Consider the following 288358-nt stretch of genomic DNA (forward strand, 5'->3'; position numbering starts at 1 on the left):
TTATATTTTGCATATTGGTCTAGTTAAGTGACTACATAAATTTTAAGCAGCTTCTTTACTTTCCAGTTCCCTGTACTTAACAAAATATAAAACAGATTATACACATTACAACCAAAGCAAAATAGGCAAGATTCTATAAAGAAACATAAAAACATGAATTAAGTGGAAAGAGAAATCGAGTGCATTATAATAGAGATACATTATGTGGATAATGTTTTCAAAGTGGCCTCATCCCCTTGAATGCAGGTCCATTTCTAGGTCTGGCATCCACATCCTTCTCCAGCGGAGAAGAAACAGTCTCAAGCATACCAGAGGTCCAGCTGGCCTTGACACTCTTTACTCTATTGAGTGAAGTGCAGCCAGTGCAGGCTGGGAACCAGGGGTACAAGACTACCTAAGCTCTGTGTTCTTACAGATACTGAACGATTGATTGGCAAGACTGCAAATGATTAAGCTGTAATAGGGCCCAAGCAAGTGGTCTGTACTGTTATTATTGAAAATCTGATTTTATTTAGATATGATGCTGTTGTTATCCAGTTGGACAAGGAATATTGGCCTTTCCCGGTGGTGAAAGATGCAGAGAGGTCAAAGGTCTACATTGAATGGTTTTGATAGGAAAGCTTATTTTTTTACTACTACTATTTTTCCTATATTTTTGACAATGATCACTGCTAGCAATGGCATCAATGGCACTAGTCTAACTACTTCTGTTGCTAGATCTTCAAAAATGCTCACACCATTGCTGGTGTTGTAGTGTCAGAATTGTCAGTGAGTCAACTGCCATTGTTACTGCTCACAGCTTGTTCAAGAAGATGCCAAAAAAAAAAAAAATGTGTTTCTGTTTGACCTGAGGGTCTGCTCTTTAACAAGACTATCCTTAGTAATAAAAATATTATTGACAATGCAATATTTACAGCCTTGGAACACACATACGGGTATACAATTTGACTTCTGAATGGGCAACTCTTTGACATTGAATTCAAAACCAAGCACATGATGTACATTGGTGAGGACATTCACTTCTATAATGCTCTGAACATGGTAGCCACAAATTCTCTTTTCCAGCAGCTAGTCTTGAATTGAAGTTCATTCCCCCAATGAAGGGATTAAATTCTATATCTCCAAACCTGTGTCCTGTTGAAAAAGCAGAATGCTAGCCTGCTCAATGGCCCTGAACTCTGTTGAGAAAACCTTTATGAAACTAAGCTAGACAACTCACGGATGTTTGACATCAGTGACATTACCCATATAGCCAAGAATCAAAAACACCTGCAAGACTTTGATGACAAAGACAGAAAAAGAGCTTCAGCTGTCATCAATTTTAGCTGTCATTATCTTATGTAGCAAGAAATCTGAAAACATTCAGGTCTGTTTGCTTTTGGATGACATTCGTCTTTCCCTTAGAATCTCCTATGGAATCATGGCTACTCTGATTGAGAGCAATGCCTCTCTTCTCTCAAGCTTAGGCACACCCTCCCCACCCACTCAGACCATCAGTCTGGTGTGCTGACTTAACTAGTAAAGATAGGTTAGCCAGGATCAAAATGATTGTCAAGTTTGATCTCATAAGCACCCATGCTGTGCTCAGAGTAAAGTAACCTCCAATATTGATGGTCCACCTCTAACAAAATGTCCAGGTAGATAAAAATACTGGCAGAGGGAGTAAGATTCCAATTACCAATGATAAGAGCCATTTAAGTGATGACCTGGAAGAAATGGGTGCATTCCTAGAGATGTATCAACTACCAAAATTGAACCAGGAAGAAATAGAAAACCTGAACAGATCTATAACCACTAAGGAAATTGAAGCAGTCATCAAAAATCTCCCAACAAACAAAAGCCCAGGGCCAGATGGCTTCCCAAGGGAATTCTATCAGACATTTCAAGAAGAATTAATACCTCTTCTCCTGAAACTGTTCCAAAAAATAGAAATGGAAGGAAAACTTCCAAACTCATTTTATGAGGCCACCATTACCTTGATCCCCAAACCAGACAAAGACCCCATCAAAAATGAGAATTACAAACCAATATCCTTGATGAACATGGATGCAAAAATTCTCACCAAAATACTAGCCAATAGGACCCAACAGTACATTAAAAGGATTTTTCACCATGACCAATTGGGATTTATCCCTGGGCTGCAAGGCTGGTTCAACTTCAGCAAATCAATCAACGGGATACAATACATTAACAAAAGAAAGAACAAGAATCATATGATCCTCTCAATAGATGCAGAGAAAGCATTTGACACAGAACAGCATCCTTTCTTGATCAAAACTCGTCAGAGTATAGGGATAGAGGGTACATACCTCAATATCATAAAAGCCATCTAGGAAAAACCTAGAGCGAATATCATTCTCAATGGGGAAAAGCTGAGAGCTTCCTGAGGTCAGGAACGCGGCAGGGATGTCCACTCTCACCACTGCTATTCAACATAGTATTACAAGTCCTAGCCACAGCAATCAGACAACAAAAAGAAATCAAAGGCATCCACATCGGCAAAGAGGAAGTCAAACTCTCACTCTTTGCAGATGATATGATAACGTAAGTGGAAAACCCAAAAGACTCCACCCCAAAACTGCTAGAACTCATACAGGAATTCAGTAAAGTAGCAGGATATAAAATCAATGCACAGAAATCAGTGGCATTCCTATACACCAACAAGACAGAAGAGAGACAAATCAAGGAGTCGATCCCATTCACAATTGCACCCAAAACCATAAGATACCTAGGAATAAATTTAACCAAAGAGGCAAAGGATTTGTACTCAGAAAACTATAAAATACTCAAGATAGAAATTGAAGAAGACACAAAGAAATGGAAAAACGTTCCATGTTCATGGATTGGGAGAACCAACATTGTGAAGATGTCAGTGCTACCTCGAGCAATCTACACATTCAATGCAATCCCCATCAAAATACCATCCACTTTTTTTCAAAGAAATGGAACAAATAATCCTAAAATTTTATGGAACCAGAAGAGACCCCGAATAGCCAGAGGAATCTTGAAAACGAAAAGCAAAGCTGCCGGCATCACAATTCCGGACTTCCAGCTCTATTACAAAGCTGTCATCATCAAGACAGTATGGTACTGGCACAAAAACAGACCCATAGATCAATGGAACAGAATCAAGAGCCCAGCAATGGACCCTTAACTCTATGGTCAACTCATCTTTGACAAAGCAGGAAAGAATGTCCAATGGAAAAAAGACAGTCTCTTCAACAAATGGTGTTGGGCAAATTGGACAGCCACATGCAGAAGAATGAAACTGGACCATTTCCTTACACCACACACAAAAATAGACTCCAAATGGTTGAAAGACCTAAACGTGAGACAGGAGTCCATCAACATCCTAAAGGAGAACACAGCAGCAACCTCTTCGACCTCAGCCACAGCAACTTCTTCCTAGAAACATCGCCAAAGGCAAGGGAAGCCAGGGCAAAAATGAACTATTGGGATTTCATCAAGATAAAAAGCTTTTGCACAGCAAAAGAAACAGTCCACAACACCAAAAGACAACCGACAGAATGGGAGAAAATATTTGCAAATGACATATCAGATAAAGGGCTAGTATCCAAAATCTATAAAGAACTTCTCAAACTCAACACCCAAAGAACAAATGATCCAATCAAGAAATGGGCAGAAGACATGAACAGACATTTTTCCAAAGAAGACATCCAAATGGCCAACAGACACGTGAGAAAGTGCTCAACATCACTCGGCATCAGGGAAATCCAAATCAAAACCTCAATGAGATACCACCTCACACCCGTCAGAATGGCTAAAATTAACAAGTCAGGAAACGACAGATGTTGGCGGGGATGCGGAGAAAGGGGAACCCTCCTACACTGTTGGTGGGAATGCAAGCCGGTGCAACCCCTCTGGAAAACAGTTTGGAGGTTCCTCAAACAGTTGAAAATAGAGCTACCATACAATCCAGCAAATGCACTACTGGGTATTTACCACAAAGATACAAATGTAGGGATCCGAATGGGTACGTGCTCGCCAATGTTTATAGCAGCAATGTCCACAATAGCCAAACTGTGGAAAGAGCCAAGATGTCCATCGACAGATGAATGGATCAAGAAGAGGTCGTATATATACAGAATAGAATATTATGCAGCCATCAAAGGGAGTGAGATCTTGCCATTTGCAACGACGTGGATGGAACTGGAGGGTGTTATGTTGAGTAAAATAAGGCAAGCAGAGAAAGACATGTATCATATGACCTCACTGATATGAGGAATTCTTCATCTCAGGAAACAAACTGAGGGTTGCTGGGGTGGTGCGGGGTGGGAGGGATGGGGTGGCTGGGTGATAGACATTGGGGAGGTTATGTGCTCTGGTGAGCGCTGTGAATTGTACATGACTGATGAATCACGGATCTGTACTTCTGAAACAAATAACGCAATATATGTTAAGAAAAAAAAAAAGAAGAAGAAGATAGGGGAAGAGTGAAGGGGAGTAAGTCGGAGGAGGAGATGAACCATTAGAGACGATGGACCCTGAAAAACAAACTGAGGGTTCTAGGGTGTAGGGGGGAGGGGGATGTGTTAGCCCGGTGATGGGTATTCAAGAGGGCACATTCTGCGTGGAGCACTGGGTGTTTATGCACAAACAATGAATCATGGAACACTACATCCAAAACTAATGGTGTAATGTATGGTGATTAACATAACAATAAAAAATTATTTAAAAAAAAGAGCCATTTAAGCAAGGGAAATATTGGAACCATAGTCCAGGTGCCTGATGGACACATCTGAGGAGGAGCAGAGGGTCAATGTATCTTCCAAGAATAAGCCTGAACTATAAACATCCAACCTGAAGGCCACAGCAGAGGATATGTAAAGTAATGGAAATATGGCCTCTCTCCTCTCAAGGTCAACCACTGAATGGGGAACGCAGAGTAGACAAGAGAGACTTGTGAATAAAATAAGGTGTGATTGACTCCATTCTATCCTAAAAGAAGGATACACATTAGAACCAAAGGAGAAGAAGGTAATTTCGAATGGGAGCATCAGGAGGTAAGCTGGCTTAGAAAGAGGAAGGGGACTAAGGTTTCTGGCTGAGGTAGAGGATTAGGATGAGGGGGAAGAAGAGAAAAGGAAACTGCAGGAGAATTATTGTCATAGTGGAAGGAGCTTCACAGGGATTGTGGCAGTGTGGCTGAGGGATTTGAATCTTCTTGTCTTCCTTCTAACCCCTGATTCTTTGAACTAAGGCCTCAAGTAGTATTACATATTTATATTTTTCATAAATTTTAAGTAGACTAGAGTTTTATTCTATGCCATGTTGCATATTGGTGTTAAATATAAATGCTTACAATAATTGTTTTCTTGACAAAATTGAATTTATGGTAGATCATTAAATATTTGACAATTTCAACACTAAAAGACTAAGTAATAATGAATCTTTGTCAGGGAATTATATGTCCTTGCCCTGAACTCAATAATAGTTTTGACTTCTATCTCTTTAGGAACTTCTGGTATGGTAATAATCTCCTTTGTAAATATATGATTAAAGTTATAAGTATTGTAACGTATGATGCATTGTACATAAAGTCCCAGCGGCTCAAAAGATTTTATTTTAACATTAGCTTTTTAGAAAAGAGATTAAATGAAAATCCTCTTATTTCTCTATCTGAGAAATGTTAAGCCCATTTACCAAACTCATGTCCATTCACTTAAAAGATTGCTATAAGAACAAAGGAAGGGATATTCTCTCAGCCATTAGTGATGGGTAAACAATGCTTTCAATACGATTTAAATCCCCTTCATGTGCTAGTGATGTCTCTAGATGAGGCGTAAAGATCACAACCTTTTCAGGCTTTTCTGTAATCCTCAGTTTATTCCATAGTCCACTGAGAGTGATCTGTTGAAATTCATTTCCATTCCTTGGCCAGTCATCTTATTCATATAAACTGACTTTGGAGCACCAACACTGACTACTTGGATATTAAAGAGTGAAGAACTTGTTCAGCTCTGCAAGTTGATGCCATTTTTGAGATGTGAGTGTGTAGAGGCAAAGGCACTGGGCTCTTCAGCCTCCAGGCTTTATGGTCATTGGCAGAATCATTCCGTTTCAGCAGCATGACTGAGTCAACTGGGGACCACGCTCCACTGCTAGAGGCTACCCACAGGTCCTTGCCGCACAGCTCCCTGGTCTCACAACATGGCTGTCAGCTTCCTTTCAAAGCTAGTAGTAGGACAGTGTCTTTCTGACCTTTTACATTCCATCAAAAAGCTTGCTTGATTAGGCTGGGCCCAACCCGAACAACCTCCCTTCTGATTAACTCAAAGCCAATTGATGAACATCCTCGACCACGGTAGTGATGTCCCATCATAATCGCTTGCTCTGTCCACAAGGAGAGGTGATTATATGTGATATGTATACTGGGAGGTGGGAATCTTGAAGATCGTCTTAGAATACTGCTACCACAGGCTGATTATTCTAAGGATCGCTCTACAGCTCTACATTTCTGAGATTCTGGGAAGAGCTTAATGGTGCAAAAGATTGGGCAATCTTACCGCCGAAGTGGGACGCTCTGTGCTTTTTTCCTCAATGCCTGGAAGTCTGGTACTGACCTTTGCCCAAGATAAGAATGAGCGGGGTTGGCTAGTGAATTTTAATGTACTGTTTAAAGTTTGAAACTTCCCTGGAGGCACCCAAGTTTAATGTCTCTACATTTTTGAGAAATGTATTGATTAGGCTTTTACACCTGTGTACACCAGGTTATCCAGCCTGGCTTTGCTATAAGACCGGTGGGATAAATATAAGACCTCACTAGAAACATTTGCCTGGGGTTTCCTGAAGTCAGGGTTCCTCATGCATATCTGGATGGCTCATAATCTGAAGGCAGAGTTTGTGGTGCCAACCACCACAGGTTATCTGGGCTCGAGAATTTCCTAGAAGTTTAAGTGCTAAAACTAGGAAAGCCCCAGGAAAACTAGATGCATTGGTTAACCTAAGGTGCATCTTGTGCATCTGAGAAAGAATCCCCAGGAGTGAGGAGGACACTTGTAATTCTCATAGGCACACCCTGCCTGCTTGGGTCATTTTTTTCTACATCCTTTATCTTTACTTAAGCATTATGAGTTCACCCTTCGAAGCCTTGTGAGGACTTCCAATTATTCTACTCTATGTGATTGATACAGAGTTAGAAGTTTTTAAATGCTCTAAAAGTAGGCAATGTGGTGAGTAAGAATTATGTTTTTAGAGATCTGGTCCCATGCCCCCGTGAAGGCTGCTGAGCAAGAATGTCCCTCCTCATTCAAGAACACTGTTAATGTCAACATTTGGGGTGATATTGTAGGGCTATGACCTAAAAATTAACTGTGGGAGGTGTGAATGTGACTTGAGGTGATACTTCCCTAAATACTCAAATCTGAAAATTGATCATGTACCATACTTTTATCCCAAAAGAATGTTCCCACCAATTAAAATAGGGAAACTACTCAAGAAAAGAATGTTTTGATCCCTTTCTTTCCTCTAGGCTAGCTTTTCAGCTGCATACCTTACTTACCATTTTATGAATATAATAATATGATATTGGTGTTGTCACTTAGCGTTCTTATATTGCTTTATGGTTTGTCAAGATTTTTCATGTGCAACTTATTGTTTGATTTTCACCATAATCCTATGAGGTAAACGGGGGAGCCACCTCCCTTTTGTGGTGAGAAAGTAGAGTTAGAGAGGCAATGAATCCATCCCATCACTGAGGGACAGGTTGGACTAAAATCCTGATTTAGACTTTGTTTAGTGGCCTTCCTGTAAAACCACTAGGTATCATGCACAAAAGTATGGTTCTGATATTACTGTCATGATTTTACTATGTGCTTCCAATTCATTATCTAAGTGGATCATGATTCAAACTCTAACTTAGGCTGAACAAAGCGGAAGGAAGTCAATGCACATTTTTTTTCTTTTGCTTAGCACTATGTGTCAGGTCCAGTAAGAGGCAGAATATGTTACTTTAAATGGGAAATTTGATAGGAAGATGGAAATGTCCAAATTTTAAAGACAAGTTGACTAGGCTTAGGGATGCTAGCACCTTTTTCAGTTTGGTACAGCATGTGAAACCACTTCTTTTTGTTCTCAAAGACATACTCTAAAAGGAGGTAGTTTTGAAAACTAATATTGGGGAGTTTGAAAGGACTTTAAAATCTGGCTGATTAAAATTCCAACTATATTCAGAATCTCATTGACAAATTTGATAGGAAGTACTTTTTTTCTCATGCTATTTGTCTTCATCGGGGGGGGGCACTTTATTTGTTCCAAGTTTGTCCTTTCAAATTGTGTCCCTTTAACTCATAGACTGATTTAAATTCAGATCTGCAAATCCCCCATATAACAATTCTAAATGCCAGTACATAAAATCATTTTCAAAACTTGGAAAACACCTTCCATGTTCGTTTGTTCTTTTCTTTCTTTCTTTCTTTCTTTCTTTCTTTCTTTCTTTCTTTCTTTCTTTCTTTCTTTCTTTCTTTCTTTCTTTCTTTCTTTCTTCCTTTCTTTCTTTTCTTTCTTTCTTCTTTTTTTCTTTCTTTCTCTCTTTCTCTCTCTCTTTCTCTTTCTTTCTTTTTCTTTCTTTCTTTCTTTCTTTCTTTCTTTCTTTCTTTCTTTCTTTCTTTCTTTCTTTCTTTCTTTCTTTCTTCTTTCTTTTCTTCTTTTTCTTTCTTTCTTTCTTTTCTCTTCTTTTCTTTCTTTCTTTCTTTCTTTCTTTCTTTCTTTCTCTCTCTTTCTTTCTTTCTTTCTTTTTTTAATTTTTTTATTATGTTATGTTAATCACCATACATTACATCATTAGTTTTTGATGTGGTGTTCCATGATTCATTGTTTGCGTATAACACCAGTGCTTATGCTCCATACAGAACGTGCCCTCTTTAATACCCAACACCAGGCTAACCCATCCCCCCACCCCCTCCCCTCTAGAACCCTTAGTTTGTTTCTTAGAGTCCATAGTCTTTCATGGTTTTGTCTCCCCCTCCGATTCCCCCCCTTCATTTTTCCCTCCTTGATATCTTCTTCTTTTTTTTTTTTTTAACATATAATGTATTATTTGTTTCAGAGGTACAGGTCTGTGATTCACAGCGTTCACCGTAACACATACCTTCCCCAATGTCTATCACCCAGCCACCCCATCCCTCCCACCCCCCACCATGTTCTTTCAAGTCTTGTCTTCTACAAGCTATCTATTCAAGTTCCTTTGAGTGTCATTATGACTCAGTTTCTAGACGACTCCCTACTGGGGATCCTCTGGATCTAATCCCTTGTGTCAATGTACCTCTTGCCATGTGGCACACACAGCTGTGTGCAGCCTTCCTGATGTGACCTGGGAGGATATGAGACAATCTTCTATGGGAACCTTTTTTTTTTTTTTTTGCAATTTGGGGACTCATCTGAGTTAGAGTCTCTCAAATACCTGATAAGTCTTTACAATCCTGTGCTGTTGCATTGAAGTCAAAGGAGCCAATATCAGTTCATAGTTTTATATGGATGCATAGATAAATAGACATAAATATAATTACGTATAGTTAAGTATGTTTCGATAGATATATAGTATATATATCTATAGATATAGTATCTACCTATTTACATAGGTAGATAGATGCTAGCTAGCTACCGGGATAGATAACTTCAAGCCAAGCTGGGACAATTTTCACATCAATTTTTCATCTTGATTTTTCCTCTAGTCCCATATACATGAAAGAACAACCTTCTAGGAAGCCACCTGGGTGGCTCAGTTGGTTAAGTGTCCGAACTTCTGACCTCAGGGTTTTGAGTTTGATCCCCATTCTGGGATCCATGCTGGGCCTGGAGCCTACTTAAGGAAAAAAAAGGGGGGGCAGGGAGGACATTCTATGAAGGAGATATACTAAGCTTCACTTCTTGACATAAAAGGGGGAGAAAGTAGGCTTCTGCTGACAAATTCAGAAAATAAATTATAAATACAATAGGAAAAAGTGGTTTCACAAAATTTATGTTTTATACATTTTTTATTAAATTCTGCTTTACTATAAAAACATAACCCAAACTGAAGATTACAGTAAGAGACATTTGGTTTTATAGTAAAAATCTTGTGAATGAATTGATCATACTATTTCACAGTTATCTTTGTGTAGTCAATCAGATAAAATTCCTTTCAAATATTAATACTAAGAGCAATTATAGTTCTTTTATATTTGCCTATATTTTAACTTCTAGTCATCATGAACCGATACACCAAATTATCTTTTTTCCATATTGATTGCTGGAAAGATTAGAGGCAGATATGATGTTCAGATGTACCAAATGTGTCAGTGAAGATCCAGGTGTGTTTAGTTTTTTTCATGTCTCTGTCCAATATCTTCATCCTTGTTTTCATATTTTTATTTAACTCACTCTTCAATGAGGCTACATTTATTAGCCATGTTCTAGTAAAGACTTTTGGTGTTCCATCCAGTTCTTCTTTCTGTTTTGAGAACCCGTGCTGTAACTTCTGCGTTCTTAACTCTTGACTTATTGAGTCTTCAACCTTCTTCAGAGAACCACCCTGGGATAACTAGAGCTATTCATCCCCAAGCACTCAGGATTTCACTCCAGCTGGTACCCCACACCTGCTCAGCTTCCTCCTCTTCTCCTGTTTTCTGGGAATATATCTTAATAACTACCATAAAAACATGTTCTTAACTCCAACTGTGCTTCTGAAGACCCTAAAATAAGACGGCATGCCTAATATTACATATAATAATAAATTTATATGTAATATTATGCATTATGTTTAAGTTATAAAAGTTTAAATACTTATAAAAGTATAAAATAAAAATATACTATAAAATATAAAATATCATAAATGTATAAAAATGTATATGTATAATGAATATATAATATATATGAATATGAGTTTATATATAATGTTTGTTAGAGTACATAATGTTTACTATAATATATATATACTATATAGATAATCCTTAAAGTAGAATATAACTTTTATAGCTTGATCTTTAATAATTGGAAATTCCTACAATAATTAGTAGGACAGGGAAAGAAAATCATAGAGTAGAAAAGTATAAAAAGGATGGATGGAGGGTCATTTCTCTGAATAGCTGACTTTCGAAACTGTGTTAATGTTTCATATTTTATACACACACACACACACACACACACACACACACACACACCACGATCGACAAGGATGGGGACAAAACTCCAACCTGAAATAGAAACAAATGTACTTAAGCCATATTTAAAATGAATAGCATTGCCACACTGAGTGGAGAAACAAGATCTAACTCAAGTAACATTCACACAAAGTATGTTGACTCTACACCCTCAGGCTTAAATAAACAAAAAATAGTATTAACTACTGACTAATTTCTTTCTTTTTTTTTCTTACAGAGATATAGGTTAGCTATTTTGAAGTTACTTTTGTACATTCTAGGACTGAGCAAATATGTAAATGTATTGTGGGTAATGGGAGCCAGGTTTCTCACTGTCAGAAATGGTAACATGTGAAACGAATCCCTTGGTGTTGCATCAAAGTCAAAGACACTGATAGGAATTCATGGTTTTATATAGATGGATGGGTAAATAGATACAGATATAATTTTATATAAGGTTAAATATATCTAGACATATAGACATAATCATATATAGATATAGGTATGTAAATTGATAATTGTATATGTACATAACTACATCTACTTTCACTATAGATAAATAAAGGTATATAGATGTATATATATAAATATAATTCTATATTTATATAAACTATGTGTCTAAATATATTATCTATCATCTATCTATCTATCATCTTAGTTCTATTATCTGAGAAGGATTAGAAGAATGATACCACAGTAACAATTAGTAAACTTGGTGCCCATAATCCAACAAAATTTTTTGGAGAAATGGCTGGTGCCAAGGCTAAGACAGTGAAAATATAAGATGGATATACCACATCTCTCTGTGCCAGAAAGGAAGGGGAATGCTTAAGAAATAAAGGATCATGACAACACACACACACACACACACACACACACACACACCAGAGGTAGATTTATAGGACTCCCATTGGATAAATGGATCATTCTGGGACAATTTGCACATCAAAATAAATAATATTAATTGATTATTACCTTTAAATAAAGTAAGAATCTGTGTCCATACTTATATGAGTAAATGGTGGAGGGCTTTTTTTTTTTTTTTACAGTGGAATCCAGCTAATATTTATAGAAAGAATGGCAGAATTAGGGAACGAAAACCTGGTGACCACCCTAGTAATAGCTGTTTTAGGCAAAACACAATAGCAGGTGGTAAAACTAGTGGGGGAAAGTTTGATTAGTAACAGGATACTTACATATTCTCAAAGTATCTATACATAGATACTTATTTATTATAAAAATAGTATTTTTTTGTTTTTTTTTTTTAAAGAGAGAGATAGCGAGAGCAGGAACACAAGCAGGGGGAGTGGGAGAGGGAGAAGCAGGCTTCCCGCTGAGCAGGGAGGCCGATTCGGGACTCGATCCCAGGACCCTGGGATCATGACCTGAGCCGAAGGCAGATGCTTAATGACTGAGCCACCCAGGCGCCCCAAAATAGTAATTTTTACAGGGGAGAAATATGGCCGACACAAATTTGATCAAAGGATTGACATCATCAGTATTGGAACAAATTGACATTCTCTTCCTTCTGATTTGAGGCCATGAGAAGATCACAGCACCACTTCTGGGGTATTTTTAGCAAAAATGAATGAAGTGTATTCAATGGTAAGGAAATCTCAGACAAATTCAAGTTAAGGGACATTTTAGAAAATAACTTGCCTGTACCCATCAAAAGCTCAAGGTCAACTAAAGATAAAATATCATTAAAGAAAGATTCTAGATTAAAGAAAATGGAAGTATGAGAACTAAATGCAACTCATAGCCTGGGATTTTCTTTCCTATAAATAAAATTATTGGGATAATTATTAAAATTTAAATAATTATGTAAATTAATAGTTTTGTAACCATGTTAATTTTCTTATTTTCTAATTGTATTATGAATATGTGGGTAAATGTCCTTGTTAGGAAATACACAATGAAATATGATTAAGGAGTATCATCTCTGCAATTTATTCTCAAATGATGTGTGTATGCATAATATATATATTCATCTTTCTACTGGAAGAAATAAGGCTAAAGCAAATATGGGAAAATGTTGCCATTTGAAGAATCTGTGTGAAGAGCATACTGGAATTCTTCGTACTGTCTTTCTAACTTTTAAGTATAAAGTTATGTACAGTGAAAAAAATTTGCATAGTAACGCATATATGTCACTTACACTGCAGTTTATTGTTTGACTTTTAATATGGTTTTTGCCATTTTTTAATTCAGTGCATTTTTTTTATAACTTTGCCTCAGTTGTTATGCTTATAAAAGATTTATTTATTTATTGGAGAGAGAGTGCACGAATGGGACAGAGGGAGAGAGAGTATCTCAAGCAGACTCCTGTGCTGAGCATGGAGCCTGACTCAGGGCTTGATCTCAGAACCCTGAGATCACAACCAGCCGAAAGCACGAGTTGGATGCTTACCAACTGCACCACCCAGGCACCCCTCAGTAATGCCTTTAAAGTAATTTTCAAATTGCTTAGAAATTCTTTTCCCACTCAAGATCAGGTAAGTAATTTCCTTTTTTTCTGGTAAATACCATTTTTCATCAAAATCAGACATCTCAGTTATAACATACACAATTATTTTATGCACCATTAAGAGATAAAACTATGATACGTCATTCATTGTAAAATGTAACCCTATTCAAAGATACTAAAATGTTGAAATACACAGATACTAGAATTGATGAAATATAGCATTTCCTTAATTTTTTTGGAAACATTCAACTCTGCAATCTACTTAAAATTGACTTTGGCATATGTTATTACAAATTAATCTAAGGCTCTTTTGTCATCTAATTATATATTTTTCTAGAATTTTCTTATTTTTCTTTATTTTTAATTGTTGTGTTAATCACCATATATTACATCATTAGTTTTTCATGTAGTGTTCCATGATACATTGTTTGTGCATAACACCCACTGCTCCATGCAGAACGTGTCCCCTTGAATACCCATCACCAGGCTAACCCATCCCCCCACCGCCCTCCCCTCTAGAACCCTGTTTGTTTTTCAGACTCCATCGTCTCTCATGGTTCGTCTCCCCCCCGAATTACACCGCCTCATTCTTCCCCTCCTGCTATTTTCTTTTCTTTTTTCTTAACATATGTTGCATTATTTGTTGCAGAAGTACAGATCTGCGACTCAACAGCCTTGCACAATTCACAGTGCTCACCATAGCACATACCCTCCCCAATGTCTATCACCCAGCCACCCCATTCCTCCCACCCCCAACCACTCCAGCAAAACTCAGTTTGTTTCCTGAGATTGAGAATTCCTCATATCAGTGAGGTCATATGATACATGTCTTTCTCTGATTGACTTATTTCACTCAGCATAACACCCTCCAGTTCCATCCACGTCGTTGCAAATGGCAAGATCTCAGTCCTTTTGATGGCTGCATAATATTCCATTGTGTACATATACCACTCTTCTTTATCCATTCATCTGTCGATGGACATCTTGGCTCTTTCCACAGTTTGGTTATTGTGGACATTGCTGCTATAAACATTGGGGTGCACGTAACCCCTTTGGATCCCTACATTTGTATCTTTGGGGTAAAGAACCAGTAGTGCAATTGCTGGATCATATGGTAGCTCTAATTTCAACTGTTTGAGGAACCTCCATACTGTTTTCCAGGGTGGCTGCACCAGCTTGCATTCCCACCAACAGTGTAGGAGGGTTCCCCTTTCTCCACATCCCCGCCAACATCTGTCGTTTCCTGACTTGTTCATTTTAGCCATTCTGACGGGTGTGAGGTGGTATCTCATTGAGGTTTTGATTTGGATTTCCCTGATGCCGAGTGATGTTGAGCATTTTTTCATGTATCTGTTGGCCATTTGGATGTCTTCTTTGGAAAACTGTGTGTTCATGTCTTCTGCCCATTTCTTGCTTGGATTATTTGTTCTTTGGGTGTTGAGTTTGATAAGTTCTTTATAGATTTTGGATACTAGCCCTTTATCTGATATGTCATTTGCAAATATTTTCTCCCATTCTATCGGTTGTCTTTTGGTTTTGTGGACGGTTTCTTTTGCAGTGCAAAAGCTTTTTATCTTGATGAAATCCCAATAGTTCATTTTTGCGCTGGCTTCCCTTGCCTTTGGCGATGTTTCTAGGAAGAAGTTGCTGCGGCTGAGGTCGGAGAGATTGCTGCCTGTGTTCTCCTTTAGGATGTTGATGGACTCCTGTCTCACGTTTAGGTCTTTCAACCATTTGGAGTCTATTTTTGTGTGTGGTGTAAGGAAATGGTCCAGTTTCATTCTTCTGCATGTGGCTGTCCAATTTCCCCAACACCATTTGTTGAAGAGACTGTTTTTTTCCCACTGGACATTCTTTCCTGCTTTGTCAAAGATGAGTTGACCATAGAGTTGAGGGTCCATTTCTGGGCTCTCGATTCTGTTCCATGGATCTATGTGTCTGTTTATGTGCCAGTACCATACCGTCTTGATGATGACAGCTTTGTAATAGAGCTGGAAGTCCGGAATTGTGATGCCGGCAGCTTTGCTTTTCGTTTTCAAGATTCCTCTGGCTATTCGGGGTCTCTTCTGGTTCCATAAAATTTTAGGATTATTTGTTCCATTTCTTTGAAAAAAGTGGATGGTATTTTGATGGGGATTGCATTGAATGTGTAGATTGCTCTAGGTAGCATTGACATCTTCACAATGTTGGTTCTCCCAATCCATGAGCATGGAACGCTTTTCCATTTCTTTGTGTCTTCTTCAATTTCTTTCATGAGTATTTTATAGTTTTCTGGGTACAAATCCTTTGCCTCTTTGGTTAAATTTATTCCTAGGGATCTAATGGTTTTGGGTGCAATTGTAAATGGGATCGACTCTTGATTTGTCTCTCTTTTGTCTTGTTGTTGGTGTAAGAATGCCACTGATTTTTGTGCATTGATTTTATATCCTGCTACTTGACTGAATTCCTGTATGAGTTCCAGGAGTTTTGGGGTGGAGTCTTTTGGGTTTTCCACATACAGTATCATATCATCTGCAAAGAGTGAGAGTTTGACTTCCTCTTTGCCGATTTGGATGACTTTGATTTCTTTCTGTTGTCTGATTGCTGTGGCTAGGACTTGTAATAGTATGTAGGATAGCAGTGGTGATAATGGACATCCCTGCCACGTTCCTGACTTTAGGGGAAAAACTCTCAGCTTTTCCCCATTGAGAATGTTAATCGCTGTAGGTTTTTCATAGATGGCTTTTATAATATTGAGGTATGTACACTTTAACCCTATACTCTGAAGAGTTTTGATCAAGAAAGGATGCCGTACTTTGTCAAATGCTTTTTCTGCATCTATTGAGAGTGTCATATGATTCTTGTTCTTTCTTTTGTTAATGTATTGTATCACGTTGTTTGATTTGTGGATGTTGAACCAGCCTTGCAGCCCAGGGATAAATCGCACTTATCATGGTTAATAATCCTCTTAATGTACTGTTGGATTCTATTAGCTAGTACTTTGGTGAGAATTTTTGCATCCATGTTCTTCAAGGATATTGGTCTGTAACTCTCCTTTTTGATGGGGTCTTTGTCTGGTTTTGGGATCAAGGTAATGGTGGCCTCATAAAATGAGTTTGGAAGTTTTCCTTCCATTTATATTTTTTGGAACAGTTTCAGGAGAATAGGTTTTAATTCTTCTTTAAATGTCTGATAGAATTCCCCTGGGAAGCCATCTGGCCCTAGGCTTTTGTTTGTTGGGCGATTTTTGATGACTGCTTCAATTTCCTTAGTGGTTATAGGTCTGTTCAGGTTTTCTATTTCTTCCTGGTTCAATTTTGGTAGTTGATACATCTCTAGGAATGCACCGATTTCTTTCAGGTTATCTAATTTGCTGGCATAGAGTTGCTCATAATATGTTCTTAGAATTGTTTGTATTTCTTTGGTGTTGGTTGTGATCTCTCCTCTTTCATTCATGGTTTTGTTGATTTGGGTCATTTCTCTTTTATTTTTGATAAGTCTGGCCATGGGTTTATCAATCCTGTTAATTCTTTCAAAGAACCAGCTCCTAGTTTCGTTGATCCGTTCTATTGTTTTTTGGTTTCTAGTTCATTGACTTCTGCTCGAATCTTTATGATTTCTCTTATCCTGCTAGGTTTAGGCTTTATTTGCTGTATTTTTCTCCAGCTCCTTTATGTTTAGGGTTAGGTTGTGTATTTGAGACCTTTCTTGTTTCTTGAGAAAGGCTTGTATTGCTATATACTTTCCTGTCAGGACTGCCTTTGCTGTATCCCAAAGATTTTGAACAGTTCTGTTTTCATTTTCATTGGTTTCCATGAATTTTTTTAATTCTTCTTTAATTTCCTGGTTGACCCATTCATTCTTTAGTAGGATACTCTTTAGCCTCCATGTATTTGAGTTTTTTCTGACTTTCCTCTTGTGATTGTGTTCTAGTTTCAAAGCATTGTGGTCTGAAAATATGCAGGGAATGATGCTAATCTTTTGGTACCAGTTGAGACCTGATTTGTGACCTAGGATGTGATCAATTCTGGAGAATGTTCCACGGGCACTAGAGGAGAATGTGTATTCCATTGCTTTGGGATGGAATGTTCTGAATATGTCTGTAAAGTCCATTTGGTCCAGTGTGTCATTTAAAGTCTTTATTTCCTTGTTGATCTTTTGCTTAGATGATCTGTCCATTTCAGTCAGGGGTGTATTAAAATCCCCCACTCTTATAGTATTGTTGTCAATGTGTTTCTTTGCTTTTGTTATTAATTGCCTTATATAATTGGCTGCTCCCATGTTCGTTGCATAGATATTTACAATTGTTAGATCTTCTTGTTGGATAGACCCTTTAAGTAGGATAGAGTGTCCTTCCTCATCTCTTATTGCACTCTTTGTTTTAAAATCTAATTTGTCTGTTATAAGGATTGCCACCCCAGCTTTCTTTTGGTGTCCATTAGCATGGTAAATGGTTTCCCACCCCCTCACTTTCAATCTGGAGGTGTCTTTGGGTCTAAAATGAGTCTCTTGCCGACAGCATATTGATGGGTCTTGTTTTTGAATCCAATCTGATAGCCTGTGTCTTTTGATTGGGGCATTTAGCCCTTTTACATTCAGGGTAACTATTGAAAGGTATGAATTTAGTGCCATTGTATTGCCTGTAAGGTGACTGGTACTGTATATTGTCTGTGTTTCTTTCGGATCTATGCTGCTTTTAGGCTCTCTCTTTGCTTAGAGGACACCTTTCAATATTTCTTGGAGGGCTGGTTTCGTGTTTGCAAATTCCTTTAGTTTTTATTTGTCCTGGAAGCTTTTAATCTCTCCTTCAATTTTCAAGGAGAGCCTAGCTGGATATAGTATTCTTGGCTGCATATTTTTCTCGTTTACTGCTCTGAAGATATCTAGCCAGTCCTTTCTGGCCTGCCAGGTCTCTGTGGATAGGTCTGTTGCCAATCTAATATTTCTACCATTGTAGGTTACATAGCTCTTCTCCCGAGCTGCTTTCAGGATTTTTTCTTTGTCTCTGAGACTCGTAAGTTTTACTACTAGGTGTCGGGGTGTTGACCTATATTGATTGATTTTGAGAGGGCTTCTCTGTGCCTCCTGGATTTTGATGCCCGTTTCCTTCCTCACATTAGGGAAGTTCTCTGCTATTATTTTCTCCAATATACTTTCTGCCCCTCTCTCTCTTTCTTCTTCTTCTGGGATCCCAATTATTCTAATGTTGTTTTGTCTTATCATATCACTTATCTCTCGAATTCTGCCCTCGTGATCCTGTAGTTGTTTATCTCTCTTTTTCTCAGCCTTTTTATTTTCCATCATTTGGTCTTCTATATCGCTGATTCTCTCTTCTGCCTCATTTATCCTAGCAGTTAGTGCCCCCATTTCGTATTGCACCTCATCAATAGCCTTTTTGATTTTGACTTGTTAAATTTTAGTTCTTTTATTTCTCCACAAAGCGTTTCTCTAATAACTTCCATGCTTTTTTCAAGCCCAGCTAGTATCTTTAAAGTCACGATTCTGAACTCTAGGTCCGAGATTGTACTAATGTCCGTATTGAGTAGGTCCCTGGCTGATGGTACTACATCTTGTTCTTTATGCTGAGGTGATTTTTTTCGTCTTGTCATTTTGTCCAGAGGAGAATAGATGAATGAGAGAACAAAATGCTAACAGGTTTACAACGTCCCCAGCAAATATACTGTATTCAAATCAGAAAAGACCTGAAACCAGGGGAAAAGAAAGGGAAAGAAAGAAAAAAGAAAGAAAAAAAAGATAAAAACAAAAACAGAACAATACAAAAAACAGAATATGATCAAATATGATCAGGCTAGTGCATAGAACAGTGCCACACACTAGATTTTGGGCGTATTTTGTCTGTTAGGAAAAAGTGCCTCCTAAAATTTTAAAGTAAGAAAGACATATATGTACAAAATAAGGGTCGATACAATGAAGGGATGGAAGATGACTGTAAAGATGAAAATTATAAAAGATTTTATAAAAGGAATTGATAAGATAAGTTGTTTGAAAAAAGAAAGAAGAAGATTTAAAAAAAAAGAAAAAAGGGAGAGAATGTGGTCAGACAGGAGACTAGAACAAAGCCATACACTAGTGATTTATAGTATATTTTGATCTGTTAGAAGAAACTGTATCTCAAAATTTTAGAGAGAACAACTTATATATATATGCCAAAAATAAGGGTAACTACAATGAAGGTATAAAATATGACTAAAAATGAAAATTAAAAAATGTTTTTTTTTTTAAAGGGATTGATAAGATGTTGGTTGAAAAAGGGAAAAATAAAAATCAAAAAAAAAAGTTAAATAAATTAACTTTGATGAACTAATGAATCATGGTAAAAAAAAAGCCATGAATTCTATGTGCAGTATTCCCCTAGCGCTGGAGTTCTCCCGTTCTCTTTGATCGGTAAACTTGGTCTTGGCTTGCTGGCTGTTCGTGCTGATCTTCTGGGGGAGGCCTGTTGCCGTGGTTCCCAAATGTCTTTGCCGGAGGCGGAATTGCCCCGCCCTTGTCGGTCCGGGCTAAGCAAGCTGCTCGGGTTTGCTCTCAGGAGCTTTTGTTCCCTGCAAGCTCTCGGTACAGCTTTGGAGGACCAGGGTGATCATGGTGGCCTCCCAATCTCCACCCGGAGGAGCTGAGAACTCGGGAGCCTGCTCTTCAGTGTGCCCCCAGAGAAAAGCAGTCACTCCCATGTCCTCGTCTCCGGCCGCACTCCGTGCTCACCCGGCCTGTGACCGAGCATTTCTATCTCTGGCACCCGACCCCGTGTGGAGTCTCCAAACCCAGCAGATCCCTGCGGTGTGCTGTCGTGCCGCTCCTCCCGGGGGAGGAAGGGGAGTCTCCCTGGATCTGTCGCTTGTTGGGTCCCTGCTGGAGGAGCAGTGGCCCGACTGGGCCGCGGATCACAGTTTATGGCCACCCCGAGCTGAGAGCCCGCGCCTCGGCTCCGTCTCTGCAGCCGGCTTCCCCGCTCCGATACCTGGGAGCTCTGCCGCACTCAGGCTCCCCCGGTCTTTCTGTGACCCCGAGGGTCCTGAGACCACACTGTCCGGCGAGGGTTCCACCCCCCATTTAGCCACTGGAGCAACGTCCCCAGCGGAGCCGACTTCTAAATGGTCCAATTTTTGTGCTCCGTGGCTCTAGCACTTGCCAGAAGCGGCCGACGGAGGCCCCCTCCCCCGCCGTCTATCCTCCCAAATATCGCCTCGGATTCACTTCTCCGCATGTCCTACCTTCCAGTAAGTGGTCGCTTCTCTGTTCACAGAGTTGTTGGTACTGTCCTCTTCAATATTCTCCTGAGTTTGTAGGTGTTCAGAATGGTTTGATCCCTATTCAGCTTAATTCCTGAGAGCATACGAAATCCAGGTCTCCTACTCCTCCGCCATCTTGCTCCGCCCCCTCGGTTCTGCCTTTTTCTAGAATTTTCTAGTGCCTTTCCATTCACTGAACCCGCTTGTGTCTTTTCATAGAGAAATCTAAACTCTTAATCTTGATTGCTAAGATTCAAATATTAATCTTTTATATTTGTATTATGATTTATGTTTCTCTATATAATTTTAACTTTACCTTTTTGCTATATTTATTGTCTTTTTTATACTGTCTATTGTTTTGGAAATATTATATGACGCATTTAATTTTAACTGTTCTCTTTATATTTTTTAACAAATCCAAAAATCTCACGTTTGATGTGGACTTTTTTTTTTAAGATTTTATTTATTTTTGACAGAGAGAGAGAGAGATCACAAGTAGCCAGAAAGACAGGCAGAGGGAGAGGGAGAAGCAGGCTTCCTGCTGAGCATAGAGCCTGATGTGGGGCTTGATCCCACGACACTGGGATCATGGCCTGAGCCAAAGGGAGACGCTCAACTGACTGAGCCACCCAGGCACCCCTGATGTGGACTTTTTTTTTTTTTAGATTTTATTTATTTATTTGACAGAGAGAGAGACAGCGAGAGAGGGAACACAAGCAGGGGGAGTGGGAGAGGGAGAAGCAGGCTTCCCGCGGAGCAGGGAGCCCGATGTGGGACTCTATTCCAGGATCCTGGGATCATGACCTCAGCCAAAGGCAGACACGTAATGACTGAGCCACCCAGGTGCCCCTGATGTGGACTTCTGATAAACGTATATCCATCAATCAGGAAACCAGGGCAAATGTACTTTGCTGTTTTCTTAATGCCATGTCCCCCTCAGAGTAAGAATTTGTTAGAGTTGTCAGAGATACGTGTGGTTTCCAGTCAACTTGCCACCCAACTACTAAGTTAGTATCATCGGATGGAATCTTGAGCCACTGAGGCAAATATTCTTAGTACCACATTCTCCAGACTTTAAAGCCTTTCCTGAAGAGTCATGATCCTTCTAAATAAACTGTTGAACCAAGAAGAGAAAGCTGTGTATTGATATGGCAACTCTACCTCATAGATCCTTTCAAGGAGGGAATGGATAATTTAAGTTCTGGGAATGCGAGTTAGTCTGCAGAGAAGTTCCTTGTTTTTGAAACAAGGCTCCTTCCTCATGAGTTCCTTCAGCTATATAAGATGTCAGGAAATAATACTATCATTAATAACAGCAACAGAAAATGACACTGACATTAAATAATGCCAATTATAAAGACTGAGTCATCATAACATCTCGTGAGATGGATCCATGCAATGCTTACTTACCAATTTCAATGCTCTTAATGAGTTAGGAGACAAGGTCATTTGTTGATGAATAAAAGGCAAGTATTGGGTATGAGGAGCATAACGAAGTTTTGAAAAGGCTGTAAGAAGACAAAAAGAATTTTATCAAGTGTGGGTAAATGAATTGCAGAATAACATTAAGGTCGCAATATTCAATTAAGAACGCAGCCAACATTCAATTAGCATTCAGTTAAGAACATACCGTGGCACAAACCATATCCTTAAGGTTGCATTACTTCAGTACTCTTCAGCCCTGGTTTAGTCATAGATAAGACAGACTTGTTTCCCTCCATATCAGAAATCCATTCTATAATATGTAACTACTTCCTTGAATACTTAAAAATGAAAGGAATTTAACTTTGTTCTTACCAAAACCACTTCATAAGCAACTCTTATTTTAAAAATACAACATATTGGGGCACCTGGGTGGCTTAGTCGGTTAAGTGACCGCCTTCGGCTCAGGTCATGATCCTGGGGTCCTGGAATTGAGACCCAAGTCGGGCTCCCTGCTCAGTGGAGAGCCTGCTTCTCCCTCTCCCTCTGCCTGCCACTCTGCCTTCTTGTGCTCTCTCTGTGTGTCAAATAAATAAATAAAATCTTTAAAAAAATGAAATAAAAATACAACATATGGAGGTAAAATACTCATTTTATTTTTGTCTGTTTTTTCTGGATCTGGTATCTTGAAACTTATCATTATTTCTTGGTTACTTTAACACCAGACTCTTCCAATAAGGGGATCTTGTTTATTTGTAACACCATCGCATCACTTCTGGGGGTGGGCAGACAGCTGTAGTTTAAGACCTACGGTTCGTGCCTGGAGGGACAGAAGGGTCTGCTTGTTGGTGCTTCCTTCTTTGAAGAGTATATAAGTGTGGGGTTTATTGCCTTAAGGATCTATACATGCTTATCATTCAGTTTGTTTAACATTTATGATACCCTTACTCGATAGCAAATATTCAAACTCAGTTTAAAAAAATAATTTTCAACCCAGAGAGAAGAAAAGTGATTTTTTGTAATAAATTTTAGCAACAAACTAAGAGGATAAGGAAAGATAGTTCTAGGTATGCTCAGTGCCTACAGCTTTTTCTTCCATTCTCATATGTATATTTTAAAATTAACTGAATCATAAATTGAACTGATGTCTCTAGAGGCAAATGAAAAAATAATTTTCAACTGCCAACATCTGAAAAAAGTTTTATTTTTTATAGACTTGCAGTAGTGAAACAAGCCTGGGAAAGAGTAAGAATGTAACATATAGAGGAGACACAATGCATAAACAACAATGTATAAATCAGCCCAAAAGCTCAAGGTCTGCATAGAAATTGTTTACAGCAATCTTGCTATAAACCCAACAGAAAAGAAACAGTTTAAATTTATAGTACATTTAAGTTAATGTTGTTATACAGGGTCGTTTAACAAAGACTTACAGCTTCAAGGTATAGTGTTAGTCTATACGATTTACTTATAATTTACTGGCAAGGAATATAAAGCCTCCAATGTGTTTGCAAGATCAACAGGATATTTAGCACTAGGAGATACAAGTCCAGAAAGTTGTAAAAGAAAGCTATTTTCTACCTGAAGATGAGATTTAGAACACCGGCTACAGTTACATTTTTACCTTTTGAATTTGGCTGAACATACCGGAATTCATTGTACCAAACTGAAGGAAAGAGAACATTGAAGTATTTCTCTGCAAATAAAAACCAGAAAGCAGTGAGCATTGAATCTAAATAATAAAAACTTCTACTCTTTGTCTACGTATAATATTTTAAAGGAGACTTTACTATTTCAATCAATGCACTGCCCAGAAAAGAGATGTGGAAATGTTAGCTTCCTCTGTTGTCTTCACTGAATAAAACCAACATTCAGTCTTTAAGTCAGCCCGCTACGTCTATCATGAATGGATTGGAACTTAAACTTTCAACCTATCACTCCAGCTCTTTTCCTTACTCTGTGCCTCCACCCACCCACTCTGGAGTACAGCCCAACTAACCTGTTTAAACTCCCTCCTCCTCTTTCCTTGTCTGCACTAATTTCAGTTCACTAAAGCCCCTAAAAACAATGCACCCAACATGACGGGAAAAAATCTCCATATTTAACAATCTTTTTGTTATTGTTATTAAAGCTATTTGGACAGAGGGGAAAACCAAACATTTCAGTCAAGCATTTCAGAAGCTTTAAGACATGTTTTAATATATTCCATGGTTGACATAGTTTTAGACCTAAATTTAAACACATATGGATCTATCTGTCTCTTTCTCCCACCTCCCCTCTCGTTCTCTCTCCAAACACACACACACAGAAATATCTAAATGTCATTATGAGTTAGCTCTGTAAATTTCATGCATAAAATAAAATACTAGGTGGCCATTAAAGATGACAGTGTAGCCATATTTTAATTTTCTTTTCTTCCAGGAGTAAGTTCACTTAAATAACACTTTATCTCTGTTTATCTCTGGTTACACTGTTCAAGGATACTTTGATTTGGAGGGAGCAAATTTCCTGTTCTCCATCTGAGATATAATAGTTAACATTTATAATTAATGTTAAAATATACAATTCCTCGGGGGCGGAGCAAGCTGGCGGAGGAGTAGGAGACCTGGATTTCGTCTGGTCTCAGGAATTCAGCTGAATGGGGATCAAACCATTCTGAACACCTACGAACTCAACAGGAGACCGAAGAGGAGAGTAGCAACAACTCTCTGAACAGAGAAGCGACCACTTACTGGAAGGTAGGACGTGCGGAGAAGTGAATCCGAGGCGATATTCGGGAGGATAGACGGCGGGGGAGGGGGCCTCCGTCGGCCGCTTCTGGCAAGTGCTAGAGCCGCGGAGCACAAAATCGGACCTTTTAGAAGCCGGCTCCGCTGAGGGACATTGCTCCAGTGGCTAAGCGGGGGGTGGAACCCTCGTGGGACAGTGTGGTCTCGGGACCCTCGGGGTCACAGAAAGACCGGGGGTGCCTGAGTGCGGCACAGCTCCCAGGGATCAGAGCGGGAAAGCCGGCTGCAGAGACGGAGCCGAGGCGCGGGCTCTCAGCTCGGGGTGGCCATAAACTGTGATCCGCGGCCCAGTCGGGCCACTGCTCCTCCAGCAGGGACCCAACAAGCGGCAGAGCCGGGGAGACTCCCCTCCCTCCCCCAGGAGGAGCAGCGTGGGAGTGCACCGCAGGGATCTGCTGGGTTTGGAGACTCCACACGGGGTCGGGTGCCGGAGATAGAAACGCTCGGTCACAGGCCGGGTGAGCACGGAGAGCGGCCGGAGACCGGGGACACGGGAGTCACTGCTTTTCTCTGGGGGCGCACTGAGGAGCGGGGCCCCGAGTTCTCGGCTCCTCTGGGTGCAGATTGGGAGGCCACCATTTTCACTTTGGTCTTCCAAAGCTGTACCGAGAGCTTGCAGGGAACAAAAGCTCCTGAGAGCAAACCCGAGCAGCTTGCTTAGCCCGGACCGACAAGGGCGGGGCAATTCCGCCTCCGGCAAAGACATTTGGGAACCACGGCAACAGGCCGCCCCCAGAAGATCAGCACGAACAGCCAGCAAGCCAAGACCAAGTTTACCGATCAAGGAGAACGGGAGAACTCCAGTGCTAGGGGAACACTGAACATAGAATTCATGGCTTTTTTACCATGATTCATTAGTTGTTCAAAGTTAATTTTTTAACTGTTTTTTTTTAATTTTTCTTTTTCTCATTTTCAACCAACATCTTATCAATCCTTTTTTTAAAGAAACATTTTTTATTTTTCATTTTTAGAGTCATATTTTATCCCTTCATAGTAGTTACCCTTATTTTTGGCATATATATATAAAAGTTGTTCTCGGTTTAAAATTTTGAAATACAGTTTCTTCTAACAGATCAAAATATACTGTAAATCACTAGTGTATGGCTTTGTTCTAGTCTCCTGCCTGATCACATTCTCTCCCTTATTTTTCTTTTCTTTTTCTTTTTTTTTAAATCTTCTTCCTTTTTTCAAACAACTTCTTATCAATTCCTTTTATAAAATCTTTTATAATTCTCATCTTTACACTCATCTTCCATCCCTTCATTGTATCAACCCTTATTTTGTACATATATGAGTCTTTCCTCCTTTAAAATTTTAGGAGGCACTTTTTTCTAACAGACCAAAATACACCCAAAATCTAGTGTGTGGCACTGATCTATACACTAGCCTGATCATATTTGATCATATTCTGTTTTTTTTGTATTGTTCTGTTTTTGTTTTTATCTTTTTTGTTTTTTGTTTTTGTTTCTTTTCTCTTTCTTTGTTCTTTCTTTCCCTTTCTTTTCTCTTGGTTTCAGGTCCTTTCTGATTTGTATACAGTATATTTGCTAGGGACGTTGTTAACCTGTTAGCATTTTGTTCTCTCATGCATCTATTCTCCTCTGTACAAAATGACACGACGAAAAAAATCACCTCAGCAAAAAGAACAAGACGTAGTGTCGTTAGCCAGGGAACTACTCAATACGGACATTAGTGTGATGTCGGACCTAGAGTTCAGAATCGTGACTTTAAAGATACTAGCTGGGCTTGAAAAAAGTGTGGAAGCTATTAGAGAAACCCTTTCTGGAGAAATAAAAGAACTAAAATCTAACCAAGTCGAAATCAAAAAGGCTATTGATAGGGTGCAAAACAAAATGGGGGCACTAACTGCTAGGATAAATGAGGCAGAAGAGAGAATCAGCGAAATAGAAGACCAAATGATGGAAAATAAAGAGGCTGAGATAAAGAGAGGGAAACAACTACAGGATCACGAGGGCAGAATTCGAGAAAAGCGATATGATAAGATGAAACAACATTAGAAAAATTGGGATCCTAGAAGAAGAAGAAAGAGAGAGAGGGGCAGAAAGTATATTGGAGCAAATAATAGCAGAGAACTTCCCTAATGTGAGGAAGGAAACAGGCATCAAAATCCAGGAGGCACAGAGAAGCCTTCTCAAATCAATCAATATAGGTCAACACCCGCACAGCTAATAATAAAACTTACGAGTTCAGAGACAAAGAGAAAAACCTGAAAGCAGCTCGGGAGAAGAGATATGTAACCTAAAAAGGTAGAAATATTAGACTGGCAACAGACCTATCCACAGAGACCTGGGAGGCCAGAAAGGACTGGCATGAGATCCTCAGAGCACTAAATGAGAAAAATATGCAGCTAAGAATACTATATCCAGCTAGGGTCTCCTTGAAAATTGAAGGAGAGATTAAAAGCTTCCAGGACAAATAAAAACTAAAGGAATTTGCAAACACGAAACCAGCCCTCCAAGAAATATTGAAAGGTGTCCTCTAAGCAAAAAGAGAGCCTAAAAGCAGCATAGATCAGAAAGGAACACAGACAATATACAGTACCAGTCACCTTACAGGCAATACAATGGCACTAAATTCATACCTTTCAATAGTTACCCTGAATGTAAATGGGCTAAATGCCCCAATCCAAAGACACAGGCTATCAGATTGGATTAAAACACAAGAACCATTGGTATGCTGTCTGCAAGAGAATCATTTTAGACCCAAAGACACCCCCAGATTGAAAGTGAGGGGGTGGAAAACCATTTACCATGCTAATGGACACCAAAAGAAAGCTGGGATGGCAATCCTTATATCAGACAAATTAGATTTTAAAACAAAGACTGTAATAAGAGATGAGGAAGGACACTCTATCCTACTTAAAGGGTCTCTCTAACAAGAAGATCTAACAATTGTAAATATCTATGCAACGAACATGGGAGCAGCCAATTATATAAGGCAATTAATAACAAAAGCAAAGAAACACATTGACAAAAATACTATAATAGTGGGGGACTTTAATACCCCCCTGACTGAAATGGGCAGGTCATCTAAGCAAAAGATCAACAAGGAAATAAAGACTTTAAATGACACACTGGACCAAATGGACTTCACAGACATATTCAGAACATTCTATCCCAAAGCAACGGAATACACATTCTCCTCTAGTGCCCGCGGAACATTCTCCAGAATTGATCACATCCTAGGTCACAAATCAGGTCTCCACCACTACCAACGATTGGGATTATTCCCTGCATATTTTCAGACCACAATGCTTTGAAACTAGAACACAATCACAAGAGGAAAGTCAGAAAGAATTCAAATACATGGAGGCTAAGAGCATTCTACTAAGAATGAATGGGTCAACCAGGAAATTAAAGAAGAATTTAAAAAATTCATGGAAACCAATGAAAATGAAAACACAACTGTTCACAATCTTTGGGATACAGCAAAGGCAGTCCTGACAGGAAAGTATATAGCAATACAAGCCTTTCTCAAGAAATGAGAAAGGTCTCAAATATGCAACCAACCCTACACCTAAAGGAGCTGGAGAAAGAACAGCAAATAAAGCCTAAACCCAGCAGGAGAAGAGGAATAATAAAGATCAGAGCAGAAATCAATGAAAAAGAAACCAAAAGAAGAATAGAACAGATCAACGGAACTAGGGAACTGGTTCTTTGAAAGAATAACAAGATTGATAACCCCTGGGCAGACTTATCCAAAAGAAAAGAGAAATGACCCAAATCAACAAAATCATGAATGAAAGAGGAGAGATCACAACCAACACCAAAGAAATACAAACAATTATAAGAACATATTATGAGCAACTCTGTGCCAGGAAATTAAATAACCTGGAAGAAATGGGTGCATTCCTAGAAATGTATCAACTACCAAATTTGAACCAGGAAGAAATAGAAAACCTGAACAGACCTATAACCACTAAGGAAATTGAAGCAGTCATCAAAAATCTCCCAAGAAACAAAGGCCCAGGGCCAGATGGCTTCCCAGGGGAATTCTATCAGACATTTAAAGAAGAATTAATACCTCTTCTCCTGAAACTGTTCCAAAAAATAGAAATGGAAAGAAAACTTCCAAACTCATTTTATGAGGCCACCATTACCTTGATCCCCAAACCAGACAAAGACCCCATCAAAAAGGAGATTTACAGACCATTATCCTTGAATATGGATGCAAAAATTCTCACCAAAATACTAGCCAATAGGATCCAACAGTACATTAAAAGGATTTTTCACCATGACCAAGTGGGATTTATCCCTGGGCTGCAAAGGTGGTTCAACATCCGCAAATCAATCAACGTGATACAATACATTAACAAAAGAAAGAACAAGAATCATACGATCCTCTCAGTAGACGCAGAAAAAGCATTTGACAAAGTAGAGCATCTTTCTTGATCAAAACTTTTCAGAGTATAGGGATAGAGGGTACATACCTTAATATCATAAAAGCCATCTATGAAAAACCTACAGCGAATATCATTCTCAATGGGGAAAAGCTGAGAGCTTTTCCCCGAAGGTCAGGAACGTGGCAGGGATGTCCATTATCACCACTGCTATTCAACATAGTATTACAAGTCCTAGCCACAGCAATCAGACAACAAAAAGAAATCAAAGGCATCCAAATCGGCAAAGAGGAAGTCAAACTCTCACTCTTTGCAGATGATATGACACTGTATGTGGAAAACCCAAAAGACTCCACCCCAAAACTCCTGGAACTCATACAGGAATTCAGTCAAGTAGCAGGATATAAAATCAATGCACAAAAATCAGTGGCATTCCTATACACCAACAACAAGACAGAAGAGAGACAAATCAAGGAGTCGATCCCATTTACAACTGCACCCAAAACCATAAGATCCCTAGGAATAAATTTAACCAAAGAGGCAAAAGATCTGTACTCAGAAAACTATAAAATACTCAAGATAGAAATTGAAGAAGACACAGAGAAATGGAAAAGCGTTCCATGCTCATGGATTGGGAGAACCAACATTGTGAAGATGTCAATGCTACCTAGAGCAATCTACACATTCAATGCAATTCCCATCAAAATACCATCCACTTTTTTCAAAGAAATGAAACAAATAATCCTAAAATTTTATGGAACCAGAAGAGACCCCGAATAGCCAGAGGAATCTTGAAAACGAAAAGCAAAGCCGGCGGCATCACAATTCCGGACTTCCAGCTCTATTACAAAGCTGTCATCATCAAGACATTATGGTACTGGCACAAAAACAGACACGTAGATCAATGGAAAGAATCGAGAGCCCGGAAATTGACCCTCAACTCTATGGTCAACTTATCTTTGACAAAGCAGGAAAGAATGTCCAATGGAAAAAAGTCTCTTCAACAAATGGTGTTGGGCAAATTGGACAGCCACATGCAAAAGAATGAAACTGGACCATTTCCTTACACCACACACAAAAATAGACTCCAAATGGTTGAAAGACCTAAACGTGAGACAGGAGTCCATCAAAATCCTAAAGGAGAAACAGGTAGCAACCTCTTCGACCTCAGCCGCAGCAACTTTTTCCTAGAAACATCACCAAAGGCAAGGGAAGCCAGGGCAAAAATGAACTATTGGGATTTCATCAGGATAAAAAGCTTTTGTACAGCAAAAGTAACAGTCCACAAAACCAAAAGACAGCCCACAGAATGGGAGAAAATATTTGCAACTGACATATCAGATCAAGGGCTAGTATCCAAAATCTATGAAGTACTTATCAAACTCAACCCCCAAAGAACAAATAATCCAAGCAAGAAATGGGCAGAAGACATGAGCAGACTTTTTTCCAAAGAAGACCTCCAAATGGCCAAAAGACACATGAAAATGTGCTCAACATCGCTCGGCATCAGGGAAATCCAAATCAAAACCTCAATGAGATACCACCTCATACTCATCAGAATGGCTAAAATGAACAAGTCAGGAAACGACAGATGTGGTGGGGATATGGAGAAAGGGGAACCCTCCTACACTGTTGTTGGGAATGCAAGCTGGTGCAACCACTCTGGAAAACTGTATGGAGGTTCCTCAAACAGTTGAAAATAGCGCTACCATAGGATCCAGCAATTGCACTACTGGTTCTTTACCCCAAAGATACAAATGTAGGGATCCGAAGGGGTACGTGCACGCCAATGTTTATAGCAGCAATGTCCACAATAAGCAAACTGTGGAAAGAGCCAAGATGTCCATCAATAGATGAATGAATAAAGAAGATGTGGTATATATACACCATGTATTATTATGCAGCCATCAAAAGGAATGAGATCTTGCCATTTGCAACGACGTGGATGGAACTGGAGGGTGTTATGCTGAGTGAAATAAGTCAATCAGAGAAAGACATGTATCATATGACCTCACTGATATGAGGAATTCTCAATCTCAGGAAACAAACTGAGTTTTGCTGGAGTGGTGGGGGGTGGGAGGAATGGGGTGGCTGGGTGATAGACATTGGGGAGGGTATGTGCTATGGTGAGCGCTGTGAATTGTGCAAGACTGTTGAATCACAGATCTGTACTTCTGAAACGAATAATGCAGCATATGTTAAGAAAAAGAAAAAGAATAAGATAGCAGGAGTAGAAGAATGAAGGGGAGTAAGTCAGAGGGGGGACAAACCATGAGAGATGATGTACTCTGAGAAACAAACTGAGGGTTCTAGAGGGGAGGGTGTGGGGGGATGGGTTAGCCTGGTGATGGGTATTAAAGAGGGCACGTTCTGCATGGAGCACTGGGTGTTATGCACAAACAATGAATCATGGAACACTACATCAAAAACTAATGATGTAATGTATGGTGATTAACATAACGATAAAAAATTAAAAAAATATATAGAATTCTTTATATGTATTCACAACTTTGAAAATATGTACATAAAAATGGATTAAAATATAAATAACTAGGATCAAAGCTTTGTGAATTTTCCTTATCTTTTTTCTGGTTGTGTTATTCTATTGATCCAGACCCATTCTCCCCCTTCTTCTGGATATACTCCTTTCTCACAAGGAACACATTCTATTTGATTTAAGCTGGCTGCACCCATCTCTAGTCAACGAGGTGGGACCAGGAATCAAGCCTAAAGAATCCTGGCTGTGTGGATTGTTGTGGTGTAAGCTGATGACCCAAGCTAGAGGAATCAGAACTCTTTGGAGAATATCCCAGGAGACTACCTTTCTGTGTACCGAAGGTGAGTCTTCAATCCCCCCTCAGTTCTCATTCTTCCGTGGGGAATGAGCCTACTGATAGAGTGAGGCCAGTCAGAGGTTATTCAGAGTCTAGACGTGGAAAGGAAAGATGAGTCCCAACCACTGCCTTGAGTGGTTGCATTAGCTATGGCTCAAACCAGCTCCAGTCTCTATCCCAGTGAGTAAGTAACTGTATTATCTTTCACTAAAATGCATCTGTGTTGAATCTGTGTAATTTGCAAAGCTTCTAGGACCACCTTGTTTCAGGTTTGACTCATGCACAGTTAGACCCAATCTGAGATTAAAGCTTTGATTCATCCACAGTAATTACACAATAATAAATGAGGATAAATATGCTCTCAATGCTATCGTGTTATTAAACATTTTGTTCTTTAAGGTCATATATAGTTTGCTCCCTCATGTCCAATTTTATTCAAGTTTTCCTTGTGTAGGATTTTATCTCCTTTTAATAAAAGCATTAATTTGAAAGGTTCATCCATCTTTCAAGCTACTGAAATATGTCAAGTTTGTTTTGTTCTGCTAGAAAGGATGCATGGGTGTTATACTTCCTTCATCCTTGCTTATCTAAGTTTCTTTGTCCCCACACATAAATAGTGGCTTGTCTGAAGATAGAGCATTTCCCTCACAATATAAAATGCTTTGAAGCCATGGATATTATTAGGCTTTGTGGAAGTCTGAGAGCAAACATTTTTCTTTTGTAGAAATCTCAGGGTTCTAGTAATTAGTTTCTTAATTACTTAATAGTCCTACCTCTATTAAATAAATTGAATTTGTCATAAATAAGTCTCCAAAACAAAATTTCCGAACTTATTTGATTTCACCAGTGAATTATATTAAGTAGAAATAACAGCAAATACTGCCTTAGCCCTGCCAGAGAATATGAGACAGAGGTTGATCCCTTTACACTTTCCTTTTAGCTCCCATCATAAATGTCATTGATATTAAAAATTGACAAGCGGTATTATATCTGACTCTGGCCATCATTAAGTATCTAGTACCAGACTAGCCTTTCTGCCTTCAAAAATGATGCACCTAGAAAGATGATATGAAGCAACTCTCTTCAGATATTGGGTAACGTGGTCTCAAAGAAATGGAAAACTAGTAGGATATGAAGGTGGTTTTCTGCCTCGAAGTAATTTCCAGGCTGAAGCACAGGGAGGAAGTGCCTAACCAGAGAAAACAACCCTGCAGAGATGAGGGGGTAAAGCAGAAGGATCCAGAGGATGGGGCAGCGCACCTGCATCCCTCGGAGTCATGGACAGAGGGCTGTGCAGAGCTGCCTAGAGTTGCCTGAAATCTTCGGTCTTATACTTCGCTGCATATGGGAAGAAACGTTTAGTGGGATCTGAAAGAGGGGCAGAAATAGTAAAGGTGGGAGACTTCAGAGAAACAGAGAGGTGAGACGAAGCACTCCCAACACCTGGCATTCGACTGAGTAACCCCAGGTCTGGGCCATATAAACCTCCCTGCCAAAGCCTAAAAGCAAGTTTAAGAACACTGTGGAAATGAACTGACTTCCAAGGAAAAAATACCAACAGCTTTTAAAGGCAGAAAACAAAAATGTAGGTTCTTAAAAACATTGTATCCAAAACTTGGGGCCAATACATTATATAACCAGGAAAACAGGACTATAAGCTGTCCCAGAAATGAAGGTGATATTGAAATTGGCAGACAATTATTTCTAAACAGACAATATATTCATACCTGTTGAACTAAATCCAAAGACAGACAAAACAAGTCAAGACAGCATGATAGCAGAAAAATAGAAAGTATAAGGATGAAATTGAAATTCTAGCGCTGAGAAATAGAATATGTGGGGGAAAATCAGTCAGCGGACAGAACGGCATATTGGAAACTGCAGATAAAAAGATTTGAGAACCTGAGATGGGGAAAGAAGTGAAAAAATGAACACAATCTTGACCCCCTGAGGGCAGTGTCGTTATCAAACATATGTGCAATTTGAGACCCAGAAGAGGAAAGAGAGAGACTGGGATGGAAAAATATTAGAATAAGTAATAGTTGATTTTTTTCCAAATCAGTGAAGAAAAATATCACACAGGTGCAAGAGGCTTAATTAAGTCCAATGTGGATAAAGGCCACCAAAATCGTACTAGGACATTTCATAGTAGGAAAAAACAAAACAAAACAACAACAGACAATTACACACAGGAGCAGCAATGTAAACATCCACTAATGCTCACTGAAATAATCCAAGTCAGAAAAAAATGGAGGAACCTCATTAAAGTAAGAAAAAAAGAATCTTATCCAACCAGAATTTCTTTATATACAGAAAACATCTATTTCAAAAATGATAATGAAATAATGGTAGTTTTTTTTTTAAAAGATTTTATTTATTTATTTGAGAGTGAACGAAAGTGAAAGAGTTCACAGGGGGAGAGGAAGAAGCAGACTCGCCCCTGAGCGGAGAGCCTGATGTGGGGCTTGATCCCAGGACCCTGAGATCATGACCTGAGCTGAAGACGGACGCTTAGCTGACTGAGCCACCCAGGTGCCCCAATAATGGTAGTTTTTGATACACCAAATTTGAGAGGATGCTCAACCAGCACACATTTTCATTATAGACAATACTAAATGGAGTTCTTTAAGTTGGAGAAAAATGATAAGAGAAATTTTTGATGTAAATTAAGGGACGCAGAGCACTGGATATTATAAACATGTTGATACAAAAACAGACTGTTTTATATTTCTTAAATTCTCTGCAGGAAAATTAACTGTTTAAAGACAAATGAATAACTATGTGTTATGAAGTTTATGAGAGGTAATATGCATATTGACAATAGGACAAAACCCAGTAAATGGGCATCTACTGCTGTAAGGTTCTATATGAAGTATCATCTTACTAATTCATGAAAAACTATCATAGATTAAGAATAAATAGTGAAGGGGCGCCTGGGTGGCTCAGTTGGTTAAGTGGCTGCCTTCAGCTCAGGTCATGATCCCAGGGTCCTGAGATCGAGCCCCGCATCGGGTTCCCTGCTCAGTGGAGAGCCTTCTTCTCCCTCTCCCTCTGTCTGCCTCTCTGCCTACTTGTGCTCTCTCTCTCTACCTCTCTGTCAAATAAGCCAATAAAATCTTAAAAAAAAATCTTAAAAAAAAAGAAGAGTGAATAGGCAATGATATGCTTTTAAAAAGAAAGTGATACCTAAAAACCCCAATAGATTTTTAAATACAATGTTGTAAATATTCAATTCACTGGAAGAAGCCAGGAAGGAATTAAAAAAAAAAAAAAAAAAGAAAAACATTAAACAATTTGAAAGCAAGATGACCCATTTAAGCCCACCTATATCTATAATTACATTGTATGTGATCAATTAAACGCTCAACTTAAAATGGAGATAATGTTCAGACTTGATTAAAAAAAAAAAAACTCCAAAGGACTCAGTTTTATTTTTTTTATTTTTTATTTTTTTAAAGATTTTATTTATTTATTTGCCAGAGAGAAACACAGCGAGAGAGGGAACACAAGCAGGGGGAGTGGGAGAGGGAGAAGCAGGCCTCTCGCTGAGCAGGGAGCCCGATGCGGGGCTCGATCCCGGGACCCTGGGATCATGACCTGAGCCGAAGGCAGACGCTTAACGACTGAACCACCCAGGTGCCCCATGGACTCAGTTTTATTATAAAGACAAAGATAGTTTAAAATTTAAGATGGGAAAATATATCTGATTCCTACACTAATCATAAGGAAATGTTATAGCAGTCCATTTTGAGACAAGGAATCTTAACATGGCAGGTTTTTCTTAACTGTTGTCTACACACAATATACTTACAGCGCGATTTAATGTCCTTGTTTGCTGGGGTCATCATCCTGTTGTTTCAGAATCTCTTTCTACCAAATGGATCATTCTACTCTCATTTTTTGCATGTCTGATATATAAGTTTTTGAAATCAGAACTTCTAATACATTGAGAAATAGAAGACATTAAACAACTCAAAATAATTTCTAGAGATAAAAATAATACACAATAAAATATAAACTGGATGAGATTAACAGCAGTCTGTTAGCGATTGCAGAATAAAAGGCTGGAATATTAGCCATACCAATCAAAACTCTAACAAAAAGAGGCACAGAGAGAAATACAGTTGGGAAAAAAAAAAAATGGCCAGAGCATCAGTTGCCTGTGGAAGAATATTAATCAATTTAAAATATGTGGAATTGAAGTCCAAGAAGGAGGCAAAAGGGCTATACAAATACATAATTAAATAATAGCTATAATTTAAATTATTTGTAAAATAAATGAAAATAGTGACCTCACAGAACCATCGAATCACGATGAATGGTGAGCAGAATTAACATAGGAAGACCAAATGAAGGCATATGATAATTACGTCACTGAAAATCAATGATAAAGAGAAAAAAATCATAAGAACATCCCGAGAAAAAAATAATCACATCACCTACATAAAAACAAAATTAAGAATTGTGATACATTTCCTATCAATGGCTATGACATCAAGAAGATAATGGAGAGTTATCTTTAAAGCCTTGGAAAAATTCTATTCTAAATAGAATTGTATTCCCAGTAAAAATATCTACAAAAACAAAGGAAAAAAATGATTATTTCAAGTGAAAAAAAATTGAGAAAACAAATTGTTAAATCAGCACTAGAAAAAAATCTCCAAAGAAAAAGAATGACAATGGATGGATATTTGCATCTACAAAAATGAATGAAGAGTACTGGAAATGGTAAACAAGTGTAAGTATTAAGCATGACTGATTCTTTACAGCAAAAGTTACATTTTGACTTGTTTATTGTATTTATTTATATATGTGGAGACATATTTATATGACAGCAATAGCCCAGGGAATAACAGGACAGAGAGATGAAAGTCCTCTTACAGGGCACTGAGGTGGTATAACATTATTTGATATTTGACTATTACAAGTTAGTGATGTACACTGCAAATCATAGAACAATCTTGCACACACAACATGCACACAACATAACCCCTCATTATTCCATCCCCCCCACACACAACACACAACACACAGCAACACACAGCACCCAGAATAAACACACCACCCACCCACCCACCCACACACACACACACACTTACACTACACACATACCATATACCACACAAAGCAAATAGGTACAATTTATAAGCCAAAGTTGAGATAAAATGGAATCATTTAATACATCTCAACTCAAAGGAAGGTGGAAAAAAGACAAAGTAGGAATAAACAGCCGATGAGACACATAAAAACAGGTAATATGGTAGCTTTAAACTGAGTTATATTTACACAAATGTTAAAATTTGGAGAATGAAAAAGAGATATATTAAACAAAACCTGATCCAAATAAAGCGTGAGTGGCTCCATTAATTATAGACGAGGTAGACTTCAAAACAAGGGATATTTCCAGAAATGGTGACATTATGTGATAATAAAAGTGTTAATTCACCAAAAAATAATTGTACTACTTGTGTATATACTTAACAGAAGAACTGTAAAAATTCACGAATCAAAACTAATGGAACTGATAGAAACTATATTTCAACCTCCCTTTCACACTAATTGATAGAACTAAGAAAGAAGAAAAAACTTTAGGATAACAAAAATTTGAACAACACTGTCCTAATTAGCATTTATATAATAATCCTCACAAGAATAATAGAACAGACGTCCTTTTCAAGTACACATGGAAGATATGCGGTGGTAGAAAATATTCTAGCCATAAAACAAGTGTCAATAAATAGAAGAGGAATGAAGTCACACATTGTAACTTCTTGAACCCCAAGGAAAATAAGTACAGAATGAAGAGAATAACAAAGGGATCTGGAAAATCCTCCACATACTAGAAATTGAATACCAAACTTCTAAATAACCTATGGGTGAAATAAATCACAAAAGATATTTTAACATTTTTTAAATAAATCAAGTAAAATAAAACATGCTAAAATTTATGAGATGCACTTAAATAAAGTATGGCTTAGGGCAAAAATGATAGCATTAAATTCGATACCAGCAAAGGAAAGGTGTCCAATCCATTACTTAAGGATGTAGGTAGGGAAACTAGAAAATGTAAAGAAAATAAAACACAGAAAGTGGAAGAAATTGATGCAGAAATAGACTAATCGGGGGGAAATGAAGATACAAATACACAAAGAATAGGGGAGGAGATAGGACTTCAGGTCTTGTATCACACAAGTAATACAATGCAAGCTGTAAGATGTTCTAGAAGGGGCAACTCATACATCTGACATAAAGATCACACGAAGAATATCTATAAAGAACCTCTAAAAGCTAAGAAGTAAAGTCAAAGAGCCAAGTGGAATAGTGAACAACACATCCAAACCAGGGTTTCCACAACTGGGACATCCAATGGTAATAATGACAAGAAAAGATGCTCAACCAGATTTCCAATCAGAGAAATGCAAATGCAAACAGCCATGTGGTATCACTCTACAGTCACCTAAATGACTACATTTAAAAAAAAAATATCTGTCAAAATGTGGGATTCATTCACATTGGCAGTGAATGATTCTCTCTCTCGCTCTCCCTCTACATCTCCTGCTCATAACTCTCTCTCTCTCATTCACTGCCAGTGTGAATATACGTGGGTAATACTGGTAATGCCACTTCAGAATAAGGTAAATATCATCAATTTAATCTGAAAAAGAGTGACCCTGAATTTCTTCTCTTAGGTTCATGCCCATTAGCAAGGCACACTCTTACTCCCAGGAATATAGGCATACAGAGCAGCATTATTTATAGAGTCACACAAAATGGAAATAATACAAATTATCCATCAGCAAGAGCATGAAAAAATAAATTATAAATACAATAATATACTAGAGAACAGTAAATATTCAAACAACAACTATGGTGAAAGTCATGAATAGATCCCAAATGAATTTTTGACCAGAAAAGGCAGGCAAAAAATGACATTACCTTTGAGTCCATTTACACAAAATTTTAAACACAAGAGTGGTTTTTATAGGTATGCCTATGTTATAATATGATGAAGAAATGTAAAAAGAGTATTTACTCTGAGTACTAGGATACTGACTAATTTTAGGTAAGGGAGAGGACAGTGCTTGAGACAAAGCCTGAGGGTATTTCTTAGAGTGCTGGTAATGTCCTATTTCCTTATCTGAGAGCTGTTCACATTTTGACAAATCACTGAGTTGGCCATGATGGTTTCTACAGTCAAAAGGAAAAAAGGTTTAGGACAAATGAAAGAGTTTAATAAAATGCCCCATGATAGAATAAAAATAACCAACTCCTTTAGCTATATGCACTGTAAATTATTATTAAGGCATTATCTCACAGTATAAATGATAGAATACAGTTCTTAAATATATAGAGAAATATATAGCACAACATAAAAATCATAAATATTTATATGGAGAAGTATGTGCAGTTGCTTTAAGGAGTTTCACGGCAGTAACTGCCAATTCACTACAAAATAGTTTTATTTTTATAAAATCTCACTCAAAATACTAAGGCTCTTTTTTTTCCTTAAATGTGAAAACAAGGTTTTAACACTTATCTGAAACAATACCTACATGGGACTATCCCCCTAAATGATGAAAATAAAGAGATTTTCACATTTTGGGATATTCGACAACTATTAAAATAATTGTATGGAAAAATAAATGGTTTTTAATGAGAAGAATTATATAAAATTATTATATAAAATTATATCAATATATTTCTAGCATTATATACCAGTAGATTTGTGCACTGGATGTATATAAAATATTAACAATGTTTACTTTTATGTTACAGGATTATGTGTATTTTTTAAGATTTTATTTTAATTCCAGTTAGTTAACATACAGGGTTATATTAGTTTCAGGTGTCCCATATAGGGGTTCAACACTTCCATATTTCCTCCTGTGCTCAACACAAGTGTGCTCTTTAATGCCATCACCTATTTCACCCATTCCCCCACCCCCCGGTAACCATCAGTTTGCTGCTATAGCTAAGAGTCTGTTTCTTGGGGCATCTTTCTCTCTCTTATTTTTTTCTCTTTGCTTGTTTGTTTTGTTTCTTATTTTTTTTAATTTAAATTCAGTTGGTCAATATATAGTACATCATTAGTTTTTGGTGTAGTGTTCAATGATTCATTCGTTGCATATAACACCCAGGGCTCATCCTATCACGTGCCCTTCTTAGTACCCATCGCTGGGTTACCCCATTCCCCACCCCACCTCCCTTTCCACAGCCCTCAGGTTTTTCCCAGTTAAGAATCTCTCACGGTTTGTCTCCCCTCTCTGATTTCTTCCCATTCAGTTTTCTCTCACTGTCCCTCTGATCCTCTGTGTTATTTCTTATGTTCCACATATGAATGAAACTATATGATAATTGTCTTTCTCTGATTGAATTATTTCACTTAGCATAATACCCTCCAGTTCTATCCATGTTGATGTAAATGATAGGTATTCATCCTTTCTGATGGCTGAGTAATATTCCATTGTATATATGAACCACACCTTCTTTATCCATTCATCTGTCGATGGACATCTTGGCTCTTTCCACAGTTTGGCTATTGTGGACATTGCTGCTATGAAAATTGGGGTTCATGTGCTCCTTCTTTTCACCACATGTGTGTCTTTGGGGTAAATACCCAGTAGTGCAACTGCTGGGTTGTAGGGTAGCTCTATTTTTAACTTTCTGAAGAACTTCCATACTGTTTTCCAGAGTGGCTGCACCAGCTTGCATTCCCACCAAGTGTATAAGAGGGTTCCCCTTTCTCCACATCTTCACCAACATTTGTTGTTCCCTGTCTTGTTAATTTTAGCTGTTCTAACTGGTGTGAGGTGGTATCTCATTGTGGTTTTGATTTGTATTTCCCTGATGACAAGTGATGTGGAGTCCTTTTTCATGTGTCTGTTGGCCACTGTATGTCTTCTTTGGGAAAGTGTCTGTTCATGTCTTCTGCCCATTTCTTGACTGTATTATTTGTTTTTTGGGTGTTGAGTTTGATAACTTCTTTATAGATCTTGGATACCAGCCCTTTATCTGTTATATTATTTACAAATATCTTCTCCCATTCCCAGGTTGCCTTTTTGTTTTGTGGACTGTTTCCCTTGCTGTGCAGAGGTTTTTATCTTCATGAGGTCCCAATAGTTCATTTTTGCTTTTGTTTCTTAAATGCCACATATGAATGAAATCATAGGTATTTGTCTTTCTCTGACTGACTTATTTCACTTAGCATTATACTCTCTAGATCCATCCATGTCATTCAAATGGCAAGATTTCATGCCTTTTTATGGATGAATAATATTCTATTGTATTTATACACCACCTCTTCTTTATCCATTCATCAGTCGATGGACACTTGGCCTATTTTCATAGTTTGACTATTGTAAATGCTGCTGCAATAAACATAAGGGTGCATGCATCCCTTTGTTTTAGTGTTCTTATATTCTTTGAGGTAAATACCCAGGAGTGTGATTGCTGGATCATAAGGCGGTTCTATTTTCAAATTTTGTGGAACCTCCATACTATTTTCCACAGTGACTATACCAGTTTGCGTTACCACCAAGAGTGCACAAGTGTTCCTTTTTCTCTAAGTCCTTGCCAACACCTGTTGTTTCTTGTGTTTTTGATTTTAGCCCCTCTGACTGGTGTGAGGTGATATCTCATTGTAGCTTTGACTTGCATGTCCCTGATGATCAGGGATGTTGACCATCTTTTCATGTGTCTATTGGCCATTTGGATTCTTCTTTGGAGAAATGTCTGTTCATATCTTCTGCCCATTTTTTTAATCGGATTATTTGTTTTTGGGTATTGAGTTTGATAAGTTTTTTTGTATATATTTTGGATAGTAACCCTTTATCAGATATGTCATTTGCAAATGTCCTCTTCAATTCCATAGGTTGCCTTTTAGTTTTGTTGATTGTTTCCTTGGCTGTGCAGAAGTGTTTTTGTTTTTGTTTTTTGTTTGTTTTCGATGTTGTCCCAATAGTTTATTTTTGCTTTTGTTTCCCTTGCCCCATGAGACATATCTAGAGAGAAGTTGCTGCACCCTTGCTGTCCAGTTTTCCCAACACCATTTTTTGAAGAGACTGTATTTTTCCCATTGGATATTCTTGCCTGGCTTGTTGAAGATTGATTGGCCATATAATTGTGGGTTTATTGCAGGCTTTTCTATTCTGTTCTATTGATCTGTGTGTCTATTTTTATGCCAGTACTGTACTTTTTTGATTACTACAGCTCTGTAATATAACTCGAAGTCTGGAATCATGATATCTCCAGGTTTGTTTTTCTTTTTCAAGATTTCCTTGGCTATTCAGGGTCTTCTGTTTTTCCATATGAATTTTAGGATTCTTTGTTCTAGTTCTGTGGAAGATGCTGTTGGTATTTTGATAAGGTTTGCATTAAATGTGTAGATTGCTTTTGCTAGTGTAGACATTTAACAGTATTTTTTCTTCCAATCCATGTGCATGGAATCTCTTTCCATATCTTTGTGTCATCTTCAATTTCTTTCATCTGTGATTTATAGTTTTCAGAGTACAGGTCTTTCACCTCTTTTTTTTAAGTTTATTCCTAGGTATCTTATTGGTTTTGGTAAATATGGCTAGAGGTTTATCAATTTTATTGTTTTTTTTTTTTTTTTTCAAAGAACCAGCTTCTGGTTTGATTGATCTGTTCTATTGTTTTTGTTTTTTTAGTTTCTATATTATTTACTTTTACTCTAATCTTTATTATTTCCTTCCTTCTGATGGTTTTAGGTTTTGCTTGTGCTTTCTCTAGCTCCATTAGGTGTAAGGTTAGGTTGTTCATTTGGTATTTTTCTTACTTCTTAAGGTAGGCCTGTACTGCTATAAACTTCCCTGTTACAACCACTTTTGCTACATTCCAGAGGTTTTGGATCCTTGTGTTTTCATTTTCATTTGTTTCCATGTACTTTTTATTTTTTTCTTTTATTTCCTGGTTGACACATCTGTTGTTTAAGAACATGTTATTTCATTTCCCTGTATTTGTGGTCTTTTCAGATTTTTTCTTGTCGTCAACTTCTAGTTTCATAGCATTGTGATCAGAAAATATGCATGGTGTGATTTCAATCTTCTTGAATTTGTTGAGGTTTGTTTTGTGGGCTAATATGTGTTCAATTTTGGAAAATGTTCTGTTTGCACTTGAAAATAATGTGTATTCTATTGCTTTAGAATGGAATGTTCTTTTTTAAATTTTATTTTACTATGTTATGTTAGTCACAATACAATATATCATGAGTTTTTGATGTAGTGATCCACAATTCACTGTTCTCATGTAACACCCAGTGCTCCATGCAGTACGTGCCCTCCTTAATACCCATCACCAGGCTAACCCATCCCCCACCCCCCCAACACCTTGTTTGTTTCTCAAAGTCCATAGTCTCTCATGGTTCATCTCTCCCTCCGATTTCTGCCCCCTTCATTTTTCCCTTCCTTCTCCTAATGTCCTCCATGCTGTTCCTTATTTCCACAAATAAGTGAAACCATATGATAATTGACTTTCTCTGCTTGACTTATTTCATTTAGCATAATCTCCTCCAGTCCCATCCATGTTGATGTAAAACTTGGGTATTCATCCTTTCTGATGGCTGAGTAATATTCCATTGCATATATGGACCACATCTTCTTTATCCATTCATCTGTTGAAGAGCATCGCAGCTCTTTCCACAGTTTGGCTCTTGTGGACATTGCTGCTATGAACACTGGGGTGCATATGGCCCTTCTTTCCACTACATCTGTGTCTTTGGGATAAATACCCAGGAGTGCAACTGCCTCTATTTTTAATTTTTGAGGCACCTCCACACTGTTTTCCAAAGTGGCTGTACCAACTTGCTTTCCCACCAACAGTGTAAGAAGGTTCCCCTTTCTCCACAACCTCTCTAACATTTGTTGTTTCTTGCCTTGTCAATTTTTGCCATAGTTTTGAATGTCCTGAATATATATCTGTTAAATCCATTTCTCCCAGAGTGACATTCAAAGCCATCGTTTCCTTGTTCATTTTCTGTTTAGATGATCTGTCCATCAATGTAAGTGAGGTGTTAATATCTCCTAATATTATTTTATTATTATCAGTGAGTTCTATCATGTTTGTTATTAACTTTTTTTATGTATTTGCATGCTCCTGTGTCAGGTACATAAATACTTACAATTGTTAGTTCTTCTTGTTGGCTTGTTCCCTTTAGGATTATATAGTGTCCTTCTTTTCTCTTGTTACAGTCTTCGTTTAAAGTCTATATAAGAATTACTACTCTGGCTTTCTCTTGATGTCCATTTGCATGATAGATATTTCTCCATTCTCTCACTTTCAATCTGCAGGTGACTTTGGGTCTAAAATGGGTCTCTTTTAGGCAGCATATAGATGGGTCTTCTTTTTTTTTTTATCCGCTTGGTCACCCTATGTCTTTTGATAGGAGCATTTAGTCCATTTACATTCAGAGTAATTATTGATAGACAAGTATTTACTGCCATTTTATTACTTGTGTTTTGTGGTTGTTTGTGAAGATTTTCTCTGATCCTTTCTTGTCTTTCATGTTTTGCTGATTTTCTTTAGTGATATATTTGGGTTTATTTTACTTTATTCCTTGCATATTTATTAGTGGTTTTTGACATATGGTCACCATTAGGTTTGTATATAACCTCTTCTGCATATAGCAGTCTATATTAAGGTGATGGTTGTTTAAGTTTGAACCCATTCTTTTCTCCTCTCCTCACCATGTTTCAGGTATATATTATTATATTTTATATCTTTTGGGGGGAGTTCCTTGATTGATTTTTTACTCAAATATTCATTTTTCAGTTTTTGTGTTTCCTATCTCTCTACTGTCACTTTTGGTCTCTCTTTTCCATTTAAAGAATCCCTTTTTATTTTTCTTTTAGGGCTGGTTTAATGGTCATGAACCCTCTAGTTTTTGTTTGTCTGGGAAACTCTTAATCTCCCCTTCTATTCTGAATGATAGCCTTTGCTGGATAGAGTATTCTGCAGATTTTTCCCATTCAGGACTTGGAATATATCATACCACTCCCTTCTGGCTTGCAATGTTTCTGCTGAAAAATTTGTGTATAGCCTTATGGGGCTTTCCTTGTATGTAACAGTCTTCTTTTCTCCCACTGCATTTTCTTTATCACTACATTTTGCTATTTTATTTAGTATGTGTCTTTGTGCCCTTTGTTGACTTTTTGGGGGGATCTTTGTGCCTTGTGAATGCGGATATCTGTTTCCTTCCCTAGCTCAGGGATGATTTTGCTATTTCTTCAAATAAATTTTCTGCCCCCTTTTCTCTCTCTTCTTCTGGGATCCCTATACTATGAATGTTATTTCATTTGATGGAGTCATTGATTTTCCTAAATCTGTTCTCATTTTGCATAATTATTTTTTCTCTCTTTTATTTGGCTTGATTACCTTTCATTATTCTGTCTTCTAGGTCACTGATTCATTTTCCTGCTGTTCATTCCATCAAGTTGTTTCTCATTTCATTTATTGAGCTCTTTATTTCTGCTATGTTATTCCTTTTTTTCTGTATTAAGGGCCTCACTCATGTCTTCTACTCTTTTCTCAAGTCCAGTGAGTATCTTTATGATCATTGCTTTGAATTCTCCATCAGGCATGTTACTTATATCTGTTTTGCTTAGATCTCTGGCTGTGGCCTTGTCTTGTTCTTTAATTCGGGATAAATTTCTCTCTCTCCTCATTTTTTTCTGCCTCTTTGTGTCTGTTTCTCTGTGTTAAGAAAGTCAGCTGTGTCTTCTGCTCTTTAAAGTAGTGACTTTATGAATAAGAGGACCGGGTGTGCCCTATAGTTCAGTGTTCCTTGTTCACCAGATCCTGGCACTTCAGGAGAGTATCCTGTGTGTTACTTATGCCCTGATGTTGAGTGTGAGTCACTTTTCCTTTCAATGTAGTTGTCTGCATTGATTCTGCCTGTTGTGGGCTGTGCTTGCTCTATGTCATGTTAGTGGGATCTAGGTAGGCCCACTCTAAGGGGGTGTGCCTGCTGGGAATTTGGGAGTGAGGCAGTGGTATTAGAAAAATTTGCACTGGGCTGCTAGTCCTATGCCGGGTCCCTTGACCTGCTGAGGTGGCTGGGGGCTACATGCTGGGGCTGTCGGGGTTCCTAGGCTGGATGTGGCTGGGCACAGTAAGGTGCTGGGCTCAGCATGGCAGCTGTGTTCAGGGCAAGGTGGTAGCTGTACACTGGGGGCTGATCAGGGTGCATGCATGGCTTTAACAAAATTTGCCCGAGACTAGGCCCATGGCTAGCAGGCTTGGAGTGGGTGAATCCTCAGGAGAATTTACTAGCATGGTGCATTGCTAGCAAGTTAGGTAGCAAATGTCTGTGCAGGTCCACCTCCTGCAGGTGGTCCTGTCTTTATGTTGGGTGACAAGGAAGAAAAATGGTTCCTGCCAGCTCCCTCATTTTTGGAGAAGACCCCAACATTCTCTGAAATCAGTATTACAGATCTGTTTCCCATTTGCCCCCTGATGTTCTGTAAATTGATTTTTTTTGTTGACTGACTGCATAGCCTGCTGTCTCTTAAGGGTGAAGACCCAGCTATCACTTGCCCTCTGGCTTGCCCGGTCCTGAGTCAGTGACTTTAAAGCTAGAGGTTCCAAATACCACTGGTTTTTACAAACTCATGAAATCCTCCCCGCCCCCCCCCCCCCATTTTTTAAAGCCAAACACGATGTGAATGAGTCTCCATGTAAGCTCTCTGGTGTGAGGGCCCATTTCTCTGCCCTTCTCATACTCAACAGCTCCCTCCCTCCTGCAGGCAGAGGGATCTGCCTTTCTGACCTTCCTAACCTTTCAAATGCAGCTTCTTCTCTATAGTTAGTTGTGGAGTTTGCCACTCTTTGAATCACTCTCCAGTTTGCTGACTTAGATGTGGACAATATCTAGTTGGAAACGTGGGACAGGGTGAGCTCAGGGTCCTCCTACTCTACCATCTTCCCAAGTTCCCCAGGTGTTTTATATCTTAATTTTTTTCAATAAATACAACTTATTTTATAGTCAGAAAAAATGAATGATTTTTCACAAGTCTTATGCCGATGTGTTAATATGACAATGTGTTAACATTCCTAATATGTAAAACTCTCTCAATTTAGCAAGAATCATTAAAACCACAGATTAAAATTGAGTAAAGGATAAGAATCAACAAGTTGTAGGTGAGAAAATAGAAAGATATTTCAACATATAATAAAATGCACATTAAAAATAAAGATATCTGGGCGCCTGGGTGGCTCAGTCATTAAGCGTCTGCCTTCGGCTCAGGTCATGATCCCAGGGTCCTGGGATGGAGCCCCACATCGGGCTCCCTGCTCGGCGGGAAGCTTGCTTCTCCCTCTCCCATGCCCCCTGCTTGTGTTCCCTCTCTTGCTGTGTCTCTCTCTGACAAATAAATAAATAAAATCTTAAAAAAAATGTATCTTTGGTATATAAAATGAATTTTAAATAGTAAATTATGAAAAGTTAGAATGACACAAGCTTCCATATATTGGTGATGGAACTTAAATGTACATTATTTTTTGGTAATTGTATCAAGACTCTTTAAGAAATTCTTTCATACTGACCTGATAATTCCACTTTTAGTATTTCATCCTAATAATTTGAAATACTAACAGAATTTTATACAGAGACATTCCTTACCATAGTATTTAATAGCAAAACTAATTTCCACCTAAATCCACCTCAAGTATTATTTTTGCTTAAATGCACTTTCCAAATACCCAAAAAATGAATTTTAACATGATTCTTATTATGCAAGGATATTAAAAAACTTATTTTAAAAATCATTTAAAATAAGTTAAGATTCAAAAAATGCTCCCAATTATCCAATACCATGCACAGAGGAAGAAAATAAAAATGTTATTATTTCTGATTGTAGGATACAAATGAACATATTTTTTCTATGATTTTCTCAATTGTCCTATTAAGAATATTCATTAAACTGGGGCGCCTAGGTGGCTCAGTCGTTAAGCGTCTGCCTTCGGCTCAGGTCATGGTCCCAGGGTCCTGGGATCGAGCCCCACATCGGGCTCCCTGTTCCAAGGGAAGCCTGCTTCTCCCCCTCCCAATCCCCCTGTTTGTGTTCCCTCTCTCGCTGTCTCTCTCTCTGTCACATAAATAAATAAAATCTTAAAAAAATTAAAAATAAAAAAATAAAATACATGATATTTATTCATTTTGAATGAGTTCTAAGATATAGACAACACAATTAGAAACATAAAATGTTTGGCTTGTTTTGTCAATGTTTAATGAGATCATTGAAAGTAGACATTATTCTTATCAGGAATAATTATGCCTTAGTAGACAAATCCTCTAAAGAGATACAGAGGAACTATGTATTCATATAGCAAGGTCATAAGAATTATTAGACCATTAGTAACTTCATTAAAACATAATGTTCCGGGTGCCTGGGTGGCTCAGATGGTTAAGCCTCTGCCTTCGGCTCAGGTCATGATCCCAGGGTCCTGGGATCAAGTCCCGCATCGGGCTCCTTGCTCAGCAAGGAGTCTGCTTCTCCCTCTCCCTCTGCCTCTCCCCCTGCTTGTTCTCTCTCTGTCTCTCTCGCAAATGAATAAATAAAATCTTAAAAAAAATAAAAAAAAAAAAAAAAAAAAAAAAAAAAAAAACATAATGTTCCTTTGGTACTATATACCATTTCGTATGAATCTCTAACATTTCTCTTGACCCTATATGGCGAACATTAAGAACACACTTACATTTAGAAGGAAGATTTCTTTTTGTTTGAATCTCGATGTATTTACAATTATATGTTACCAGATATGAGATGAAATTTGTAAATTTACTATTATTTTTTCAAATTTTCCTGATTTTCTTTTTTCTTTTTTTAATTAATTTAAATTTATTTTTTTCATTTTTTATTTTGTTATATTATGTTAATCACCATACATTACATCACTAGTTTTTGAGGTAGTGTTCCACGATTCATTGTTTCCATATAACACCCAGTGCTCCATGTAGAACGTGCCCTCTTTAATACCCATCACCAGGCTAAACCATCCCCCCCAACTCCCTCCCCTCTAGAACCCTGTTTGTTTTTCAGAGTCCTTAGTCTCTCATGGTTCGTCTCTCCCTCTGATTCCCTCCCTTCATTCTTCCCCTCCTGCTATCTTCTTCTTTTTCTTTTTTCTTAACATATATTGCATTATTTGTTTCAGAGGTACAGATCTGTGATTCATCAGTCTTGCACAATTCACAGCACTCACCATAGCACATACCCTCCCCAATGTCTATCACCCAGCCACCCCATCCCTCCCACCCCCCACCACTCCAGCAACCCTCAGTTTGTTTCCTGAGATTAAGAATTCCTCATATCAGTGAGGTCATATGAGACATGTCTTTCTCTGATTGACTTATTTCGCTCAGCATAATACCCTCCAGTTCCAGCCACGTCGTTGCAAATGGGAGAGACTCTACTATTTTTAATACAAAAATTAACTAGAAAAAAAAAATCAATGACTTCACAGTAGTGTGTTTCTGACAGCTTTCCCTGAACTGTGCTAGCATTGCCATACATGAAAATATATTTTATAAATTACTCAGAACATTGTTATTTCTCTACTAAATTTTAATTCTTTTAAATAATAAAAAATAAGAAATATCAATTTTCAAGGTAGATTTGTACTTACTCTTTCTGAACCTGTTCATTTCTTTGTGTAGATCTAACTTTATGCCTAGTGTCATATCCTCTAACTGAAGAATTTCCCTTATGATTTCTTTTAGTTCAGATCTCCAGAGAATGAATATTCAGTTATTTTAAACATTATTATATTTCTACCTTATTTTGAGAGATATTTTCATTAGATACATAATTCTGGGTTTTCAGATTTTGTTTTCAGCACTGCAGCAGTGCTGTGCTATAGTCTTTTGGTTTACATGGTTTATGATTGGAAGAATACTGTAATTTTGATCTGTATTTCTCCATGCATGTGTCTCCTTTCTCTAGCTGCCTTCAAACATGTCATCTTTGTTTTGAACCTCCTTGAATGTGATGTGCGTAGGCTTTTATTATTTTTTTAAGTTTATTTTCCTTGGGTTTCTCTGAAATTATTGGACTGTGACTTGATATTTTTCATTATTTTTTTGAAACTTCTCAACCAATGTCCCTTTTCTTCTGTGACTTTCTCTCTTACCTCTGGTATTTCAAATATGGCAGGTCATTTTGCATTGGCCACAGCTCTGGAATGCTTCTTTAAAAACAAACAAACAAACAACAATTTGGGGCACCTGGGTGACTCAGTCAGTTAAGATCTGCTTTTGGCTCAGGTCATGATCCCAGAGTCCACCTCTACCTCTGTCTGCCACTCCCCCTGCTTGTGCTCTCTCTCTGGCAAATAAATAAATAAAATCTTTAAAAAATTTTTTAAAATTTAAAAAAGAAACTCATTTTGGGGGTGCCTGGGAGGCTAAGTTGTTTAAGCTGACTATTGATTTTGGCTCAGGTCATGATCTCAGGGTGTGTGAGATTGAGCCTAGCATTGAGCTCCTGGTTAGGCATGGAAACTGCTTAAGAGTTTCTCTCTCCCTCTCCCTCTGCTCCCTTCTCTAAAACAAAAACAATTCTTCATTTGTGTGTGTGTGTTTCAGTTTTGATAATTTCTATTATCCTATTTTCAAGTTAACTTACTTTTTCTCAGCTATTTTGAGTCTACTGATATACCCATGAAAAAAAATTTCTTCATCTATGATAATGCATTTTTATTTCCAGTATTTCTATTAGATAATCAATTCTATGATGGGTCTAAGGAGAGTTGCTTTTCAGCTTGTTCAGCATTTTCTTGTTGTGAGGATGACAGTGATGACCTCCAAACCGTCTCCATGCCAGACTGAAAGCATAGCCTTATGCTGCTTTTTAATGCTTATTTGACAGCTTGTTAGGGGAAAGCAGGAGGGTGCTGGGTGGTTCTGGTCCCTCCACAGGTTTTGTTGGGTCTTACCTGTCTACTCCTCAAAGGTGAGGCTGCTTCATTTCTTCCTCTCTGCCCAATGCCTTGCGTTTTTGGCTGGTCTTTTGTAAGAGCTTCCTGTTTCTTCCTTGCTGGTGAGAGACCTTGAATGTTATTGACATAAGTACCGGGTCACAGAGCATTTCCTATTCTTTCCTTAATTGCAGAGCAATTTATCTTTACTGCCCTAATCAACAGTGGTTCTTTACCTGGGTCCCCGGTGTGAAAACACTGCAGCTTCCCCTCTGGATTCAGAATTTAATTGCTGTATATGAGAGAAGGGAGCAGGGGGGAGGGCGGGGGCTTCATGCCTTTCCTGCAAGAGTGACTGATCCTGGCAGGGGTGGAACACAGAAGGAGACAGTCATCTGACCTTCAGGTATGTCCACTGTCTTTCTTGTGAGCACGAACAGAGGTCCATGGAAAAGAGACTGTGAGTGACATGAATTTCCCTGTATCTGGGCTTTGCAGAGTCTCTTTCTTGCCATGTCAGCAGTCAGTCTTTAGCAACTTAGTCCAATTTTAGCTGATTTATTTTCACCCACATATATGGCAACCACTCCCTATCCTGGTGCTTTGCCTCACATTTTCCAATCTGCACATCTTACCTTCCACGTGGGGACCCATCTTTCCTGGGATCTCTCAGGCTCTTTGGTCACCCTGTAACCTCAGCTCTCTGATGGCTTCAGAATATGTTATAATTTTGTAGATTTTCTAGCATTTTGTCATTGTTAGTATTGTAGTGACACTTTTTCCAGATTCCTAGGCATGAATAGAATCAGAGGTTATTGTTTTTAGAATCTAAGTTTTTCCACCAGGTTTGCAGAATATGTTCAGGAATCTCTCTGTGACTTATTAATTCTAGCAGTATAATGAGTGTGATGATGTATTATAGGTGTTTATCTGCATGTCAAATTTTTGAAAAAAAAATAGTGTAACTTACAGAAATGCCTAAAGTGTGCTGTGAGGCTAAAAATAGAGAAAAATCTATGATAAAAAATAATAAGGTGAAGAATATCATAAAGTCCTAAATAATTGCTATAGGCAGAAGAACAAATAAAATATGTCCTCAGGAGAACAAACCATTTTCTTGGGAAAGGAACACAGGTTTGAAGGCAAGTTACTCTCTTGAGTCATCCTAAAAATGGCAAACTGTGGTATAGTAGACAACATTCAAAACAGCATCCCCAAAATAAATACGCTTTTTATGTGCATGTATGATTCTTACATGTTCCTCTACGGAAGCAGAAGGCATAACACCAAACCCCAATTCAGTAAAACTAGCACATCAAGGAACAAAAAACAAACAACACCTTCAAAAAATTCTAGGTAGGTATTTCTCTTTCTTGATTTTTGAATAAGGTTCAGACTATACATAGGAATCAATGTTGAATGGACTATATGCTCTTCAAGCAACTCTCAGTGGATATTAGTTTCAAAATGAGATATTAGTTAATGTGAAGGAGGAGTATATATTCCATGAACATATACATATCTTAAATATCAAGAACTAGCACCAGAACGCAGAGTACTCTACCATGGCACACGGAAAAAGAAATATGCATTTACATAGGCTCTTGTGAAATAAAGCACTCTAAATAGTTTTGAAGCCTACACATAGACTTTGAGAATCCTCAAACAATTTGGCACATCATTACAATCCCCATAAAATAGGAAAATCAGTCATAACTGACCTCATGGTAGCAGCTGTGGAGAGGAATAACTTAAGTATAGAAAAAAATCACTTCATTGACTATGCTGATAATATTAATAGAATATCCCTGTGTGTTATAGAAACATAAGTTGTTACTTATTCTCATGACTCAGAGCAAAAAAAAAAAAAAAGAGGATTTTCTTACATGGAAGAAAGAAGAAGGTATGCTGTTACATTTTTGAGTATTTTGGGGCAGCCTGCCAAGAAGAATCCTGGTGTGAGAAGGTTAGGGACCCAAGTTTAAGGTCAATAAGACCACATATAATTATGTACCTCCTTGCATTTTGTTCATTTCCACTTCTTGAACTTTGCCCCTAGATTGTCTTTCTTCAGCAAGAATATCCTTTTGTGTTTCCTGTAGGGACAGGTCTGCGGGTCACAATTTTCTGATAGTTTGTGTGTCTGAACTTCTTTCATCCTCATTCTGGAAATATATTTGTGATGGGCTTGCATTCTAGGTGGACAATTGTCTTATTCTGCTTCTTCTGTCTTCCCTTTGTTTTCTTTCAAATGGAGATGTCGGTCTCATTCCTGTCCATTTAGAGGTGATTGGTCTTTGCTCTTCTTGTCTCTGTCTCTTTATCTCTGTCTCTCTCTTTGTGCCTCTCTCTGTCTTTCTCTCTCTCTGTTTCCCTCTATGTCTCCCTCTCTTTCCCCTCTTTTCTTTTCACCAGTGGATTTGTTTTTATTGATTGTGCTTGGGGTTGTACTGGCCTTCTGGAAACTGTGACTCAGTATCTTCCATTAGCTTCAGAAATTTCCCGGCTTTGATTTTTCAAATATTGCTTCTGCTTCAATTTCACAACTCTTTCCTTTTAAGACTCCAAATACATACATTTTGCTCCTTTTTCCCAAAGCTTCTATATTTCTTACCACCCACAATGTTTTGTTTTTAGTTTTTGTTTTGTTTTGTTTTGTTTTAAAGTAGGGTCCATGCCCAGCATGGAGCCCAGTCTGGGGCTTGAACTCACAACCTTGAGATAAAGACCTGAGCTGAGATCAAGAGTCAGACACTCAACTGACTGAGCCACCCAGGCACCCCCACAATGTTTTTAATTTCAGTTACTTGAATCTTTAGTTCTATAGTTTCTATTTCGATCCTTGTTTAGATTCTAATTTTCTTCCAAATTTCTCAATACTGTCTTTAATTTTTCTTACCACAAGCAAGCACAGTTTATCTCTATCATATTACCCCTTGTTAGGTACTTTCTACTGTTCTGTACTAGGACCATTATCAAAGCTCTCCAGTGTCATTTGCTTCCATTACCTCTATCCAGTGTAAGTTTGAGCAAATAGTCATTATTATCAACAAAGCCTTTTTTGCTTCCCATGTGGTCTGCTGCCACTTTAATTTCCTGCACTATGTTTATACTGTTAGATCACTCAGCAGTGATACCATTTTGTCATTATTAATCTCATCTTTTCACCTAAGTTCTACATTTAATTATATACAATGCTCACCAAATTTTTCTGTGGAAAATTTTTTTTAAACCAAACATTTAATATTTTAATTAAGTTTTATCAATACAATTTCAAGCAAATGCCAACTGAAGACCAGGCCCAGGAATTCACAAAGGAAACAATCTTCCAAAAAAGGTGGCAAGGAACACCAAGGTGATCTTCCACTTCAGATGCACTATTAGTTGGCCAGTGTTTATCCGATTACTGAGTGTTTACCACATCATCAATTTTCAGAATGCTCCGGACAGTTTCAGTTGCTAGAGTCAGTGCAATGACTGAAACCAACAAAGTCTGGACAACCAGTTCCTCCAAAATGTTGGAAATACCACCCTTTCGGACATTGATGCCAGTAGTTTTTTCTCCTTGGGCATGCTGGTTTCTTAGTTCTGTTACTGTAGAAATGGGATTCAGGCCTGCATTTTCAGCTAGTGTAGATGGAATGACTTCCATAGCATCTGCAAAAGCACGAACGCAGTAGGATTCCATGCCACTCAATGTTCGTGAATATTCAGTTAACCGTAGGGCCAATTCTATCTCTGGAGCACCACCTCCTGCAATAAGAGCTCTCTTCTTTACTAAACAGCAAATAATACATAGGGCATCATGAATGGAGCTCCCAGCTTCTTCAATCACCAATTTGTTAGATCCACGAACAACAATTGTAACTGTTTTTCCAGGGCTTGTACAGCCTGTAATCTTGAGCAGTTTGCCAGAACCATTTAAATTGACCTCCTCAGCTAACTCAGCTGATCCCAGCATGTCAGCAGTGAATTGGTCAATATGAGCAACTGGCTTGGTTCCAACTGTCTTACAAATGAATTCGATGTCTTCTCTTTCAATATCCTTAACCACCATAATCTTCATTTTGTTTAGGAAATGTAATGCAAGATCACTAAGAGCATCTCTCAGAATAGACTTCTGTATGAGAAGGACATTACATCCTGTTTTTTTTGTTTGTTTTTTTTTTTAATTTGCTTCACTAAATTGAGAATATAGGCTCTCTCCTCCCACAGCACTCGGTCCGTCGGGACATAGTCAGAAACTACTATTTGATTATCCATATCTGTTTTGGGAGCAGATAAGCCAAACTGGATAAGCCCAATTTTAGCCTTTTCAACTCTGGTTATGCCAGAATTTGCCACCTTTTGAGTAAGTTCCAGCCCTTCGACCAGATCACAGTCATCAATTGTCCCACAAAGTTTCTTAACGATTTTAATGTCTCTAAGATTTACACCAGTAGTGGTGGCTGGGTCAATCACTTTCATCACTGCATTAACACTCATTGGAGAAAGCAGACTTGAATACTGAGAGATAACCTTTGAGTTCAGTGAAGTGGTGGCACTATTTAAAAAAGTTTCTCTGTCACTCAGTTCCATAGGTCGAGACATGTCAGTCAAGATTTCTATACCCTTTTCCAAAGCCTTCTGGACTGACTCAGAAATGGAATCTTTCTGAAGAAGCTTGGTACAGGAATCTAAGAGAGAGCCAGCAAGGATGACCACTGATGTGGTACTATCTCCTGCTTCTATATCTTGTGCTTTGACACTCCACCAGCATTCTGGCTGCTGGATGTAACACTTGCATTTGTTTCAGAATGGTGGCCCCATCATTTGTAATGGTCATATCACCTTTTCCATCTTGAATCATTTTATCCATTCCTTTTGGTCCAAGGCTTGTTCTAATAACATCAGCAACAGCTTTGGCTGCAGAGATGTTGCTGAAGCGGATCTGGGCTGGTTTGTCACGGTCCTGATAGGAGTTTTTGCTGCAGCTGCCGGCAGTCACGGTGGGTGCCCCGCTCCGAGGTGCCACGTTCTCGTGCATGCGAAACTTGGCTAGGTCTGTGTGGGCTTGGGAAGGACGGATGGACCCAGATTCCAGCGGGCCGCAGAGCAATGGAACACTCCCATGGCCTTCACAAAGCTTCCAGAAAGCGGCGCGGACACCGGGAGGAGGAGGTGGAGACGGCTTTTTTTTTTTTTTTTAAGATTTTATTTATTTATTTGACAGAGAGAGACACAGAGAGAGCTGGAGCACAAGCAGGGGGAGTGGGAGAGGGAGAAGCAGGCTTCCCGTGGAGCAGTAAGCCCCATGTGGGGCTCGATCCCAGGACCCTGGGATCATGACCTGCGCTGAAGGCAGAGGCTTAACGACTGAGCCACCCAGGTGCCCCTCTGTGGAAACTTCTATAACAGTCCATTGGTTTTCTGAAACTCATTCTCTAGTTGATTCATTAAGAAGGCCACTTAATGGTGGTGCAGCCACTCTGGCAAACAGTATGGAGGTTCCTCAAAAAGTTGAAAGTAGAGCTACCATATGACCCAGCAATTGCACTACTGGGTATTTACCCCAAAGATACAAATGTAGGGATCCGAAGGGGTACGTGCACCCCAATGTTTATAGCAGCAATGTCCACAATAGCCAAACTGTGGAAAGAGCCAAGATGTCCATCAACAGATGAATGGATAAAGAAGATGTGATATATATATATATATATATATATATATATATACACACACACAATGAAATATTATGCAGCCATCAAACAAAACAAAACAAAACAAAACGAATTCTTGCCATTTGCAATGACGTGGATGGAACTGGAGGGTGTTATGCTGAGCGAAATAAGTCAATCAAAGAAAGACATGTATCATATGACCTCACTGATATGAGGAATTCTTAATCTCAGGAAACAAAATGAGGGTTGCTGGAGTAGTGGGGGTGGGAGGGATGGGGTGACTGGGTGATAGACATTGGGGAGGGTATGTGCTATGGTGAGTGCTGGTGTAAGACTGTTGAATCACAGACCCGTACCTTTGAAACAAATAATACATTATATGTTAAAAAAAAGAAAATAGTAGGAAGGGAAAAATGAAGGGGGGGAAATTGGAGGGGGAGACGAACTATGAGAGACGATGGACTCTGAAAAACAAACTGAGGGTTCTAGAGGGGAGGGGGTGGGGGATGGGTTAGCCTGGTGATGGGTATTAAAGAGGGCACATTCTGCATGGAGCACTGGGTGTTATGCACAAACAATGAATCATGGACCACTACATCCAAAACTAATGATGTAATGTATGGTGATTAACATAACATAATAAAATTAATAAAAAAGGACACTTAAAATAAATATTTCCCAAGTTCTCACATGTCCATAATTCTGTTTCCTTTATTTTTGAAAGACCATTTAATTGGATATTAAATCCTTGGTTTGCATTTTTCCTTCTTTGAATATCTTAAACATGGACATCAACTGGTTTCAGGCATAAAATCTGATGAATATGGAGTCCTTTCAATTATAAGAAATATTGTCTTTTGTTTTGCATGCAGAGATTTTTTTCCTTCTATTTAAGTTTCAATAGTTTTATTAGAAATGCCTCAATTTATCCGTTTTGGTCAATTTTACCAATACAGAAAAATTATTTTTTAGTGTTCTATGCAACACATCGTTTTGAATTGTTATGTATTATTACAATGAAATTCCTTATAGAGAATAAGATGAGCCTGAATAACTTTCCTGTCTCACTGCCGCAGGGCTTAATTTTTCCCCCCAACTTTATTGAGCAATAATTGACAAATATAATTGTATACATATAATGTGTACAACATGATGTTGTGAAATGCACATACATTGTGAAACCCAAGAACAAGGTAATTAACACATCATCCCGCCACGGTTAACTATTTTGTGTGTGTGGTGAGAAGGCTTAACATCTCCTCTCCGGGATGTTTGCATCTCCATTACCACTTATCAACTATAATCACCATGCTGTGCATCACATCCTCAGAACTCGTTCTTCTTATAACTGAATGTTTGCACCCTTGACCACATCATCCCATTCTCCCTTCCCGCACCCCCTGGCAACCACCATTCTAGTTTCTGTTTCTATGGAATTCGCTTTTCCTCCTTTCCTTTCCTCTCCCTCTTTCTTTTTAGATTTCACATGATCAAACAGCATTTATCTTTCTCTGCCTGGCTTATTTCTTTTAGTATATAATTTAAGATCCATTCGTGTTGTTAGCAGAATGTCCTTTCTTCCTTTTTTATAGTAATATTCCATTACATCACACTAATTAAACGTATTTTTATACATAAATATAATGTAATAATAGTATCATATTTTATATCAATACAAATATATAATTTAAAATATAATATATATTCTACAAATAATATAAATATAGTCAAAATATATAAATAATATATTTAAATTTAAATATATATCAAAATATATATCTTTATCCATTCATTTGTTGAAAGGCACTTAGATTGTTCCCATATCTTTCCTATTGTGAGTAATGCTGCAATGAAGAAGGCAGTGCAGATATCTCTCTGATACACTGATTTACTTTCCTTCAGGTGTACCCAGGGTGGGCTTTCTTTCATTACCTTGTGGTACTCAAGACCTTGATCTCTCAGTATGATCATCTCTCCCATACTTACAGATACATATCCCTTCTTATTCCCTCCCCCCACCAATAACCAAATATCTCTCCTTCAATCCCAGAGTTCCTGATCTGTGGATTTCCATATCCTGGGAAATTTCTACTCAGGGGTAAAACTTCACATTTCTCAGAATATTTCTGAGAGCCTGAAGACCTCAGTTGCTTCCTCATACTCAGCCTTTGCTACTGTGCCCTGCTATACAATATAATACTGAAAACTTGAAAGCTTGCCTAAGGTTCAACTGGAATCATAGATTTATCTGTTGAGTACTTCAATTAAAGTGTGGGACCTTCCTTTTGGGGGTAAATAGTAATATATAATTATTTTATATTGCTTGGCCCCTTTACCTCGTAATCTGGTATTTTTAGAAAAATGATTGCGTACTTTTGTTGAAAATGTCTTCTGGATATTTTGTTTGTTTCTTTTTTGCTTCATTTATTAGTTTGGGCAAAGGATTGGATAAATCAAGTCTTGTGACAATGTCATCACTTTACTCACAAGATTTAGAACTATGATTAATACCTGTGTACAATAACTTCAATATTGAGTCCTTCTATGTGTCTGTTTTTATTTTCTGTTGCTTATGCTGGTTCTATTAATGTGATCTTGTCTCCATATGTGTCTGATTATTTTTGGTTCTGCACAAGGCAATGTGTTTTCAAAATTGTTTATAGAAATAATATGAAGTCTAAGATTTTTTTTTTTTTAAACATAGAGTATTTTCATTTGCTTCTGCCTGGTGCATTCATACTAGCAGTCTGAGACTAACTCAACAAATTTCATTTTGGGATTTAAAAAAATTCATAGTTGAGCTATAGTCCCTATGACAATAAATTTACTCCTGGTAACGTTTCTTCTACAGTACAATTCTTCAAGATCACAACTCGAAGTGAGGAGTGTTCACCCGGATTCCCTCCATAGGCCTGGACTGTAATTTTCATTCTCTGAGCCCCATGAGACTATCAAACTAATCTCTGCTCTTTCTGCCCTCCCCTTCACCCTCAGCCAGCAAGCCAAATGTAAAGGTGCTCTAGCTAAGGAACTGTCCTTCTTGAGCCACTGCCCTCTTCACTCCATAACTCTTCCCCATCCAGATTCGTATTTATTCATTTCTGCATATTTACCTATTTTGAATATATTTTGACCAATTTTTAGTTTTTTGTTTTGATTTGTTTAGTTTCTTCAGTGGAAGAGTTGGCTTTGGTTTATCTAGTGCGTTACGGTCAGCAAGGTAAATATTCCCGGTAGTGGCTCCAACTACCTTTCTGACTTTAAATATGCCCCTCACAATTAAGAATGAAACAGAATGGATGATATACTTTGTTACTTGGGACTCATGCTTTCTTTTTAACCTGGAACATGTAAGCAAACACGCTCTTTCCAGAGAAACATAGGGTACCAAGGTAGTTCACTTTTCTCTGAGTCTGAGCTTTGATGTCTCTCCCCGCTCAAACCAACGTTCTTTTCTGGGAAGGGCAGGGAATGAGTTGTGGATATCCAATATCTCAGAAAATAGCCCATTTTATAAAGATTTCTAAGAAATAGTGTGATCATGAATTGTGAGGGGAAGAAGCCATGAATGTGAAAAGACATATATCCTCAAGATAAAATCACAAGATAGATACACATATCCCTAACAAAATAAAATGTTTCCATTAATTATCTACAAATGGTAAAATTGTTATAGTCTAGCTTTTCTGTTCTCTGAGTTTTCTAAATAGCACATATTTTATTTAGTAGAAAACTGGTCTCTTACACATTATTTTATAATTTAAAAAATATTACTTGTCAGAATAGAACAAAGATAAAGTATATTCCTTTCTTCATATACAATTTGAAATTTCTTTGATTGTAAATTTCTATAGTCTCCTCCAATTGTGATGTAAAACAAATATTCATTAAAGAAAACATTTTTTAAAATAATTTTTTATTGTTGTGTTAATCACCATACATTACATCATTAGTTTTTGATGTCATGTTCCATGATTCATTGTTTGTGCATAACACCCAGTGCTCCATGCAGAATGTGCCCTCTTTAATACCCATCACCAGGCTAACAAATCCTCCCACACCCCTCCCCTCTAGAACCCTCAGTTTGTTTATCAGGGTCCATCATCTCTGATGGTTCATCTCCCCCTCCGACTTACCCCACTTCATTCTTCCCCTCCTGCTATCTTCTTCTTCTTTTTATTTTCTTAACATATCTTGCATTATTTGTTTCAGAAGTACAGACCCGTGATTCAACAGTGTTGTACAATTCACAGTGCTCACCAGAGCACATACCCTCCCCAATGTCTATCACCCAGCCACCCCATCCCTCCCAACCCCAACCACTCCAGCAACCCTCAGTTTGTTTCCTGAGATGAAGAATTCCTCATATCAGTGAGGTCATATGATACATGTCTTTCTTTGATTGACTTATTTCACTCAGCATAACACCCTCCAGTTCCATCCACGTTGTTGCAAAAGGAAAGATCTCATTCCTTTTGATGGCTGCATAATATTCCATTGTGTATATATACCACTTCTTCTTTATCCATTTATCTGTCGGTGGACATCTTGACTCTTTCCACAGTTTGGCTATTGTGGACATTGCTGCTATAAACATTGGGGTGCACGTACCCCTTCGGATCCCTACATTTGTATCTTTATGGTAAATACCCAGTAGTACAATTGCTGGATCGTATGGTAGCCCTATATTCAACTGTTTCAGGAACCTACATACTGTTTTCCAGAGGGGTTGCACCGGCTTGCATTCCCACCAACAGTGTAGGAGGGTTCCCCTTTCTCCACATCCCCCCAACATCTGTCGTTTCCTGACTTGTTCTTTTTAGCCATTCTGACGGGTGTGAGGTGGTATCTCATTGAGGTTTTGATTTGGGTTTCCCTGATGCCGAGCGATGTTGAGCACTTTTTCATGTGTCTGTTGGCCATTTGGATGTCTTCTTTGGAAAAATGTCTGTTCATGTCTTCTGCCCATTTCTTGATTGGATTATTTGTTCTTTGGGTGTTGAGTTGGATAATTTCTTTAAAGATTTTGGATACTAGCCCTTTATCTGATATGTCATTTGCAAATATTTTCTCCCATTCTGTCGGTTGTCTTTTGGTTTTGAGGACTGTTTCTTTTGCTGTGCAAAAGCTTTTTATCTTGATGAAATCCCAATAGTTCATTTTTGCCCTGGCTTCCCTTGCCTTTGGCGATGTTTCTAGGAAAATGTTGCTGCGGCTGAGGTCGAAGAGGTTGCTGCCTGTGTTCTCCTTTAGGATGTTGATGGACTCCTGTCTCACGTTTAGGTCTTTCAACCATTTGGAGTCTATTTTTGTGTGTGGTGTAAGGAAATGGTCCAGTTTCATTCTTCTGCATGTGGCTGTCCAATTTGCCCAACACCATTTGTTGAAGAGACTGTCTTTTTGCCATTGGACATTCTTTCCTGCTTTGTCAAAGATGAGTTGACCATAGAGTTGAGGGTCCATTTCTGGGCTCTCTATTCTGTTCCATTGATCTATGTGTCTGTCTTTGTGCCAGTACCATACTGTCTTGATGATGACAGCTTTGTAATAGAGCTGGAAGTCCGGAATTGTGATGTCGCCAGCTTTGCTCTTCTTTCTCAAGATTCCTCTGGCTATTCGGGGTCTCTTCTGGTTCCATAAAATTTTAGGATTATTTGTTCCATTTCTTTGAAAAAGGTGGATCGTAATTTGATGGGGATTGCATTGAATGTGTAGATTGTTCTAGGTAGCATTGACATCTTCACAATGTTTGTTCTTCCAATCCATGAGCATGGAACGTTTTTCCATTTCTTTGTATCTTCTTCAATTTCTTTCATGAGTATTTTATAGTTTTCTGAGTGCAGATCCTTTGCCTCTTTGGTTAAATTTATTCCTAGGGATCTTATGGTTTTGGGTGCAGTTGTAAATGGGATCGACTCCTTGATTTGTCTCTCTTCTGTCTTGTTGTTGGTGTATAGGAATGCCACTGATTTCTGTGCATTGATTTTATATCCTGCTACTTGACTGAATTCCTGTATGAGTTCTAGCAGCTTTGGGGTGGAGTGTTTTGGGTTTTCCACATACAGTATCATATCATCTGCAAAGAGTGAGAGTTTGACTTCGTCTTTGCCGATGTGGATGCTTTTGATTTCTTTTTGTTGTCTGATTGCAGTGGCTAGGACTTCTAATACTATGTTGAATAGCAGTGGTGAGAGTGGACATCCCTGCCGCATTCCTGACCTTAGGGGAAAAGCTCTCAGCCTTTCCCCATTGAGAATAATATTCGCCGTAGGTTTTTCATAGATGGCTTTTATGATATTGAGGTATGTACCCTCTATACCTATACTCTGAAGAGTTTTGATCAAAAATGATGCTGTACTTTGTCAAATGCTTTTTCTGCATCTATTGAGAGGATCATATGTTTCTTGTTCTTTCTTTTTTTAATGTATTGTATCACGTTGATTGATTTGCAGATGTTGAACCAGGCTTGCAACCAAGGGATAAATCCCACTTGGTCATAGTGAATAATCCTTTTAATGTACTGTTGGATCCTATTGGCTAGTATGTTGGTGAGAATTTTGCATCCATGTTCATCAAGGATATTGGTCTGTAATTCTCCTTTTTGATGTGGTCTTTGTCTGGTTTGGGGATAAAGGTAATGCTGGTCTCATAAAATGAGTTTGGAAGTTTTCCTTCCATTTCTATTTTTTGGAACAGTTTCAGGAGAGGAGGTATTAATTCTTCTTTAAATGTCTGATAGAATTCCCCTCGGAAGCCATCTGGCCCTGGGTTATTGTTTGTTGGGAGATTTTTGATGACTGCTTCAATTTCCTTAGTGGTTATAGGTCTGTTCAGGTTTTCTATTTCTTCCTGGTTCAGTTTTGGTAATTGATACATCTCTAGGAATGCACCCATTTCTTCCAGGTTATCTAATTTTCTGGCATAGAGTTGCTCATAATATGTTCTTATAATTGTATTTTTTTGGTGTTGGTTGTGATCTCTCCTCTTTCATTCATGATTTTGTTGATTTGGGTCCTTTCTCTTTTCTTTTGGATGGCCAGGGGGTATCAATCTTGTTAATTCTTTCAAAGAACAAGCTCTTAGTTTTGTTGATCTGTTCTACTGTTCTTTTGTTTTCTATTTCATTGATTTCTGCTCTGATCTTTATTATTTCTCTTCTCCTGCTGGGTTTATGCTTTATTTGCTATTCTTTCGCCAGCTTCTTTAGGTGTAGGGTTAGGTTGTATATTTGAGACCTTTCTTGTTTCTTGAGAAAGGCTTGTATTGCTATATATTTTCCTCTCAGGACTGCCTTTGCTGCATCCCAACGATTTTGACCAGTTGTGTTTTCATTTTCATTGGTTTCCATGAATCATTTTAATTCTTCTTTAATTTCCTGGTAGACCCATTCATTCTTTAGTAGGATACTCTTTAGCCTCCATGTATTTGAGTTCTTTCCGACTTTCCCCTTGTGATTGAGTTCTAGTTTCAAAGCATTGTGGTCTGAAAATATGCAGGGAATAATCCCAAACTTTTGGTATCGGTTGAGACCTGATTTGTGACCTAGGATGTGATCAATTTTGGAGAATGATCCATGGGCACTAGAGAAGAATGTGTATTCTGTTGCTTCGGGATGGAATGTTCTGAATATATCTGTAAGGTCCATTTGGTCCAGTGTGTCATTTAAAGTCTTTATTTCCTTGTTGATATTTTGCTTAGATGATCTGTCTATTTCAGTTAGGGGGGTGTTAAAGTCCCCACTTTTATTGTCGTGTTGTCAATGTGTTTCTTTGCTTTTGTTATTAATTGCCTTATATAATTGGCTGTTCCCACATTAGGGGCATAGATATTTACAATTGTTAGATCTTCTTGTTGGATAGACCCCTTAAGTAGGATATAGTGTTCTTCTTCATCTCTTATTACAGTCTTTGGTTTAAAATCTAATTTGTCTGATATAAGGATTGCCACCCCACCTTTCTTTTAGTGTCCATTAGCATGGTAAATGGTTTTCCACCCCCTCACTTTCAATCTGGGGGTGTCTTTGTTTCTAAAATGAGTCTCTTGCAGACAGCATATGGATGGGTCTTGTTTTTTAATCCAATCTGATAGCCTGTGTCTTTGGATTGGGGCATTTAGCCCATTTACATTCGGGGTAACTATTGAAAGATATGAATTTAGTTCCATTGTATTGCCTGTCAGGTGACTGGTACTTTATATTGTCTGTGTTCCTTTCTGATCTATGCTGCTTTTAGGCTCTCTTTTTGCTTAGAGGACCTCTTTCACTGTTTCTTGTAGGGCTGGTTTTGTGTTTGCAAATTCCTTTAATTTTTGTTTGTCCTGGAAGCTTTTTCTCTCTCCTTCTATTTTCAATGATAGCCTAGCTGGATATAGTATTCTTGGCTGCATATTTTTCTCGTTTAGTCCTCTGAAGATATCATGCCAGTCCTTTCTGGCCTGCCAGGTCTCTGTGGATAGGTCTGTTGCCAATCTAATGTTTTTACCATTGTAGGTTATATATCTCTTCTCTCGAGCTCCTTTCAGGATTTTCTCTTTGTCTCTGAGACTCGTAAGTTTTACTATTAGATATCAGGGTTTTGACCTATTTTTATTGATTTTGAGAGGGGTTCTCTGTGCCTCCTGGATTTTGATGCATGTTTCCTTCCCCACATTAGGGAAGTTCTCTGCTATTATTTGCTCCAATATACCTTCTGCCCATCTCTCTCTTTCTTCTTCTTCTGGGATCCCAATTATTCTAATGTTGTTTCGTCTTATCGTATTTCTTATCTCTCAAATTCTGCCCTCGTCATCCTGTAGTTGTTTACCTCTCTTTTTCTCAACCTCTTTCTTTTCCATCATTTGGTCTTCTATATCCCTGATTCTTTCTTCTGCCTAATTTATCCTAGCAGTTAGTGCCCCCATTTTTTATTGCACCTCATTAATATCCCTTTTGATTTCGACTTGGTTAGATTTTAGTTCTTTTATTTCTCCAAAAGCGTTTCTCTAATAACTTCCACACTTTTTTTAAGCCCAGCTAGTATCTTTAAAGTCACGATTCTGAACTCTACGTCTGACATCGTACTAATGTCAGTATTGAGTAGGTCCCTGGCAGATGGTACTATCTCTTGTTCTTTTTGCTGAGGTGATTTTTTCGTCTTGTCATTTTGTCCAGAGGAGAACAGAAGAATGAGAGAATAGAATGCTAACAGGTTAACAACGTCTCCAGCAAATACACTCTATACAAATCAGAAAAGACCTGATACCAGGGGATAAGAAAGGGAAAGAAAGAAGAGGAAAAAAAGAAAGGAAAAAGAAAAAGATAAAAACAAACAAAAACAGAACAATACCAAAAATAAACAGAATGTGATCAAATATGATCAGGCTAGTGCATAGATCAATGCCACACACTAGCTTTTGGGCAGATTTTGGTGTGTTAGAAGAAAGTGCCTGCTAAAATTTTAAAGGAAGAAAGACTTATATATGTACAAAATAAGGGCTGATACAATGAAGGGATGGCAGATGACTGTAAAGATGAAAATTATAAAAGATTTTATAAAAAGAATTGATAAGATTAGAAGTTGTTTTTAAAAAGAAAGAAGAAGATTTAAAAAGAAAAAGACAATGAAAAAAAAAACAGGTGAGAATGTGATCAGGCAGGAGACTAGAACAAAGCCATACACTAATGATTTAGGGTATATTTTGATCTGTTAGAAGTAATTGTATCTCAAATTTTTAAAGAGAGAACAACATATATATATATGCCAAAAATAAGGGTAACTAGTATGAAGGGATAAAAATATGACTCTAAAAATGAAAAATAATTTTTTTTAAAAAAAGGGATTGATAAGATGTTGTTTGAAAAAGGGAAAAAGAAAAATAAAAAAAAACAGTTAAAAAATTAACTTTGAAAAACTAATGAATTATGGTAAAAAAAACCATGAAGTCTATGTGCAGTATTCTCCTAGCGCTGGAGTTCTCGTGATCTCCTTGATCGGTAAACTTGGTCTTGGCTTGCTGGCTGTTCGTGCTGATCTTCTGGGGGAGGGGCCTGTTGCCGTGGTTCCCAAATGTCTTTGCCGGAGGCGGAATTGCCCCGCCCTTGTCGGTCCGGGCTAAGCAAGCTGCTCAGGTTTGCTTTCGGGAGCTTTTGTTCCCTGCAAGCTCTCGGTACAGCCTTGGAGGACCAGGGTGAAAATGGTGGCCTCCCAATCTCCACCTGGAGGAGCTGAGAACTCGGGGCCCCGCTCCTCAGTGCGCCCCCAGAGAAAAGCAGTCACTCCCGTGTCCCCGGTCTCTGGCCGCACTCCGTGCTCACCCGGCCTGTGACCGAGCGTTTCTATCTCTGGCACCCGACCCCGTGTGGAGTCTCCAAACCCAGCAGATCCCTGCGGTGCGCTCCCGCGCCGCTCCTCCTGGGGGAGGAAGGGGAGTCTCCCCAACTCTGCCGCTTGTTGGGTCCCTGCTGGAGGAGCAGTGGCCCCACTGGGCCACGGATCACAGTTTATGGCCACCCCGAGCTGAGAGCCCGCGCCTCGGCTCCGTCTTTGTAGCCGGCTTCCCCGCTCCGATCCCTGGGTGCTCTGCCGCACTCAGGCACCCCCGGTCTTTCTGTGACCCCGAGGGTCCTGAGACCACACTGTCCCGCGAGGGTTCCACCCCCCACTTAGCCACTGGAGCGACGTCCCTCCGCGGAGCCGACTTCTAAAAGGTCCGATTTTGTGCTCCGCGGCTCTAGCACTTGCCAGAAGCGGCCGACGTAGGCCCCCTCCGCCGCCGTCTCTCCTCCCGAATATCGCCTCGGATTCACTTCTCCGCACGTCCTACCTTCCAGTAAGTGGTCCCTTCTCTGTTCAGAGAGTTGCTGCTATTCTCTTCTTCGGTCTCCTGTTGAGTTCGGAGGTGTTCAGAATGGTTTGATCCCTATTCAGCTGAATTCCTGAGACCAGACGAAATCCAGGTCTCCTACTCCTCCGCCATGTTGCTCCGCCCAGAAAACATATTTTTAATTAGAAATAAATTTTTCAAATATCCAGCCCCACTGGATTACAAACTGTTTCTAACATTGAACTGGTAAACACAGCCTGCTCAAATATTGGACTGGGCGGTCATTCACTCTAAAGATCTATAGCTTTATGTTCCTTTTTTGTTTGTTTTGATTTTTTTTTTTTTGCCTTTCTCTGTCTGATTTATTTCACTTAGCCCTCAAGGTCTATCCATATTATTGCAAATAGTAGATTTTCTTCTTATTTATAGCTGAGTAATATTCCATTGTATATATACACAACATTTTCTTTATCCATTCATCCACTGATAGATGCTTATGTTTCCATGTCTTTGTTATTGTAAATTATGTTACAATGGATGTGGGGATGCAGATATCTCTTTAAGATAGTGATTTTGTTCAGCTTTATGTTCCTTGTGCCATAGTATTTAGGAGATATTCACATCTGTTGTTACTATTCATTGATTGATCATCTGTCATGATTAACTTAATAATGACCTATCTAGTCATTTGTGCTTAACATACTGTCAAGAATTGATGAAATTAAATGTTTTCACATTCTTATGTGTTAAAATTCATTTGTTCACAATTTAATGATTTTTGATAATATCAAAAGAATATGATAACGATGTCACCTGTAGCATTGTCATTGTCAACTGGCCAGCATTTTCAATTTTTCTTTTATCTTTTCTACCACAAGATTGAATTTGGTCACTTATTATGTGCTTTTGGGAATTTGGATTCATGTAAATGTTCAAGATAACAAAATCTTCATTCTTAGTAAACTAATTAGTATTTTTTTTCATTTAATTTCATATAAGTTCCAACTCTTTCTATACCTAGACAGAAATAGTTTTGAGTTGATTCTTATGTTTTTGAATTCCTGGTTCTTTCTTTCTTTTTTTCTTTCTTTTCTTTCTTTCTTTCTTTCTTTCTTTCTTTCTTTCTTTCTTTCTTTCTTTCTTTCTTTCTTCTTTTTCTTTCTTTCTTCTTTCTTTCTTTCTTTCTTTCTTTTCTTTCTTTCTTCTTTCTTTCTTCTTTCTTTTCTTCTTTCTTTTTCTTTTTTTTTTCTTTTTCTTTCTTTCTTTCTTTCTTTCTTTTTCTTTCTTTCTTTCTTTTTTTCTTTTTCTTTCTTCTTTCTTTCTCTCTCTCTCTTTCTTTCTTCTTTCTTCTTCCTTCTTCCTTCTTCTTTCTTTCTTTCTATTTTTTAAGAGAGAGAGGGGTTAGAGGAAGGGGCAGAGGGAAGGGGGAGAGAGAGAATCTTAAGCAGGCTCCATGCTCAGCATGGAGCTTGATGTCGGGCTCATCTCACAACCCTGAGATCATAATCTGAGCTGAAATCAAGAGTCAGCCACTTAACTGACTGAGCCGCCCAGGTCTCTCTTTGATTGCTGATACAATTAACCCTAATGAGTTTCCTTCTGGATATTCCAGAATTTTTCATGTTTAGAGAGTCAGCCAGGTATTGAGATCCTTCCTTGAAACATGAAAAGGAATCAGTTGGGTGTATGTCAGAGGCCCGTGTAGAGGGGTAGCTAGATCTACAGCCTCTGAATAATTCATCCTGAGTTAGGGAACTTGTGGAAGAGATGGTAATCCTCATGGAGCCCTATTTCCAATAAACTACTGACTATATATCTGAAAAAATTCTTATTTTCTTTTTCCTTTTCTGCCTCATGAATGTCTTTATATGAAAAGTCATTAGCAAATTATCTTTAATAAAACAACTTTCCTTTGTGATCCAGCTATTTCCAGAGGTCTTATTGTCTAATGAATTTAAAGGATTTCCACAGGATGTACAGAATGATGTGATTTTAGAAGCTATAACCTCAAGCTTATCTTTTATATTCAGCCATTCTAGAACAAGGATATCATTGATTACTTAGAATGTGTATAAATGATTGTTTCATCATGACATGTTTGAAGATTACAAGCCAGTCATTTGACAGAAATTTTCGTTTTCCATTTCGCCTGTGTTCTCATGATTTCACTCTCTATTGGAATTTGGCAAGAATATCACATAGGAGATATGCATTGCAATGCATTCTATCTGGAAACATAGAATTTTGATTTTTCTAATAATTGGTAATGTTAATTTAATTGAAGACTAAAATATATGGTTGAAATACTAAAAATAAATTTGAAAGGCAAAAAGATAGGCCCAGCATTTGGGGTATATTTCCTCCAGAAAAATCTGGTAATTCTAGTGTTGCCTGTTGACTTCTGCTTCCAGTAGAGGTGCTAAGAAGCTGAGAGGCTGAGCAAAAATAATCCACTCATGGGGCTAATGAGACAAAAGATGATCTCAACAAGAAAGGAGAGGTGCCCTGTAATTATCATCCAACATTAAGTTGGGCTACAGAAGGGTAAGGATTATTTGAAACACACTTCTCTTCATAGGATCTGAAACCAACGTCTAGGCAAATCAGTCCCTGATTTAATTAATCTGCTGTTACTGATGACATGTTTATGCACTTTAAAAATTGAAAAACTTCTCTACATAAATGATTAGAAGACATTGATAGTTTGACAAATTTATTGGATAAAATGTTAAAATGAGTAAGTTATTTGTGTACCTATACACCCCCAAAGAGCAGTATAACATTAAAAAAAAAAAAAATTTCTTCTTCTGAAGAATGTTCAATAATGTAAAGAAGTCAGTTCCCCCAGATTAAATTAAATTGATTTAAATTGACAAACTGATTCTACTTTCATATGGAAATAAGATGTGAAAGAGTAGCCAAGACATGTCATTGCCTATGAACATTGGTTTTCACTTCTCTTGCGTAAATAGCTGGGAACGTAAGCTGGGTTATGTAACAAGTGTGCTTCATTTTCTAAGAAACTGCCAAACTTTGTTCCAAAGCAGCTGCACAATTTTGCAACCCCATTCACAATGCCTAAAAATTGCTCCACATCAATGCCAAAGCTCAGTACATTCAGTTTTTTTTTTAAATCCATTTAATATATGAGTAGTGGTATCTTACTGTGGTGTTTTGGTTTTGATATATATCTATTTTTTTTCTCACTGTTGTTCTAATTTCCATTTCCCTAATGCCAGAGAAGTACTTTCAAAAGCACTCCCTAAAGAATCCAATGGGAACATGCTTAATGCAGCAAGAAATGACTGAGGACATGTGGCTGGCAGTGACCATTGCCTAAGTTTCATTGGAAATCTAAGATTTTTAAAAATGATCTAGATCTAGAGTGGAAAAATAATGTAAAAACTTTATATAATTTAATGAAATAGGAACTACAACTTAAAATTGGAAGAAAAGAGTGATAGATCAATATTTGTGAGTTTATGAGAGCCAAAGAATGTTATTGAAAGACATTTAAACAGCAGAAATCAAGATGAGTACATTATCAAAGGTGATTTTAAACGCTTCCATGTGGGGTGCCTAGGTGCCTCAGTCGTTAAGCATCTGCCTTCGGCTCAGGTCATGATCCCAGGGTCCTGGGATCGAGCCCCGCATAGGGCTTCCTGCTTCGCGGGAAGCCTGCTTCTCCCTCTTCCACTCCCCCTGCTTGGGTTCCCTCTCTCGCTGTCTCTCTCTCTGTGTCAAATAAATAAATAAAATCTTTTAAAAAATGAAATAAAGGCTTCCACATGGACAAACACATGAAGCCCCACATACACCAAAAGGAATAATAAATAAAATTTCAAAAAGCAAACCACATAAAGGAAAAAGTACAACAAATACCATAGAAAACACAGTACACATCAGACAACACAGATCAATTTCATAAAACAGAGACTACTAAAAATAGATGTAACAATTAGAAATCTATAAGACAGATCTTATGTGCAGGTCCACATGTCATATATGCATGTACATATGACATTTTTATCCCAATAATAGTGAATTCATTTTTTTTTAAAAGAGTGCTGTAACATTTTCATAGAACACAAGAATTTCTGGTAGTTAATTTTCATACAGAAAACCTCATTAAATTTTATGGGTTAGAAAAAATAAATATCCCATGCAATAATACATTAGAGTAATAAAAAAAAATCAGGTAAAATATCACATATGTTTGAAGATTTTATAACTCTGTTAATCAACACTTGGTTCTAAATGGATGTAAAATTCAAATTTTCAGATTTTCTTAAAACAGCAATAATAACACACTACAAACCAGAATCTATGCATAAAAACAAAGCAGCTAGAGCTGATATATTTATTGAAATACAAATGAAATAATGGAAATAAAGAAATAAAGGCCAAAATCAAAAAGCATGGAGAGAGGTGCCTGGCTGACTCATTCGGTTATCAGTTGAACTCTTGATTTCGACTCAGGTCATGATCTCAGTGTCGTAAGATAGAGCTAGCCTCAGGCTCCCCTCTCAGCACACAGAGTCTAGTTAAGATTTTCTCTCTCCTTCTCCGTCTGCCCCTCCCTTCCCCACTCACATGTGCTCTCTCTCTCTCAATTAAAATAATAATAATAAAATAAAATAAAAGCACGAGGAGCAAAAGAGAAAAGTGAAATGAAGACGGAGGAGGTAATAAGGGCAAAATCTAAAACTGACGAGGAAGAGAAGAAAAAGATGGCAGAATGACAAAAAATATCATAATGTCAGTAGATGTCCTAATGATGTCCTAGAGAAGAAAAAAGAAAAACTAAATTTCTTTTCACAAAAGGAGTATAACATTGATGTGATCTGGATGTGGTCAGAAGTGTTTCCTGTGTGCTGAGAATTCCACCTACTATTGTCATCTTAAAAATGAAGAAAGGAGGGCACAAGCCAAAGAATGTGGTGATCTCTATCCTCTGGTGACAGTCCATAGCCTCTAAAGATGTTAGACCTACAACAGCAAGGAACTGAATTCTGCTGACAATGAAGAAGCAAAGAAACTGATCGTCCTCCAGCAAGTCCAGAAGGGGGTGTAGCCATGCTAATACCTTGATTTTAACCCAGTGAGACCCGTTTTGGACTTCTCACCTACATAATTTAAATAATAATCTCTTAAAGCTGTTATATTTATGGTAACTTGTCATTTGTTAACAGGAAACTAATGCGAATATCTACAAAGAAAATGTAGCTACTACCATACTTAAAGGTGGCATATTGAACATGTAGTTGCTAAGATTGGGAACGATGTCAGAATGTCTGCTTTGACCATTGTAAGATGACTTACAAAATGCAATTAGACAAGAAAAATAAATGGACGTACTCTTAATTGAAAGAAAAGTAAAACTGTCTACATTCAGAGACAACATGGTGTCTATGTAGAAAATTCTAAGAAATTTACCAAAAAAAAGAAAAAAAAAGAAAAGAAATAGCAAATGTGTTTTTTACACTAATATCCAATTATTACAAAAATAAATTTTAAAATAATATCATTTACAAAATAAAAGGCAAGCCACTGGCTTGTATTTGCAATATGTAAGTATGATGAAGAACTTCTCTTTAGAATAGATAAAGAAATTTATTTTATTTCATTATTTTATTTTTTTGAAAGAGAGAAAGTGAGAGAGTGGGGTGAGGGGAAGAGAGAGTGAAAGAGAGAGAATCTTAAGCAAGCTCCATGCCCAGTGTGGATCCCAACATGGGGCTCGATCTCATGACCCTGAGATTGTGACTGGACCCAAAATCAAGAGTTGGATGCCTAACCAACTGAGCCACCCAGGTGCCCTGGGATTGAAACCTTTAATAGATACCGTATACAGTGAGATATATGAATTCCAATAGAACATGAAAAAGGAAATTGCAAATGAAAATAACAATAAGGCACCAACACAGACCTATGACTGGCTAAAATTAAGGCTGGAATCCATGTGTTGGAGAGTATGAGCAACGAATATAACTCCCCTGCTTTGTTGATGAAAATATAAAATTACACAATCACTTTGAAAACAATTTTATAAAATTAAACATAAACTTGCCCAGTGAGGCAGTTATTCTACTTATTTACCTGAGAAATATGAGACCTTACACTTTCAAAACCCAACTTTATGGATAATAGCCATGTGCTTAAAACAACCAAGTACCCATCAATAGATGAATGGATAAATATGTTGGGTTACCGCCATACAATGGAATACTTTTCAGCATTAAAACAGGAAACAACATGGATGAGTCTCAGTGACATTAGGCTGAGAAAAAGGAACCATACAGAAAACAAAACAAACTGACGGTTCTAGAGGGGAGGGGGTGGGGGGATGGGTTAGCCTGGTGATGGGTATTAAAGAGGACACGTTCTGCATGGAGCACTGGGTGTTATACGCAAACAATGAATCGTGGAACACTACATCAAAAACTAATGATGTAATGTATGGTGATTAACATAACATAATATAAAAAAGAAAAAAAAAAGAAAATGCTTGGATTTTTACCAATAAAAAAAAAGAAAAAACAATGGTTGTTTCTCCTTGGCTCAACGGTTAGAATGCGGAGCTGGGGCTCACTCCAAGTAATCTGGTGTATTATTGTGTCTCGTTCCTATCTGATTGCTATGTGGTAGCTCATCATAAAAGAGTAGTGCATTTCCAGATATTGTTTCTTGGTCATTGACAAATTCCTTTTTTCAAAGTAAGGCAACACTGACAATTTCTGGGGATTAGTGCCTTAGGTCATGGACATCTTTGGATACCATTTGTTTGATCCCATTTGTATGAAATTTAAGAACAGGCAAAACCTAATCTGTAGTGATAGAGTATACTTAGTGCCTGGAAATGGGGGTGGGGAGATAGACTGCAAAGTGGCATGAGGTAATTTTCTGGTGTGATGGAAATGTTCTGTATTTGGTCATTACATGAACGATGATGATCATTACACAAGGAATTACATTTGTCAAAGTATATCAAAGTGGACAGTGCACTTAAAATTTTTGCAGTGATAGCTCAATAAATTTAGTTTAAAATAAAATCATAAGAAAAAACCAGTAACATTTATATACACAAGCAATAAATAGTTTGATGATATAAAGGAAAAGAAAGCATCTTTTTATTATGATAACAAAAGTTAAAAATACCCAAGAAAGCAGCATAATAAGAAATATGCAAAATATCTATGGAGGAAAATTTTAAAAATCCCTGAGAGACACAAAAGTAAGCTTGAGCAAATGGCAAAATGTATCTCTTATTTTTCGGATGGAATGATTCAAATTTATGATGTCATTTTTCTTTTTGTGAATCTATACATTTTATGTAATTGTATAAAAACTGTACATTTTTTCTACAGTTAGATAAATTTATTGTAAAGAAAATTTATTGTAAAGATGATATAGCTAAATAAACTCAACAAGTAGGAGAATTTCAAAAAGGAAAATACACAAGACAAAACAAAATTGCAGAAAAATCTTGACATTTACATAGTAGGTTTGTTCTAATTTTTGTAATATCATAATTCTGAAAGTGTTTTTGGATGTATTATAGGATACAGCAAATGAGTAAAATTATTTGTAGCTTTTGTAACCAGTGTTTTCACTATGGGTGAAGAGAAAAACACATAGAAAGGGAGAATATGAGCAAGAATCCAAGTTTGAATTTGAGGTCTCAGTATGAACACGTGACTTCTGAATACATTTTTTAGTCCCATCTACTGGAAGTGCTTAGAAGCAATGATGGCCAATTAGTGCTGAGAACAACCAGAGACTGCATTGTAAATATGTTTCCATATAAAAGGAATTGAGATTCCTTGGAGAAATGCCTGATTAAGGGTTTCAGGCAGAAAAATAATAAAGCAAGCATGAAATATTTTGTTGTTTCAGAAAGCAAGAATAAGGATTTTTTTTCACAGAATACGGAATACAGCCAGCCCAATAAATGTAGAATAATTGAGTGAATCAGATAAATAATTATTTCTCCACACATCCTATTTAATAATTGATTCAGGCAATTGCAATTAGTGAACAAACCTCTGGAAGAAATGAACAGGAGAATTTATGAAGACAAATATGGCCAAGACCAGTAATGAAAAGGGACTAGCACAACATACTGTAGATGTAAAAGGAATTAGAGAGTATTACCAGCAAATTCATGCAAATAAAATTCAGCTGAAATACATAGCTTGTAGAAAAACAATTTACTAAAACCAAAACAAAAGAAAGACCATCTAAGTAACATATATCAATTAAATACATTGGCTCCTAATTAGAAACCTTCCCCAAAGAAAACTCCAAGCTTAAGTGACTCCTGTGATAAAGTCTAATAAATATTTAAGGAAAAATAATGCTAAAATTTTACCAATTTTTCCAGAGAAGAGAGAAAATGGAAGTACTTCTGATTAATTTAAAGAGTCCAGATGACTTAGATGGAAAAACCCGATGAGGACATCATGAGAAATATATATGAGAGACTAATCTCCTTTATAAACATAGAAGCAAAAATCTTTAAATGTTAACACAGTAAGTCCAAGGATGTAAAGTATAGGATGGCAGACAAAGAGCAAATTCATTTTATTCAAGGAAAGTAAGCTTATTTTAATTACTTTTCATTTTATTAATGTAATTTGACACGTGAAAATGAAGGAAAAATACTATAAATATGTCAATGGATATGGAAATCCCTTTACTTAATTAAAGTAGTTTTTCCTCTAGACCAAAAGTCCTGGGCATTAATGAGACATAGAAATAGGGATGCCTCTCTGGGAATCTTGAAAGCTGCATCCAATCATACACATACCTTATGGCCCAGGAATTGTATCTTTAAGTATAAAACCAACAGAAAAACATGCATATATGTTCAACGATAATAAAAGCAGGATTATATGTTCTAGCCTCAAACTTAAAGACACCCCTAAATTCCATTAGCAGTCAAATACCGAAATCAACCTGAGGTAAAATTTAAAAGCTAAATAAAGAAACTATCTCCCCTTTAGATGAACCAAGACCAGTAGGATATGGGGCAGATATTTCCCCTTTCATTTTTATTTGCCATAGAATATTTCGACGCTTACTTCCTCCTCCAACCTTTCATTGCAACATGCACTCATTGTGAAGCAATATCCAGTGAATTAATTTCACCCCCCTCGTAGTGCAGTTGAGTTCTGGTGACTCCAGATCCTTAACAACACTTATTATTGTCAGCCATTTTGATATTAGCCATCTTGTGGTTCTACTATAGTAGCTGATTATAGTTTTAATTTGTATTTCCATGATCACTAACAATGTTGAGCACCTTGCCATAGAGTTTTAATGTAGTTATCGGTCACTTAAAAACCTTACTTGTGAAGAGCTCACTCAAGTGTTCAGCCCATTTTTTTAATGGCTTGTATTTCTGTTATTGACCTTTTTTTTTTTTGACTGAAATACAGTGGACACACAATGTTACATTAGTTTCAGATGTACACATAATGATTTGACAATTCTAAATTATGCTATGCTCACCACACTGTTTCCTTTTATATATGTTACCCATGTGTCCTGTACCAGAAAAGATATGTTGCAGCCATCATAACCCACTCTACGACTTGCCTTTCACTATCTTAATTTCATGTCACAGAAGTTCCTAAAAATTTAAAATTAAATTAAAATGAAAATTTCTTTGTCTTTTCTTTATATTGACCAGTGCTTGTTGTGTCCTGGTTAAGAAGACTTTTCCCAACTCAAGGTCATGAGCATGGTCTATGTTTTCTTCTAAAAGCCTCAAGGTTTTACTATTCTTTATCTAGGATCCATTGGAAATTGATTTTTGTGGACAGTGTGACAGTGGGGTCAAGATTTTGTTTCTTTCCCTTTATGTGTATACCGTGGAGCCACTGTCTATTAGAAAGATCAGTTTTTCACTACTGCTCTGCAGGTGTCATTGTTGTCAGAAGCTCAAGTTCACCAAGCAGGATAAATTGAATGGAGACACATCTAAGGGCTTCATAATCAAACTACTGAAAAGTAAAAAATATATAGAAAAAACAAATAACATATGGGGAGAAATGATACAAATTACCAATTACTTCTTGTCAGAAACAATGGAGACCAGAAGACAGGAAAACAATATCTTGAAAATGTTGAAAGGTAAACAAAATTGCCAACTCAGAACTCTATATAGTCAGTGAAAATATCCTCTAAGAATGAAGGTTAAGCAAACATATTTTCAGATAAATGCACTTGTCACCAGTTGACCACAAGAGCTTCTAAGGAAGGTTATTTAGGCTGAGATAAAATTACATCAAATAATAATTTATATCTTCAGACAGGAAGAGAGAGCATCAGAAATGGTAAATGTGTGGGTAAATGTAAAAGGTTATTTTACTCTTAAATTCTTCACAATACATACAGCTGCTATATGGTACTTGTTGCATAAATAATGTCGGTCACAATAAATGGATCTATATAAATTCAAGGTTTTTGCATTTTACAGAAAGTGGTACAATATTAACTCTAAACTGAAAAGAATGTATACTATAATCCCTGGAGTGACCACTGTAAAGTAATATAAAGGGTAATCGTTAAAATGCCAAGATATAAATTAATGAAATTTAAAAAATACCTAAGAATGCATGTTACAAAATGTGTTCAAGACTTGTGTGGCAAAATTATGCTGGGAAAAATTAAAGACCTATGGATGCTGAGAAGTATACAATGTCCTACGGATTGTAAGACTAAACGTATTGAAGGCACCAATTATCTAAAAAATTGAATTGTAGATTTAATCCATCGTCAATCAAATTCCCCAACAGAGTATTTCATGAGAGTTAACAAGCTTATTCTAAAATTTACATGGAAATGAAGAGACCAAGAGGAGTTTAGACACACCTGCTGAAAAAGAATAAAGCAGAAAGCCTTGCTCAATCAGCTATTGAGAGTGAAAATAGAACTAATATAATTAACACTGCGTGATATAGAGCAGAGAGAGAGAGAGAGAGAGACAGAAGAGACAGAACAAAGTCCAAACAGTTCTCTGAAATTGGTGTATGGTGGGCATGTCCCCATAGAGCCAGATGCAGAGAATGGTCATTTCAGTAAGTGTTGGTTGGTTGGATGATAGGCTTCTGAGGTGTTTAAAGAAAAAAAAAAAAAAAAGACTCCTATGCATACACAACTATCAGCCTCAGGGGATTACAAACTTAATTACTCAGGTCAAAATTATAATGATTATAGAAGATAACATAGTCTAGGATCATTAGGACCTCAAGAGTATGTGTGAGTTCCTTAAGAACGATTTTAGTGTCAAGAAAATTGCCATTTAAAGCCACAATGAGAAACAAGTAAAAACAATCTAATGGCCAAAAATTTAAAAGTCAGAACATAGGAAAAAGCACCATTGGAGCAAAAGAAACTTCCATGTGTTTTAGAGAGGAAGGTTAATTGGCACCTGCCACTTGGGATATAGTTTGGCAGCATCTGTGAACATTGACTACAAAGGCTTTAGTATTTCATGCTTGGATAAATGTCCTCAAAGAGTCCACTCATGTGTGCTTCAGGTTTATGTGCAGGATGCCACGATAGTTAAAAAGAACAGAAAAAAATGAAAAAAGTCTGTCAAAAGGTGAATTGATAAAATACCTTACACTCTGCAGTGATAATTTTGTGCAAACAAACAAGGAACAAAAGAACACATGGAAAATGATTCAAGTTGTGGGATTCAAAGAGCAATAAACAAATATACTGTTAAAGGAAGCACATACAGTCAGTAAAATGAGGGACTATAAGAAAGTTCAGGAGGGTGGTTCCCTAGGCTGTGGTGTGGCTGTGAATGGATGTGACACAGTGGGGATTTCTAGAATGGAGATTGTTTTAAGCTACCCATTTTATAATTATATCTAATTCGGTATGATTATATGTTACCCGCCTTCCATGTGTGCATTGGATGTTACACTCAAACAGACAGATGACATACTGGTAACTGTAAGTCACCTGGTTCCAGACGAGTCACTGGCCTTCTGCTCGGCTCAGGACCATGGCAGCCACATCATCGTTATACGGTGCCAATTCTAGGTATGAATTCACTGGAAAGCCGGGTTGCATCAGCACTAAAACCAGCTCACTCTCCTTCACCTGGCAAACCAAATTAAGCTGCAAGATGTCTGTCATATGATGTTAATTGGAGAAAAATTGCCAAATAAACTATTCACAGAGTTTACATTCCTTCTCACCAAACACTCACGTTAATATATATTACACTTCCTACTGCTGAGCTAAGGGCTATGAATATTTTTCCCACTCTGATAGTGTGAAGGAAAAAGCTGTGTGTCTCTGTCCTGTATAGGGGCCATTCCTGGGGTAACAAATAGACTGTCTTGGAAGATAAAAAATATATCTTTACAATTAATAATAATGATGATAACAACCACACCACAATATAATGGTAATGATGATGAGATCTGGCATGTACCGAATCTTGTGACCTACCTCTTGCCCCGAGTCAAAATATTCACCATGGGAGATCGGCAACTTTGTTTCTTCTTTGTTACAAGGAAGCCCATTAAATGCAGCCCATGAAAGCGGAGGTGAGATTCTGTCCAAGCAGAGGAGAGCCCAAAACAGTCGGTGCATCCCACAATGCAGCCTTGTACTGGGTTTTGTCTGGTCCACTCATGGATGCAAGTGATTGCGCGCGTGTGTGTGTGTGTGTGTGTGGAGGGGTGGGTGCACACGCACACGCACGTGGGCAAAGGGCACACACGTGCAAATACACGATACTATGACATGTTTTATGTATACTATCTTTAAAATGCTGTACAAAAATATTTTCAAGATAAGTAAGGCTTCATACTGAGAATCATGTATTTACCCCTAGTTTGTTATGGTTCTTTGCTTTTGGCATTGATTGATTGTGATTGATAAAATTATGTTCAGTTTATGTCATTTTGGGAGTGCCTTTATTTCAGTACAATAATTTGCATTTTCAGTTATTTACTAAATATCAATTCATCTTTTAGTATGTTTCTGGAAGATATTTTATCTCCTGGACATATAACGAAACAACTTCTACTAGAGAGATTTTAGAAGTTTGAGAACAAGTTAGCAAGTTCTGGCTTCTTTTCTTTCTTCTCTCTTCATAAACCAGAGCGACTGTTGTGTGCATAAATAAATAAAATGTGTAATTAATTGAAATGCATTTTTACTGAAGCATAGATTTCAGGCTGACTTTGTGGGCAATTAAAGAAGAGAGCGTGACCAAACATCTCTCTGTCAATGCAGTGTTGCATAAGATTATGGCCACATTTGATGCTGACCCTTAGAGCAACATGGTCTGTTCTGATTAAATGCTTCTAAATATCTCAATATTTCCATGAAAAAATAATATAATTTTTATCACTAAAAGTGTATGTTTACACATTGTCAGTAATTTTCTTTTTTCTTTTTTAAAAGATTTTATTTATTTATTTGACAGAGAGAGACAGTGAGAGAGGGAACACAAGCAGGCAGAGTGGGAGAGGGAGAAGCAGGCTTCCCGCTGAGCAGAGAGCCCGATGTGAGGTCGATCCCAGGACCCTGGGATCATGACCTGAGCCGAAGGCAGACGCTTAATGACTGAGACACCCAGGCGCCCCGTCAGTAATTTTCTTGATAAATAATTAAAGTTGTTTCCTTTATATGATGTCTTTACATCCAATATAAAAATATGTAGGTAGCTTTTCCTAGATGCATGATGAATATATCAAAGCTAATTTTTACATTACTCTGCCATGTGCTAGGTTAATGCTTAACATTTTCTAACAGAATTTGTTACTTGGTTGGAATTTAGTTTTGACTTCAGGCACTTTACTTTTCTTGATATGGAAGCAAGATGTTTTTAAAAGTGAGCGCTGTGAATTGTGCAAGACTGTTGACTCACAGACCTGTACCTCTGAAACAAATAATAAAATATATGTTAAAAAAGAAAAAAAAGAAGAAGAAAAATATAGCAGGAGGGGAAGAATCACGGGGGAAATCGCAGGGGGAGACGAACCATGAGAGACGATAGACTCTGAGAAACAAACTGAGGGTTCTAGCGGGGTGGGGGGTAGGGGGATGGGTTAGCCTGGTGATGGGTATTAAAGAGGGCACGTTCTGCGTGGAGCACTGGGTGTTATATGCAAACAATGAATCATGGAACACTGCATCAAAAACGAATGATGTAATGTATGGTGATTAACATAACAATAAAATTTTTAAAAAAAAAAGTGTATTTAACAATTCTTTGTTACAAAATTTTGGGGGGGCAATTTCACTGTATCTTAGAACCTGGGAAAAAGCTCACAGGCACGTCTCTGCACACCCCACAGGAGCAGCAGGATGACATTCCCTGACAACTGGGATGGGGGCTCCAGAGAGTGAGAGATGCCCCTGCAGAAGGCACAGTCATTCATGCGCAGACACACCATAGCTTCTAAACCTCATACACAGGCACACTTCATTTCTTCTGGACCTCATCTATTCAGTGTTTAATTATATTGGCAAGCTCAATTTAAATAATTTTCTTGCATGATATTACTCCTCTCAGGAAAATTTGTTGTTAAAAACAAAGGGCAGGGGCGCCTGGGTGGCTCAGTTGGTTAAGAGTCTGCCTTCAGCTCAGGTCATGAGCTCAGGGTCCTGGGATCGAGCCCCAGGTCTGGCTCTCTGCTCAGCGGGGAGACTGCTTGTCCCTCTCCTTCAGCCCTTCCCCCTGCTCATGTGCTCTCTCATTCTCTCTAATATAAATAAATAAAATCTTTAAAAAAAGGATATAAGCTACAATTCAGAGAAAGAGAAGAAGCTGTGATTTTGTGGGAGGGACATGAGGCTTTAATATCACCTCTTGCAATATTTGATTTCCTGGTATGAGTGAAAGCCTGTGATAACTCCACTTCAGCGTAAATGCTACAAGAAAACCATCTTAATGACATCCCTTGACCTTCTGTCTCTCGAGTCCCACTCTTCTGGGGCTGCAGTTGTCATCATGCAACCCACTGACACAGTCCCCATAGAGACCCCTTCGCCCTTCTCCAGTGTGGGGGACACCTGTTTACCCGGTCTCCTATCTGCCCTTCCTCTCATCTACTCTTTCATTTTGTCAGCACAGACTCTGTACCTTCTTCAGCAATGGTGCAAGGGACGGCAATATTTTGAGAGTTTAAATATCTGAAAATATTTCTATTTTACTGTCATACTCTTGTAACTTGAGGGGGGATACTATACTAGGTTGAACATTGTTTCTTCAGAATTTTCAAGGAGTAATTCTACGGTCTTCTTGCTTTCAGTGTTGCTATTTACATTCTATCTCTCTTTCTGGAATTGTGTAGAATCTTCTCTTGGTTATAATTACTCTGGGATTTCCTAATTTTATATATATATATATAATTTTTTTGCTGTGTATAAATTTCTTTCAATTTATGAGTACTTAGAAACTTATTTGTTAAAAAAAGTCTTTCGGGGTGCCTGGGTTGCTCAGATGGTTAAGCGTCTGCCCTTCAGCTCAGGTCATGATCCCAGGGTCCTGGGATCGAGCCCCACATCGGGCCTCCTGGCTCAGCAAGGAGCTGCTTCTCCCTCTCCCCTTTGTCCTCTCTCCCTGCTCATGCTCTCTCTCTCTCTCTCTCTCTTTGTATCTCTGTATCTCAAATGAATAAATAAAATATTTAAAAAAAAGACAAGTATAGTGATTATCTTAGTAGTGAAATTAAAATATATTATAAAAAAAGTCTTTCCAATTCATTAATGATATCCTCATTTATTTTTTTTCTCTTGTCCCAAAATTCCTATTATCAAAAGTTGGACCTCTTGAGCAATTATTTTATTATATTTTCTATCTTTCTTTTTTTCACTCTAATTCCCTTGGAGACATAGAACTCCTTTATTGAGGTTTTTATTTCTGCTGTCATGTTATTAATTTCCAGGGGCTCTTTTATATTTTCTACATGTTCGTGTTTCTGTTTTGTGGATGCAATATCATTTATATTTATGAAGATGTTGATGGAGTTTAAGTGTTCTTTTTTCTCTGCCAATAATGCTCCAATTTAGTGTTTCTTTGTCTGTTTCTTCCACATTAGACATTTTTCTCCAATGTCTGGAAATTGTTGGCTTGCTGCTCAAATTTTAACTTGAAGGAAAAAAAAATAATAGTCAACTCAGAATATGTGGGGCATATTGTATTAGGCCTCACTGCAAGAGGGTTTGTTGGGGAACTCTCAATTCCATGTTTCTGTCTTTGCCCTCTGGCTGAATGAAATACTCAGAGGAAAATGTTTACAATATTCCGACTCAAAGCTAGAGGACCAACTACCAGCGTGCTTGGTAGAATGCAGGAGAGGTCTAGAGGATCTCTATATTAAGGATTCATTCTAGGAAAATTCCCAGGATCCTTCTTTTTGTAATAGTACCAACACTCTCAACTATGCCAGCCTTTTTACCTGCCCAGAGACTGCCAGGTCTCCTAAGGAATAAGAAGTTCAGTGTCAGCAAGGGACTTTAGCTACTTAGCTCCAAGGACCTGGAGGAGGTTCTTGGCATGTAGAATCTTTCATGCCATGTCCATGCACTCATTCGCTTTCACATCTCCACCCATCGGTATCAATCCACTGGCAAGTGTTACTGCTAATTCTTGTGTGTGTGCCGCCTCTGCATTTTCAATCAATGCTCAACAGATTTTCCTAGTGGGATATTGGAAACAACGTGCTCATGTCTTTGTAGCGGTCAGAGATTCTGAAAAACAGAATAAAATAAAACCAAACATCACATTCAGATTGGGAGACTTGAGAAGAGTTTAAGAGGAGGGCTAAAGAGGAATGAAAAATATAGAGAAACCATGGCAGTAGTGTAACTAACCAGAGGCCTGTCATGGCAGCAGTTTGTAGAAAGGGCTGCCTGACAGGAGCGTCCACCCTTGGCTAAGATGTGCAGCCAGCCAGAGGAAGAACTGTGTGGAGAAGACCCTGGGAGTATATAGCTCGGCTCTCCCTCCCACTCTGATCTCCTGCTAGATTTCCTATCGGCTAAATCTAGTGAGAAATCAGAATAGACAAGAGCCCCAGTGCTACGGTCCATATGAGTCAGCTTTCTGGAGTGAAGAGCAGAGTGAGAAGGGTGACTGGTGACTGGGTCTTGGTGTATTGAAGATTTCCCAGCAAGCACCACCAATTTTGCTTCTAGAATCCATGTGAAGTCCCTTCAGCCACTTAATCATTTGGGGATGATGCCAATTCAGCCATATCCCCCTCTAAAAATCTAAATTCTTAGCCATTGTCTGTGCACTTCATGTAAGTTATTGGGAGAGAAGTTTTTATAAAACACATTTGCTACAGGTCACTTATTTAATTACACGTCTTGTGTTCTGCTTCCTCTGGCAGCCCCTGGCTGGATATAGTTCTTAATTTTTCTTTTCTTTACCTTCTTTGGTGTCTAGTTGCCACAATGTCCCATTGATCAGGGCTACTGGAAAGAAGAGTGCTAAGAGGCATCTCAGAAACTCTCTCAGGCTCCAGAGGTAATTCTTCCTTGCATTGTTTGGCAGCAACCGAATTTTCACTCCACAGCTTGGGTTAGCCCCTCTTGGAAGTACAGTGACTCCCTTCCCTGCCTACTGGCTGCATTACTGGTTTAAAGAGCTTGATGGTCAGGAGCAGACCTAGTGTCCATTTCACCAAAATTGTGACTGCATTCCCAATTGGAAGCATCTCTCATTTGGACATCAGTAAGTCTGTATTCACAAGGTGGCAGGGACACATTCTACATAGATCTTTAACTGTTTTTACATGATTTATTATTTCAATAGATGCAGAAAAAAAATTTGACAAGATTCAACATCCATTCATGACAAAAACTCTCAAAAAATGTGGTCAGAGGGAGCATACCTCAACATAAAAAAGGCCAAATATGAAAAACTCACAGCGAGGCGCCTGGGTGGCTCGGTTGGTTAAGCAACTGCCTTCAGCTCAGGTCATGATCCTGGAGTCCCGGGATTGAGTCCCACATCGGAATCCCTGCTCAGCAGGAGTCTGCTTCTCCCTCAGACCCTCTTCTCTCTCATGCTCTCTATCTCTCATTCTCTCTCTCTCAAATAAATAAATAAAATCTTTAAAAAAAAAAAAAGAAAAACTCACAGCTAACATCATCTTCAATGGGGAAAAACTGAGGGCTTTCCTTCTAAGATCAAGAACAAGACAAGAATGTCCAATTTTATCCAACATAATACTAGAAGTCCTAGCCACAACAATCAAACAACAAAAAGAAATAAGAGGTACCATAGTGGTAAAGAAGAAGTTAAACTGTCACTATTTGCAAATAACATGGTACTATACATAGAAAATCCTAAAGATTTCACCCAAAAACTACTAGAAATAATAAACAAATTCAGTAAATTGGAAAGACACAAAATTAATATCCAGAAATCAGTAGCTTATCTATACGCTAACAATGAAGTTGCAGAAAAAGAAATTTAAAAAACAACAACATTTACGATTGCACCAAAAAGAATAAAATACCTAGGGATAAACTTAACCAAACTGGTGAAAGACCTATACTCTAAAAACTATAAAACACTGATGAAATAAATTGAAAATAACACAAATAAATAGAAATATATTCCATGTTCATGGATTGGAAGAGTTAATATTGTCAAAATGTCCATATTACCCAAAGCAATCTACAGATTCAATGCAATCCCTATCAAAGAACCAACAGGATCTTTTTGCACAACTAGAACAAATAACACTAAAATCTGTATGGAACCACAGAAGATCCCAAATAGCCAAAGCAATCCCGAGGGGGGGAAAAAAAAAGCTGGAGGTATCACAATTCTATATTTCAAGATATATTACAAAGCTGTAGTATTCAAAAGACTATGGTCCTGGCACAGAAATAGACATGTATTTCAACAGAACAAGATAGAGACTCCAGAAATAAACCCATGTCAATAAACCCGTGTCAATTAATCTATGACAAAGGAGGCAAGAATATACAATGGGAAAAAACAGTCTCTTCAACAAATGGTGCTGAGAAATCTGGACAACTACAAGCAAAAAGAATGAAACTGGACCATTTTCTTACACCAAACACAAAAATAAATTCAAAATGGATGAAAGACCTACATGTGAGACCTGAAACCATACAAATCCTAGAAGAGAGGGCAAGCAGTAATTTCTCTGACATCAGCCAGAGCAACATTTCTCCAAATAGGTCTCCTAAGGCAAGGGATAGAAAAGCAATAATAAGCTATAGGGACTACATCAAAATAAAAAGCATTTGCACATCAAAGGAAACCATCAACAAAACCAAAAGACAACATGGGAAAAGATATTTGCAAATGATATATCTGATAAGGGGTTAATATCCAAAATATATAAAGAACTCATACAATAACTCAAAAACAAACAATCCAATTAAAAAATAGGCAGAGGACCTGAATAGACATTTTTCCAAAGAAGACATACAGATGACCAAGAGATACATGAAAAGATGCTCAACATCACTAATATTTAGGGAAATGCAAGTAAAAACTACATTGAGATATTACCTCATACCTTTCAGAATAGCTAAATCAAGAAGACAAGGAACAACAAGTGTTGAGGATATGGAGAAAAGTGTTGAAGATAGGCACTGTTGGTGGGAATGCAAACTGATGCAGCCATCGTAGAAAACAGTATGGAGGTTCCTCAAAAAATTAAAAATAGAAATACCATATGGTGCAATAATTTCACTATTAGGTGTTTACCCAGGGAAAACAAAAACACTAACTTGAAAAGATATATGCATTCCTATGTTTATTGTAGCATTATTTGCAATACCCAACATATGGAAGCAACCTAAGTGTCCATCAATAGATGAACAGATGAGGAAAATGGGAAATTACACAGCCGTAAAAAAAAAGGATGAGATCTTGCCATTTGAAACAACATGAATGGACATAGAGGGTATTATGCTAAGTGAAATAAGTCAGATAAAGACAAATACCATATGATTTCATTTATAAATGGAATCCAAAAAAATGAATAAATAAACAAAAAGCAGAATCAGAACTATAGATATAGAGAATGCTGGTAGGGGGAGGCAGCTGGGTAAAATGGGTGAAGGGGAGAGGGAGATACAGGCCTCCAGTTATGGAATGAGTGAGTCACGGGAAAAAAAGCAGAGCATAAGTAATACAGTCAATGATATTTTAATAGCCATGTAATGGGACAGATGGTAGCCCTACTTGTGGTGAGCTATAATGTATAAACTTGTCAAATCACGGAGTTGTGCACCTGGAGCTAATGTAACATTGTATGTCAACTATACTCAAATAAATGTGTATTTGTGTGTGTGTGTGTGTGTGTGTGTGTGTGTAGTCATTTAAACAGGGACACTTCTGGGACTAAGGGACCTAACATTTTGTCAGACAGCAGGCATACATTGGGACTATGCAGGCAAACCAGGACACATGGTCAACCAGAGCTGGGTGGAGAAAGAGGCTGATGACATCAGAGTTCCGCATGCCTTGTTACTAATTTTCCATTTGCCATTCCCTCATTCCCTCTTTTTTTTTTTTTTTATGGAAGGAAGTGCAAAGAGAAACACCACCTTTCTCATTTTAGAAGGGATATTCTGGCATTGCTCTATGGCCACATCATCAATGCAGCTGAGCTGAACTTCAGCTGGTTGGTTTTTCTCTGGTTTATCTTAGGTTTAAGTATCAAATTTTATCAGAGCTGCCTTTTGCGACAGCCAAAGAAGAAAGTTATGGGTAGTGTACATATGCCTTGCATCCTGTGATTGGAATTTGATGGTGTCAGTGATCTCTGTGATCCTAGGAATGCAGTGTTGCATTTGGTTTACAGTCTGACAGGTGCTGGGGTGAGGCAATAAGAGAGTATTTTAGGGGATGTCACTTGGTACCATGGTGCCAAACAAATTTCTTTCCACTGTATGTTCTGAAACTCAGGAGAGGGCTCCCTGACCCACCGTGAGCTGTCTTGGTCGAGACTCCATTTATACTTAGGCTTCCTATACCACCAGCATTGGCTTTGCACCTCAACAGCACTTCAAGTCCCAGGGATTGGTGTGTCAAACCAAAGATATATGAGCATTTTCTATTTTTGGTGAATAGTGAGAAAGAAAAAAAAGAAGTACTTGACAGCTATTCTTTGGAAGCTGGCCAGGCCCTTGTATTTTTTACTTAACATCAAGAATTTCACAGAACACACACATTAGATGAGGTTCTTGTGATAGAAAGACCCCCAAACAAACAACAAAAACAGACTAAAAGCAGAAACAAAACATGGCTTTAAAATGTCAAAGCACAGACAAACAGATAAACAAAAAAATAAATACCTGTGAAGCCACAAAATTTACCAAAGTCTCCATCTGGATAACAAGGATGACTGCAAGGTTGCAAGAGTCAAAGAGAGATTTGGCATTCCTCCGCCCTCCCACGTAAAAGGCATCCAGATGCCAATAAATGAATTCATTTTAAATGCTTCTGACAGCACCCAATCTGAAGCAAAGTTCTACTTTCCCCCAAATTACTTATTGTAAGTCTCAATCCTAATATAATTTTTTTAAACACCCAATCGCTCTTTTATTATTATTATTATGTTATGTTAATCACCATACATTACATTATTTGTTTTTGATGTAGTGTTCCATGATTCATTTTTGCATATAACACCCAGTACTCCACGCAGAATGTACCCTCTAAAATACCCATCACCAGGCTAACACATCCCCACACCCCCTCCCCTCTAGAACCCTCAGTTTGTTTCTCAGAGTCCATAGTCACTCATGGTTTGTATCCCCCTCCAATTTCCCCACCTTCATTCTTCCCCTCCTGCTTCTTCTTCTTTTTCTTCTTCTTCTTCTTCTTCTTCTTCTTCTTCTTCTTCTTCTTCTTCTTCTTCTTCTTTTCTTCTTCTTCTTCTTCTTCTTCTTAACATATAATTTATTATTTGTTTCAGAGGTACAGGTCTGTGATTCAACAGTCTTGCACAATTCACAGCACTCACCATAGCACATACCCTCCCCAATGTCTATCACCCAGCCACCCCATCCCTCCCACCCCCCACCACTCCAGCAACCCTCAGTTTGTTTCCTGAGATTAAGAATTCCTCATATCAGTGAGGTCATATGATACATGTCTTTCTCTGATTGACTTATTTCGCTCAGCATAATACCCTCCAGTTCCATCCATGTCGCTGTAAATGGCAAGATCTCATTCCTTTTGATGGCTGTGTAATATTCCATTGTGTATATATACCACTTCTTTATCCATTCATCTGTCGATGGACATCTTGGCTCTTTCCAAAGTTTGGCTATTGTGGACATTGCTGCTATAAACATCGGGGTGCAGGTACCCCTTCGGATCCCTACATTTGTATCTTTGTGGTAAATACCCAGTAGTGCAATTGGTGGGTCATATGGTAGCTCTAGTTTCAACTTTTTGAGGAACCTCCATACTGTTTTCCAGAGGGGTTGCACCAGCTTGCATTCCCACCAACAGTGTAGGAGGGTTCCCCTTTCTCCGCATCCCCACCAACATGTCATTTCCTGACTTGTTCATTTTAGCCATTCTGACGGGTGTGAGGTGGTATCTCATTGAGGTTTTGATTTGGGTTTCCCTGATGCCGAGCGATGTTGAGCACTTTTTCATGGGTCTGTTGGCCATTTGGATGTCTTCTTTGGAAAAAATGTCTGTTCATGTCTTCTGCCCATTTCTTGGTTGGATCATTTGTTCTTTGGGGGTTGAGTTTAAAAAGTTCTTTATAGATTTTGGTACTAGCCCTTTATCTGATATGTCATTTGCAAATATCTTCTCCCATTCTGTCGGTTGTCTTTTGGTTTTGTGGACTGTTTCTTTTGCTGTGCTAAAGCTTTTTATCTTGATGAAATCCCAAGAGTTCATTTTGTCCTGGCTTCCCTTGCCTTTGGCGATGTTTCTTAGGAAGAAGTTGCTGTGGCTGAGGTCGAAGAGGTTGCTGCCTGTGTTCTCCATTAGGATGTTGATGGACTCCTGTCTCACATTTAGGTCTTTGAAAGACTAAAGAATATTTAGGAGGGAAAAGGCATGAATTGTATGTCCTGTATTCCCCTAGTCCTGAAGTTCTGCCGTTCTCATTGATTGGTAAACTTGGTCTTGGCTGGCTGTTCTTGCTGATCTTCTGGGGGAGGGGCCTTTTGCTGTGATTCCCAAATGTCTTTGCCAGAGGCGGAATTGCCCTGCCCTTGCCAGATCCAGGCTAAGTAACCTGCTTGGGTTTGCTCTTGGGAGCTTTTGTTCCCTGCAAGCTTTCTGTACAGCATTGGAGGAGGAGAGTGAAAATGGCAGCCTCCCAATCTCCGCCCCAGAGGAGCCAAGAACTCGGGCTCCACTCCTCAGTCCGGCCCCAGAGAAAAGCAGTCAATCACTCCCATCTCCCCGTTCTCAGGCCACACTCCGTGCTCACCCGGCCTGTGACCGAGCATTTTTATCTCTGGCCACCTGATCCCGTTTGGAGTTTCCAAACCCAGCAGATCTCTGCGGTGCGCTCCTGCGCCGCTCCTCCCCGGGAAGGAAGGGGAGTCTCCCCAGCTCTGCCGCTTGTTGGGTCCCTGCTGGAAGAGCAGTGGCCCGACTGTGCCGTGGTTCACGGTTTATGGCCACCCCGAGCTGAGAGCCCGCGCCTCGGCTCCGTCTCTGCAGCCGGCTTCCCCGCTCTGATGCCTGGGAGCTCTGCCGCACTCAGGCACCCCCGGTCTTTCTGTGACCCCGAGGGTCCTGAGACCACACTGTCCCAGCAAGGGTTCCACCCCCTGCTTAGGTACTGGAGGGACCTCTCTCACTGGAGCCAACTTCTTAAAGTTCCGATTTTGTGCTCTGCTGCTCTATCACTTGCTAGGAGTGGCCGATGGAGACCCCCTCCCCCGCCATCTATCTTCCCGAATATCGCCTCGGATTCATTTCTCCACAAGTCCTACCTTCCAGAAAGTGGTCGTTTTTCTGTTCAGGGAGTTGCTGCTATTGTTTTCTTTGATCTCCTCTTGAGTTCATAGGTGTTCAGAATGATTTGATCCCTATTCAGCTGAATTCCAGGGACCAGACGAAATCCAGGTTTCCTACTCCTCTGCCATCTTGCTCCTCCCCCTCAATCCTAATATAATTTTGATGATTAATTTTATGTATGAAGTTGGTTGGGCCATATGCCCAGCTCTTTGGTCAAGTGTAATTCTAGATGTTTCTTTGAAAGTATTTTTTAGATAAAATTAATATTTAAATCAGTGGGCTTTGAGTAACTAACTTCCATAATGTGGGTGGGTCGCATACAATCAGTTGAAGGCCTGTATAGCACAAAGACTTATTCCCACCGCCCCTACTCTGGCTGAAGGAAGAAGGAATACTGACAAAGACTGCCTCTGGACCTGAACACCAAGTCTTCTCCAGTCTGCTGGCCTATCCTATAGATTTTGGATGTGTACCTTCATAATCATGAGGGCCAATTCCTTAAAATTCTCTCTTTCTCTCTCTCTATTTATCTATCTACATATGTAATGTATATACATACACATCTTGATGGTTCTGTTTCTCTGAAGAACACTGGCCAATTCATCATTCTTCTCCTAACACCACCTTGCTTAGACACTCCATGGTTCTTCATTGTGCATCATCTCCCTTGTTACAGTAAAACCCAACATCATCAATTGCAGGTGTTCCTGGTCATCTTTGGGCTCAGGGAGTTAACTGTAGTTATTCTTGTAAATAGTCCAAGGTCTCTTTGGCTAAAGTTTGAGGGAAGACTCTGGAAAAACTCCTTTGACCTGTTTTAGGGTTCATTTATTTTCTGGGAATTCTGATCACTGGAGATCCCTGTGGGTCAAATGACCCTTATTTCCAGATCTCTTTATTCCCACTGAGACTAGAAAATCTAATTCAACCACAGCATTCTCACCACGGATTCCTCTCTCTGAGCCGTAGATGACAGAACAATTTCAAGGACACTGGACGCTACTTACCAAATTATTTTGGATCAATGAAGAGAGAGTCTTTGGGGTCCTCCTGGGGAACATGATTAGAGGCTGAGTGGCCCATCTGCACACAATCCTTTCAAGAAATGCCATCCTCCTAAAACTTTGGCTCCTTCCTACACTGTATCAAAAATGTCTCTGCTTCTCAGCCTTACTTATTTTATGTAAGCCTTGCATCCAGGCTTCACTTACCCAACCAAAAGAAAGTAAGTGCCCCTATCAGGCGCTTGAGTCAACCCATTAAATCTTAAGTGAATGTGCTCATTTTAACTAATCCGGCCTCATCTGGGTTTATACTGACCTCACACTCTCACAATCCATTATCATATATATCCTATACGCTGCTGCCAACACAGAATCGTGAAGGTACATTTTTCAGTGTAGAATCTCTTGTACTTTTCTCCCTGGGTTATGATGGAATGTAAATCTCACCATGAACCTCAAGGTGATGGAGGATGGTGGGTCTACATCTTCTGGAGTTTCCCATACGCAAGTGCTTCAGGAAATATAATTGGAAATCATTTGTGCAGAGTGATGTTTCCCTCAGGGAGATTGGGGTTTGAGGCTCTCAGACTCTTCTGTGTCTGTTTAAATGTTCCCATCTCTGATATCAGGGTTCATCCAGCGCTGGATGTTATTCTGCTGTAAAAGACCCTTTCCACTGGGCATTGAGCCTGGTCCTCAGCTGTAGTCTGTCTCGGAACTGCAAAGAATAAGGGCCTCCATGGACCTGTCATGAGAGGTTTCTGATATTTCTTGTGTGTTATCAATTGGAGGCTGAACAATTTTACGTTTCTCTATTCCTTGGGTACTAGAGTCATCAGGAAGTCAGCGGAGGCCTCATCTTCATAATTGTTTTGGATGTCAGAGTGACTAATTGCCTCAGGGGCTTGATCTCCCGAGGCCATGTACTGAACCTGTTCTCCATCTCAAGCATGATTATACTGAAGGCCATGGATCACCTGTGTCCTGTCTCCCCCGACCTAGGCAGTTACCCTGCACTTCCCAAATGCGCAAGCCACTCAACCACAGGGTGTTCTACGGGTCTGTGTCCTCACAACCACTCCTACTACCGATTACCAAACCAGTCAGTGTCCTGACAGGATAACAGATGGCGTGCTCAATTTGGATGATTATGAAAGAACAGGCAACTATTTATAAAATGGAAATTAGGGTGTAGGGAAAACATAAGGGATTATAGCACTCAGGAATGTTTAAGACTGAGGTACCATCACCTTCCAAGCCTGGGAGGAATGAAATGGGAGCCATTACCAGCAGAGAGACAGAGAGACAGAGAGACAGAGAGAGAGGACGAGGGATATTTGGAGGTCCTCTTGACAGAAACAGACTTTTGGCCAAAGAACCCAGCCCATGTTGATCCACCATGAGTGGAAATAGACGAATGAAAACCTGGACGTCACTCTTGACCCTCCCTTCTGCTTGTGATTTTCTGTGCCTGGACCCAGCCAGAAGTCAGGGCGGAAGGATTCCGTGGATGTTATGGACATTGCTCAGCCTCAGGGTCCCAAGCTGGTAGAACGAGGGGAATGGAGCCAAAGGAACAGCTGGGAATGATCCAGCTACTTAGTAACTATGTGCCACCTTCTTTCCAATGTATGTTTGTCACATATTTTTGTTCTCTCAAAATAAAAAGAAGAATGCAGTGGGTTCATATCGTTGATGCAGTTACTAAAGATTTTCTTTCCAAGGAGCTTGGATACAGAGGGAAAGAGAGAAATATGGCAGCTAGCGGAAGACATAAAGTTCAGGCATAAAGTGACCGAGGAGAGCATCTCAGCACTTCTGGCACTCATATCTTACTGTGTCTCTGCATGCACCAAGTCTGGTCTCTTCTTCCATCTTCCTAAATTTTTGATTACATTGATTTCACCGGTGTTATTTCTGATGAACATTTGTGACTCATCCACAGATTCACATGTAAGCCAATCTTTCTTTTACTTCTTTTCCAAGGCGTCATGTGACTTTTTTGTCCACCTTTCTACCTTCATGCATGTCTTTCCCACTATCGAGAACCATTTCCCCAAGTCATTTCACCTCGTTAATTCCTGACCACCCTTAAGACTCAGCTGTTCTGGGGCGCTTGGGGGCTCAGTCAGGTAAGTGTTGACCCTTGATTTCAGCTCAGGTCACGATCTCAGGACTGTGAGATCAAGCCCCACATAGGGCTCCGTGCTCAGTGGGGAGTCTGCTTGAGGATTCTCTATCCCCCTCTCCCTCTGCACCCCCTTCTCTCCTGCACATTCAAATGCACACACTCTCTCTCTCTCCCTCTTTCAAAAAAAAAAGAGAGACTCAGCTGTTCTGTGACGTAATCCCTCATCACCTCCAGCTTAGCTAAGTGCTGCCTCAGTCACACCATCTGGTCAGTCCCTGTGCAACCATCAGCAGCATAAACCCCAATCCGTGATCCTGTTGCATGACAGGGCTTGCCACCACATACTTTTTAGCCTATCTTTCTGGTCAGTTGGTTATCTCCCGGTAAGTCACAGTTGCTTCTTTTTATCATAGCCTGGAAGAGCAGATTCTCAATAAATTTTATTGGTCAAATTTTATGTTTATTATGCATCATTCAAAACATCCTCTGTGGTTTTGACTCTGTTACTTTACCTATGGATCTAGCAACTAGGGACAAAGTGGGGTGTGAAACCCTGATGGAGCACAGGTGGGCGGATAGGTGAGAAACATTTAGGATTCAAGTGAGTGAGCCCAACCTAACTCTCAGTCTTTTTGCCCAGAAACACTTTAAATGCTTGGAGATATATATATGCATGTGTGTGTTGTGCGTGCGTGTGTGTGTGTGTGTGTGTGTGTGTGTGTGTGTACACACACACATATGTACATTAGGGCATCTTAAAGACAAATTCAATTCATATCTGGGGATCTGGACAGTTTTGGGATATTGTGTTGCTATCATGATAAAAGGTACAGAGTGTCTGTTATTCAGCTGAATATATAACAAAGAAACACAAGAGTTAGATATGTAGATTGCACGTCGGGACCATCTTTGTGACATGAGTAGGGATAGTCATGGGTCAACAGCCTCTCTCCAGATCCCTGCCATTAGAGAGATTTATACAGATTGGATCATATTTACTGGGCTGGAGAGTCTACCTCATCTACACCCAAGTACAAACTTGGTTTCTTATCTGAGTGCATGGGTGCTGAACGTAGCTTGACTGTCATTTATTCCAACATAAGTTCACATTTTATTGCAAATATATACGGGAGTTCCAGGGAAACAAAAAACATGAAAACATCATTTTTCAGAAGAAATTTAAGCGTGAATACTAACTAATATCTGCTAATAGTTATTAAGAGAAAACATATACATTTGACCAACCTCAGGACCTGGACTTTATTTGAAGTTTTTAAGGGAACATAAACTTTTCTTTACATTTTTAAATTTTATTTTGAAAAAAATGACATCCTGGTGCTCAGAGAGATGGTAAAAGCAACAACAACAACAACAACAAATAAACAAAACCCACAATCTGTTTGCATCCCGAATAGTGACAATCACTATGTCTTACCAGTAATGATACAAATTTAGAATAAAATGCAGAGTGAAAAATGGTTTTGCTTTAAATTCCAAGTGTAAGTTATTTATCCAGATCTTTATTCTGTGTGGTAGTGTTCTTAGGGTCCTGGATAGCAGAGAAAAAAAATTTAAGTTCTAATTTAGTGATTTTTGTTTTTCTAAGAGCATTGCCCTTAAATATAAAAGGTGAAAATTTAACCACCAATAATCAAGCTTTAGGAATCTTAAAGAAAATGTATACTTTAGAATTTGCTTTAAAGAAATAGTAAACATAGTTATAGTGTGTTTTTTCTTATCTATTCTACAAACCTTGTGTCAGACATCATTGAGTTCCCATGTAATAACACTAGATGTTTCTTGCTTTTCTGCCCCCAAACCCTCTCCCTTTTTCTGGAAAGTGCAAAATTTCCTACTTTTGCCTCTGCCCCTCAACTTATTCTTGGTGAAGTTTTCAGTCTAGGGGCCCTGGCCAAGAGGAGGAATATGACCCACTGTGGGCGAATCAAGGGCTCCTTTCAGAGATTTGCCCCCGACGCTGAGTGATGGGGAGGACCAAGGGCATCACAGCTCACTAGATCTGATTGCTCTGACCTCAAGGTCCTGCCATTAGTTCCAGCTTCACGGAGTCCTTATTCTGCTCTGGATTCTGTCTCTTTGAGACCTCATTCTTCAGCTTCCCCTCAGTCATGAGGACACTCCTCTCTTTCCAGTAAGCCTCCATACTGCTTAAGTTTTCTAAAGTTCATTTCTGTTCATTGTAAGCAAAGATTTCTACCAATGCCGTCGACATTCTCACAGATGGTTAAATGAGTTCATAATGTAACTTTTAAAAAATATTTTATTTATTTATTTATTTATTTATTTATTTATTTATGAGAGACAGAGAGAAAGAGAGAGCGGGTGTGAGTGTGGGGAGAAGCAGAGGGAAAGGGACAAACAGACTCCTTGCTGAGCGCGGAGCCCTACATGGAGCTTGATCCCACGACCCTGAGATCATAACCTGAGCCACAATCATTCAACTGACTGAACCATCCTGGCACCCCTATAACATCACCTTTTTGATTAAATTGTTTAAGATATTTTCCCCTGGCTACTAAAAGGATCCTGAGTAGAAGTGATGGCATTAGTAGTAATACCCAAAACCATGTGAGATGCGTATGAATCTTCCCAGCAGCACAGTATGGAAAGTTTGGTGATTCTGATATGAATACTTACACATGAGGTGCACTTATATGCCAGGCGTTTTAAGTGACTTGCATATATAAATTCGTTTTATTCCCTCCCATATCCTAGGGGTTAAGTATAGAAGAAATGCGGTGTGATTTTTAAAATATGCTATATATTTACCTTCCTTGAGTGCAGGACCCAGCCGTATCTACTATGGTATTCCACTGTCTGCCCATATGGTATGTGACGTCACATACCACATGTGACGTCACATACCACATATAATAGGCACTCAGTAAAATTTTGTTAACTTAATCAAACAACACAGGCACATTATTATGTGCCCATAAATGTTTGCAGTGAATATCTGTACTTATCAACATGTAGTCTTTTCTTAAAAGAAATATTCTTCTCTCTCACTCTTTTTGCACACATATATTGTGAGCAACCATGTCATGTTAGTACCATGTGATCCTGCATACCCATTTTGGCAGTTTGGGAAGTAAACCATTTGTCCTCTATCCAGGGGTTGAAGCCGTAAGATGCAAAATACAGGAAGAGTTGGTGGCCATGTTCTATACCACACGCATACAGCAATCTTCTTCGGTGAGAAATCAGAATTAAGCCATCATATGAAGAAAAGCAGAAGTAGAATTAGAGGTCTGGATTCCAGTTCTCTCCGAGGCCTTTGTTCAACCTCATTGTTAAACCTCAGAGTCCATGGTACATCTCTTGTTATTCCACAAACATTTCATATCTCTAAACAGACCACAATATAAATGGTCATTTCTTTTGAGTTTTGCAATATGGTAACCTTGCAGCAAAATATTCCTTTGCAACTGTCTAGGCCTAATTTACACAGTTCCTTAATCATATCTTATTTTTTACTACCTTTATAACCTACCAACACATAGGTTTAATTTTAATTTGTCCATTAAGTGAAATAAGACCTTGAAAATTTTCTCTCTCAAATCCTGCTCATTATGTGTAACTATTATTTTGTAGTAATATCACTCTGCTGCTCAAAAATAAGTCATATTCCCCATAACCTGGAATTTAAGGTTTCCTAATGTGCCCTCAATTATATCTTCCCATCTTCACATTCTATTCTTTCCAACAGGATCTGTAAACCCTGATCAGGTGATATTTCTTAGGATCCACCTAAAAGCACCTGATTTTTTCCAACTTCATAATTCTGCAAACTGTGTTTCCTTCTGGAAATGCCATCTTGTGGAAAGAGATTTGAACTGAATCCTGAGTCACCAAATCCTAGACCTTCATGGTCCATTCATCCCCGTCCCATCTGTACGGGGCATCATTATGTATCACACAGATGACATGCATGAAGGTCACTTTTAAGAGCAGTCTTGAGACACCAAATACAAGGTCTTCACTAGTTTGTGACCTGTGACAGAAATATTTTTTTTCCACGAGGATAAAAGTATAGGAGAACAAAAAATCCTAAGTGTCTTGTAAAGGTAAGAATGAATATCTGCATTCTATTACTGCCCCCCATCAAGATGATAGCACCTTATAACAACTGCATCTCATTCATTTTTGCAACCCCTGTAATGTTGAACATGGGGCCTTGCAGAATGTGGCTCAACACATGCCTATTTTGCTCATCTAAACTTTTGAATAACCCCACCTTTGTGAAACATATACATTCCCTCCTATATTACCTCTTTCCATGGTTACAAGGAATCCATTCCTCATCGGCAGGATCAAAGTGTAACTATTTGAAATTCATAACCAGAATATGGAAATAAGTTTTAAAAATAAAGTAGTCACTTAAATTATATAAAACATATAAACTATATGACCCACACAAAATTTGGTTGCTTTCCAGATGGATTTCAGCAAGTCTATGTTTACTCCTTTAGTGACACGCACTGACTGACATGATAAATCAACACCAATAAATACATAAGTGTGGAATTTATGGTCTAGACGTTGAAGAGAGAAAGAAATCATGGTTCATGCTTATGTTGGAACAACGGGCATAAAGCTGCGCTGTTCTGGGCACAATGCACCATGTGGTCATCCTGCTCATAAACTGCCTTTGTAAACTCAATTCAAAATTTGCAAACATCAAGAGATGGAAGCAAACACTGAAGAATACTGCTTACACATGCCGACATCCATCATATGCTAGTTTCAGGAACAATTTTATCTTTAGCAATTATTTAACTAGTTAAACAGTTACATTTTCCTTAAGTATTTCACATAAAGAAGTTGAAGTAGAAAAATTAAATCACTGATATTGGGATAAAAAGTGTAGTTTTTATATAAGTAATGTACATTTCCAAAGACATAAAACATTCCACAAGGTAAATGCAAAAAGCATTTAGAATGAATTACTCTTGGGGCACCTGGGTGGCTCAGTCGGTTAAGCGTCTGTCTTCGGCTCAGGTCATGATCCCAGGGTCCTGGGATCGAGGCCCGCATTGGGCTCCCTGCTCAGCGGGGACCCTGCTTCTCCCTCTCCCTCTGCCTGCCACTCTATCTGTGCTCTCTCTCTCTGTCGCTGTCAAATAAATAAATAAATAAATAAAATCTTACAAAAAAGAATGAATTACTCTTGCTTCCGATAAATTATGAAATGCACGATAAAACATTAAGATATGATTGAAAATCTGGAAATGCATCCTTAAAATTATCACTAAAAGACACAGAATATTTGGAATTTACAACACTATTTACATCCTTGGAAATGTAGAACTCATTAGTAATATGTATGTATATTACTTAGTTTTGTACATTTACTTAATTTTGCACATTTGTGAATGCACTTTCTCTGTACGGATAGATGGATAGATAGACAAACAGGCACGTGGATAGATAAGGTGTCTCAGAAGAGTAAAGCATTCTTTTGTTACCAATCTCAGCCTCAGAACGCTTTTCCCAAATACTAAGAAAATGCAGAGCATCATAATCAGTATGTGAAATAAACAAAATAAAAATAGCTTTCTCCAATAGAAAACAAACTGTTTTCATGTGTTTGTAGTGATCATTTTGGTAACACATATAAAAGAGATGTGTGCCTTTCTAAGGCTAGGTAGAAAAGGTAAATGCATAATCACCAGATGCGAGAGTGCAGGATTTTGGAGCCCATAGAAAACTGTAGAGGAAGCACAGTTCCCAAGTAAAGGCATTCAAATGCCATTATGAAATATTGTGCATGTCCCAGTACTTCCAACAGGCAAGCAAGACTCCCCAGCTGCAGGTCTTTACAAGACTGGAAAAAGGAGATCTAAGGAGGCCAAATAGGGAGGGTGGGCAGGTGCATGTTTGTCAATGAGGCATGGTAAGTTCCTCACCTGCTTGGTGACGTGGAAGCCACACATCCATTCCTTTTTATAAATCTGGAAATTGAAGGTTCACGTTTGTGAACTACTGTTCTGCAGTTACCCGAGCACTTTGTGTCCCACCTCATAGTCTAGTGTTTCCTGGCGCTGAAATCTGCCGCACAAATAGAGTAAGAACTCCCTTTGTGTTTATGTGCAACTTTTGAAATCAATGCTTTTAAGGACCGTCATGCACATGTAATTCTGGGAGACTCAAGTTGGGTCATACAAGTTAGAAAATTGGGTCCAAATCAGGAAAGTGCTCCTCCAAAAGTCGATAGATATTTTTATGCCCTCTGGGGATCCTGTGCATTTTAACTTTGAGAAATAAAGTCTTAAGAGCACTTGAGTAGTCTGGCAGAAATGATTAAAAATGAGGCCTTTAAACCCTTGTATAATGTGGTCCTCAGCTAAATGCAAACATAAGCCATGGCAAGGGTTGGAGCTTCTAAATCTGCTAAGATTAATGGAAGTGGATTACTGTTGTGTTTCAAAGGCATATGTTTGGACATCAGTGAAAAATGAGACCAAATCCCAACCTGAGGCTCCCACATTTCCTTTAACAACATGTTAAAGATTTAAATTGTGCAAACTCTTGCCAGATCTCAGAATTACTGTGTCTGCCTTTGATGCCATTTCGGAGGAATGTGTCTGTGAGTAGATAAAAATAACAAAAACAAATATTTTCCTTAAGGATAGGAAGCATTTAACATATCCTTAACCTCAAAGCCCCAGAAATCCCTTGACAGTTATTAACAGATATTAAATGCTAAGGAATAACCCCCCAAAAGAGGTGAATGGAGCTAACCAATGGTCATTAAGGCATTGCTCTATGCCAGGCACTGCATCAGCTTGTTTAAAAGACAGATTTTTATTTATTATCTATCTATCTATCATTCCCAAGGAAGCAAAACATGAAATAAGAATCAACTTCGAATGTCAAATAAAGAAACTGGAATTCAAATAGTGACGTCATTGTCCCTAACCACACAGAGAGTTTTGCCACAAGAAAGTCACTCACTGTCCCAGGGAATAAAGATCGTGATCACTACAAAGGCTTTCTTAGCTAGTCACCTGCCCGACACCTTGGATGTAGTTGTACATAAATCAAGTGGCTCGCTTACTTAGGCTCTCTTCTTTAGAACATAATACAAAATGACAGAAAGAACTTTTTAATTACACGTAAAAATGAGCATACCATACATTGAATACATATGTGTATTGTGCACATAGACACATGTAAGTTAGGTCTATTACCTGGGTTCAGTATCTTATCAATGGGACAGGAACACACACCGTGTGGTGCAGATAGAAATGAGGGAAAACTAGCAGGTAGAGAAGTAATAAAGTATCTACCGTCCTCTGATGTCTCAACACCCCACATTTTAGATCAGGTAGATGGTCTGTATGCACGCTGGCCAACATTTCCCTGAGAGGGCTGCACCCCACCTATGTTCTACATGATTACTGGGTGAGCGGGTGGGGTCATCTTAGTGACTTAGTTAACTGTCTGGGTCCAGAAAGGGGCCTCTGAAGCCCAGTGGCTGGAACCTCCCTGTTCTTTTGAGTTCCTTCAGATCTGCTGGGCCAGCTCCCTGCTCAGCTACCACAACTAAGGGGAAGATGAGCCCCAGGCCATCTGAATTTGTCTTCTCAGCTCATCTAAGAGTCGAGAGGGCATTCGATAAAATGAAGAACACTCCTCCCGTAAGAGAGGCCTCATCCTCCGGGCAGTCAGTGAAGGATGGTGTATAAAATGCCTTCTGGGAGCCTAAGGCCCTTAACGCGGATGGAAACCCACTCTTCTAGAAATGGTTAGAAATGGTGTTTTTCAGAGCATGAAATAACACCCCGGGGTTCCCGACTGTCTGGTTGCGGCTTACTTACCCTGGTTTCTCATCGCGTCTGGCGTGGGAGCATAATTTGTCACACCCCTTACAATAACCAAAGTGGTTTACAAACATTCATTAGGATTTTTTTTTCTTTCCAATGTCTTGCTGTAGGGAAAAGCAATGTTCTTGCTTTCATTTTACAAAACATTAAAAAATATGGTAGGTGACTACTCTCCTGGCAGTAATATTGTTACTTGATGTTTGAAAAATGCTATCCATATTAGGAACAGAAAATATTTCCAAAGGGTAAAATTGTCTTTTCCAAATTTGAAAGAGATATAGTTTGTGATTATGGTGACCGAATGATTAAAATTTAAATTTTACTTGGCCGTATTCATGATGATGATCAGTTACTTAAATACACAGAATCAGTGGTTTTTTCATGTATTTGTTTGCATAACAATGACTAGCCCCTGTGGGAATGTACAGAACTCTAAATTTGTTCACCCTGTCCTGGAATAGATGCTCATTTTTATTCTATTTTCTTTATTTTCTAATAACTGAAATATATATATAATATATGCCTATATTATATGTATATAATTTGTTTTCTAAGAAGAGACCACCTTGATTTAGAGTTCTAGTTTTCTGAAATCTACTTTTTCTACTAGCACTAAACACAATTAACCCACTTACAGTAAGTGCTTCTGAATTCCACATTGAAGAACAAATTTTTGCTGGGGTTAAAAATTACATATTTCAGTCAAGGCTAAAAATTAATAGTATGATTCCTTCAAAGTGTACTCTGGGTATCTGAACAAATAACTAAGAAAAGGAAACTAAGAAGTAAGCCTCCATAAAAATTAGTGTACAACAGTTCATAAGAGTGTTCTCTGTAATATGAAAAAACCCAACAGCCGAAACAGCTGAAGGATATTGTTTTGTTCAGCCATCTGGTCAACATACATTTTTGAAAAGCAGACAAGGGTTAACAAACAGAGCTACAGGTGTTGGTCTCTAATAAATGACACTAATAATAATTATTAGAAGTTTACAATATTTTAAGTGATTTCATGTAACAAATCCATTCCTAAAAGAACCATTATGAACTCACAGTAGCAAGTATTTTTATCATTGCCTTTAAATAATTTAGGGGCACCTCTGAGTGGCTCAGTCAGTTAAGCCTCTGACTCTTAAGTTTTGTTCAGGTCATGATCTCAGAGTCGTGAGATGGAGCCCCACGTTGGGCTCTGCACTCACTGGGGAGTGTGCTTGAGATTCTCTCTCTCCCTCTCCTTCTTCTCCTCCCCACTGCTATCTCTCTCTTTGTAAAGTAGATAAGTAAAAATCTTCAAATAATTTGCATTTTACATAAGGAACAGATTTGGTTGGCTTCATTTTCCTTTTTAGATTTCATCGTGCTGTTGACTAAGTACCAGAATGATCAGAGTCCGGTTGTCTGAGCCTCTTCAAGCCCCTTTAGTTCCAGTTGTAGGAAGGGCATCACAAATACAAATAACTGTGCCTCCTTTCAAGTAAGAGTAGTTTTGCTCTTGGGGCGCCCGGGTGGCTCAGTCGTTAAGCGTCTGCCTTCGGCTCGGGTCATGGTCCCAGGGTCCTGGGATCGAGCCCCGTGTCGGGCTCCCTGCTCCACGGGAAGGCTGCTTCTCCCTCCCCCACTCCCCCTGCTTGTGTTCCCTCCCTCGCTGTGTCTCTCTCTGTCAAATAAATAAATAAGATCTTAAAAAAAAGAGTAGTTTTGCTCTTGAAATTAAACAATCTTTATTCAAGCTTACTATTGTGTTCTAAGAATGTGTTCATATTATTTTTCCCTAATAGTTATACACAGATTTCAAAAAAATTACAATACACCATTTATGTCACCTTATCCTAATTTTTCATAAGGCTTTAAGTTACTGAATTTAGAGGAAAGTAAGATTTTTAGTACTGATATTTTTAGATGGTTCTAGGTTTTATTATTATACAAGCTATTATTTTAAAATCACGTTCAAGGGCCCTGCAGCACACAATACACAGAAATGACTTGCAATGCTGCATTCAATACAGCATCACATATTTTCAGTTATAGGTATATATTTTATTAGAAAAAAAGGCATGCAGTCAAGAAAACTTCTATTTCATTTTTTTTCCTCCTTTGAATTCTATAGCAGAGACAAGCCATTTAAAATGTTGCTTCTGGGCTGACACTGCTTTGGAAATTGGAGCCCATCTTGAACTCTTAGAGCTACATTATAAACTCATGTAAATTGGAATTTATAATGGAAACAGCACCATACTTTACTGTAACTGCACAGCCAGGCTCCACTTGGATAAAATAAAACAAAAGGCATGGCAGACCACCATCCACTATGCTTTTATTAACTTTATATTTTCAACATAAGAGTGATCATGTCAGTAATGAAAGCATTTCAGTTGACTTCCCAAAAAGCATTTTGCTTTCTATTTGCAAGTCACTGAATGTGGCATTTTACTTCATCAACCACTGCACTTTTGAGAGCCACTCGAACGTGAGAAATACAAGTCTAAGATTTAGGCTTTCGGTAAATATGCAGAGAGCTATAACTCTTCTGCACTGGATTGGAAAGCTGAATTTGACGGATCTTGGAAATAAAATAAAAGTCATTTTCTTTTATGTTCAAGAAGTATAAAGCTTCACTTTTCTGTATTAGTTAGGAAATGAAAAGATATTACAGAGTTATAGGGATGGTTTTTGGCTTCCACTATGGGGGTTATTAGAGACACTGGCAGTATGGATTGAGATGAAGTAATTCAAAGCTTTAGGCTCATTTACAGTTGCTTATTATTTGGTGGGTCAGTTAGATATTCTCAAAAATTAGACCTCTTATATCTCAGGGTTCTACTTTTGACACAGTCAATTTAATGAAAGTCCTCTGCTAAGATTATCGAGGGGATGGTGAGAGATATTTGTATTGGAATCTAGGAGGAACTTACACACAAGAAAGCATTGTATTTAAGCACACATAAACCCATGTTATAATACAGACTTTCACTTTTGGCTCAGAGATCAAGAAAGCTGGAGGGAGTGTTGTTCCTGCCAAGGATAAACAGAGCCAGCCCCTAGTTAAAGTGGTAAGGACAGGGTTTAATTGGAAACAACTTTTGCATTAGAAAAGTGTGCACCATGAACTGAACTCCATTTTGATTTGTGCAGAGGTGACTGGGAGTTTGCAAGGGAGACAGAGGGAGTGAAGAGGGGGCGAGCTAGGGCTCAGAGACTCAGCGAAGTGAAAAATTACAGAAAGCTGGAGGGAGGCTGTTGGTCCATGTGACACCAGCCTATGTTTGCTGACTGGAGCTTAGACTAGGAGACTGGAGACCAGGACCTCATCTTCAGGTGCTGGTGGGGACAAACAGTGAATCCTTCTGGCAATCTTGAGTTGTCTCAGATAGGCACTCTGTGGAAGGTTAGCGTTACCTATAGATGTGGCCTTGAGCTGTTAGAAATGTTAATCATGTCTATACCAGCCAAGATTGAAGCCGACTTGAGAAGACAGATCCGAGGCGCCTGACCACAACTGGGTCAAGGAAAGAAACTTTGTCACTTGTATCTTCACAGCAAGGAAAAAAGATGAGTAAACTGCAAAATATAAACTTTTCTTGAACGTACCAGAAACTGTCAGAGCAAACAGCTATCGTGAAATTTAGAGAAAGGTTTGGAGAGAGAAACAGGACCTGGGCATTGGCTTACCTGGGCAGACATCATCACATACTATATAAGTTGCTGGGAAGATTAAGGTAGAAATTTTCAACCCTTTGTTGAATGTGCAGTGTGGCCACCGTGGGAGACGTTGCTGTTGGTCTCAGACAGGAAGGGGTTTTGCTTCTGGCTGGGCTTGTTCTCACCAGGGATTCGCAGGGAGGATGAGGGAATCCTGGGATTGGGGAATGGAAGCCATTGGGAGCATTCTGGCCAGACTCAGTCTCCCTGTTTCTCCATATGGATTATAAGCCTTAATCTGAAGGTGGAAGGACAACAGCACGCAGTGAGAACCTTTCTGAGGACAGAGTAAAAACCCACACAATTAGAGGAAGGAAAGGAGGGAAGGAAAAACAAGCTCTACCCCTGGCTCAGGGATAAGAAGAGACACTCAGCCCAACATTACATACGGAAGAGAAGCAGAAATACTCGTGAAATGCAGACCTGGGGACCAGGTTGACAGGGTCTGCCTAATCCTCAGGTTTAATCAGAACATCGGGGAGCGTTTCCTTTCCCACCCACACAACCACACTGACAAGCATTGACAACACACCGGGGAGACCAGCCAGAAATGGGTTTTCTCTGGGGAGGACCCAAAGCCAAACTTAGAGTAAACACTGAGGGAACCCTTCTAGAAAGTTCATCCAGACCAACAGCTGTCATCTCTAGAGGGATTTGAAGGCTCTGGTGTGCTAGGAATAATAATAACAATAACTCATTTTATTTTATTTTTTTTAATATTTTATTTATTTATTCATGAGAGACAGAGGGAGAGAGAGGGAGAGAGGAAGAGAGAGAAGCAGAGGGAGAAGCAAGCTCCCAAGGAGCAGGGAGCCTGATGCGGGACTCGATCCCAGGACCCTGGGATCATGACCTGAGCCGAAGGCAGACGCTTAACCATCTGAGCCACCCAGGCGCCCAACAATAACTCATTTTAAACACAGCCCAACTCTGACGTAGATGTACACAAACCCACACAGCAAAGCCCCAGCAGAAGGAAATGTGTGCTCCTCCCAGAGCGAAATCATTTACCTGAGTACTGTACAGTGTGTCTGGCTTTCAACAAAAAATTGTGAAGTATACAAATAGGCAATAAATAGACCGGTCTGAAGAGACAAAACAATTATCAGAACCAGACTGAGAGGGGGGATGTTGAAAGTATCAGACAGGGAATTTAGAGAACTCAGGTTAATATGTTAACAGCTCTAATGGAAAATTTTGGCAACATGAAAGATCAAATAGCTGTTTCTGCCGAAAAATGGAAACTCTAAGAAAGAATGAAATGGAGATTCTAGAAACAGACATTAAGATTTAGTTCAACAGTCTCATCAGTACAACTAATATGGCCATAAGGAAAAGAGAAAACTATTTTGGTTCACAGCAGACATGACTATTTATTGTGTAAAACCCCAAAGTATGTACAAAAGTTTCTAAGAATTAATATGAGTTTAGTAAGGTCACAGGTTACAACAGTGGTATAAAAAAAAAATCATATGCCTATATATCAGCGATGAGCAAGGGGAACTTGGAAAAAATAAACTATATCACTTCCATTAGCACCAATAAATGAACTACAAGAGAGACAATTTTACTTTTTTCACTTGTGCTTTTGGGTGTCATAGCTAAAAGGTTGTTGCAAGACCAGTGTCATGGGTTTCCTTAGCACCATTAGCAGCGTCCTGCCCAGCTGTGTAAGCTGGGCATCCACTCACTGCTTTCCCTGTTGCTGTAGCTGTGACCATTACCCTTTGCCAGCTCTAAGCTGTGTCACCACAGCTTAGAGGGGAATGGGGTGATACTGGGGAACTCCAATGTGCCCAAACTCAATAGAGTGCTGAGACTTCTCCTCTGGAAACCTGAACTTCTGCAAAGGCTCTCTGGTCTGTGGGTGTCTGCCAAGTCTGTGTTCTCCAGGTGCTCCTGGCCATGGTTACAAGGGACTGAAGCTGGTTCATAGGCTCCTGCCAGTTCTGCAGCTCGTACTGAGGTCTGTGTTACTACCCAATGCACAGGTGGGTGAGTCTTCTCCCGTGTTCCTTGGCATATGGCGCTGGTTCCCACAGGTCTCATAGAGGCACTTTTGTTCATGTGTGGATGCCACATTTCAGTTGTTAAAGAGAGGACCAAAATGAGGGATGCCATAATCATGTCATCACTGTACAGCTTGATTCTTCATATTTATGTCTAAGGCCAACTTCTCTTTGTTCTTGCTATTATGCCTACAGTTAAATTGTTTTGAGTGCCATCTCTCCTTGGAAGGGCTTGTCACCATTAGGCTTTCAGTTCTTCAAATAACCTTCAACTCTCTGCTAGGTTCAAAACATTACAATTTTGTAGAGTATTGTTCCTGCTTTCATTGTTGGGGTGGAAAGTAATGTTTTCTTGTGATGTTTCCACTTTCCAGAAGTGAAAGTCATTTGGCTGTCATTTTAACTGTTTACCTTTAGCCAAATAATGTCAGTTTTTCAGCACACTCACAGATTTAATGCAACATAATTATGGTGCTCAGAAGATAATTAAATAACTTTAAAATATGGTTCAATTTTTCCCCACATCCAATCTCCTCTGGCAAGGTGAATACTGTTTAAAATAGTGTGACATCTGTTTCCACATCTAAAGCAATAACTTATATCAATCCAAACTTCCCTCTGAGAACTACCACAAAAGTTAAAAAAATATATACAAGACATCTGCATGAAAACATCTGAATTTTACTAATACAGTCAGTATGAAGTGGCCAAGATCCAGGAGAGAAAGAAAACACCCCGAGGTGAGCCCAGCATCCCTTACCACCCTTCCCTGAAGGTATCTGCAGACAGAGGTGGTAAGCTGTGAAGGCTATCGGAAAGCAGTGTCTGAGAGAGAGAGAAACACTCAGAAGGAATTCACTGGTCTCTTGGGAAATGCAAAACTGAAATCCAAGAGCAAACAGGGAGGACAGACCTGCTAAAATTTCTAGTTATACATTTCTACTCGTGAGGGGCATTATCATGGGAATAGGTAAAATCTAAATGTCAGTCAGCTCTCATAAAGCTGGAATTCATCTTTAGATTAGCTCAATCACTGACTGTATTCACATGCTTTCAGGTAAGAAGTACGTACAAGCAGCAGAAAGCACAATCTTATTTGAGGGAAATAATGATCACCTAGAGCTTCTATTGTTCAGAAAAGAACTCCAAGGCGTACATAGCAAAAGATAAACAGAAAAATAGAGAAAGGTAACAGACCCTTAAGAAATCCAAATATTGGGGCATCTGGGTGGCTCAGTCGGTTAAGCGTCTGCCTTTGGCTCAGGTCATGATCCCAGGGTCCTGGGATAAAGCCCTGAGTTGGGGTCCCTGCTCACCGGGGAGTCTGTTTTTCCTTCTCCTTCTGACACTCCCTCCCTTCCCCAGTCTTGCATGCTCTCTCTCAATAAATAAAACACTAAAAAAAAAAAAAAAAAAAAAAAAATTCAAATATTGAATTTACCAGAGAGTTTAAAATAATTTTGATTAAGATGGTAAAAAAATGTGATACAATAAAAAAATCACCAGACAACTGATATTAATAAAAAAATACAAAGAGAAGTCTCAAACAACAAAATAAAACATATTGGAAATTGACTTCTCAATATAATCTGTGGCAAACAGAATAGAATTATGTGTTTATGCGCTAACAGCAAATTGCTGCTAACCGAAAGTTGTGTACAAAGTGAAGAATCGTCTTCAAGAGAAGAGTGAAAATGGAGATATTTTTAGATAAACAAAAACTGAGAGGATGTGTTATTAGAAATTCCACATTCAGAGAAATATTAATGGAGATTATACAGATAGAACAGAATAACTGCTAAGGTAAGTCTGCAAATGTGGGGAAGAGCTAAGAGTAATAGAAAGAGTGAACAGGTGGATTAATTTAAAAGAACATTGACTATGTAAAACAATAACAGTAGCGCTTGAAGGAAATGAAATATAAATGGCAATAAGACACATGAGAGCAATCACTCAAAAGGAGAGTGGATTCTCACATCCTGTGTTCACTACTTCCTGTAGTAAATGTGCTCCTTTAAAATCGGCTGTAACACATCTAAAATGTAGGTTAATTACTAAAAGAATAATAAAACTAATGAATAGTGAAACAAAGTAATTGGTGGGGAAATGGAATGATACAAACAGAAATAATTCCAAAAAAAGCAGAGGGAGGGGGCAAGAAAGGAGATTAAAAGACCCATCCAACAACCGGGACAGAAAAGTTAAATACTAATGTATCAGAGGTTATAATTAATTTAAATGGACTAAATACTCCACATAAAAAGCAACATTTGTCACTCGGAAAAAATGAACTATGTACTACTTTCAAGAAATTCAGTTTAAAAACAAAGACCCAAACAAGCTGAAAAATGAATGAAGGGGAAGAAGTTACACAATTCAAATACAAACAAATATAAACTAAAATAGCTATACTAATAAGACAGAGTGAACTCTAAGACAGGAAGACAGAAACATTACTGGAAATAAACTGAGGTATTTGACAGTAATAGGAGTTTCTATTTAAATGCAAAATCTAACCATTTTTATTTTGTATGTATCTAATAATCTAGCTTCAGGATGTACGCAACAACAACAAACCCATGAATTTCAATGATTAATAATAAAATCCAAATTTATAGTGGAGAATATTTCAAGCCTCTCTCAATAACTCATAAAATGAGTTGCCTGTGTACAGAAGTTTTGGTGAACGTTATCAACAAATTTGAGCTTATTCATAGAGAGTAAATCAATGAGTTAAGCTCCCACATAGCAGTTTAAGTCTGAAGGTAACAAAAATTATGCAAAAATGATAAAAGAATTTAATAAAATAAAAAATAAAATAATAATATTTTTATGTTTGTATAAAATTGATAAATACTTAGAAAGAATAATTAAGAAAATAGAGTAGTCTCTAATTACTAGTAAAGCATGCATCATTTATGACCTTACTGATAATAAAAATGTATATTAGGAGGACAATGTGAACACTTTTTGGCAATGAATTCCAAATTTATTTTTTTTTAGGTAAAATTCCCAAATTACTGGGTAAAAAAAGTACCAAAACTGATGCAAAAAGAAATAAAAATATCTTCATAGTCCTACATCATATTGTCCTAATTATAAACTATGCAGAAAGAAATCTATAGACTCAGATTTCTTCGCTAGTACATTCCAATTACTTAAGGAAAAACATATAAGAAAGAAAACATTTAAAGGAGAAAAACAAAGAAATCCTCTTCTAAATATAAATGTGATAATATTTCCCAACTATTTTGAGGTCAGTGTAATGTTGATACCAAATCCTGGAAAGTACCTCACAGTGGGTGCCTGGGTGGCTCAGTTGGTTAAGCGACTGCCTTCAGCTCAGGTCATGATCCCGGAGTCCTGGGATCAAGTCCCACATCAGGCTCCCCGCTCGGCGGGGAGCCTGCTTCTCCCTCTGACCTTCTCCCCTCTCATGCTGTTTCTCTCTCTCTCAAATAAATAAATAAAATCTTTAAAAAAAAAAAAAAGAAAGTACCTCACAGTAAAAGAAAATTATGTACCAATCTCTCTCATGAACAGCAAGGCAACATTCCTTAAGAAAATATGAGCATATTGATTTATAATATTGAAAACATATAATTTATCACTACCCTGTTGTTTTTTTCCAGGAAGTTGATGTTGATAAGGTATTTAAAAAATCAATTGATTTAATTAGTCACATTAAAAAAAAACTGTGATAATCTTGATTTATGCAGAAAAATATTTGACAAAATTTAACACTCATCCATAATTTTAAAAAATGAAACAGAAAACGGCAGACACTTCCTTAATGCACTACACATCTTCCCCAAAATCCAGTACAAATAAACTAAATGATGAAATACGAAGTTTTCTCTTTGAGCTAGGTAATGAAACTATAATTACAAATATATCATATTGGGGCGCCTGGGTGGCTCAGTCGGTTAAGCTTCTGTCTTTGGCTCAGGGCATGATCTCTGGGTCCTGGGATGGCGCCCAACATTGGGGTCCCTGCTCAGTTGGGAATCTGCCTCTTCTTCTTCCCTCTCTCCCTCTCCCTCTGCCTCCCCCCACTCCCCCGCTGCTCAGGCTCTGTCTCTCTGTCTCTCTCTCTTATAAATAAATAAAATCTTTAAAAGAAAAAAAAATCATCATACCTCTTCAACTTTGCCCTGGAGGACCTAACTGGGACATTAAGTCAACACAAGTAAATGAGGCTTTTTGTAATCATGTGACCAAATAGCCCTCCGGGTCCATCTCTGCACTAAACCCTATATGGACTCTACATTTATTTATTTATTTTTTAAAGCTTTTATTTATTCACTTCAGACATAGAGATACAGAGAGAGAGAGAGAGAGAGAGAGAGAGCGCACATGAGCAAGGGGAGAGGCAGAGGGAGAGGGAGAAGCCGGCTCCACGCTGAGCCAGGAGCCCGATGTGGGGCTCGATCCCAGGACTCTGGGACCATGACCTGAGCTGAATGCAGACGCTTAACCACCTGAGCCACCCAGGTGCCCCTAGTCTCTACATTTCAAAGGGTAGCACATTCCTCCCCTCTCTCTCGTCCCCCTCCCCCTCACGTCAGGAGATAGACGCCTTCCCATTTTGATAATCTGAGCAAAGTAAAGGTGAATTTTAACAGCAACATTTAAGGGAAGAATTAAAAAAAAAAAAAAAGTCTTCCTAGGAAAGTAAGTGGCGTTTGCTTTTTAACCAAAAGTATTAAAATTTAAAAATCGTCTTGAATTTGTCTTAGAAGATATGTTTTCGTTAGAAAAGCCAATTTCATGGTTGTGTTTGCAGTTAATTTGACCTATCTCCCTTTGTCAGAAGTGCTGTGAGAGACTTGACATCTATGGGTTAGCTGCAGTAGAAAAATCAGCTCCTAAGGAAAATTAGGGATAAGTGCTCTTGCTTTTGTCTCAAGCCAGTTTTATGACATTAGATAAGTTCCTTTCCATTTTTGGGGTCTTTCCATCACTAGCATGAAATAGAGGGGCTGGGCCATGTGACCCCTGAGCTTTTTTTTTCTACCTCTGAAATTATATGGTGCTGTGAACTTCAAGGGAAACCTATTTACTGTCCATAAAGGACTGTTGCCAGTACAAAGCTATTAAAGTCGCAGATAAAGTGTTCTACTGAAAAGCTAGCAAGTTAATAAGTGCCTCTAAGGCTCTGCTTTAAGACCTATGTTTTTCTTTAAAGTAAAAGCAACCTCAGTATTTCCATGAAGTAAAACCAGGGAAAATAATACTAATAAACAATTAGAATCATCAAAAAGATGAGTCACTTTCTCAAACATGATATGTACTTTTTAAACTCCATTAAGTTTTTCCCTCTGAATGGCTTACGTTTTTTCAGGAGAAATGAGGGGTAGACTGTATTTAGGGGAAAGTTGAGTAAAACGTCTTCCTAATCTTACAAGTATTTGTGGAAGATCTGAGTACAGCTTATGGGAAAAGCATGTGTTTTTGAAGTCATCCTTGAAGTTAAATCACGTCATGCAAATTTCATTATCTCAGAAAGTTCACTCTCAGTCTCAGTATTTTTCCTGATAAAAATGGGCAAAATAGAATTTCTTTGTGGAAGCTGTTCATTCTGGGACACAAGATTGTATGTGTGAATGTTCCTGGGTCTCATTAGGTGCTCAATATATGGCAATTTTGTTACTCTTTTGAATCCTCTGTACTTCTTCCTGACCTTATCTTTTAATAACCTTCCTGTCTTCAGCATTTCATAGATTCCTGTTTGTATTCCTTGTGTCGGCTAAATTGCTGAAACAAAACAGAGCATAGAATGCAGTGGGTCCAACAGAAGACGTGCTTATTCATCTCTCACATAACTCTCTGGGCAGGTTGCTGCGAGAACAGGAGGTATTTTGCTGAGACTTTTTCATGCAAGCTCTTTAGGGAATCAAAACAAAGCATCGCAGTTATCTATCAAATGTATCCAGGCCCCCTCTTGTGGCCTGGGGACAAGAAGGGAGAAAGTAGAAAAGAAGGTATCAGTGTGGAAGGGGGGATTTCTTTTTGTTCACACACGTGTGAACTCCAAGCAAGGGAGCCTTGGGAATGGGTCCTGGCGTGATCCAATGATAAGGACGAAAGAGAGATTGAAATCTGACGGAGAGCCGCAGTCACCTTTCAGGGAGTCCACACTGTTTCTGCCCCCGGCACAGTGTTACAACACATTTCCTGATGGATCTGCTGTCTACATGCAGTGCTGTTATGCTCTATTACACTGACAGAGTTTTTTTCCCTAAAATACCTTTCGCATACTTAGTTCTCATTTTAGGCATCCATGGTGATTTTTCTTTACATATTAAATCCCGAATTGTGATCTGCTCTCTTTCAAACAACCTCATTTCTCATAGCTCACATTTCCATACACCCTCCGGCTACTGCTTTCAAATCCAGAGCGGAGTTCACGTCACATGGAGCATGGCTGAATTAATCCTAGGCTGCGATGAGGGAATGGAGTCACAGAATTCCTAGCAAACAAGTGTTCTCCCATCCTGTCAGCCTAGCTCTTCTCAATTGCGCTGGCTTTTGTTTTTGTTTGTTTGTCTGTTTTTGCTCTCTTTCTGGGAGGGCGATAGAGAGGATGACTCCCTTTAAGTCAAGCTGTGTTACCAAAGAGCAGGCTGTGAGGTGGAGCGCTAGTGTCCTCTCTGTATTTACTCTCTAATAGCAACGCCACTTGGGGAAAGGAAAAATGGCAGATAACGGAAACATTGAATACACGGCCTGGGACCTGGCAGCCGTAGACCCAGTTTGCAATCCTGATTCTTACTTCACTTACCTTTGACTCTCTCAGTCTCCCTGAAGCTTAGTTCCCATTAATCAAGGACATCCGTACCAAATTAAAGTGCACTCTAAGGAAATAATATGAAATCACATCCATGGAACCAACCTAGTAAATATTAGGACTCTTCTGCATGTTGAAGGGAACTTCCCTAAATATCCCGAAACTGTATTTGCCAACTCTCAGAAATGTCATGTTGTACAAATTTTTCTTGTACTACATTTTCCATCTATATTGCTTTAATTTTCATGTATATATGCCATAGAATCTGTGTTTCTGAATTTGTATGTTGTATATGCAAATTTTTATCAAATCACATTTTATATAGATGACATTTAGGCTTTTTAAAAAGGAAATGTGCCACCTATCTTTAATGGGATTTGTATTACTGTTTTCTCCTATTATATAGATTCTGTTATTGATTGTAAGACCATATGAAAATAGTATCATTAAATATCAATATTTAATATTAACCTATTAAAAGGTGCTGGAGAAATTGATGTTGATGAACCCGAATATATGTGAGTGTGCTCAGAAGAAAATTTTGATTATGAAAGAGGGATTAAAGCTAACTAAAGCAGCCTACTTTACAATGAATCATGGAACACTACATCAAAAACTAATGAGGTATGGTGACTAACATAACATAACACAAAAAAATGGAAAGTAAAAAAAAGGAAATAAGCTGAACAATCTGAAAAACAAAAATTTAAAGCAGCAAACTAAATCCCGGTAACACCCAAGTAAAAGCCGTCCCTAATATTTACTACTGAAGGCCTGAAGAACAGCATAGACAACCTTCAGCTCTTTGAACTCATGACAACAAGCCCTCCATGCCTTTCTCTCTCACACACACCTCTTTAAATCCGTGAGGAATGGTGTCAGGTTACCGGGCAGGCCTGAGATGAGGTGGCGCACTGACCTAACCGTCAGGTGAGGCCTGGGGACGTGGAAGATCAGGGATGCAGATTTCCTTCCACAGAGAGATAGCGCCTGGGAACCAGAAGAGCAGAGCGAAGCTGTCCCTTCCTGGTCCGAACCTGACAACTTTACTGCCCATCAGAGAAGAGTGAAGTGAAAGCTGGAACCTCCAGGTTACAATACATCCTGCGGTTCTTTGCTGACCGTTTTTTCTGTCCCCTCACATGCAATTGTTTCTATTTTGTAGCTTTTACTTTTCTCATAGGAAACATGTTTATTTACTGTTTATTACGTGTTTATTTCCTAGTTATTTATTGTATTGTCCCCTTTGTACTTCTTATTCCTGGCCTCTATCCCCACTTAACATTCTTCCAGAGGCATCCACTCGCCTCAGAAACATGGGGTCCTGTGATGGCCTTCCGACGTGTCAATGTGACCCAGCTGCAGTCTCCAGCCTTTCAATCAGTCATGAAGCCGGTTGCAGCGGGGAAGGTGTTTCAAAGATAGGATTGAAAATCATGATCCATAATCAGGTGACTTTATGTAAAGGACATTATCATACATAATCTGGGAGAGCCTGATTCAATCGGTTGTAAGGCCTTCAAAACAGGGCCGATGCTTCTCTGAAAGGAGAAATTCTTTCTGTGGACAGCAGTGGTAGCTGGAACCCTCCAGCCACTTCTTCCTGACAGCCTGCCTACATAGTGTGCACAAGGCTGGCCAGTTCCTTGTGATAAATCTCTTACTATGTATTTTCTCCTGCTTCTGCATCTCTGATTGGAACTGATACGTACCTCGTAGCAGCAATGAAAAAAGAAGCGTCACTCCTCGTGTTCTAACACCTCAGTAGAACTTTTAAATCTGTGACAAGATGATTAACCTCAGAAGTGTAATTTTAAGATATAACAACCTGATAGATTGGCCACAATGATTACAAGGCCCAAGTTTGGAGATTGTTCAGGATATGATGAAGGCAGTGCTTCTCAATTTTCAGATATCACAATGGCCTGAAGTCTTTTTAAATTTCAGCTTCTGATTCAGCAGTTCTGGACTGTGTTCTCAGATACTGCATTTCTTACTAACATGCCTATGATGTGGGGGCTGCTGATCTATGGACCACACTTTGAGGAGCAATGACTTAAGGAAAATCATGTGGTCAAGTACAGCACCCCAAACTCCCTTCTTTGAGCTCAAGTCTTGGAAGGGAGCAATGTGTTAATTAGGCTGAAAAGAAAGATGAAAGCAGAAGGGTTTTGCCCCGCACACAATCTGAGTCCCTGGAAGAGATGTGTATTTCCAGTGTTACTGTCGCAGAGCCAGGTAAGAAACATCAGCATTGGCAAAGAGAGGCTGATGTCTGAGCTCCATGTTGGGATCTTGGATTTTTACGGATCTCCTTATATATCTCTGCAGGAAATCCAGGGGTCTTGGGTTCTCCTCTGGGAACCTGTCTCAAAAGCCCCAGAAGTACTGTAGGCACAGATGGACTGAATAAAATTTGTAAGGAGGAACCAGAGGCTTGGGAACTGGGGCATATGCCAGAAATCCCAGACCCTGTGATTGGTGGAAACATGTCACCCTGAATGGAAAGACAAAATGATATCTCAGTGATCACCTAGCAGGGATGATACTCAGTCTGCAGCCAAGACCGAGAAGGACACAAGAACACTGTGGAATTCTTGGTAGTAATAGACCTGAAGCCTCCTTCCATTCAGCTGACACACGGTAGTACAACTACCCTCAAGAACCAACACACCATCCCGGGGAGGAGCTAAGGAAGAGGAAGGAAATCTGAATCAACAGATGTTTCCAAAATAACTAAAAGCCTTCATTATCACAAACAGTATGCCATAATTCCACATAGGAAAAGAAATGGATTTAAATGATTAATGAGAGGTGTGCCTGGGTGGCTCAGTCATTAAGCGTCTGCCTTCGGCTCAGGTCATGATCCCAGGGTCCTGGATTGAGGCCCGCATCGGGCTCCCTGCTCCGTGGGAAGCCTGCTTCTCCCTCTCCCACTCCCCCTGCTTGTGTTCCCTCTCTCGCTGTGTCTCTCTCTGTCAAATAAATAAATAAAATCTTAAATAAATAAATAAATAAATAAATAAATAAATAAATAAATGATTAATGAGAGCATTATTGGTATTACAGCTCAAGGATGTTATAGATAAAAAGTGCTTTATGCCTTGGCCTGTAATAAATCAATATTTATTACTTTATTTCTTTGAGAAAAACAAACTAATTGTAAAAAGTGAAATTTTGGAACCCAGCCCAATAATAAACTAGACACGGAATGAACAACATTACTCATAAACCTGTAAGTTGAAAGTTGATTCAAGCCAGCGTTCTGCTTCTGGCAATAGCAAAATGGATTGTTTTGTGCAATCCTTCCTGCCGAAAACAACTAGCAAAGTCGGATAAAATGATTTCCAAGAAAACATGTGCTTGGAGTTTCTAAGCCAGTGAAGACTTAAAGGCTCGGAATCTGGAACGATGGGAAGACAGAGTTGAGCCTAACATTTGGTCTCTTTTCCCTTTGAAGCAATTGCCAACACTGAATATAGTGTCTGAGGATCAGAAACTTAGCAGAATTTCAGCAGACTCACTTAAGAGGGAGTACAGGGATGAGGTGGCTGGGTGATAGACATCGGGGAGGGTATGTGCTATGGTGAGCGCTGTGAATTGTGCAAGACTGTTGAATCACAGATCTGTACCTCTGAAACAAATAATACATTATATGTTAACAAAAAGAAGAAGAAGAAGAAGAAGAAGAAGAAGAAGAAGAAGAAGAAGAAGAAGAAGAAGAAGATAGTAGGAAGGGAAAAATGAAGGGGGGAAACCAGAGTGGGAGACGAACCATGAGAGACGATGGACTCTGAAAAACAAACTGAGGGTTCTAGAGGGCAGGGGGTGGGGGGATGCGTTAGCCTGGTGATGGGTATTAAAGAGGGCACGTTCTGCATGGAGCACTGGGTGTTAGGCACAAACAATGAGTCATGGAACACTGCATCAAAAACTAATAATGTACTGTATGGTGATTAGCATAAAATAATAAAATAAAATAAAAAAGAGGGAGTGTGAATATGTTCAGGTTCTGTCATGGAACAGAATCCTTGGCAAACATTCAGGCTTATATTCTAAGGAGAAATGTAAACGGGCAGTGGACCTAACTTTTATGTGAACTGAATGCCAGCTTCAAATTTTCTCCATGATCGATTTGAGATGATTATGTTTATTACTATAGCTAACCTGGTCCATGTAACCCCTCCACCTGAAAAAAAAAAAAAAATTAAAAGGGGTGAAGAAGAACAAAGAAAAGTGAAAAAAAATAAGACTGTAGATTTAAATTCACCACTAATTGTAGTAAATATTAATGGTCTAAATATTCTAATTAAAAGACAAGTTTCACTGGATCAATAAAAATATATATTTCTTATAGGAGACACATCTTAAATATAAGAAAACAAAAAGGATCAAATTAAAAAGATGAAAAATGTAAACACGCAAATTGTAAACAAAATAAACTGGTAGAGCCATGTCAATACCAAAAGTAGACTTTAAAGCAAGAAGCGTTAGAGTTACAGTGGTATAGAAATTCACAGTGCTGTTTTGAAAGCAAGGTCCTGCATTCCTTACCTGAGGTCATGAGCCCAGCCCCCTCCCAGGGCTCTCAGAGCAATCCTGTAGCCCTTCCCCCTTGCCTGACAGTTACCTCTGCTTCATTCTAATGTTAAAACCTCCACCAGGGAGGAACACAAACCTCATTAAAATAACATACAATGTGAAAAAAAAAAAAAAAAAAAGAAGAAGAAGAAGAAGCATTAGATTTAAATAGGAATTTTCAAAATGAAGTGTGCCTGGGTGGCTCAGTCTGTTAAGAGTCTGCTTTCAGCTCAAGTCATGATCCCAGGGTCCGGGGATTGAGCCTGGCATCCGGCTCCCCAGTCAGCAGGAAGCCTGCTTCTCCCTCTCCCTCTGCCTGCCTGTCTGCCTACTTGTGCTCTCTCTCTCTCTTTCTCTCGGTTAAATAAATAAATAAAATCTTAAAAAAAAAAACCAAGGAATTTTCAAAATGATACCAAGGTCAGTATGACCAGAAATATATTATGATTCTAAATCTTGCAGTATATAATGGTATGGCCTTAAATAAAAGCAGAAATTTACAGAATAAAAAAGAAAAATATGTATTTACAAGCACTGTGGAAATACTACCTCTATCAGTGACTGCTGGAAGGGCCTGACAAAGCAATCGATACTAATATAAAATAAATAAACAAATTGACAAAATAAATAATTGACCTCGGGATGCCTAGGTGCCTCAGTCACTTGAACGTCTGACTCTTGGTTTCAGCTCAGGTCATGATCCCAGGGTCCTGAGATCACGCCCTGCATTGGGCTCCACACTCAGTGGGATGTCTGCTTGAGATTCTCTCTCTCTCCCTCTTCCACTGTCCTGCCCCTCCCCTCTGCTCATGCATGCACTCTCTCAAATAAATAAATAAATCTTTTAAAAAATAATTGACTTAAATAACCTAGATAGAACATCAAAAACTTCAGAGTATGGTGTTCAAGTTCACCTGGAATGGTTACTGAAGTCACCTATGTGATGTGCCTCAAAGCAGTTAAAAGAATGAATTTGGTAGACCCCTGCTGGAAAGCAAACTGAACATATATTTCAAAAGCTCTAATGTATTCTTATCCTTTTATTTAGAAAGCTCTTTTTACTAAGAACAGCAGAAGACATTTAGACATTGATAAATTTTTTTAGAACATGACTTCTTATATTTTATTAGGTTGGATATTCCAAATGGAGGAAAAATCACATTTACATATATCTATACAATTATCATTACACAATCCTTAATATATTTATTTTTAAAGATTTTATTTATTGAGAGAGAGAGAGAATGAGAGAGAGAGAGCACGAGAGGGAAGAGGGTCAGAGGGAGAAGCAGACCCCCCGCTGAGCAGGGAGCCCGATGCGGGACTCGATCCCGGGACTCCAGGATCATGACCTGAGCCGAAGGCAGTCGCTTAACCAACTGAGCCACCCAGGCGCCCAATCATTAATATATTTAAAGAAATGTAGGTTACGGGGTTATGCTCACAATCAAGTCTTAAATACAATAGCAAATAAAATATGAAATATGAAGTCACAATTATGTAGAATAATTTATATGTGATCTCCAGCTTCTAGCCAGTGACTGTCATATACTAGCTGTTCAATCCTCTGAAGGCATGCCTTGAAAGGAGTCATTTTTCTCTATCAATTTCCACTGAGTATTACCCTTTCTATTCTTTTTCTTAAAGTTGTTTGCAGAGATGAGATCTTCAATAATGATATGTCAACAAGTGCACTACTACATTTAAACTAGAATATCATAGAGGTTCCCTATGTCTATTCACACCCTAGATGTGAGAACACCACTTATTTGCTTTCTTCTTATTTAAAAAAAAGACTAAAGTATTATAATCCATATTTTTAATGTGTACACAAAATAACAAGGCTATTATTAAGTAGTTAAGTCTGCCATACACCAGCTTAAGAGTACATAAGTGGAATTAACTCATTCTGAATATATAGTATTTTGGGACTCTAGCCATTTATTTATTTATATAAAGATTTATTCATCTTTAAAAAATGGTATGCATTTGTCACTATTTCTGGGAGCAGATCAAGTCACTGGATATTTCTATCCACTACTTTCTTTTATGACCTTATTTTGCTCAGGGTCATGTATTAACTCAGAAAAGAAACAGCATCATTACTCCAAAGTCCAGATAAGTCTCCACTGAGGCATTACCTGTCATGCATTTTGCCTCTTAAAGTGCTAGAGTGCATCATGTTTCCTGGATATTCCTTTTGTGATGAAGACTGCCTCCAATCAAAGAGATTTATCATCATGAAACACCATTTCCTAGCTTTTTGTAAAACGTCTGCTGGGAAAAAATTACATGTCGTGACATAAGAAATATCCTCTCAAGCAAATAAAAAAAGGTAACCTGTCACTTAATAAAAACACCCAGAAGAGAATATCCTGATGGATGATCAGAAACCATGAAGTGGGAGGCGGAGCAAGATGGCGGAGGAGCAGGAGACCTGGATTTCGTCTGGTCCCAGGAATTCAGGTGAATAGGGATCAAACCATTCTGAACACCTACGAACTCAACAGGAGATCGAAGAGGAGAGCAGCAACAACTCTCTGAACAGAGAAGCAACCACTTACTGGAAGGTAGGACGTGCGGAGAAGTGAATCCGAGGAGATATTCGGGAGGATAGACGGCGGGGGAGGGGGCCTCCGTCGGCCGCTTCTGGCAAGTGCTAGAGCCGCGGAGCACAAAATCGGACCTTTTAGAAGTCGGCTCCGCTGAGGGACGTCGCTCCAGTGGCTAAGCAGGGGGTGGGACCCTCACGGGACAGTGGGGTCTCAGGACCCTCAGGGTCACAGAAAGACTGGGGCTGCCTGAGTGCGGCAGAGCTCCCAGGGATCGGAGCGGGGAAGCCGGCTGCAGAGACGGAGCCGAGGAGCAGGCTCTCAGCTCGGGGTGGCCATAAACTGTGATCCGCGGCCAAGTCGGGCCACTGCTCCTCCAGTAGGGACCCATCAAGCGGCAGATCCGGGGAGATTCCCCTTCCTCCCCTGGGGAGGAGCAGCTCGGGAGCCCAAAACCAGACAAAGACCCCATCAAAAAGGAGAATAACGACCAATATCCCTGATGAACATGGATGCAAAAATTCTCACCAACATACTAGCCAGTAGGATCCAACAGTACATTAAAAGGATTATTCACCACGACCAAGTGGGATTTACCCCTGGGCTGGAAGGTTGGTTCAACACCGGCAAATCAACCAACGTGATACAATACATTAACAAAAGAAAGAACAAGAATCATATGATCCTCTCAATAGATGGAGAAAAATCATTTGACAAAGTAAAGCAGCGTTTCTTGATCAAAACTCTTCAGAGTATAGGGATAGAGGGTACGTACCTCAATATCATAAAAGCCATCTATGAAAACCCACAGCGAATATCATTCTCAATGGGGAAAAACTGAGAGCTTTCCCCCTAAGGTCAGGAATGCAGCAGGGATGTCCACTATCACAGTTGCTATTCCACATAGTATTAGAAGTCCTAGCCACAGTAATCCAACAACAAAAAGAAATCAAAGGCATCCAAATCAGCAAAGAAGAAGTCAAACTGTCACTCTTTGCAGATGATATGATACTTTATGTGGAAAACCCAAAAGACTCCACCCCAAAACTGCTAGAACTCATACAGGAATTCAGTCAAGTGGCAGGATATAAAATCAATGCAGAGAAATAAGTGACATTCCTATACACCAACAAGACAGAAGAGAGAAATTAAGGAATCGATCCCATTTACAATTGCACCTAAAACCATAAGATACCTAGGAATAAATCCAACCAAAGAGGCAAAGGATCTGTACTCAGAAAACTATAAAATACTCATGAAAGAAACTGAGGAAGACACAAAGAAATGGAAAACGTTCCATGTTCTTGGATTGGAAGAACAAATATTGTGAAGATGTCAATGCTACCGAGAGCAATCTACACATTCAGTGCAATCCCCATCAAAATACCATCCACTTTTTCAAAGAAATGGAACAGATAATCCTAAAATTTGTATGGAACCAGAAAAGACCCCGAATAGCCAGAGGAATGTTGAAAAAGAAAAGCAAAGCTGGCGGCATCACCATTCCGGACTTCCAGCTCTATTACAAAGCTGTTATCGTCAAGACAGTATGGTACTGGCACAAAAACAGACACATAGATCAATGGAACAGAATCGAGAGCCCAGAAATGGACCCTCAACTCTATGGTCAACTCATCTTTGACAAAGCAGGAAAGAACGTCCAGTGGAAAAAAAAAAAAAACAGTTTCTTCAACAAATGGTGTTGGGAAAATTGGACAGCCACATACAGAAGGATGAAACTGGACCATTTCCTTACACCACACACAAAAATAGACTCACAATGGTTGAACGACCTCAATATGAGACAGGAATCCATCAAAATCCTAAAGGAGAATACAGGCAGCAACCTCTTCGGCCTCAGCGGCAGCAACTTCTTCCTGGAAACATCGCCAAAGGCAAGGGAAGCAAGGGCAAAAATGAACTCTTGGGACTTCATCAAGATAAAAAGCTTTTGCACAGCCAAAGAAGCAGTCCACAAAACCAAAAGACCATCGACAGAATGGGAGAAGATATTTGCAAATGACATATCAGATAAAGGGCTAGTATCCATATCAGATAAAGGGCTAGTATCCAAAGTTTATAAAGAACTTCTTAAACTCAACACCCAAAAAACAAATGATCCAATCAAGAAATGGGCAGAAGACATGAACAGACATTTATTTTTCCACAGAAGACATCCAAATGGCCAGCAGACACATGAAAATGTGCTCAACATCGCTCAGCATCAGGGAAATCCAAATCAAAACCTCAATGAGATGTCACCAGATATCTTTAGTCAGAATGGCTAAAATTAACAGGTCAGGAAACGACAGATGTTGGCAAGGATGCAGAGAAAGGGGAAACCCCCTACACGGTTGGTGGGAATGCAAGCTGGTGCAGCCACTCTGGAAAACAGTAGGGAGGTGCCTCAAAAAGTTGAAAATAGAGCTACCTTACCATCCAACAATTGCACTACTGGGTATTTACCCCAAAGATACAAATGTAGGGATCCGAATGGGTACATGCACCCCAATGTTTATAGCAGAAATGTCCACAATAGCCAAACTGTGGATAGAGCCTAGATGTCCACCGACAGGTAAACGGATAAAGAAGATGTGGTGTAGATATATACAATGGAATATTATGCAGCCATCAAAAGGAATGAGATCTTGCCATTTGCAACGACGTGGATGGAACTGGAGGGTGTTATGCTGAGCGAAATAAGTGAATCAGAAAGACATATATCATATGACCTCACTGATATGAGGAATTCTTAATCTCAGGAAACAAACTGAGGGTTGCTGGAGTGGTGGGGGGTGGGAGGGATGGGGTGGCTGGGTGATAGACATTGGGGAGGGTATGTGCTATGGTGAGCGCTGTGAACTGTGCAAGACTGTTGAATCACAGATCTGTACCTCTGAAACAAATAATGCAATATATATTAAAAAAAAAAAGAAGATAGCAGGAGGGGAAGAATGAAGGGTGGAAATAGGAGGGGGAGATGAACCATGAGACACGATGGACTCTGAAAAACAAACTGAGGGTTCTAGGGGGGAGGGGGTGTGGGGGGATGGGTTAGCCTGGTGATGGGTATTAAAGAGGGCACGTTCTGTGTGGAGCACTGGGTGTTATGCACAAACCATGAATCATGGAACACTACATCAAAAACTAATGATGTAATGTATGGTGATTAACATAACAATAAAAAATTAAAAAAAAGAAACCATGAATTGAATGGAACTAATGAAAAAAAGAGTTCTTAGGCAGGAAATTCTACTTTGGCCCATTCATTGTTTCCATATGCAATTTTTCACCTTGCTTAATAGAAGGAAGACAAACAATTGTCTCCATTAACATTTCCATTCTTCCTTTCTTATATAGAGCCTATAAATATTGATCTATAATTTTCTCTTAAATCCACATACCGATCAGCATACAGAGGAGGAATATGTAGATTGAAAGGCAGTCAGCCAAAAGCAGCCTAAATACTGTAAGGTAGGGCACCGGAGGTGAAGGAACCTCTGAGAATTAGATGTAGGACTCTTAACCCCTTTATAAATGGAATAAAGAAAAGTTATCTTTATAAATGGTTTAAAATCTGTTCTTGGAGCAAAGTTGAATTAAATTGTATCAGTCACTGAATTAGGTTGTAACTGTGGCCAGCTACCACTGATGTGGGAAACAAAGGCAGAAGGAAAAAATCATTAAATTTCCTTACTACCTAGAGCCCACTGACAAGTCATTGAAACGGGCCGAGTGAAATTCCTCTAGGGACTCAACTGCCCCAATGTTAATACTTTGCTAAGGGCAAAAGGCAATTCTAGTCTGACCGCCCCCCCCAATCTTGTAAGTCTACTTTAACGTGTAAAAATTCCTTTGGAAACTTCCTTTATCTCTAAAATCTCCAAGATACATGTTGGCAATCATCCCCCAAGCATCTGGCCCACTGATCTACATCTGAAGGGTCTCATGACTAGGGTTTTATTAGACGGTAATAAATGACATTTTCCCAACAATAGCTAGCCCCTCAAGGTCCTGGAAACCTCGCTTCCAAAATTCCTTAGAGACTTATGTTATCCCTAACCCCCTCCCAACCTAAGAGTATATAATGGGCCACTCCTCATGATCCCTGTGCGGCTCTTTCTGCCCACGGGTCTTGTCCCTGTGCTTTAATAAAATCACCTTTTTGCACCAAAGATGTCTCAAGCATTCTTTCTTGGCCGTCAGGTTCAAACCCTAATAATGCCTTTCCTACATCACCACACATCCCACCCTCTGCTCCTGCAGTCATTTTGGGCCATGAAATAATCAAAATCACATCAAACTGGACAGTACCTTATGGTCAAAATTAAAAAACAACCCTTTAATTTTCCTGGTCTCCAAACATCTCTGTTGTTTCCGTTGTTTGGTGGAGGTGGTGGTTGCTGTTTTAGTTGATTTGAAATATACAATTGAAGTTAACTCATGCAATTTTGAGAGCTTCCTGCTGACACTTCCAAAATGACTTTTCCATTTTCATAAATGCTGAAACCAAACAATACAGAGAATAATTTCTCTTAAAATTGAAATGTGAATCCATTTAATATGCTACCTTGAAGGTGAGCGGCTCTGCAACTTGCAAAAGAAAAATCAAAGACAAAGAGAATTGTTCAAAAGTGGAAAACATTTGTCACATGTATGCTGCTTAATGTATCATGGTAAGATTCTGTGGCTGTATCCACGTAAATTAACCTCTGTAGGTAACACTAGTGACTAAATGCTATTTGGTAGGAAGTGAAGCAGACTGGATGATAAGACAAATACTAATAAATAAAAATGCCATGCCAGGGCATTTCTGGTCACATCCTCAGAAGTCTGCCTTTACCCTTAACCTCCAAACATGCCGATTCTGGGAAGGTTTGCGTTTTGGTATCCTGGGTTTTGCTCTTCACACTGTGTCTGGGTTACCTTAGCTTTAATATCTTCTCTATGTTGACATGCTTCCAACCCATTTCACTAGCTCACGTAATATCCTGAACTCAGGCCCATGACACAGCATGTCTTCCAAACCCCTCTCTGTTTTCTCAAATCTCCTCTTGGATGGTTGCTGGCTTTAAGGTGAGAAAACCATGATCCACACATCTCTCTGTGAGGTTTCCTCCTCAACATCAGGGATTCACAAATTTTTTGTCTGGGGACATTTTTACAATCTTAAAATTATTGTGGGTCCCCGAGTGTTTTTGTGACTGTGAATTATAATTTTCCACATTTGACAAATTAAAAATTAATGCTCAGATATTTTAAAATTTCCTTTGTTGATTCATTTATAAATAACCTTAATAACCCATTTTATGTTAACATAACATTTTTGTGAAAATAAAACTCTAGTTTCCCAAACAGAAAAAACAAATAGTGAGAAGAGCAGTATTGGTTAATATTTTTGTGAATCTCTTTAGAGCCTGGTTTATATTTAGTTTCCTTATAGTCAGTCGCATATCTGCTTTTGAATTTGAATCTGATATCACATGTCATAGAGCCACAGGAAATGTCTACTGGATTCTCCTGACAACATGGGAGTGAAAAAGACCAATAATGTCTTTGCATCATTATGGAAACAGCTTTGACTTTGGCAATGGCATGAAAGGGTCTGGGGACACACAAGGGTCTCCATTAATTTCTAAATCGAATTGAGGACAAAGTCCTGACTTCTTGGGCCACATGGTAGCCTGCTCTTCATCCTGTGCTATGTAAGTAGCACACAGTTCCCTATAGCATGAACTATGAAAGTCTACCCGCAGAAAATCTCATGGGAGTCTGAGATGAGGTTTTACACAGCATACTGCATAGATTTTAAAAGAATAGAGAAGAAAACTTCCCCCATTGGACCCTTCCCAAGTCCTCACTGTTGTCCTGCAATATTCACAGAGGCTTTCTGTCCCCACCCTGCCTCACTGGCCAATGTGCAGATGTCTCCTGTCTCCAGCCTATTATTCTTTAGTTTCACTCTTGATTTTTCAGCACTTTAGCTATCTGGGGTATTGACCCACTCTGTTTTAAGGAAAGAAAGAGGTTGTCATTGTGAGAAGATAGTAGGCATTTGATGATTTCATTGCAGACAATACAAAAATTTTATAGTCTTGCTCTATTCAGGGAAAATTTTACATATCACCGGATTGTACACCTGAAACTAAGATAACACTGTATGTTAACTACCTGGAAGTAAAATAAGAACTTAAAAAAAAATCTCCTAACTGTGGCATTGCCAGGCTGACATATTTGAAAATTAATCCTGCCAACTACACCTATTCTTTGTGATCTGAGTACCTGCTGAATTTGCTATTGCTGGACATGGGGGCAAGGGAGGAAATGTTTGCATCCTCTGTTCTGCTTGGCATCTTTTGGTGCTCCCTTGCCCAGTTTCTGTGGTGAGTGGGCAAGTACAGCAACCTGGCATGGAGAAGTTGGCTGATCAGGAGTTCAGACCCCTCTCCCTGACATGAGGTTCGACATTTTTATTGACCCACATGTCTTTGAGGCTCTGTCCATTTTTAAAAATCATGTTCACTCTGTGGTTCAGATGGGTCATTTCTATTCATCGGTCTTGTGTTCCCTGGCTCTTTCCTCTGTTGTTTCTATGTTGCTATCATGCCCATTCAACATGTGAGTCCTTCTTCATTTTCTCTTCCCCTCCCTTTTCTCCATTACTATACCTGTCAGTTCCCAATTTTTTATTTGGTTCATCGTTCTGTTTTCTATTTCTTTGTCACAGCCTTTCTTTTTTATACTTTTTTTTTTCAAAACTTTGCAATTACTTGTTTGAGCATTTTTATAATCACAGCTTTTAGTCCTTGCTAGAGAATTCTGACATCTGTGTTCCCTTGTCATTGACATCTCTTAAAAGTCTTTTTCTCTGTAAGTTGACATAATCCTTTTTTCCTTCAGATACTAAATGATCTGGGGTTGTATCTTGGAATTTATTACTATAATATAAATCTTCAAACCTTATGGAGAATATTGACTTTTTTTTTTTTCCCCCAGCGGGTAATCGATCAATCACTTGGTGAAGTTCAGGTTGTAAGTTCTAACCTGCATTCTGTGGTTTGAGGTTCCAGTGGCATTTGTCTTCAAACCCTTTGCAAGTGCTATTTTGACCTGCTGGATCTGCATGTCATTCTTGTCCAATCTGGGCCTTGGGTGCTCTCTTTTATTTCTGATCTCAAATTCTTTGGGATGCCATATAGGATCAGGTCTGCACATGAGTAACTCTCAGGTAAGCCCAGCTCATAAGCAACTGTAAGAGGTTGTTTTCCTCAGCTCTTTCTTTTGTCATCTCCCCAGTACTTCACGGTTCCCAATGCTTTCCCTTTTCAATTCTCTGTCCAGAAATCTGGGCCTTTAATGACTCTCTGCTGCTTCATGTTGTTGTCACTCTGTCTACACCCAGAAACAAGTGGGTGAAGGATATATATAGAGAGACATAAAAATAAGGGAAGTTTTCCCACCACCTTGAGACCATATTTTTTTCTGATTTGAGAGGAAAGTTCAGCTCCACCTGGACTTTGAGCTCTGTGGTTCCCAAGGCTGCTGCTGTCCCAGGGATGACTGGGGAGAGTGTCCCGAGAGAGAGGAGTTAAAAGGAAACAAAAACAGCAGGGATTTTCACTCTATGCTGGAGCAATAGGACTTCCCTTTATCTCTCTGAGACAGAACTACAGGGCTCTCTACATCCCTGTGTCTACTTCTAAGGTTTGGGGCTATGTTGATACCAGTCCCGAAGAGGAAAAAAAGTAAAATAAAAAGGAAACTCAGGTCATTGTGGTAGTAGTTTGAATTCTGGTGTTTTTCTTTAATCAACCTGCTGCTATTTAATTTTGAATCCTGAGATATCTGCTCTTTGCATTCCTTCAGCTTTTTTTTTTTTTTAAGATTTTATGTATTTGAGAGAGAGAGGAAGAGAGAACACAAGCAGGGGGAGGGGCAGGGGAGAAGCAGGCTCCCCGCTGAGTAGGGAGCCCAGTGCGAAGCTCTGATCCTAGGACCCTGGGATCATGACCTGAGCCAAAGGCAAAAGCTTAACCAACTGAGGCCACCCAGGTGCCCCCCACTTCAGGTTTTATAACTGCATTCATTAAGAGATGCAGTGTGTTTATTCCATCGTAACTTAAAGTGAAACTAACATTTTATTTTAATATATTGACAAGTATTAAAGAATGGTCATGATGTCATTGACATTATTTTAAAACTGGTTATAATCTTTCATGCCTCTTGATTCTCTAAAACACAGATACATGGTGTCTGTTCAAAGTCAGGTCTCCGTGTACAAAATCTCATGGCAAAACTGGTATGAAGGAGATCAGTCACTGCTCTTGCCATCAGCCTGAGCATCGCAATAGAGCATTGTTAGCTGCAGGCACTATCTGTCCAGGAGAGCTCTAGAACTTTCCAGTCAAAGGGTACAGATTTCAGTCATACAAGATGAATTTTCTCTCTTTTTAATTGGGAACAATGTATCTGGAAGGGACAGGAAGACTCATGAAGACAAATCACCATTTATTCAGAAAAAAATCTTACTCAAAAAAGACATATCTCACTCCTTTTAAATGCCAAATAGGGTGACCAGAAATGTCTTTAAGAAGGAAGTAATCATAATTACAGAGTTTTCAAGGTGTGCTATAAATTTGTTTAAGTATTAATATCAAATATTTGTGACTATCGGGTATCTGTGCCATTCTTTCTCTTACTATCATTTCTTTTAACTTAGAGGGTATATGCTTTGCTTGAAAACCTCTTACGGCCCATTTCTCTATAGCATAAATATAAAGTGTTTTAAAACTTAAGAAGAGAGCTCACAGTGTTTAGCACTTAAAGCCACAATCGTGGTAGGAAAAACAAAACCACGAAACCAACCGCCTGCGATAGTCTGTTTGTAGAGATCCAGATCTATTTTCTCACATCTCAGGCTGATTTCGTGGGTGTTCAGAGTGGTCTGGTAGATATCCAGCTCAATTCCAGGGAGTGGTTGGAATAGGGTCCCCTACTCCTCCACCATCTCCCCCGCCCCAAGAAAAGCTTATGAAGAAGCAGAATCTCTGAGATCTTGACTCAAATATCACACATTAGTATAAACCAGGCCCTGAGAATTTGCAATGCAGGAGGAGTCCAGCATCTCATCTGGCCTCCCTGTTTCTTCCTTTAAAATAAATATGCATCTGGGCTTCTTTGTACTTGAATATTACAGGTAGCATTTGTATATTATTCTCCCATTAGCAGAGTGTTCTTGTGCCTGCAGTTTGTAGTGTTCAAAATGTTTGTAGGCTTGACACAGGAAGAATTATTTCCATTTTATCAGTGACTAAACTGAAGCTCAGAGAAGAGCTAACCACACATCCACTTGTTATCAGTGGAAATAAGACAGAAGCTTTGTCATCTTTCTCCAAGTGTGGTGATCGTTCTGCTTTATCAATTTGTCTGTGTCATTATATTTATTATAATAGGAAAGGAATTAAAATTAAGTCATTGGCTGTTTGGTTAATAATAAATCTTCACTTTTGTGAATGTTGAAACAAACCTACTACTTAAAAAAATTAAATGAAAATGCAAATCCTTCTAAGGGTAATCTAGAAAGGATACTTTATGCAAAATTAGTTTTGGTACACCCAAATTGTAGACTGCATTAAAAACATGTCAGATAAAGCACCTAAAATCTACCACCACAGAAGTTATTTGTGGAGAAATGATAGACATTAGGTCTTTAAAATGCAAATTAGATACAAGTAAAAGAATACTATATTTAACATATGAAACGATTCTGAAGTCTCCATAGCAACCACTAAAATGTTAAGCATAAATTATGTGATTAAATTTATCAAAAAGAGCTTCCTTTCAGCGTAAGCAATTGCAAACAGGATGATGCATCTGGTTCCTTTTCAGAAAGTCCAACCAAGTACACCTTTGGAAGATAATCAGAACAGCATTTATCTATGATAGGTAAATCTGATTAATAATTTTGGAAATGAAATGCATTGCTTTGATACAGTTAGAAGCTGGGACTAATCTTTATATTAAAGAAAATGTGATTGTGTTAGTTTTGGCATCTGTAGCTCATGATAACCCTACATTAAAGAAAAGCAGGGGAAAAAGCCCTTTATTATACCATCCCATGTCAGTGATGAAAAACACAGTTCAGTTAATTTTATTCTTTATGTTACTTTGTGTGATATGAGTGTGTGTGTTTGTGTGTGTGTTCATGTGTGTGTGCATGGCTGTGTTCAGTACATTTGTCTTCAACAATTTCATACCAATGCTTTGGTAGCAGTGTCATATAAAAGAGACTACATTCTAAAAATGAAATCATAGATTCTCTTTTAATACACAGTTCCACAGCAATTTCTTCAGCCCCATATGAAGACACTATAGCTATTTCAGGTGTCCTTATTGTAGTTCTGTAAATTTGGTAAATGTTAGTGATTAACATAACAATAAAAAATTTAAAAAAAATTTGGTAAATGTTATTGAGTTCCATGGATCAGGATGGATCAGAGAAGTTGACTTGAGCAAGTCTATAAATATCGGTCAAAGTAAATAAAATTAGGTGTCAGGAATATTAAATTTGGGTCCCCAAATCAGCTCTATAAAAATGAACCAGACAAGTTAGGAAAGAGAAGTCTTTATGTACATGCATAGTTCATATATGTCAATAATTGGGTGGCGTGTCACAAAGAAATCAACAGACAGCCATGGAGAATAATTTGATACAAAGACAGAGTGAAATATCATTGTGGTACCTTATAAAAAAGACTGAAAAGAAGCTCAAAGACATCCAGTATTTTTATAGCACACTTCTGGGGGAAGATTAATTTTTTTATTTATTTTTGTTTACCTGCTTTAGTTTTTTACAACCATACTAAATTATCATATCGATATTTATATTGTTTTCAACAATGTAGCTTAATTGCCCTTCTGAGTTTTAGGCAAGAGACTATTTTTAACCTTCAGAATAAGTAGGTCTTCAGAGTTCTGTTTTCCAAATTCAATTCTTCAAGCACTTCTTTAGGTATTGTTTTTATCCATGACTTGTTTTCTCATTGGCATCTTCAGTTCTCAAGCTGGAACACTAGTTTCCTTCCTGAATGCATGCCATCTTTTGTTTTTTATTGTTTTAATAGCTTTGCCCCTTCTTTCTTCTTCATTTTTGGAGAGTGTCTTGAGTTTGCCACATTGCTGAATCACATTTCAGAAGTGCCAATTCTGCTTTTATTTTGTGTCTGCTATTGATTTTTAACTTCCTTTCTTTTGTTCAACCTTGCATTTTGCAGTGCACCCTCCCATCTCTGCTTTAGAAATGACTCAGAGTGTTTCTTGACATCTATCCCTTCTGTCATGATGTTGGAAGCCGACAGAAGGAAGGATTCGGTATCTGCTCTTATTCACATTAAAGCTTCCTATATTCAGAGTACTGAGGGTTTGCAGCCAAGGGCTTGGAGTCTAAATCTCTTTTTACTCATGTAGGTATTTACTTGAAAGTTTCTCTCTGTGCTGTAACATGCTATCCTGCGCTTTCATTTCTAGGACCACTGCCAAGTTGCATCTTTTAATGAGAGTTGGAAAGCTCTTTTTATTTGTGCCTATCTGACCATTAACCTGAAAGTTTGTAACAGTTGCTGAAGCTTTTCCTTTTTTTTTTTTTTTTTTTTGGATGTGCAGCCCTCAAAACTAAACACTATAAAAATAAAAATGAGTGGTTTTAATTGAGGCTTTACCATTTGCCATGTTCCCTTCTTAGAGCATCAGATGAATTAGCTCCTCTTGGCCCTAAGAAATGGGTACAATCATTATCTAAACTTAAGGTATGTGAAGTCTGAGGTGGAGAGAGGGTAGGTAGGTTATTCAGGCATGTAGCTAGGGTACCAAGCCAGGGGGTATAGCTCCAAACCCAGGTGTTAAACACTCTGCCAGGATGCCTTTTCCATTTTAGGTATGTGTGGATCATCAACTTCTATTATCTAAACTGAGTGTGGCCTTGCTGCTCTGGTCCTCTACTTGGTGATCATTCATGCTTCAACACCTTTGTGTAGTGATAGATTCTGTATTCTAACACTATTTTCAGTCTCACTGGTCAGCGGTCATAGATAGGCTGTATATTCTTATACAACTAGGGTTACAGTGAAGTCACTTTCTCCATCACTGTCCCCCACGTGACCTTCATCTCACCTCTTACTGTTTCAAAATTTCCGGAAAGTTCCAGAAGGTGATACACCTGAGCATGTCAATGCAACCCCATTTAACAATTATGTCTAAAACCACCCAGAAAACATGCATATGGCAGTGGGACCCAGCAGAACAGCCTTATTAATCCCCTAACCTGCTACAAACCCATGTATACAAAGCCCCCAATTATCTATGTCATGTTTCTAGAAGCTTCAGTTCAGAGAATAAGAAAGAGAGGAAGGCCACATACCTAAAACAAGCAATTATGTTGAACCTAGGAGTTGACGTGAAGACATTTATTTGCCTGAACATATAGCATATCAGAAACATTATTAAGACATGGGGAAGCCTTATTTAGAGGCATGATTTTGCAAAAAAAAAAAAAGAAACATGTTATATATTAGAAATATACTCATTGTAGGAAATCTGCAATGTAATTTTGAATTAATGCCATGAATTTTGGAAAGTAAACTGGCAATTAATGAATACAAAGAACATAAATTTGGCACTAAAATGTCATCATTTAGCAAAGAGGTTGATGATCATGATTTTTGAGGGAGGGGTTCATATTTAAGAAGAAATAATAATTAAAAAATATAAAGGTAATGCAAAACAAAGATAAAAGCATTTGAGTAATGGAAGTGCACTCTCTTCTAGACCAGTGCTCTGTCCTTTGACCTCACTCATTTGGAAGAAGATTGGCAGATGGAGAACTATGTACACCAGCATTAGGGTGAGAATCTACATATCATGTTCTTCTAACTTCTTAACATTTATTTATTCAGCTGTCTAAGGCTGGACCCACTCCAGATTTTGAAACCAACTACACTAAGCTAGAGAAGCTTAGATCATGTGGTTTGGGGTTTTTATTTTGTTGTTGTGGTATATTACATTAACTGACTTTGGGTTTTAAAACATACTTGTGTTCTTGGGATTAATCCCACTTGGTTGCAGTCTACAATCTTATGTATTGTGAGATTTAATCTGTCAGTATTGTTGAGGATTTTGCATTTGTATTATCAAGAGGTATTGGTAAGTAGGGCTCTGTTCTTGTGATATCTTTGTCCGATTTTAGGATCAGGGTAATATCAACCTCATAGAGTGAACTGACAGTATTCCCTCCTCCTCCTCCATATTTTTGGAACTGTTTGAAGAATTGGTATTTATTCCTCTTAAAATGTGTGGTTGCATTAACTAGTGAAGCTATCTGGGCCTTTTCCTTTGTGGATAGGTTTTATCTATTTTTACTGAAATAACTATCTGTTATAGGTGTATTCACATTTCCTATTTATTTTTTTAATTTAATTTAATTTTATTATGTTATGTTAGTCACCACACAGTACATCATTAGTTTTTTTAATTATGTTATGTTAATCACCATATATTACATCATTAGTTTTTGATATAGTGTTCCATGATTCATTGTTTGTGTATAATACCTAGTGCTCCATGTAATACGTGCCCTCCTTAATACCCATCACTGGGCTAACCCATCCCCCCACCCCCCTCCCCTCTAGAACCCTCAGTTTGTTTCTCGGAGTCCATAGTCTCTCATGGTTCATCTCTCCCTCCGATTTCCCCCTCTTCATTTTCCCTTCCTTCTTCTAATGTCCTCCATGGTATTCCTTATGTTCCACTTATGAGTGAAACCATATGATAATTGACTTTCTCTGCTTGACTTATTTCACTTAGCATAAAACTCCTCCAGTCCCATCCATGTTGATGTAAAAGTTGGGTATTCATCCTTTCTGATGACTGAGTAATATTCCATTGCATATATGGACCACATCTTTATCCATTCATCTGTTGAAGGGCATTGCGGCTCTTTCCACAGTTTGGCTATTGTGGACATTGCTGCTAAGAACATTGGGGTGCATGTGGCCCTTCTTTTCACTACATCTGTGTCTTTGGGGTAAATACCCAGCAGTGCAATTGCTGGGTCATAGGGTAGCTCTATTTTTAATTTTTTGAGGCATCTCCACACTGTTTTCCAAAGTGGCTGTACCAACTTGCTTTCCCACCAACAGTGTAGAAGGGCTCCCCTTTCTCCACAACCTCTTATTCTTGAATTAGTTTTTGTAGTTTGTGCCTCTCTAGGAATTTGTCATTTTTTGTTTTTTTTAAGTAGGCTCCACACCCAGCATGGAGCCCAACATGGGGCTTGAACTCACAACTCTGAGATCAAGACCTGAGCTGACATCAAGAATTGGAAGCTTGATCGACTGAGCCTCCCAGGCACCCCAGAAATTTGTCATTTCATCTGGGTTACCTAACATGTTAGCATACAGTTGTTCATAGCATTGTTTTAGAATCATTTTTATTTCTGTAAAGTCAGTCGCTCTCACTTTTATTTCCGATGCTAAGAATTTACCTCTCCTGATATATTTTTTTTTTCTTTCTCTCTGTTTTTCTGGCAATTTGAATCTTTAATTGGATGAAAGACTTTACAGTTTGTTGATCTTTTCAAAGAACCAGATTTTTGTTTCGTTGAATTTTTCTTTGTTTTTCTGCTTTTTATTTCATTGTATTTCCACTTGAATCTTTGTTATTTTCTCCTGCAAACTATCTACTTGCTTTACGTTTAGTTTGCTCTTCTTTTGTTTTTCCAGTGTCTTAAAGTAGAAGGTTAGGTTATTGATTTAAAATCTTCTTTTTTTTTTTAATGTAGCCTATATGTGACAGCTATATGTTAACCTCTGAGTACTGCTTTAGCTACATTCCTTAAGTTGTGGTTATTGCACCTTTATTTTTGTCCATCTCAAAGTTTCTCTTTTCCTCTCTAATTTCTTTTATGATCCATTGGTTATTTAGCAGTGTGCTCTTTCACTTCCACATTTTTGTTAGTTTCCTAAATTTCTTTCTGTGATTGATTGCTAATTTTATTACATTGTGGTCAGAAGAATCTACTTTGTACTGTGACAAGTCTCTTAAATTTATTTAGATTTGCTTTATGGTCTAGTTCATACTTTTCTGAAGAAAGTCCCATGGGTAGTTGAGAGGAATATATATTCTACATGGGTTAGGTGGAGTGTTCTGTAGGTATATAGTAGGTCCAGTTCGTTTATAGTGTGAACTCATTGAAATTCTGCCCACTTGTCTATCTCTGATTGAAAGTGAGGTATTGAAAGCTCCAACTGTTATTGTTAAATTGTCTAGTTCTCTTTGCTTCTGTTTTAATATCTATTTTGTCCTGATATTCATGGAACCACTGCAGCTTTCTCATTGCTGTTTGCATGATGTATTTTTTTTCTACCATTTCACTTTAAATCTCTTTGTATCTTTGATTCAAGAATGAGTCCCCTGTAGATAGCATATATTTGGATCTTGCTTGTTTTATTCTGTATCCAGTCTGACAGGGTCTGCTTTTTTATTGGGTTATTTAATTCATTCACATTTAATTTCTTGTTAATATGGTTGGATAGTTGGACTTAGACTTACTGTTTTACTTCTTGCTTTCTATGTCTCATGCTTTTTTGTTCCTCTCTTCTTCATTTACTTCATGATTTTGCATTAAGTGAATATTTTCTAATATAACACTTAAATTTATTTACCAATTTTTTTTCACTATATGCACAGTTTTTAATTATTTCCTTAGTGATTCTTTTAGGGTTTGCCACACATACCTTTACTTTTCAGATGTTTCAGACTTACACAAACTAAATTCCAGTGAAATATGGACGTATCATAGGAGATACCTGGGTGGCTCAGTCGGTTAAGCGTCTGCCTTCGGCTCAGGTCATGGTCCCAGGGTCCTGGGATCGAGCTCCGCATTGGGGTTCCTGCTCAGTGGGGAGCTGGTTTCTCCCTCTGCCTCTGCCTGCCTGCCTACCTGTGATCTCTCTCTCTGTCAAATAAATAAATAAAATGTTTAAAAAATATGGACGTATTATTCCTATATGTTCACTTTTCCTCCTTTATGGCATTATTATTATACATACCACAACTGTATATGTCACAAACCCAAGCACAGCTTGTTATAATTATTACTTTATATAATTGCCTGTCTTCTAAAGAAGCTGAGAGAAAAGAGAAACAAGTATATATTGATAGCTTTTGTTATATTAACTGTCTTATTTAACACCTCTGGTTCTCTTCATTTGTTTCTGTAGATTCCAGTTACCATCTGGAGTCACTTGTTTTTGCCCCAACAGCTTTGCTCCCAGAAACTCCTTTTTGCTGTTATTGGCAAATATGTTATGCTCTAAATGTTATGGGCTGAAAAATAAAATTACACACATATTGTTTTATATAATTGCTTTTGAAATCAGTTAAGAGAAGAACAGAGAAGAAATATGCATTTATGCTGTCTTTTCTAAATGCATAATTAACTTTGTCACTGCTCTTTGTTTTTTCATGTGGGTTCAAATTGATATCAGGAGTCACTTTGATCCTGAAGAACTCCGTTTAGTTTATCTTGTCAAGTATGACTGCTCACAAAATTGTCTCCATTTTTAGTTATCTGGGAGCACTTTTACCTTGACTTCTAACTTAAAAGATAGCTTGGTTTATGGGTTGGTATTTATTTTGTTCTTTAAGCACTTTGAATATGTTGTCCTGCTGCCTTTTGATCTTTGTTGTTTATGATGAGTCATGTTTTTAGTCTTCTTGTGGTTCCCTTATAAGTGATGAGTCATTTTCATTTAGGACTATCAAGATTTTGCCTTTGTCATTGCCTTTTAGTGTTTTTATGTGATGTGTCTGTAGTGCATCTCTTTGAACTTATTCCAGTTGAAGTCTGTTACACTTCTTGAATGTGTAGATCCATGCTTATCATCAATTTAGCAAGATTTTAAGCTATTATTTCTTGTAATATTTTTCTGCACTTTTCTCCCTCCTCTCTTGACACTCTTGCTATGCATATGGTGGTGCCCTTGATGGGATCCCACTTTCCTTTGAGGCTCTGTTCATTCCTTTTCATTCTTTTTGTTCTTCATTCTTCAGGTTATATGATATCTATCAATCTATCTTTAAATTTACTAATTTTTTTTCTGCCAGTTCAAATATACCAATGAAACTATGTAATGAATTTTTCAGTTAGTTATTATATTTTTTTATCCAGAATTTCTTGTTTATAATTTTCTGTCTCTATATTGATTATCCCTACTTGATGAAACATGGTCATCATCATAATTTCCTTTGCTTTGTTAAGCATGGCTTTCTTTAGCTCTTTGAATATATTTGTAATGGTTACTTCGAAGTATTTTTCTGTTAAAACTGATATCTGGCTGCTCTCACTGGTGGTTTATGTTGTCTGCTGTTTGAGCTATGTCAGACTTTTCTGTTTCTTTACATATCCCATAAGTTTTTGTTAGAAAGTGGACATTTTACGTAATGTATTGTAGTGATTCTGGATACTGTGCCCCTTCATGGCTTGCTATTGTTATTTTTTTTGTTTAGTAAGTAACTGGATTATTTTAGTGACGTTTTTACCCAAAACTGGGTTCACCTCTTGGTGGGTGTGGAGTGAAAAGACACAACCGAGTCAAAGAATAGGAAAAGAAAGGGTTTTACTTGAAACGAGTAAAGGAGAACACTGGGGATCTTTCCCAAAGCGGTGTCTTCCTGAACAACAAAATTGGGACATTTTAAGCTCAGGGTGTACTCAGATATAGAAAGCGACTTGCACAATGGGGGGTACAGGTTGGAATTGGGGCAAAAGTCATCTTAGAGTGACTGAGTCCAGGTCAAAGTCATGAAGGCCAGCAGAGTCAGTACTCTGGCTCTGGTGGGTCTAGTATCTGATTGCTCAGAGAAGTTTAGATCCTGCAAGGGTAACTCAAGAGTGTGCATCAGGTCAGACTTCACTTTTGAATCAACACTGGGAGTATTACTACTGATTTATTGTCTCTAATAGGATTAGGGTGTCTCCTGGCCTGGGAGTGTTCTTATACTCTTTCATAAGACAGACTGCAGCCTAAAATGACTTTTCATATGTCAAGAAAGGTATGTCTGTCTTTCTTTTTCCAGGGACCCCTAACTCTTTCTGCTAACAAAGTCAATTCCTCCTCCTTCCTCCTCACAGTGTGAATGTCCTGATAGTTTTTCCTTGGTGGTTCCTGTCTTGGGCATGAGCACAGTCACCCTTGGAGGAGCAGTTTGGGTAGCTTCTCTTTGACTCTCTCTTCCATCTCTTAAGCTTCATTAATTGCTGGTGGATTGCTTTCTTGTTCTCGACAGTATCTTGTGACACAAATTATTTCCCACACTGATCCTATTAAAAACTCTTTCCTTTAGAGGGATAGATTTTCCATCGGTGTTGACAACCCCCAGAAGGGTTATTTGTTGTCTCTTTCCAAGGTCATTTCTGGTAAACTTGTGCCCTACAGTTTAGTTCATATGTCTAATGAGTCTACCAGTGTCCTCTCAATTGCTTTTCATCATAGCCTTCATTGATCTTGAGTGTGTCCTTAAGTTTGAGCTTCTCTACATTTTGTTGTGAATGAAGTGAATTCTTTGGGAAGAAATTTGGAGCTCTATTTTTATGGCCTGTTCCTCCTCCCAAGCAAAATATAGGCCCAGGGTCAGGAGCTGGGGATGGGGACAGTGTGATGTTTATGTGTGACACCCCTGCTTTGGAAACTCTGTGACTGGTGCAGTAGGGAAAGCTGTGGCCTCAGGTGTTCTTGGCTTTCCTCTCCCAGAATGGATTCCTCACCTGAGGAGCTGGGATGTCAATAATCCCATCCCCAGTATTCTCAGGGCACCCCAAGTAAATTCTCTATCGTATGAGTAGGAGCTAGGGAGAAGGAAACCCCATCTCTCACTCAGCCCCAGCCTCTCACCCAGAACTTAATTTCTACCACAGATAGTCACAGTAGTGTGACAAATGCTGATACCCTGTCCCTCCTGGGAGATACTGCAACCTTCCAACATGGAATGTTCTTGGTTGCACCCATCTGTAATGGAGTTTCCATTATGCTAAGCTTGGAAGAGAGAGAAGGAGTGGGTTGTACCACAAATGCCACAGAATGCTTTTACTGCTTTTTCGTATATTTTCTTGAATAAATGTTTCTTCCTTTGATACCCTTAGGATCATTTCCAGATAGGTATTTTCCTGTAATTTTCAGCAGTCTCACTGGGGACTGGGTCCAGAGAGCTTCTCATGTCACCATGCTGCCGGTGGAGCTCCCTAGAAGTTTTTATATTTTATTTTTGATAACCTTATATTTGTCCTCCTCTTGAAATCTCTTCTCCAAGATGAGTGAGGCCTAAGCTGCTGATCTGGACTTGGGGAAAAGGGTGGAGACCTGATCTATGGGGCAGCTATAGGACAGAGAAAAGTTGCAACCGAAGGTCAGGTGAGATTGAACCTGAAGCCAAACAAGTTACAAACCATGGGTAGTCCAGATCTCTGGTCCAGAGGAAAGGATCCAGCACAAGGAACAAGGCAGAGCAACACATTTAGAAGGCTGAGCTTGGAGAGGTGTCCTTAGGTGGCACTGGACATTAGGAGGAAACCTCTTACATGGTAGAAACTCATGTGCAAGGAGGGCTCTGACATTCTGACAATTCACAAGGATCTTGTAGAGTGATTTTTGACCCATAGGATAACTGTAATTCACATATGATCTAACCCTTTTTGTACATTCTCATATTTTCTTTTATTGAATATTTCCATGCGATGGGGAGTATTATGTGTCTATGATTTCCTATTTAAAAATACATTTCGGACATTCCTCCTATCTTCATATTACATTTTTTAAAAAGTATATGTGTATATTTTAAAAGATTTCCAGGCTGCCTCAAGGCTATTGACTTTATTACTTTGAATTTTATCTGTGCCCTATTACATTCTGAAATGTAATGATTATCTGGAGGTTTTTTTTTTTTTTTTCTTTCATCAGTGTTGAAGTTAGTTTGGAATGTCATATAAAAAATAGTAATCAAAATTATTTAAGACAGTGAACCAGTGTTCATTCTTTTTATGGAATTTAAAGAAATAAAACAAAGAAAAAAGAGACACACACAGATGTGTGTGTGTGTATTGTTATATATGTATGTGTGATATGTGTGTGTGTGCATATATATACATATATATATATATATATATATATATATATATATATATATACCCCAGATTTCTGACATTGGAAAAAATACTTTTTTTAAGATTTTATTATTTATTTATTTATTTATTTATTAAAGATTTTTATTTATTTATTTGACAGAGAGAGAGAGACACAGCGAGAGAGGGAACACAAGCAGGGGGAGTGGGAGAGGGAGAAGCAGGCTTCCCGCAGAGCAGGGAGCCCGATGCGGGGCTCGATCCCAGGACCCCGGAATCATGACCTGAGCCAAAGGCGGATACTTAACGACTGAGCCACCCAGGCGCCCCTGGAAAAAATATTGTTAAGTAATTTATTATGGTCACATAGGCTGGAATATTTCAGATCATATACAAATAATACCCTCAAAGAACTTTAACAACATGAAAATTCCTATCATAGGTAAATAAAACAAAGCAAAATAAAAGCAAACTTGGTACAACTTTATGTATAGAAGGAAACAATAAGTGTAACCTCCCCAACTGTCCACCTCCACCAAGAAGAAGAAAAAAGGAAATCTAGACAAAATAAATTTTTGGAAAGCAGTATCTCAAAATATTATATACGTGTGTATATATATATATATACACACACATATATTTACTTTTAGTGGTAAGGATATGGATTATAGTAAACTTGAATTAATTGTGTGGGGAAAAGCATGAAGTAAACATAAAATCGGCGTTGTAACACGGTGTTTTCTCTTACATACAGACCACCACACAACTGCTTTCCCCAACTGCTTCCCTGACTCCCTGCTTTTCCAGTAGTGATCAAAATGTCATGTTCTTAGATGTAGTCATTTGCACAGTGCAAAATAAGTTGTCTCCACTTCACACCATAATCAGGTATTTTAATAATCCAAGTCTGGATGATTGAAGTACCCCATTAGAACCACCTGGTCCAACTTTGAAACTTCTTCAAATTAATTTCGCATCTATGATTCATTTGAGGAGCTACTTTGGATTTCAAAACAAAAATTTATGTTAAATAATCATTTACTTTTAGACTGCTTTGATGAACAGATAAGTGTTTCTCTCGCTATGCTATAAATAATATTGATAAATTACTCCATATACTCAATAATGACATAAAATATGGGAAATTTCTTAAGATTATATAAATTTTATAAATTAGATTTAATCATTACTTATGGAATTATAATTTATTAGGTCCAATAATGTTCTACATACATGTCAAGTTAGGTAAAAGTGGGGCACCTGGGTAGCTCAGTCGTTAAGCATCTGCCTTTGGCTCAGGTCATGATCCCGGGGTCCTGGGATCGAGCCCCGCATCGGGCTCCCTGCTCGGCGGGAAGCCTGCTTCTCCCTCTCCCACTCCCCCTGCTTGTGTTCCCTCTCTCGCTGTGTCTCTCTCTGTCAAATAAATAAATAAGATCTTTAAAAAAATAGGTAAAAGTTGTAAAAAGTATAAAAAAGTAGTGATAAGTTGTATTGGTCAAAAAAATTAGTATCAATAGTTATAAACATGTAGGGCTATATGATAAAAATGGATAAGTATAGGAAACATGCATTCAAATACTAATGACCTTGAGGTGACTGAGGTTCAAAGGTGGTATTACAACTTATTCTACTTCTCCAGCCCCATCAGTGAGACCCGTGGATCATTTCTGCCGCTAATACCATCAAGATCAATCCAAGCCACGACTCCTGTGAACTGCTGAGTACTCACTAAAGTGTTTTTTCTGCTTACATTATTTCCCGTACTGCAACCCACTCCCCACCCTAGAAGTGAGCGGTACAACTAAGGTGGAATGCTCCCCTTCTCCCTGAGAATGGAGTCAAGGGAGCAAGACCTGGTTTCTGCCTCCTCTGACCTCATCTCCTGCTCTCTCCCTCTTTCACACATCTCGACTACTCTGTCTTCTTTCTGTTTCCCTATTTCTTCTGTCCAGACAGCCTTTCCACAGTGCTTGGAGTACTCTTCATCCCCTTTACCTCAGAGGCTCCTCCTTGAGCTCTCACTAACAGAGACGTGTGACCTCACCCCCTGTCACTCCCTCACACCATGCCGGTTTATCCCCTTACAGTATTGCCATGACTTAAACATATTCCCTGACGTGTGCTTACCTGCACATCCGCTGCTTCTCTCTTTGGGAATGAGTCTCCATGCAGACCGGGAGCCTCTCATTCTTGTTCCTACTCTGTCCACAGTAACTCACACATTGCTGGGCACATTCTTGACACTGAGCAAAAACTGACTGTGTGGACGAGTAAACTCCTTTCAAGTCCAAATCATTGTCTGTTTCCAACCTGCCTTATTCCTGAACTCTTTAGTGACTTCTCCAGTATTTTCGTAAAATAATAATAATAATAATAATAATAATAATTCAACAGTTCAAATTTTCTGAGTGAATGCACTCACTTTAATTCCCGCCTGTGGCATTATGGTGATGAGAACAGCCTGGGAAGACCAAAAGGGTCAGAAGCACAGAGTCTGGGTCCTTCTAAGACCGTTAGTGAGGTCTCAGTGTCGAAGAGCTTATACTGTATAAGTGAACACTCATCCTTTAGTTCCTTGAAACAAAGAAAAGTGCAGTCAGACATCTGCACTGTCTAGGCTACAGTAATACTTCTGTGAGAAAGCACACCAGTTCACCATCAAAGGTGTGCCCCCGAGTCACAGATAGAGGGTCAGCAAAAGTATTCATCCTAGGCCCTTGGGTACACTCTGGATATTCTGCAGGCTGGGGGAGGGGGAGGATTAGGCTCTCTGTGTGTTGACCATCCTGGACAGATGCTTTGATGGATACAAGACATTGAGAACAACCTACTGAGAGATCATAGCTTCTTTGCAAAGCTAGGTATTGGTAACCACAAATTTCTACTCGGCTGGCCATTATCGGAGAAAACATTAGCTGAATTCAAACACATGGTGACCATCAACAATTCTTACAACCCTGAGGTCTTGGAGATATACAAAGAAAAATCTGGAAATGGTTTTGACTATGATTTCGGTGGGATAGTGCTGTTAGACATTATAAGTCCCGGAGGCTACTTTAGAAGTGCTTTCTTTCCAAAAACCAAAATTTCATTTTTGAGGAATGAGGGGCTCAACAAATGTAAGCACTTTGCTTAAGCCTCCACAGTCATGTAGCACACGCTGCGACATGCTTCCCCACATCTTCTCACTGAAAAATTCCCAGTTCCATGCCGGATTCCTGTATTTTGGAAACGTTACATTTAGTCACCAGTTTTGTGAAGCAGCACTGTGAAATGAAACTATGAATTGGGTGAATGTACTAAATTTCAAAATATTTTAGCTTTACCACTGGTAAAAAGTTTATGTTATTTGGAATTACAAAAATCATAGATCCATCTGTGTGAGATTTGTTGCTGGAAAAGTATCACATCACTCTTCCCTGAGCTTAATCCTAGCTTCCGGACCTTCTCTGCAGGTGAAATGCATGTCTGCCGCTTGATTTGGGCCCTGGCTACAGGGCCTGGCTTGAATTCATTTTCACTGACTGCAGCTTGGATACCTATAGATCCTTCTCAGTTATTTGTCTCTCTGCCCTCATGTCAGTTTAAAGCACCAACCTGTACACATATATTCTGGTTTTCCACATTCTGATAACTAAACATTTTTAGTACACTTCCTATTGACCATAAAAGTCAGGTTTTAGATTTTTTTCTGAAATAAATGTCATCTCTTTTCCCTGAAAAGCATCGGGTTTGAGAGCAATCTTTCTTTTCATCCCTGAGGGGCACATCGTCATTTCTATTTTAGGGGGTGGGGAAGGAAAAAATAAGAAACCTTGTATTTTATTTGAAGTACTTCTTAAAATTCTTTAAACATTAATAAAACTACCTGCATTTTCAATCTACAGAGTTCCAGCACTCATGTCCATGCTTGGAAAACACGTTGATTATAGGGACACTACAATTTGCAAACTTCCTTTTTTCATTAGACACTTGTTAAAAAAAAAAAAAAGATAGCAGGCCCCAAATGGAGTCGATTATGCTGCAGCCCACATCACCAAACCAAGATTTAAGCATGGTTTTGGCTCTCCCAGAAGTGGAATCTTCAGATCGTCGATTGATCAGGAATCACCTGATCATCTGCCCGATTGGGTCCCTGCGGTCCCCTAAAGAAAGGGACCTTGCAGTAAGCAACCTGCCTTTTTAGCCATCACAGCTTCCTTGTCCCTGCTTTCTTATGAGAAATGGTGTGTGATCAGGCAGCTCTAAATTGACAAACGTGGCAGTAGCAATGGGAACGAGGAACAGGGAGATCATAGGACCTCCCTCCTGATCATGAGCTATGCAGAGAGGAAAACGAATTCATATTTAGGTAATAGTAACGTGATTAGATTTCAGTTTTTTCAAATATTCATTATTCATCATATTGGATTTTATTTTGGGAAAGGTTCATTTTGTTTTCTAGATTTTAATATAGAACGTTTTAAGGTACCTTTTACTCCAGTTATTATAACAGACTGCTATGGTCTGATTGTGTATGTCCCTGTGCCTTCCAATTCATGAAATCCTAAGCCCCAACATGATGATATTAGGAGGTGGGGTCTTTGGAGGTGATCAGGTCAAGAGGGCTCTTTTATAAAAGAGGTCCCAGAGAGTCGGGATTGCTTCTTTACCCTCAGAGCCCTGACTAATACAGACTTAGGTACTGGAGTGGCTGTAGAGGAACAGAATCTTGAGGTACACTTTCTGAATAGGTTTTGTGGTTTCTGGAATTGACTTTCAACTCAGATTAGAATTAAAGACACTAATGTCTCTATTTCCAATAGTAAAAAGAACACGGATAGTCCATGGTATGAACTGACAATAGACATACGCAAAATATCACCAATGGATACTCTTAATCAAACACCTATAAGAAACAAGGATCTGAGTGACCCTGTATATGATACTTTTAAGCATTTTTTGTCAAACTAATGGGTACAAGGAAATTGGCTGGTTGCTGGTTGTTTCTGGACAAAGTAAGGAACAGAAAAGAAAGGATGAGATTCACATTCCCAACTCAAGCCCCACGTACATGATCTGAAAGCTTCTATGTCTGCCCTGAAAGAGACCCATTCTGTAACTCCTGGACAGAAATTACTGAAGACCAAACCCAGAATCTCATACTGGCAAAGGCTCATTTACAAGGCTTATTGAATTCTTAGCCTCAAGTGAGGGCGTTTGTTGGAAAAAAAAGGGATCCGGAAGTTGGAATGGGCACATGTGGGAAGACCCAGATGAAACTGGAAACATTAAGCCCCTACATTCTGATGCATCTCCTTTGTCATTAGAAGCAGATTCTCCTCCATCACTTGAGGGTATTAACTCTGCATTGTCTGGGGAAACTGTAGTGTCCTCCACTGAGGCAGTTGTCTTGCAAGATAATGTTGCTTTTCCTCAGAATCCAACCCTACCATCCCTCTTTGCTTCTAAACCTGTAGCCTGACTGAGTCTCAGCAGTATTCTAAAGGTGAGGTACAAAGTACAACCCATAAGGAGGAACTACTTAAATTTACTAATTTATGCAGGCTGAAGTCTCAGGAATAAGTGTGAAAATAGATATGAAATGTGTGGGATAATGGTGGAAGGAACATAGAACTGGAGCAGGTCAAATTTACCAATATGGGCCTATGTAGGAGAGATTCTGTACTTAATGTAGCAGCTTGGAGAATCAGAAAGGCTCTAATAGTTGTTTGGTTGGTTGGTTGGCTGAGATGTAAACCAAACAGATCACTAATAGGGCACTGTAAGGTAATAGAAAATATACAGTTAACCCTTGAACAACACGGATTTGAACTGTGAGGGTCAGACTTTTCTGATTGCTACTTTGGCTCTGCTGTCCATCACAAGGACCATGCCCACCTTGAGTCTGGTAGTTGAGTGCCACCACTTGGTCTCTGCCACCTCAGGATCCAATTACTCCCATTGCATTTAGGATTCCCAATTCAGTGGCTGCAGCTTCTACCGGAAGATCTGACCTACAAAGGACAGCAATCACAGAGCTCTTTAGAGATGCTGAGGCTCCTCGCATGAATCCATTTCTCACAGTTTACGGTGAAAACTTGTTTCCTAGGTCCTCCCATGTAGGTCTGAGGTCTTAAATGACAAATCCATTCTAACATTCCAATCTCCCTAAGCCTTTGAATACATTCCTCTACGGTAGACCAAAGCAAGTTTGGCATTTCTAACTTACTCACCGTAGGTCATTCTGCCTCCCTCCCCCAGCCCCTGCCACCCCCCCACACACACATTTGTCTAAAGAAGGCTGAGGGGATGGAAATTGAGTTAATAATTGATCGTGCCTACATGAGAAAACTTCCATAGAAATCCCCATAGAATGGTATTTAGAGAGCTTCCAGGTTGTGAACACATCCACACCAGGAGGGTTATGGGCCCCAATTCCACAGGGGTAGAAGTTCCTGCACTTGGGACCCTCCCAGACCTCACCCTATGTATCTCTTCATCTGGATATTTATCTGAATCCTTGCCATATCCTTTAATATACTGGGAAATGTGTTTCCCTAAGTTCTGTGAGCTGCTCTAGCAAATGGTTGAATCCAGGGGAGGAGGTCATGGGAACCTCCGATTTGTAGTCAAGTCAGACAGAAGTTGTGGGTAACCTGGGGACTCACTACTTACATTTGGTGTCTGAAATTAGGAGACAGTCTTGTGGGACTAAGCTCTTAACCTGTGGCATCTGACACTATTTCCAGGTAGAGAGTATTAGAATTGAGTTAAATTGTAAGACATCCAGCTGGTATCACAGAGAATTGCTTGGTGTGGGGAAAGAAGACCACACAGCTGGTGACCAGAAGTGTCAGAGGTCTGATGAGTGTGGTATACTATAAGAGTAAAGGAGAAACAGAATGGGAGACTGAGAATTTTTTCCTAACACAGATGCCATTCCTCAGGGTGATAGCCAACTACTTAGTGGTAGATGGATTGCATTGGACCACTTCCATCATGGATCAGGCAGCATTTTGTTCTTACTGGAATAGACACACTCACTTTGGATAGAGATTTGCCTCCTGCACACAGTGCTTCCATGTAAACTACCATCTATGTACTACATTCATGCACCCACAGAATGCCTTATCCACTATCATGATATTCCATACAGTATAGATTCCGATGAAGGAAGTCACTACTCAGCAATGAGCCCATGCTTATGGAGCTAACTGGTCTTACCATGTTCCCCACCATCCTGAAGCAACTACCTTAACGGAATGATGGAGACTCAGTTAAAGATCCACCTAGGTGCCAATACCTTGCAGGGCAAGGGCAAGTTTTTCCATGAGACTGTATACTCTGAATACAACATATTGTGCTGTTTCTCCCACACCCAGGATTCCCAGGTCCAGAAATCAAGGGGTGGAAATGGGAGTGGCATCATTCACTACTATCCCCTGGTAACCCACCAGCAAAATTTTGGCTTCCTGTTCCTGTGATCTTATACTCTGATGGCCCAGAGGTCTTAGTTCCAAAGGGAAGCCTGCTTTCACCAGGAGACACATTGATTTGATTAAGCTAGAAGATAAGATTCCCACCCGGCCATTTTGTAGTCCTCATGCGTCTGAATCAACAGACAAAGAAAGGAGTTCCTGTGCTGGTTGTGGTATTGATCTTGACCTCCATGGGAAAATTGGAGTGCTACTCCACAAGGCCGGTGAGGAAGCATATGCCTGGGGTGTCTCAGCGTTACCAGGCCTTGTGATTAAGAGCAATGGAAATCCACAAGAAATCAGTGCAGGCAGGACTACCAGTGGCCTGGTCCCATCAAGAATTAAGTTAGGGTCGCCTAAACATGGCCCCAAACCAAGGTCAGCTGAGGTGCTTGCAGAGGGCAAAGGAAATATAGGATGGGTAGTAGAAGAAGGTAGTTATGAATGCCAGCTATGGCCATGTGGCCAGTTACAGAAACAAGGACTATAATTGTCATGAGTATTTCTTACTATTATATATATGTATATGTGTGTATTTGTACACACACACACACACACACACACACACACAAAATCTTTGTTTTCCTCCCTGTTACCCTCTTATCATATGACATAAGATGCGTTGACTTAGTATCAGAATGTCATCGTATTTAAGTTTGATTAACTTTATATCCTCATATATAAGTTATGGATATCAAGAGAACTAACTGTCAGCCAGAGACTCTTCATCCCTCCCCTACAGAAAAGATTATTGTGTTTTGGTTACGCTCTACAGTTGTTTATATTAGGTGGACGTATGATCTTATTATAGTCTTTATTTGGAGATTAAGTACAGTTTAAGGAGATGCAGATGGGTGCCAAATTGACAGGGGGTAGACTTGTGATGGTTGTTATGTGTCAATTTGGAGGGTGTTTTTGGATGAGATTAACATTTAAATTGGTGAGTTTGAATAAACAGATAACCCTCTATAATGTGGTCATAGGTATTCAATCAACTGAAGGTCTGAACAGAATAAAATGACCAGCCTACCTGAGCAAGAGGGAATCCTCCATCAGATGGCCTTTGGACTTGCGCTGCACCATACTTCTTCCTGGGTCTCCAGCAGACTGGCCCACACTGCAGGTTTTGGATTTACCAGACTTTATTTTGCCTAAGCCAATTACTTATAGTACATCTCTTTCTATATATGCACACACATCCTATTGATTCTGTTGCTCTGGGGAAATCAAACTAACACACCACATCACACCAGTTTAATTAGCATCTCCCAGAGTACCTCCTAATTAGAATGCTTTAAAAACTCTCCATTTGAAGTCAAAACCCCAAAAAAGCAAATAATCCAATTTAAAAAATGGGCAGAAAGCATGAATAGACATTTCTCCAAAGAAGACATCTAGATAGACAACAGACACATGAAAACATGTTCAACATCACTGATCATCAGGGAAATGCAAATCAAAACTGCGATGAGATATCACTTTACACCTGTCAGAATGGGAAAAGTCAAGAACACAAGAAATAACAAGTGTGGGCAAGATATGGAGGAAAAGGAACCCTCATGTACTGTTGGTAGGAATGCAAACTGGTACAGCCACTCCGGAAAAAAGTATAAAGTTTCCTCAGAAAAATAAAAATAGAACTACCCCGTGATCCAGTAACCACACTACTGGATAATTACCCCCCAAAAATACAAAACACTAATTCAAAGGGATACCTGCACTCCTATGCTTATTGCAGCCTCATTTCCAATACCCAAATTATAGAAGCAGCCTAAGTATCCATCCATAGATGAATGGATAAAAAAGGTGTGGTGTGGTATAGATAGATAGATAGACAAATAGAGAGCTAGATAGTGGAATATTATTCAGCCATAAAAAAGAATGAAATCTTGCTATTTGCAGTGATATGGGTGGATCTAGAGAATATTATGCTAAGCAAAATAAATCAATCAGAGAAAGACAAATACCATATTGTCTCACTCATCTGTGGAATTTAAGAAACAAAGTAACTGAGCAGAAGAAAAAAAAAGAGAGAAAAACAAACCAAAAAATAGACTTTTAACTATAGAGAACAAACTGATGGTTACCAGAGGGGAGATGGGGTGAGAGAGGATGGGAGAAACCAGTGATGGGGATTCAGTACACTTATCATAATGAAAAAAAACTTCATCTTTTCAAACACATAAAAAATAAAAATGAAAAAATTTCCATTTGATTCTAGTATATAGATGAATTTTTAAATTTCTGAATTTGAGGGGCGCCTGGGTGGCTCAGTCGTTAAGCGTCTGCCTTCGGCTCAGGTCATGATCCCGGGGTCCTGGGATCGAGCCCCGCATCGGGTTCCCTGCTCAGCGGGAGGCCTGCTTCTCCCTCTCCCACTCCCCCTGCTTGTGTTCCCTCTCTCGCTGTATCTCTCTCGGTCAAATAAATAAATAAAATCTTTAAAAAAATTTCTGAATTTTAACCTTATAATTCAAATATGTTACAGCTTCAGAGACTAAGACCTTTATTTTCAAACCAAAAGAACAGAAAATTTTCTCAAGTGCTTAATTCTTCTGTTAAATTCTTGTAGTGATAGTAAGGGAAAAAGCCTAGGTTGGTTAAATAAAACCAAACAAAACCAGTTTCCTGCTAATTGGAATGCTGCTTTCATAAATGCCAAGTGTTGAAATCTATGATTGCAGACTTTTTGTGTTTGTATTTGTGTGTGTGCATATACAAGCATGTACATATGCATGTGTGTGTTCTTGCATGTACGCGTGCACATGATTATTATGATTAATGACATTTAAAGGTTAGCTAACTATGATACTGGGCATTATGATTTTAGATTTTTCAAATTTGAAATGTGTCAAAATAGCCGTGTTAAATTCAATTTTATCTGATAAAAACACTTTTGCTTTTTTTATGTGTAATGTCAGGAAAGGGAACTTTATTTTTGATCCATAACTGATAAAGTGGGAATACTAATGGTAGAAGAAAGTCTTAAATATTAGACCCTCAACTCAGGTAATAAAGCTCTTGCTTAAATAGCATAGGGTTCATTTCCATCTGAGGTGTCTTGCACCTGCACCAGTACTGTGACATGACTTACATATTAACACCATGTCTGAAAAACTTGCATTTGGCTTACTTCAAGATGAAAAATGTAGAAAGAAGGACACTTTTTCCTTATTGTTGTCTAATGAAGAACGGAACAGTAAGTAATAAATAATAAATGTTACATTTTCTTCTTTTTAATTAAAATTTTTGTAGAAGTCATTACTGGATTGTGTTAGAGATCAAATCAATCTAGATTAAGTAAATCTATGGCTCTTTATGGATTGTGGGTGAAATCTGATAGTCACAGCTCTAATTCTTTTTTTTTTTTTAAAGATTTTATTTATTTGACAGAGAGAGACAGCGAGAGCAGGAACACAAGCAGGGGGTGTGGGAGAGGGAGAAGCAGGCTTCCCGCGGAGCAGGGAGCCCAATGCGAGGCTCGATCCCAGGACCCTGGGATCACGACCTGAGCCGAAGGCAGACGCTTAACGACTGAGCCACCCAGGCACCCCCACAGCTCTAATTCTATATTGAAATAATAGAGTCCTTTAAATATTAAAAATATTTGAAAGGGACAGAATCTCCTTCAACTTTGCAGTGTCTCACTTCAGTGGATGTGTATCAGGTGTGCACTGTATGCTGGTGACACATCTGACATTTCACATGCTTTACTATTTATCACGATCACTTAGGGAAGTCAGTAAAAAGACCCAGAAAGAACCTAAATCTGTGGTTTCTAAAAGAGTGGACTTTTCACACAATATTGATATTAGGAGGAAATCATGAGAAAAATAGTAGCCAGCAAACTGTAAAAGTAAACTGGACTTCAGGAAACTGGGAATACAGGACCTGGCTACCTTTTATTCTGTAACATCACCAGGTGGGGGCGTATTCGAGACACAGGTTGAATGGAACGATAGCCTAATAGAACTACAGCAAATTGCTTTATCTGACTAACTGAGGCATAAGTAATTATAATGATCAGTCTTGTAGAAAAGAAAAAGAAGATTCATTAAAGCCACGGTGTGAACAGGAGTGCAAATGTTAACTTGGTTAACGTTCCTCGACCCATACTGATTTTTAAATTGCCGTTCTTGAAGGTCAAAGTTTAAGAATCTAGAAAAACTTGGCAGAGAACTCAGTATCTACATTCTGCAATGAACAAGCTCAAGTCTCCTAAATAAAGGAGACTTTTGTGTATGGAGGTGGCCTACAGAGGTGGAGTTGGGTAAGTAGTAAGTTCTTTACAATCCCTGAAGGAAAAGGTCATTGAAGGAATGCAGAGGCTTGGCACCAAACTGAAGCAAAGCACCCCAGTTATTGGAGGTAACACATATCAACTCTCTGAATCAGACTTCATCTTGACTTGGGGACTAGAATTCCATCAGGGAGCAACAGCCTTTATCGGAAACATTCCAGGTTGGTGACAGCCCTATCAGAGGTGACACTTAGAGACGTTGCACTTTGGGAGGATGAATGTTCATGTTTTCTTTGAGTTACTTTGATAAGAAGCAAAGCCCTGGTGCTGGGGCATCTAAGGGCCAGGAGGAGAAGGAGGAAAAGTTCTGGGTCCTGTACAAAATTGATTTTCTTACCTCTTATTTTCTAACTTTGCCTCGGCCTGAAGATGCTAAAAGCATAGCATGGAAATTAGAACCATCTGTTGACAGAACAGTGAACTGGTCAGAGTTTACCAACAAAAATAGGGAATAACGTACTTTAGAACGTTATTCTAACGTGGGAAAATTCACATAAAATGCTTACTTTTCTTGACAGAGATATGTATCGTGTTTTACATAACTTGGGTGTATTTCCTAACATTTTCTTTTCTTTGATCCTCTTTTTCATTAGTGCAGCCATAGAGTGTATTCCAATTGTAAAGTCCACTTTTCCCAGGAGATGCTCTGGAAAGGAGCTTAAAGATGTGTAGTGCTTATCACAAGATGCCTGATGATGCTTTCTAATTAAAAAAAATTTCATTCAGTGACTCATCATTCAAGGAGTTTAGAAACGCAAAAAAGCAAAACTTGAACTTCTGGGTGAGGAAAAACAAATAGGCCATTATGTTGCTATGTGGATTCATGTTTATGAAGGAAGAAGTCCCTACTTGTCTGCTAATTTTTCTGGTATACTAATCAAAGGTCTAAATAGTTGGCATATTTTGACAACTGCTATGAGCAGAATAGTAATATTACTATTACTATTTGATTATTGCATTTTAGTTTTTACTAAAGAGGTTGAAATCTATCCTGAGAACTTCTGTCTGTGCCAAGATGTTAGGAAGGTGGTATAAGAAACAAATGCCTTATTATTAGCATAGAAACAGAAGAGCAATCAAGTACTTAGAACAAAGCTTGGCACAGAGTGAATACTTAAAAAAAAATTTACATTCATAATTATATGCATTTCAAATGGTTGTTTTGGCCTTTCTCGGACTGTTTCAGATGAGACCCTGGCAAGAAGGCAGCCAAAGTCACAGGCTTTCTGGGTTTCAAATGGCCAAATACTGGATTTTGATCTCTAGGCAGGTTGAGACCAATGTCAACTAACTAAGTGAATTCAAGAGCTAGTTTGAACCAGTTTTTATGGTCTCTATGGTGGGTAGTCATTACCTATCTGATTATATGTCCCGCTCATTGTTTAAAATAGGCTACTCCAAACATTCTCATTTCCTAGAAGAAAAAACAGGAAGGTAACCTCCTTGACATGGGTGTTGGCAATGAATTTTTTTGATTTAATACCGAAAGCAAAGTCTACAAAGGCAAAAAATAAACAAGTAGAACTACATCAAACTAAAAAGCTTCTGTACAGTAAAAGAAATTATCAACAAAATGAAAAAGCAACCTATGGAATGAAAAAAAATTTTGCAAAGTATATATCTGATAAAGGGTTAATAGCATATATATAAATACATATATACACACACATATAGGTATATATATATATATATATATATATATATATATATAAACTCATACAGCGTAATAGAAAAAAATCCAATTAAAAAAGTGGGCAGAAGCATTGAAAAGGTATTTTTCCAAAGAAGACATAGAAATGGCCAACAGACACATGAAAAGATATTCAACTAATCCTCAGGGAAATGCAAACCAAAATCACAATGAGATATGACCCTAAACCTGTTATGATGCTACTATCAAAAAGACAAGAAATAATAAGCGTTGGTGAGGATGTGGAGAAAAGCCAACCTTTGTGCACTGTTGGTGGGAATGCAAACTGGTGCAGCCACTGTGGGAAACAGTATAGAGGATCCTCAAAAAATAAAAAGTAGCACTACCATATGATCCAGCAATTCCACTGCATACTTATCCAAATGAAAATATAATCATAATTGCAAAAAGATCTGTACCCCATATTTATTGTAGCATTATTTATAATAGCCAGGTTGTAGAAACAACCTAAGTGTTCCTTGTATTCCTTGATGATGGATGAATGGATAAAGAAAATGTGATTATATATATCCATATGGATATATTATATATTGTGTATACATAGATATATAATATGGCTTATATATAATGTATACATATATATATATATATATATATATATATATGTTTATCTAGAGAACCTTGAGAGCATTACTCCAAGTGAACTACTGAACTCATAGGTACAGAGAACAGATTCCTAGTTGCTAGAGGGTGGTGATTGGGAGGTGGGCGAATTGGTAGAAAGTGGTCATAAGATACACACTTTCAGTTATAAGATAAATAAGTCATGGGTAGGAATGCACAGCTGTGACTATAGCTAATACTCTATTGTAGAGGTGAAAGATGCTAAAAGAGTGGACCTTAAAAGTGTTCATCACGATAAAAAATTGTAAATATGTGTGGTGATGTATTTTATTTTGTTATTTTGCAACTCTTATTTTGTTAATCATTTTACAATATATAAATATATCAAATCCTTGTTTTAGACCTTAAACTTATTCCATGTCAATTATATCTCAATTTAATAAAAGACAAATGATGAGTGTCTGGGTGGCTCAGTCAGTTAAGGGTCTGCCTTCGGCTCAGGTCATGATCTCAGGGTCCTGGGATCGAGCCCCACATTGGGCTCCCTCCTCAGTGGGGAGTCTGTTTCTCTCTCTACCTGCTGTGCTCTCTCTTTCTCTTTCAAATAAATAAATAAAATCTTTAAAAAAAATTAAAAATACAAATGAGAAACACAAATGTGTACATAGTCGTTATTATCCAATAAAGAAAAGCATACTAATTCATCGAAGAGAGAAACATTTTTTCCTACATGAAATTCTATTCTTTAATGCTGTGGTTGGTGATCTTTTGGAACTGGTAGATGTTTAGTATTAGATTACTCAAAATGTTCCCACTGATGACAAGATACACAAACAAAAACAAATTCAGACCAGTCTATGAAACTCTAACTGTATAAAAGTACAAATATATACATTTCCATATTTATCTATAGTAGTTAAGATTAGAAGATTTGAAGAATATGAATCCAACTCTAGATTTACGATTTCTTTTGACACATCCTCGTGTCTTAGTTTGTTTGGGCTACTATGACAAAATATGACAGATTTGGTGGATTGTAAGCAATAGAGATTTATTTCTCATAATTCTGGAGCTTTGATGTCTGTGGTCAAGGCACTGGCAGATTTGATGTCTGCTGAGGGCTTGCTTCCTGGCTTACAGACCCTCCTTCTCTGTCCTCAGCGTTAGAAGGGGAGGGGTGTCTAATCCCATCATGAGGGCTCCATCTCTTGACTTAACCACCCCCCAAATGCTCACCTCCAAATATTATCACATTGGGCATTAGTATTTAACATATGAATTTAGGGGGACACAAATATTCAATCTGTAGTAAATGGCCTGTTGAAGGGGGAAGTCTTTGCCAGAGAATTGAGCCAGGAAGTGAGATTTGGGATCATTCCCCCCCAAAAAACAGCTGAAATGGCATACACACACACACACACACACACACACACACACACACACACACCACACCTTCTTTATACATTCATCTATGGATGGACACTTGGGCTGCTTCCATATCTTAGCTCTTATAAATGAAGCTGCTATAAATATAGGGGTGCATATATCTTTTTGAAGTAGCATTTTTGCTTTCTTTGGGTAAATATCCAGTAATTACTGGATCATATGGTGATTATATTTTTAATTTTCTGAGGAACCTCCATACTGTTTTCCCCAGTGGCTGCACCAGTTTGCATTCCCACCAACAGTGCATGAGGGTTCCCCTTTCTCCGCATCCTCGCCAACACCTGCTGTTTCTCGTGTTCTTGATTTTTGCCATTCTCACAGGTATGAGATACCACCTCACACAATGTAGTTTTCATTGTAGTATTCAAAACACAAATGTAGTTTTCATCTGCATTTCCCTAATGATCAGTGATGTTGAGCCTCTTTTCATGTGTCTCTTGGCCATCTGGATGTCTTCTTTGGAGAAATGTCTATTCATGTTTTCTGCCAATTTGTAATTGGATTATTATTATTATTTGGTGTTGAGTTGTCTAAGTTCCTTGTATTGTATATTATATTGGACGTTAGCCCCTTATCAGATGTAACATTTGAAAATATCTTCTCCCATTCTGTAGGTTGCTTTTTGTTTCATTTTGGATCTTTATGATAACCTTGTGAATAAGTCATCATGTTAATATCATATAAATATAAAAACAGCCTCAAGACAATTCAAGGTATCTTTCCCCAACATTACACCTAACACCTAACACATAAACGAGGTGGTGTACAAATATTGGCATACCAGTTCTTACTTATGCCACACTGAATATAGGGGTAAGGCTCTGCTTTCTCTATTCCTGTTGCTCCTGTTGGCTGGGAGGTTAACCGTGAAAATTCATGTATTTATATATATTATTATTGATTTTGAATATGACTGCCTCTCTGTTTTTCTCTCCCTCTCTATAGGTGTGTGTCTATCATTTTGGACATACATAAAATCTCTTACTCAATTTAGTCTTTATTAAGAAATGTATGACTTGGTATTATTGTTATTTCAATTCGTGCAATATTGATTCATTTGTTACAGATATATTGAGACCATTTTCTTTGCCAAGGCCCACTGAGGCTGCATAAGTGTTGCCTTCCAACTGCTACCTGTGAGGCTGTCCCAGACAGCACAACAGGATACCTGATCACAGTGCCCAGGGGCAGGTGTGCCTGGAGCCACTGGAATGGCAGAGGACACACGGACAGAGTTGGCCAGGGAATTCAACTTTGATCATCCCACACAGAAGTTTCTTTTTGATAATGCCCCATGTCACCAAAACAAGCAAGTTCAGAAGAATAGGAAGACAACAATGGGTAAAACATTGTTCAAATGTATACTTAAGCCTTATTCTAGTACTGACCACCCCTTCTGACCCTCACATGATTAACTGGCATTGCACGCTGATTCGTTTCTCTGGTTTGATGACCACCTGCTATGCCTCGGGTGAGTTTTGGAGACCTTTCTTCTCTTCCGGATCCTTCACTTTTGGATGCCAGCACAGTGTCCCGAAGTCTTTAGTCATCAACCCCACACTCGCAAGAAAGCCCCTTTCTTCTTCTATTTGATAATTATATTAAAAGTTGTCTTCTGCTTTAAGTATAGGGAAATGAGTAGGATTGATTATAAAGAGACATTCCAGTATCAAAAAAGAAATGTAAATGACTCATAAGCACATGAAAAGTATTAGAAATAAAAAATGCAAATTAATTATTACATTTTCATATTTTTGTCAAATAGACACAGCTTTAAAACAAAGGGTGAATCTTTTCTGATCCATATATGTATCATGCTTTTCTCAATTAAAGCTCTGTGCATGCTAGTCCCTCTTCTCTGGGCACTGCATACCCAGTTGCACCTTCTATGTTCTTTTAATTCCTCTTCAACCTTGAAATCTTACCTGAAATGATATTTGCACCTTGCCCACTTCAGATGAGCTCTCTTGATATCCTTTATATTATCCTTTACATTTTGTGTCTTACTTCTTAGAATAGTAGTTAAATTCATAATAGTATGATTATTTTTGTTGCTTTTATCCACTAGAATTCACTATATTTTTATATACTTTGCTAGCCATGGATTCAGATTTTTTTTTCTTGGCAGAGGTAAATAATTGTTAGAACAAGGTCTGTGTGACTTACCCGTGAGTCGGTGGATAACTAACTGTCACATCATTCTGTGTTCTGTGTTCTGTGCTCTATACTTTCCTTACAGATCTGAAAAGCCCTGTCATATATCCAGTTTCCGTACAAGCAAGCATGAATCTATTTCTGACCTTTTTATTATGTTTCAATGGTCTGTTTGTCTCTCTCTGTAACTATACCAGATTTTAAAAATGTAATTTAAAATATGTTAAATATCTGTAAAATAAATGTTTCCATACTTACTTCCATATTTACTTCATCATTATCTCTTTGCCACACCCCCTTAAATCTCTATGATCCCTTCTGCAGGAAATCTGATAAATAGGATACTTGGATTTGTTTACTGCCTTCTTTGTTCCAGCTTCTTGTCTCTCTGACCTACATTCTGGGTACCTTTTCTTATTAGGTCTATTTTCATGCCCAGTGATTTTCTTTTGAAATGTATGGATTTGCTGTTTAAGAAGTTCATTTGGAATATCTTGTCTATTTCCACATTTCTCATTTTATACATTTCATTTAGGGATTTTTCAGTTCTTCCTGGACATTTTTTATCTTCTCTTATTCCCTATGGTTTTCACTTTCTATTTCCAGAAAGATGCTAAGTACATTTTTTTTTTTATTTTTGATCTCATAATCCCAAAATCTATGTTCATTACAAAAGACTGTTTTGCTGATTGTGGTGACCGTTACTACTTTCTTTATAATCGTGTAATCTCAATTGTGAATTCATGTGCTGGATGTTTTTTATGTGAGAAGAGTTTGAGGAATTCCTCCTGCCAATGACATTTGGAAAGCAGTAATTTGAAACTATCTTATATTCAATTATTTACTTGATTTGTTTGTTTTTTGTTTCTTTACTTGTGTGAGACCCTGCAAGCCTTGTGAATTCAGGCTCTAAACACACTGGAGAGATGATGTGTGGAGCGGTTTTCAGGAGAGGGGTTTTGCCTCTTCCTCCCAGGGCCAGTGCTGAGATGACCATTTCCTTCCTGCCTCTCCTATGGGTTTATTACTACTACTACTGCTATTACTGTTACTTTTATTATCAATTATTTGTATTTCAACTCTCACCAAAGACATGGCTCACTCCAAGATGGCAGCTCTATGTGGGATCCTAGGTACAATGTCCACTCATGTCCATTAAAACTAGAGTGACCATACATCCTGGTTTACCTTTGCTGTTCCAGAGTCCACCAGATTTAGCACTTGTTCTGGATTTTTAATATTTTAAATAAAATATTGTTATAATATTTGTCAAATTCAGCTTCTGCCATAGTCTGGTTGAGTAGTGTGAGATAGCACTTGTGGCCAGTAAGCAGAGTGTTTTTTTAATACCAGATTAAATCTGAAAACTGAGCCGTGATGACCCTTCTTTCTTCTCCAGTTCTCTCCAGACCCAAAGTGGTATTTTAAAATCAGATAAAAAGCTCAGTATTAAAAACAAAACAAAACAAAACAAAACAAAACAAAACAACTTAGGGCTCCTGGATGGCTTAGTCGATTAAGTGTCCAACTCTTGATTTTTGGCTCAGGTCATTATCTCAGGGTTGTGAGATCAAGCCCTGCATCAAGCCCTACAGCAGGCTCTGTGCTTGGCATGGAGCCTGCTTAAGATTCTCTCTCTCCCTCACCCTCTGCTCCTCCCCACTCCTTGCCCCTCTCAAAAAAAAAAAAAATAGTGTCATAGAAATCCAAATCCAGATTTTGGTGATTCATAACATCATGGAGAAATGATATTCTTATTATATTAAGAAACCTCTGGAGCAGAAATGCACTTGAATTGGTTGTTACAAAAATGCAATTGATATTACATCCAAACCAACTACATTATTCTACCGATAAAAATAAAATCTATGGGGCACCTGGGTGGCTCAGTTGGTCAAGCGACTGCCTTCGGCTCACGTCATGATCCTGGAGTCCCGGGATCGAGTCCCGCATTGGGCTCCCTGCTCGGCAGGGAGTCTGCTTCTCCCTCTGACCCTCCCCCTTCTTGTGTTCTCTCTCTCTCATTCTCTTTCTCAAATGAATTAAAAAAAAAATCTATGGTTGTTACAAATATTATATACATACACATGCACACACATATGTGCACAGATAGACACTCAACATTTGTTGTAGCTTAACTACACAACTACAAATACATATAATAAAGCACATAGACTGATGATAGACAAATAACAGAATATCTATCTATATATGTGTGTGTGTCTGTGTCAGCATGGCAGGGTACACTTCCTTCCTTTGCTGCCTTTGAACATATCTATTAGAAATGTATGTGACTTTTGAAGAACTCTTTTTAAGTCAACCTAAGTGTCTGCAATTTCATTAAACTATTTTTAGAATGGAATCCTCTAGAATTTAGTCACATGCTGTGTAAATTCTGTTGGAAAACAGAAATAAGACTGTGTGATGACAGAAATCCCATATATTTTCGGCTTTAGAAAAGTGTTAAACACTGAAAACAAGTCCTGCAGAGAGGGAAGGCACAATTTACCTCAAAGAAAACCAGGAATGAACAGAACAAAGTAAGTAATCCTAGCTCAGGTGTTGTTCAAAAGTTCCTACTCTCTAGTAGCACTTTGCAATGCCTAGTCTGCAGTCCTGTGAGGGAATGCCAAGGTTTAATGGAACAGCTCATATTCTGTAGGCAATTAAAAAAAGTTGAGAAGGTCCATGGTTTTACAAAACCTAAACTTGGGGAAATAATCAAAAGAAGAACAAACTGGTAACATACTTGACACATTTTGTTGTGTAATGGTGTTTGCAAAAGAAAAGTTCTCTGGAAAAGGACAAATTGAAAATATCATGGAAGTTTGTGGGTTGAAATATTTACACATCTCAATATGAGAAACATTTGAATTGTGAATCTTCTCCATTTGGCAGAATTTTCCCCTGAGCTCACCCATTGTCTCAGCATCTGTAAAGAGAACATTCTTTTCTGTGGTCTACAGAGGAGAACGATGAAGCTGTCAAATTCTAATTTTTCTTTACCATAAATTTTGACTTGGTAGAGGATTGTAGGCAATTTTCTGAAAACAGACTAAAAATATTGAGAACATATTTGTGACACGTTGGGCTGAGAAGCTGAGCACCGTGCATGTTTCCTGAATGTGCTGTAGAAGTTCAACTCTGCCATTAGAGACAAGCAAAAACAAATGGCGCTCATGAAAATAACAATGTGTTAGAGGTATCCAGTGCATAGTAAGTGCAGATAATCTGGAAGCAATCCATGAGACAGGTGGCATGTTTAGATCAGTCACCTGGAGGGCAAGTGTGTGGGGCAAAGGAAGAAATAGGGGATCCAAACGGAGCCATGCACATAAGACTCTGAGTTTGGGAGGCCCTCAAACATCCACAAGGTCTTAAGTTGGACACTCATTAGAGACACCCCAGGCTTGCGAATCCTCCCTCCTTCTTTTTTTTTTAAGATTTTTATTTATTCATTTGAGAGGGGAGAAGGGGAGAGAGAGAGAAAGAGAGAGAGCGAGCATGAGCAGGGGGAGGGAGAAGCAGACTCCCCACTGAGCAGGGAGCCCAATGTGGGGCTGGATCCCAGGACCTGTAGATCATGACCTGAGCCAAAGGCAGACACTCAATGGACTGAGGCACCCAGGAGCCCTTTCTCCCTCCCTCTGCTGAGCTGTATGTCGTCATCTGTTCTGATTCTGGGAACCACCCCGGCAGCAGGAATGGCTGCAGACTGACATGCACAGACAGCACCTGTGCCTCAGCCTTCCACCCCATCGCTTCTCCTATGACCCAAATGCATGTGAGCCTCCCTGAAAAGCCGCAGGACTGAAGGACAGAAGGAAGAACAAGCAAAAAGAATCCTGAAAATCAGTTTATTCAGTCGAGACTAGGATCTACTCTGGAAATGACAAAATTTTAAGCTTGAAAAAAATTATTCACTTTCACTACTGAGAAATTCTTAACGAGGAGCTCATGAGAAACTTGAACTTAGTAACAAAATCATATTATATATTTCTGCGTACTGAGCTCTGAAGGTGAATGAAAAATACTGTGTGTGTTTTTATGGAAATATGCCCAAATTATGGAGACTTGTTTTCCTGGTGGTGGGACTTCAGGTAGATTTTATTTTGTTTTTGATACATCTACTATGTATAATTTACCTACAAGGTACATGTATAAAATTTGGAGCTATAAAAAAGGAAGTCCCCATGTTAAAAATAAGCACCTGACAAAACTCTTGGCCTGTTGTTGTGTATCAAGCTCATGAGAAGCAGCACCCATGGCAAATTTTACTGGAACATGAGACAGTTTCAGAGCCACAATCGCCAAGCCATGATTGTGCCGGCACTTCCCATCTCTAGTCTCCTTGCTTCCTGGCTTTTCTTCTCCTTGCTTGTTCTTTTGGTTTGGTGACCTGTTTGATTGAGGGTCCTATAGAAAACGTCTGATTGAAAGTCCCAATAATATATAGGGCTTGAATAGCAGGTATCAGACAAACGGAGATGAGCCAGAAGCAGAAATCGTGAGGCCAGCGAAGAGAGCTAGGTTGCAGCAGAAGTCCTGAGTGAACATACCTGTGCTCCCTCACTTGCCTCTCTCAGGGTCTAGTGGCCCCTTGAAAGCAGTTCCAAGGTTTGTTTGATTTTCTTCTAGAATCTTCTTCATGAGAACTGATTGTTTTACCTGTGTATTAATTAACACTCCTTTCATAGTTACACTAAGCTTCAGGACACCCATCCCCAATTCACGTGGTGCAATCAAGTGGGAAATCACAGCTCAGCCATTCGTCCGTGGTTTGAGGGCTTTTCATGTTTGTATCTTAACATGTGCCGGGTCCAGATGAATAGATGGCTTTGGTCCTCTCAAAAGAAATAACGGTGTAAACTTCACACTTGTTTTATGATGGAAAATCTTTGCCATCATAGTTTTCACATGAAAGATCTATTTGTCACTTCCCAAATGTCAAGTCTAATAGAACAGGGATATAAATGATATATTTCTTTGTAGCTATCAACACTTTAAGGTTGTGACATGATGTGACATACGTATTTGTCATGATAAAGTAAGCACTTTTACTGATGTCTTGAATTTTTTGATGGTTTCAAGTACTGAAAATAGTCTGAGTTTACCATGCATTGTATACATTTATACAGCATGTATCATTTCAGGTCACATGCATAGTTAATTAAATTGCTACCAGTGCTACACCTCATCATCTTACTATAAAAGCAAGACTTTCTAGAGGGGAGGAGGGTAGGGGGATGGGTTAGCCTGGTGATGGGTATTGAGGAGGGCACGTTCTGCGTGGAGCACTGGGTGTTATGAACAAACAATGAATCATGGAACACTACACCAAAACAAATGATGTAATATATGGTGATTAACATAACAATAAAAAATTAAAAGAAAAAAAAGCGAGACTTATTGAATATTTATATTTTAAGTAAAAATAAAAAAACTTTCAAAAAGTAACCGAAAGAAATGGGTGTATCCTAAAAGAGAGAGCCAACATGACAGCCATAACTCCCTTCTAAAATTAAATATAGTTTATGTAAAAACTTTTGTTGCTACATATAGTAAATCAAATGTATACAGAAAACGGTTCCACTTCTTTAAATAAACAAGGGGATGCATTAATTGGGCATTAAATGCGCATAAAAGTAAAACAGTGAATATGTAAATGTCATGACCCTATCTACAGGTTGTCATAAAAATGAAAATTTGAGAGAAATTCAAGTCATAAAACCTCTGTTTTTCTATTTTTTTATCCCCTTTTTACTCTCTTTATCCATAAAGAAATAAATTTTTAGTCACCGTTGGATCACTTCCTACTTTTCTCAATAATTCTATTGTTGATAAAAATAATAACAATGGTTTATCTCCATGATATGAAGAATTCTTATCAGAAAATTGAGAATATTTATATTTTAACTTTCTCTTTGTCTGTGGTACCTAAATGGACTTAAATTTGATTCTGTAAACATTCCCAAATAACAAAGCAGATATTCTTTTTGCACATCAGTTTTACCTGAATTTCAAATACAGCTTTACTTAAAATGTATTAAAAAAGAATCATGTTTTATCCACTGTCTTTTGTGACCTAGCACTTCTGCTACTAACAACATTTCCTTCCCAACTCCTGATGCTTGCTGCCTAGCACATGCCATCTCTTTTGTATTAAAAACTCTACGGGGGCGCCTGGGTGGCTCAGTTGGTTAAGCGACTGCCTTCGGCTCAGGTCATGATCCCGGAGTCCCGGGATCGAGTCCCACATCGGGCTCCCTGCTCAGCAGGGAGTCTGCTTCTCCCTCTGACCCTCTCCCCTCTCATGCTCTCTCTCTATCTCATTCTGTCTCTCAAATAAATAAGTAAAAAATCTTAAAAAAAAAAAAAAAAACTCTACAGTATTGGGGCACTTGGGTGGCGCAGTTGGTTGAGCTTCTGACTCTTGGTTTCGGCTCAGGTCATGATTTCAGGTCATGAGATCGAACCCCAGGTTGGGCTCTGCGCTCAGCACAGAGTCTGTTTGAGATTCTCCCTCTCCTTCTGCCCTTCCCCCTCCTCACTCTGTCTCAAATAAATAAATAAATCTTAAAAAAAAAAAAAACACTATACAGTATTGAAAATATAAACTGGTGTAGCCTATAAGAAAAATATTATGCATGTTACTCAAAAAACTAAAATAGAACCACCCTATGATCTAGCAATCTTATTTCTGGGTATATACCCAAAGTAATTGAAATCAGGATCGCAGAGGTATCTGCATTCCCATGTTCTTTGCAGTGTTATTTAGAATGGCTGACACAAGAAAACAACCCAGATGCTTATGTGCAGGCAAATGGATAAAGAAAATGTATATATACATGGTAGAATATCATTCAGGCTTTAAAAAGAAGGAAACCCTGTCCTTCGTGACAACATAAATAAGCCTGGAGAACATTATACTGAGTGAAATAAGCCAGACAAAGACAGAAAAAAATACTGCATATCTTACTTACATGAATCTAAAATAGTCAAAGTCATAGAAGCAGAGAGTAGAATGGTGATTGCCAAGGGCTAGGGGGAGAGGAGAACAGGGAAATGTATCAGCAAAGCATACAAAATTTCAGTTCTCTGAGATGGATCGATCCTAGAGATCTACTGTGCGGCACGGAGCCTACGCTTAACAATACTGTATTGTGTACTTAAAAACATTGCTAAGAGAGTAGGTCTTATGTTAAGCATCCTTATCACAAAAATAATAATGAATAAATAGGGCAGGGGGAAACTTTTGGGGGTGATGGGTATGTTTATGGCACAACCTGTGGTGATGGTTTTATGTGTGTACCATTAACTCCAAACTCATTAACTTGTGTGTACACACAGCTCCTTGAATGTCAATCATACTGCATCAATGCCTTAAAAAAATACCCTGCAACGTAAATATCATTATGTACCTTATACAATTGAATTTACACCAAAGTTTGTTTTTATTCAAATATAATTACTGTACATTGTTATATTAGTTTCAGGTGTACAACATAATGACTCAACAATTGTATACATTCCTCAGTGCTCACCCTGCTAAGTGCACTCACTATCCGTCACCATGCAATGTTAATACAGTATTATGGACTGTTCCCTAGGCTGTATTTTTCCTTCCTGTCATTTATTTATTTTATAACTAGAAGTTTCTACCTTTTAATCCTTATGGATAACTGCTGAGATCTAATGAATCTTTATTCTTCAGCTGCAACCTGAGGGCCCTATTGTCACATCAGCTTGAAGTCCCTCTCCCCAGCGCTTTCTCCTCAAGAATACGCAAGTGGTCACTGTTTTGTATGGAGAATGTGTCATTAGGATGCTTAGAAGGTTTATATATATATACACACACACACACACATATATATACACACACATATGTATATGTATAAATATATATGTATTTATATATGTCATTTATATATATATATATGGCTAAATACAAATAAATTATACTCTGGTTCAAGTTAAATATAGGAATTTTGGAAATGCTGTCGAGTGGCAAGGTTGTCTCCGTGGCTTCTGCCATCTGCTGTTCCTGTTGTGTGAATGGTGTTTATTCATGAGATGGAAGTTGCTAGAAGGAACTGCCTTCTTTGAATCATGCTCAGTTAGATGAATGTCTGTGTTGGATCTACTTTTCCTTTCTACCCTCCATCTTACAAAGTTTCTTGTTTTGAAGTAACTTAAGTCTTCTCGTCACTGGTGTGTCTTGGCACAGAGGTGGCCCAAAGTGAACACCCACAAAGGCGCAAAAGAGCCATTGATTAATCAGTGACAATAAAACAACATAAAAAATGACTAAATGTTTCTTTTTAAGTTCTGTGTCTTACTTCCTTGAGGCACTTTTATGTTAATTACGAATATAAAACATTACATTTATGCTAAAATAATCATGGTAGTTTTATTGTGCATGCACTTACCAGGGGCCAGGCATCGTGCCAATTATTTTATGTAATTAATTTATATATTTTTTAATGTTGCCACGTATCTTTATTTTAAAGATTTTATTTATTTATTTGAGAGAGAGCATGAGCAGAGTGAGGGGCAGAGGGAGAAGCAGACTCCCTGCTGAGCAAGGAGCTCGATGCGGGACTCGATCCCAGGACCCCGAGATCATGACCTGAGCTGAAGGCAGACGCTTAACTGACTGAGCCACCCAGGCGCCCCATGCTAATTATTTTACATATTATCCAATCCTTATCCAGCCTCAAGTTGGGGGAGGTGTTGGAAACCACCACACACAGATGAAGATGTGAGGGGGCAGAGCTGTGTGGCTCAACCTCCTCAAGGTTGAAAGCTAGTGATGTCGGGATTTACACCCAGAATCCAGGCTCCTGTGTAGATGCTGAAACAGTCAAGTGCTGCTACCCCTTCCCATTGGTGCATGCCCTAGAGCAAGGCACTTCACAGTAACTGTGAAAAGGGGTGGACAACAAATTGGTGAATATAAATGTCACCAACTGGGCACATTGGGCTTTTATGTTCTTCTCTACTTCAGTGGAATTTTAAATTTTGTTCTGGCAAACTCTGGTTTTCTCCCCCATAATTTCACTTGTAAGGCACTGCAAGTGTGTTATATTTTTTGGGACAGCATTTTACTTGTGCCAAGTTGTTCCTGATGATTACATTTGGAAAATGGGGCTCTCTATCAAACATAAGATTTCAAAGGACTTGTGATGTTTAATCATGCCTTCTTAAAGATCTTTAGATTTTTGTTTTTTCACATCTCAAATCTAATGGGATGATAAATATGCAGGAAGGGAAAAATGAAAGGGGGTAAATTGGAGGGGGAGATGAACCATGAGAGACTATGGACTCTGAGAAACAAACTGAGGGTTCTAGAGGGGAGGGGGTGGGGGGATGGGTGAGCCCGGTGATGGGTATTAAAGAGGGCACGTTCTGCATGGAGCACTGGGTGTTATATGCAAACCATGAATCATGGAACGCTACATCAAAAACTAATGATGTCATGTATGGTGATTAACATAACGTAATAAAATTAAAATTGAAAAAAAAATATTTACAAATAATTGCTGTTACATGCCACCTTTCATTCCCAAGCAATAGGGCAAAGTGAGAATGAACTCACAGACTGCTTATTCTCACGGAAGAGCCAAGATTCAGCGATTATGCAAGACAAACATAGCACAGGATACAGGTTTTTATCTGGGTGGTGGGACATAGCTACTTTTTGCTACTGGATATTAATAGTGGATTCATATTTAAATAGAGTCTCTGCAAAAGGTACCCATCCTGGAAGCTTATGTTCTTTTCCTATTTGTGAATATTCTTTGGTAACAGCTTCTCTCCGTATTATCATTTACATAGCAAATGCGACAGCAGATGTTAGAAAACGTTTTTCTTTGACTTTTCATAGGATATATCCATGCAGTTATAGCTTATTCTATGTAAAAATTTCCATCCTGAAAATGAGATGGTAATTTCAATTTAGAAATCTAATAAATTTTTCAAGTTCATAGCACTATTTAAAGTCACCCATCAATGAATATTTTGGAACTAATGTGATGACTTTCTCATTTATATGATTCAAAATTACACTATTATTATACACAGTTGCTTTAACTAGCTTTTTTTAAATAAAAAGTAGTTTCAGCTCACAGATGAACCTTCCTTCCTTCAGTACATCCATTAAAATAACCCAAATATATGTGCATATTTTGTATTTATATTTTATATGTATATTTTAAATTTATATTTTATATAAAATATTTTGATTTTTTTGTCATTTTATATTTGGAGGTTGTAAATATATACACATACACAGATCCTAAGGAAGTTTTGGAAAGCACCTGAGGTTCCCGGCACCCCTAAGATCAGGAGAAAATGAATGGAAAGACATGGGAACGTAGAGCTGCACCTGAGCCGAGGCTGCTCAAATCTTTAGCTGGGTCTTCATGTATCAGACAACATGACTAAATGGTGCTCGTGTTCCACTGAGTGCATCAGAAAGGTTTCGGTATGAAAGTGTGGTCCCTGAGGAGCGAGCTAATTTCTACCACATAATAGAACCTGGAGGTTTTGGAGTGGAGGTGGTGGGCCATCTTGGGGGTCTCGAGAAGAAGGAAAAATCAGGGAAGAGAGAAGCGGACCAGAGAAGCCAGCAACCTGCTGCAACACTGGCGGGGCCCCACTTGCCTGGCACAGAGTGAAAAATCCCGGGCCCCCGCGGCTGAGAGCTGTAAAGAGAGAGAAGCAGTAGATTAAAATAGTTTCTCTTGCTATTGTGTTTGCTCACGCCAAGTCCGGAAACCTTCAGCAAAAACTGCTGCTTTCTCAAACGCTTAGTGTGTGAGTGTATGTTTATGGTGCTGTGTGTGTGTGTATGTGTGTGTTTATGGTGCTCCATATTGCTTGAATTTATTTTTTTTATTTTATTTTTTCCTTTCATGAAATCAAGGAAAGTGGCCCAGTTCCCTCACTTAGACTTCGGATGTAGGAAGCACGATTGAATTTGCTGGACACCAAATGATCAAAATTTCAGTTCTGCAGAAGCAGGAGCTAAGAGACAAGGCTCCTGGAACATGAGGAGATCCTTGGGTTTTAACAAATCATAAAATATGGATCAAGCTGATATTTCCTAGATATTAAATAGCAAGACATCTCAGTGAAGTTTGGGTTACCCAGGGCAGGGGAAATATGACTAACATAATAGTAAAATCCAGAAAAGACACACTCTGGCTTTCCAGTTAAGTCTTTGACTACCTCTGATGAGTCACTACCCATCTTGATGGAAGCCGGCCAATCTCAGAGGTTATTTCTGAGGGCCTAAGGAACACTGTTAGAGTCAGAAGGCTGTACACACGGTGGTCCACTGTCTTTCAGCCAGGACTCCAGTGGTGCAGGCAGTAGGCTGTGAGTGATGGGGACTTTGTCCTAACTTAATACCCAGGCAAAGGCTTCCTTGAATGGACACTAACACATGCCCCTCTGTGGGCTCCCATTCCTGCAGCACCTGGGTGAAATCTGCCTTTTTGGGGGGTCGGAAAAGGCAAAATGTAGAAATGATAAATAAATCAGGGGCCGCTAGGGGCCCAGGAAAGGAAGTGTTTGAACAGGTAAAATGCACAGAATTTTTCATCACAGAGGAACTAATGCTGATTGTACTTTAATGGTGGGTACATGACAATATGCATTTGTCAAAATCCATTAAACTTCATACCACAAAGAGTAAACCTTAATATATGCACATTTTTAAAGAGCATTTAGGAGGAAGAGGATTCTGGGATGGAATGCAGAACATGACAAAAGAATTTAACTTATTATAAACGTGTGATACAAACTTAATGAAGGGGGAAGGGGGAGAAATGTGGACTGAAGTGATTTTTTGGAAATGATAGGGTCTGTAAGACTACAGACAAAAGGAACTATACAGAACCACTCTACTCCAGTAAATAAAGCTGTTTCCCCCGAAGGCTATGAGTTCATAATTCTGAAACCACTGTGCGTGTATTCTGGGATCTACAATCAAATAAGTAGATGTGGATGGTTGGGGTCAGATATCTCACCGTTAGAGTGGGAAGTTACAGAGAATTAAGGGGAAGAGTCTAGAAAGACCCACAGGGTGATGCACTAGAACCGGAGCTATCACTATAAGCTCAGGTTTAGCTAACATAGGCGCAGATGGCTCCATATAGCAGTATTTATAGATATGCATATATACATGGATTAATGTCACACATATTTCCTTGCTCTCTCAGGGTGGGCAGCCTAAAAGCAATGGCACACCTCACATCCAGATCTTGGTTTCTAATATCATGGTCCAATAAATATAACCAGGGCTCCTTGGACAAATGGTTGATGCTAAGCCTGGGGCAGGAAATGGATAACACAAGCCTGGGGCACCTTGGAGAACAGAAATTAAGATGCTCTCAAAAACAGAAATCAAAGCCCAGCATGGATGGAGGTGTGCTATAAGCACACAAGAGCCAACTGGAAGGCCCCTAGTGGCCAGGCTGAAACAATGTGAGCCCCCCCAAAATAATAATACATAACATGGGATTATAACCTCATATATAAAAAATACCTATGACTTATTTCTTCCACTAAGCATTATACCCTCTAGGTCCATTCATGTTGATGCAAGTGGCAAGATTTCATTATTTTTTATGGCTGGGTAATATCCCATTGTATATTTATACATGTCATATATATATGCATCGTATATAAGAGGTGACATATATATATATTCATTCATCTATTTATGGACACTTGGGTTGCTTTCGTATCTTGGCTATTGTAAATAATGCTGCAGCAAACACAGGGGTGCATGTATCTTTTTGAATTACTGTTTTCATTTGGGGGGTGTTAAATACCCTGTAGTGGAATTACTGGATCATATGGTATTTCTATTTTTATTTTTTTTTTTTTGAGGAAATTCTGTACTGTTTTCCGGAGGGGTTGTGCCAGTTTGCATTCTCACCATACGATTTTACTCATATATATAATTTAAGAGACAAAATAAATGACCAACTAAAGAAAAAGAAAGAGAGAGAGAGACGAACAAATAAACAAAAAGCAAACACTTAAAAACAAAGAACCTGGCGCCTGGGTGGCTCAGTCGTTAAGCATCTGCCTTCGGCTCAGGTCATGATCCCAGGGTCCTGGGATCGAGCCCCGCATCGGGTTCCCTGCTCGGCGGGAAGCCTGCTTCTCCCTCTCCCACTCCCCCTGCTTGTGTTCCTGCTCTCATGGTATCTCTCTCTCTGTCAAATAAATAAATTAAAAAAAATCTTTAATTAAAAAAAAAAGGACAAAATGGTGGTTGCCAGAGAGGAAGTGGGTTGAGGGATGGGTGAAATAGGTGATGGCGATTAAGAGCACACCTACCATGATGAGCATGGAGTGATGTATGGAACTGTTGAATAACTATATTGTATTCCTGAAACTAATATAATGCTGTATATTTCTTATACGTGAATAAAATTGTTTAAATAAATTAATACCCATGGGTACATACTGATATTAATAAATTATTGGGTCAGTAAATAAATGAGTCACAATAGATATATTTCTTGTTCGAATTCCCAAGGATTTAAGTAGATCTCCCCTCCTCAGGCAGAAGGAGCATCACTCTCCCTTTCCTGAGTGTGGGCAACACAGAGTGATTTCTCTCCAAAGAGTGAAGAATGCAAACGGAGGAGAAAGTAACTTCCAATGGAGAAACCTAACACACCTACCCCAGGCAGGTGATCAAGGTTAAAATCAGTAGTCATAAATTAGGTTGATAGTATATGAACTTATGATGTCATAGATGACATTTTATCTCAGTGGCCTTCTTTGCCCAAATCTATGACCTCAGTCTAATTATGAGAAAAACATCAGAAAAATTGTAATAGTTGGGCATCCTACAGAATAGCTGACCAGAGCTCCTCAAAATCATCAAGGTCATCAAACAGAGGAAGTCAGAGAAATTGTCACAACTAAGAAGAGTCTAAGAAGGTGTGATGACGCAATGTGACATGGTACCCTGAATGGGCTCTTGGAATAGAAAAAAAAAAGACATTAGATAAGAATTAATGAAAAATGAATAAAGCATGGACTTTGATAATAATGTAGAAATATCTGTTCACTAAGGAGAGATGTTAAGAGAGGGAACTGGATGTGGGATGTAGGGGAACTCTACCATCTTTGCACTTTTTTTCTGTAAATCCTTAAGTATTCTAAAATTAAAAAAATAAAACGTACAAAATACATTATATTATTTTACTTAAAATATTGTTTTTAGGAATTTGTTTTCATACATTTTTGAATAAAATTGTTATCTGTTGCTCTATAGGAACACACATTTTACTTAAAATAATTTTAGGATAATTTAACTTAAAAATAATATTGTATCACTCTATATCCCTGTGTGTTCTTAGACAGCCACAGATAACAATTTTGCTCCAAAGAAAGCAATGCATAAAGACAAATTCCTAAAAGCGATACAGTAAACTCTTGAAGAACTTTCCAAATAAATATTCTTCCAACAATCCTCTCTCAGACAGTATCTCTAAAGGCTCCCACCTCTGGATACATTTCCCCACCCCTGAATTCAATTACTGTCTCCATAGCTCATCTTACATTTTTACCTCATTGCTTCATGCATGCCCTGTATTCCCAAATAACAGTGTGTTCCTGGCATGCTGAGGAGCTTTCTCTTCCTCGGCAACCATTTCGTGTCTAGCTCAATAGGAGCCATGTAGGAAGCCGGCGGATACTTAATGAATACTCATTTATCCCTTTAGTTTTGTTCAGAATTTGTCTGGTGTTTTGTTTTGTTTTTTATCTACAAGTTTCTTCCCCAAGCGCTTGGTCGTAAGGTGGCTGTAGATGCTTCCCGCAGTGCACAAATTGCACATTCTGGGGCTGGGAGTTTGAAGAGGCTCCATAGCATGCATTATGTCTGCTGCTCTTTTCTTTAGGAAAACTGGATAAAGCTGATTTATACAGATCCTCTTTTTATTTTCATAAATCCAAAGCTAAGAATTTCACATCAGTGACATCCTGTAGGGCACATCTCCTTTCTCATGCAACCTGTTGGAAATAGCTTTCTTCTTCTCTCCTACTAAAATACTGAGCTGTCCATAGCACAAGAAGGTACCCATAGAATTGGCCCTTGACATTTCAGTGGCTGCCTTAGAGCCAGACTGACCCACCTGCAGGAGGGGCCACTCACCTGTGCAGCTGGGTACCGCTGCTTTTTTTTTTTTTTTAAGATTTTATTTATTTATTTGACCAAGAGAGACATAGCAAGAGAGGGAACACAAGCAGGGGGAGTGGAGAGGGAGAAGCAGGCTTCCCGATGAGGAGGGAGCCTGACTCGGGGCTCGATCCCAGGACCCTGGGAACATGACCTGAGCCGAGGGCAGATGCTTAACGACTGAGCCACCCAGGTGCCCCTACCCCTGCTTTTTGAGGTAGGCTGACTATCATGGATGTTTCTCTTGATCACACTTGCAGTTTCCAGAATGTTGCTCCTTATGAGTTTTAGGTCAGGGTTTTACAAATATCTACTACGGCTCCACTCGAACGTACCAGTTTAAAGAGCAAGCTCTACACTCCACGCTGACACTTTCTAAATATAGGGTTCAGGTTATGTGAAAGGGAGACTTTTTTTATTTCACCATTTCTAAATGTTGCCTTTATAAAAGCATGCTATGATTTTAGTTCATGATGTGCTCAAATCAGGCCAGCAGGGAAGAGTGTCTACATTTCCGGAACATGTTTTAGTTAGACTGTTTATTACATGAGTGGTCAGGAAACATTTAAATGGCAAAACTGTAGCATCTTCTACCCTGGAAAAAAAGAGGAGGAGTATGAGGGAATAAGGATGTTTGATTTTGCCATTTGAGATGTGTTCATATAATTTTTAGGAATGATATAAGACTTTGGGCTAAAGATCCTCAAAGAATTTGCATTACTTATACTGAAAGAAAGAGGAACTTGGAAGATGCAGGCAAATACAGCTGCTGTTGAGGATAGAATGATCCTATGAACAGGTAACCCCAGGTAGCTTCATTAAGAACATAAACTGGGTGCCTGGGTGGCTCAGTCAGTTAAACATCCAACTCTTGATTTCATCTCAGGTCATGGTCTCAAGGTTGTGAGATCAAGCCCCTTGTCAGGCTCTGTGATGGGTGGGGAGCCTGCTTAGGACTCTTTGCCCCTCTCCCTCTGCCCCTCCCACACACTCTCTATCTCTCTTAAAAAATATATATATATAAATATATATATAAATATATATATATATATATATATAAACTGCCTCAAGTTACAGCATTTACATGGAATTTTCTGATGCTGACTTGAAAACAAAAGTGATTAGCACTATAAAAATAAAATACTAGAATTCAGGGATTAAGATCTAACAAATGACCACTTTTTTGATACTTAGAACTTATTTAAACTGATTTTTATGTTTAGTTAATTTTTTTATTTAAGTTCTATTAAATTTTTAGTTAATTTGCTGGATGTTCCAGATAGGCAACTGCATTTCTGAATCTCTTTTCCCATTTTTTTTTTATAAGAGTCGTACACCCTATGTTAATTTCCTATCTTATTAATTAGCTATATATTCCACAATTTTGTAAAATAATCAATGATCTTAACAATCATTACTGATGCTAAATTTTGTAAGTAAAATTTTACCATAGAAAAGAATAATGTATGAAAATATATCTTCCTTGTTATAAAAAAGAACTATCCTTGTGTTTCACCTTTGAAAGGTTTTTGCTTATTGCTTATTTTATTTTATTTTTTTAAAGATTTTATTTATTTATTTGACAGAGAGAGAGACAGTGAGAGCAGGAACACAAGCAGGGGGAGTGCGAGAGGGAGAAGCAGACTCCCTGCTGAGCAGGGAGCCCGATGTGGGACTCGATCCCAGGACCCTGGGATCATGACCTGAGCCGAAGGCAGACGCTTAACGACTGAGCCACCCAGGCGCCCGCTTATTGCTTTTTTTAATCAGGGAGTGTATTTAATTGCATTGAATAACTTCTGAGAGAATGAAATATGTCTGTTGGTTTGACGTATTACAGAAATAGATTCCCAAATATTATATTAGCCTTGTATTCTTGGTCTAATGCTATCTTGGTAGATGATTTTTTAATACACCGTTGAATTTAATTTTCTTTTAATTTTTTTTTTAACAACTGTAATCTTAATTGGAAATGGTTCATCATTTTTCAATTTCTTGACCAGGATTTAAAATAAGAAATACTATATTATTAATATACTACTTCTGGTAAAACTAATAACCAAAATCAAAGCCCTCAAATTACATTTTACTCAAATTATATAGGTCTAAAATTCCCCTAATATTCAGCAAATTTCATATTGGGAAATATGAGAGCAGGTGTCCTACTGGGATCTGGACTGTATGGATACCTGCTTCATCCTGCAAATACATACATGAATCTAATCTCTCATTTATTATTTCTATTTTATTTTCATTTTTTAAAGATTTTATTTATTTGAGAAAGAGGAGGAACAGAGAGAGAGAGAGAGAGCACATGAGCAGTGGGGAAGGGCAGAGGGAGAGGGAGACAGACTTCCTGCTGAGTGGAGAGCCCAACACAGGGCTCCATCTCAGGACTCCAATATCATGACCTGAGCCAAAGGCAGACACTTAACCAACTGAACCACCTAGGTGTCCCGATTATTTCTATTTTAAAATGTAAATTGAGGTAGCCCCTACATAGAACACAGCATCAAATATCATCAGATGAAGCTCTCATGAACCAAACCTCCCATTCTATTCTTTTTATTTTAAATTTTTTATTATGTTAATCACCATACATTACATCATTAGTTCTTCATGTGGTGTCCATGATTCATTGTTTGTGCATAATACCCAGTGCTCCACGCAGAATGTGCCCTCTTTAATACCCATCACCAGGTTAACCCATGCCCCCACCCACCTCCCCTCTAGAAACCTCAGTTTGTTTTTCAGAGTCCATCGTCTCTCATGGTTCGTCTCCCCCTCCAACTTACTCCCCTTCATTCTTCCCCTCCTGCTATCTTCTTCTTTTTCTTTTTTTTATACATGTGTTGCATTATTTGTTTCAGAAGTACAGATCTGTGATTCAACAGTCTTGCACAATTCACAGCACTCACCATAGCACATACCCTCCCCAATGTCTATCACCCAGCCACCCCATCCCTCCCACCCACCATCACTCCAGCAAAATTCAGTTTTTTTCTTGAGATGAAGAATTCCTCATATCAGTGAGGTCATATGATACATCTCTTTCTCTGATTGACTTATTTCACTCAGCATAACACCCTCCAGTTCCATCCACATCGTTGCAAATGGCAAGATCTCATTCCTTTCGATGGCTGCATAATATTCCATTGTGTATATATACCACATCTTCTTTATCCATTCAACTGTCGATGGACATCTTGGCTCTTTCCACACTTTGGCTATTGTGGACATTGCTGCTAGAAACATCAGGGTGCACGTACCCCTTCGGATCCCCACATTGTATAATTGGGGTAAATATGCAGTAGTGCAATTGCTGGATCGTATGGCAGCTCTATTTTCAACTGTTTGAGGAACCTCCATACTGTTTTCCAGAGTGGTTGCACCAGCTTGCATTCCCACCAACAGTGTAGGAGGGTTCCCCTTTCTCCACATCCCCGGCAACATCTGTCGTTTCCTGCCTTGTTCATTTAAGCCATTCTGACTGGTGTGAGGTGGTATCTCATTGAGGTTTTGATTTGGATTTCCCTGATGCCGAGCGATGTTGAGCACTTTTTCATGTGTCTGTTAGTCATCTGGATGTCTTCTTTGGAAAAATATCTGTTCATGTTTTCTGCCCATTACTTGATTGGATCATTTGTTCTTTGGGTGTTGAGTTTGATAAGTTCTTTATAGATTTTGGATTCTAGCCCTTTATCTGATATGTCATTTGCAAATATTTTCTCCCATTCTGTCGGTTGTCTTTTGGTTTTGTGGACTATATCTTTTGCTGTGCAAAAGCTTTTTATCTTGATGAAGTCCCAATAGTTCATTTTTGCCCTTGCTTCCCTTGCCTTTGGCGATGTTTCTAGGAAGAAGTTGCTGCAGCTGAGGTCGAAGAGGTTGCTACCTGTGTTCTCCTTTAGGATTTTGATGGACTCCTGTCTCACGTTTAGGTCTTTCAACCATTTGGAGTCTATTTTTGTGTGTGGTGTAAGGAAATGGTCCAGTTTCATTCTTCTGCATGCGGCTGTCCAATTTTCCCAACACCATTTGTTGAAGAGACTGTCTTTTTTCCATTGGACATTCTTTCCTGCTTTGTCAAAGATTAGTTGACCATAGATTTGGGGGTCCAATTCTGGGCTCTCGATTCTGTTCCATTGATCTATGTGTCTGTTTTTGTGCCAGTACCATACTGTCTTGATGATGACAGCTTTGTAATCGAGCTTGAAGTCTCGAATTGTGATGCCGCCAGCTTTGCTTTTCTTTTTCAAGATTCCTCTGGCTATTCGGGGTCTCTTCTGGTTCCATACAAATTTTAGGATTATTTGTTCCATTTCTTTGAAAAAGGGGATGGTATTTTGATGGGGATTGCATTGAATGTGTAGATTGCTCTAGGTAGCATTGACATCTTCACAATGTTTATTCTTCCAATCCATGAGCATGGAACATTTTTCCATTTCTTTGTGTCTTCTTCAATTTCTTTCCTGAGTATTTTATAGTTTTCTGAGTACAGATCCTTTGCCTCTTTGGTTAAATTTATTCCTAGTTATCTTATGGTTTTGGGTGCAGTTGTAAATGGGATCGACTCCTTGATTTGTCTCTCTTCTGTCTTGTTGTTGGTGTATAGGAATGCCACTGATTTCTGTGCATTGATTTTATCTCCTGCTACTTGACTGAATTTCTGTATGAGTTCTAGCAGTTTCGGGGTGGAGTTTTTTGGGTTTTCCACATACAGTATCATATCATCTGCAAAGAGTGAGAGTTTGACTTCTTCTTTGCCGATTTGGATGCCTTTCATTTCTTTTTGTTGTCTGATTGCTGTGGCTAGGACTTCTAATACTATGTTGAATAGCAGTGATGATAGTGGACATCCCTGCCACGTTCCTGACCTTAGGGGAAAAGCTCTCAGCTTTTCCCCATTGAGAATGATATTCACTCTAGGTTTTTCATAGATGGCTTTTATGATATTGAGGTATGTACCCTCTATCCCTATACCCTGAAGAGTTTTGATCAAGAAGGGATGCTGTATGTTGTCAAATGCTTTTTCTGCATCTATTGAGAGGATCATATGATTCTTGTTCTTTCTTTTTTTAATTTATTGTATCACATTTATTGATTTGCGGATGTTGGACCAGCCCTACAGCCTAGGGATAAATCCAACTTTGTCATGGTGAATAATCCTTTTAATGTACTGTTGTATCCTATTGGTTAGTATTGTGGTGAGAATTTTTGCATCCATGTTCATCAAGGACATTGGTCTGCAATTCTCCTTTTTGATGGGGTCTTTGTCTGGTTTTGGGATCAAGGTAATGGTGGCCTCATAAAATGAGTTTGGAAGTTTTCCTTCCATTTCTATTTTTTGGAACAGTTTCAGGAGAAGAGGTATTAATTCTTCTTTAAATGTCTGATAGAATTCCCCTGGGAAGCCATCTGGCCCTGGGTTTTTGTTTGTTGGGAGATTTTTGATGACTGCTTCAATTTCCTTAGTGGTTATAGCTCTGTTCAGGTTTTCTATTTCTTCCTGGTTCAGTTTTGGTAGTTGATGCATCTCTAGGAATGCACCCATTTCTTCCAGGTTATCTAATTTGCTGGCATAGAGTTGCTCATAATATGTTCATATACTTGTTTGTATATCTTTGGTGTTGGTTGTGATCTCTCCTCTTTAATTCATGATTTTGTTGATTAGGGTCCTTTCTCTTTTCTTTTGGATAAGTCTGGCCAGCAGCTTATCAATCTTGTTAATTCTTTCAAGGAACCAGCTCCTAGTTTCGTTGATCTGTTCTACTGTTCTTTTGGTGTCTATTTCATTGATTTCTGCTTTGTTCTTTATTATTTCTCTTCTCCTGCTCGGTTTAGGCTGTATTTTCTGTTCTTTCTCCAGCTCCTTTAGGTGTAGAGTAAGGTTGTATATTTGAGACCTTTCTCGTTTCTTGAGAAAGGCTTGTATTGCTATATACTTTCCTCTCAGGATTGCCTTTGCTGTATCCCAAAGATTTTGAACAGTTGTGTTTTCATTTTCATTGGTTTCCAGAAATTTTTTAAATTCTTCTTTAATTTCCTGGTTGACCCATTCATTCTTTAGTAGGATGCTGTTTAGCCTCCATGTATTTGAGTTCTTTCCGACTTTCCTCTTGTGATTGAGTTCTAGTTTCGTAGCATTGTGGTCTGAAAATATGCAGGGAATGATCCCAATCTTTTGGTACTGGTTGAGACCTGATTTGTGACCTAGGATGTGATCAATTCTGGAGAAAGTTCCATGGGCACTAGAGAAGAATGTGTATTCTGTTGCTTTGGGATGGAATGTTCTGAATATGTCTGTGAAGTCCATCTGGTCCAATGGGTCATTTAAAGTCTTTATTTCCTTGTTGATCTTTTGCTTAGATGATCTGTCCATTTCAGTCAGGGGGGTGTTAAAGTCCCCCACTATTATTGTACTGTTGTCAATGTGTTTCTTCACTTTTGTTATTAATTGCCTTATATAATTGGCTGTTCCCACGTTAGGGGCATAGATATTGACAATTGTTAGTTCTTCTTGTTGGATAGACCCTTTAAGTAGGATATAGTGTCCTTCCTCATCTCTTATTACAGTCTTTGGTTTAAAATCTAATTTGTCTGATATAAGGATTGCCACCCTAGCTTTCTTTTGGTGTCCATTAGCATGGTAAATTGTTTTCCACCCCCTCACTTTCAATCTGGGGGTGTCTTGGGTCTAAAGTGAGTCTCTTGCAGACAGCATATGGATGGGTCTTGTTTTTTAATCCAATCTAATAGCCTGTGTCTTTTGATTGGGGCATTTAGCCCATTTACATTCAGGGTAACATTTGAAAAGTATGAATTTAGTGCCATTGTATTGCCTGTAAGGTGACTGTTACTGTATATTGTCTGTGTTTCTTTCTGATCGTTGCTGCTTTTAGGCTCTCTCTTTGCTAGAGGACCCCTTTCAATATTTCTTGGGGGGCGGGTTTCGTGATTGCAATTTCCTTTAGTTTTTGTTTGTCCTGGAAGCTTTTTATCTCTCCTTCAATTTTCAATGAGAGCCCAGCTGGATATAGTATTCTTGGCTGCATATTTTTCTCATTTAGTGCTCTGAAGATATCATGCCAGTCCTTTCTGGCCTGCCAGGTCTCTGTGGATAGGTCTGTGGCCAATCTAATATTTCTACCATTGTAGGTTACAGATCTCTTCTCCCGAGCTGCTTTCAGGATTTTCTCTTTGTCTCTGAGACTCGTAAGTTTTACTATTAGATGTCGGGGTTTGACCTTTTTTTATTGATTTTGAGAGGGGTTCTCTGTGCCTCCTGGATTTTGATGCCTGTTTCCTTCCTCACATTAGGGAAGTTCTCTGCTATTATTTGCTCCAATATACATTCTGCCCCTCTCTCTCTTTCTTCTTCTTCTGGGATCCCAATCATTCTAATGTTGTTTCGTCTTATCGTATCGCTTATCTCTCAAATTCTGCCCTCGTGATCCTGTAGTTGTTTATGTCTCTTTTTCTCTGCCTCTTTAGTTTCCATCATTTGGTCTTCTATATCGCTGATTCTCTCTTCTGCCTCATTTATCCTAGCAGTTAGTGCTCCCATTTTTGATTGCACCTCATTAATACCTTTTGATTTCGCCTTGGTTAGATTTTAGTTCTTTTATTTCTCCAGAAAGGGTTTCTCTAATAACTTCCATGCTTTTCTCAAGCCCAGCTAGTATCTTTAAAGTCATGACTCTGAACTCTAGGTCCAACATTGTACTAATGTCCGTGTTGAGTAGGTCCCTGGCTGACGGTACTATCTCCTGTTCTTTTTGCTGAGGTGATTTTTTTCATCTTGTCATTTTTCCAGAGGAGAATAGATGAATGAGAGAACAAAATGTTACCAGGTTAACAACGTCCCCAGCAAATATACTCTAAACAAATCAGAAAAGACCTCAAACCAGGGGAAAATAAAGGGAAAGAAAGAAAAAAGAAAGAGAAAAGAAAGAAATAAAAACAAAAAGGAAAAGATAAAAACAAAAACAAAACAACACAAAAAAACAGAATATGATCAAATATGATCAGGCTAATGCATAGATCAGTGCCACACACTAGATTTTGGGTGTATTTTGGTCTGTTAGAATAAAGTGTCTCCTAAAATTTTAAAGGAAGAAAGACTTATATATGTACAAAATAAGGGTTGATAAAATGAAGGGATGGAAGATGACTGTAAAGATGAAAATTTGAAAAAAGAAAGAAGAAGATTTCAAAAAAGAAAAAGAAAAAGAAAAACGAAAGAAAAAAAAAGGTAGAGAATATGATCAGGCAGGAGACTAGAACAAAGCCATACACTAGTAATTTAGGGTATATTTTGATCTGTTAGAAGAAACTGTATCTCAAAATTTTAAGGGAGAACAACTTATATATATATATGACAAAAATCAGGGTAACTATTATGAAGGGATAGAATATGACTCTGAAAATGAAAAATAAAAATTTTTTAAGGGATTGATAAGATGTTGGTTGAAAAAGGGAAAACGAAACATTAAAAAAAACAGTTAAAAAATTAACATTTAAAAACTAATGTATCATGGTAAAAAAGCCATGAATTCTATGTGCCATATTCCCCTATCGCTGGAGTTCTCCCGTTCTCCTTGATTGGTAAACTTGGTCTTGGCTTGCTGGCTGTTCGTGCTGATCTTTGGGGGAGGGACCTGTTGCCATGGTTTCCAAATGTCTTTGCTGGAGGCGGAATTGCCCTGCCCTTGAGGGTCCGGGCTAAGCAAGCTGCTCGGGTTTGCTCTCAGGAGCTTTTGTTCCCTGCAAGCTCTCGGTACAGCTTTGGAGGACCAGGGCAGAAATGGTGGCCTCCCAATCTCCACTCGGAGGAGCTGAGAACTCGAGGCCCCACTCCTCAGTGCGCCCCCAGAGAAAAGCAGTCACTCCCGTGTCCCCGGTCTCCGGCCGCACTCCGTGCTCACCCGGCCTGTGACCGAGCGTTTCTATCTCCAGCACCCGACCCCGTGTGAAGTCTGCAAACCCAGCAGATCCCTGCGGTGCACTCCCGCGCCGTTCCTCCCGGGGGAGGGAGGGGAGTCTCCCCGGCTCTGCCACTTGTTGGGTCCCTGCTGGAGGCGCAGTGGCCCAACTGTCACCGATCACAGTTTATGGCCACCCCGAGCTGAGAGCCCGCGCCTCGGCTCCGTCTCTGCAGCCGGCTTCCCCGCTCCGATACCCGGGAGCTCTGCCACACTCAGGCACCCCCGGTCTTTCTGTGGCCCCGAGGGTCCTGAGACCACAGTGTCCCGCGAGGGTTCCACCCCCCGCTTAGCCACTGGAGCGAAGTCCCTCAGCGGAGCCGACTTCTAAAAGGTCCGATTTTGTGCTCCGCGGCTCTAGCACTTGCCAGAAGCGCCCGGCGGAGGCCCCTCCCCCGCCGTCTATCCTCCCGAATATCGCCTCGGATTCACTTCTCCGCACGTCCTACCTTCCAGTAAGTGGTCGCTTCTCTGTTCAGAGAGTTGTTGCTACTCTCCTCTTTGGTCTCCTGTTGAGTTCGTAGGTGTTCAGAATGGTTTGATCCCTATTCAGCTGAATTCCTGAGACCAGACGAAATCCAGGTCCCCTACTCCTCCGCCATCTTGCTCCGCCCCTGGAAAAGACATTTCTTTGTCAAAAATCTCACCTCACTATTTTGTGGATTATGAATAGAAAAGAACTGAAGATCTAGAGGGTAATTCGTGATATTTATCATTCATGATCATTTATGTATGTTGTGGAGAATGTGAAGATAAGTGGCAAAATTAGTGTTTTGTAGATAGAATGAACAAGACTTCATAAAGGTTTGAATATAGAGAATTACGAGGTAGTGGCCATGTGGGTTTCCAGATTCCTAGCTTGTTTAGGATGAATGCAGGACCAGAAACAGAGAAAGGGAGCTCTGGAACAACACTAGATGTGGGAACAGGAAAGGAGATCATGAGTTTCATGTATGTTGAATTTGAGGTGCCCTGGGGATTCCTGGCTGGACATGACAATTCACGAGCCATGCATGAGCTTGGATCTCAGAGGAAAGTTCTGGCCTGAGTCATCAACATTTAGATGAAAATTGAAGCAAAAGTGCAGAGCACCAGAAAGCAAAGTACTTATTTCTGATTAGATCCAGCTACTGCATGAGTCCAAAATCCAAATGAAAAGTGGCTCCACATAGAAGATTGTATTTACTTGCCGTGTGAAATGCACAGTCAGTACCATCACGCAGTACTGGTAGAGCAGTCCCAGCTCCCTTTTATTTCACTGCTTTCCCGCATCAGTATGGTCCAAGAAGGGTGCTGGAGCTCCAGCCATTAAATCTATATTCCAAACAGCAGGAGGAAGAAAGTAGTATAGCTCTCTTCCTATCAAGGCCCCTTCCAAGAAGTTGCATATACTGTTTTCATGCCCATCATATTGGCCAAAAGTTACTCACATACCTAGCCACAAGGAGGCTGGGAAATGTTGCATTTATTCTGGGTTGCCATATGCAAAGAGAGTATTTAGGGACTAAATTGCTGAGGAAAGGCCGAAGAGCATTGGGGGACATCTAGCAACTTCACCACAGCAAGTGGAAACAAAACCAGCAGTGGATTTCAGTGGGACCTTACTGGTTGCCATCTGCTCTCTCAAATATTTTCATGAATTAATTACTTTGATCTAGACCATAATCCTTTGAGGTAGATGTGCTAATGTTCTCCTCATTTTGGAGGTGAGAAAAGAGTGATGTTGAGTAACTTGCACAAAATTCAGGAAGCCCTGAAATCTCCTGCTGACTTTCAGTTTTCACAATAAGAGCAGAATTGCCTCCCCCATTTGACAAACGTGGCTGAATGTGAGGGGGAAAGAAGGCTTCACTAGATCACGTGATTCCCCCATCCCACCTTTAGCTGAGTTACCCACTTATCATGTTCACAAGTAATGAGTATCTATGAAGAAAAGAAAAATGAAAACTAACCCATAAATAGGACCAGTTGTTACTAAGATTGACAGACAACTGCCAAATGTAAGAGGATTTCTTCTCAATACAACACTAGTAAAATTTATCTAGAATGGCATTTGGTGATAGGACATCTTGAAAAAGAGGGACTCAACATCTGAACACTGATGAAAAAGACTTATGATGCTCTGTCCATCAGTATTTCCATCAGTGGATTTTTTTTTTTTTCACTACTAAGGAACTCCAAATCTCCAAACACTTGAAACAAGAAGGTAGAGGGTACTGGAACAGTGATATCCTGGGAGCTGAATTTGCTGAAAATAAAATGTAGGAGGCTTGTATGAGGGTCTGCAAGTTTTCATGCACTGCATCAAAAAAATGTGCCAGGGAAACAGTCAGGAAGGCAGGAAGACTCAGTCCTGCAGAGTTCCCTTGAATGAAAACCTGTTACTTCGCAAAAGAGGTTTGGACAGGGCACACCAGCCTCCATGCAGGTCTGTAAGTGGCGGGGAGAATGGTGCCCAACAAGGTTACACGTTCACCTGCTGGGAACCACCTGGTCTGCAGGAATGGGATGCAGAGGGAGCCAAACGGGAGCCTGGAAGGAAATGCTATCTATGCAAAAAGGCAACTTGACTTTAAGGATTTGGGTTAAGATAATATATTCGAGCATACACTTCAGAGGCATGAGAAGAAAATGTTAAGAAACTCATTCTCAAGAAAATACAAGGGGATTTTAACTATGAAATGGAAGCATAAAGTTATAATGAAAGGATAAGGTGGAATGAAAGTATGACAGAAATATAATTATCGTTTTAGAAGGATTTCTGAGAAAGCAATAGTGAAATAGTAGAGTCAGAAGTCCACACTGGGGAGAAAAAAGAAAGGAAGTTCCCATTGGGACTGACTTTGGGGAAGTTCCACCTGCGATAGGGAAGGACCATGCTGAACACAGTGAGAGACAGCAGGAGAGACAGTGTGGGGGAGGATGCTGGTTGAACGTAGGAAGGGACCCATTGCTGAAGATGGACAGTGGGTAAACATTTGAATGAAGTGGAGAGCATGGCAGCGAAGATTTGGGGGGTGGATCTCATGGATCTTTATCACGGCTTGGTTAGTGGTTTCAAGGGGTCGGGGTTGTGTTCACATTGCAAAAATGTATCACAGAGTGCACTTGAGATTTGCGTACTTTAGATTTATTACAGTTTGGTAAATTTTATTTAAAAGTCACTGTTCAAGAAGAAATCTGCCAATTTGGATCAAAAAGCAGAACCCCAAAGATATAAATGAGAAAATCACTCCAGGGCTGAGAAAAAAAGACATTTATCTCCCCTTCCTTTCCCGAGTGGTGGGCAGATAAAAAGAACATATCATATTCTAGACAGAGATATTGAATGGATGTCAGATCCAGATAGTTATGAGCATGCTTTTAAGCATGAAATGCATCTTCTTTTGTTAATAAAAAGCCCTTCATCTGGCAACATATAAAATTTTTAAGATGTATACTAAGTATACATTGTAAAAGATGATTTAAAGTATCCTGAATGCTTTAGTAGAAAAATGTGATATATCACATTTTATATGGCTTGAAAAGCATATCTTAAAATGTCCCTTTCATTTGAACTGCATTAATAGTCATTAGTGATGCTCTACGAGTCAATAAGTTTGAGAATTGGGAAAAAGCATATTATTAGAATAATTGAAAATATTTAACTAGCCAGAAGGAAAAAGATATATGTCTCTACTCTCTATTTTTATCGTAAGCATTGCAATAAATATAATTTTATATTTCTTTCCATTTTGTGCTTTGGCCCATACATAATTTTTTGGCCCATACATAATTTTTTGCAATAAAAATTATAAAGTGTTCTATTTTTTATTTTTCATATTTTACTAAATTATTTTTTTCTTCCAACTGGCAACGTGGGTATTTCTATACTTTTATTAGCAATTAATCGATCCTTTTTAAAATTAATTAAGGCAAATTTGGGATAAAATGTTCAACACTCATGGTACTACCTCTTCCTTATGTTTCTTGCATTTATTTTCCTATTTGGAAGTTACTAGTTTCTTATTTATGCTGCACAGTAGACTGCATATAGGTAGTATTTTAATGCAAATATTAATATATCAGATAATTAATATTCCTAAATATGGTAGTTTTCATGTTTTCTGGGAAAAAGTTTATAAAAATGTAGTTAATGTAGTTAATTTTAACTAAAATAATAGAGAATGTTTTACAGAGTCATCATATTTTTTCTAATTAATTGTCATATAATTTATTTGCCCAGGTCTATCACTTGCTATTACAATCAGCAGTGTTGAAAATACATGGTCTGTATAGTTGCATGTGAGTGAAATCAAAAAGTTTGATCATTTCTGTTTGCTTATATCTCTATTAAATGTTTAGTTACTTGTCTTTGGAGAAAGTAATAAATGCGCCAGATGAAAACTCAAAAAGGACAAAAAAAATATGGCAGGTGAGCCAACCCTCTGGGCCTTAAGTGGACACATGTAACCATTTCTGGCTAAGGAAATGTGAACACCATTTCTGTGAATCCCATCCAAGCTGAGGGAGGGAAACTTGTCACATTTTCCAGGATTTCTTCTGTGGGCATGATTATGAAGAAGGCCTCCTGGTAGGACAGAAAAACAACAAAATTATGGGCCTAGAATGGAAAAAAGGTACTGGGAAAGTCCATCAGACTTGTTGTTCACTTCATATGAGCAAGAAGGAATGCTTGGTGTGTTACTGAGCTGAGATTTTTGGAGTTCTTTGTTACTGCAGAATAATCTAGGCCATCCTGAATAACTTGAGACAGTCTCAGGCAGGTCACATATAATGGGATATTTTTGATAATCTTGTATTATACTCAGTATTTTTAATAACAGCAGGATCCATAAATGACATCTGACATTTTGTCATCAATTTTAGTAATTTGTGGTTTTTCTCTCTCTTTGATTATTATCACTAGTGGTCTATATATTTTACTTTTTGAAATTTATTTATTTATTTATTTTTAGGATTTTGTTTATTTGACAGAAAGAGACACCGTGAGAGAGGGAACACAAGCAGGGGGAGTGGGAAAGGGAGAACCTTGGGATCACGACCCGAGCCGAAGGCAGACGCAAAACGACTGAGCCACCCAGGTGCCCTATTTATTTTTTTTTTTAATACAATTCACTCCTTTAAGTACTCTTCATTATTTTTTTAACTCAGAAGGCAAAGGTATACTACATGATTAAAGGAAAAAACATGCTTTCTTATTGTACTTTCTAAATTTAATTCAGAGTCTATTTCTGGACTTCCTTTTACCTGTTCTATTCATTGAGTAAGCTAGGCAGGTGCCAGTATCAACATTTTACTCTTTTTGTAACATTTTAACATCTGGTAATTCTAGTTATCCTGTATGATTCTACTTTATCACAATATTATGGTTATTCTTATTTTTCCAGATGATTTTAATAGTCTTATCAAAGGATAAATTTTAGTTTCTGTGATCTTTTCTATTTTATGTTTGTTTCTTATTTATTTTAACTTTTTTAAAAGATTTTATTTATTTATTTGAGAGAGAGAGAATGAGAGACAGAGAGCACACGAGGGAAGAGGGTCAGAGGGAGAAGCAGACCCCCCGCTGAGCAGGGAGCCCAATGCGGGACTCGATCCCGGGACTCCAGGATCATGACCTGAGCCGAAGGCAGTCGCTTAACCAACTGAGCCACCCAGGTGCCCTTATTTTAACTTTTTTTATTCATTATATATTTTTAGTGTTATGTTAATCACCATACATTACATCATTAGTTTTTGATGTAGTGTTCCATGATTCATTGTTTGCATATAACACCAGTGCTCCACGCAGAACGTGCCCTCTTTAATACCCATCACCAGGCTAACCCATCCCCCCACCCCCTCCCCTCTAGAACCCTCAGTTTGTTTCCCAGAGACCATAGTCTCTCGTGGTTCGTCTCCCCCTCCGATTTGTTTGGTTTTTAAAATTTTATTCATACTTACTCATAGTTTCCTTCATCAGTGACTCATTCTTTGAGTCTATTTTACGTTTTTTTCTCTAATTTCTTGCAATAGATATTTATAATGTAGATTTTTTTTTTGATCAGTAAAATTCCCTTTAAGGTAACCTTTAGCTTATGATCCATGGAACTAATAAGACATTTTTCCACTATCATTCATTTCAAAATATATTCTCTTATCATTTTCTTTGTCATCCATGGGCTATTTTGAAAGATATTACTTAACTTCCAAAGAGTTAGAGATTTTCTAAGTTATGTATTTATTGGATTTTTATCTGGACAAAATTATGTTGGAGAAAATGCTCTATATTATTTCAGTTCTTTAAGTTGAGACTTTATGACCCAGATTATGTAAAATTGTGTATTTATACATTTAGAAAAATGTATATTCTATCATTATTGGACAAAATGTATATCCCTTAAATTAGTTCACATTTTTTAATCCAGCTGTTCAGATATTAATGTTTTCTCTGCTTCCTTAGTTACTTATAAAGGTATATGTGCTAAAATCTCCAATATAAGAGTGAACTTGTGTATTTTCCTTTATTTATTTGGCTATTGTTTAATTTATATTTTAGTTGTGGTAAAATATACATAACGTACAATTTACCATTTTAACCAGTTTTAAGCATACAATTCAGTGACATTAAGTACACCACATTGTTGTGCAACCATCACACCATCTATCCATAGAACATTTTTCAGCTTGCAAAACTGAAACTCTATGTGTAGGAAACAGTAACTCCCCATTTCCTTCTCCTCTTAGCTCATGTAATCAACCTGTTTCTAAATATCTCATTTAAGTGGGATCACACAGTATATGCCTTTCATAATTGGCTTATTTCACTCAACATAATGTACTCAAGGTTCAATCATGTTGTAGCATGTGTCAGAATTTCTTTCCTTTTTAAGGCTAAAACCCATTTCAATATATGTATGAACACATGTTGTTTATCTATTCATCTGATGATGAACACTTGGATTGCTTCCACCTTTTGTCTACTGTGAATAGTCCTGCTAGGTATGAGTATACAAATACATCTTCAAGACCCTGCTTTGCTATTTTGGATATATAATTGGAACTGGAATTGCTGGATTATATGGTGTTTCTATTTTTAATTTTTTGAGAAATCTCCATACTGGTTTTCAGAGCGGCTTCACCATTAAACATTCCCGCCAACAATGCACAAGGGTTCCAATTTCTCCATATCCTCACCAACACCTGTTTATTTTCTCCTTTTCTCTTTCTCTTATTCCTTTTTCCTTCGTTCCTTCCTTCCTTCCTTCCTTCGTTCGTTCCTTCCTTCCTTCCTTCTCTCTCTCTCTCTCTTTCTTTCTTTCTATCAATACCCATCTTAACTGGTGTCTTTTTGTGGTTTTCATTTGTATTTCCCTAATGATGACTGATGTTGAGCATCTTTACATGTGCTCAGTAACCACGTGTACATCCTCTTTGGAGAAATGTTATTTCTAGTCATTTATGCATTGTTAAATTGGGTGTTTGGCTCTTTGCTGTTGAGTTTTAGATGTTCTCCGTATATCATGGATATTAATCTCCCATCAGATGTGTGATTTTGCAAATAGTTTTTTCCCATTCTGTGGGTTGCTTTAGATATTTTGAAACTTGTGTTGTTTGAGTGTATATTTTGAATTGTTACACATTTGTGGTTAAGACTCTTCATATAAACCTTCATATAAATGCTTGCAGTTATTATATGATAGTAGATTAAACTGCTATAGTTTTGGGTTCAGAGATAAACATTTAATAATTTATGTTGCCAGGTTTAATATATCAAATATTGTTTATTTTGTAATTATAATTAAAATATGAAATATTTATCTCCAGCTATTTTGTTCTAGTTTCTATATTTATCCCTTCATTGTTTGAAGGTTTTCAAGTAGTTTATTAGATTTATTTAGAAGCTCAATATTTTCTCCATATAGTTGAAGCCAGATTCATTTTTTCTTTAGTTTGACTGTAAAGTGATAGAACTTACTCCCAGAGTTTGTATAAATAGATGATAAGAGCATAATATAAGGCTCAGTTATTTTTAACTTGACAAGGCCTTCAGCAGAAAAGAATACGTTAAGAATATATTAAGGAATCACAATTCATAATAAAATCCACTGAGGAATTCATTAGAGCACCTTCCTTTTTCTTCATGATATATACAATTCAGTATCATGATACAAAGATAAAGTGGGAGAGCTGAGAGTATTTAGCAAGTAAAAATAAGTAAATGGAAAGATAAAATGACTTATGATTGACTAAAGTGCATTTTGTTATAAAAATCATGAACTACTTCAAACTAGCTTTATAAAACTTAGATTTGGAAACTTAATGTCTTATATCTGGCATGTCATGCATTTATATCTCTTCCCTGTAAATGAATATGCTTTTCCATTTAATACGCTTTTCATCAATTTGTTTAATTTTTTTGCACTTTTAAGGCAAACTTTAACAATTTAATTATGTTTAGGGATGAAAAACAAAACTAGAGCTGGCCCTGCCTGCAGCAGGAGTGGTCACAAGCTGTTGTACAATTTAGGGTGTACAGAAGTCTCTCTCACAGTGTCTACTCCTCTCACTGGTGAGAATGCCTACAATTCCACTAATCAGCATCTCCCTGATATTAAGACTCATCTTCAGAGATGCACAAGTGAAATGAATTCATCCCAGTTACAATATAAGTCTTAATTATATATACAAAGACATATACATATATATATATATATACACATGTGTGTGTGTGTATATATATATACATATATATGTATATATATATATATAATTTAAAACATTTGGCAATGATCTTAAGAACAAGCAACAAATAAAGCATTTTATTCAAGAAAATTTATGAAAATTTGGCAAGGAACGTGAGTCTGTAGTATTTGAACCAAGCTCACACCCTCCCTTGTCCCTCCCAGCTTATGAAGTGGGGATTCCACTCCAGACCGCTGCAGCCATCTGAGACCATGGTTTCCCTTTTCCACTGCCCCATCAGAGAGCTTTCTTCCCAGAAAGAGCAAGACTTCAGAGTTTCTCTCCTACCCCAGCTACTTGTCACCGAGGCTAAGTCCTGGGCACTGCACTTGAGAGATAGAGTCCTTCTGCTATCCTCTCCCTACTCATGAAATAACAGATTTACCTTGGGTGGAAATGCTGAGGATATGGGACCCTGATGGCCCTTCTCCTGGGTCATGAAAAAGTAGTTCTATGCCAGGAGATGCAAGTCAGGAGGACCTCAAGCTACCTCCACTCTACCAAGTGTTCAACCTCTAGGGTAGGGTGGGTGTCACTCAGAGAGAAGCTCACCACTGTCCCCATTCCCAGCTCCAGAGCCCTGGCTCTGAGATGTTACCTGGGAGAAGAAGCCAGCCATAAAACAGATAGCTCTAACTCTTTGCACAAAGGAAATGACTTCATCTGCAAAAGAGCAAGAAGAACTTCAAACTGAAAAGTGCTCAGCAGAACACTGGAGGTAGTGGTAAAAGGCATTTGGGAAGAAATGTTGGAGAGAGTGAAGACACAACACGGATAGTAGGATGGCCCATGTTCAGGGGAGAACCAGGGAGAAAGGAAGAAGACAGCTGGGAGGAGCCTTCTTGTGGTCACAAGTAATATAAAAAAATGACCTCAAAATCTATTATTTCCAAGGAGGAATAACTTGATTGGATTGTTCATAGAGAGATTTATACCCATCAAGCATTGTTGAAAACACTAACGAAGTTGACCTACAATTAGTAGAATTTAACAGATGCTTGTTGTCAGGGCAAGAAAAGGGCCCTAACATATTTCCAAGATGAGCATAAGGATATCCACACGTGCACCTTCCTGCAGAGAAATGTCAGAAACTCAATGTCAAAGAGGCTACTCCTTGTGCTCTCTTCTAGGACTTTTATGGCTTCAGGACTCACATTTAGGTCTTCAATTAATTTTGAGTTTATTTTTGTATGTGGTAAAGGAAAGTAGTCTAGTTTCATTCTTCTGTGTGTTGCTGTCAAGTGTCCCCAACATCATTTGATGAAGACACGGTCTTTTTCCCATTGGGATATTCTTTCCTGTTTTGTCAAAGACTAATTGATCATATAGTTGTGGGTTCATTTCTGAGTTTTGTATTATTTTCTTTTAAGGATTTTATTTATTTAACAGAGAGAGTCAGTGAGAGAGGGAGCACAAGCAGGGGGAGTGGGAGAGGGAGAAGCAGGCTTCCCACTGAGCAGGGAGCCCGATGCGGGATCATGACCTGAGCTGAGGGCAGATGCCTAAAGACTGAGACACCCATGCGCCCCATGGGTTTTGTATTCTGTTCTATTAATCTGTGTGTCTATTTTTGTGCCAGTACCATATTGTTTTGATCACTGGAGCTTTGTAGTATAATTTGAAGTACAGAATTGTGATGCCTCCACCTTTTCTTTTTCAAGGTTGCTTTGACTATTCAGGGTCTTTCATGGTTCCATACAAATTTTAGGACGGTTTGTTCTAGTTCTGTGAAAAATGCTGTTGATTTTTTTTTTTTTTTGATGTGTTCCTGATCTTCAGGCTCTCAGCTTTTCCCCATTGAATGATGATATTCGCTGTGGGTTTTTCATAGATGGATTTTATGAACTTAAGGAATGTTCCCTCTGTCCCTATATTCTGAAGAGTTTTGATCAGGAAATGATGCTGTATTTTGTCAAATGCTTTTTCTGCATCAATTGAGAGGACCATATGGTTCTTCTCGCTCCTCTTATTAATGTGTTCTATCACATTGATTGATATGTGAATGTTGAGCCACCCTTGCATGCCAGGGATAAATCCCACTTGGTCATGGTGGATGATCCTTTTAATGTATTGCTGGATCCTATTAGCTAGGATTTTGTTGAGGATTTTGGAATCCATATTCATCAGGGATATCAGTCTGAAATTCTCCTTTTTGATGGGGTCTTTGCCTGGTTTGGGGATTAAGGTAAATGCTGGCCTCATAGAATGAGTCTGGAAGCTTTCCTTCTGCTTCTATTTTTTTTGAAACAGCTTCAAAAGAATAGGTATTATTTCTTCTTTGAATGTTTTGTAGAATTCCCCAGGGAATCCATCAGGCCCTGGACTCTTGTTTTTTGGGATGTTTTTGATCACTGCTTCAATCTCATTACTGGTTATTGCCCTATTCAGGTTGTCAATTTCTTCCTGTTTCAGTCTTGGCAGTTTATAGGTTTCCAGGAAGGCATCCATTTCATCCACATTGCTCAGTTTACTGGCATATAGTTGTTGATAATAATTTCTAATAATTGTTTCTATTTCCTTGGTGTTAGTCGTGATCTCTCCCCTTTCATTCATAATTTTATTAATTTGGGTTCTTTCTCTTTTCTTTTGGATAAGTCTGGCCAGTGGTTTATAAATCTTATTAATTATTTCAAAGAACCAGCTTCTAGTTTCATTGATCTGATCTGTGTTTCTGGTTTCTAATTCATTGATCTCTGCTCTAATCTTAATTATTTCTCTTCTAATGCATGGCTTAGGCATCGTTTGTTACTTTTTCTCTAGTTCTTTAAGGTGTAGAGTTAGTTGGTGAATTCAGGATTTTTCTATTTTTTTGAGTAAGGCTTGGATGGCTATGTATTTCCCCCTTAGGACCACCTTTGCAGTATCCCATAGGTTTTGGGCCGATGTGTTTTGGTTCTCATTGGATTCCATGAATTGTTTAAGTTCTTCTTTTATTTCCTGGTTGACTCAAACATTCTTGAGCAGAGTGGTCTTTAGCTTCCAAGTGTTTGAATTTCTTCCAAATTTTTTCTTGTGATTGAGTTCCAGTTCCAGTTTTAAAGCATTGTGGTCTGAGAATATGCAGGGAATAATCTCAATCTTTTGGTATCAGTTGACCCAATATATAGTCTATTCTGGAGGAAGTTCCATGTGCGCTTGAGAAGAATGAGTATTCTGTTGCTTTAGGGTGGAATGTTCTATATATATCTAAGATGTCCATCTGGTCCAGTGTGTCATTCAAAGCTCTTGTTTCTTTGTTGATTTTATACTTAGATGATCTGTCTATTGCTGAGAGTGGAGTATTGAGGTCTTCTACAATTAACGTATTGTTATCAATATGACTCTTTATTTTGGTTAACAGTTGGCTTATGTAGGTGCCTGCTCCCATGGTGGGGGCATAGATATTTACAATTGTTAGATCTTCTTGTTGGATAGACCCTTTAAGAATGATACAGTGTCCTTCTGGTTCTCTAACTACAGTTTTTTAGTTTAAAATCTAATTTGTCTGTTGTAAGAATTGCTACCCCAGCTTTCTTTTGGGGTCCGCTGGCATGGAAGATGGATCTCCATCCCTTCACCTTCAGTCTGGATGTATCTTTAGGTTTGAAATGAGTCTCTTGTAGACAGCATATGGATGGGTCCTGTATTTTTATCCAATCTGCAACCCTGTGCTGTTTTATGGGAGCATTTAGACCATTCACGTTGAATGTGATTATTGAAAGATATGAATATATTGTCATCATGTCACTTGTGAAGACCTTGTTTTTATAGATTGTCCCTGTAAATGTCTGTTGTATATCACTCTTGGGGTCTTTCTCCTTTTATAGAATATTTCTTGCAGGAATTTCTTGCTGTTGATATTTTGATAAGGATTCCATTAAATGTGTAGATTGCTTTGGTTAGTATAAACATTTTAACAATATTTGTTCTTCCAAACCATGAGCATAAAATGTCTTTCCATTTCTTTGTGTTGTCTTGATTTTCTTTCACCAGTGTTTTATAGTTTTCAGAGTACAAGTCTTTCACCTCTTTGGCTAGGTTTATTCCTATGTATCTTATTATTTTGATATGTATGTAATTGGGATTGATTCCTTAATTTCCATTCCACTGCATCATTATTGGTGTATAGAAATGCAACCGATTTCTGTACCTTGATTTTGTATCCTCCGACTTTACAGAATTCGTGTATCAGTTTTAGCAAGTTTTTGGTGAAGTCTTTCAGATTTTCTATATAGAATATCATGTCATTGGCAAATAGTGAAGGTTTTACTTCTTTATTGTAGATTTAGATGCCTTTTATTATATGATTGCTGTGGCTAGGACTTCCAGTGCTATGTTAAATAACAATGATGAGAGTGGACATCCTTGTCTTGTTTCTGACTGTAAAGGAAAAGTTATCAGTTTTTCCCCATTAAGGATGATGTTAGATATGGGATTTTTTGTATATGGGCTCTCTTATGCTGAGGTATGTTCTCTCTAAATCTTGTTTGTTGAGGGTTTTTTATCATGAATAGATGTTGTACATTGTTAAATGTTTTTTCTGCATCTATTGAAATGATCATATGGTTCTTTTTTTTTTAAGATTTTATTTATTTGACAGAGAGAGACACAACGAGAGAGGGAACACAAGCAGGAGGAGTGGAGAGGGAGAAGCAGCTTCCTGCTGAGCAGAAAGCCTGATGTGGGGCTTGGTCCCAGGACTGTGGGATCAAGACTTGAGCCGAAGGCAGATACTTAATGACTGAGCCATCCAGGTGCCCTGATCATGTGGTTCTTAATCTTTCTTTTTTAATGTGGTGTATCATGTGGATTGATTTGTGGATATTGAACCACTCTTGCAACCCAGGAGTAAATCCCAGTTTATCATGGAGAATGAGTTTTTAATGTATTTTTGGATTCATTTTGCTAGTATTTATTGAGAATTTTTGCATCTATGTTCATCACGGATATTGGCCTGTAGTTTGCTTTCTTAGTGGAGTGTTTATCTGGTTTTGGTATCAGGGTAATGCTGGCTTTGTAGAATGAATTTGGAAGTTTCATTCCTTTTCTATTTGTTGGAACAGTTTGAGAAGAATAGGCATTAACTCTTCTTTAAATATTTGGTAGAATTCCCCTGTGAAACCATCTAGCCCTGAGCTTTTCTTTTTTGGGAGTTTTTGACATATTCATTGCTGGTAATTGGTCTGTTCAAATTTTCTGTTTGTTCCTGATTCAATTTTGGTAGTTTATATATTTCTAGGAATTTATCCATTTCTTACAGGTTGTCCAAATTTTGGCATATAGTTTTTAATAATATTTTCTTAAAATTGTTTGTATTTCTGTGGTGTTGGTTGATATTTCTCCTCTCTCATTTGTGATTTTACTTATTTGGGGTCTTTCTCTTTTTTTCTTGGCAAGTCTGGCTAGAGGTTTATCAGTTTCATTGACTTTTTCTTTTTTAAGTACCAGTTCCTGGTTTCATTGACTTGTCCTCATTGTTATTTCAGCTTCTATATCATTTATTTTTGCTCTGATTTTTATTATTTCCTTTCTTCTGCTGGCTTTAGGCTTCATTTGTTCTTTTTCTAGTTCCTTTAGGTGCAAGGTTAGGTTTTTTATTTAAAAATTTTCTTGCTTCTTGTGGTAGGCCTGTGTTGCTTTGTAAGTCCCTCTTAGAACTACTTTTGCTGCATCCCAAAGGTTTTGGACCATTGTGTTTACATTTTCATTTGTTTCCATACAATTTTAAATTTCTTCTTTGATTTCCTGATTGACCCATTCATTGTTTAGTAGTGTGTTGTTTAACCTCCAGGTATTTGTGGTCTTTCCAAATTTTTTCTTGTTGTTAGTTTCTAGTTTCAAAACATTGTAGTCAGAAAAGGTGCATGGTATGATTTCAATCTTTTTGCATTTGTTGAGATCTATTTTGTGACCTGATATGTGATATATTCTGGAGAATGTTCCAAGTGCAGTTGAAAAGAATGTGTATTCTGCTGCTTTAGGATAGAATATTCTGAATATGTCTGTCAAGTCCATCAGTTCCACTGTGTCATTCAAAGATATTGCTTCCTTGTTTATTTTCTGTTTAGATGATCTGTCCATTCCTGTAAACAAGGTGTTAAAGTCCTCTACTATTGTATTTTTTATCAGTGAGTTCCTTTATGTTTGTTATTAATTGTTCTATATATTTGGGTGCTCCCATGTTGGGTGCATAAATATTTACAATTGTTAGGTCTTCTTGTTGGATTGTCCCCTTTATGATTATATAATGCCCTTCTTTGTCTCTTTTTACAGTCTTTGTTTTAAATTCTAATTGCCAGATATAAGTATTGCTACTCCAGCTTTATTTTGACATTCATTTGCATTCCCTCACTTTCAATCTGCAGGTGTCTTTAGGTCTCAAACGAATTTGTAGGCAGCATATAGTTGGGTCTTGTATTTTTATCCATTTTGACCACCAGTGTCTTTTAATTGGAGTCTTTAGTCCATTTACATTCCAAGTAATTTTTCATAGACATGTATTTATTGACATTTTACTACTTGTTTTGTCATTGTTTGTGGAGATTTTCTCTGATCCTTTCCTTTCTTTGTAATTTTTGGTCTCTCCTTTGCACTCACAGAGTCCCCTTTAATATGTCTTGTATGGTGGTATAGTGATTATGAACTCCTTTAGTTTTGTTTGTTTGTTTTTGTCTAGGAAACTTTTTATCTTTCCCTCTATTCTGAATGTTAGCTTTGCTGGATAGAGTATTCTTGGCTGCAGATCTTTCCTATTCAGCACTTTGAATATATCATGCCACTCTCTTCTGGCTTGCCAAGTTTCTGTTGAAAAATCTCCAGCTAATCTTGTTGGCTTTCCCTTGTAAGTTAAGGACTTTTGTCTTGCTGCTTTTAAGAATTTTTTTCTTTATCACTATATTTTGCAAATTTAATTACAATATGTGTTGTTGCCCTGATTTCTGGTGTGTGTGTGTGTGTGTGTGTGTGTGTGTGTGTGTGTGTTTTAATTTGATGTGAGTTCTCTGTGCCTCATCGATCTGGTTGTCTGCAGATTAGGGAAGTTTTCAGCTTATTTCCTTGGATAAATTTTCTGTCCCCTTTTCTCTGTCTTCTTCTTCTGGGACTCCTGTATTATGAATTTTATTACATTTGATAGAATCAGTGAATTCCATAAGTTTATTCTCATGTTGCATAAGTCTTCTTTATTTTGTTCAGCTTCATTTATTCCCACCATTATTTGTCATCTAGGTCATTAATTCATTCCTCTGCTCCTTTCAGTTTGCTGTTCATTGCATCAAGCCTGTTTCCAGTCTCACTTATTGCACTGGGAAAGAGTTTGTTTAACAAATAATTCTAGGACAGCTTGTTAGACACATGTGAATGAAGGACATTGAAATTTTACCTCCCACCATAAACACAAGTTAAATATAAATGTACTAAGAGTCTAAATGTAGAAGCTAAAAATATAAAACCTTTAGAAGAAAATGTGAGGGTAATTCTTCATGACTTTGAATTTCTCAAAGAATTCATAGATATGACACCAAAATTTTGAATAACTAAAGAAAAAATAAATAAATTGGACTTCCTTGAAAGTAATAGTCTTATGCTTCAAATGACACCTTCAAGAAAGTGAAAAGAGGACCCATACAATAGAAGAAAAGATTTAAAAATCATATATCTGGGCGCCTGGGTGGCTCAGTTGGTTAAGCGACTGCCTTCGGCTCAGGTCATGTTCCTGGAGTCCCGGGATTGAGTCCCGCATCGGGCTCCCTGCTCAGCGGGGAGTCTGCTTCTCCCTCTGACCCTCCCCCCCTCATGTGCTCTCTCTCTTTCTCATTCTTGCTCTCTCAAATAAATAAATAAAATCTTTAAAAAAAATAAAAAAATAAAAAAATAAAAAAAAATTAAAAATCATATATCTTACAAGGGTCTTGCTTCTAGAATATAGAAATAACAGTTAGAAGTCAATAATGAAACTCGAGTCTTAATAATACATAATGTTCTTATACCATGCTTCAAATATTTATATATCGCTTACTCTAAAATGCTGCGATAATTTCCTATATTTTATTTTTAAATAAAAGGTAAAAATTAAAAAAAGTCAATAATGAAAAGATAACCCAATTTAAGAAATAAGTAAAATGCCTGAATAGATATTTTTCCAAGGAATATATGCAAATGACCAATAAGCACATGAGAAGATGCTATGCATCATTCGTTATCAGAGAAATTCAAATTAAACCCACAATAAAATACCATTTCATATACACTAGGATGACTACAATAAAAAAAATCAAACAATAAGTGTTGGCAAAGATTTAGAGGAATCAGAATACTCATACACTGCTGGTGTATGTAAAATAGTTCAGCGACTTTGGAAAACTGGTAATTTCTCAAACAATTAAACATAATTACCAAATAACCCAGAATATCCACTTCTAGGTATGTACTCATGAGAAATGATAACATATGTCCACATAAAAAATGTACACATGAATGTTGATAGCAGCATTATCTTTAATAACTGCACAGTGGAAACAATGTAATTTTCCATCAGTGAACAAGTGGATAAACAATGTAGTATATCTGTAGAAAGAAATGTTATTTTCCTATCAAAATGAAATATTGATACATGCTACAATGTGGATGAAACCTTGAAAACATGCTAAGTGACAGAAGCTAATCGAAAGAGATCTCATGCTATATGAATCCATTCAAACAAAATGTACAGAATAGAGATATCTATAGAGACAGAATGTAGATTAGTGGTTGTTTAGGGTTGCAGTGGGATGGGGGGTAGGAAAACAATAGATAAAGAGTATAGTGTTTCTTTTTGATGTGATAAAAATCTAAAGTTGACTGTGGAGATGGTTTCAAATATCTGTGAATATATTAAATCCATTGAATTATGTACTTTAAGTGGGTGAATTATATAATATGTGAATTGCATCTCAAAAGCTGTTTATAAAAAGCAATTTATACAAGCAAATATTCACTCATAAAATTTTAAAACTCAGCATAAATAAATAACCTGAGAATGGAAACTAGATGGATATTTGGGTAGGAAGGAGTATCAATAACTAAAAATATTAAAGGTAATATTTAGAAAGTACGCTTAAAGGAGAAAACATTCCAGGAAAGGATTTTAGGAAAAGGTCATTTTTCTCGAAGAAGTCTAGGCAAGTGGCATTACATTGACAACCACTTGACAATCTACAGCGTCTTATACAAGTATTAGTGTTTCTAAGAAACCTCGAATAAGGAAATCAGAATTGTCTTTAGTCAAAACATTTCAACTAAACCTTCCTTGTGTTGGACTAAAGATGGCCACAAATGTTTTACTACTTCTCTCACGAAGAAGTAGAATCTAATTCCCCTGTCTTAGTTTAGGTTGTCCTTAGTGACAAGCCTGATTAATGCAATGTCACAGAATGATAGAATCTGGGGCTATCTCACAAGAAAGTTTACAACTTCCACCCTTAAAATAACATTCCAGGGAGCCCTGAGATGTAAGTCCAATAGGTCCATGCCAGAGGCCACATGTAGGTGCTCAAGTAGATAGTCACTACTGAACCCAACTTTCAGGCTCTCCAAGCTAGGTTGTCAGGCATGTGAATGAAGCTGCCTTGGGGGTTGCACACTATCCCATCTGATAGCTTCAAATTACTGAGTGACTTCAGATGGTAAGACATGGAGCAGAGGAATCAGCCTACTGAACCCTACCCAAATACCTCACCCATGAAGTCATAAATATAACAAAATGATTGTTTTCAGTCACTACAACTTACTGTACTTTTTCTCAGAGAATACATAACAAAAGACCTCTTTCTCTTCCATCCCAGTGAAACCTACTAGCCTTCCCTCAAATATTAGTGATCCACAAAACAAAGTTTGGGAAGCAGTAAACTTTGGAAATGTTTTCTGACTTTTTCATTTTTTTTTCAGTTTCTATCATATCAGTATATTATTTCCAGTTATGCTTTATAATATCGAATACAAAACTAGAATTTGTAAAATACTTTTTTCCTAATATATTAGCGAGATCTAATAAACAATGCTATATTTTGAGGGTTTTTCCTTTATTTTCACCTGAAGCAATCTGTTGAACAATAAAATGGCTACCAAACAAGTACCTGCATAAAAACAGTGAGAGATCAACATAATAAATATGGTCAAAATACAGGCATTTTCACTTATTTCACTTAAATTTAAAATGAATATCAATACCTGAATATGAAGGTTGAAATCTCCTTCTACTTAATTACTTCCAAAAAATCTGTCCAGAGGAACAATCAATTAACAATTTCATCTTCAAAAGTTACTTAAATATAAATGCAACAATTAGAAAATACATGTGAAATAACATTGCTTCTATGGAAAAACCCAGAAGGAACAAAAGGCAATCATAATACAGTTAAATTTTCATAATGGCTTTTTGGGAAGCCAAATCGCATCTGCCTTAATTTAATTTTTTAATTAAATATGACTTTTGTTGGTATTTTCTTATTACAAAATAACACTTTTGTATTGATATATAGAATGTAAAAGTAAAATAAGGAAACATAAAAAAGTTAATGACACAATCTCAATATTGGGAGAAAGCTAATGTTAACCTGTTCTATATATCTTACTTTTTTTTTTTACAGTATTTTTTACATGGGGTTATACTGAACATACTTTTTCAAGATTGCATATTTTAAGGGTGCCTGGGTGGCTCAGTCATTAAGCTTCTGCCTTCAGCCCAGGTCATGATCCCAGGGTCCTGGGATCCAACCCCACATCAGGCTCCCTCCCACTCCCCCTGCTTGTGTTCCTGTTCTCACTATCTCTCTCTCTGTCAGATAAATAATAAATAAAATCTTTAAAATAATATTGCATATTTTACTTGGCTCTGAATTTCTTTTTTTTTTTTAAGATTTTATTTATTCATTTGAGACACAGAAATACAGAGAGAGAGAGAAAGCATGAGCAGGGAGAGAGGCAGAGAGGGAGAAGCAGGCTCCTCGCTGAGCCAGGAGCCTGATGTGGGGCTCGATCCCAGGACCCTGGGATTATGACCTGAGCCGAAAGTAGATGCTTAACCATCTGAGCCACCCAGGTGCCCCTTAGCTCTGAATTTCAGGTCATAGCAACAGCTATTAATAGAAATATTATTTTTTAGAGCAAATCACATATTACAATGATCTAGCTTTATTTATCTTCTAATTATTATCAGTGAACATTCAGGATTTTTCCTGAATATTTGCTATTGTTAAAGGATTGCATTGAGCAATTTTGAGCATTTTGAGTATAAATATTTGCTTATTTTTGTGAAAGTATATATTAACTTATTCATAGAACTTTTCTATACAAAAGAGAGGTATATTCTGATATGTAGAAAATAAAATTTATAGTCAATATCTCTATACTTTTCTTGTTTTACTTTAATTATCGAAAAGTTTCTTTTACCTCCATAATTACATAATAATGTGTGAATTTTATATTAATATTACAGCTTTGATTTTTATCAAGTTTTTTATTGTGGTAAAATATACATCATAAAATTCACCATCTTAACCATTGTTAAGTATACAGTTCAATGACATTAAGTGTACTTACATTGTTGTGCAACTGTTGGGTTTGGCCAGCAAACCCTGAGGTGGCGAATGAAATGATGACTCCAGACACATTAGTAGGAAAAAGGAGAGGGCCTAGGGACCAGATGCTCGAGTGGAGAAATGTCCTGAGCCAGATTCTCCCTCCACCTTTTTGTGAATGTTATCAGTACAACAAGAGAAAAAGAAAAACAAGAAGGAATGTGAAGTTGTAATAAGACAGTGGCATAGGGAGTATGCTGTGAATAGAACAAGCTGTGCCCCTGAAAGGCATGCAGACAGGGAATGCATGGAGAGCATGACTTCCAAAGTTAAGTGTTTCTCCTAAGTCAAGCATTTACTCCCTGGATGAGTGCATTGAACCGCAAGGAGGATCTGGCTGTTTTCAGCCCAGAAACCTTAAAGGGGGCCCAGTTTTCTGGACACTCCTTCTTTGCTTTTCAACTAGTCTCATCCAGCAAGGCATATGTTTATTAAATCTTATCTAGCCAGGCACTATGAATTCCCACATGCAACCATCACCACTATCCATCTCCAGTACATTTTTTTCATCTTGCAAACCTAAAACTCTATATCCATTAAATAATAGCTCTCCATTCCTCCTTTTCCTCAAACTCTGGCAATCATTATTTTACTTTCTATCTTTGATTTTGAGTTCTCTCGGTACTTCCTATAAGTGGAATCACACAATATTTGTCTTTCTGTGACTGGCTTATTTCAATTAGAATATAATCTTCACAGTTCCTGCATATTGTAGTGTCAGAACTCCTTCCCTCTTATGGCTGAATTAAACTTCCATTGTATGTATATATCACATTTTCCTTATCCATTAATCTGTCAGTGGATACTGGGTTGCCTCCATGTTTTAGCTATTGTAAGTAATGCTGCTGTAACATGGTTTTGCCCCTATCTCTTGGAAACAATGCATTCAGTTCTTTAGGGTATATATCCAGAACTCAAATTGCTGGATTGTATTTTTTCAGGAGCCACCATTTTGTTTTCCACAGTGGCTGCACCATTTGACATTCCTAACAATAGTATTCAAGTGTCCCAATTTCTCTATACTTTCACCAACAGTTGTTATTTTTTTTTGGTTTGATTGACTGATTGGTTGATAGTAGCTATCTTAATGAGTATGAAGTGGTACCTTGATGTAGCTTTGATTTCCATTCCCTGATGGTTAGTGGTGTTGAGCTTGTTTTCTTGTGCTCATTGACCATTCACATATGTTCTTTGGAAAAATGTCAAGTCCTTTGCCGATCTTTGAATCAGGTTGTTTGTGTTCTGTTGTTGAATATAAGGAGTTGTCTATGTATTCTGGATATCAGAATATATAATTTGCAAATATTTTCTCACATTCTGTACATTTCATTCTGATGAAAGTGTCCCTTGATGTGTTTTTTAAATAAAATTTTTATAAATCTAATTTGTCTATTTTTAATTTGTTGCCTGTGCTTTTGGAGCTATATCCAATAAATCACTGTGAAATTCAATGTCATGGAGATTATTCCCTCTGTTTTCTTCTCTGGGTTTTATAGTTTTACTTGCTATGTTTATGTCTTTAAATCTTTTCAAGTTAATTTTTGTATGCAGTGTTAGGTAAAAGCCCAACTTCATTCTTTTGCATGTGGATGTGAAGTTTTCCTGCCATCACATGTTGGAAAACTGACTTTTTCCTACTGAATGTCTTGACATCCTTGTCAAAAATCATTTGGCCATATTTGTAATGGTTTCTTTCTATTCTCTTCTGGTGGTTTATATGTCTGTCTTTGTGCCAATACCACATTGCACATTGTTTTGATTACTATAGCTTTGTATTAAGTTTTGAAATCAGGAAGTGTGAGCGCTCCAACTTTGTTCTCCTTTTTTACAAGATGTTTTTGGCTAATTAGGGTCCTTAGAGGCTCCATGTCAATTTAAGGATGAACTTTTTTTTTTTTTCTTCTTGGATTGCTAGGATTTTAATGGGAATTGCATCGAATCTCTAGAACAATTTGGGTGGTATGGATATTTTAACAGTATTGAATCTTCCAATCTGTGACCATGGATTTCTTTCCATTTGTTTGTGTCTTCTTTAATTTCTTTCAAGAATATTTTGTAATTTTCATTGTACAAGACATTCACCTCCTGGTAAAATTAATTCCTAAGATTTTTTTAATGCTATTCTAAATGGAGTTGTTTTCTTAAATTTTTTTTAAATTGTTTATTGTTAGTGTGTAGAAATACAACTTGTTTCTGTGGTTTGACTGAATTTTGCTACTTTGATGTATTTGTTTATTAGTTCTAACAGGTTGTTTTGTGTGCATGTGGAATCTTTAGATTTTTCTGCATTTAATATTATGCCATCTGTGAACAGAGATCATTTTGCTTCTTCCTTTCCAATTTGGACCCTTTTATTTTTTTTCTTGCCTAATTGCTATGGTTAGGACATCCCTTGCTTTATTCAATATAAGTGGTAAAAGCAAGCATCCTTGATTTGTTCCTGATCTTAGAGGAAAAGCTTTCAGTCTTTTACTGATTGTTATTGTTTGTTTGGTTGGTTTGCTTTGTTTTGTTTTTTGCAATGGCCTCTTATTATGTTGAGGAAGTTTCTTTCTATTCTTTGATGATCATTTTCATTATAGAAGAGTCTTGAATTTTGTCAAATGCTTATTTGGCACTAGTTGAATTGATCATATTTTTTCTTTACTCTGTTAATGTGGTATATTACATTGATCAATTTTTCATATGTTGAATAATCCTTGAATTCCAGAAACAAATCCCATTTGGTCATGGTGTGTAATCCTTTTAATATGCCACTGAATTCCATTTGCTATTATTTTGTGGAGGATTTTTTCATCCATAATCATAAGGGATATTGGTTTGTAGTTTGTTTCTTTTTTTCTTGTACTATCTTTGTCTAGTTTTGCTACTGGGATAATACCAGCCTCATGGAATGAGTTTAACGTGTTTCCTTCTTTTCAAATTTTGAGAAAAAAAAGAGAGAAGTATTAGTGTTAGTTCAACAAATTGGATGTAGAAGGAATATACCTCAACATAATAAAGTCCATATGCACAAAACACAGCTAACATTATATTCAATGGTAAAAGTTTGAAAACTTACTCTCTAAGATCAGGAACAGGCAAGGGTGGTCCCTCTCACTGCTCTTATACAATGTATTACTGGCAATTAGACAAGGAAAAAAAAAAGACTTCTGATTCAGAAAAGAAGTAGTAAAATTATCTCTGTTTGCAGATAACATAATTTTCTATGTGAAAACCTTAAAGATTTAGATAAAAAATAGTTGGAACTAATTAGTGAATTCAGAAAAGTTACACAATATATAATCAACACACAGAAATCAGTTGTCACATAAGTTTTTTTTTTTTAAGATTTGACAGAGAGTTAGAGAGCACAAGTAGGCAGAGTGGCAGGCAGAGGGAAAAGGAGAAGCAAGCTCTCTGCTGAGCAGGGAGCTGGACGGACATGGGGCTCGATCCCAGGATCCCAGGATCATGACCCAAGCCAAAGGCAGCCGCTTCACTGACTGAGCCACCCAGGTGCCCCACATAACAGTTTTTTTATATATTAACAAAAACTATCTGAAAAACAAATAAAGAAAATTATTCCTTTTAGAATATAATTAAAACAATAAAATACTTAGGAATAAATTTAACTAAGGTGGTGAAAGATCTGTGCACTGAAAATGATAAGACTTTGATTAAAGAAATTGAAGAAAACACAAATAAATGGAAAGATATTCTGTATTCGTGTATCAGAAGAATTAATATTGTTAAAATGTGCATACTACTTACAGCCACCTATAGATTCAATGCAATTCCCATCAAAATCCCAATGGTATTTTTCAAGAAATAGAAAAACAATCCTAAAATATATATGGAGACACAAAAGAGCCTGAACAGCCAAAGCAATACTGAGAAAGAGGAACAAAGCTGAACGCATCCATATGCGTATATATCCATATATGATTTCAAACTATGTTACAAAGGTATAATAATTAAAACAGTATGCCACCAGAATAAAAAATAGACATGCATAATAATTGAATAGAATTGAGAGCTCACAAATAAGCCTTCTCATATATGACCAACTAATACTTGACAAGAGAGACAAGAACACTCAGTGGAGAAAGAATAGTTCCTCAATAAATAGTGTTGAGAAAACTAGATATTCACATGCAAAAGGAGAAGATTGGACCCATCTTACATCACTCACAAACATGAACTGGAAATGAGTTAAGGACTTAAATGTAAGATCAGAAACCACAAAACTCCTAGAAGAAAACAGGGGAAAACCTCTTTATATTGGCCTCGTCAATAATTTTCTTTTTTTTGGATATGACACCAAAAGTACAATCAACAAAAGTAAAAATAAATAAGTGCATTTACATGAAACTTAAAACCTCCTGCACACAAACCAAAATAAGATATTACCTCACACATATTAAGGTGGTTATAATCAAGAAGACAAGAGATGACAAATATTGGCAAGGATGTGGAGGAAAGAGAACCCTGTGCACCATTGGTGGGAATGTTAAGTTGGTTCAGCCACTATAGAGAACAGTGTGAAAGTTCCTTGAACAATTAAAAATAGAACTACAATATAATTCAGCCTTCCTACTTCTGGGTAAAAGAAATAAAATCAGAGTCTTGAAGAGGTATCTGCATTCCTATGTTTATTGCAGCATTATTCACAATAACCAAGAGAGGGAAGCAACCTGAGTGTCTGCCTATAGATAAATGGGTAAAGAATTGTGATTTTACACGTATATAATTCAACCATGAGGAAGAAAATCTTGTCATTTGCAAATACATGACAGATTTTGAAGGCATTATGCTAAGTGAAATAAGTCTGAAATAGAAAAGAATACTGTGTGAACTCACCTATGTGCGGGAATCTGAAAAAGGCTGAACTCATAGAAACAGAGAATAATGGTAGTTGTCAGTGGCTGGTGTTGGGGGAAATGGGGAGATGTTGGTCAAAGAGTACAGACTTCTAGTAACATGAACAAGTTCTGTGGATTTAATGTACAGCATGGTGAATATAGTTAACACACTGTATTATATGCTTGAAATTTTTTAAGAGAGTAGATCTTAAGTGTTCTCATCACAAAAAAGAAATAGTAATTTTGTGAGGTGATGGAGTTGTCAACTAACCCTATTTTGGTAATCATTTTGTAATACTTACATGAATCAGATCATCACATTATGCATCTTAAGCTTACACGGTGTTGTACGTCAGTTGTCTCTCAATAAACTTGGAATAAAGTCTTCGTAAATTTTGGTATACTGTTTATTTTATGGTGGCCAATTCAAATTTTCAAAAATTCTAGTATTTTCCTTTGGAATCTAGAATTTTATCATTGACAACAAATACTGCCAGTTGTTTTCCTCTAAGTTACAGGCTCATGCTACTGATTGTCAGGAAAATTCACTTTAAATATCCAAGTCTGAATAACCTTAGCTTTTATGCCATCTGTTAGTTCCATGTCAAATGTCATTCTCTGAAAGAATCAGCTAGTTTAGTGGATAACTCAATCTACATGTGCTTTACATTGAGACAAATACTGTGCCACAGAAGTGTTTTATCTGTAGTCCCATTTTGTTACAACAGATATATAAAAAGCATCTTCATCCAGGGATAATTTTTTTTTAAAAAAGGAACTTTTATTGCTTTAACAAGATCAGTGTAATTCCTTTAAATTTTTTCTTTAAATTCCAGCTAGTTAATATATGGTGAAATATTAGTTTCAGGTGTAGAATTTACTGATGTATCACTTCCATAAAACACCTGGTCCTCGCACAAGTTCCCTCTTGATCCCCATCACCTATTTCACCCAACCCCCACCCACCTCCCCTGTGGTAACCATCAGATTGTTCTCTAGTTGAGTCTGTTCCTTGATTTGCCTCTCTCATTTTTTTTCTCTTGCTTGTTTCTTTTGTTTCTTAAATTCCATATATGAGTGAAATCATATGGTATTTATCTTTCTCTGACTGACTTATTTCACTTAACATAATACCCTCTAGCTCCATCCATGTTGTTGCAAATGGCAAGATCTCATTCTTTTTATGGCTGAGTACTATTCCTATATATACAGCGCATCTTCTTCATCCATCCATACTGATGGACACTGGCTGCCTCCATAATTTTCTTTATTTAAAATTCCAAGTAGATGACAACTAAGAAACTAATGACAACTTGTAATTTGTTGCCATTGTCATGATTTTTGCTAAGGTGCTCCAACCACTGTTTTTTGATAACATCAGAGAAAATGCAGCACAGCAAAAATGGCAAACGATGTCTTAGTATTGATATAAAAGCAGTTTTCCCCTGTGAAATCCCTGAAAGTATTCTGAGTTACCTGAAGTAACATTTTGAGTACTACTGAAATGAATCTCAAATTTCATAATCAGGACACTCAGGATGGAGACATACAATTCATTTTATAGCTATCATTTTTTCTCTAAGAAATTCTTAATGAATTAAACCTGAACAAAGTTTTATTAACTTATTTCTATCTACCTTATGCATAACATTTATTTATTCTAAACATCTTTGGTCTAAAATTTTAAATTTGTGCACTTCAATATTCTTTATTTCCTTGGATGTTTCTGTGAAAGTTGGAAGAAGTGGAATTGCAATTTTTACCTAGAAGTCAGTTTGATCCAGAGGTGACTAAGTTTCAAAGGACATCATTGATTCTAAACTCCCACAAATAGGAACACAGACTATGATAAGTAAGCAAACCTCAACCAGTTGAAGCAGAGTCTCAGCATTATTCAGTACTTTTGATTTACAAATCCCTTAGTGGAGTTTTTCTTCATGTTTCACGTGTTGAACAATAACTATCCATGGGTTCAGAAGCAATATAGACTTTATAGTATACTCTATGTGCTCGAGCACAATAGAAGTGTGGCCACAGGGACAAGTAAAAAGCTGCAAAATGAGAGAGGTGGGCAGTTGGAAGTTTGCATCCATTGAGATACTAGTAGCTTAATATATTTTTAATCTATTGATGGTCTTTTTCTCTCACACTTGAAATAATCCAAAACCTCAGTAAATACATTTTAATATGTAAACCATAATAAGCAGAAATGGGTTTTAAAGGGCTTGATGATACTTAAACTAATTATTTAGAAGTGTGAATTTCCACATTTATCCAAGATCATCAAGCCTCCAGGAATGACTGATTGGGCTCCTCTATGCGCAATGCCATTTAAATGCAATAACTTGGAAATATTCAATGAAATATGGCCTTCTTCTTTTGCAATCTATAATTAAAATGCCAATTTTATCTCAGCAATCTATGTAAATTTACATTTAGAATGAGCAAATTAAGTTTTTATTATAGCCTAGAGTATTTATTGTTCCTTTTTATGTTTGGACATTTTTAAGAGAAGGAGAAAGAGTGTTATACCACAAAATGATTTGAAAAACTGCCTTTGCAATTGGTAATAATGTAACAAGTATAGCTTTGTCAGGTGACGTGTAGGTGGTTATTCAAAACCACCACAATATTAGATGCAGGATAGCTTGTTTAAAAATGGGAAAACCAATAACACTATGAGTGAATGCACTCTTTCAATGGTCATAATTTACATGCTATAAAGGCAGCACCTGAGAAAATGTGTTAGTGTGCACTACAACTAGTCAGAAGATAAACATCAGCATAGGTTTTCAAAGTAACTCTATTTTCCTATTTAAGGATACTTTGCACACCATAGCAGCTCAGAAAACTCATTAAGTTACTGGAAATGAGCCTAGCTCTAGTTTTATTATCAGTTCTGTGATACAGTTTCCTGGACAACATGAAAGGGTTTTGCAGCACACATTTATTTTTTATTTATTTATTTTTTTAGAGTCCATGTTTTTGTAATACCAAATGTAGTTGTAAAACACAAGATGTTTTTCATTCCCAAACTGGTTGTGGGGAGTGTCTTGGACAGGAAAATTAATGTGTGGTGCAATTTCATATTTCAGGAAGATGTTTTACATATTTGCATTCTCCCCTCTCCTGTAGTGCTGGTTGCCAAGCAAGTTGCTGCCAAGAATCCTTACCCCATAATAAGACTGAGTGGAGTTGGAAGGTATAGATGAAGTGAGGGCAAGACATTAAACCAAAGCTAAACCAATTTTTCCCATAATGCAACAGAAAATTCCTGTTGAGTGTATGGATTTGGGAAAGAAACCATTACTGTAAGCAAACTGTCTCAAATTTTTATTTTTATTGTACAAATGAAAATATTGAATCAAAGGGTGTAATAAAATGCATATAAGGAATTAATTAAGCAGAAGTGAAAATAGATTCAAGTTCAGATTCATCTGCTACTGAAGTCCATGTTTTTGGCATTGTTCCACATGCACCAGCTTCCTTTATTGCCCCAAATATCCCCAACACTCCCTGCTCCCTTCCTCTCTACCTTTTTCTTTCCAAGAATGGACATTTTAATCTGTGATTAATGTTATTAACTACGAAGTCTTCATGTTCCCAGTGAATTATCTTGTGTTTTTTTATGGGATTATAATTATAAATAAAGGTCTAGTTTTGCAGCTGTTGTCCAAATGTGTTTTTTTTTTAAATAACATACTAAAATTGACATTTAAAAATGTGTGTAAATTCTCTAAAATTCAGATATCACTAAGGGAATTATCATAAATTCATCAAGAATTACTCACTAAATTCTTCTTATAACTAAAAATCCCTGATCATAACACAACAAACAGACATAAGAAGACTCTGAAATGTGAAAAGGAGCAAGCAGTCACTTACAGGCCTCAGGACTTAAGGACCAACACAAAGGAGGGTTCACTGAGTTTTCTTTTTGACTCCTATGTATACCAGATATAGCACCCAAGAAGCTTCCAAATGGGATTCCACAACAGGAATAGGAAAAAAAAGTGCCAAGAAAAGTCTATACCCTCTTGCCAAAGAACTTGGAAACAGTGGCCCAACAGAACAGATAACATTTTTGGCAATATCCACCTTATGCCATCCAAGTGCTAATGAAAAACTGCCCTTTACTATTACCATGGTTTCATACGGGAGTTGGTTTTTCATCCCAGGACGCTGACCCATGGGAACAGATGGTAGTCCACTTATTTCTTCCACCAGAGCTATCAGCAAGAGTGAACAGGTTGCTATCCTCTCATCTTCCAATTAAGAGAAACCAACATCAATCCAACTCCCCCAGCAGGGTAGCATCAGCATTGCTGAACAGAGAGCTGGTCTTCCATGCCCTGTCCAGTGAAAGCTTTGATTCACTTGCTGAAGTAGACTCAGTAGGGATGAGAGGGAGCTGATAATCCACCCATGCATGGTAGAAGTAAGTAATGATCTGATTCCCCACTAGGGATGGTCAGCAGAGCCCAGTGACAACCTGAACTTCTACCCCCTCCTGGCAGCAACAAGACATCACAGTGCAAGGAAAGGCTAGTCAGCACTAGGATCACTCCTAACCCCTAAGAGTCACAGGGGCTTGGTGGGAGATAAATCTCCCTACCACCCAGCAGCAATAAGACTGAAATGAAGCAGTATGAGGCAGGGCTAATCAACACTCCCTTCCACCCCTGGTATCAGCAGAGCTCAGTGAAAAGTTAAGCCTCTGGCCTATCCACCAATCAATGAAATTAAAAAGGTCATGAGAGGTGGGGCTAATTGGTAACCCACATTTACCTTCATCTCCTCTGGTATTCTTGGGGCCAAGGAGACTAAGCTTTTGCACCAACACTATAGCACCAAGAAGTATGAATCAGTCTACCATGTTCCCTCTCCCTGGTATTGGTGGGACCAAGCGGTGGTGGGGTGTGGCATTCACAACCATCCCATTCATCTGCAATGAAGCAATATGAATCAGGGTCCCACTTTTGCTGCAACAGTTTTGGCAGGCCTGGCAGAAAGCTAACCATACATATCTACCCATCTCTCATACTACACCTTAACAGGGGGGACTGACTGTTAAATATAAAATTAAATAGGATTTAGATTTTTGTGATAAAATATCCAAAATATCCCAGGTATCAAAAAAATCACTTGTAGCAGGGAGACAGACAGAAGATAAAAGTCACCATTTTGAAGTACTCCAGAGCATTTTGTTCTTACCAAGGTCTGCCATTAGGAGAAATTATTTTATAAGAGCCTAACCTGCTTGGATTTTATCAGAGCCTAACTTACCTGGGATAAGGGAAAGACCCAACTCCAGCCCATTCTAGCCATCATGTCCCACCTAAGGTGGGGGGTAAGTGGTGTGAAACTAAGAAAAATTCAGTCAAACAGACTGGGGTCATGGGTTCACCAAAATGCTGACCTACTCTTAGGACTATAAAATGCTTCCTCTCCCCATACCTTACTACTAATTTCCTAAAGTTCTGTTTACTGCAGTTCTTTTTACCTAGTACATCATGTCCAGTTATCAAGAACAAATCACAAGATGTACTAAAACTAAAAGATTAAAAAAAAAAAAAAAACACGGTTTAAAGAGAATGAACAAGCATCAGAAGTAGAGTCAGATATGAGGTAAAATGTTGAAACTATCACACTAACAATTAAAAATATAAATAATATACTAAGGGCTTTAAGGCTTTACTGGGATGTAATGATGTTAGAAGTCATCTCTCTATCCTAAGAAAAAGCAAGAAGCTAAATAAACTGAAAATCAGCAACTATTCTTTTATTCAGCAGACAAGTAAGGTGACAGGGCAAACCACAGTCCCCCAGATTAGAGATAGACAAGCAGATACAGAGAATCCTAACTTACTGGAGCAGAAATCTCTGAAGGAAGTAGTAGCAGGTACATTATGTTTGTCTTTTAACAAAATAATTACAAGGCATATTAAAAGGCCAGACATACAGTTTGAAGACAAAAAGCAAGCATAAAAGTATTAGACTCAGATTTCACAGGGATGTTGGAGCTATAAGACTGAGGATATAAAACAACCATAATTAATACTCTAAGGCCTCTAAAGGAAAAGTATACAGCATGCAAACAGAGAGATGAAAATCCTAAGAAAGAACTAAAAAGAAATGCCATAGATGAAAAACACTAGCAGAAATAAATAATGCATTTGACTGGTTCATTAGTAGACTGGAAATGTCTGAGGAAAGAATCTTAGTGTGAGAATGTCAACAGAGATTTTCAAACATGAAAAGCAAAGGGAAGAAAGACTGAAAAGAAAAAGTTTATTCAAGAACTGTGAGACAACTACAAAAAATATAACATGTGAGTAACAGAAATGTCAAAAGGAAAAGGAAGATACAAAGGAACAAAAGCAATATTTGAAGGAAGAATTACAAAGAAAGCCCCAAATTATCATCATACTTGAACCACAGATTCAGGGAGCTGAGAACATCAAACACAATAAATGCCAGAAAGAACCCACCTCCACTTATGTATATCATATTCAAATTGCAGAAAATCAAAGATAAAGAACAATATCTTCAAAGAACCTGAAGGGGGAAACACTTTTTTTTAGGGGAACAAAAATAAGAATCGCATCTAACATCTCCATTGAATTTATGAAAGCAAGAAGAACACGGAGTGAAATATTTAAAGTAATGAGAGAGAGGGGGAAAAAAACCCCAGCAACCCAGAATTCTATACTCTGTGAAATTATCCTTTATAAGAAAAGGAGAGGAGACCCTGTGTAGCTCAGTCTGTTAAGTGGCCAATTCTTAATTTGGCTCAGGTCATAATCTCAGGGTAATTAGATCAAGGCCCACATAGGGCTCTATGCTCAGCAGGGAGTTTGTTTCTTTCTTTCTCTCCCTCTCCGTCTGACCCCCACTTGTGCTCGCTCTCTCTCTCAAATAAATAACATCTTGGCTCTTTCCACAGTTTGGCTATTGTGAACTTTGCTGCTATAAACATCAGGGTGCACATACCCCTTCGGATCCCTACATTTGTATCTTTGAGGTAAATACCCAGTAGTGCAATTGCTGGATCGGATGGTAGCTCTATTTTCAACTTTTTGAAGAACTCCATACTGTTTCCAGAGTGGCTGCACCAGCTTGTATTCCCACCAACAGTGTAGGAGGGTTCCCCTTTCTCCACATCCCCGCCAACATCTGTCGTTTCCTGACTTGTTAATTTTAGCCATTGTGACGGGTGTGAGATGGTATCTCATTGAGGTTTTGATTTGGATTTCCCTGATGCCGAGCGATGCTGAGCACTTTTTCATGTGTCTGTTGGCCATCTGGATGTCTTCTGTGGAAAAATAAATGTCTGTTCATGTCTTCTGCCCATTTCTTGATTGGATCATTTGTTCTTTGGGTGTTGAGTTTGATAAGTTCTTTATAGATTTTGACTACTAGCCCTTTATCTGATATGTCATTTGCAAATATCTTCTCCCATTCTGTGGGTTGTCTTTTGGTTTTGTGGACTATTTCTTTTGCTGTGCAAAAGCTTTTTATCTTGATGAAGTCCCAATAGTTCATTTTTGCCCTTGCTTCCCTTGCCTTTGGCGATGTTTCTAGGAAGAAGTTGCTGCGGCTGAGGTCGAAGAGGTTGCTGCCTGTGTTCTCCTTTAGGATGTTGATGGACTCCTGTCTCACGTTTAGGTCTTTCAACCATTTGGAGTCTGTTTTTGTGTGTGGTGTAAGGAAATGGTCCAGTTTCATTCTTCTGCATGTGGCTGTCCAATTTTCCCAACACCATTTGTTGAAGAGACTGTCTTTTTTTCCACTGGACATTCTTTCCTGCTTTGTGAAAGATGAGTTGACCATAGAGTCGAGGGTCCATTTCTGAGCTCTCTATTCTGTTCCATTGATCTATGTGTCTGTTTTTGTGCCAGTACCATACTGTCATGATGATGACAGCTTTGTAATCGAGCTTGAAGTCTGGAATGGTGATGCCACCTGCTTTGCTTTTCTTTTTCAACGTTCCTCTGGCTATGTGGGGTCTTTTCTGGTTCCATACAAATTTTAGGATTATTTACTCCATTTCTTTGAAAAAAGTGGATGGTATTTTGATAGGGATTGCAATGAATGTGTAGATTGCTCTAGGTAGCATTGACATCATCACAATATTTGTTCTTCCAATCCATGAGCATGGAACATTTTTCCATTTCTTTGTGTCTTCCTCAATTTCTTTCATAGGTATTTTATAGTTTTCTGAGTACAGATCCTTTGCCTCTTTGATTAGATTTATTCCTAGGTATCTTATGGTTTTGGGTGCAGTTGTAAATGGGATCGACTCCTTGATTTGTCTCTCTTCTGTCTTGTTGTTGGTGTATAGGAATGCCACTGATTTCTGTGCATTGATTTTATATCCTGCCACTTGACTGAATTCCTGTGTGAGTTCTAGCAGTTTTGGGGTGGAGTCTTTTGGGTTTTCTATTAAATAGATCTTATATACTTGATAAGATAATTGAAGGTTTATTTTAAAGTTGAGAATATTAGGACTATCTAAAAAATATCCCTAAATAACTTGTAATATCTTTGGCTGAAAACATTAAATTATTAAAAAAGTAATCTGGTAAATTCAAAATATACAATGGACAATGATTTGAAGCCTTTCTCTCTTTTTTTTAATTTTTTGACTGTGCTGCTTGATTGGCTTTATTTGGAGTGTAGCTGCATTTTCTAATGAGTTGGCATTCATCCATAAGTTTTAGTACCTTTCAAATAATTTAAGAAAAAAAAGAGACAAATATAACACTATTGATTATTCTGTGAGTTAGTTATGCCTCATCCCATAAAGCCTAGATTTGTGGTTGTAAAGTACTGGGGACAAGAAAATCCTCCTTTTGTCATTGTTCTCCTTTTATACAGTGTTCTTTCTCTGTTGCCTAAAGTCATGTGAATTAAGTGCTTGATACTAAGAAACCTCGCCATTTAATACTTGGCTGTGCAAAACTATGGCGGACATTGAGGAGATTGAGATAATGAAGTGTTGTTCTGCACTCTCTGTGTCTCTATAATTTTTCAAATACTTTTGGAAACTTTTTAATAGAAAACACTTAAAAAGGTCTTTGTAGACAATAACACATAGATAGATTGATCGATTGATCAATCACATCAGGCATTTAATTGTAACAGAAAGTACACATTATAGCCATATAGACTTGAATTGAAATCTCAATTCTGCCCCTTTCTAATTGTGGATTGGGGACAAGTTACATAATCCTTATTCTCTCTCTCTCTGGTTATATCTATATCTAGTTATCTATATTTATACATATATATGCACATTTTTATTTATATTTATTTATATTTATATAGTTGGGTTGACTAAATAGTAGATAGAGAAGATTTAGATTTTGTATCAAATAAGTTGCATGCAACTAAAATTCAGATAAGTTACCTTAATCATTTAGGATTTTTTTCCCCACACATATCATTAGAAGTCTCAATGTTGCTAGTCCAGGAATAAATGATTGGCTCTGTGATACTAGAGCCAATGTACCCTGGCTCTTCTATATTCTCTTTTGCCATACATAGCAGGTTATTATTTTAAGATTTTATTTATTTATTTGACAGAGAGAGAGAGAGACACAGAGAGGGAACACGAGCAGGGGGAGTGGGAGAGGGAAAAGCAGGCTTCCCACGGAGCAGGGAGCCTGATGCGGGGCTCGATCCCAGGACCCTGGGATCATGACCTGAGCCGAAGGCAGACGCTTAATGACTGAGCCACCCAGACGCCCCATAGTAGGTTATTTTTATCTTCATGATCACATAACAATTGTTCCATCTCTAGGGGAAAAAAATGCAAAAAAGTCAATGGCTGCTTGATAATTATTAGATCCATTACCTCAAAACAAACACAATGCTTCTGAAAATAGCAATTACGATATATAATCACTGTTACTCTTATTTTTAATTAAGACATTATTTCCCTACTCTAAACTATGATTTTGTTTAATACAGCACAAGAAGATAAGGTTACCAGAGGGGAGGTAGGTGAGGGGTTGGGTTAAATAGGTGATGGGGATTAAGGAGTGCACCTGTTGTGATGAGCACCAGGTGTTGTACATAAGTGTTGAATCACTAAATTGTACGCCTGAAGCTAATATTACACTGTATATTAACTAACTGGAATTCAAATAAAACTCAATAAAAAAGATAAGGTTTTTTTTAAACTACCAACAGTAGTTAGTACACCCCAACCCTTGTAGATAACCATTACCCACATCACCCTTCTTCCCATACATAGAACAAAGTAATTCTAACCCAAAGACAACAACCCTTAAATTTCATCTAGATACTGTATATAGCTTAAAATATATTTCTGGATGTTGGGAGTCCTTTCTTTTCATTAATGTGGAAGCCACTAAGGCTATTCATAGTGACTAATGTTTTCTCCCACTAGACGTGTGGTGACAATTAACTTCCCTCCTCAAACTTAGTTATGATCAAAGACATGAGTAGATGTAACATCCATCACTTCTGGGTTAAAGCTTTAACTTTAACTGGGTTAAAGCTTTAACAGCTTTAACTTTGCCATACATTCATTTTCATAGCAAAAGAGGGAACTTTCAAGAGGGTTGTTATTGCATGGAAAGTATTAGAAGGGTGGAGAAGGGACAGTAAAGTATCCTCCAGACTGAAAAGGCACATTGAGGTGGAAAAATGAAGCAAGCTCTTTCATACATTTTACACAGAGTTTTACTGAGGGTAACATACTAACAAGGAGTGATCAGGCAGACAAACAATCCAGGAACTATGCAGCCATTCTCTGCCCAGTCCAGATCTTAACCCACAGCTTTTATAGAGCAAGTGGCATTGTGGTGAGATCAAAGGTTAGTAATCTAGATTTGGCCTTCTGTGCTCCAGTCATCGCTACTAGTTACCTAAAGTGGAGCCTTCTGTGTGCTGGTCATCTCTACTAGTTATCTACAGTGAGACCTTCTATATGCTGTTCATCTCTACTAGTTATATATGGGGGGGGGGGCTTCTGTGCTCCAGTCACCTCTGCTAGTTATCTAAAGTGGAACCTTCTGTGCGCCCCTTAAGGGATGATCAGAACAAGCCTCAAATTCCAGTCAGAGAACACATTAACTACTATGGGCCCAGAACACATAGTCCTGAGGGAGGTCATTGTGTAGGCATTGGTAAGATGGAGGGCCAAGAATGGAGACAGTGTTGTCAGCCCTCCCACAACATAAGGCAGAGTCACTGGCCCACTGTGCTATAATGTATAACAATAGAAATAGTTTTTGTTGCTTTCAGCCATGGAGTTTTGAGACTGTTGGCTACCTGATTAATTTAGAACTTATCTCTTACAGATGTATGTTTCTGTAATAAAAACCTAAAATGTGATGCTCTGGCTTAGTTCTCAGCTAACAAGTGATGAAGAAATTTACATCAGAGGCTGATATGATGGTGATCCTTTCATGTAGTGGGAAACATTTGCTAACACACTTGCCTGAGGTATCTTGAAAGGAGATAATGTCTCAATTGTATATTTAAAGGGAAAGATTGTTTCCTGCAGTCCATAGTCTCTCATGGTTCATCTCCCCCTTTGATTCCCCCCCTTCAGTTTACCCTTCCTTCCCTTAATGTCCTCTGTGCTATTCTTTATGTTCCACATATAGAGCTAAACCATATGATATTTGACTTTCTCTGCTTGACTTATTTCACTTAGCATAATCCCCTCCAGTTCCATCCATGTGGATGCAAATGGTAGGGGGTGGGGGGATGGGTTAGCCCAGTGATGGGTCTTAAGGAGGGCACGTGTTGTAATGAGCACTGGGTGTTATATGAAAATAATGAATCATGGAACACTACATCAAAAACTAATGATGTACTGTATGGTGACTAACATAACATAATAAAAAAAAGGAGAGATTGAATAAACAAGAACATATATGGTATGGGTTGATTACTATAAATTGCAATTGAAAAGAAAGCATGAGAAATGAGCTCAGAGGAGAGATGGTTAATTTGTAGGAAGGATTGAAAGAGAACAGAGCATGTTAAAAATGCCCAGGATTACAGGCTACTTAGGCCAAGTATATTTTAAACCATAAATTTGTTTAAAAGCAAAACTAAGAAGAGCTTTGAGTGACAAAGGCTGATAAAATAATCAGTTTTTCAGGCCAAGAGGTAACTTCATTCCTCCTAAGTCCTCCCTCTTACAAATAGAAAACCCTGGACATAATGCAATAAATCACTGTGGGGAGATGTCATGTTTGGCCAGCAAACCCTGAGGTGGCAAATGAAAAGATTAGTCCAGGCACCTTAGTCGGAGAAAGGAGAAGGCTGAGGGACCAGACGATCTAGTGGAGAAAAGCCCTGAACCAAGGTCTACTTCCATTTTTATTATGCATGTTATCAAAGATTCAAGGTCAGAAAGGAATGTAAAGTTTTAGTAACTGGGAAAGTGACATTTATGGGCATTGTGTGATTAGAACTATCTGTGTTTGTGACCTGCAGGTAGGGAGTAGGTAACTATTAAGGATTTATGTCTAACCTAAGTTAAGCATCTGTCGCCTGGGAGATAGCATTGAGCCACAATTAGGATCTCGCTGTTTTCAGCCCAGAAACCTAAAAGGAGGCCGAGTTTTCTGCTCACTCCTTCTTTGCTTTTCAACTAGCCTCTCCCAGGAGGATTGGGTTTATCATATCTTAGCTAGCCAGGCATTGTGAGTTCCCACAGGGAGACTCTGAAGAGTGGAATGGAGAAGATGGGCTCTCGAGGCGTGTTGGGACTTAAGAAATTAAACAGTAATGAGCTTCTGAGGTGTCCTTATTGCCTCCCACGTACTATTGCCTCCCACTTATTGCCTATCCTGCTAGCCAAAGTACGGGGAACATGGTGGACTAAAAAAACAGAAGTTGGACTGCCTGGACAGCTCAGTCGGTTAAGTATTGACTCTTGATTTCAGCTCAGGTCGTGATCTCAGTGTCGCGAGATGGAGCCCTACATCAGGCTCTTCACTGGGCATGGAGCCTGCTTAAGATTCTCTCTCTCCTTCTCTCTCTCTCTCTCTTTCTGCCCTTCCCCCTGCTCGCTCTCTCTCTGTCTCCAAAAATGAATACATCTTTAAAGGAACAGAAATCTTTTTGTCAATATCTAACTAACTAAAACCAAATAACAATGAGAAAAAACACACCTTCTTCAGTTTTTGTGGGGACAAATGGTGAGCTGACTTTTCACCCCAGCTTCCAACCCTGTCAAAAAGATTGTTCTCTCATAGTGGCATCTGAAAGACCCAGAGAATGATGAATATCAGCTAAAAGATGAAAAGAGAAATAAACAAACCCACAACTACAGTTAGAAGCTTTAGCACCCTACTCTAAGCAATTGAAGAAACTACTAGACAGAAAATCAGCAAGGATATAGAATATTTGACAATACCATCAAGCAACAATGTCTAAACACACATATAGAACATTCGACCCAAACACAGGAGGTACACATTGTTTTTGTTTTTCAAAACCTCATGGAACATTAATAAGAGAGACTGTGTCTTACTCTATAAACAGAATTCAAAAGACTTAAAATCACAGAAAATATGTTCTGTGGCTATAATGGAATTGATTTAGACATCAATAACAGGAAAAATAAACAGCAACATCCAAACACTTGAAATTAATCAACAAACATCAGAATAAAAGCTGATTCAAAGAGGAAATCTCAAAGGAATTAAGCAAACCCATAGAATTTAATGAGTATAATAATGCATAGTATAAAAATACGTGAGATGTAGCCAAAGCTGTGCTGAGAGGGATTTGAAAACACTTAATGCTTATATTCAAAATTGGAAAGGTCTTAATTAAAAAATGAGAGTTATACCTTACTTAAATAGAAGAAAAGCAAAATAATGTAAGGAAAATATACTAAATGTTAGCAGAATAAAATGAAATTAAAAAACAAGCAAATGATTGAGAAAATTAATATAACAGTTGATTTTTCAATAAACTTGACAGAAATCTAGCATGACTGACAAATATAAAAATAGTGAGGATGCAAATCATTATCAGAAATGATACAGGAGACATCACCAAAGATCCTGCTGCCATCAAAAAATAATTGGGGAATAATATAAACACATTTATGCTCATGTATTTAAATGCTACATAGAAATGAACCAATTCCTTGACACTAGGAACTAGAAACTACCAAACCCATCTAAGATGAAATAGACAATCTTGTCAAAATGTTAAAGAAAAAAGATCGTATGATCCTACTGATCAAGGCAGAAGAAGCTTTTGACAAAATCCAAACCCAATCATGATTTAAAAACAAGAAAAAACACAAAACAAACAAACAAACAAACAAAAAACAAGAGAAAAAGCAAAAACAAAAAACTTTCAACTAGGATAAAAGGAAGGGAAAGCTGAGACAAAAAAATAAAGGATGTTTGTTCTCACCACTCTCTTTCAACATTGTTCTGGAAATTCTTGCCAGCACAATCAGGTTTTAAAAAGAATAGCTGTATAGATTGGAAAGGAAGAAATGAAACTGCTCCCATTTGTAGATTATATGATTTTATCTACATAAAAATTTTGAGGAGACCTATCAAAAAATTTTAGAATAAAATAATTTAGAATAAAATAATAAAATAATAAATGGAACACACGCAAAGCAAATCAGTTTTATATATAAATAGCAAACATATGGAGACTGAAATAAAAAAACAATATTTATAACTGCTCAAAAAAAATAAAATATATAGGTATATGGGGTGCATGGGTGTCTCAGTTGGTTAAGCATCTGCTTTCATCTCCGGTCATGATCCTGAGGTCTTGGGATTGAGCCCTGCATTGGGCTGTCTGCTCAGCAGGGAGCCTCCTTCTCCCTCTTGCTCTGCCTTCTGCTCCCCCTGTTTGTGTGTTCTCTCTCTCTCTGTCAATAAATAAAATATTTAATATATATGTATAAAATTATTATGTCACTTATGTGATGTATATACTAAGAATTATAAAATATCCAATGGAACACATCAGAGGAGACACAAATGGAAAGACATACCATTTTCATGGAAGATACAACATGGTAAAGATACCAATTCCCTCCAAATTGCCTTATAGGTTTAATGGAACCACCATAAAAATCCCATTTTTATAAATATATAAAGTATGTTTTTACAGACATACTTATTCTAAAATTCATACGGAAAGATAAACACTGTAAAATAAACCAACTTGAATAAGAATAAAGTGAAAGTAATCACTCTATTGTATTTAAAGGTTAAAATAAGCTATAGTATTCAAGATAATGTGTTACAAGTGTAGAAATAAACAGATATGTTGGTGGAACAAAATAAAGAATGTAACAGACCCACACAAATGTACCAAATTGATTTTTTGACAAAGGTGGGAAAGCTATTCTCTGGACAAAGGATGGGCCTTTCAACAAATGCTGAAGTTATTGGATAGTCACAGGCAAAACAAGGAACTTTAATGAAAATCTAACATCAAATTAGACAAATTTAACATCCATACAAATTAATTAAAAAAATACATTGAACTCAGGATGGATCATAGACTTAAATGTAAAAAAAATAAAACTATACAGCTTTTAGAAAAAAAATCAGAGAAAATTTTTGAGATCTTGCCCTAAGTGAAGAGATTTTAAACTTGATTTCAAAGTACAATCTTAGGAGGAAGAATTAATCAATTGGACCTCATGTAAGTAAGGAGTATTTGTTCTGTGAAAGTGTACGTGAATAGAATAGAATAGGAAGGAAAGCTACATATTAGGAGAAAGTATATGCAAACCACATAGCTGACAAAAAACTTAGTATCTAGAATACATAAAAAAACCTTAAAAATTCAATGACAAAAACAATTAGAAAGTGGGCAAAAGATATGGAGACATTTCACCAATGAGAACATACAGATGGCAAATAAGCATATGCAAATATGTTTATAATCATTAGTCATTAGAAAAATGCAAATTCAAGCCACATTGATATATGATTGCATACCTCCCAGAATAACTAATAATAACAACAACACACACGGGTGAGGACATGTTGAAACTGGATCCTTCAGTCTTTGCTGTGGGAATGTAACATAGTACCCACTCTGAAAAAGAGGATAGCAGTTTCTTACAAAACCAAACATAAGCTTACCCGATGATCTAAGAAATTGTACACTTGGATATTTATTCCAGGGAAATGAAAACTTATTTCCACACAGTGAAACATATATAGAATATTTCTGGCAGCTTTATTTTTAATAGCCATGAAGTGGAAACAATCCAATGTCTCTCAAGTGGCAAGCAATCAAACAAAAGTATAGTACTCCAGAGCATATAACACTGTTCTGCAATAGCGTGAGATGGACTACTGATATATACAGCAACTTGGATGGACCTCAAGAGAATTATTCTAGGGGGAAAGAACCAAAATCAAGAGTTTGTGTGCTGCATGATTTCATTTACCTGCATTTCTAAAATGCCAAAATTATAAAATTGGAGAACAGTTTAGTGATGGCCAGGTTAGGGAGATAGGAAGGAAGGGAGGTGACCATGACTACAAAATGGTAGCATGAAATCTATTTGAAATGGAGCTGTTCTGTATCTTGATTGTGTTGATGCTTCACAAATTTGCATGTGTGACCAAGTTGCATAAAATAAACGTACATGCACACACACAAGTGGGTACATGTAAAACTGATGAAGTCTGAAGAAGGTTGATGGGTTCTATCAATGACAATATTGTTGTTATGATATTTTACTGTGTAGACACTTAAGATATTACCTTTGGGGTAAATTGGGTGTGGTTGTACGGAATCTCTGTTATCCCACAACGGCATGTGAATCTACAATTATACCAAAACTGTATATTTTAGGAATTAAATTGTGGGTTTGACTGACATCCATTGTGAAATCTTCTGACTAAAGATATTTCAGAAACAAAACTTAATTAGCTTGCTACATATCCTAGGCTTCTATATTATCTCACTAGTCAGCAATGGTATCCAGAGGTAATCTGAACTACTGGAGAATCTGGGGAAGATAAAATCTTATGTGGGCATATTGCCGGTCCACAAAGATACTGGGGGTTTAATTAAGGAATAAGGTAGAAATCTATACCACAATTCTCATTAGAAACACTTAAATTTGGCCAATCAACCCTACATGTTATATCATGAATAATACTATCAAAGCGCAGTTAATAAAAACAAAACCCATCAGAGAAAGCAATTGTATTCTAAATATTTAGTTTTTGGTGATTGTATGAATTAGTGATTGTGTGAAATACCAATTGTGTGAAATACCAATTAGGTATGGGTTTTAGTACTTCTCAATTCACCCGATATATTTATAATCAATATGCATAATATATCTAGACCTTTAATTGCAATTAACTGAATGAAAGTATGGAGAAAAAGTCTAGGTGATGGTGAAGTTTAATAAATGAAATGTGTCTTTGATTTACCAAGTTAGGTGCTTAAAGCTACTTGGTAACGAACTCTTTTTAATAAACCTTAGAAGTTTGTACTTAAGTGAAATACTATCAAATATCTATCCTCTAAGAAAAAGATGATGCAATTATGATCATCTGTTCATTTACTTTTTCTGAATGGTGAAGCATAAAATCTGCCTACCTTTTATCTGGAAGTAAGTGTAGAATATAGGTTGTAAATGACTTTATAATGAGAGTGGTTATAAAAGAGCCCTTCTCCGGGCACAAGGGTGTGTTCAAAGCACATGGAGACCTTTTTGTATTTGCTTAAAGAGCTGAGACTGATACACAGAAGCCCAAAATAAGTATTTAACTTATTAGTTCATACATTTACTTATCTACACATTATTTCATCCATTTATGAAACCACATCTCTTGAGTATGTTCCAAACATCACACAGGTCATGAATATCATGAATATCATATTTCCTATTCTTGTAGAATTCAGAAACTAATAATGATCCTGATAATCAAGTAAATGCAAAACTGTGCTGTGTTAGTTAAGGATGATCATAGAAATATGTTTAGTCAGAATGAACTTGTTCTCTTCATTTTGAGATTATGAGCTCAAGGGGCTTCTAGACAACTGAAGAATAAAATGATTTGAGAAACAAGACAGGATCAAAGGGGAAGGGAGGGAAAAATGAAACAAGATGAAACCAGAGACAGAGACAAACCATAAGAGAGTCTTAATCTCAGGAAACAAACTGAGGGTTGCTGGAGTGGAGGGGGGGTGGGAGAGATGGGGTGTTTAGGTGATGGACATTGGGAGGGTATGTGCTATGGTGAGCACTGTGAATTGTGTAAGACTGATGAATCACAGACCTGTACCCCTGAAACAAATAATACATTATATGTTAATTAAAAAATAAAAAAAGAATAAAATGATCACTTACTAGCTTTCTGACCCTTTCCCCAAAACAATATAAATGTACAATTTGGATGTGTATGTTTTTGCTATTCATTTATTGAGCAACTATTTATGGAACACTTGTTGGAGAGGCATTCCACTGTTATTAACAAAATCAGGCTCAAAAATGTCCTTCGTTTATTCAAAGTCATTATTTTTGTTCTCAAAAATTAATATTGTGAGTGTTGCTATAAAGAGACATTTATAAGTATACACAGGGCTTTTTAGGGCACCCGGGTGGCTCAGATGGTTAAGCGTCTGCCTTCGGCTCAGGTCATGATCCCAGGGTCCTGGGCTCAAGTACTGCATTGGGCTCCCTGCTCCTTGGGAGCCTGCGTCTCTCTCTCTCTCTCTCTCTCTCATGAATAAATAAATAAAATCTGTAAAAAAAAAGTATACACAGGACTTTTTAAACATTATATACCACTAATAAGACAAAATTAAAATTTGAATTTTCCTGAACAGTTTAGAAAATGCACTGTCGCATGTTAACTTTTATATTGAACAATCTCGATTTAACAGAGATAAACATAATCTTTGATGGACATTTAGTATATGCAAACCTTTGTGTCCAGTGCTTTAGATTTAATATTTTGATAGTTATACTGATAGCTGCATTTTATTTTATTATTTTATTGTATTTTATTTTTAAAGATGAGTGAATTTTCTGTTTCACATATAACTTTAGTGACACACAGGAAGTAAATGGCAGAGTGAGAAACCAAACCAATGGCTTGCTACCTCTAAACCATACTGTTTACATTAAACCACTGGTGCTCACACTTGTTCTGGAGGCCCAGGAGATGTCTTGGTTTTTGCTATTCATTTTTTTTGCTATTTATCCACCTGTCTATATCTCAATCTGCATGACAACTCTGTATGGGAGATAGCATTTTCACAACTTTACAAAATTCAGAGCTTGAAAGTGTTCCCAAACGTTCGTGATATCACAGTGAAAGCATTTGGTGAAAACCTAGCTTTGAACCTAGCTTTGATGAAATCCTTAGTGAACTGACTCTCAAATCTAGAGTGGACAAATCTACATTCAGCCCTCACATCGCCTTTACATGGCAAATATAAGGGCAAAATTGGATAATAAGCAAAAATTGTTTAAAAACAAACTCTCCACAAGAGCATCAGGCTTGTGCAACAGAAAAAAAAAATCAATTTACCATTTTTTAGCTGACAAGAATATTCAGTAATAAAAAGATTGTGAGGGGAGGAAAAATGTAAGGAAATAAATGAAAAATATAAGATATTCACCAAAAAACATTAAAAAAAAGCATTATTGTCTAATTCTGATAAATCAGTTACAATTGTGAAATGATCCATAGTTCTTTCTTCTTGCACTGTGAGTAGGTACTCAACATACCTTGAATTTTGTCCCTTATTATTTTGAGTTCATTTTCTTATCTCTTCAGCAAGCAAATCTCTGTTGAATGAATATTCTGAATGTCCTGACATGTACCACTCAGAACTTCTTTTGCATTTCTATCAGATGGAGATTTAAATTTCTTTGCTTAATAACCCAGTAGATATTGATATGAGCTTTCACTGAAATTGCATTTTTGCCAGTTATGAACAATAAAACATCTGTGTACTACCTATGCAGGAAGACACTGAAATGTGTGTGAACATACACTACCCCCCAGTTCCCTAATCCATACCCTTCAGGAATAAAAACAAACAAACAAAAAAACACCATGGAATTGAGAGTTGATTGGGTCCGGCACCGGTAATTGACACGTGAGAGAGACACTGAGCCACTTTGCACTAGAGTGAGTTCATTTGTCCTCATGCTTTTTGGTTTCAATTTTTTTCTGAAAATTGTAACTGAATTGCATTTGTACCCCAAACCACATAATTAAGAAGTAGTTCCCATTCACTGAGATCATACAGCACAGTGGAAAGAGCCCTTATTTTACAGTCTGAGAGACCTGGTTTGGAATGTAGGCATTTTACACATTAGGTATGTAATCCTATGACTTAACCCTACCTGTTCCTCAGTCAAGTCACTTAACTCAACAAAGACCTAATGAAGGCCTAAGGTGGACTCCACTATGACACATATCAGGACATCAAAGAAGAACATGGAAAAGACTGCCCCTAAGGGCTTCAAATATCAGTAGGAGAGGTTAGATTTGTAAACAAAAATGTGCCATGTGTTGTAAAAGTTAATACTCTATAATTGTATATAGGTTCATCAGAATATAATTAATAAAAAGGATACTTCCACCCAAAAGAATGAAGTGAATTTTCATAGAGTTAAGACGCCCTGAATTAAATTTTGAAAGTAGTTATGGGTTGGACTCTCAAGGAGAGAATTGAGTGTGGACAAATAAATTGCTTGTTCAGGCATCTTTAAGACAATTGGTTTGGCTGGAGGATGCAGTCATGTGGGTATGGGGGAGAGTGTGGGGAGGGACACAGGCTGGGAAAGAAAGATGGGAATGGAATATTGGAGGACTTCCCATGCCGGGCTAAAGAGGGTGTGGGAGGCTTTGCTCTCTAAGCCTTCAGGAATCGGAAAGACATGGTGGAATGATACATGAAGGCGGAGTGTCCTTCAACAAGAAAATGGGTGCCTTTCCTCGAATGTACAGGACAACTGTAGGAAATCGAGGTAACTTAAACCTTACTGGTCCCAATTTCCTTTGTACGTGAGATGACATGATCATCAGCTTCCGGGAGAGAGAGGGGAAGTGAAACAGTGGGGTAAGTAAGGCTGATCGAGGACAGGAAAATGCGGTTAGATACCTAGGAAGTGATTGTCTTCAGGCATCCAGGGCCAGCTGAGGTTGCCGGTAAAGGACTGGGAGCGGCAACAATCAGCACAGCGTGATTTTCCAGGACAGCATTCAGACAACAAGCTTTAGGAAAGGAGGGAGATTTTCGATGGATCTAAAGTGCCTTGAAAAGTCCAGCTTAGCCTAAGTATTTTCTTCTTGAACAGACATTATCTCTGTTGTAGGTCTGAAGAATTCTGAGCTTATTCTTGAAGTCCAGTCACCAACACATAATATTGAATTGGTTGATCAGGAAATAAATGGATGTATTATAAATTTTAGATTTAATTATTCCTTTGTTTTAGGAACAAGAATCTTTATTATGCTTTAAAAACATGTTATCTTTCATTCATTCATTTCTTGACCTAAAACCTTAAATTCATGCTGGATTGACTTTACCGTCCATTTAAAATATTTGCTCCCTCTTTTTCATCTTTTTATTTTATTTCTCTTATTCAGCGGAATTAACTCAAACTATGAGAGTAATTTGTTATTCAGCTTTGTCAAATGTGTCTCAAAGTTTCTAAGGTATTTCTTTTTAAAATTTTTTTTATTATGTTAATCACCATACATTACATCATTAGTTTTCGATGTAGTGTTCCATGATCCATTGTTTGTGCACAAAACCCAGTGATCCACGCAGAACATGCCCTCCTTAATACCCATCACCCGGCTAACCAATCCCCCCACCCCCCTCCCCTCTAGAACCCTGTTTGTTTTTCAGAGTCCATCATCTCTCATGGTTCGGCTCCCCCTCCGATTTACTCCCTTCATTCTTCCCCTCCTGCTATCTTCTTTTTTTTCTCTTAACATATATTGCATTATTTGTTTCAGAGGTACAGATCTGTGACTCAACAGTTTAGCACAATTCACAGAACTCACCATAGCACATACCCTCCCCAATGTCTATCACCCAGCCACCCCATCCCTCCCACCCACCCCCACTCCAGCAACCCTCAGTTTGTTTCCTGAGATTAAGATTTCCTCATATCAGTGAGGTCATATGATACATGTCTTCCTCTGATTGACTTATTTCACTCAGCATAACACCCTCCGGTTCCATCCATGTCGTTGCAAATGGCAAGATCTCATTCCTTTTGATGGCTGCATAATATTCCATTGTGTATATATGCCACATCTTCTTTATCCACTCATCTGTTGATGGACATCTTAGCTCTTTCCAGTTTGGCTATTGTGGACATTGCTACCATAAACATTGGGGTGCATGTACCCTTCGGATCCCTGCATTTGTATCTTTGGGGTAAATACCCAGTAGTGCAATGGCTGGAACATATGGTAGCTCTATTTTCAACTGTTTGAGGAACCTCCATACAGTTTTCCAGACTGGTTGCACCAGCTTGCATTCCCACCAACAGTGTAGGAGGGTTCCCCTTTCTCCACATCCCGCCAACATCTGTCGTTTCCTGATGTTAATTTTAGCCATTCTGATTGGTGTGAGGTGGTATCTCATTGAGGTTTTGATTTGGATTTCCCTGATGCCAAGCGATGTTGAGTACTTTTTCATGTGTCTGTTGGCCATTTGGATGTCTTCTTTGGAAAAATGTCTGTTCATGTCTTCTGCCCATTTCTTGATTGGATTATTTGTTCTTTGGGGGTTGAGTTTGATAGGTTCTTTATAGATTTTGGATACTAGCCCTTTATCTGATATGTCATTTGCAAATATTTTCTCCCATTCTGTCGATGGTCTTTTGGTTTTGTGGACGGTTTCTTTTGCTGTGCAAAAGCTTTTTATCTTGATGAAGTCCCAATAGTTCATTTTGCCCTTGCTTCCCTTGACTTTGGTGATGTTTCTAGGAAGAAGTTGCTGCGGCTGAGGTCGAAGAGGTTGCTGCTTGTGTTCTCCTTTAGGATGTTGATGGACTCCTGTCTCACGTTTAGGTCTTTCAACCATTTGGAGTCTATTTTTGTGTGTGGTGTAAGGAAATGGTCCAGTTTCATTTTTCTGCATGTGGCTGTCCAATTTTCCCAACACCAATTGTTGAAGAGACTGTCTTTTTGCCATTGGACATTCTTTCCTGCTTTGTCAAAGATGAGTTGACCATAGAGTTGAGGGTCCATTTCTGGGCTCTCAATTCTGTTCCATTGATCTATGTGTCTGTTTTTGTGCCAGTCCCATACTGTCTTGATGATGACAGCTTTGTAATAGAGCTGGAAGTCCGGAATTGTGATGTCGCCAGCTTTGCTCTTCTTTCTCAAGATTCCTCTGGCTATTCGGGGTCTCTTCTGGTTCCATACAAATTTTAGGATTATTTGTTCCATTTCTTTGAAAAAAGTGGTTGGTATTTTGATGAGGATTGCTTTGAATGTGTAGATTGCTCTAGGTAGCATTGACATCTTCACAATGTTGGTTCTTCCAATCCATGAGCATGGAACGTTTTTCCATTTCTTTGTGTCTTCCTCAATTACTTTCAGGAGTATTTTATAGTTTTCTGAGTACAGATCCTTTGCCTCTTTGGTTAAATTTATTCCTAGGTATCTTATGGTTTTGGGTGCAATTGTAAATGGGATCGACTCCTTGATTTATCTCTCTTCTGTCTTGTTGTTGGTGTATAGGAATGCCAGTGATTTCTGTGCATTGATTTTATATCCTGCCACTTGACTGAATTCCTGTATGAGTTCTAGCAGTTTTGGGGTGGATTCTTTTGGGTTTTCCACATACAGTAGCATATCATCTGCAAAGAGTGAGAGTTTGACTTCCTCTTTGCCGATTTGGATGCCTTTGATTTCTTTTTGTTGTCTGATAGCAGTGGCTAGGACTTCTAATACTATGTTGAATAGCAGTGGTGAGAGTGGACATCCCTGCTGCGTTCCTGACCTTAGGGGAAAAGCTCTCAGCTTTTCCCCATTGAGAATGATAATCGCTGTAGGTTTTTCACAGATGGCTTTTATGATATTGAGGTATGTACCCTCTATCCCTATACTCTGAGGAGTTTTGATCAAGAAAGGATGCTGTATTTTGTCAAATGCTTTTTCTGCATCTATTGAGAGGATCATATGATTCTTGTTCTTTCTTTTGTTAATGTATTGTATTACGTTGATTGATTTGCGGATGTTGAACCAACCTTGCAGCCCAGGGATAAATCCCACTTGGTTGTGGTGAATAATCCTTTTAATGTACTGTTGGATTCTATTGGCTAGTATTTTGGTGAGAATTTTTGCATCCATATTCATCAAGGATATTGGTCTGTAATTCTTTTTGATTGGGTCTTTTTCTGGTTTTGGGATCAAGGAAATGCTGGCCTCATAAAATGAGTTTGAAAGTTTTCCTTCCATTTCTAATTTTTGGAACAGTTCTAGGAGAAAAGGTATTAATTCTTCTTTAAATGTCTGATAGAATTCCCCTGGGAAGCCATCTGGCCCTGGGTTTTTGTTTGTTGGGAGATTTTTGATGACTGCTTCAATTTCCTTAGGGGTTATAGGTCTGTTCAGGTTCTCTATGTCTTCCTGGTTCAATTTTGGTAGTTGATACATCTCAGGAATGCACCCATTTCTTCCAGGTTGTCTAATTTGCTGGCATAGAGTTGCTCATAATATGTTCTTATACTTGTTGGTATTTCTTTGGTGTTGGTTGTGATCTCTCCTCTTTCATTCATGATTTTGTTGATTTGGGTCATTTCTTTTTTGTTTTTGATAAGTCTGGCCAGGGGTTTATCAATCTTGTTAATTCCTTCAAAGATTCAGGTCCTAGCTTCGGTGATCTGTTCTACTGTTGTTTTGGTTTCTATTTCATTTGATTTCTGCTCTGATCTTTATTATTTCTCTTCTCCTGCTGGGTTTAGGCTTTATTTGCTCTTTTTTTTCTCTAGCTCCTTTGGGTGTAGGTTTAGGTTGTGTATTTGAGAACTTTCTTGTTTCTTGAGAAAGGCTTGTATTGCTATATACTTTCCTCTTAGGACTGCCTTTGCTGTATCCCAAAGATTTTGAACAGTTGTGTTTTCATTTTCATTGGTTTCCATGAATTTTTTTAAAAAACATTATTTTTATTTTTTGGGAATAATTTGTATTTATTGCCAATAATCTCAATCTTTTGGTAGCGGTTGAGACCTGATTTGTGACCTTGGATGTGATCTGTTCTGGAGAATGCTCCATGGGCACTAAAGAAGAATGTGTATTCCGTTGCTTTGGGATGGATTATTCTGAATATGTCTGTGAAGTCCATTTGGTCCAGTGTGTCATTTAAAGTCTTTATTTCCTTGTTGATCTTTTGCTTAGATGATCTGTCCATTTCAGTCAGGGGGGTGTTAAAGTCCCCCACTATTATGGTATTGTTGTCAATGTGATTCTTTGCTTTTGGTGTTAATTGCCTTAAATAATTGGCTGCTCCCATGTTAGGGGCATAGATATTTACAATTGTTAGATCTTCTTGGTGGATAGACCCTTTAAGTAGGATATAGTGTCCTTCCTCATCGCTTATTACTGTTTTAAAATCTAATTTGTCTGATATAAGGATTGCCACCCCAGCTTTCTTTTGATGTCCGTTAGCATGGTAAATGGTTTTCCACCCCTTCACTTTCAATGTGGGGGTGTCTTTTGGGTCTAAAATGAATCTTTTGCAGACAGCATAGTGATGGGTCTTGTTTTTTAATCGAATCTGATAGCCTGTGTCTTTTGATTGGGGCATTTAGCCCATTTACATTCAGGGTAACTATTGAAAGATATGAATTTAGTGCCATTGTATTGCCTGCAATGTGACTGTTAGTGTATATTGTCTGTGTTGCTTTCTGATCTATGCTGCTCTTAGACTCTCTCTTTGCTTAGAGGACCCCTTTCAATATTTCTTGTAGGGCTGGTTTCATGTTTGCAAATTCCTTTAGTTTTTTTTGTCCTGGAAGCTTTTTATCTCTCCTTCAATTTTCAATGAGAGCCCAGCTGGATATAGTATTCTTGGCTACATATTTTTCTCGTTTAGTGCTCTGAAGATAGAATGCCAGTCCTTTCTGGCCTGCCAGGTCTCTGTGGATAGGTCTGTTGCCAATCTAATATTTCTACCATTGTAGGTTACAGATCTCTTCTCCCGAGCTGCTTTCAGGATTTTCTCTTTGTCTCTAAGACTCGTAAGTTTTACTATTAGATGTCAGGGTGTTGGCCTATTTTTATTGATTTTGAGAGGGGTTCTCTGTGCCTCCTGGATTTTGATGCCTGTTTCCTTCCCCACATTACGGAAGTTCTCTGTTACATTTTGCTCCAATATATCTTCTGCCCCTCTCTCTCTTTGTTCTTCCTCTGGGATCCCAATTATTCTAATGTTGTTTTGTCTTACCGTATCACTTATCTCTCGAATTCTGCCCTCGTGATCCAGTGGTTTTTGATCTCTCTTTTTCTCAGCTTCTTTATTTTCCATCATTTGGTCTTCTATATCGCTGATTCTCTCTTCTGCCTCATTTATCCTAGCAGTTAGTGCCCCCATTTTTGATTGCACCTCATTAATACCTTTTTTGATTTTGACTTGGTTAGATTTTAGTTCTTTTATTTCTCCAGGAAGGGTGTCTCTAATAACTTCCATGCTTTATTGAATTCCAGCTAGTATCTTTAAAATCATGATTCTGAACTCTAGGTCTGACATCGTACTAATGTCCGTATTGAGTAGGTCCCTGGCATACGCTACTACCTCTTGTTCTTTTTGCTGAGGTGATTTCTTTCATCTTGTCATTTTGTCCAGAGGAGAATAGATGAATGAGAGAATAAAATGCTAACATGTTAACAATGTCCCCAGCAAATATACTCAATACAAATCAGAAAAGACCTGAAACCAGGGGAAAAGAAAGGGAAAGAAAAAAAAAGAAAGGGAAAAAAAATGATAAAAAGAAACAAAAACAGAACAAAACAAAACAAAAAAAAACGGAATATGATCAAATATGATCAGGCTCGTGCATAGATCCGTGCCACACACTAGATTTTGGGTGTATTTTGATCTGTTAGAAGATAGTGCCTCCTAAAATTGTAAGGAATGAAAGACTTAAATATGTACAAAATAAGGGTTGATACAATGAAGGAATGGAAGATGACTGTAAAGATGAAAATTATAAAAGATTTTTTTAAATGGAATTGATAAGTTTGAAAAAAGGAAGCAAGATTTAAAAAAAAAAGTTGAGAGAATGTGATCAGGCAGGAGACTAGACGAAAGCCTTACACTAGAGATTTAGGGTATATTTTGATCTGTTAGAAGAAACTGTATCTCAAAATTTTAAAGAGAACAACTTATATATATATATATATATATATATGCCAAAAATAAGGGTAACTACTATGAAGGGATAGAATATGACTCTAAAAATGAAAAATAAAAAAAAATTTTAAGGGATTGATAAGATGTTGGTTGAAAAAGGGAAAAAGAAAAATTAAAAAAAAAACAGTTAAAGAAAAATTAACTTTGAAAAACTAATGAATCATAGTAAAAAAGCCATGAATTCTATGTGCCGTATTCCCCTAGCGCTGGAGTTCTCCCGTTCTCCTTGATCGGTAAACTTGGTCTTGGCTTGCTGGCTGTTCCTGCTGATCTTCTGGGGGAGGGGCCTGTTGCCGTGGTTCCCAAATGTCTTTGCCGGAGGCGGAATTGCCCCGCCCTCGTCCGGGCTAAGCAACCTGCTGGGGTTTGCTCTCAGGAGCTTTTGTTCCCTGCAAGCTCTCGGTACAGCTTTGGAGGACCAGGGTGAAAATGGTGGCCTCCCAATCTCCACCCGGAGGAGCTGAGAACTCGGGGCCCCGCTCCTCAGTGCGCCCCCAGAGAAAAGCAGTCCCTCCCGTGTCCCCGGTCTCCGGCCGCACTCCGTGCTCACCCGGCCTGTGACCGAGTGTTTCTATCTCTGGCACCCGACCCCGTGTGGAGTCTCCAAACCCAGCAGATCCCTGCGGTGCGCTCCCGCGCCGCTCCTCCCTGGGGGAGGAAGGGGAGTCTCCCTGGTTCTGCCTCCTGTTGGGTCCCTGATGGAGGTGCAGTGCCCCGACTGGGCCGCGGGTCACAGTTTATGGCCACCCCGAGCTGAGAGCCCGCGCCTTGGCTCCGTCTCTGCAGCCGGCTTCCCCGCTCCGATCCCTGGGAGCTCTGCCGCACTCAGGCACCCCCGGTCTTTCTGTGACCCCGAGGGTCCTGAGACCACACTGTCCTGCGAGGGTGCCACCCCCCGCTTAGCCACTGCAGCGACGTCCCTCCGTGGAGCCGGCTTCTAAAAGGTCCGATTTTGTGCTCCGCGGCTCTAGCACGTGCCAGAAGCGGCCGACGGAGGCCCCCTCCCCCGCCGTCTATCCTCCCGAATATCGCCTCAGATTCACTTCTCCACACGTCCTACCTTCCAGTAAGTGGTCGCTTTTCTGTTCAGAGAGTTGTTGCTGTTCTTCTCTTCGATCTCCTGTTGAGTTCATAGGTGTTCAGAATGGTTTGATCCCTATTCAGCTGAATTCCTGAGACCAGACGAAATCCAGGTCTCCTACTCCTCCGCCATCTAGCTCCGCCTCCTTCTAAGGCATTTCTAACTCACGGTTTGTCTTGGCCTTCAAATTATTTTCTTACCATAGTGATCTCTCTTTTAATTTTCTTTGGATGATGCTTCACCTGCTCATCTTTGTTTTTATATAATTCATGGCTTTTGAAGTACTTTTAAATTAAAAAAAGACTTATTGAGAATCTTCTTTTACTTAGAATATATATTTTTTTAAAGAATGGATTGTTTAATTTTGTGTGCCTGCTAAGCTGCTTTCCTTTTGGATTCTAATATATGTACATAATTAAAAAGCTGTTTCTTTTCATCTTGTTCATACTTAACTTCGGCCGCTCCTTCTAGACATTTTACATACTTTAATACACTCTCTTCTCATTTGGCTGAGGCCTGTTCTTCTCCCAGCAATTTGACAGCTAGGTACCAATTTCTGGGCCTGATTGTTGTCAAGAATTGGTGGAAGGGAGAACACTCTCATGCAGCTATCTTCCCCATTTGTTAGAAAAATAGTGCTTGATATATTCTGAATATTTAGACGAATGCCCTGACTCAGGATGACTCCATCTGCTGCAAAATGTTTGCCTTACGCTTTGGGTCATTTCAATCTGATAATAGGAGTGAAGTTTGGCCATCTTTCTCTTGCTGAGATCCTGAGTATATTCCAGATTTTCTGTGATTTGATTCTGAAGAGTTTTATGTTAATTTATTTTCCTGATCTGTACACTTTCCCCTCAGCTTGCTTTTCTTCCCATTAGGGGGTATAAATGAGAATTCTCACATTGACAGCTGAGTCTTGTCCCAGGAACACCAACTGGAGAAATGGGAACAAGTTTTGCCCAAATCTTTTATTTTACTCATTAACTTAAATTTTATTAATTTGTACAAGGGTGGTCTGTGGACTGGAGTTTGAGAATGCTATCAATAAATAGCACTTGTGGACCTGCTTATGAATAATGAGTTCCGTTTGGTATCTGATGAAACAGGAAGGATCTCAAACAGGTTGAGGAAATTTCCTTTCAATAGAATTTTCCACGTTAAAGCATTAATTGCATTCCGGGATCCCTCCTTTTTCTGAAGAATCTGTTGTCTGTTGAATTATGTCCCTCCAGAGGGACATGTTGAAGTCCTAATCTCTGGTATAACTGTGAGTATGACCTTGTTTGGAAATAGGGTGTTTGCAGATAATCAAGGAATCAAGTTAAGATGAGGTTATACTGGATTAGGATGGGCCTAAATCCATAACTTAGTACATAACTTAGTATATTTACAATGAGAGTGATCTGAGGAATACGGGGATCAGAGAGCACAGAAGATGGAGGCAGAGGCTGAAGCAATGTGGTCACATACTAAGGAACTCATGGAGCCACAAGAAGCTGGAAGCAGCTAGGAAGGATTCTTCTCTAGAACCCTCAGAGGGAGCACGGCCTTGCCAACATCTGATTTTGGACTTCTGGATTCTAAACTGTTGTGATAAGCCACCCCGTTTATGATAACTTGTCATAGCAGCACTAGGAAATGATTGCAGAGTCCCAGTGGTTTCCCATAAGTGGGAGACAATGCAGATCATGTTAAAAAGCTTGAATTTAGTAGCATCAACACCAGTGTTGTAAGTTTGATTCTGCAATTTACTCACTATATATGCACTTGAAGAATTCACGACTCCTTTAAGACTATTTCTATAAAATAGTAAGAGCCAAATTCAGGTCACAAAAATTGAAAGAACTTGTGAATAGTGATGAGTACAGAGTCTGCTCTCCTTAAGTAATAACTGAATAAAAGGCCCACAGCTTCAGAGAGAATTAACCATGCCTCTCCCCCACAAATATGAAAACTAAAGGAGATAAGTGCAGGGAATCTTGTTGGTACATAGTATTTCTTTAGTTTCCCTGGATTTCAGCCTTTACATCTTTAAAATTATAGAGTACTTTTCTGCATTTTTAAAAGAGTTACTTAAGGTACATCTGCCATAAACTGAACACGGTACCTTCATAGGGAATGCAATGGTAGATTTAACAAACACAGCCTCTGGCCTTACAAAGTTTGCATTCTGTAGGAGTGACAGGTAATAAAAAGAACACAGTCCAGAAAAGCACAGATATTTTAATTATCACTTGTGGAATATAACCCTCCCACAAAAAGAGGGTCTATAAAAGATAATGGGGGGAGTCTAAATCAGCAAGAGCTTCCTGATAGTGTGGTAATTAAGCTGATATCTGAAAGATGAGAAGAAACTGACCTTGAGAACGTCCATGCAACTAATGTTTCACACATGGACAACTGCATGGATAAGGGCTTTGAAATGAAAAAGGAGATGCATCCGAAGTCATGACACATCACATGAGACCAGCCAGTGAGGAGAGGTGGTCTTAGATGGATTTCATCAAGAGTCAAATAATACAGGACCCTCTAAGCCTCAATAAAGTCTTTGGATTTTATTAATAGAATGATAGTATTTGAAGGATTTAAGTAGAAACAACATGTCCAATTCATTGACTAAAACAATTGCTGTTGCTGTATTGTCTAAGTGGAAAGAAGGTTTGAGGAAGACAGGAGAGGAAATTGAGAATCCAGTAAGAAAGCTCTTGTAGCAATTCACCAAGGAAAGTGGCATATTTGGAAAACTATAGTGGCAGATGAATTTAAATAACAACAAACAAGATATTCTTAAGATGGGGGAATGACTCGCTTTTTGAAGAATTGACTGAAGGAAAGAGGCATGAAGGATAACTTCTCTGGGGTTTATGCAGATGAATGATGCGAGATGCATTTTCAAGAACTCATTTAGAGAAGACTGAGATAGAGATGGGTTCAAAATTAAGGGTGCGGTGAAGAGAGTTACCTTTGGGGCATGGTATGTGTGGATTTCTAAGGACATCCAAGAGGACATGCTGGATATACCTAAGAGAGAAGAATCAGGGCATCGACATCAGATACTAAATAAGCCAAGAAAATGGTCGAGATAATCTAGGGAGAGAACAGAAAGGGAAAGAAGATGAAGGCACTGGATGGAGCGTGGCAGTGTGGCAACATTTAGCTGTGGGATAGAGTAGCCAGAGAGGAGATTAAACAGGATCCAGAGAGTCTGGAGGGAAACCAGGAGAATGTGCCCTCAGAGAAACCAACAGGGTTGACTGTTCTATTGTGGAAAAAGCAGATATGTTAGGTCTGTCGAAGCAGCAGAGTTTCAGTAGATAAGTAGAGAGGAGTGTATTTTAGCCCTTGGCAACATGGAGGTTGTAGGCGATATGGACCAGCAGTGTAGGTAAAGTGGTGAGAAAGAAGTCATAGTTGTGTTCACTTGATGCAAGTCCTCCAAGCAGGACATTGTATGAATAGTGGACTTTCTGTATATATACACTTGAATAAAAAGTGAAAAGAATTAGGATGAACCTGGGGAAGAAGAGTGTACAGGCTGCTCAGAACATCCCACCTCCAGAATGCTGGGCAGATGTGGATCCTGACACTCAGAGCCGAATCCAAGAGAAAACTTCTAATACATCACTATAGGCTGATCCTCATTAGGCGACAGGCCTCTGAGAATGAGAATGGCCCTTCTGTGCCTCCAGAAAAGCAGCAGACCCCATCAGGAAAAAGATTTAAAAGCTGGAACAGTTCCAGAGAGCTGACATCCAACACATTTCCTCCCACCCAGCTGCTGGCCTGTGCAGGCTCCACCCAGAGGGGGCCTCAGGAAGCAGCAGGAAGGGGTGTCTGCTGTCCAGGCTGGTCTGCTTGGGGAAAATTCACCCCTGATCCAGTCTTGGGGTATGGGAGAGACACACTCCAAAGAGAGTAACAAACAGAATGTGGATGAGGCATTAGAAGACACAGGGGAGGCCTTCACCCAGCCTTAGGGCGTCAGGGGATTGAGCCGGTACATAGAGGCATGATTCTTAGTGCAGCACTGACTTAGGCAATATGTGTGGGGAGTAAAGAGAACATGATGGCAAATTCCCCGTGATATGAGTTCTGTAAAGAGGAATGATATAAAGTTGAATATATATTTATATAAGATATATAAAGAGAAATATATAGTCAAGCTTCTGTAAAGTAAAGGAGGTAGCATATACATATATATGTAACATGTGAGAAAGAAAGTATCTGGCAAATTTTGAATTGCCACACCGGTGTCTGGAATTTAATGTTGGTCAAAAACAAACTCAACCCATATATCAGAAGACAATAAAAGGCTTTTAACCAATAATTAATGTAATAACCTTTGGATGAAGTTTCACCTGCAAAATTAATTCAGTGTGGGTTAAATATGAATTTTGACATACATAAAAAAGAGCTGAAGTTCGAAGACCATTAATAACAAGTAAAATAAATGACAGTGTCTTCAGGAAGGAAGTATTTAATGAAGTGTCACAGAGGCCAACAATATGCCCGATATTAATTAACTTCTTAATTAATTATATGATGAAAAGAATAGGCTTCAAGTAAATGCAATTTTCTGTTGATAGGTAATGAAGGATGGTGACAACGTTAGCAAAGATGGAAAATGCAAAGTGACCTAAAGAAATCAGGAGTTTAGCTAGGCACATTCTACGGAGAAATAGTTGCTCTGATGATGAACAAAATTTGGAAAAGAATATAACAATATGTTGGGATTTGAAATAAATAGTGGTGCAATGATTCATGAGATGTGTTTATATATCAAGCTAAAAGAAAAGGCATGCAATTAAATTTGTGAGCAAGTGGCAAAACTGAGCTAACTTGGACTAAGTAGAGGGTTCTAGCATAATTTGTATGACAATAATGCTTATTTCTATATTTATGTGCCAACTTATTATTTAAAGCTGCAATAATGTAGCTTAGCAAAGTGATAATTTTTATCAATTTCTATGAAATATATTGAACACAGGGAAAGTTGGAGACAGTGCTGGGCTCTGGTTCCACAGTGGTACATTGGGCATAACAGTCCCAATCCAGCATCTTTCAACAGAGAGCCTGAATAAGGATGTTCCATCGCTCTGCCCACCAGATGTCTCTGTATAAATGACTGCAGTCAACGGGGGGAACGATATCTTCCTTGTACTTCTGAGTACAAATTCCATCCAAAGACATCATCACTTTCACTGCCACTGGCCTAGTCTAGGTCACTGTCCTTTCTAATCTGAATGATTGCAAGAGCCATGTAATTGATGTCCCAATTTTTACCCTTACGCTGAAGTTTATTCTCTGCCCAAGGAGCAGAACTATCTTTGGAGAATGAGCCAGCGCATGCCTGCCCTGGCGTAATCCCGTCGGGAGTTCTATGTGTCACTCAGGGCAAAGCCACAGAGACCTGATGTGGTCCTGCCCTTCCTCACACCCCTCCCCACCTTACTCTTCTCCAGACACAAGGCCCTCCGCGCTTTTCCTCTTGCAAGCCAAACACATTTCCCACCACAGGGCTCTCAGCACCGCCTGCTGTCATCTCCTGGATTGTCCTCACAAGGAACCCTACAGAGTTCCACACATCACACGTTTTCACTGGGTCTTTGAGAAATGTCGCACTCTGAGTGAGTTCTTCTAAAGCTCTATTTATAATTACAGTATTCCTCAGCACTCCTCATTCCAATTCTTTACGTACATCTCTCCATACAAAATGTCTTTTTTAACTGTTTTATGTAATTAGTTATTCGTTTTGGTCTCTACCGCCCCCCCCCCAAATACACACTCCATGAAGGCAGTACTTTCTGCCGATTTTGCTTACTCTGTATCTCTAACACTTAAAACAAAAATCTGCTATAAACAGATCCTTAATAAACACTATGCAAAGAATAAATAAATGTCAGAGAGGATCAAGTTGTTGGAATGACATCACTGAGTCCCGAGAGGAGATGCTGCACAGTGCTATGTCTAATTAGATGAGAACTAGGGAAAGAGGGACGAGCCAAAGAATAGGAATACAGTTTTGCTTCCTCTACCTGCCAGTCCATGCTTTTAACATCCAGTTTGTTCAGAATGTCAAAGAGGTGTATTATTAATTTGATCCCTCAAATCCCCCAATATTTGGTATATGCAACAGAAACATCAAGAAATAAAATAGAATAGAAAGGAGTAACAATAATACATGGAACTTTTGCTATTCCCAGGCTGGTGTGTCTTTGACTTAGTGCATGGTGGCGCATTTTGACATGGGTCGTTTGGAGCAGCTAATGTAGGCATAGGTTTCACTGTTGTTAGCTTAGGTAGGAGACCACAGGCCCTAAGACACATGGTTGAACAACCTTGATCGATGACTACAGCTTTGCCCTGAAGACAAGTGATTGTTCTTTAGCGGCCTGGTTGCAGATAACAAGTTTCAGCACACACGTGGAAGGGGTGAGATTAAGGTCTCAGAAAGGGACCCACAATTTAAGGGACCCCTGCAGAGACAGAGGTCTTAATGTTGTCCTGTGGGTAGCTTCCACAAGAGCTGACTTTGCATGCATCCTGGCAATTAGCTCTGTAGCAAGGCTTGGATTTCTATATGCTGTGGCTCTTGGCAACTGAGCAGGTTCAGGGCCTTGACGATGCTAGGTCTCACGGATGCAGAGAACTCAGAATTCAGGCTACTAAAGCTTCATATGAAGATTCAGCCTTACCTAAGCAGTCATGTCAGAGGGGAAGGCTCAGCTCTAGACAAGGGGGATTTTCTTCTACCAGAGTCATCCATATTAAGGAAGCCAAAGAATATTCCTGTTTTTAAACCCCCAGGCACAAAGTAGAATTTTCTGTGCACTTGTTATTGCGACTATAGATCAGTGAGCACAAAATCCATTATGTGGTAACACCAAAGAGGGGAATATGATGGGGCTAGCATGGGATCCCTACACTCTCCACATGCACAACGTGGTCCCCAATAGTTTCTGGATGGCTTAATCATATAGGAGAAACATTCCTTCATAGGCAGGTACCCTAGCCCTAGGCTACACCATAACAATCCCACAGACAAGTCTACAGCAAGAGTTCCATGACACAGCATTTTTACACCAAAAGAAATCCTCATGCTTTGTTAATAATTCAGGACTTGGATACCAGAAACACATGCCTTGAAGAAGATATGGAAATTATCTGTCTAGAATATATTAGGAAAAGAGACAACTAAAGCAAAACCTCCTGACACTTTGCATATTCATCATTAAAAGAAAACTAGTCCAATGTTTCTGCAGTGGAAGGGAGGTTGCATGTAGGTGCATTTTCCTCCCAGATAGGCAAAGCACTGAGGGCAAAGCTAACCATTTGCTGAGTCCATGGGCATTGACTCTTAGCCAGCCACAGTTTCCTCTCAATCAGTACTAGTAGACATGAGAGTACTAGGTGTTCCATTGGCTCTGCTGGATTTAAAACATAATTTAACAGCAATTCACTCTTCCTCTGGTAATTAATATCATTTAGCATATACTTCCACGAAAAGCAGACCACAGAATTTGCCACTCTAAGTCCTGCCCACTGAGCAGGCTCACCCCTATGTGGAATTGAAAATCAGTGGCTGGTGCTAGCCTGGCACTGTCTACAGCAAGAGGGAGATAGCTGCAGGCCTTTTTTTCTGCTGACTGCCGCAAGGCATACCCCATGATACCACAGACACGGGAAATTCAAAGCACTAGGTACAGAAAGCTGGAGTCTATGTACCTTCTTATGCAGTTTATCTGTCCTTTAGGACTTGCTAGGGGCTGTTCTTTCTTATACACTTAGGGCTTACCAGGTAAAATGGGTCAAAACAAAGTTTCATACATCTTTTATTTCATGGAGGGCATATGGTGAAGTAACCTGCCTCTCATTTGATTCGATTCAATATCCTAACACTTCCCTGACCACTATAACTCTGCAAATTTTACCACTATGTCAGGATCTAAAATTTCATGGGGTTTATCTCCCTCCTCTGGCAGGCTTATTCAAATATCTTGAGTGCTTATCACCTCCTATTCACTGGGTCAAGGTAGCATAATGTTATCAATGTAATGAACCAGGAAGAAATCATATAGGATGTCAAGCTCATCAAAGTCCCTCCGGACTATATTTTGGCAAGGAGCAAGAGAGTGAACATAATTTTGAAACAAATCAACAAGCCTGTTTTGTTGTCCATGTAACTATAAAGTGCTTCTGAGCTGCTGTTAAGAATTTCTGGATCAATAGCTGTGCCAAGTGTCAGAGGCTACCACACCCCTAGATACAATGCAGGATAACCAACAGTCATCCTCTGCCACATGCTGTTCATGTGTAAATTTGGCTAGCTAGCTACATGAAGACATCGTAGGAATTTCTCTTTGAGTTAACAGTGATTTCTGGAAATTCCCCAGGGATGCAGTTATGCTTTGGTTCATATTTTTATGGGCAGGGTGTTAGTTCCGGGGGCTTCCATTTGACCCTTTTCACAATATCCTTCATTCCATGGGCCAGGAAGCTAAGTGGGACTCCTATCATCTGGTACTAGAAATAACCTCAGTATGGATCCAACTGGGACCCATCTGACATGGATTGAGGCCAACGCCTTTTTCTGACCAGCGGACCACTGTTTCATTGCAGGTCTCTGGAAAACTGCATAAGTTTATGTGAAGCATAATATTAAAAGGTTGTCAATTTTTTTCATTTCATAAGATATTATTATTATTTTGCCATTGCCACAGATGTAGAGTTACCAGGTAAATTATAGGATGCCCAGTTAGACTGCAATTTCAAACAAACACAAATGCTTTTCGATAAACATTGCATAGAACATACTTATAGTAAAAAGTTTGTAGTTTATTTGAAATTCAAATTTTACTGAGCATCCTGTGCTCTTTTCCTCTAAATCTGACAACTCTGCACATGCCTTTGTTGTTTAAAACTCTGATTAATACTGCAAAGTATTTTGGTAATTTTGCCTACCTTGCCTCTGACGAGTCAGTGTGGAATGAAGATTCACTGGCCTTCACCATGTTGGGTTCCCATTTTCCACTGTGATCATGGAATCAAATCCCAAAGTCGCATCCAGAAGTGTTCTTTCTCCTGAAGCTTCCATGACACACATTGTAGGATGCTGTGGGCATATGTAAGCCTGGTACTCATGAATGTGCCAACATGAAATTTCAGGTGAGTTAACATGGCACGAAGCCACGCTTACCAATGGAGCCAATGGAGCTTGTATCTAAACATTCCATCTTTGTAGCTCTCGAGTGCACAATTTTTGAGGTGCTTCCTGCAAGGCTCTTGAACACAGCACAACTGAGCCTCAGTTCTCAGCAGTGACAACCATGCTGTGTATCTCTGTGTTGGCTTTCCCTCCTTCCATTCGTCATTCTTCCCCTCCCCTTCTTTTGATTTCTAAGGTTATTCCCAAAATAAACTACCTGCACGAGAGCCCTGGTCGTGGGCTCTGCTTTCTGAGTCAGTGAAAGCTGGGAATAAAACACAGTGTTATCAGCTCTTGGGCTTGTTCCTCAACTATATTCTTGTGACTTATTCTTCATAAGCCTCCTTGGAGATGATGGGTCTCTAAGTTGCCATGGAAGGCCCTGGGGTTTTCCTCAAGCTTCCTAAGTAAATGTCCAATGTTTTCCATTTCTCTTTTACTCTGGGTATGCTCTCTATTGTTTTTTTCCTCTGCAATTACACATCACAGGTATTTGAGCTACTGTCACCTTGACTTCACTGGAAATTCATCCCATGCTACCACAGTGATAATTAGAATTAAATGTGGCCATCACATAGCATAAATCAACCATTTTCATCCTCCTACACAGAGATTATACCTCATATTATATACAACTGTGTCATGCATTCCTTTTATTATACATGTTTATATATATGACCGATCCAACCTCAGAATTTCATTACAAGTGTCTATATCCTGGGGTCTCTTCTAATACTAATTATTATATTGGTGATAAGTTCAAAGAAAAACAGATGGTGCATGACAAATACAATAATCTGAGAAGGGTTTGCATGTCAAGTGACTGCTTGCAGAGGATGGAGCGTAGGGAAGCCACAAGCGAGCACAACACCTGGACCTGGTAGTGGGCACAGCATTATCTTTAGTCCCAAAGATGTGATGGGAGGGAATGTTCACTGGAACCCAGCAGGAGAACAATTATCATAGTTAACTTTATGATCAACTTCACTAAGACAAGTTACCCAGTGTTTGTTCTAACACCAGTCTAGATGTCTTTGTGTAGGTGTTTCATTGAATTAACATTCAAATCAGAAGACTTTGAGTAAAGCAGATAACTCACCAACCAGTTGAAGGCCTTACGAGAAGAAAACAGCCATCCAGCAAGGAGGAAGGGAATCTGCCTCTGAATGGCCTTTGGGCTTAAGGATGAAACATCCAGGGCTTCCTTGGGTCTCCAGCCTGCTGGTCTGCCCTGCAGATTTTGGACTTGTCAGCTGCCACAATCATGTGAGCTAATCCCTTAAAATCTTTCTCTGTCTCTGTCTTTGTTTCTTTCTCTCTGTATATCTCTGTAGATGTACATATAAACACACACACACATACACACAATCCTACTGGTTCTAGAGAACCCAGACTAGCAGTCACATATAAATAACTGACTCATTAAGAAGACAAACTTCAGTGAGGGGATTCAACTAGCTGTGTTGACCAACCAGGAGGAAGTCAAGGTGATAAATACCCTGGCCTATCTCTATTCCCTCTTTGACTTCTTCATTGGTTTCCTCATTGGTTAAACCCAACAAACAAGAAAGCTGGCTGACCCTCAATCCATTCAGATCAGCCTCGAAGGGTGCCAACTATATGTGTTGGCATTATTCTCATTTTAATGATGGTAACTTGAAACTTGCCGTACAGTGATGATTGCTGTTGAATATTGTATTAGAACGCACTGCTTTCTGATTCTAAAGCTAAGCTTTATCCATGATACAGCACTCTCAATTTATAACATAAAACTAAATATTACAGCAGGGAAATAAAATAAATTGCATTTAGAAATTACCTCATTGACTGAGAACCCTAAATGGAATCAAGTGCATTGTACTATGTTCTTTTATGTAAAAATTATACAGGAAATATGACTAATATTTTACATGGAGGCTACAGTGATAATACTCTGATGAGTTGTGAGTTTAAGACAGAATTAGGTCTATGCTGATGCTGTGTCCACAGTAAATCTAAATTGCAATGGAAAAATCTTGATTCATTTATTATCTTCACATACAACTTCCAGAAGAAAATATTGACTGACATCCCAGGGAAGCACGAAAACTGAAGTAACACGCTGAACTCAGTGCAAACTGACAAAACAGGAAAATGATTTTACCTGGGGGCCTGATATCTTTTGCAGAGATTGCTCTTTATCTCAGACTTCTTTCATTTGGGGTAAATAAAGTGAGGTAATTTTATAGGACCAGGACACACCGTTAATGGATTATTCCTGGTCATTTCTTTGAACTGATTTCCCTGTAGTTCTGAATGTTTCTATCAGGTCCTCAAGAGGTGGTTGGCAGTGTTTAGATTGTTATGCCATGAGATGGTTGGGGACACAGGGAGAAAGTCTTTGGAAGGAGCCCAAGGGAGAGATGTCAGTTAACAGGGAAAGTTCCAAGCTATGGGGCACTGGGCGATGATTTTAACTTAATTATGCTCAGAGCCCTCCTTAAGGGAAAACATCTCTGAATCTTGAGGACTTTCAGGAGGATACCCAAATCTGTTAATTTCCCTTTATAGCTTCCATGAAAGAACACAGAGCCAGGCAAAGGTGTCAGCATTCTGAGGAGATTGGCGTGAGACCACTATGGGGGAGAAGATCCTGTCTGAGCTCCTACATGTCTCCTCTTGGTGCACATTTGCAATCCTGATATATCCTCAGTTTCAAATACCTAGAATATGGTACACCTTGAATGAAAATAACTCATTCTAAGGGAAGTGAATGCACTGGCTCTTTCTATTGCGTGCTTGCCCTCCTGCCCCTTTGCAGAACAAAATAAAGGTGAACATGAGTCATAATATAATGAACAGGGGAAGCTGTTCCATTCTTAATATGTAATTTAATGCTTTGTTAGGATCCAAAAATATAATTTAGCTGATGCGAACTAGGATTCAAAATGCATTACAAAAACAAATCGTAAATCAGAGAAGAGCAAGGGAGGAGAATTGATTAATCAATCTGTTGTTGAAAATAACAAACAAATTCCCTCAAAAAGTCTCTAAAGTCCCATTTGGGGGGGGGCATGATTAATGCATTAGGTTCACCCATTCAATTTTAAGAAAGGAATGACTGGCTTCTTGACAAATGAAGAAACTTGAAAAGACAGTGGGAGCAAAATGCAAAGACCCATCAAAAGGATGGGTTTCTTAATTTTCCGGTCAATGTAACTGCTGGATGTGGCCAGAGAAACCTCTGTCAATGGAATGATGAGAAAGGTTAGGCTCACTAATGCCAGTGCTTACGCATTTGGCTGCAGGCACATAAGTGTCACTGAAGAGAAAGTACCAGGCATGACCCCACCTTTTCCCAGGTGAGGGACTCATTGTGTATCTTGATGTCCATTGTTTGATGTTCTTGTCATTATTACTTTATCTCATGGGAAATGCCACATGAGTCATTTAAAATCTCTTGGTTATAAATCTTTTATTTTAGTTACAACATTGAGAAAAGAACAGTGGCCACACTTAAAAAATAGATAGCAACTTCTAAAAGAAGTTTCTGTGGAGATTTACCATTGGCATTTGGCTGGTTACTGCCAGGACTTTGGAATTTGGAGTTTCATAACCCAAGATGGTTGTTTATTTTTGTGGACCCACTTGCTTGCAGTTAATTTCTAGAATACTGGCTTTCAAAAAATCAGCAAAGCAAGTCGGGACATTAGCAACAGTGGATACAAATAACTCAACTCAATCTGCCTTTTAGAAAAATCCTGCTGCATTAACAACATCATAAATTAAGTGGCCACATTGCAAATGTTGCTGCAGCTAGTAATCTGCATGGGCAATGACTGACAGCCTCACACCAGACCCCATGTTTAATGACACAGGATGGATTCCCAGGATACGTTCTATAACTCCTCTCTATGTTAACTGTCACATGTTGTTAAAATCATGCCACATTTAATCAACAGAAACTGACACCAGCAAATAAGAGAGATGCAGCTTTCATTCATGAGACAGAGCTGCACAGGAAGAAAAACTTCTCAGTAATGTTCCCAGAATCATGGCACCAAGCAACAATTGTAAAGAATGGAGAGGGTCAGATGCTGGGATCACGGAGGATGCTGGGAACACACAGCAGGGGTGAATGCTTCCATTATAAATGGTGTCCATTGTGGCCTCACTACGAACCTCTCCTTTTGGATGGGAAAGCAAAATCACAAACTAGGCTGTTTAGCAACAATGGTTTGCATTACTTTTCCATGTGTCCCTCCTGGAGGAAGGTCTGTGCACAATTCATTATGTAGTGTGGGTTTGTTGATTCTCATTATATAGTTTCTGTCAGATTTACTGCCATTTGGCTTGCCAGCTCTGTATCACGTTATTAAAGCATAGAAGAAACGGGAATGATTTTCTTCCATGCCACTAACTCAAGGTCTTGCAGATCTCTCCTAAAATGTAGAGAAGACTTAAATTTTAACCCTTTTGTCAAGTGTCATGGATTTTGAAAAGACTATATTTAGTGTGAAAGCCCTCTGGCTCTTCTCCACCAGCACATGGCAGTGGAGAGAAGCAAATGTAGTATTAGAAGACCCTGAGGGACAGCCAGAAAATGTCTAGGAAAAGCTTCCTAAATGTGGAGAGAAACAGACTAGGGTTTGTCATCATTTCAATGTCCTTAGAGGGCATTGCAGTCCCTGCGATCCATTTAGGAGAGACATCTGAGGAGAGGGAAGTGTCAAGCTGTGGCTTCTGTCCCCACCCTCCACAGGCCAGGGAACATTGCCCGAAATAGAAAAGTCACCCTGTAGAGAAGGGATGGGGAGGAAGGTTGGGACCTGCCAGAGTCAAGGGCAGCTGTCCTCTCCGACATCCCTGTCCATTGTGCCCAACTCCTGCTCACCGACTCTCACCCAGACAAGTACAATCATCTCCTTTTCTTTGTTTTGCCTGCAAACAAATTTCTTATTGTCCCTCCTTCCGTTCTAACTGTGTGCGGTTCCTTATCACCATGAGGATGAAAGTCCAATACATTTTCTGGCTCAATATTTTAGAGGGTACAATTAATTTCACTCTTAATATCTCATTTGACTCCTGAGATGACCTAGAAGGATAATGGGTAAGTAATTACTGTCTCCCTCATGAAAAACCTCCATAACAAGCTCAGGTATATATATATATATATCATATATATATGATATATATATATGGACACACAGCTGATAAATGATATATGATTTTTTAAAATTTTTTAAGATTCTCAGGGAGACAGTAAACTATAGGAAAATGTTTAGATTTGTAGAAAGTAAATCATCTGTAACAAAATTAGGGAGTTATCAATTTATAGTAGAGTTTTGGGGAGTCAATTTCCATTGTTTTTATTCACTGATTTTTTTAAGGATGAGCTAAATATGCAGACCCTTTTTAAAATATACTAAATTCGGGGCACCTGGGTGGCTCAGTCATTAAGCATCTGCCTTCGGCTCAGGTCATGATCCCAGGGTCCTGGGATCCAGCCCTGCATCCGGCTCCCTGCTCAGAGGGAAGCCTGCTTCTCCCTCTCCCGCTCCCCCTGCTGTGTTCCCTCTCTCGCTGTGTCTCTCTCTGTCAAATAAATAAATAAAATCTTAAAAAAAAATAAAATAAAATATAAGTAAATTCTCTGAATGACAGATACATTCCAAATAACTGAAAGGGTATTTCTTGTGCCTGAACCAGGGCAATGACAAGGAACAATATCTTATCGATGATTTCTACTATCTCCTATTCTTAATTTTTTTTTTTTTTGTAATTAGTGTCCATGTTCAGACCCCATTAGAAATATCTCGTCTGGGCATCTCTCAAAAGTAGGAAAGAACATGTTTTACCCGAGGTTATCGTTCAGAAGGTAAATAGATGAGGGGCCTTCAGAACTCCTTTTTGCTTGTTAACACATAACCTACCTGGAGGGCTACATCTGCCCCTCATTTGGTCTCTGCAGCGCTGGTGAGGGGTTGTGCCCCTACAATAGTCAATACAGAAGGGAGGGATGCTGGAGTGTCTCTCCTCAGATTTCTGCCAGGTAGCTCTCTCTTTGGAAAAGTACTCCAAACTCCCCACAAATATGAGTCATTCTTGATTTTCATTCATTTCAGCTCAGTGGATTTTACTAGGCATGTGGTGGCTCAGGCTTTGGGTTCCATTGCTGTTGGCTATATGCCCCATTTCCTTATTTTACACTATGCCCTTTCTCTGACCTTTCCTTCTGGGATACACAAGTGAACAAAAGCTCAGCAGGCATCTCCTCAGGGCTTTGTTCTGACCCCCATAACCTAGGCCAGTAGTCACTAGTAGCAGTTGATAAAGTACTACTGTGCTAGTTACTAGATAGTTAATTATAGTACTAAATGATATCAGTGCCACTCAGGCCCCTGAAAGCCCTTACACTCCTGGCGGATTCAGTCCTGAAGGATCCAGTTGGAACTTACCTTGCCACCTGAGTGGCCACCAGCCAGCCAGCCTAACACTTTCCTGTGAGTTCTGCCCCCCCCCCATATTTTCAAGCTGAGAACAAGCTGGGACATTGGAGTGGGGGTAAGACTCCATTTCCCATAGTGGCATCCCTGTGGCAAATGTCCTGGGTCCCTCAGAGGCTCTGCTTCTAGATAGTCCTTTTCAAATTCTCTTGGTCATATCTGAGATTTCTTCTTTTCTCATCAAGCTGCGAGAGATTATCTAAATTAACCACACTTTATGTCAAAGCTTTTAAAATAGAAGCATAGGCAATACTAGCAGAGGTGGGGGGAAAAATGTCTTTCACCGTTCTCCTGAAATCTGTGGTGCAGGCCTCCCAGGCCTGACTATTCTGGATTCAGGAAGTAGTAATGTAAAGGAATAAAGTATTCTCTGTGGGTTTTCACTGTCTGACTATGAGGGGCCTCAGGGCTATTGTCCAACATGATATAGATGATAGATGATAGATAGATAGATGATAGATCATGATCATTGCAAAATTGATGCTCACATTCAACAAATACCTAAATACATCAAGCCCATTCTATTAAATTAGATCTATCAATCAAACAAAACAGACAAACAAAGGCTTTTATGTAGCATACACTGAAGTGGGAGACAAAGAAACAAGCAGATAAATAAGTAACATATGCAGTAATCATATGGTTAAAGGTTTACATAAAAAAATAAACCTGGTTGAAGGAAATGAAGGGAGTGGTGGGGAGGAAATATTTCTGAAATAGAGACTCATTTATATAAAGGTCTGAAGGCCACCGAAGAAATGTTTCTGCCAGAGGGAATACGAGAGCAAGTTCAAGGCTCTGAGGTGAGAGTATGGTGTTCTGAAGGACAGTCAAGGGGTAAATTTGGCAGCAGTTGGGTTCAGAGAGGTGTTGGAAGGCTGGACCATGTGATCATATAGCCATTGGAAGTCTTTGGCAATTACCTGAGTATGATAGGAAGCTGCTGGGGAGTGTATGAGAGACATAGGAAACTAAAGATAGTTCCCTTGGGCAAAACTTAGGGACTGGATTTATGGCATTGCTATCAATTGAGATAGAAAGAGAAGAATGGATTTGGTGGTAGACTGGGAGTAGGAGGAAAATCAAGAGTTTGGTTTGGGGCATGTTGAATCCAAGGTCCTTGTTGTCATCAAAATGGAAATATCAAAGAAGTAGGTGTGTAAATAAGACCAGAGTTCAGGGATAAGATCTGTGTTTTAGCTATGCACACGGAATTATCAGCATATAGACAGATGCATGAAAAGACAAGAGCACTTACCCAAGGATTGAGGTCTTGGATATTCCAACAGTTAGAGGTTGGGAAATGTGCAGATGCAGACAAGAAGAATGAAAAGGAACGCCTAGTGAGCCACAAAGAAAACCAGCAGAGTGCAGTGTCTTGGAAGAAAAGAAGGAAAAATGTTTCCAGAAAGATGGTGTGATCAGCTATGATAATGCTACTGACAGTCAGTTAAGGATGATGAGGACCAATAATTGGATTTAGCAATGTGCAGGTCACTGGGGATCTTGCCAAGAACCCTCTTTAGTTTGAAGAAGATTTTCACATCTAATTGGTCATACTAAAACAAACGAAAAACAAAACCCAGCTACAAACAATAACTCTAGTGAAGTATATACAAAAATTGAACAGTAATTAAAGCTTCATATTTTCCAACAAAGGAATTGGTTAACAGAAACCACATCCAGAAAAGCTGCCGTTATTCTAAGTTGGCTGCTTTCCTTCACTGTGTATGATTCCTTGCTTCTCCCTTTATTGTACTTTCACTCACTTTCCTAATGTCACCAAATGGAACTTCTGAATGCCATGTAAAGATTATAATTTATGGAAAAAGAAGGAAAAGGGAAAGGAAAGAGGAGAAAGAAGATAGGAGAAGAAGATGATACTAGGTCCAAACTTCGCACAGGAGAAGGGATTGCACTAGGGGTAAATACCAACAGGTGGGGAATCACTGGGAGCCATTTTGGAAGGTGATGAGCACAGAAGGTTAGGTCATAAAAGATACTGAAGCTTCTAGCTTGCTCTTCAGGACCCATCAAGTAGCTGTACAGAGATGTCCATGTGGCAAGGATCTTAGGCTTCTTACTAAGCACTAACATAAACTTGTTAATTACCTTAGAAGCAGATCCTCAACCCAGCCAAATCTTCAGATGACTACTGGCTTAGTCAACACCTTCACTGCAACCTCATGATATGCACTGCATCAGAGCTGGGCAGCTAAACTGCTCTCCAATTCCTGACCCACAGAAACTGAATGAGTAATTTGGATGTGATTTGTCATGCAGTGGTTGATAATAACACAGGCAAGCACTCATAATTTTCCTTTAAGAAGCCTCTCCATGGCCTTTTCTGGGACTGCCATGATCAGAAATGCTTTCGTGAATACATCCATTAACCACATCTATAAATTACCCCCATCGCTGAGGGGTCCTTCATGTTCCTTGTGAAATTATGCAAAGAGCTGATTTAAATTGTCAGCACTATAGGCACCTAAGATCTGAGGATTTATTTTTTTCATCTTACTAGAACTTTTGGACAAAATGCTATGTAGTTTAGAATCTTACTTGTGAAAAATCATTTTTTTTTTAGAAAATGTCTAACACTTTTTGCTAAAGTTGCACCATTTGTTTGTAAACTGGCTGAAATCCCAATCCTTCTGCATGTCAGAAATTTTGCTCAGTTTCACAATGAAGTATTATGGAAATAGAAGAAATTTAGGTTCTTTGCAGCAGCCTGATGGTTTTTAGGGCCTAGAAAAGTCCTGGATTGTTTCATTGCTAAAGAGCTTACTTACTCAGCAGGTCACCTGAAACAGGATAAGAATGAATTCCCACATTAAAATTCAAAGACAAGTCCAACTGCTCCCTCCTTAAGTAATGCTTTTCATTTTTATGTACACTCGTATCCTGCTGGAGGTACTGATGTTGATGCCTCACTGGAGCTAGTGATAAAGTTGAGCTGAGGTCTCCAACCCTCATCATGAGGCACACTTATTTGTTCTCAGTGCCCTGAGGTTAAAGTGTAACAGGACTTGGGACCTCCCTTTACCTGCACTCTTGCCCCTAAGCATAGACATCAATTCCCATCCAGCCCAAGCCCACCAATACTTGAACTAAACACACACACACACACACACACACACACTCAAATATTCACACAAAGAGAATAAAGTCCTATCTGGTCTCTCCATCCTGCTTTGCTGATTTTGATTTACAGACCATCTTATAACTTTTGCCCATTTCATTTACAGAACATAAATATTTCTTAACCTCACAGTACCAACAGAGAGCATTTCTTTCTTGAATGTCCCATTTATTTTATCCTCTAACATCAAAACTTTCCCTGAGGCATCTGCGCACATTTTAGTGATTTCATCGGGAGAAAACAAAAGTTAGTATTATAGACCCTCAGATTTGAATTCTCATGGTTCCTTCAATAGGGCGAATAACTTTCTCACCTTTGTTGACCTCAGCAAGAGTTCAGCCTTCCATTCCTAGTTGGACGATCCAAAGCCATAAACTCTCTGAATATCTTTAGGGAAGTCAAGTGGTATAAAAATACTTCAGTAGCTGGCTCTCCAGTCTCTGATTTAACTTGTACTTAAATTTAGTTCCTTAAGTATCTTCTTAAGGGAAAGTAGTTCAGCAGGAGCCAAATAAAATTGAAGTGCCTATTTTCATTGAATTGTAAGATCATCTAGGCTCCATTTCTTTTCCTAAATCCGTCTTTTCTTTTCTCAGGAGCCTTAACTCTTTTTTCATCTGGATCCCAAAGGAAATCAGAGCAGACTTGGACAGATGCCATATTCTCCTCTGATGGATTTTGCTGTGACATTCATCACCATATTATACATGAGAAAAGAAACAAATTTTGAACATGTGTTCTATACCTGGCTCGTGCAGTGCATTAGTTTGAATAATAGGCTCTACCCAGAGGGTCACTACAATCTGTTGGGGAGGTGAAAATATCACCATCTCACCACCACCACCACCATCATCATCATCATCATCATCATCATCATCATTGCTTTTATTAGCTGGATACTGACTGCTATAAGTGCTTGACAATCATAGGAATCAGACATTATTGTCCTCTTATGCAGATGTGAAAACTGAGGCTTAAGATGTTAGGTATTTTATGCGAGATATCCAGGCTAGTAGGAGGCAGGACGGGGTAAGAATCCACAGGCTCTGAGTCTAGAACCCTGGTTCTTAGTGCCGTCAAATGCCTCTCCAAAAACAATGAAAGGTTGTGCAAAAGTTTCTGCTGGTCCTGACAACAGGGTTCCGAGGAAGGGACATGTCAGTATTCATTTGCCAGAACACAGGTGCCAGTGGGACTCATCAGGGGTGCATCGGGATTGATACTCTCCACCAAACCCACCTCTCCTGAAACCTGCCCAGTAGCCCACGTGAACAGGTCCCTGCTGTCTTGTCTCCACGTCTTTACTATGGTAGTGCACAGGTAGCTCTTTCACTTCCACTTGTGAACCCACCTTCAGCTGCAGCTGAGAAGTGTTCTCTTCCTTCCTTCATTTTCTCTAATTCACTCACAGGTGAGCACTTTCTCTTTTCCCCTTGCAGCAAATCTTCCTAACATCACTCAAATCAATTTGCCTTGAACCGATAGGTATTTTGACATAAGACAGGGTTGTGTAGAAGGCATTAAAATCAGGGTGGCAACATTTAAGTTTAATCATCTATTTAATAGAACACTTTCCTAGGGTCATCGGAACCGTCAATGACATTAAAATGTGTTTAACTGTTTAAGGACCATTAATCTGGAAGGCGATGCACACTGGATTAAAGGGACAGAGTAAATGAAGTTACAGCTGCATTGGGAAGGGATACTTAACATACTTTCTTAAGAGAATACAATTAGTTAAAAACAAAGAAGTATATACTAATACCTACAGAAATGAGGAAGAATAGTTGGCCTGTAGGAGTTTACAAAATGCTTACAGACTTCAAACAATCATTTGCAAATCATCTACCTTTGCTGTCCCAGGACCTCATAAGCTTAGCTCTGAAGCAAGGCTGATATATCTGTGGACTTCCATAGTTCTTCATTTAGTCTCATTTTTAGTGTCTCTCTTCACATACAGCTTTGTACCAGACTGCCTTGCAAATATAACCATTTCTCTGGATAGATTCTTGTTCCATAGGGACAGGTTCCCATTCCCTCCCTTGCTCTAGGGAAGTGAGGTGTATGGCAGGTAGGATGGACATAATCTTCAGACCTCTCTTCCTGGCTCTGATTTTCCAACCTTGTGATTGTCTCCATCCTTGTGGATTGAAAAGCACAGACTGAGTATTTGAGAATATGCTTCCAGCACTAATGGAGAAGTAAGTGAGTAAATTAAAACCTCACGGCCAGAAGAGGGAGAGGAGATAATGAAGCAAACAGAAAGGGTCTGTTGAATGCCATAGCTGAAGGGCTTCTGCTTCATTCCCCGGGTGAAATCACAGCAAGGGCGGGAGACTCTGTTTAAAGATGAATAGCTATTAGCGAGTATCCGCAGAGAAGCATACCCTACAAACCTCTCCACATAATTTCATCATGGCACTTCAGATAACACAGGTGCCGATGAAGACAAGCTCTATCTTCAAGAGTCAGTCAGACCAGAATGAAGAGTCAAAGATCAAATCGGACCATGGGCATGTTATCAAGCTTTGACAGATGCTTGTGTTGACTCACATGTTTGAGAAAATGTTTGGACCCCCATCTACCATTTCCAGGGAAAGCTGATATGCCTGCAGACTTCCACATTCCTTATTGAATTTTCTGGAAATTAGTCAATATCCCATGTCTTGAGGAGAGGCTTCTGTATTATCCCTGGGAATAGGTTTACAACCATTTTGAAGAAATACAAAATACAAATTGTTTAATTGTAGAAAAATAAAATTATATTTTCTACATCCAAGTGAACAGTGTCATACTGAATATGAGTAAAAATACTCAAAGAAGAAAATAAAAAATAAATAATTATGATTGTTCATCCCACCACCCAAAGTTAACATGTTGATATCTTCTTTTCCAAGTTAATTTCCTTAAGCGTACACTTTATATGTTAACAATTAAAGAAACAAGCAAACAGAATCTGAGTCACCTCTGCAAAGTGGCTTAGGAGAATAGTGATGTCCATCTTCAGGGCAGATGTTTAACAACACACCTTACACACATATCTGGCTACGGTGCATGTTTCAAAAGAAGGAAGAACGAAGAGGAGCTGAATAAGTAGGGTTTTAGCACAGACTTGAGATTAATCGTAAGGGATATCAAAACAACAGAGAAATTGTCTCCATTAAGGACCTTAACAGAGAAGAGATTCCCATTGTCAAGGAATTTTCAAGTACATTCCAACAAGTTTTTATCTAGTATGAAGATTGAACAGGATTTGAATTTTGCCTCAACTCCAACCCCACTCCATGCATAATATTGTCTAAATAAAAGTACTTTTCATGTGGTAACTTGTGGTACTGGTGCTTTAGGAAACTTCCTTCCAGGTAAGAGTTGATCAAAGTTCGAGAGAGAACAGCTGGTACCAGGATACAGGCAACAGTAAAAATATAAACCCAATGAACACTGTTGGTTGCTTGCCCACCAAACTTCAGATTTTCTCAACAAACCTCAGTTTGTTCTCTGATTCATGTCCAGACACAGTCATCTCATCCAGGTGTGACTCCAGTTGGGCTGAGGAGATTTCCACCAATTCTATTAATTATTATATCAGAAGTGGACATTTGAACCGGTTCCAATCAATTGTAAATGAAGAGAGGTTTGCTGGAGGCTTCTAAAAAAGTTCTTCATTCTCAGTTGAAAGAGACAGGGAGTCAGCTTTCTCTCCTTCTGGAAATCAAAGAAAAGTGTCTCCCCAGTTGTCCCCCGTGTTCATTTTCCATCAGCAAAGACCAGGCAGTGCTAACGCTGACTGCCAACAACAGAGGAGGAAAAGCCAAACATCTGCCTTCCTACTGACATCCTTTTGTTGCTGTCATTGTTTTAAGGAAAAAAAAGTAGTATTTATTTTTAACTGAAGCAGGCTTGACATACGACAGTAGTCCAATTTATTAGTTTCAGGTGTACAGTATTGTGATTTGACATTTACATACATTACAACATGCTCACCCCAATAAGTATAGTCACCATCTGTCACTGCACAAAGTTATGACAATAGTATGGACTATGTTCCCTAGGCTGTCCTTCACATCTCTGTGACTTACTTAGTTTATACCTGAAAGTTTGTACTTCACAATCCCCTTCTACTGAAATCCTTCAGCCACACACCTCTCCACCCTGGAGCTTCTCTGACCACTTGGCCAGCCCTCCTGCATTAATCTTTAATGCGTACTGGGAATTACAAGCCAAGACTGCTCTTGGTCTTTTTGCTTCTATATTCATGGAGGGGGTTGGTCAGGATTTTTTCTGGGTGTCTCTGCTTGACAGATGTGCCTTGTGAAATGTTTTGGTTGTGGCATTTTGAGAGTTAAGTTGTTGACGTGTTTTATACATTTCCATGGTTATTGATCTAATCAGATTTTTTCTTTTTGTTGGTAATTTAACTGAATTAATTGCCTAGAAAATTGTCTATTTTTAAATTTATTGGCACATGTTTTTGCATAAAAACCTCTTAAATTTTAATGCTGTCTACATATTTGGTTATATTCTCTTTCTCATTTGATGCTTTGTATATTTGCTTATATTTCTAATTAGATTTGCTTGATGTTTACTTACTTCCCCTTAAAGACTAGCATCTGGTTTTCATTTAAAAATTTCATGTTCATTATTTTACAAAAGACATTTGCCTTTTTTGTTTCCTTCATTCCTTTTGCTCTCCTTCAGTGTTTTGTTTTAGTTTCTGTAACTTTTTTCTTTGAATAATTTGCCTTATATTATTTCCCATTTTATTTAATAATAAAGATAAACAGGACTGTAGAATTTTCAATGGATTGCATCTGGTACCCATTCATTGTCATGACTTTGCATTTTCTTTCAGCCAGAAGGACTTTGAGCCCAAAGGGCAGGGTCTGCTAGCTCTGGGGTCTCAGGGGCTCAGCCACCCTCCACAGCGCATGCTCATCCTGGGCCAATTACATTCTCTGACCCCTTCCTCCCAGGTTGTATTGTGGTGAAGTTTGATCTCAGAATAAATGAAGGAAAATCATTTCATTAGAAAAGACAATTTGGTCAAATAACATTGATCTCATTTTGCAAAGTGTTTCTCCCACCTGGTTAGTGTAGACATTGCCTCTCTGACATGCAGAGAGGCAGAATTAGGGGAAAGCAGTTGATTTTTTTTTTCCCTTTCTCTACTTGGTCTATTATATTTTAGGTACTTAGCCTTGCTTTAATTAGTGGGAACTCCTCTGGTATTTTTTATAGGCTGTGTGTGAAATAGCTTCTCTTATAACATTCTAGAAGTCTCTTACGTAGATTTCCATTGTGACCTACTAATGTGGCCACCCACTCTCTCTCTCCCTCTCTTCCCATTTTGCAGTGGGATACTGTGTAGGAAGCTCAAAGCATTGCAGTGAGCTATGTGCATATTTTTGGATAAAGAGAAGAGCTTATTTAGGAACAGTTTATGTGAGACACAATGAAGAAGCAGAAAATGGGAAAAAGCCATCATAATGACTTTACCTACTGGAGTTGGACTATCTCAGTAATTGCATTAGGCTCTTTAATTCAAAACCTTGTTATTTAAAAGTGGTAATATGCTTTCATTAGGATGGATATTATCCAAAAAAGAAAATAAAAAAAGGAAAGGGAAAAGGAAAGTACAAAAACTAAAAGAAAGTAACAATTGTTGGTGATTATGTGGAGAAATTGGAACCCCTGTGCCTTGCTGGTGGATAGCAGAATGGAGCAGCCTCTACAGAAAACAGGCAATTTCCCAAAAGGTTAAACATAGAATTGTCATAAGACCCAGCAATCCCAATCCGAGGTGTATGCCCAGAATAACTGAAAGTGGGGACTCAAACAGAGACTTGTAAACCAATGTTCATAGCATCATTTTTCACAATAACCTCAAGGTGGAATCAAAGCAATGGTCCAGCAATAGATTAATGACTGAACAACATGCGGCATCTACATAGAATTGTATATGATTCAGTCTTAAAAAAGAAGGGAATTCTAACACTTGGCTGCAACACAGACAAACTTTGAAGACATTACACTGAATGAAATAGGCTAGACATGAAAGGACAAATGTTACATGATTCTACCTATATGAGATACCTCGATTAGTCAAATTCATATCAACAGAAAGCACAGCAGAGGGCCCCAGGGGCTGGGGAAAGGGAGTGATGGGGAGTTATGTTTTAATAAGTATAGCGTTCCTATTTGGGGTGATAAAAGAGCTCTGGAAATGAAAAGTATTGATGCTTGTGCAACATAGTAAATATACTTGATGCTATTGAATTTACACTTAAGTATGGTTTAAATGGTAAATTTCATGATGTATATTTTACCACAATAAAAATATTTTTTTAGATTTTATTGATTTATTTTTCAGAGAGAGAGAGCACACAAGCAGGGGGAGCAGCAGGCAGAGGGAGAAGCAGGCTCCCAACCGAGCAAGGAGCCCGATGTGGGACTTGATCCCAGGACCCCGGTATCATGACCTAAGCCGAAGGTAGATGCCCAACTGACTGAGCCAACCAGGTGTCCCCACAATAAAGACAATTTTGAAAGATAAATGTTGGTATTTGTTCCATTTATCTCTCAATCTCTTAAAATACTGATGACTAAGTCATTGCATATAAATACTGGAGAAACAGGGCTTTTGTGTAAAGCTCTCACTTTCAGGCACTCATCTTTATACTATCTTGAGAACGTCCCTCCTTTTAAACTTTTCCAGAAGAAAATTCCACTCATTTCACTTATAAAAGTAAGCTCTTCCTTTATTTTTACGTATTTCTGACCTAGTGAGTTGCATTTAAAATGTTACTCCTTTAAGTCAATCTTTTAATAAATATTTACTGAGTATCTATTTTATGCTAGGTCATTAAGGGTTTGGGGATGCAGCAGTAAATATATCAAAGTATGTGCTTCCACAGAGTTTATATTCTAAAGTAGGCAAGACAGACAGTAATCACGTAAAAGTGAGATGAATGATATCGCAAAGGTTGGCAGACTCATGAAGAAAAGTATATCAGGGAAGGAGGAGAGGAACTGTGCATAAGGGAGGGGCAATGAATTGTCACCCCTGTAGCAGTGAAGGCTCCATCAGGAAGTGGCATTTGAATACAGATGGCAGCAGTGAGCGTGCCAACCTGAAGCCATCAGGAGGAACAGTGAGGTGGACTGAGAGAAGAGCCAATGCACGTGCCCTCAGGGAAGAGCAGGCCTGGCAGGTATGCATACAGAAGACAGTGAGCAGGGGAAGCCTAACAGAAAATGGTGCCCCAGGGGCGCCTGGGTGGCTCAGTCATTAAGCGTCTGCCTTTGGCTCAGGTCATGATCCCAGGGTCCTGGGATCGAGCCCCGCATCGGGCTCCCTGCTCCGCGGGAAGCCTGCTTCTTCCTCTCGCACTCCCCTTGCTTGTGTTCCCTCTCTCACTGTGTCTCTCTCTCTGTCAAATAAATAAAATCTTTAAAAAAAAAAAAAGAAAGAAAATGGTGCCCCAGAGATCAGGGGAAGGGGCAGGGCAGCCGTGGGATCTAGTAAACAATAATGCCTTTGGCCATTTGACTCAAGGGAAATGGAAAGATTTGGGAGGTGTGGGGTGGTATTGAACACGTTTCATGTTGGTCTCTGCCTGCTGAAAGTGATGCTGTTGATGAGGAATGCCTGTGTCACTTGCCTGGGCCCATACTGCTGTGGTGAAGCATGCGGGAACTTTGACAGAACAAGTTTTATCATTCACAAGTTCTGGAAAATACATGGTTCACCTGGGTCCACACAGAGAAGCCTGGGGTCGGGGGTGAGAGACAGAGATGGAGAGTGAGTCTGGGGCTCTGGCTTTATTAGGGTCCAAGTGTAGGGTGCCTGGGGTTTCACGAGTTCACTTTTTATTGGAGAGTTTATAACATTAGAGCAGAAAAAGAAAGGCAGGGTGCCTCAGGCGGCCAGGGATCCAGGTCACCCAGGGTTTTCTAAATGGAGAACTTCATGTGTGGGGGGCAGCCTGGCTCCTTATCCACTTGTTCAGCTAGTAACCATGTCATATAGATGGCAATCAGCTTATTGGGAATGGGTGTGTTTGACATGGATGTCTTGGTAATCAGAAGCTCAATATCAGGCACTTACACTACAAAGCTTCCTGTTTTGTCCTAGAATTTACCTAAGTCTTTGGGCATCTTGTTTTCTAAAATGGCCACATCCACTCTCCCATGTTTCTCTGCAATGTGATTTGCAGATCCTGCCATCAACAGGTGGCAGCCATTGAAATGTGGGTCAGACTATGATGCTGTATCGGTCAGCTTGGGCTGTGTAACAAAATAGCATAGATAGGGTGACATACACAACCAAAATATGTTTCTCCCAGTTCTGGAGGCTAGATGTTCAAGATCACATATATACATGTGTGATATATAGGATGTGTATTTAACACACACGCATAACTTTTTTTTTTTTCTAGTTTGAACTTCACAACAAGCTAAAACAAGTAAAATGTTTCTGTTGTGCTGAGAAAAGTATGCAAGATCAGAGTGGCTATCCAGCTAGCAAGTAGAGGAGCCCATTTTCTTTTTTTTCCAACAAAGCATGCTACTTAGAGGTCTTACTGTGTTATAATTCCTTGAATGTGTATTATTCACTTCACTGTGAACTCCTTGTGAACAAAAACCATGTATTATTGATGTACATTATTTCCTTGTTGAAGTGCCTCGAACGTAAGTGTCATGAAATAAAATACATGCTTGCTCTTCAGCTAGACAGATGTTTCTAAAGTTATAGGTAAGTTTAAATTTTGAAATTCTGTCTAATTTTCTTCAATTAGGAAAAGATTTTTTTATGTTGACAATATGAGGTAAATTTCAGCACTTTCTATTTGGATAAGCATATTCCACATGCATAAATGATAAGATTGTGGTATTTTACTTTAACTGTATTTTTTCTCAAAAGAGAGACACTAGATTATTCACATTATATCTGTAATGTTCTTTATTTAGATGGCTTTCAAATATACAGAATCTTTGAATACTTATGGTCTTTTTTTAGAGTACATCCAATTGTCTCTAATCAAACTTAGTATATATTTAAATGTTAAGTAGATGTTATTTCTGATTACGGTATCTGAAGTTTTTTTTTTTCTGTCTACAGACAAATATAACAGAGTCAAACCTCATTGATTTCTTTGAAGTTCAAAGAAATCCTCATCTTTACATTTCAAGAAGTTCATTAGCCTTGACAGCTTCTTCCTGTAGAATGCTGTCACACCAACAGATTGCGATCCTGGCACTTAATTTACATAATAGCTACACAGCACCACACGGGCCAAGGTAAGATTAATGGTAGCAGAATCGCGCTGGTGATGTTGTGAATGTGCTGTGATTTGAGCAGTACAACACTGTCCCAGATGCCAAATGAAATCTCTCCCATTGCTTTACATTTCCCGGAATTCAGTCTTCTAATCTCGATACAGTGATGCTTGACTTTCTCATCATGACCTCATTGGCACTCCAAAGTGATGACATGAAGACAGAGGCCAGGCTGGTGCATGGGATTGTACGAGGTTCTGTTGTTTTTACCTCCCGTATCAGCAAACTCGTTGTCAAATCTGCTGCTATCGACCCAATCCAGAAGGGTGAATATTCATGGGACCAGATCCCTGTCCATATTAGTTTATTTTCCCTCTCCCACCCCGGAAGCCATCCTCATAACCCACATTCTACAATAAACAGAGGCCTCATTATTGAGAAAAACTGCAGATATATGTCTATCTACATGAATGTCACTCTTACATCAGAGATACTGTTCTCAAGGATCCTGTGTGATTCTCTCGTAAGCCCTTGATCTTCTGTGCTACTTACTTCCACTGAGTCCTCACCATCTGAAACAGGGCCCTTCTGAGGGCCTGGTAGCAGGGATATCGCTCAGAGCCACATGATTTCTAATATCCTCAGTGGTAAGTTAGCAAATACAAAGACACCACAGATCATAAAAGGTAAATATGAAAATGGAAGATCATTCTTTAAAATCTTTATGTCCTTTGATCTTGGCCCCCTACTTCCTCTTTCACAGAAAATTATTTCTGAGAGATATTAGTTGATCGTGTGCCCACGCACACTCACACATGCACATATACACATGCTTGAGGACCACAGTAAACAGACTTTTGGAAACTGTCTCATAATATATTTCCTTTGCAAAATGCTTTACTTTTAATCCTTCAAAAATTCCTGCAGGAAAGGAACTGGTTCAATTCTGTTTAATCTGATATAGTTTCCAAAACTTATTTGGGGCCTATCAAGGTATGAAGATAAAATAAGTACAGGATGTCACCAGGAATGTCCTATTCAATAAAGACGGGATCTGAGAGTAAGATGAGAGAAGATACAGTTTCTCCCGCACGAAGACATCATGGTGTGCAGTCACTTCACCCCTCTCGGTGTTCAGATGGAGTCAGTTTGTTTTACAACAATTCTTTTGAGCATTTCCTTTGTTAATCTTTCTGAAAAATCACCATTTGATATTCATTTCTCAGGGCTTTATGGAGCTTTAGGGATTTTCTGCCACGGGCAACAACCCTCCCACCGCCACCCCAAGAAGAGATTACTTCAACCATTCATGAGTCCTTAGTCAAAAGACATTTTGCGAGAAGTTCCCCAAGGTATTGTCACATAGGCAGGAAATCGGGCAGCTGCTTGGAGCACAGACTATGAAAAAGGGTACTTGGAGTGTGAAGCACTCTTCTGAGGAGCCTCCCTTCTGAGAGCGGGGTTGGTGTAGGGATGACATAAGGGCAAGCAGTGCTCAAGGAAGGCAAAAGCCTTTTCAACTGCAAGTTCCTGGGCACCAAACATGGGACATGGCTGTTTCATAGTTTTGTCAAAGATGAGCCCTGCCTGAGGTCCCTACAGGAGAGAGGAGTTGAGTCTCACGGTGGCACTTCGTATTTATTGTGTCTCTCTGGATAAATATAGGATTTTTGTTGCAAGGGCTATTGATCCTTTCAAACATCATAAATTCTCCCCAAGAAAAGAAACAAATCTGAGCTAATAAACTGAGATTTACCTTCTCTTTATAATCTAAAAAATAAAAATCTATATATTTTAGAAACAGGACAGCACAGCATCCTTGCTATAAAAGACTTGGAAACTTGTATTTGTTTTTGTTTGAAAAGACATCTTAACGGTTACATCAAATACTTAGTAGAGTTTAAGGATTCTGAAAACTTTCCTGTATGTACTTTCTGTTATATTAAAGTGTGTATTATGTGATGAGTATAAATGTGATATGTATAAATGTATTATGTAAATGTATAAATGTGATAAGTGTTTTTCTTGGGTGAAATTGCAAGTCTAAATGTCATCTCAAAATGCAATCATTGTCAAAGATGTAAGATAACTTTATTTCAACAGTAAAACATGGTATTTGGTATTTTCCTGGATATTGGACAATACATAGATTATTTGAAAGCACATGCTTGATACTGAAAGTGACTTTGTCACTTATACAAAGTCTGGGATTTTACTAATGTTCTCACTATTACTCTTTAGAGAATGTGTTGAAATAAAACATGTAAAATAAATAAGAAAATTACTACTGTGAGCTGTCAGGGATCCCTAAGATCCATTTGGGAATGTTAACCATTAGCAATGTTTTGTGAAAGACCATATTTTAACATGTATGCATGTGAAGATGCTATTGATGAAGCTTTCTGTCCCATGCCTATAAAATATCACATAGTATTACAAAGCTCATAGCACGAGGCTTCCTGCTGCACTTCAGCGAGCCAGCTAAGACCATCCCTCAAGTGGTTGCAATTAAGCTACATAATTTGACCATGTGCTGGAAGTGTGAGGGCGGGTAGGAGGAGAGAATACAAATTAAAGATCATGTGTGGATGTTTATAGAACCCCAGTTAGGTATCTTATTTATATAGGTTCATGTAATGATCATGTCCCAATGAGACGAGGCTCTGTTTCAGCACTGTGGGGGAATAGATTTTAAACCTGGTGGGTTGCCTTTCACTTATTATGATTTGATCATGTTGCGCTAAATGAATGATCATTCTCTTTATGAATTCCGTGAATTAACGAGGAGAAAGTACAACATGGTTAGCAACACATTCAGGATTAAGTAAGTCATAGTAATTTATTTTTTAGCTTTCCTGTTTCTTTTTTTTTCTTTTTTTTCTTGGTTTGTTTAAGTTTAAATTGTAGATTTTTTTGGAGGAAACTAGGCTTTTCATGATTACAAGCTTATTTCTGAGTAGCAAAAATTCTCTCTGCGTGCTTTCCTCCATATTTGCATGTTTTTCCTCTATATTCTCTCTCCCATTAGTCTTGGCTGCCACCATTGGACAGACAGAAACCCCAAGGGCACCTTCTCTGAGCATCAGGTCATCCCAAACTGTGATAGGCGCATCAGTTCCCATTTCCTACATCCTGTCTTTTGTGCTACAAACTTTTGTCACTAAACACTATGGTACTCAAGAGAGTATAATTTTCGGGTGCCTGGGTGGCTCAGTTGGTTAAGCGACTGCCTTCAGCTCAGGTCATGATCCTGGAGTCCCGGGATCGAGTCCCGCATCGGGCTCCCTGCTCAGCGGGGAGTCTGCTTCTCCCTCTGACCCTCTTCCCTCTCGTGCTCTCTATCTCTCATCCTCTCTCTCTCAAATAAATAAATAAAATCTTTAAAAAAAAAAAAGAGAGTATAATTTTCCTTAGGTGTGTCCTAACCTTGTGGTAAGCAAGGGTCATATACTATTCTTTTTTGTTTCCCTTCTAGGCCTAGCAAAATAGTGAGTACAGAAGTAATGTCCACGTATTTGCTGAATAAAAAAATAACAAGAAAAGCTTTTCTTTCCCCCTAGTCTATATATTACCCTAATGGAAGCTTGATTTTTATATTTTCCAGAATATCTCAGATCATTCAGTATGATTCTTTTCGCTTCCTCTACTATGTCATTATTCATTTAGACTCTAGATAAATTTTGAATCACCACAAATACCTGGAAATTAGAGAGTAATCCACAAGACTACTCATTTTCACTTTTATTATTTTATTTGCTACTCTAGTAAAATACAATGGAATCTAAGTATCTTAAGGTTGAACATATTAAAAACTGGCACATGGAAATTATCTGGTACAATCATTACTTTACTAAAATGTATGTTTACAATGTTTCCTAGTTTAACTAAAAATAGCTAAATTTACCTTGGTCAAAACCAGAATAATTTTATCCTTGTAAAAGAGTTTTTGAAACAACCTTTTACATAATTTAAAAAAAAAGAGAGAGAAAAGTCTCATAAGACATACAGAGCTATATATATTAAAACAAGCCATTTTTTTGGCTCAGAGGGTTATGTGTCTGCCTTCAGCTCAGGTCATGATCTCAGGGTCCTGGGATCGAGCCCCACGTGGGTCTCCCCGCTTGGCAGGGAGTCTGCTTCTCCTTCTGCTGCTCCCCCTGCTTGTGCTCTCTTGCTCTGTCAATTTAATAAATAAAATCTTTAAAAAACATAAAGTATCTTTTAAAAGAAACGTTAACTTTTTCTAACCTAGGTCTAGGGCAATTTATTTTGCTTTGTAGGAAAAGACTACAGAGTGGTCAAAATCATGATGCTAAACATATGTTTTCCTGATGTGAGTCTAGCCTAACAGCATATGGTCTTTATTATTATTTTTTTTCCTTTCTAAAGAGGAACAGGGTTACTTATCCAAAAGAAGTGGCTCACCATGAAAGATAATTGACAAACTGGCAAGCAGGATTGTGGAGTCAGGCCCACGTTTCCATGAGGCGATCAATCCTGCTTTTCTTTGTCTTCCCAGAGCCCATGCCACGGGCCCCGATTTATTGGCATGTTTCCATAGGTTGGCCCAAATAATAAGATAAAGATAGATTTTTAATACAGAGATAACATGACTCTGAAAATGTCCCAGTGCTATCTCAGGAACAAAAGCTTTCAAATTGGTGTCATTATGCCACGGCTTTCCCCACCTGCGGCTGGGTGCGTGCCCACCTCTCTCCCAGAACACCGGGGAAAACAGCCTCTGCAGGGCCACTCTGCTGCTTCCATGATTAGTATTCCAAACACCTTGCTGATCTGCAGCACACAGCTCTGCCGCAGACAGCCTTCCAGTGTGGATCAGGAATGATGCTCTTTATATTTAGTTTGGGAAATTGATGTTTGGGTGGAGGGAAGGTTTGACGATGGGGCTGTGGGGATAAATAATGAAAAATACAATTTAATGTTATGGTTGTGTATCTGGACATTTGGATAGTTGTTTTGATGTCCTTGATAGTATTTCAACAGGAGGAGGGCTCCTGGACTGGTGGACTCCAACACTCCCTCATGCCCCTCCATGCCATACCCAGAATAAGAGCTTGCCTTGGCTTTTGTTCTCAGAAAGTCTGGTAAAATAAAAGGCATATGTAACTAAGAACTATAAATTTATATAAGATGTAATTTATATATTTTATATCAAAATTTAGGTTCCTCTAATTATATACAAGGAGTTATGTCATTGTATGATATGTGATTTCATTCATCAGAGAAAATGTGCAACACTAAATTATACATTCATTCATACACAAATGTGTCTTTTATGTTTACATTGTGCTAAGCATCACGTAATATATATGCTTAGGAAAACAGTGACAAAATACTCTGTTCATGGTACATGTTCTCATGAAGTCTCAACACTCGTGGGGAAGGCTGGTTTCAAAAGGAAAAGGGCATTTTGACGAAACTGGCAATAATCCCACATTCTGAGAAGCCAGCAGGTTTTATCAGTCAGGATAGACAAGATACAGGTTTTGCTACAATAACAAACAACTACTTCTCAGCTGATTAATGTAACAGGAAGTCGTCGCTCACTCTCTGCAGGTTTATCCAGCAGGTGGCTCTGTCCCATATTACTCTGGGGCACAGGTTCACAGGGAGAAGAGAAATACCAGCTATTAAATTCACTAGCTCACAAAACGCAATTTGCTTGTAATCATGATCCTCTGGAGCTGGTCTCATGGCCCTGCCCTGCCACCAGGGGCCAAGCTTCAGTCTTCAGGGTTTAGAGTGGAGACAGAAGTAAGACCAGGGGTCTGCCAGAATGACATACGGACAGTGGCTTTGCATTGCCACTTACATTCATTATGGATGTCTAAGGGGAGGTATATATTGATGAATTTCCCTGTAACTCACGGTGTTCTTTATTCTAGTTCATATATTATTCAATACCTCCGACAAATGGAAAACGTGTCCCCTGAGCCAAGTTGGCACTTAGTTTTTAGCCCCTAAACCATTTTTGTGTTGCCTTTTGTTTTTTTTTAATCTCTTTCACAGTATACCCAGGGCTTGGCCTTCAGTAAATATTGACTGAATGGATTCCTCTTTGGCACGTGCTTAGTGCTGGTAGTGATGGAACTTAGATCAGTGTGTTCCATGGAAATCCCTTAATACTTAAAAAAAAATTGTGTACTAAATAAGTTTGAAACAAGTTTCAATATATACCTCCCCTTAGACATCCATAATGAATGTAAGTATATTACATTCATTATGGATTCATAATATACTTATGTAAGTATATTATGAAATTTAATTAAAAATAAGAGTTTTTAATTAAGCTGTTAGAAGTCAGGGTAGTTTTTACCTTTCGTGGCTAGTGACGGGAAGGAGAAAGAAAAGTCCTGTTGGATGCTGGTAATGTTCTATTTTTGATCTGGGTGCTGTTCACAGGGGTGTGTTCAATTTGGGAAAATGTGTCAAACTGCAACCTTTTGACTAGCCCATTTCACGTATGTTATACTTCAATATAATGTGAATATGTGTGGATTTTTCCAGGGAGAGGTTCCACAGTTTTCAGCAGGTTTGCAAAGGAGTTCCTACCTCAAAAATACTGCAACCACTGAATTGGAGAAAAAAAGATCAGATCTTGAATGGTATGAGGATTGTGGGTTGACCAGTAAACTTTTTTTTTTTTTCCCTCTGGATTTTTCTAAATTGAAAAAAAAATGAGTTTGCTGTAGTTTATATTTTTTAATTCTTGTTGCCCCATTGATTTTAGTTAAAGTTTTTATCTTTCTGGATCTCAAAAGCCTGTAACTCTGTTAAGGGTGACAATAATATATACTTATTGGGTTATTTCTTTCTTATATAAAGCTCTAGTCTAATATCTACCTCACAATAAATAAATGGTTGTTGTTCCTATCATATCACAACTCAGGATGAATCTCAAATTCTTCTTACCAGGAGATAGACACAATTTTTTAATAAAATTTTAAGGAAAAATCAGTCGGTTTAAGCGCCTGCCTTCACTCAGGTCATGATCCCAGAGTCCTGGGATCCCTCTGCCTGCTACTCCCCCTGCTTGTGCTCTCTCTCCTTCTCTCTTTCAAATAAATACAATCTTTTAAAAAAATAAGGAAAATTATTATTCACCTGGACTTTCATAAAATCCCCTTAATGCATTAAGAAGTCATGAAATACATATCTTCCCAAATTTTATGTTAATAAAATTAAAAACCCTAGCCAAAAATAATAAAGGCTGACAAGTTAGGCTAAGTGCAATTTACAAAAGTATACACAGATTGCAAAGATAAGTGCAAAAACGAGAAAATTGTTGACAAGTCATATGACAACTAAAAGTTTAAGCTTCTTAATATGCTAAGAACTCTTATAAATCAACTGTAAAAGTAACTATGGCTCAATACCAAAACAGAACAAAACAAAAAGCAAATGATATAACCAGGCATTTCACAGATAGAGAAATACAAATATCTAATGTAAATAGGAAGTACTTAGCCTCTTTCATAAAGAACCACACATTAAAACTATAGTGAGGTACCCCGTTTTCCCTAGCTCTTCCATTTAAATCTGCATGTTTCCAGGGGAGCCTGGGTGGCTCAGTTCATGATCCTGGAATCCTGGGATCGAGTCCCGCATCGGGGGGTCCTTGCTCAGCAGGGAGTCTGCTTCTCCCTCTGACTCCCCCCTCTCGTGCTCTCTCTCTCTCTCTATCTCATTCTCTCTCTCAAATAAATTAAAAAAAAAATCTAAACCTGCATGTTTCCAATCTCCTAATAAGATTCCGGCATGGTTGGCCTGGAGATCCTACAAAGAGGGGCTCTGAACTCCGAAAGTGCCCCTTTCACTGGCCACCTGCACAAACAGATTCCTATTTCCTCCACCACAAAATGCGTTTTATATTGTCTTCTCATCATTGTCTTTGGGAAAAATTAATTAGAATCACATATGCAAACTGTATGAATATTTAATATAGAAATATTTTCTAACATGTGATTCAGAGAGCTGTGGCTCTCTGGGATGAAAATAGTGGAATCTCTAAAGACATAAAAATAAATGTTTTAAAAACTAAAATATAGAGAAACAAGGAAATAGCAAAAAACATTAATGAAATTTTTTCAGAAATTCCACAAAGGCAACAAGATTGAAAAATACTAGTATGAAATAAATGCAAATAGATCAACTTCTCTAATATAAAGCTTTAAAGATTGATTTTAAGAGACATGATTAAAGCCAGCAGAAAAGTTCAAGATAAGTACCACCTTGTGTGGTACAGATGCCAATCAGCCAGAACAAAAGTTAATCAATACCAGCAAGTAGGGTCATTCTGATGTGTCAGTTCTGTCTGGAACACAACATAACAAAGAAGGTTGAAAATAGAATAAAGGACAAAATTACATCAGGTGATGTAAACACAAAGAAAACATTTCTTTAGAAAGTAAAGATTGACTTGAGTTTGCACAGAACAGATGTTCTGTTCTCAAAATAAATGATAGGTAGGTAGATGATGGATCAGTAATAGGTGATAGATATATAGATGATTGATAGATAAATTAGATAGAAAGATAGATGATAGATAGATAATAGAAGATAGATTTTAGAATTATAGAAAATCCGTAGCATCATAAGCAGTATAAATTAATGTAACATGGAGGTGCCATTCTTACATCATTTAGCCAAGTATTCAAAAATGTAACATCTGGGACGCCTCGGTGGCTCAGTCGGTTAAGCATCTGCCTTTGGCTCAGGTCATGATCCCAGGACCCTGGGATCGAGTCCCACGTCAGGCTCCTTGCTGAGCAAGGAGCCTGCTTCTCCCTCTGCCTGCCTCTGTCTCTCTCTCTCTGATAAATAAATAAAATCTTAAAAAAAAAAAATGTAACATCTGATGTTGGGAATGTTGTGAAATTTTTCTAATCTCTCACGCTGGGGTTAGAATATCAGTTGGAAAGATTATATCACATTAGGTCACTTAATGACTTCCATCTTGGAATTTCCATGACGAATTAGTTCCTTAGAGACAAAATATTATATTATGAGGAGATTTTCAAGGGAAGTTTTGGAAGCCTGAGGAATAAATTATTTTATTTTATTTTATTATTTTTTAAAACATTTTTATTTATTTATTTGACAGAGAGACAGCGGGAGAGGGAACACAAGCAGGGGAGTGGGAGAGGGAGAAGCAGGCTGCCCACCGAGCAGGGAGCCCGATGAGGGGCTCAGTCCCAGGACCCTGGGATCATGACCTGAGCCAAAGGCAGACGCTTAATGACTGAGCCACCCAGGCACCCAGGAATAAATTATTTTAATAACTTATAACTGTTTTATGACATAAGTTTGGAAATTACGGACAAATATCAAGTTGTATTTATCACAAAGCTAGTTGCAAAAAGAGTAAACAAACATAATCACACAATGTGTTTGTAGGCTTGTAAATTGCATTAGTGGTGTGTTGAGAGTATCAGAAAAGATAAAGTTAACCTGAGTATTAAAATGAAGAAATTAGAGAAGATTTTGTAAATAATTAATACTGCATTATCTTTCCACAATGAATAAAAACCTAAAATCTATAATTTGTGGGTGCCTAGGTGGTGAAGTTGGTTAAGCGTCTGACTCTTGGTTTCAGGTCAGCTGTGTTCTCAGAGTCCTGCATCGGACTCCACTCAGAGAGGAGTCTGCTAAAGTTTCTCCCTCCTTCTCCCTCTGCTCCTCCCCGCTCCTCTCTCTCAAATAAATAAATAAGTCTTTTAAAAAAATTAAAAAAATAAAATAAAATTCATGATTTGAGCTCAAATAATGGTATAAAACCTTATGTTAACCTCACTAATTTTTGTTAGTTAAACCCCAAAAGAAGTGTTGTTTTGGATTTCTATAAGCACCTATTTCCTAGAAAATAATTTAATAGTATTAAGTAATAATACAAATAATTAAGATCTTTGCTTCTAGACTGTAATGAGAAATGTCTACCAGTTCAATATCTCCAGAGTTCTTGAACATTACCCAGGCATTGTTGGAACTCCAAATTTGCCTAGCTGCCCTTATGATGGCTTTTAGCTTTCCTTTTTTTGAGATATTTGTTCCATTAGACTCTTCCTTGCTCTCAGGTCAGGTGTACATTGTCAATCAATAGTGGGTGGATTGGGGCACTGGGTGGCTCAGTAGTTTAAGCGCCTGCCTTCGGCTTAGGTCATGATCCCAGGGTCCTGGGATCGAGCCCAGCATTGGGCTCCCTGCTCGGCGGAGAGCCTGCTTCTCCCTTTCCCTCTGTCTGCCGCTCTGCCTGCTTGTGCTCTCTCTCTCTCTCTCTCTCTCTCTCTCTGTTAAATAAATAAATAAATAAATAAAATCTTAAAAAAAATTTAAAAAAAATAGTGGGTGGATCAGGACTTCAGGGGCCATAGCATCCTGGTCCAATCATGTCTTTATTTTATTTCTGATCTCAACTCTGCCTCATTCCTAAAGTTCTTGCCATCTGTCTCCTCATCTTTCTTCAACAGCCACAAAGCTGTCAAGCTTTATTATCTCATGACTCCTTTCTCCAGAGGATATCTTTCAACTTCTCAGGAGCTAGATTTGTTGTTGTTGTTGTTTGGGAAACTGCTCTTCAAATCTGTTTTTTCTCAGAGGAAGTTTGTTTATGCAATGCTGGGCACAGCCCCATATCTTCCTTGCTGCACTGAAACCAGTCCCTGTGCCACAGGAAGAACACTCCATATGTCCAATGACCCCCTGCTGGCTCAATCCAGCTCCAGTTTCCCCCAGAGCTTGATTTAGGTTAAGGTTCTCACGGTACCATAACCTCCTTATATAGATTTCCTAATTCAAGTAAATGTCTTTTCAAAATCTTCTTTCCAAATCAATATTAAGCTCAGGATGGTTTCAACTGCAAGTGTCAGAAAACCCCAATAAAATCAATAATAATAGAATTTATTATGTCATAGAAAAAGGACATAGGGATGATGTAGTTTCAGGACCAATTAACTCAGTTGTCCCAAACCAGAGAGGGAAGGAGCAGAGGATGAAGGTGTTTATAGGAAAAGCCTGAGTGCAAGGACAAGGAAGATGAAGAGCCAAAGCTCAAGCATCTAAAATAAGAAAGGAAACTGAGAATCACAGGAAGGATTGATTGAAGAAAAACATCCTGGAAGAGGAAGGGGTGCAGACCAAATCATTCTCAGTGCAAGAGAAGATGAAGGAGCAGTTGGAGGATGCCAGGCTGGCGCCCTCTATCAAGGAAGTGAACTTGGCCAATTAAACCCCTCAAGAAGGCTGTATAAATCCTCCAAAGCTGGAGAAGTTGGAGACATGCACTCACAGAAACATTGCAGAGTTGAATCACAAGAAAAAAAGGCTGTGCGTCTAATCCCAAGATTCCACTTTTGCCTTGATTCATTCAGCTACGCTGTCATCCCTGTGACCAGCTGTGGACAGGAGGGACCCAGATAATGTGCAGTATTGGTGGAACTGTGGGAAAACAGACAGTCTTAGCTCAGTAATGTTGACACATCCCCATCGTGCCCTACTCATAAGAACTCTCTGGTAGACAATGCTGTATGCCTGTCAAAATCAAGCAAAATCAACCCCTTCCCTTTGATCCAGTATTGCCACAGATACATTTACTCTGGTACATAAAAGAATAATGTATGAGGAATGTTTATTGCACTGTTGTCTATAATGACAGAAGCTTCTAAACAATAAAAGTGTCTTGCAGTAAGAAATTGGTTTATAAATGGTGTCACAGTCCTTCTGTGATACATTATGCGATTTGTTAAAAGGATTTGATAGAAATAAATATTCTAATATGAAATAATTTCTCAAAATTAATATCAAGTGAATAAAGCAAGATTTACAACAATGCTCATATCCTTGATTGAAAAAAAAAGGATGTGTTTATAAATCCACTCAGAATATCTTTGGAAAGACCCCAAGAAAGAGAAAACAGTATCACCTTTGGCTAGGAGGTCTAGATGCCTCTCTTATAACATGAGAATAAATCAGTAAAGCTTCTACAACACACACACACACACACACACACACACACACACACACACAGAATTATCCACCTTTTTGGTTTGCCAACCTCAGAGTCTAAGCTTAACTTTTTCATTTATCTTTCATTTTGCATAATAATTATAGCAGCTCCAGACATCTCATCCTCACCCAATAATATCTAAAGTGGTTGAATGTTTTCTAGAATGCATATAATTTCAAAATTGATATAAATTTTCATGGTAAAAACCAATGCAAAAGGTTTACAATTCTGCATGTAAAGAGTTTAGAAGGTCCCACTTATCTTAACAGCAAGTAATAAGCTAAACAGTTTTAAAAATTGCAACTCTTCTTGGATAAAAGAGGGGAGGGCAAAGGGCAAACGATTGTCCCTAAGATTGGAGAGACAGGTGAATGCAAGGTCCTCATGGCTTCTCAGAGCAGAAACTCAGGAGCAGAAGCAATGGTGGGAACAAGGGCTGGGGTAGGAAAATAAGAACTATAATTGATGATTTGCTGGAGGCTTAGGGCAGACAAATCTGAGAGTTAAAATCTCCAGGGAGACTAGTCATAGGGGAGACCTACAATATTATAAGATTTATTTCTAGGAGCTTGACCAGGTTCTCATAGTAAATATCAGAGAAAAATCTTCTCAGGCTTTCAACAGGAAGGAAAAAGAAATCGTCTTGAGATAGACCACTCTGTTTTTTCAGGGTGGTTTCAAAAGAAACTGGTTAAGTAGAGTCTAACCTGCTGTGGTTTTATGAGAGCTTGATTTGGGGAAGGAAAATACCAACTGCAGCACTCTCTGGAAAATCCTCTCCCATCCAAGGGTGGTGGGGGACTGAGAAGCACTTGTGAAGTCCACAGAGCAAAGGCACAGCTCACTGAAAGACTGAGACCTAGTCAGAGATCTAGAACCTTTCCCTTCCCTCACGCCTCACAACCATCATACTAAAAGGCTCTTTACAGCAGTTACTTCTGCTCAGTACATCATGTCTGTCTATCAAGAAAAAGAAAAATCAGAATACATACCAAAAGCAAAAAACACAGTTTGAAGAGACAAAGCAAGCATTAGATTCAGACGTGACAGGAATGTTGAAATTATCTGAGTGAGAATTTAAAACCATGATTAATGTGTAAAGAGCTCCACTGGATAAAGTAGTCATCATGCAAGAACAGATGGGCAATGTAAACAGAGAGATGGAAACCCTAAGAAAGAACCAAAAAGAAATGTTAGAGATTAAAAACAAAAACAAAAATAAAAACAAAACTATAACAGTAATGAAGAACTCCTTTTACGAGCTCATTAGTAGATTGGTCATGGTTGAACAAAGAATCTCTGAGCTAGAGAATATATCAACAGAATCCTTGAAAATCAAAAAGTAAAGAGAACACTGAGAAAAAAAATGAAAAAAAAAACCCACAAGGTAGGGATTGGGGGAAAATTATAAAAAGTATAACATACTTTTACAAAAGTGTTGTATACTTTTACTTGGAATACCAAAAGGGAAAAAGGAGAAAGACAAGAATAGCAGAAATGTTTGAGTCAATAAAGACTGAGAATATCTTCAAATTGATATTAAACACCAAACTACAGATTCAGGAAGCTCAGGGAACATCAAGTAAGATAAATGCCTTTCCCACCCCCAAAACAAACTACACCAAGGCATATTAATTTCAAATTTTAAAATCAAAGAGAAAGAAAAAAGAATCCTAGATAAAGCTGGCTGGGGGCGGGGAGGGGTCTTACTTGTAGAGAAACAAAGATAGGAATTACATCCAATTTCTCAGAAATCATGCAAACAAGAAGACAGTGGAGTGAGATAGAGTGTTGAGAGAAAGAAAGCACCAACCTGGAATCTTGTACCCTATGAGATTATCCTTCAGTTGTGAAGGAGAAATAAAGACTTTCTCAGACAAGTAGAAAGTAAAGGAATTAATTACCAGTAGACCTGCCTTGTAAGAAATGTTTAAAAAAGTTCTTTGGAAAGGAGGAAAATAATGTGGGTCAGAAACTTGGATTTACTTAAAGAAAAGAAGAATACCAGAGAAAGAATAAGTAAAGATAGAGTAAAAACTTCTATTTTTTATTCTTAATTGCTTTGATAACAGTTTCTTCAAAATAATAATAGCAACAATGTGTTTCATTATGAGTGTTTCTTCATGTGAAACAAATGACAGCAATGATGTAAGTGATCAAAAGGAGAAATTAGGATTATTTTGGTATTATAAAGTACTCACACCACCCATAAATTGATGAAGAGTTATTAAGGGCAACCACCAAAAAAAGTAAATAAATAAAAATAAAAATAAAGTGATATGCTAAGAAAGGAGATAAAATGCAAATGCAAAAGCAAACATATAAAATGCACAATTAAAACGGCAGAAGGCAGAAAAAGAATGGAAGGCAAAACTAGGAAATAAAGAAAAAAGAACAACAAAAAAAACACAGTAATGAATATGATTGATACTAATCTAAGTATATCAATAATTATTTTGTATGGCAGTGGTCTAAATGCACCAATTAAAAGACAGAGATTATCATAGTGAGTCAAAAAAATTAGAGCTAACTGTGTTGTTTATAGGAAACTAATTTTAAATATAAAGACACATGCAGTTTAAAAGTTAATGAATGGAGAAAAAGTATACCATCCTAACATTAATTAAAAGAAAGCAGTAGTAACTATATTAGTTTCAGACAAAGCAGACTTCAAATCAAGGAAGCTTATCAGGAATAAAGATGAAATTTGCATAATGATAAAGGGGTCAATTCTCCAAGAAGACATAACTATTCTTAACATGTGTATGTCTAACAACAGAGAGTCAAACTATGTGAGGCAAAAACTGATAAAACAGTAAAGATGATGAATCCACTGTCATTATTGGAGACTTCAACACTCTTCTTTTAGGAATGAACAGCTCCAACAGGCAGAAAATCAGTAAGGATATAGATGAACTCAACAATACCATGAACTACCTGGATATGATTGATGCCTCTAGACAAGTTCATCCAGTAACAGCAGAATACACATTTTTTTCTGAAGCTCAGATGGAACATTCACCAACATAGACACCATTCTTGCCTATAAAACCCAAATTAACAAACTTAAAAGGACAGAAATCATACAGTATCTTCTCTCAGACCCCAATGGAATTAAACTAGAAATCAATAACAGACAGATAACTGGACAATTCCCAAATATGTAGGGATTAAACAAAACACATCTAAATGACATGTGGGTGAAAGAAGAAATTTCAAGAGAAATTTAAAATATTTTGATCTAAGTGAAAAAGGAAAACAACTTATCAAAAATTGTGCAATGTGCAAAACAGTGCTGAGAATGGAATTTATAGAAATGAAAGCATATATTAGAAAAGAAGAAAGGTTTGAAGTTAATCATTTAAATTGCAATCTTACAGAACTAGAAAAAAAGAGCACATTAAATCCAAAGTAAGCAGAAAAAAAGAAATAATAAAATTAAAAATAGAAATCAAAGAAATCAAAAACTGAAAATCATCAGAGAAAATCAGTGAAACAAAAACCTGATTTTTTGAAAAGATCAATAAAATAGATTACCTTCTAGCTAAGCTAACAAAGAAAAAAAAAAGAGAGAAGAGACACTAATAATACCTAAAATGAAAGAGGGAACACCACTACAGATCCCATGGAGTTTAACAGGATAATAAAGAAATATTATGAACAACTCTATGCCCACATATTTGATAACCTAGATGAAATGGACCAGTTTCTTGCAAAGCACAATGTGCCGAAACTCACACAAAAAGAAATAGATTATTTGAATAGGTCTAAATTTATTAATGAAATTGATTCAACAATTAATAACCTTCTACAAGAGAAAGTACCAGGCCCAGATGAATTCATTCATGAATCCTATCAAGCATTTACAAAACAAATTATACCAATTCTCTACATTCTCCTTTAGAGAATGGAGGCAGAGAAAATACTAATTCTATGAAGACAGAATTACCCTACTATCAAAACCAGATGTTACAAGAAAACTAAAGACCAATATTTCTCATAGTATAGATATGAAAGTCTTCAACACAATATTAGCAAACAAAATCCCAAAAAGTATAATGGGAATTGCATACCATGACATAGTGGGATTTAATTTTTTTAATTAATTTAATTATTTGGGTGGGGAGCAGGGGACAGGGAGAGAGAGAATCCCAAGCAGACTCCCCGATGAGCACAGAGTCTGATGTGGGGCTCAATTTCATGACCCTGACATCATGACCTCAGCCGAAATCTAGAGTTGGATGCTTAACCAACTGAGCCACCCAGGCATCCCAACACAGTGGGATTTATCCAAGGTATACAAAGCTTACTCAACATTCAAAAATCAATTAATGTAATCAACAAAGGAAAAGAGAAAACAGATAATATGATCATATAAGTTGATGTAGAAAAAGCACTTGACAAAATCCAATACCCATTCATGATAAAAACTCTCAGTAAGTTAGAAATAAAGAGAAACTTTCTCAACTTGATCAGGACTATCTACAAAAAAACCTACAGCTAACTTCATGTTTGATGGTGAGAAAGTAAAAGAATAGGTACAAAGGAAGGATGTTCCCTCTCAGCATTCTTCTTCAACATCATACTGGAACATCATACTTACTAAGGCAATAAGGCAAGAAAAAGAAGTAAAAGGTATATCCATTTGGAAGGAAGATATAAAATTGTTTGTATTTCCAGTGGACATGGTAGTGTATAAAGAAAATTTTAAAAAATCAACATAAAAACTACTGAAATTAATAAGCAATTACGGTAAGGTTTCAGAACACAAGGTTAATAAGCAGAAGTTAATTACTTTTCTATATATCAACAATGAACAAGGGGAACTAGTAATTAAAAACACAATACCATTTATATTAGCACCCTCAAAACTGAAATACTTATGCATAAATCTAACAAAATATATATAAGACCTATATGTGAAAAACCAAAACACTTTGATGAAATAAATCAAAGAACTGAATGAATGCAGAGATGTCCCATGTTCATGGATAAGAAGACTCAATATTGTCAAGATGTAAGTTCTACCCAATTTGATCTATAGATTTAATGCAATCGCAATCAAAATCCCAGCAAGTTATTTTATTGACATTGAAAGCTGATTCTAAAGTTTATAATATGGAAAGGCAAAAATCCAGAAGAGACAACATAATATTGAGTTTAAAGAATAAATTTGGAGAATTGATACTACCTGATTTCCAGACTTTATATAAAGCTACACAATCAAGACAACATGATATTTCTGATAAAATAGACAAACAGACCAACAAGACAGGATGGAGAGCCCAGAAATAGACCCCTATAGATATGGTTAACTGGTCTTTGAATAAGGATGGAAGGCAATGCAATGGGGCAAAGATGGTCTTTTCAACAAATGGGACAACTAGACATTTACATGCAAATAAAGGAAATAAGACACAGTACAAAAATTAAAAACAGATCAAAGACACAAATGTAAAATGCAAAACCATAAAACTCCTAGAAAATACATAGTAGAAAACTTTCATGCCCTTGGGTACTGGCCTTTTTAAATACAAAAAAGAAGTAATTGATAAACTGGACTTTATTAAAGTTAAAAACTTCAGCTCTGCTGAAGACAGTGCCAAGAGAATGAAAAGACAAGCCACAGACTGGGCAAAATATTTGCCACAGATACATCTGATAAAAGACAATAACCCAAATCTTCAAAGAATTCTTGAAACTCAACAATAAGAAAACAGACAACCTAAACAGAAGATGGGCCAAAGATCTTAATAGATAGTTTACCAAAGAAGATATACACAGATGGCAAATAAGTATATGAAAGGATGCTCCACACCATATGTCATCAGGGAAGTGCAAATTAAAACAGCAATGTGATACCACTACATTTAGAATGGCCAAAATCTATGACACTGACATCAAATGTTAGCAAAGATGTGGAGCAATGGAACTTCCATATGTTGCTGGAGGGAATGAAAAATGATACAGCTACCTTGAAAAACAGTCCAGCAGTTTTTCAGAAAAAAATGTGCATACTCTTACCATACAATCCAGAAATCACTGTCCTTGGTATTCACCCAAAGGAGCTGACAATATATGTCCACACACATACCTGCATAAAAATTGTATAGTATCTTTATTCATGCTTACCAAAACTTGGAAGAAATCCTTCAATAGGTGAAGGGATAAATAAACTGTGGTACATCCAGACAATGCAATATTATCGGTGATAAAAAAAAAATATTTAAAAAGCCATGAAAAGACATGGAGATACCTTAAATGTACATTAGTAAGTGAAAGAAACCAATCTGGAAAGGGTATTGCATGGCTACACTGTATGATTCCACATACATGGCATTCTGGTAAAAGCAAACCTATGGAAACAACAGAAAGTTCAGTGGTTGCAAGGGGTGGGGGGGTGACTAGGCAGAACATGGGTTTTTAAAACAGTGAAAATGCTCTATATGATATTCCAATGATGGATATATTTCATTATACACTCATCTTAACGCATAGAATGTTCAGGTCCAAGAGTGAACCCTAAGGTCAACTATGGACTTTGGGTGTTATGATGCATCTGTAGAGGTTCATTCCTTCATGAAAAATGTAGCATTCCGGTGAGTGATGTTGATGATGGGGGAGGCTGTGCCTGCACGAGGGCAGGGGGTATATGAGAAATCTTTGCGCCTCCCATTCAATTTTGTTGTAAACCTAAAATTGCTCTAAAAACTAAAATCTTTTAAAAAATGAGTGGGAAGCCTTCAAAGGACTTAAAATAGGACATATGTCTAATTTGGGTCTTACAAATTAGTTATCAGTGTGGATAACAAATGGAGGTGTCAATATTGGCTCTTTTTTTTTTTTTAGTTTCAGTGGCTTTATTAATATTTTTTGTTACTAGGAATACAATTTGGTTCTTTTCAGTTTCGCTTATTTTGTCTTAGTCTCTTCAGGCTGCTATAATAAAAATACCATAGGGTGGGTGGTTTATTTTATTTTTTTAATAATTTTTATTGTTATGTTAATCACCATACATTACATCATTAGTTTTTGATGTAGTGTTCCATGATTCATTGTTTGTGCATAACACCCAGTGCTCCATGCAGAATGTGCCCTCTTGCTGGTAGCCAGGTGAGACCTTCTTGGTATAAAATTCAGTTTCATTAGTGGTGATAAAACAGTGGACAGTTAGTTACTCCCAGTATTGAGGAAGTATTAACAACTGGCCCAGGGGAGTGATTGGATATGTGAGGAGCAGTGCATGGAGTATCAAGGATAATTGCCAAGTTCCCTGCTTGCCATGTGAGATGCATGATGTTGCTAGTCACTTAGAATGGACATATGTATGATGAAAAGCCATGATTTCAGTTTTAAACAATTTTAAGCAACTGAGTGTTATGTGCTCATCAGATAGCCAATAAATGAGCTGAAATGGGGATTGAGCATACGTCATATACCATACACACACACACATACACAGTCTATCCTAGTTACTCATGGATCCATAGTTGTAATTCCATCTATTTGCTAAAATTTACTTGTAAACCCCAAATCAACATTTGGAAGTGCTTTCTTAGTGAATCACAGACATGCAAAAAGTGGCAAAAAATTTGTGTTACCTAAAGATCAGTCTCTCAGCTGAAGTCAAACAAGGCAACTTCTTGTTTCAGCTCTCACGTTGTAAACAATTGTCCTTTTTTATGTCTATGTAGTTGCACATTTTCACATATTTGTGCTTTTTTGGTGTCATTTTGCATTTTAAAACGGCCTCTATGTGTAGTGCTGAAGTCCTGTCTAGTGTTCTTGAGAGCAAGAAGACTGTAGTTTCTTCTCACAGAGAGGAAACGTGTTACATAAGCTCCTTTCATGCATGAGTTATAGTGATGTTGACTGTGAGTTCAGTGTTAATAAATCAACAGTATACATTCAAGAAATAAATGGAAACAATTTTTAATGATTTTTTAAAGTTTTTCTTATATTTTTGAGTTGACAAAATATTGTAACCAGAGGCTGGGAGAAACCTAACCTTGTGTAACCCCCAGGAGCAATGGTCAGGGTTCACTAATTCAGTGTCCGTGACAACTTTATAGAACATAACCACTGCTTGGGGCTCCTGGGTGGCTCTGTTGGTTGAGAGGCTTCCTTTCACTCAGGTGGTGATCCTGGGGTCCTGGGATTGGGCCCTGCATCGGGCTCCCCGCTCAGCAGGGAGTCTGCTTCTCCCTCTCCTATCTCTCCCTCTGCCCCCCTTTCTCATGCTCTCTCTCTCTCAAATAAATAAATTAAATCTTTAAAAAAATTTAAAAAAAAAGAACATAACCACTGTGAATAGTGAGAATTGAGTGTCACGGTGTATATGCCAACAAATCCTTGCGCACAGATAATTTTGCATTGGGGGAGATTATACATATGTGATCAGAGAAATGAGAGACCATGAATGAGCTGAAGAATTTCAAAATGTAAAGATCTGATAAAGAATGTACAGGCCAAACAGGAGAACCATGTTGCTGCATGTATGGGGACAGACACCTTGTCAATATCTCCTTTTTTTCTTTGTACGTAAAGATTCAAAATAACTGTTCTTTGACTTCAAACCTTTGCTTGGTTAAATTTTTAAAAATGTTATAAAATCCATTGTTGGCCAAGCTCTAGGTGCAGGAGTAAATTTTTGGTATCATAAAATGCCCCAATTCTCTCAGAGAACAATATAAAAACAACATTTTCAAAGTAAAAAAAAAAAAAAAGGTTGTTCACTTTTTCCAGTAACCCTACTTAAGGGACTTTATCTCAAGATATTTTTTCAGTAGATCAAAAATACAGAACTAAAATTAGGTATCATAGAAACATCTGCATAATTTTATGGAAATCTCCTTATTTAAAGTTTATATGTACATTTCAACAAAAAGACAGGACTATTATAAAAATACGTGCATTTGGTTCGGAAAAATGCCGGTTGAATATTTTATATACTTTAAAAGGCATATTAATGTAATTAATATATATTGAAACTAACATGTCAATAATACTGCTTTTGGAAGTAATGCCAATATGATGTATTGTATAAAAAACATTTCTTGGTACTTTCTAGTATATGGATTCATTTTGGTTTTGATGGTCTTGTATAATTCAAATTTTGCATAAATTAAAAATATTGCTCCCTTACCCCTATGGGATATTTTTCAACTTGCATTACATAAAATTTCAAAAATATACAACAGAAGAAAAGAAGAATTTAGAATTTAGAAACCATATTCTACCATTTGACAATCCAAGCATGTGACTATATATGTATGTCTATCTATATATATCTGTATATATATATGTATAGATATATATCTATTAATGACCAAAAATTAAGACCAAACACACAATGAACTCAGCTGGACATTTCCTCCAATAGGAAGCACTGCAGTAACATTTCCTTTAGTCTAGATGTTGCCGATTACCTTCCTGTGGCTTTAATTAACATGCCCACTTACATTTTTCTCCAAATAAGTAGCTGGTGATTTAATGGGCAGGCCCTCCACATTCCCTTTTTCTCCTGTGCGCCATTACCCAAATAGTTTTCTGTGGCCAAGGTGCCAAAACAAATCCCTCTGCAATGGATTAAAAGAGTCTTTCTGCCTTAACCCTCCCTGAATGTTTTCATTCTTTCTTAAAAGCCATTTTTCTTACAAGTACTCAACAGGCACTGTACTTCCAGTATGCCCTTGAGATCATTCTGTTTATGACTCACACAATTTATGTGATCCTTGACATAAATTACACTGGAATTACACAGAGATGGTATAAGATAAAGGCACAAAGAGCAAGAACATGAAAGTTACATTCGGTAATTGTAGTTACTCAGTTTTCTGAAACATGGAAAGACCTACCTCGCCCTGGGTGGACTCAGTTGTTGTTTGACTTAAAGCATAAAACAGAAGCTCTATACTTTCAAAGAAAGAGGCTATGAGTCTATAACTTCTACATTCTATATTGTATTTCTGTATCATATTGTATTGCTACATAGTTATGGATAATGTTTTCTTTTTGAACTCTGTGCTCAGTTTAAGATCCAGTCAACATTTTTCTTTTAAGATTTTATTTATTTATTTGACAGAGAGATAGAGAGAGAGCACAGATAGGCAGAGTGGCAGGCAGAGGAAGAGGGAGAAGCCGACTCCCTGCCCAGCAGGGAGCCGGACATGGGGCTCTATCCCAGGACATCAGGATCATGACCTGAGCCGAAGGCAGCCACCCAACCGACTGAGCCACCCAGGCGCCCCCCATTCAACATTTTTTAAACATTCCATAATTTTTTTCTCCTGAGTTCCGTGTTCCTTCAGTGTAAGTTTAATTATACTTGATATATAGTA

The 288358-nt window shown here is 38.3% G+C and overlaps 1 protein-coding gene across 1 annotated transcript; it reads right to left on the reverse strand.

The window, feature by feature from the left end:
- Positions 1 to 54441: 54441 nt before the first annotated feature.
- LOC113911614 (T-complex protein 1 subunit delta-like) lies at positions 54442 to 56195 on the reverse strand. Its single transcript, XM_035723343.1, is given in 3 exon segments — positions 54442 to 55322; positions 55325 to 55913; positions 55915 to 56195. Coding segments are annotated over 3 exon segments (1620 nt in total). The 3' UTR covers positions 54442 to 54572.
- Positions 56196 to 288358: the final 232163 nt, after the last annotated feature.

The sequence above is a fragment of the Zalophus californianus genome, chromosome 12 (genome assembly GCF_009762305.2).
Source record: "Zalophus californianus isolate mZalCal1 chromosome 12, mZalCal1.pri.v2, whole genome shotgun sequence".
NCBI lineage: Eukaryota > Metazoa > Chordata > Mammalia > Carnivora > Otariidae > Zalophus > Zalophus californianus.